Source organism: Ixodes scapularis, unplaced genomic scaffold (genome assembly GCF_016920785.2).
Source record: "Ixodes scapularis isolate PalLabHiFi unplaced genomic scaffold, ASM1692078v2 ptg001131l_1___fragment_1__unscaffolded, whole genome shotgun sequence".
Taxonomy (NCBI): domain Eukaryota; kingdom Metazoa; phylum Arthropoda; class Arachnida; order Ixodida; family Ixodidae; genus Ixodes; species Ixodes scapularis.
In genome coordinates this window covers 214,560-502,917 of record NW_024610102.1, presented here as the reverse complement: position 1 = coordinate 502,917, position 288,358 = coordinate 214,560, and the positions used below count along the sequence as shown (strand labels likewise).

The window sequence follows — 288,358 nt, the reverse complement described above, 5'->3', positions numbered from 1 at the left end:
GCACAGATGTGTATTTGTCCTCACCGTCTCTGGAAAAGACGACCATAACACAGAATGAACGTCCCTCGGAGACAAAAGGCAGACTTTTTGTATTCCGCAGTAACCATGCCTGCGTTCAAATTTTGGCCGTCAAGGGAAAAGGGACGTAGCTTGAGGGTTCAAACTGAACAGATAGCAACCTAGAAGGTTACTCGTGCTTCACTTTAGCTCATCTTGCGCCAGAAAGTGCAGAAGGGGACAAAATAGAAAGTGTCGGGCCAGTTGTACTGTAGGGGCATGTCTACAAAAAGCTCTGTAGGGTTGTGTGGAGGCCCTCTTGCAGCACATATGTGTATTTGTCCTCACCGTCTCTGGAAAAGACGACCATAACACAGAATGAACGTCCCTCGGAGACAAAAGGCAGACTTTTGGTATCCCGCAGTAACCATGCCTGCGTTCAAATTTTGGCCGTCAAGGGAAAAGGGACGTAGCTTGAGGGTTCAAACTGCTCAGATAGCAACCTAGAAGGTTACGCATGCTTCAGTCGAGCTCATCCTGCACCAGAAAAAGCACAAGGGGGGAATATAGGAGTGTGGGAGCGGTTGTACTGTGGCGGCATGTCTAGAAAAAGCTCAAAAGTGATTTGTGGAGTCCCTCTTGCGGCGCAGACCTGTATTTGTCCTCACCGTCTCTGGGAAAGACCACCCTAACAAAAGAATGGACGTGAAACTGAGGCAAAGGGCGTAGTTTTGCTTCGAGGTAGAAACAGCGCCTGCGTTCAGATGTTGGCCGTCAAGTGAAAACGGACTTAGCTTGAGGGTTCAAACTGAACAGGTAGCAAGCTAGAAGGTTACTCATGCTTCAGTCGAGCTCATCTTGCACCAGAAAAAGCACAAGGGGGGAAAATAAAGAGTGTGGGGCCAGTTGTACTCTAGGGGCATGTATACAAAAAGCTCTGCAGGAACAAACCTTTTCCCGAGGTGGACAGCAGGGGCCTGAAGACATAAATAAAAAAGAAGTGACACATTTAACGAGTCTTCACTGCGCCAGAAAAACAAGAATCAGCTCATTTCTTTTTGAGACCTCAGTCTTTATTAGGCCAAGAATACAATTTTTCAGACGAGCTGTCTCAATGTAAAAACACACTTCCTTATTAGTACCCTTTTGACACACAAACAGTCCTACCTGGTGCGAGACCCTTCCCCAACAATTTGATAGTTGTACGTACCTATAATGGTTTTCTAATTACGAGCGAGCGGCAGCTCTTTGAAGTCTTGCTCGCGCTCTGGTGAGCCTTCAAACGACCAGCCGCTCCGCCGAGCGCGCGCCGCACGAGATGAATGAATTAAAACAATCTCGCGCGCATAGCGAACGTTCCTTTTACCCGAGGGAGCGCTTCAGAAGAAAAAAGCAAATTGTGGTAGCAAATGATGAAGCGGTGAGCAATATCGAACCTGAAAATGACTGCTTTCGTGCGGGAAGTCGCATCAGTGCTCCTACAGTAACCTATCGACTCGATCAGAGGCAAACTACAGTCGTCGGGTCTTCTACGGAACGCGTGCTCGCGTTGGACACCAACATCGCGTCTCGGAAACGAAAATTCAGCCTCGGAGGTCCGAACACAGGCTCGGAAAGTACAATTGGCCGCCATGACCATGCCCACGGTAAAAGCGTCGTAGCATCGCGAAACCTTTTATTACACACGTTCAAAGTGGTGTCCGTAGAGTCTAGAAAGACCAAGGAACACATCGGTGCTAGCGGTGACGAGATACGACCAGTATTAATGAAGCGAGATCGAAGAAAGGATCGGTGCCTAAAGTGAGGAAAGCGAATGGCTGGCTTCGATGTGAAAACTTTCAAACGCCGTTTATTTCGCGAAACTCGCATCACACAAGAAAAGAAATCGGTCTCTGTCCAGTCCAGGGGCGGCTGGGAACAAGTGTCCCCCATTTGATATCGTAAATTCAAGGTCGTAATATAGATTTCAGAAATTCAATATTTTCAATGGTAAAACAAAAGGCACCAGGTGGCGGGATTTACCGACCGGTCGGAATTGCTCAGCCGCACTCATGGATCCATTCATTCGAAACGGGTCATCTATCTATTCATTCATAAAAAATGTAATTCCTGGCCGTGTTTTAAAATTAACGAAATCATACTGCGAGGTAAAGCTTCTGTACACCTGGCGTTTTGAAACCTGCCTGCGTCCAGCGTTCTTTCATTTCTGCTGTCACGTGACACGATCCGCCCGAGTAACTCGGGTTTATTAGGGTGAGATTTGAAACACAGCCCTGGTTTAATAACACCAAGCTTAGAATTACGGGAATCGTCTTATTTTTGAAAACGAGACCCGTGTTCCACAACAAGTTTAAATTATTTAGGTCAAGTATTTAGAAATTTACCGCCCATTCGTGGTTCTTGTTTTGGTTTTTGCAAAAAAAGCAAATGGCTGCCGCGTGTTTTGCTCGCAACCGGAGGTGATTCAATCGCACGAAGCTCGGAAAGTAGGCTAGCTAGGACATTTATTTTAACCAGGGAGTAAGATTATGTTCCGAGGAACATTCGAGGCGCGTCTCATCGATGTAGGTATTCTAAAAAGAAAGTTATCAACAGAAGTTTACGTGTAAGTAAGGCTTTCACTGTACGATGTTTTGATTTCACATATGCTCGTATAAAGAAAACTACGATAGCTAGAGGGTTCTAATTCGCAGCGAATGATCGCGCTCTGAATTTAGACGCACTGTTAAAATTTCATCGCTCCAGCTAGTCTAGAACTCGTTATATTCGCGAAAACAGGTTTTGGGACTCTGCTCGGAAATTAACAAGCCCGACCAAGTTCAATCGTTCGCCTGTGGATATTCAAGACCGCTGGAGTGCATTCATCGATTGTGGTCGTGAAAACAACATCATAGGAACATGTGTGTGCAGTGAAACCGTGTCAGCTCATCTCAATCGAGACTCATCGATCAACAGGGAGGGTGTCCCGAGCACAAGTGGATGGATATACTTCAAAGAGCTGCCGCTCGCTCGGAATTAGAAAACCATTAAGCTATCCAATTGTCGGGAAAGGGTGTCGCACCAGGTAGGAGTGTTTGTGTGTCAAATTTCTTCGAGATAGCAAACGCAAAAGTTGTTTTATCGACCTAATAAAACCGCTCGGAGAACTCGGCTCATTTGTGGTGTTTTTTTCTGTTTTTTTTTTGTTGTTTTTTTTAGTGAAAAAAGATGACTCTTCAGATTACCATTTCTTTTAGGTAATTGAGAAGTTGCATTAAAGAAACGGCCTGCACAGTAAATACAAATGGTTCTATTGCGATTATTTCATAATTGAACCAGAAAAGCACATTAATGTTGGCCTAATAAGAGAGTCGGCTGTTTTTTATGTACTGCTCATGTCTAGGAAACGAAGAGTGCTAGAGCGACGATTCATTTTTGATACACGAGTGCTTTGTTTTCCTCCTGTAATGAACGAGCCCAGGTTGGTTAACACAGCTGGTGTCAAAGTTTATGTACGAACGCAAAAGCTGAAGGTAGTCGTGATTTTTCGAGCCTTTGAACAGTGGCGTGGGGTTTTGTAGTGTCTGAGAATAAAGAGGCACTGCAGACAAGAAGACTGTGTCCTCGGTGTTGCTTGCCCACCCCCGTAAGATGTGGAGACACACTTCATTGAAAACCTACGTGATTTACTAAGACGGGGGTTTCTGCAGAACCCCGTAGGGGGCTGTGCAGAGAATACAGGTCGACATCAAGCCTTCAGAATTCACAGGTACCATTCGACAAGAATGCTGTAGCTGGACTTGAAACAAGCCGACGTGGGGAAAGTACGGAAGCCGAGAAAACAAATGTGTCGGCCAAGCCGTAGCAAGGACGTCCCAGCACGACTGCGAACAGCGTTATCCTGGCTGTGCAAAGTGGACGTCCCTCGGAGACAAAAGGCAGACTTTTGGTATTCCGCAGTAACCATGCCTGCGTTCAAATTTTGGCCGTCAAGGGAAAAGGGACGTAGCTTGAGGGTTCCAACTGAACAGGTAGCAAGCTAGAAGGTTACTCGTGCTTCAGTATAGCTCATCTTGCGCCAGAAAGTGCACAAGGGGACGAAATAGAAAGTGTCGGGCCAGTTGTACTGTAGGGGCATGTTTGTTTGTTTGTTTGTTTATTGGAACTTTTGACAATACAGGATTGTCATGGTGCTGAGGCAAAAGGTGACAGTAAGTCACCTGACCAGGCCCCTAGCACCAGACTACACTTGCAGCAGATGCAGCAGATGCAGCAGGCAGACTAGTGGTAGAGTGCTATAGTTAACCATAAACAAAAACAAAAAATACGCAGTAACTAGATCACTACACTACATACGCTCTTGCAATGAAAAATAAATAATTCGCAACATGCAACAAAAATATATGAACTACATTACTACAATTACATCTGTACACATAATTTAGAAGACCACAGTATTATGCGGAAAGTAAAAAATATTGTTTTTGATTTTTTTCTGAAAGTCAAGAGGTTTGAATTATGATCGATTATATCGATCAAGCCAGGGTGGAGGTTGAGAAGATTGGGAATCTGCCAAGATAGTAATTGCGTACCGTAATTTGTTCTGGTTCTGATTTTTATAAAGTTTGTATTTCTAAAATTGTAGTGTGTATCAGTATTCGTATATGTAGAAAGGAATAATTCACGGTCAGTTTTAACTTGGGAGAATATAACCTCAGACAATCGTTGATTATACAGTGCCTCAATATTCAGGATACGATGTTTCTCAAAGTATTGGAATGTATGATCGCGGCTTGATAGGTTTTCAATCAATCGTATACTTTTTTCTGCATTAAGTACAAACTAGTCATATTACATTTAGATGTAACCCCCCAGACAAGTAAACAATAGTGCAGTCGAGAATGAACAGTAGTGAAATAGAGCTGACGTTTTAGCCACATTGGTAATAAGGCACGAAATCTATTCAGCATGCCAATAGACTGTGCGATGTCACGCTTCACAAAATTCACATGACATGTCCAGCGAAGGTTTTCATGAAAATGTATGCCTAAGAATTTGTATTCGGTAACCCTTTCTAGTGACCGTGACTGGAATACTATTTCGGTAGTAAGGTTAACTGGTCTGTTAATTGAGGAAAAAACAATATATTTTGTTTTGTTAACATTTAGAAGCAGCTGATTCGCATCAAGCCACTTCGATAAGTTTTTGAGCCATGCGTTTGTGACAGGAATAAGAGATGATAGGTCCCTGGATGAAAAAAAAACACTCGTGTCATCGGCGTAAAGTGCTATGTCTGGCGTATGGGGGATAGCAACAATGTCATTGATATAAAGAAGGAATAGTATAGGTCCTAATATTGATCCTTGCGGAACACCAAATTTTATATGTTCAGTGTCCGATTCTATACTATTAGCTACCACAAACTGGCTACGATTTGTCAGATAACTGCGCAATAGTTTAAGTGAAATGCCTCTAATTCCGTAGTGTGGCAGTTTATCAAAGAGAATATTATGCTTGATAGAGTCAAAAGCTTTATTGAAATCTACGAAGATGCCTATAGTGTAGGATTGATTTTCTATATTGCTGATAAGTTTTCCTCGAATGTTAAGTAAAGCTGACTCAGTGGATTTACCTCTCTGAAATCCATATTGGTTTGCAGAAATTAGTCGGTATTTATGAAGATGATTAATTATTCTAGATGTCTACAAAAAGCTCTGTAGGGTTGTGTGGAGGCCCTCTTGCAGCACAGATGTGTATTTGTCCTCACCGTCTCTGGAAAAGACGACCATAACACAGAATGAACGTCCCTCGGAGACAAAAGGCAGACTTTTTGTATTCCGCAGTAACCATGCCTGCGTTCAAATTTTGGCCGTCAAGGGAAAAGGGACGTAGCTTGAGGGTTCAAACTGAACAGATAGCAACCTAGAAGGTTACTCGTGCTTCACTTTAGCTCATCTTGCGCCAGAAAGTGCAGAAGGGGACAAAATAGAAAGTGTCGGGCCAGTTGTACTGTAGGGGCATGTCTACAAAAAGCTCTGTAGGGTTGTGTGGAGGCCCTCTTGCAGCACATATGTGTATTTGTCCTCACCGTCTCTGGAAAAGACGACCATAGCACAGAATGAACGTCCCTCGGAGACAAAAGGCAGACTTTTGGTATCCCGCAGTAACCATGCCTGCGTTCAAATTTTGGCCGTCAAGGGAAAAGGGACGTAGCTTGAGGGTTCAAACTGCTCAGATAGCAACCTAGAAGGTTACGCATGCTTCAGTCGAGCTCATCCTGCACCAGAAAAAGCACAAGGGGGGAATATAGGAGTGTGGGAGCGGTTGTACTGTGGCGGCATGTCTAGAAAAAGCTCAAAAGTGATTTGTGGAGTCCCTCTTGCGGCGCAGACCTGTATTTGTCCTCACCGTCTCTGGGAAAGACCACCCTAACAAAAGAATGGACGTGAAACTGAGGCAAAGGGCGTAGTTTTGCTTCGAGGTAGAAACAGCGCCTGCGTTCAGATGTTGGCCGTCAAGTGAAAACGGACTTAGCTTGAGGGTTCAAACTGAACAGGTAGCAAGCTAGAAGGTTACTCATGCTTCAGTCGAGCTCATCTTGCACCAGAAAAAGCACAAGGGGGGAAAATAAAGAGTGTGGGGCCAGTTGTACTCTAGGGGCATGTATACAAAAAGCTCTGCAGGAACAAACCTTTTCCCGAGGTGGACAGCAGGGGCCTGAAGACATAAATAAAAAAGAAGTGACACATTTAACGAGTCTTCACTGCGCCAGAAAAACAAGAATCAGCTCATTTCTTTTTGAGACCTCAGTCTTTATTAGGCCAAGAATACAATTTTTCAGACGAGCTGTCTCAATGTAAAAACACACTTCCTTATTAGTACCCTTTTGACACACAAACAGTCCTACCTGGTGCGAGACCCTTCCCCAACAATTTGATAGTTGTACGTACCTATAATGGTTTTCTAATTACGAGCGAGCGGCAGCTCTTTGAAGTCTTGCTCGCGCTCTGGTGAGCCTTCAAACGACCAGCCGCTCCGCCGAGCGCGCGCCGCACGAGATGAATGAATTAAAACAATCTCGCGCGCATAGCGAACGTTCCTTTTACCCGAGGGAGCGCTTCAGAAGAAAAAAGCAAATTGTGGTAGCAAATGATGAAGCGGTGAGCAATATCGAACCTGAAAATGACTGCTTTCGTGCGGGAAGTCGCATCAGTGCTCCTACAGTAACCTATCGACTCGATCAGAGGCAAACTACAGTCGTCGGGTCTTCTACGAAACGCCTGCTCACGTTTGACACCAACATCGCGTCTCGGAAACGAAAATTCAGCCTCGGAGGTCCGAACACAGGTTCGGAAATTAGAATTGGCCGCCATGACCATGCCCACGGTAAAAGCGTCGTAGCTTCGCGAAAGCTTTTATTTCACACGTTCAAAGTGGTGTCCGTAGAGTCTAGAAAGAACAAGGAACACATCGGTGCTAGCGGCGATGAGATACGACCAGTATTAATGAAGGAAGTGTCTATTCTGCCGGCAGCCGGCAGAATAACCGGCGGGGGAAAAAGTGCCGGCAGTAGTCGCCTATTGGGTCTCGTATAAAACGGATTGTAAACACGCCTATTCCGAGCTGTGGATTAGCTCAGTGGGTAAGATGTGCGCTTCGTACGCAGCAGGATCTTAGTTCAATCCCCCGAGAAAATTTGTTTTTTTTTTTTTCTTCGGACTTTTGTTTTTTGTTGAGGTATTAGGCGATACTTACGGCATCCCTCTTTTAGAATTAACACTACAAAAAGAACGCGCAAAAAAAAAAAAAAAAAAAAAAACAGAAAAAAACACCAGAAATCAGCCGAGTTCTCCGAGCGGTTTTAATAGGTCGATAAAACAACTTTTGCGTTTGCTATCTCGAAGAAATTTGACACACAAACAGTCCTACCTGGTGCGAGACCCTTCCCCAACAATTTGATAGTTGTACGTACCTATAATGGTTTTCTAATTACGAGCGAGCGGCAGCTCTTTGAAGTCTTGCTCGCGCTCTGGTGAGCCTTCAAAGGACCAGCCGCTCCGGCGAAGGCGCGCGCCGCACGAGATGAATGAATTAAAATAATCGCGCGCGCATAGCGAACGTTCCTTTTACCCGAGGGAGCGCTTCAGAACAAAAAAGCAAATTGTGGTAGCAAATGATGAAGCCGTGAGCAATATCGAACACGAAAATGACTGCTTTCGTGCGGGAAGTCGCATCAGTGCTCCTACAGTAAACTATCGACTCGATCCGAGGCAAACTACAGTCGTCGGGTCTTCTACGGAACGCGTGCTCACGTTTGACACCAACATCGCGGCTCGGAAACGAAAATTCAGCCTCGGAGGTCCGAACACAGGCTCGGAAAGTACAATTGGCCGCCATGACCATGCCCACGGTAAAAGCGTCGTAGCATCGCGAAACCTTTTATTACACACGTTCAAAGTGGTGTCCGTAGAGTCTAGAAAGACCAAGGAACGCATCGGTGCTAGCGGTGACGAGATACGACCAGTATTAATGAAGCGAGATCGAAGAAAGGATCGGTGCCTAAAGTGAGGAAAGCGAATGGCTGGCTTCGATGTGAAAACTTTCAAACGCCGTTTATTTCGCGAAACTCGCATCACACAAGAAAAGAAATCGGTCTCTGTCCAGTCCAGGGGCGGCTGGGAACAAGTGTCCCCCATTTGATATCGTAAATTCAAGGTCGTAATATAGATTTCAGAAATTCAATATTTTCAATGGTAAAACAAAAGGCACCAGGTGGCGGGATTTACCGACCGGTCGGAATTGCTCAGCCGCACTCATGGATCCATTCATTCAAAACGGGTCATCTATCTATTCATTCATAAAAAATTTCATTCCTGGCCGTGTTTTAAAATTAACGAAATCATACTGCGAGGTAAAGCTTCTGTACACCTTGCGTTTTGAAACCTGCCTGCGTCCAGCGTTCTTCCATTTCTGCTGTCACGTGACACGATCCGCCCGAGTAACTCGGGTTTATTAGGGTGAGATTTGAAACACAGCCCTGGTTTAATAAAACCAAACTTAGAATTACGGGAATCGTCTTATTTTTGAAAACGATGTCGTCGAGACCCGTGTTCCACAACAAGTTTAAATTATTTAGGTCAAGTATTTAGAAATTTACCGCCCATTCGTGGTTCTGGTTTGGTTTTTGCAAAAAAAAGCAAATGGCTGCCGCGTGTTTTGCTCGCAACCGGAGGTGATTCAATCGCACGAAGCTCGGAAAGTAGGCTAGCTAGGACATTTATTTTAACCAGGGAGTAAGATTATGTTCCGAGGAACATTCGAGGCGCGTCTCATCGATGTAGGTATTATAAAAAGAAAGTTATCAACAGAAGTTTACGTGAAAGTAAGGCTTTCACTGTACGATGTTTTGATTTCACCTATGCTCGTATAAAGAAAACTACGATAGCTAGAAAGTTCTAATTCGCAGCGAATGATCGCGCTCTGAATTTAGACGCACTGTTAAAATTTCATCGCTCCAGCTAGTCTAGAACTCGTTATATTCGCGAAAACAGGTTTTGGGACTCTGCTCGGAAATTAACAAGCCCGACCAAGTTCAATCGTTCGCCTGTGGATATTCAAGACCGCTGGAGTGCATTCATCGATTGTGGTCGTGAAAACAACATCATAGGAACATGTGTGTGCAGTGAAACCGTGTCAGCTCATCTCAATCGAGACTCATCGATCAACAGGGAGGGTGTCCCGAGCACAAGTGGATGGATATACTTCAAAGAGCTGCCGCTCGCTCGGAATTAGAAAACCATTAAGCTATCCAATTGTCGGGAAAGGGTGTCGCACCAGGTAGGAGTGTTTGTGTGTCAAATTTCTTCGAGATAGCAAACGCAAAAGTTGTTTTATCGACCTAATAAAACCGCTCGGAGAACTCGGCTCATTTCTGGTGTTTTTTCTGTTTTTTTTTTGTTGTTTTTTTTTAGTGAAAAAAGATGACTCTTCAGATTACCATTTCTTTTAGGTAATTGAGAAGTTGCATTAAAGAAACGGCCTGCACAGTAAATACAAATGGTTCTATTGCGATTATTTCATAATTGAACCAGAAAAGCACATTAATGTTGGCCTAATAAGAGAGTCGGCTGTTTTTTATGTACTGCTCATGTCTAGGAAACGAAGAGTGCTAGAGCGACGATTCATTTTTGATACGAGTGCTTGCTTTCCTCCTGTAATGAACGAGCCCAGGTTGGTTAACACAGCTGGTGTCAAAGTTTATGTACGAACGCAAAAGCTGAAGGTAGTCCTGATTTTTCGAGCCTTTGAACAGTGGCGTGGGGTTTTGTAGTGTCTGAGAATAAAGAGGCACTGCAGACAAGAAGACTGTGTCCTCGGTGTTGCTTGCCCACCCCCGTAAGATGTGGAGACACACTTCATTGAAAACCTACGTGATTTACTAAGACGGGGGTTTCTGCAGAACCCCGTAGGGGGCTGTGCAGAGAATACAGGTCGACATCAAGCCTTCAGAATTCACAGGTACCATTCGACAAGAATGCTGTAGCTGGACTTGAAACAAGCCGACGTGGGGAAAGTACGGAAGCCGAGAAAACAAATGTGTCGGCCAAGCCGTAGCAAGGACGTCCCAGCACGACTGCGGACAGCGTTATCCTGGCTGTGCAAAGTGGACGTCCCTCGGAGACAAAAGGCAGACTTTTGGTATTCCGCAGTAACCATGCCTGCTTTCAAATTTTGGCCGTCAAGGGAAAAGGGACGTAGCTTGAGGGTTCCAACTGAACAGGTAGCAAGCTAGAAGGTTACTCGTGCTTCAGTTTAGCTCATCTTGCGCCAGAAAGTGCACAAGGGGACGAAATAGAAAGTGTCGGGCCAGTTGTACTGTAGGGGCATGTTTGTTTGTTTGTTTGTTTATTGGAACTTTTGACAATACAGGATTGTCATGGTGCTGAGGCAAAAGGTGACAGTAAGTCACCTGACCAGGCCCCTAGCACCAGACTACACTTGCAGCAGATGCAGCAGATGCAGCAGGCAGACTAGTGGTAGAGTGCTATAGTTAACCATAAACAAAAACAAAAAATACGCAGTAACTAGATCACTACACTACATACGCTCTTGCAATGAAAAATAAATAATTCGCAACATGCAACAAAAATATATGAACTACATTACTACAATTACATCTGTACACATAATTTAGAAGACCACAGTATTATGCGGAAAGTAAAAAATATTGTTTTTGATTTTTTTCTGAAAGTCAAGAGGTTTGAATTATGATCGATTATATCGATCAAGCCAGGGTGGAGGTTGAGAAGATTGGGAATCTGCCAAGATAGTAATTGCGTACCGTAATTTGTTCTGGTTCTGATTTTTATAAAGTTTGTATTTCTAAAATTGTAGTGTGTATCAGTATTCGTATATGTAGAAAGGAATAATTCACGGTCAGTTTTAACTTGGGAGAATATAACCTCAGACAATCGTTGATTATACAGTGCCTCAATATTCAGGATACGATGTTTCTCAAAGTATTGGAATGTATGATCGCGGCTTGATAGGTTTTCAATAAATCGTATACTTTTTTTCTGCATTAAGTACAAACTAGTCATATTACATTTAGATGTAACCCCCCAGACAAGTAAACAATAGTGCAGTCGAGAATGAACAGTAGTGAAATAGAGCTGACGTTTTAGCCACATTGGTAATAAGGCACGAAATCTATTCAGCATGCCAATAGACTGTGCGATGTCACGCTTCACAAAATTCACATGACATGTCCAGCGAAGGTTTTCATGAAAATGTATGCCTAAGAATTTGTATTCGGTAACCCTTTCTAGTGACCGTGACTGGAATACAATTTCGGTAGTAAGGTTAACTGGTCTGTTAATTGAGGAAAAAACAATATATTTTGTTTTGTTAACATTTAGAAGCAGCTGATTCGCATCAAGCCACTTCGATAAGTTTTTGAGCCATGCGTTTGTGACAGGAATAAGAGATGATAGGTCCCTGGATGAAAAAAAAAACACTCGTGTCATCGGCGTAAAGTACTATGTCTGGCGTATGGGGGATAGCAACAATGTCATTGATATAAAGAAGGAATAGTATAGGTCCTAATATTGATCCTTGCGGAACACCAAATTTTATATGTTCAGTGTCCGATTCTATACTATTAGCTACCACAAACTGGCTATGATTTGTCAGATAACTGCGCAATAGTTTAAGTGAAATGCCTCTAATTCCGTAGTGTGGCAGTTTATCAAAGAGAATATTATGCTTGATAGAGTCAAAAGCTTTATTGAAATCTACGAAGATGCCTATAGTGTAGGATTGATTTTCTATATTGCTGATAAGTTTTCCTCGAATGTTAAGTAAAGCTGACTCAGTGGATTTACCTCTCTGAAATCCATATTGGTTTGCAGAAATTAGTCGGTATTTATGAAGATGATTAAATATTCTAGATGTCTACAAAAAGCTCTGTAGGGTTGTGTGGAGGCCCTCTTGCAGCACAGATGTGTATTTGTCCTCACCGTCTCTGGAAAAGACGACCATAACACAGAATGAACGTCCCTCGGAGACAAAAGGCAGACTTTTTGTATTCCGCAGTAACCATGCCTGCGTTCAAATTTTGGCCGTCAAGGGAAAAGGGACGTAGCTTGAGGGTTCAAACTGAACAGATAGCAACCTAGAAGGTTACTCGTGCTTCACTTTAGCTCATCTTGCGCCAGAAAGTGCAGAAGGGGACAAAATAGAAAGTGTCGGGCCAGTTGTACTGTAGGGGCATGTCTACAAAAAGCTCTGTAGGGTTGTGTGGAGGCCCTCTTGCAGCACATATGTGTATTTGTCCTCACCGTCTCTGGAAAAGACGACCATAACACAGAATGAACGTCCCTCGGAGACAAAAGGCAGACTTTTGGTATCCCGCAGTAACCATGCCTGCGTTCAAATTTTGGCCGTCAAGGGAAAAGGGACGTAGCTTGAGGGTTCAAACTGCTCAGATAGCAACCTAGAAGGTTACGCATGCTTCAGTCGAGCTCATCCTGCACCAGAAAAAGCACAAGGGGGGAATATAGGAGTGTGGGAGCGGTTGTACTGTGGCGGCATGTCTAGAAAAAGCTCAAAAGTGATTTGTGGAGTCCCTCTTGCGGCGCAGACCTGTATTTGTCCTCACCGTCTCTGGGAAAGACCACCCTAACAAAAGAATGGACGTGAAACTGAGGCAAAGGGCGTAGTTTTGCTTCGAGGTAGAAACAGCGCCTGCGTTCAGATGTTGGCCGTCAAGTGAAAACGGACTTAGCTTGAGGGTTCAAACTGAACAGGTAGCAAGCTAGAAGGTTACTCATGCTTCAGTCGAGCTCATCTTGCACCAGAAAAAGCACAAGGGGGGAAAATAAAGAGTGTGGGGCCAGTTGTACTCTAGGGGCATGTATACAAAAAGCTCTGCAGGAACAAACCTTTTCCCGAGGTGGACAGCAGGGGCCTGAAGACATAAATAAAAAAGAAGTGACACATTTAACGAGTCTTCACTGCGCCAGAAAAACAAGAATCAGCTCATTTCTTTTTGAGACCTCAGTCTTTATTAGGCCAAGAATACAATTTTTCAGACGAGCTGTCTCAATGTAAAAACACACTTCCTTATTAGTACCCTTTTGACACACAAACAGTCCTACCTGGTGCGAGACCCTTCCCCAACAATTTGATAGTTGTACGTACCTATAATGGTTTTCTAATTACGAGCGAGCGGCAGCTCTTTGAAGTCTTGCTCGCGCTCTGGTGAGCCTTCAAACGACCAGCCGCTCCGCCGAGCGCGCGCCGCACGAGATGAATGAATTAAAATAATCTCGCGCGCATAGCGAACGTTCCTTTTACCCGAGGGAGCGCTTCAGAACAAAAAAGCAAATTGTGGTAGCAAATGATGAAGCCGTGAGCAATATCGAACACGAAAATGACTGCTTTCGTGCGGGAAGTCGCATCAGTGCTCCTACAGTAAACTATCGACTCGATCCGAGGTAAACTACAGTCGTCGGGTGTTCTACGAAACGCCTGCTCACGTTTGACACCAACATCGCGTCTCGGAAACGAAAATTCAGCCTCGGAGGTCCGAACACAGGCTCGGAAAGTACAATTGGCCGCCATGACCATGCCCGCGGTAAAAGCGTCGTAGCATCGCGAAACCTTTTATTACACACGTTCAAAGTGGTGTCCGTAGAGTCTAGAAAGACCAAGGAACACATCGGTGCTAGCGGTGACGAGATACGACCAGTATTAATGAAGCGAGATCGAAGAAAGGATCGGTGCCTAAAGTGAGGAAAGCGAATGGCTGGCTTCGATGTGAAAACTTTCAAACGTCGTTTATTTCGCGAAACTCGCATCACACAAGAAAAGAAATCGGTCTCTGTCCAGTCCAGGGGCGGCTGGGAACAAGTGTCCCCCATTTGATATCGTAAATTCAAGGTCGTAATATAGATTTCAGAAATTCAATATTTTCAATGGTAAAACAAAAGGCACCAGGTGGCGGGATTTACCGACCGGTCGGAATTGCTCAGCCGCACTCATGGATCCATTCATTCGAAACGGGTCATCTATCTATTCATTCATAAAAAATGTAATTCCTGGCCGTGTTTTAAAATTAACGAAATCATACTGCGAGGTAAAGCTTCTGTACACCTGGCGTTTTGAAACCTGCCTGCGTCCAGCGTTCTTTCATTTCTGCTGTCACGTGACACGATCCGCCCGAGTAACTCGGGTTTATTAGGGTGAGATTTGAAACACAGCCCTGGTTTAATAAAACCAAACTTAGAATTACGGGAATCGTCTTATTTTTGAAAACGATGTCGTCGAGACCCGTGTTCCACAACAAGTTTAAATTATTTAGGTCAAGTATTTAGAAATTTACCGCCCATTCGTGGTTCTGGTTTGGTTTTTGCAAAAAAAGCAAATGGCTGCCGCGTGTTTTGCTCGCAACCGGAGGTGATTCAATCGCACGAAGCTCGGAAAGTAGGCTAGCTAGGACATTTATTTTAACCAGGGAGTAAGATTATGTTCCGAGGAACATTCGAGGCGCGTCTCATCGATGTAGGTATTCTAAAAAGAAAGTTATCAACAGAAGTTTACGTGTAAGTAAGGCTTTCACTGTACGATGTTTTGACTTCACATATGCTCGTATAAAGAAAACTACGATAGCTAGAAAGTTCTAACTCGCAGCGAATGATCGCGCTCTGAATTTAGACGCACTGTTAAAATTTCATTGCTCCAGCTAGTCTAGAACTCGTTATATTCGCGAAAACAGGTTTTGGGACTCTGCTCGGAAATTAACAAGCCCGACCAAGTTCAATCGTTCGCCTGTGGATATTCAAGACCGCTGGAGTGCATTCATCGATTGTGGTCGTGAAAACAACATCATAGGAACATGTGTGTGCAGTGAAACCGTGTCAGCTCATCTCAATCGAGACTCATCGATCAACAGGGAGGGTGTCCCGAGCACAAGTGGATGGATATACTTCAAAGAGCTGCCGCTCGCTCGGAATTAGAAAACCATTAAGCTATCCAATTGTCGGGAAAGGGTGTCGCACCAGGTAGGAGTGTTTGTGTGTCAAATTTCTTCGAGATAGCAAACGCAAAAGTTGTTTTATCGACCTAATAAAAGCACTGTCAGTACTCGGCTGATTTCTGGTGTTTTTTCTGTTTTTTTTTGTTGTTTTTTTTAGTGAAAAAAAGATGACTCTTCAGATTACCATTTCTTTTAGGTAATTGAGAAGTTGCATTAAAGAAACGGCCTGCACAGTAAATACAAATGGTTCTATTGCGATTATTTCATAATTGAACCAGAAGAGCACATTAATTTTGGCATGTTTTTTTTTTTTTTTTTTTTTTTTAATATTTATCAATACTGCCAGCCCAATATAGGGCCAAGGCAGGAGTGGGGTGATACAGTGTCACACATGCACATTATAAACACAACAGTTCTAAACAAAAAGCAATCTTAGCACCGAAAATTAATATCTACGACATATTCGAAAGAAGAGAAACAATACAGTAACCAAATGTAATACTAGTAATAACAATAACAGTATAGCAGTAAATGTAACAGCAGTAATAAAAAATAAAGACAGTAAAATAATTTCATAAGAGCAATAAAAGCAATCTCGGCACTGAAAAATATTATCTACGGCTTTTTCGAAAGAACAGAGTGAATCAATATCGACAACATCCCCGGGAAGGCTGTTCCACAAATCAATTGTATGCACAAAAAAAAGATTGTTTATAGCTATTTATTCAAGCTTTAATAGGGGGCTACGGTCTTTGAGTGATGCAAGCGTTCCGAGTAAAAACTTTTTGGTTTTAAGTAAACGGAGCCATCAATTTTTATACAGTTCTTGAAAATCTGAAAGAACAGCTTCAACCGTTGGCTCTCTCTTCTGTTTGACAGAGGGCTTATATTGGCTCTCCTTTCAAGTTCGGTCACAGACGTAGTTCGTCTGAAATCTGAAAAAACTATACGCACAGCTAGCGACTGAATATCTTCGAGTTCTCTGACCAGAGAGCTCTGCCATGGGCTCCACACTGCAGACGCGTATTCTAACACAGGTCTAGTAATTGTCTTGTGCGCAAGAATTTTAACGGAAGGGGGAGTTTTACCCAGCGTTCTCTTCAGGTACCACAATTTGTTAGTTGCCCGCTTTTTAACATACTCCACATGCCTTTTCCACCCGAGGTCAGAAGACAAAATCACTCCTAAATATTTGTAACTATCCACTTCAGTCAATACTACGCCAGCAACCTCATAGCTAAAGTTTAAGACAGTTCTTTTTGTTGTTATGTGCATGTACTGAGTTTCGCTAATATTAATCTTCATGTTATTTTCACGACACCAAGACGGAATGTTAGCCAGTGCTTTACTCACTTTTATCTGGTCTTGTATTTCAACAACGGGACTGTAAATGACGCAGTTGTCGGCAAACATTCTTAGCTTAATTGGGACATCTTCATTGGATGGGAACAAACTGTTAACGTAAGTTAAAAAAAGTAGGGGCCCTAAGACAGAACCTTGGGGCACCCCAGAATGAACATCTAACAGCCCTGAGTAAGTACCATTTATATCCACAAATTGTTGACGGTTTGAAAGATATGCGTTGATCCACTTAGTCAAAGAAAAGGGAACTCCGAGATCTATTAATGTCTTAATCAGTCTGCGGTGAGGTACCCGGTCGAATGCCTTCGACAGGTCGATGAAAACTGCATCAACCTGCGTACGGTTGTTAACGTAAGTGGCTAATTCATGGTGAAATTCAATCAACTGGGTTACCGTTGACAGGCCACTGCGGAAACCATGTTGGTTGGGGTTTAGAACGTTATGCATTTCTGAGAAAGAAACGAGTTGTTTGGTTATGATATGTTCTAGTAATTTACAGGCCGTGCAAGTCATGGAGATGGGACGATTCATGGAGATGGGACGATGGGACGAAGAGTGCTAGAGCGACGATTCATTTTTGATACGAGTGCTTGCTTTCCTCCTGTAATGAACGAGCCCAGGTTGGTTAACAGAGCTGGTGTCAAAGTTTATGTACGAACGCAAAAGCTGAAGGTAGTCCTGATTTTTCGAGCCTTTGAACAGGGGCGTGGGGTTTTGAAGTGTCTGAGAATAAAGAGGCACTGCAGACAAGAAGACTGTGTCCTCGGTGTTGCTTGCCCACCCCCGTAAGATGTGGAGACACACTTCATTGAAAACCTACGTGATTTACTAAGACGGGGCTTTCTGCAGAACCCCGTAGGGGGCTGTGCAGAGAATACAGGTCGACATCAAGCCTTCAGAACTCACAGGTACCATTCGACAAGAATGCTGTAGCTGGACTTGAAACAAGCCGACGTGGGAAAGTACGGAAGCCGAGAAAACAAATGTGTCGGCCAAGCCGCAGCAAGGACGTCCCAGCACGACTGCGGACAGCGTTATCCTGGCTGTGCAAAGTGGACGTCCCTCGGAGACAAAAGGCAGACTTTTGATATTCCGCAGTAACCATGCCTGCGTTCAAATTTTGGCCGTCAAGGGAAAAGGGACGTAGCTTGAGGGTTCAAACTGAACAGGTAGCAAGCTAGAAGGTTACTCGTGCTTCACTTTAGCTCATCTTGCGCCAGAAAGTGCAGAAGGGGACAAAATAGAAAGTGTCGGGCCAGTTGTACTGTAGGGGCATGTCTACAAAAAGCTCTGTAGGGTTGTGTGGAGGCCCTCTTGCAGCACAGATGTGTATTTGTCCTCACCGTCTCTGGAAAAGACGACCATAACACAGAATGAACGTCCCTCGGAGACAAAAGGCAGACTTTTTGTATTCCGCAGTAACCATGCCTGCGTTCAAATTTTGGCCGTCGAGGGAAAAGGGACGTAGCTTGAGGGTTCAAACTGAACAGATAGCAACCTAGAAGGTTACTCGTGCTTCACTTTAGCTCATCTTGCGCCAGAAAGTGCAGAAGGGGACAAAATAGAAAGTGTCGGGCCAGTTGTACTGTAGGGGCATGTCTACAAAAAGCTCTGTAGGGTTGTGTGGAGGCCCTCTTGCAGCACATATGTGTATTTGTCCCTTCCCCAACAATTTGATAGTTGTACGTACCTATAATGGTTTTCTAATTACGAGCGAGCGGCAGCTCTTCGAAGTCTTGCTCGCGCTCTGGTGAGCCTTCAAACGACCAGCCGCTCCGCCGAGCGCGCGCCGCACCAGATGAATGAATTAAAATAATCTCGCGCGCATAGCGAACGTTCCTTTTACCCGAGGGAGCGCTTCAGAACAAAAAAGCAAATTGTGGTAGCAAATGATGAAGCGGTGAGCAATATCGAACCTGAAAATGACTGCTTTCGTGCGGGAAGTCGCATCAGTGCTCGTACAGTAATCTATCGACTCGATCCGAGGCAAACTACAGTCGTCGGGTCTTCTACGGAACGCGTGCTCACGTTTGACACCAACATCGCGGCTCGGAAACGAAAATTCAGCCTCGGAGGTCCGAACACAGGTTCGGAAATAAGAATTGGCCGCCATGACCATGCCCACGGTAAAAGCGTCGTAGCTTCGCGAAAGCTTTTATTTCACTCGTTCAAAGTGGTGTCCATAGAGTCTAGACAGAACAAGGAACACATCGGTGCTAGCGGCGATGAGATACGACCAGTATTAATGAAGGAAGTGTCTATTCTGCCGGCAGCCGGCAGAATAACCGGGGGGGGGGGGGGGAACAAGTGCCGGCAGTAGTCGCCTATTGGGTCTCGTATAAAACGGATTGTAAACACGCCTATTCCCAGCTGTGGATTAGCTCAGTGGGTAAGATGTGCGCTTCGTACACAGCAGGATCTTAGTTCAATCCCCCGAGAGAGTTTTTTTTTTTTTTTCTTCGGACTTTTGTTTTTTGTTGAGGTATTGGGCGATATTTACGGCATCTCTCTTTTAGAATTAACACTACAAAAAAAACACGCAAAAAAAAACAAAAAAAAAACAGAAAAAACACCAGAAATCAGCCGAGTTCTCCGAGCGGTTTTAATAGGTCGATAAAACAACTTTTGCGTTTGCTATCTCGAAGAAATTTGACACACAAACAGTCCTACCTGGTGCGAGACCCTTCCCCAACAATTTGATAGTTGTACCTATAATTGTTTTCTAATTACGAGCGGGGGCGGCAGCTCTTTGAAGAATATCAATCCACTCGTGCTCGGGAGACCGTCCCTGTTGATCGAAAAGTCTCGATTGAGATGAGCTGACACGGTTTCACTGCACACACATTTTCCTACGATGTTGTTTTCACGACCACGATCGATGAATGCACTCCAGCGGTCTTGAATATTCACGGGTGAACGATTGAACTTGGTCGGGGTTCTTAATCTCCAAGCAGAGTCCCAAAAACCTGTTTTCGCGAGTATAACGAGTTCTAGACGAGCTGGAGCGATGAAAATTTAACAGTGCGTCTAAATTCAGAGCGCGATCATTCGCTGCGAATTAGAACCTTCCACTATCGTAGTTTTCTTTATACGAGGATATGCCAAATCACAACACCACAGAATGAAGCCTTACACGTAAACTTTTTAATCAACACTTTATTAGATTAGCTACATCGATGAGACGCGCCTATAATGTTCCTCGGAACATCCCACTCGCCTGGTTAAAATAAATGACCCAGCTAGCACTTGTGGATTGATATACTTGAATACAAAGTACCGAGATACAAAAAAAGAAGAGAAAACGCAAGTTCAAAGGCTGTATAGATAATACAACGCCGCTGACAGCGTCTTGCAATAAGCGCAACAGAGAACATTAAAAGAATGTATGTGCTCGCTTTTGGGCGAGCACACACATAAAAAAACACATTTCTTTTTTTTTTTTTCACGATTACCATTGGAAACAATCAAATTTCTGAATAACACTGATAAGGTACTTACTTCGTTTCCGCAGGTGTGCACAGCAGGGGCCTCTTTGTCCGTTTAACCTCAGATTGTTATATTAAAAACGCAACACCAGGTAATCCGTAAAATGGGAGAGCGGAACAGGGGGAAATTGTAATGTAATAGCTCACAACAAAGTTGGGAGGAGTGGCAGTAGTGGGCAAGAGAAAAATTAAAACACCATGCAAAGGGTTACACATCAAACAAACGCTCCATCGACTGCAAAACATTGTCAGATACAAATCTGCGATGAGGTAGGCTGTTTCATTCTGTTATGGTTCTGGGAAAAAGAGTATTTAAATGCATTTGTAAGCAGATCAAGACCCTATGGCGTCGGGAAGTATTTAAATTCTTTTTTTTTTATATTTGGTTTTTGTTCATTTACACTGCAGGCCATTTCCAATCCCCAAGCAGGGTGCGACGAGAAGGAACAAAAAAATAACAGTAAACCGACAAATCTGGTACACTGGAGATCACAAAAAGAAAGAAGAAAAAACACAAGTTCAAAGGCTATGTATAGATATAACAGAACGCCGCTCATAGCGTCTTGCAATAAGCTCAAACATAAGAAAGAAGAATTTATGTCCTCGCGCTTTTTTTTTTTTTTTTTTTTTTCACGATTACCACGGGAAAAAATCAAATCTCTGAACAAACTGATAAGGGACTTACTTCGTTTCCGCAGGTGTGCACAGCAGGGGCTTCGTCCTCACCAGCAAAACACAAAACAACAGATTTCTCCGTTTTAACCTCACGTTTTATTAGGCTTGACGTCAAACTTTATTAGGCCGACAATGCAAGTTTCCGGACGAGCTGTCTCGATGAAAACACACTTGTTCCTATTCAGTGAATTCGCACGAGCTAACACGATTTCATAAAAACACTTTTTGCTTGGAGCAAGTTCTCAGTTGCCATTCAAGCGGTCTTGATTAAGCACAGGTCATCCGCAGCTGAAGGAGGTCACTTGAAACGGAGGGCCAGCCGTGCAACTCGCTCTTGCGCTGCACAAAAAGACAATCTTTAGCGCCCTACATTAAAGATGCACCGAACGTTCTTACGCCATACACATATCTTTTTTTCTTTTCTTCCGTGCGTCAGAGAGTGATGAAACGTTTGAGTTCGTAGAGGCCGGCTTCCTAGCTCGGCGCCGCCGAATTCCGTGTTTCCCCTGAAAAGAACAAAAGAATTCGTGCAAGAAGTCGGCTCCAACGGTCGCCCAAGGGACAAACGAGCTGTAGCAGACGGCAGAGTTTCGGGGAAAGCTCACGCCACTAGCAAAGCCTGGCCTGGCGCTGCTGCCCGCCCGCCGAAACCGCTCCTCCTTTCCCTCCTTCGGGACACGCTAGTATCTTTTTTTTGGGCTTCTTGTCGGCTGCGTTCTTGGCGCCCGACTTGATTGACAGCCTCTGTCTGGCGGTCTGCTTTAATCTCTTCTTCCCTGCCTTGCAGCGGGGACTGCTCCTCTTTGTGCAATAGCTACTCTGGGGCGTTTTTCTTTTTGCTATTCTTTGCTTTAAAAGCTCTTTCCCTGCGTCTAGCAAACACACACACTTCTTTCGCGGCACCGTTAATGAACACCGTCTGCGTTTAGAAACTTACAAACGAACAGCACCGAACTCGATTACCGAAGCGCCGATGAAATTAATCAGCGCGCCCAGCGAAAACCCAACACGCTCGAACGCTGATTTTACGATGCAAGATAATAAAAAAAAAACGTATTTGGACCCTACCAAACCTATTACAGCAAGAAATTAAGAAATACGAGCAAAACAATATTGCGCAATCCTTAATCGGACGTTCGAATAGCGGCTGACTTCGTTTTATCAGTTAAAAAAATAATAAACGTAGGTAGACACGCTGAACTTCACGTATAGCCGGTATGTAAAACCTTAGTAAATAAAATGTAAATAAACTGTTGGCTTTAAAACGGTATGTACACATACCGTTTTAAAGCCAACAGTTTATTTATTATTTCGTGCCAACTGAGAAATCGACACGAGTTCAAAAGACGAATTTTGCCTAACGAAAACTGCCCAAACGCCTAGGATGTGCAGGTCACGCTTGCATAATTGTGGAATGCCTTTTTCCCACCCTATTATAGTTTGATCGCTCACTCCTCTCTTTTTCCGAGGCAGTATTCCATCATTTCGCGATGGAATACGCGCTTCAAAGCTCAATACACTTTATATCTTTGCCGAGCATGGACCTATCAAAAAAAGCACTTCCATGAAACATGCATAGGTAAATCTTGCTCGCGCTCTGGTAAAGAGCCTTCAAAAAAACGACCAGCCGCTCCGCCGAGAATTCAATTCATCTTGCGCGCCTATATCACGCTCAATATAGTAGATCCCATTAAAAGCCTTCTTTGCCGACATCGCTCGCTCCGAAAAGAACATTTCCATCTACCAACCGCCGAGCACAACAAACGCTCTTCTAATCTCCTCGCAAAACGCACGCGCTCACACAAACGACTTTGGGCAAAAACAAAGATCATGAAATGATCTTTGTTTTTATTCCCAGCGTCATGTACACGCATTTCTTGCGTGGAACAACGAATGAATAACTGCTATCTGCGTTTAATTCGATCTAGAAATCCCGTCGCGCCCGTTTGTTTACTTTCTGCCTTCCAGGTTAGACAACCTTCCTTCAAAAAATCCTAAAAAATCACCAATTCGTGCTAGAAGTGCCTGCCTCGGACGATAGGTAGCGAACAATTAGCGCCTTAGTTTGCGATTAAATAAGCTTCTGTACGCGTTTAAATAAAACTTGAAAGCACGCCGCCCGTCACGCGCGATGCCGGCGTTCGCTTTTCCAGGAGGGTTAAACACACTGCTCCTTTTTTCTTTAAGTTGAAAAAAGGTAATAATAAAAGTAGATAGAGATTCTTAATTTCGTGTGCCGTTAGACAAACGTGTGCGCTAAGAGCACAGAAAAAGAGACTGTTCTAAAGGTAGTAGTTCACTTTTATTTTTAATTTTTGCCTGATCTTAGACGATCGGATCGCGGCTCGAGCGCGCTTTCCGGACTCAACCGCTTCACTCTCTAACCCAAGAAAAAATAGTTGTACGCATATCGAAGTATATATTTTCCGAAAGCTAATGAACTTGTCCAATAGGTGTAAAAATTATTTGATTTTAAACGGAATTATTCTTCTTCATATTTCGATTTAACCAGCCAAACTAGTTTTCGGGTGCTCTGGGTGGCTGGTCGATTTAAGTTGAAAAAAGGTAATAATAAAAGTAGATAGATTCTTAATTTCGTGTGCCGTTAGACAAACGTGTGCCCTAAGAGCACAGAAAAAGAGACTGTTCTAAAGGTAGTAGTTCACTTTTATTTTTAATTTTTGCCTGATCTTAGACGATCGGATCGCGGCTCGAGCGCGCTTTCCGGACTCAACCGCTTCACTCTCTAACCCAAGAAAAAATAGTTGTACGCATATCGAAGTATATATTTTCCGAAAGCTAATGAACTTGTCCAATAGGTGTAAAAATTATTTGATTTTAAACGGAATTATTCTTCTTCATATTTCGATCTAACCAGCCAAACTAGATTTCGGGTGCTCTGGGTGGCTGGTCGATTTAAGTTGAAAAAAGGTAATAATAAAAGTAGATAGAGATTCTTAATTTCGTGTGCCGTTAGACAAACGTGTGCCCTAAGAGCACAGAAAAAGAGACTGTTCTAAAGGTAGTAGTTCACTTTTATTTTTAATTTTTGCCTGATCTTAGACGATCGGATCGCGGCTCGAGCGCGCTTTCCGGACTCAACCGCTTCACTCTCTAACCCAAGAACAAATAGTTGTACGCATATCGAAGTATATATTTTCCGAAAGCTAATGAACTTGTCCAATAGGTGTAAAAATTATTTGATTTTAAACGGAATTATTCTTCTTCATATTTCGATCTAACCAGCCAAACTAGTTTTCGGGTGCTCTGGGTGGCTGGTCGATTTAAGTTGAAAAAAGGTAATAATAAAAGTAGATAGAGATTCTTAATTTCGTGTGCCGTTAGACAAACGTGTGCCCTAAGAGCACAGAAAAAGAGACTGTTCTAAAGGTAGTAGTTCACTTTTATTTTTAATTTTTGCCTGATCTTAGACGATCGGATCGCGGCTCGAGCGCGCTTTCCGGACTCAACCGCTTCACTCTCTAACCCAAGAAAAAATTGTTGTACGCATATCGAAGTATATATTTTCCGAAAGCTAATGAACTTGTCCAATAGGTGTAAAAATTATTTGATTTTAAACGGAATTATTCTTCTTCATATTTCGATCTAACCAGCCAAACTAGTTTTCGGGTGCTCTGGGTGGCTGGTCGATTTAAGTTGAAAAAAGGTAATAATAAAAGTAGATAGAGATTCTTAATTTCGTGTGCCGTTAGACAAACGTGTGCCCTAAGAGCACAGAAAAAGAGACTGTTCTAAAGGTAGTAGTTCACTTTTATTTTTAATTTTTGCCTGATCTTAGACGATCGGATCGCGGCTCGAGCGCGCTTTCCGGACTCAACCGCTTCACTCTCTAACCCAAGAACAAATAGTTGTACGCATATCGAAGTATATATTTTCCGAAAGCTAATGAACTTGTCCAATAGGTGTAAAAATTATTTGATTTTAAACGGAATTATTCTTCTTCATATTTCGATCTAACCAGCCAAACTAGTTTTCGGGTGCTCTGGGTGGCTGGTCGATTTAAGTTGAAAAAAGGTAATAATAAAAGTAGATAGAGATTCTTAATTTCGTGTGCCGTTAGACAAACGTGTGCCCTAAGAGCACAGAAAAAGAGACTGTTCTAAAGGTAGTAGTTCACTTTTATTTTTAATTTTTGCCTGATCTTAGACGATCGGATCGCGGCTCGAGCGCGCTTTCCGGACTCAACCGCTTCACTCTCTAACCCAAGAAAAAATAGTTGTACGCATATCGAAGTATATATTTTCCGAAAGCTAATGAACTTGTCCAATAGGTGTAAAAATTATTTGATTTTAAACGGAATTATTCTTCTTCATATTTCGATCTAACCAGCCAAACTAGTTTTCGGGTGCTCTGGGTGGCTGGTCGATTTAAGTTAAAAAAAGGTAATAATAAAAGTAGATAGAGATTCTTAATTTCGTGTGCCGTTAGACAAACGTGTGCGCTAAGAGCACAGAAAAAGAGACTGTTCTAAAGGTAGTAGTTCACTTTTATTTTTAATTTTTGCCTGATCTTAGACGATCGGATCGCGGCTCGAGCGCGCGTTCCGGACTCAACCGCTTCACTCTCTAACCCAAGAACAAATAGTTGTACGCATATCGAAGTATATATTTTCCGAAAGCTAATGAACTTGTCCAATAGGTGTAAAAATTATTTGATTTTAAACGGAATTATTCTTCTTCATATTTCGATCTAACCAGCCAAACTAGTTTTCGGGTGCTCTGGGTGGCTGGTCGATTTAAGTTGAAAAAAGGTAATAATAAAAGTAGATAGAGATTCTTAATTTCGTGTGCCGTTAGACAAACGTGTGCCCTAAGAGCACAGAAAAAGAGACTGTTCTAAAGGTAGTAGTTCACTTTTATTTTTAATTTTTGCCTGATCTTAGACGATCGGATCGCGGCTCGAGCGCGCTTTCCGGACTCAACCGCTTCACTCTCTAACCCAAGAACAAATAGTTGTACGCATATCGAAGTATATATTTTCCGAAAGCTAATGAACTTGTCCAATAGGTGTAAAAATTATTTGATTTTAAACGGAATTATTCTTCTTCATATTTCGATCTAACCAGCCAAACTAGTTTTCGGGTGCTCTGGGTGGCTGGTCGATTTAAGTTAAAAAAAGGTAATAATAAAAGTAGATAGAGATTCTTAATTTCGTGTGCCGTTAGACAAACGTGTGCCCTAAGAGCACAGAAAAAGAGACTGTTCTAAAGGTAGTAGTTCACTTTTATTTTTAATTTTTGCCTGATCTTAGACGATCGGATCGCGGCTCGAGCGCGCTTTCCGGACTCAACCGCTTCACTCTCTAACCCAAGAAAAAATAGTTGTACGCATATCGAAGTATATATTTTCCGAAAGCTAATGAACTTGTCCAATAGGTGTAAAAATTATTTGATTTTAAACGGAATTATTCTTCTTCATATTTCGATCTAACCAGCCAAACTAGTTTTCGGGTGCTCTGGGTGGCTGGTCGATTTAAGTTGAAAAAAGGTAATAATAAAAGTAGATAGAGATTCTTAATTTCGTGTGCCGTTAGACAAACGTGTGCCCTAAGAGCACAGAAAAAGAGACTGTTCTAAAGGTAGTAGTTCACTTTTATTTTTAATTTTTGCCTGATCTTAGACGATCGGATCGCGGCTCGAGCGCGCTTTCCGGACTCAACCGCTTCACTCTCTAACCCAAGAACAAATAGTTGTACGCATATCGAAGTATATATTTTCCGAAAGCTAATGAACTTGTCCAATAGGTGTAAAAATTATTTGATTTTAAACGGAATTATTCTTCTTCATATTTCGATCTAACCAGCCAAACTAGTTTTCGGGTGCTCTGGGTGGCTGGTCGATTTAAGTTGAAAAAAGGTAATAATAAAAGTAGATAGAGATTCTTAATTTCGTGTGCCGTTAGACAAACGTGTGCCCTAAGAGCACAGAAAAAGAGACTGTTCTAAAGGTAGTAGTTCACTTTTATTTTTAATTTTTGCCTGATCTTAGACGATCGGATCGCGGCTCGAGCGCGCTTTCCGGACTCAACCGCTTCACTCTCTAACCCAAGAAAAAATAGTTGTACGCATATCGAAGTATATATTTTCCGAAAGCTAATGAACTTGTCCAATAGGTGTAAAAATTATTTGATTTTAAACGGAATTATTCTTCTTCATATTTCGATCTAACCAGCCAAACTAGTTTTCGGGTGCTCTGGGTGGCTGGTCGATTTAAGTTAAAAAAAGGTAATAATAAAAGTAGATAGAGATTCTTAATTTCGTGTGCCGTTAGACAAACGTGTGCCCTAAGAGCACAGAAAAAGAGACTGTTCTAAAGGTAGTAGTTCACTTTTATTTTTAATTTTTGCCTGATCTTCGACGATCGGATCGCGGCTCGAGCGCGCTTTCCGGACTCAACCGCTTCACTCTCTAACCCAAGAAAAAATAGTTGTACGCATATCGAAGTATATATTTTCCGAAAACTAATGAACTTGTCCAATAGGTGTAAAAATTATTTGATTTTAAACGGAATTATTCTTCTTCATATTTCGATCTAACCAGCCAAACTAGTTTTCGGGTGCTCTGGGTGGCTGGTCGATTTAAGTTAAAAAAAGGTAATAATAAAAGTAGATAGAGATTCTTAATTTCGTGTGCCGTTAGACAAACGTGTGCGCTAAGAGCACAGAAAAAGAGACTGTTCTAAAGGTAGTAGTTCACTTTTATTTTTAATTTTTGCCTGATCTTAGACGATCGGATCGCGGCTCGAGCGCGCTTTCCGGACTCAACCGCTTCACTCTCTAACCCAAGAAAAAATAGTTGTACGCATATCGAAGTATATATTTTCCGAAAGCTAATGAACTTGTCCAATAGGTGTAAAAATTATTTGATTTTAAACGGAATTATTCTTCTTCATATTTCGATCTAACCAGCCAAACTAGTTTTCGGGTGCTCTGGGTGGCTGGTCGATTTAAGTTGAAAAAAGGTAATAATAAAAGTAGATAGAGATTCTTAATTTCGTGTGCCGTTAGACAAACGTGTGCGCTAAGAGCACAGAAAAAGAGACTGTTCTAAAGGTAGTAGTTCACTTTTATTTTTAATTTTTGCCTGATCTTAGACGATCGGATCGCGGCTCGAGCGCGCTTTCCGGACTCAACCGCTTCACTCTCTAACCCAAGAAAAAATAGTTGTACGCATATCGAAGTATATATTTTCCGAAAGCTAATGAACTTGTCCAATAGGTGTAAAAATTATTTGATTTTAAACGGAATTATTCTTCTTCATATTTCGATCTAACCAGCCAAACTAGTTTTCGGGTGCTCTGGGTGGCTGGTCGATTTAAGTTAAAAAAAGGTAATAATAAAAGTAGATAGAGATTCTTAATTTCGTGTGCCGTTAGACAAACGTGTGCCCTAAGAGCACAGAAAAAGAGACTGTTCTAAAGGTAGTAGTTCACTTTTATTTTTAATTTTTGCCTGATCTTCGACGATCGGATCGCGGCTCGAGCGCGCTTTCCGGACTCAACCGCTTCACTCTCTAACCCAAGAAAAAATAGTTGTACGCATATCGAAGTATATATTTTCCGAAAACTAATGAACTTGTCCAATAGGTGTAAAAATTATTTGATTTTAAACGGAATTATTCTTCTTCATATTTCGATCTAACCAGCCAAACTAGTTTTCGGGTGCTCTGGGTGGCTGGTCGATTTAAGTTGAAAAAAGGTAATAATAAAAGTAGATAGAGATTCTTAATTTCGTGTGCCGTTAGACAAACGTGTGCGCTAAGAGCACAGAAAAAGAGACTGTTCTAAAGGTAGTAGTTCACTTTTATTTTTAATTTTTGCCTGATCTTAGACGATCGGATCGCGGCTCGAGCGCGCTTTCCGGACTCAACCGCTTCACTCTCTAACCCAAGAAAAAATAGTTGTACGCATATCGAAGTATATATTTTCCGAAAGCTAATGAACTTGTCCAATAGGTGTAAAAATTATTTGATTTTAAACGGAATTATTCTTCTTCATATTTCGATCTAACCAGCCAAACTAGTTTTCGGGTGCTCTGGGTGGCTGGTCGATTTAAGTTAAAATAAGGTAATAATAAAAGTAGATAGAGATCCTTAATTTCGTGTGCCGTTAGACAAACGTGTGCGCTAAGAGCACAGAAAAAGAGACTGTTCTGAAGGTAGTAGTTCACTTTTATTTTTAATTTTTGCCTGATCTTAGACGATCGGATCGCGGCTCGAGCGCGCTCCGGACTCTCCCGCTAAAAATCGGACTCTCCCGATAAAAATCAAAGCTATACTTCGTTTCACCTTATGTGCGAGCGAGGGCAAAGCTGGAAGCGCGAGCACGAAAGCTCCGTGCGTTCAGGCTTTGCTCGAGCGCGCGAGCTGGGGAGAAACGCAAAAAGCGCTGGTCTCGTGCTTTTAGCTTTGGCTTCGCTCGCAGATAAGGTGAAACAAAGTATAGACGCTTTACACACGCGCCAAATTACAGCCGCCATGGCTGACCTTCTCTTGTCTTACCGAGATGCCGAGCAACTGAAACGGTAGTTGACGATCCTCCACAAAGGCCGATGCTTTAGAAAAGGACACAGTTGAATCTAATGTTTCAATAACCTGGCCTGCTATGGTAATGATGACGTGAAATAAACGAAATACGAGGAAACAAAAACTGAAGGTCAGTTATGGCGGCGTCCATTCACAGCTGCTGCAAAGCGTCTATAGAAGCAGACAAAGAACGCACCCGACAAGAAGCAACGCCAAAGAAAGGAAAGATAACGGATACAGTCTCAAAGAGCTAAGTGGGTCAGGGGGCCCAGGCAAGGGGTGGCCCTAGGGTGCCTGAATGTCCTGTTTAGGGTGATGCCACCCTTTGTAGTACCAGATGCCGACAGCACGCGCTCACGGGCAAAATACATAGAAATCGACGAAAACAAAATGTCGCCATAGCACAGTCAGCGCCACAAGCGCGTGCAGGGACACGCTCTTTCACCTGCTTCTCAACAAAAAAATAAACGTGTGTGACAAAATGGCGACATGCCACCACCCTAAGCAAAGCGCGCATGAAGGCACCCTAGGTGGCCCGGCGTGCGCGTTCTAAGCGGAGTCGAGTTAGAAAAAAGATTTCAGCGCGCGGTTCACCAAATGCAAAGGTAGAAATATGACATTTTCTAAAAATGCCTGGCACTTCGTTCTCTTCTACAGCACGAGCCGCGACGTTCGGCAACCGCTTCGAGGATCTGACCGGCTGTGTCCCGGTATCGACCACCTGAACCGGGAGCTACGCACGGTGCGAAGGGAACAGCGGAGGCACGAGCATCTACGCCACCCCGTCCCTGGACTGAGCGGCTACACAAGCCAGGAAACGAGCCTCGTCACGACATATGCCGGGGAATCTCTAGGCCTCGTAGAACTTTCTTTCTCCCGACCCTTCTCTTACCAACCCCGGACGAGCCTGTGACAACGTGCGACAGACATTGCTAATTGTTCTGTACAGAAGAGAACGAAGTGAGATGACAATTTCGTGTGCCGCTAAAGAAACGTGCGCGCCAAGAGCACAGAAAAACAAGTTAAAAAATGTAATAATAAACGGAGATAGAGATTCTTAATTCCCGCTTCACCTGCTTCACTCTCTAACGCAACGAGAAATACTTTTACGCATATCGAAGTATATATTTTCCGAAAGCTAATGAAATTCTCCAATAGGTGTGAAAAGCACTTGGTTTTAAACGAATTATTCTTCTTTTTTTGCTGAAAAACTCAAATCACTTTCGTTTGCCAAATAATCAAAAACTCGAAATTAAAGGATAGTATAATGGACGTACACTTACCCCAATGTGTCGAACGAAAGGAGGCCCTTTGACGAAGGCAGGAAGCGTGAGGCGACGTTCGGGGTCCGAAGAAGAAGAAGACCGATTTCGGAACAAAGAACAAAGAAGGAGCTGGACACTGGCGACTACGCGACTGCTCCCAAGCACAACGGAAACCACACTGGGGCCGGCCTCTGGGAACAAAGGAAAGCGGAGGAGGATGAGCGAGGAGGAGAGGGAAAGAGAAGGAAAAAAGTCGGGAAGGGGATCGCGCCGCCTGGTGGAGGGCAGACACACCACTCGCATCGGGTATTTTTTTCTTTATTATTTTGTTTATTTTTTGCACTATTTATTAAGGGAAGCATTCTCGTTGATCTCCCTTCATTAATACTGGTCGTATCTCATCACCGCTAGCACCGATGTGTTCCTTGGTCTTTCTAGACTCTATGGACACCACTTTGAACGTGTGAAATAAAAGTTTTCGCGATGCTACGACGCTTTTACCGTGGGCATGGTCATGGCGGCCATTTCTCCTTTTAGAAACCTTTGTTCGGACCTCCGAGGCTGAATTTTCGTTTCCGAGACGCGATGTTGGTGTCAAACGTGAGCAGGCGTTTCGTAGAACACCCGACGACTGTACTTTACCTCTGATCGAGTTGATTTTTTACTGTACGAGCACTGATGCGACTTTCCACAGGAAAGCACTAATTTTCGGGTTCGATATTGCTCAGCCCTCCTCCCTCGTACGTTTTCTTGAGAAAACTGTTTTTGTTTCTTGTTTAGCAACGGCCAGCGCACCTTTCGAAAGTTATTAGAAAACTTTATCTGCTCTGGATTTTAAATAAAGACACACCTGGGTCCTGTAGCCGAAAGATTTTTTTTTCTAAGCTTTGGAACCTCCTTTCGTAAAGGTATGCCTACTGAAATTTGAGGCCTCTGGTACCTTGCTACCTGTGAAGTTTCAACCCTCTGGATCCATCCGTTTTTCTCTGACGGCCAAAATTTGAATGCAGGCCTGTCTTAGTAAATCACGTTCAGGGGCTCTGGAAGCGGGGGGGCAGGGTGGGCTTGAGCCCCTCCTGTCCTCAGGACCGAGCTGCCGAGCCCCCCCTCCCCCTCCCTCTTTTTTTTCTTTTTTTTTAGTTTGTGTGTTTGCAGGTTATCTGGTATGGGCCTTCGGCCTATTTCCTGTACCTCCGTATCTCCTGAGCCGAAATAAATGAAATGACTCTTTATACATGCTGACCTACCGCCCTCCTCACCTCCGCCAAGCACAAAAAGCACCGGGGCGACGGAGAGGCTTGCTTGAAAAGTCAAAACCAGAAGAAAATGACAGGCAGGACTCATGAGCCTGATTGACAACCAGTTTAGAGCGAGCAAAGAGGAGACAGCGAAATGAATGGATTCCGACAAGACGACGTCGGCCAGCGTTTGTCTGCTTCCCCCGTGTGGAAGCAAGAAGCCCAGAAGATGCATGGTGCTTCTGGCCCGCGGACAAAACAGGCAGGCGCTTAAAGGCCATCATTAGGAAAAGGGGGAGGGGGGGGGGGTCTGGTGAGCTTGAGTGGGGATTCGGCAGTGAAAGTCTACGAGCTCCCAAATTTGACAAGGCGCCTTTGATGGCGAAAGCTTTGCGCGCATGCGGCGTCGTGCCCGCAGGGTGGTGAGGCATGAGGCGACACATGTTTACAAACTAAGGACAACACAACACGAAGTCTGAAACACAGCTATTATCCTTCAGTACTCTCCTTTTGTGATGCCCCCCAACTTGTATTGACGCCAGGAGTCCGAAGCGATCACGGTCGATGTACTTGATCCTGAGGTACATACCGATGTATGCAACCTCTGCTTCCAGTTAAGACATCCGATGGCCCAACTTGCTGTGTTTGAGACTCCGTGTTGTGTTGTCCTTTTTTCCCCCGAGTTTCGGGGTTTTGTCTAAAACTTTTAACACTTGTTTGTCTACGTCTGCGTTAATACATCATGCTTCCCCGAGAATCCCTAAATGAAGGAAGGTTTTCATTTTTAGACATAGCCAATTTGGCATAGGCACAGCTGCGGTTGACATGTAACAGTTGGTATAGGAAAGAAAAAATAAAGAACACATGGTGCGGCTGATTTCAGTGGTTATCCAATCATTCTATGAGTTGTCAGTGCAAGCTTCTTACTGTTATTTTACTGAACCATTGTTTTAATTTGTTTTCCATGGATATGTGCGTGAATATGCGAACGCGGTGCATTAATATGTTTTCATTCAAATGTGGCAATTAATGTCAACCTGAAACCAACCTAACCTTGAGGATTTCGGAGATGTCGAGCCCCCCCTCTAAAGAAAGACTTCCGGAGCCTCTGGTCACGTTTGTTTTGATTAAAGTGTGTCTCCACATGTTACGGGGTGTGGGCTCTGTAGGGTTGTGTGGAGTCCCTCTTGCAGCACAGATGTGCATTTGTCCTCACCGTCTCTGGAAAAGACGACCATAACTCAGAATGAACGTCCCTCGGAGACGAAAGGCACACTTTTGGTTTGGCGCAGAAACAACGCCCGCGTTCAGATGTTGGCCGTCAAGTGAAAACGGACTTAGCTTGAGGGTTCAAACTGCTCAGATAGCAACCTAGAAGGTTACTCGTGCTTCAGTCGAGCTCATCTTGCACCAGAAAAAGCACAAGGGGGGAAAATAGGAGTGTGGGAGCGGTTGTACTGTGGCGGCATGTCTAGAAAAAGCTCAAAAGTGATTTGTGGAGTCCCTCTTGCGGCACAGATCTGTATTTGTCCTCACCGTCTCTGGGAAAGACCACCTTAACAAAAGAATGGACGTGAAAGTGAGGCAAAGGGCGTAGTTTTGCTTCGAGGTAGAAACAGCGCCTGCGTTCAGATGTTGGCCGTCAAGTGAAAACGGACTTAGCTTGAGGGTTCAAACTGAACAGATAGCAAGCTAGAAGGTTACTCGTGCTTCAGTCGAGCTCATCTTGCACCAGAAAAAGCACAAGGGGGCAAAATAAAGAGTGTGGGGCCAGTTGTACTCTAGGGGCATGTATACAAAAAGCTCTGCAGGAACAAACCTTTTCCCGAGGTGGACAGCAGGGGCCTGAAGACATAAATAAAAAAGAAGTGGCTCATTTAACGAGTCTTCACTGCGCCAGAAAAACAAGAATCAGCTCATTTCTTTTTGAGACCTCAGACTTTATTAGGCCAAGAATACAATTTTTCAGACCAGCTGTCTCAATGTAAAAACACACTTCCTTATTAGTACCCTTTTGACACACAAACAGTCCTACCTGGTGCGAGACCCTTCCCCAACAATTTGATAGTTGTACGTACCTATAATGGTTTTCTAATTACGAGCGAGCGGCAGCTCTTTGAAGTCTTGCTCGCGCTCTGGTGAGCCTTCAAACGACCAGCCCCTCCGCCGAGCGCGCGCCGCACGAGATGAATGAATTAAAATAATCGCGCGCGCATAGCGAACGTTCCTTTTACCCGAGGGAGGGCTTCAGAACAAAAAAGCAAATTGTGGTAGCAAATGATGAAGCCGTGAGCAATATCGAACACGAAAATGACTGCTTTCGTGCGGGAAGTCGCATCAGTGCTCGTACAGTAAACCATCGACTCGATCAGAGGCAAACTACAGTCGTCGGGTCTTCTACGGAACGCGTGCTCGCGTTGGACACCAACATCGCGTCTCGGAAACGAAAATTCAGCCTCGGAGGTCCGAACACAGGCTCGGAAAGTACAATTGGCCGCCATGACCATGCCCACGGTAAAAGCGTCGTAGCATCGCGAAACCTTTTATTACACACGTTCAAAGTGGTGTCCGTAGAGTCTAGAAAGACCAAGGAACACATCGGTGCTAGCGGTGACGAGATACGACCAGTATTAATGAAGCGAGATCGAAGAAAGGATCGGTGCCTAAAGTGAGGAAAGCGAATGGCTGGCTTCGATGTGAAAACTTTCAAACGCCGTTTATTTCGCGAAACTCGCATCACACAAGAAAAGAAATCGGTCTCTGTCCAGTCCAGGGGCGGCTGGGAACAAGTGTCCCCCATTTGATATCGTAAATTCAAGGTCGTAATATAGATTTCAGAAATTCAATATTTTCAATGGTAAAACAAAAGGCACCAGGTGGCGGGATTTACCGACCGGTCGGAATTGCTCAGCCGCACTCATGGATCCATTCATTCGAAACGGGTCATCTATCTATTCATTCATAAAAAATGTAATTCCTGGCCGTGTTTTAAAATTAACGAAATCATACTGCGAGGTAAAGCTTCTGTACACCTGGCGTTTTGAAACCTGCCTGCGTCCAGCGTTCTTTCATTTCTGCTGTCACGTGACACGATCCGCCCGAGTAACTCGGGTTTATTAGGGTGAGATTTGAAACACAGCCCTGGTTTAATAACACCAAGCTTAGAATTACGGGAATCGTCTTATTTTTGAAAACGAGACCCGTGTTCCACAACAAGTTTAAATTATTTAGGTCAAGTATTTAGAAATTTACCGCCCATTCGTGGTTCTTGTTTTGGTTTTTGCAAAAAAAGCAAATGGCTGCCGCGTGTTTTGCTCGCAACCGGAGGTGATTCAATCGCACGAAGCTCGGAAAGTAGGCTAGCTAGGACATTTATTTTAACCAGGGAGTAAGATTATGTTCCGAGGAACATTCGAGGCGCGTCTCATCGATGTAGGTATTCTAAAAAGAAAGTTATCAACAGAAGTTTACGTGTAAGTAAGGCTTTCACTGTACGATGTTTTGATTTCACATATGCTCGTATAAAGAAAACTACGATAGCTAGAGGGTTCTAATTCGCAGCGAATGATCGCGCTCTGAATTTAGACGCACTGTTAAAATTTCATCGCTCCAGCTAGTCTAGAACTCGTTATATTCGCGAAAACAGGTTTTGGGACTCTGCTCGGAAATTAACAAGCCCGACCAAGTTCAATCGTTCGCCTGTGGATATTCAAGACCGCTGGAGTGCATTCATCGATTGTGGTCGTGAAAACAACATCATAGGAACATGTGTGTGCAGTGAAACCGTGTCAGCTCATCTCAATCGAGACTCATCGATCAACAGGGAGGGTGTCCCGAGCACAAGTGGATGGATATACTTCAAAGAGCTGCCGCTCGCTCGGAATTAGAAAACCATTAAGCTATCCAATTGTCGGGAAAGGGTGTCGCACCAGGTAGGAGTGTTTGTGTGTCAAATTTCTTCGAGATAGCAAACGCAAAAGTTGTTTTATCGACCTAATAAAACCGCTCGGAGAACTCGGCTCATTTGTGGTGTTTTTTTCTGTTTTTTTTTGTTGTTTTTTTTAGTGAAAAAAGATGACTCTTCAGATTACCATTTCTTTTAGGTAATTGAGAAGTTGCATTAAAGAAACGGCCTGCACAGTAAATACAAATGGTTCTATTGCGATTATTTCATAATTGAACCAGAAAAGCACATTAATGTTGGCCCAATAAGAGAGTCGGCTGTTTTTTATGTACTGCTCATGTCTAGGAAACGAAGAGTGCTAGAGCGACGATTCATTTTTGATACACGAGTGCTTTGTTTTCCTCCTGTAATGAACGAGCCCAGGTTGGTTAACACAGCTGGTGTCAAAGTTTATGTACGAACGCAAAAGCTGAAGGTAGTCGTGATTTTTCGAGCCTTTGAACAGTGGCGTGGGGTTTTGTAGTGTCTGAGAATAAAGAGGCACTGCAGACAAGAAGACTGTGTCCTCGGTGTTGCTTGCCCACCCCCGTAAGATGTGGAGACACACTTCATTGAAAACCTACGTGATTTACTAAGACGGGGGTTTCTGCAGAACCCCGTAGGGGGCTGTGCAGAGAATACAGGTCGACATCAAGCCTTCAGAATTCACAGGTACCATTCGACAAGAATGCTGTAGCTGGACTTGAAACAAGCCGACGTGGGGAAAGTACGGAAGCCGAGAAAACAAATGTGTCGGCCAAGCCGTAGCAAGGACGTCCCAGCACGACTGCGAACAGCGTTATCCTGGCTGTGCAAAGTGGACGTCCCTCGGAGACAAAAGGCAGACTTTTGGTATTCCGCAGTAACCATGCCTGCGTTCAAATTTTGGCCGTCAAGGGAAAAGGGACGTAGCTTGAGGGTTCCAACTGAACAGGTAGCAAGCTAGAAGGTTACTCGTGCTTCAGTTTAGCTCATCTTGCGCCAGAAAGTGCACAAGGGGACGAAATAGAAAGTGTCGGGCCAGTTGTACTGTAGGGGCATGTTTGTTTGTTTGTTTGTTTATTGGAACTTTTGACAATACAGGATTGTCATGGTGCTGAGGCAAAAGGTGACAGTAAGTCACCTGACCAGGCCCCTAGCACCAGACTACACTTGCAGCAGATGCAGCAGATGCAGCAGGCAGACTAGTGGTAGAGTGCTATAGTTAACCATAAACAAAAACAAAAAATACGCAGTAACTAGATCACTACACTACATACGCTCTTGCAATGAAAAATAAATAATTCGCAACATGCAACAAAAATATATGAACTACATTACTACAATTACATCTGTACACATAATTTAGAAGACCACAGTATTATGCGGAAAGTAAAAAATATTGTTTTTGATTTTTTTCTGAAAGTCAAGAGGTTTGAATTATGATCGATTATATCGATCAAGCCAGGGTGGAGGTTGAGAAGATTGGGAATCTGCCAAGATAGTAATTGCGTACCGTAATTTGTTCTGGTTCTGATTTTTATAAAGTTTGTATTTCTAAAATTGTAGTGTGTATCAGTATTCGTATATGTAGAAAGGAATAATTCACGGTCAGTTTTAACTTGGGAGAATATAACCTCAGACAAACGTTGATTATACAGTGCCTCAATATTCAGGATACGATGTTTCTCAAAGTATTGGAATGTATGATCGCGGCTTGATAGGTTTTCAATCAATCGTATACTTTTTTCTGCATTAAGTACAAACTAGTCATATTACATTTAGATGTAACCCCCCAGACAAGTAAACAATAGTGCAGTCGAGAATGAACAGTAGTGAAATAGAGCTGACGTTTTAGCCACATTGGTAATAAGGCACGAAATCTATTCAGCATGCCAATAGACTGTGCGATGTCACGCTTCACAAAATTCACATGACATGTCCAGCGAAGGTTTTCATGAAAATATATGCCTAAGAATTTGTATTCGGTAACCCTTTCTAGTGACCGTGACTGGAATACTATTTCGGTAGTAAGGTTAACTGGTCTGTTAATTGAGGAAAAAACAATATATTTTGTTTTGTTAACATTTAGAAGCAGCTGATTCGCATCAAGCCACTTCGATAAGTTTTTGAGCCATGCGTTTGTGACAGGAATAAGAGATGATAGGTCCCTGGATGAAAAAAAAAACACTCGTGTCATCGGCGTAAAGTGCTATGTCTGGCGTATGGGGGATAGCAACAATGTCATTGATATAAAGAAGGAATAGTATAGGTCCTAATATTGATCCTTGCGGAACACCAAATTTTATATGTTCAGTGTCCGATTCTATACTATTAGCTACCACAAACTGGCTACGATTTGTCAGATAACTGCGCAATAGTTTAAGTGAAATGCCTCTAATTCCGTAGTGTGGCAGTTTATCAAAGAGAATATTATGCTTGATAGAGTCAAAAGCTTTATTGAAATCTACGAAGATGCCTATAGTGTAGGATTGATTTTCTATATTGCTGATAAGTTTTCCTCGAATGTTAAGTAAAGCTGACTCAGTGGATTTACCTCTCTGAAATCCATATTGGTTTGCAGAAATTAGTCGGTATTTATGAAGATGATTAATTATTCTAGATGTCTACAAAAAGCTCTGTAGGGTTGTGTGGAGGCCCTCTTGCAGCACAGATGTGTATTTGTCCTCACCGTCTCTGGAAAAGACGACCATAACACAGAATGAACGTCCCTCGGAGACAAAAGGCAGACTTTTTGTATTCCGCAGTAACCATGCCTGCGTTCAAATTTTGGCCGTCAAGGGAAAAGGGACGTAGCTTGAGGGTTCAAACTGAACAGATAGCAACCTAGAAGGTTACTCGTGCTTCACTTTAGCTCATCTTGCGCCAGAAAGTGCAGAAGGGGACAAAATAGAAAGTGTCGGGCCAGTTGTACTGTAGGGGCATGTCTACAAAAAGCTCTGTAGGGTTGTGTGGAGGCCCTCTTGCAGCACATATGTGTATTTGTCCTCACCGTCTCTGGAAAAGACGACCATAACACAGAATGAACGTCCCTCGGAGACAAAAGGCAGACTTTTGGTATCCCGCAGTAACCATGCCTGCGTTCAAATTTTGGCCGTCAAGGGAAAAGGGACGTAGCTTGAGGGTTCAAACTGCTCAGATAGCAACCTAGAAGGTTACGCATGCTTCAGTCGAGCTCATCCTGCACCAGAAAAAGCACAAGGGGGGAATATAGGAGTGTGGGAGCGGTTGTACTGTGGCGGCATGTCTAGAAAAAGCTCAAAAGTGATTTGTGGAGTCCCTCTTGCGGCGCAGACCTGTATTTGTCCTCACCGTCTCTGGGAAAGACCACCCTAACAAAAGAATGGACGTGAAACTGAGGCAAAGGGCGTAGTTTTGCTTCGAGGTAGAAACAGCGCCTGCGTTCAGATGTTGGCCGTCAAGTGAAAACGGACTTAGCTTGAGGGTTCAAACTGAACAGGTAGCAAGCTAGAAGGTTACTCATGCTTCAGTCGAGCTCATCTTGCACCAGAAAAAGCACAAGGGGGGAAAATAAAGAGTGTGGGGCCAGTTGTACTCTAGGGGCATGTATACAAAAAGCTCTGCAGGAACAAACCTTTTCCCGAGGTGGACAGCAGGGGCCTGAAGACATAAATAAAAAAGAAGTGACACATTTAACGAGTCTTCACTGCGCCAGAAAAACAAGAATCAGCTCATTTCTTTTTGAGACCTCAGTCTTTATTAGGCCAAGAATACAATTTTTCAGACGAGCTGTCTCAATGTAAAAACACACTTCCTTATTAGTACCCTTTTGACACACAAACAGTCCTACCTGGTGCGAGACCCTTCCCCAACAATTTGATAGTTGTACGTACCTATAATGGTTTTCTAATTACGAGCGAGCGGCAGCTCTTTGAAGTCTTGCTCGCGCTCTGGTGAGCCTTCAAACGACCAGCCGCTCCGCCGAGCGCGCGCCGCACGAGATGAATGAATTAAAACAATCTCGCGCGCATAGCGAACATTCCTTTTACCCGAGGGAGCGCTTCAGAAGAAAAAAGCAAATTGTGGTAGCAAATGATGAAGCGGTGAGCAATATCGAACCTGAAAATGACTGCTTTCGTGCGGGAAGTCGCATCAGTGCTCCTACAGTAACCTATCGACTCGATCAGAGGCAAACTACAGTCGTCGGGTCTTCTACGAAACGCCTGCTCACGTTTGACACCAACATCGCGTCTCGGAAACGAAAATTCAGCCTCGGAGGTCCGAACACAGGTTCGGAAATTAGAATTGGCCGCCATGACCATGCCCACGGTAAAAGCGTCGTAGCTTCGCGAAAGCTTTTATTTCACATGTTCAAAGTGGTGTCCATAGAGTCTAGAAAGAACAAGGAACACATCGGTGCTAGCGGCGATGAGATACGACCAGTATTAATGAAGGAAGTGTCTATTCTGCCGGCAGCCGGCAGAATAACCGGCGGGGGAAAAAGTGCCGGCAGTAGTCGCCTATTGGGTCTCGTATAAAACGGATTGTAAACACGCCTATTCCGAGCTGTGGATTAGCTCAGTGGGTAAGATGTGCGCTTCGTACGCAGCAGGATCTTAGTTCAATCCCCCGAGAAAATTTGTTTTTTTTTTTTTCTTCGGACTTTTGTTTTTTGTTGAGGTATTAGGCGATACTTACGGCATCCCTCTTTTAGAATTAACACTACAAAAAGAACGCGCAAAAAAAAAAAAAAAAAAAAAACAGAAAAAAACACCAGAAATCAGCCGAGTTCTCCGAGCGGTTTTAATAGGTCGATAAAACAACTTTTGCGTTTGCTATCTCGAAGAAATTTGACACACAAACAGTCCTACCTGGTGCGAGACCCTTCCCCAACAATTTGATAGTTGTACGTACCTATAATGGTTTTCTAATTACGAGCGAGCGGCAGCTCTTTGAAGTCTTGCTCGCGCTCTGGTGAGCCTTCAAAGGACCAGCCGCTCCGGCGAAGGCGCGCGCCGCACGAGATGAATGAATTAAAATAATCGCGCGCGCATAGCGAACGTTCCTTTTACCCGAGGGAGCGCTTCAGAACAAAAAAGCAAATTGTGGTAGCAAATGATGAAGCCGTGAGCAATATCGAACACGAAAATGACTGCTTTCGTGCGGGAAGTCGCATCAGTGCTCCTACAGTAAACTATCGACTCGATCCGAGGCAAACTACAGTCGTCGGGTCTTCTACGGAACGCGTGCTCACGTTTGACACCAACATCGCGGCTCGGAAACGAAAATTCAGCCTCGGAGGTCCGAACACAGGCTCGGAAAGTACAATTGGCCGCCATGACCATGCCCACGGTAAAAGCGTCGTAGCATCGCGAAACCTTTTATTACACACGTTCAAAGTGGTGTCCGTAGAGTCTAGGAAGACCAAGGAACGCATCGGTGCTAGCGGTGACGAGATACGACCAGTATTAATGAAGCGAGATCGAAGAAAGGATCGGTGCCTAAAGTGAGGAAAGCGAATGGCTGGCTTCGATGTGAAAACTTTCAAACGCCGTTTATTTCGCGAAACTCGCATCACACAAGAAAAGAAATCGGTCTCTGTCCAGTCCAGGGGCGGCTGGGAACAAGTGTCCCCCATTTGATATCGTAAATTCAAGGTCGTAATATAGATTTCAGAAATTCAATATTTTCAATGGTAAAACAAAAGGCACCAGGTGGCGGGATTTACCGACCGGTCGGAATTGCTCAGCCGCACTCATGGATCCATTCATTCAAAACGGGTCATCTATCTATTCATTCATAAAAAATTTCATTCCTGGCCGTGTTTTAAAATTAACGAAATCATACTGCGAGGTAAAGCTTCTGTACACCTGGCGTTTTGAAACCTGCCTGCGTCCAGCGTTCTTTCATTTCTGCTGTCACGTGACACGATCCGCCCGAGTAACTCGGGTTTATTAGGGTGAGATTTGAAACACAGCCCTGGTTTAATAAAACCAAACTTAGAATTACGGGAATCGTCTTATTTTTGAAAACGATGTCGTCGAGACCCGTGTTCCACAACAAGTTTAAATTATTTAGGTCAAGTATTTAGAAATTTACCGCCCATTCGTGGTTCTGGTTTGGTTTTTGCAAAAAAAGCAAATGGCTGCCGCGTGTTTTGCTCGCAACCGGAGGTGATTCAATCGCACGAAGCTCGGAAAGTAGGCTAGCTAGGACATTTATTTTAACCAGGGAGTAAGATTATGTTCCGAGGAACATTCGAGGCGCGTCTCATCGATGTAGGTATTCTAAAAAGAGAGTTATCAACAGAAGTTTACGTGTAAGTAAGGCTTTCACTGTACGATGTTTTGACTTCACATATGCTCGTATAAAGAAAACTACGATAGCTAGAAAGTTCTAATTCGCAGCGAATGATCGCGCTCTGAATTTAGACGCACTGTTAAAATTTCATTGCTCCAGCTAGTCTAGAACTCGTTATATTCGCGAAAACAGGTTTTGGGACTCTGCTCGGAAATTAACAAGCCCGACCAAGTTCAATCGTTCGCCTGTGGATATTCAAGACCGCTGGAGTGCATTCATCGATTGTGGTCGTGAAAACAACATCATAGGAACATGTGTGTGCAGTGAAACCGTGTCAGCTCATCTCAATCGAGACTCATCGATCAACAGGGAGGGTGTCCCGAGCACAAGTGGATGGATATACTTCAAAGAGCTGCCGCTCGCTCGGAATTAGAAAACCATTAAGCTATCCAATTGTCGGGAAAGGGTGTCGCACCAGGTAGGAGTGTTTGTGTGTCAAATTTCTTCGAGATAGCAAACGCAAAAGTTGTTTTATCGACCTAATAAAAGCACTGTCAGTACTCGGCTGATTTCTGGTGTTTTTTCTGTTTTTTTTTGTTGTTTTTTTTAGTGAAAAAAGATGACTCTTCAGATTACCATTTCTTTTAGGTAATTGAGAAGTTGCATTAAAGAAACGGCCTGCACAGTAAATACAAATGGTTCTATTGCGATTATTTCATAATTTAACCAGAAGAGCACATTAATTTTGGCATGTTTTTTTTTTTTTTTTTTTTTATTATTTATCAATACTGCCAGCCCAATATAGGGCCAAGGCAGGAGTGGGGTGATACAGTGTCACACATGCACATTATAAACACAACAGTTCTAAACAAAAAGCAATCTTAGCACCGAAAATTAATATCTACGACATATTCGAAAGAAGAGAAACAATACAGTAACCAAATGTAATACTAGTAATAACAATAACAGTATAGCAGTAAATGTAACAGCAGTAATAAAAAATAAAGACAGTAAAATAATTTCATAAGAGCAATAAAAGCAATCTCGGCACTGAAAAATATTATCTACGGCTTTTTCGAAAGAACAGAGTGAATCAATATCGACAACATCCCCGGGAAGGCTGTTCCACAAATCAATTGTATGCACAAAAAAAAGATTGTTTATAGCTATTTATTCAAGCTTTAATAGGGGGCTACGGTCTTTGAGTGATGCAAGCGTTCCGAGTAAAAACTTTTTGGTTTTAAGTAAACGGAGCCATCAATTTTTATACAGTTCTTGAAAATCTGAAAGAACAGCTTCAACCGTTGGCTCTCTCTTCTGTTTGACAGAGGGCTTATATTGGCTCTCCTTTCAAGTTCGGTCACAGACGTAGTTCGTCTGAAATCTGAAAAAACTATACGCACAGCTAGCGACTGAATATCTTCGAGTTCTCTGACCAGAGAGCTCTGCCATGGGCTCCACACTGCAGACGCGTATTCTAACACAGGTCTAGTAATTGTCTTGTGCGCAAGAATTTTAACGGAAGGGGGAGTTTTACCCAGCGTTCTCTTCAGGTACCACAATTTGTTAGTTGCCCGCTTTTTAACATACTCCACATGCCTTTTCCACCCGAGGTCAGAAGACAAAATCACTCCTAAATATTTGTAACTATCCACTTCAGTCAATACTACGCCAGCAACCTCATAGCTAAAGTTTAAGACAGTTCTTTTTGTTGTTATGTGCATGTACTGAGTTTCGCTAATATTAATCTTCATGTTATTTTCACGACACCAAGACGGAATGTTAGCCAGTGCTTTACTCACTTTTATCTGGTCTTGTATTTCAACAACGGGACTGTAAATGACGCAGTTGTCGGCAAACATTCTTAGCTTAATTGGGACATCTTCATTGGATGGGAACAAACTGTTAACGTAAGTTAAAAAAAGTAGGGGCCCTAAGACAGAACCTTGGGGCACCCCAGAATGAACATCTAACAGCCCTGAGTAAGTACCATTTATATCCACAAATTGTTGACGGTTTGAAAGATATGCGTTGATCCACTTAGTCAAAGAAAAGGGAACTCCGAGATCTATTAATGTCTTAATCAGTCTGCGGTGAGGTACCCGGTCGAATGCCTTCGACAGGTCGATGAAAACTGCATCAACCTGCGTACGGTTGTTAATGTAAGTGGCTAATTCATGGTGAAATTCAATCAACTGGGTTACCGTTGACAGGCCACTGCGGAAACCATGTTGGTTGGGGTTTAGAACGTTATGCATTTCTGAGAAAGAAACGAGTTGTTTGGTTATGATATGTTCTAGTAATTTACAGGCCGTGCAAGTCATGGAGATGGGACGATTCATGGAGATGGGACGATGGGACGAAGAGTGCTAGAGCGACGATTCATTTTTGATACGAGTGCTTGCTTTCCTCCTGTAATGAACGAGCCCAGGTTGGTTAACAGAGCTGGTGTCAAAGTTTATGTACGAACGCAAAAGCTGAAGGTAGTCCTGATTTTTCGAGCCTTTGAACAGGGGCGTGGGGTTTTGAAGTGTCTGAGAATAAAGAGGCACTGCAGACAAGAAGACTGTGTCCTCGGTGTTGCTTGCCCACCCCCGTAAGATGTGGAGACACACTTCATTGAAAACCTACGTGATTTACTAAGACGGGGCTTTCTGCAGAACCCCGTAGGGGGCTGTGCAGAGAATACAGGTCGACATCAAGCCTTCAGAACTCACAGGTACCATTCGACAAGAATGCTGTAGCTGGACTTGAAACAAGCCGACGTGGGAAAGTACGGAAGCCGAGAAAACAAATGTGTCGGCCAAGCCGCAGCAAGGACGTCCCAGCACGACTGCGGACAGCGTTATCCTGGCTGTGCAAAGTGGACGTCCCTCGGAGACAAAAGGCAGACTTTTGATATTCCGCAGTAACCATGCCTGCGTTCAAATTTTGGCCGTCAAGGGAAAAGGGACGTAGCTTGAGGGTTCAAACTGAACAGGTAGCAAGCTAGAAGGTTACTCGTGCTTCACTTTAGCTCATCTTGCGCCAGAAAGTGCAGAAGGGGACAAAATAGAAAGTGTCGGGCCAGTTGTACTGTAGGGGCATGTCTACAAAAAGCTCTGTAGGGTTGTGTGGAGGCCCTCTTGCAGCACAGATGTGTATTTGTCCTCACCGTCTCTGGAAAAGACGACCATAACACAGAATGAACGTCCCTCGGAGACAAAAGGCAGACTTTTTGTATTCCGCAGTAACCATGCCTGCGTTCAAATTTTGGCCGTCGAGGGAAAAGGGACGTAGCTTGAGGGTTCAAACTGAACAGATAGCAACCTAGAAGGTTACTCGTGCTTCACTTTAGCTCATCTTGCGCCAGAAGGTGCAGAAGGGGACAAAATAGAAAGTGTCGGGCCAGTTGTACTGTAGGGGCATGTCTACAAAAAGCTCTGTAGGGTTGTGTGGAGGCCCTCTTGCAGCACATATGTGTATTTGTCCCTTCCCCAACAATTTGATAGTTGTACGTACCTATAATGGTTTTCTAATTACGAGCGAGCGGCAGCTCTTTGAAGTCTTGCTCGCGCTCTGGTGAGCCTTCAAACGACCAGCCGCTCCGCCGAGCGCGCGCCGCACCAGATGAATGAATTAAAATAATCTCGCGCGCATAGCGAACGTTCCTTTTACCCGAGGGAGCGCTTCAGAACAAAAAAGCAAATTGTGGTAGCAAATGATGAAGCGGTGAGCAATATCGAACCTGAAAATGACTGCTTTCGTGCGGGAAGTCGCATCAGTGCTCGTACAGTAATCTATCGACTCGATCCGAGGCAAACTACAGTCGTCGGGTCTTCTACGGAACGCGTGCTCACGTTTGACACCAACATCGCGGCTCGGAAACGAAAATTCAGCCTCGGAGGTCCGAACACAGGTTCGGAAATAAGAATTGGCCGCCATGACCATGCCCACGGTAAAAGCGTCGTAGCTTCGCGAAAGCTTTTATTTCACTCGTTCAAAGTGGTGTCCATAGAGTCTAGACAGAACAAGGAACACATCGGTGCTAGCGGCGATGAGATACGACCAGTATTAATGAAGGAAGTGTCTATTCTGCCGGCAGCCGGCAGAATAACCGGCGGGGGAAAAAGTGCCGGCAGTAGTCGCCTATTGGGTCTCGTATAAAACGGATTGTAAACACGCCTATTCCCAGCTGTGGATTAGCTCAGTGGGTAAGATGTGCGCTTCGTACACAGCAGGATCTTAGTTCAATCCCCCGAGAGTTTTTTTTTTTTTTTTTCTTCGGACTTTTGTTTTTTGTTGAGGTATTGGGCGATATTTACGGCATCTCTCTTTTAGAATTAACACTACAAAAAAACACGCAAAAAAAAACAAAAAAAAACAGAAAAAACACCAGAAATCAGCCGAGTTCTCCGAGCGGTTTTAATAGGTCGATAAAACAACTTTTGCGTTATCTATCTCGAAGAAATTTGACACACAAACAGTCCTACCTGGTGCGAGACCCTTCCCCAACAATTTGATAGTTGTACCTATAATTGTTTTCTAATTACGAGCGGGGGCGGCAGCTCTTTGAAGAATATCAATCCACTCGTGCTCGGGAGACCGTCCCTGTTGATCGAAAAAGTCTCGATTGAGATGAGCTGACACGGTTTCACTGCACACACATTTTCCTACGATGTTGTTTTCACGACCACGATCGATGAATGCACTCCAGCGGTCTTGAATATTCACGGGTGAACGATTGAACTTGGTCGGGGTTCTTAATCTCCAAGCAGAGTCCCAAAAACCTGTTTTCGCGAGTATAACGAGTTCTAGACGAGCTGGAGCGATGAAAATTTAACAGTGCGTCTAAATTCAGAGCGCGATCATTCGCTGCGAATTAGAACCTTCCAACTATCGTAGTTTTCTTTATACGAGGATATGCCAAATCACAACACCACAGAATGAAGCCTTACACGTAAACTTTTTAATCAACACTTTCTTATTAGATTAGCTACATCGATGAGACGCGCCTATAATGTTCCTCGGAACATCCCACTCGCCTGGTTAAAATAAATGACCCAGCTAGCACTTGTGGATTGATATACTTGAATACAAAGTACAGAGATACAAAAAAAGAAGAGAAAACGCAAGTTCAAAGGCTGTATAGATAATACAACGCCGCTGACAGCGTCTTGCAATAAGCGCAACAGAGAACATTAAAAGAATGTATGTGCTCGCTTTTGGGCGAGCACACACATAAAAAAACACATTTCTTTTTTTTTTTTTTCACGATTACCATTGGAAACAATCAAATTTTTGAATAACACTGATAAGGTACTTACTTCGTTTCCGCAGGTGTGCACAGGTGTCCGTTTAACCTCAGATTGTTATATTAAAAACGCAACACCAGGTAATCCGTAAAATGGGAGAGCGGAACAGGGGAAAATTGTAATGTAATAGCTCACAACAAAGTTGGGAGGAGTGGCAGTAGTGGGCAAGAGAAAAATTAAAACACCATGCAAAGGGTTACACATCAAACAAACGCTCCATCGACTGCAAAACATTGTCAGATACAAATCTGCGATGAGGTAGGCTGTTTCATTCTGTTATGGTTCTGGGAAAAAGAGTATTTAAATGCATTTGTAAGCAGATCAAGACCCTATGGCGTCGGGAAGTATTTAAATTCTTTTTTTTTTATATTTGGTTTTTGTTCATTTACACTGCAGGCCATTTCCAATCCCCAAGCAGGGTGCGACGAGAAGGAACAAAAAAATAACAGTAAACCGACAAATCTGGTACACTGGAGATCACAAAAAGAAAGAAAAAACACAAGTTCAAAGGCTATGTATAGATATAACAGAACGCCGCTCATAGCGTCTTGCAATAAGCTCAAACATAAGAAAGAAAAATTTATGTCCTCGCGCTTTTTTTTTTTTTTTTTCACGATTACCACGGGAAAAAATCAAATCTCTGAACAAACTGATAAGGGACTTACTTCGTTTCCGCAGGTGTGCACAGCAGGGGCTTCGTCCTCACCAGCAAAACACAAAACAACAGATTTCTCCGTTTTAACCTCACGTTTTATTAGGCTTGACGTCAAACTTTATTAGGCCGACAATGCAAGTTTCCGGACGAGCTGTCTCGATGAAAACACACTTGTTCCTATTCAGTGAATTCGCACGAGCTAACACGATTTCATAAAAACACTTTTTGCTTGGAGCAAGTTCTCAGTTGCCATTCAAGCGGTCTTGATTAAGCACAGGTCATCCGCAGCTGAAGGAGGTCACTTGAAACGGAGGGCCAGCCGTGCAACTCGCTCTTGCGCTGCACAAAAAGACAATCTTTAGCGCCCTACATTAAAGATGCACCGAACGTTCTTACGCCATACACATATCTTTTTTTCTTTTCTTCCGTGCGTCAGAGAGTGATGAAACGTTTGAGTTCGTAGAGGCCGGCTTCCTAGCTCGGCGCCGCCGAATTCCGTGTTTCCCCTGAAAAGAACAAAAGAATTCGTGCAAGAAGTCGGCTCCAACGGTCGCCCAAGGGACAAACGAGCTGTAGCAGACGGCAGAGTTTCGGGGAAAGCTCACGCCACTAGCAAAGCCTGGCCTGGCGCTGCTGCCCGCCCGCCGAAACCGCTCCTCCTTTCCCTCCTTCGGGACACGCTAGTATCTTTTTTTTGGGCTTCTTGTCGGCTGCGTTCTTGGCGCCCGACTTGATTGACAGCCTCTGTCTGGCGGTCTGCTTTAATCTCTTCTTCCCTGCCTTGCAGCGGGGACTGCTCCTCTTTGTGCAATAGCTACTCTGGGGCGTTTTTCTTTTTGCTATTCTTTGCTTTAAAAGCTCTTTCCCCGCGTCTAGCAAACACACACACTTCTTTCGCGGCACCGTTAATGAACACCGTCTGCGTTTAGAAACTTACAAACGAACAGCACCGAACTCGATTACCGAAGCGCCGATGAAATTAATCAGCGCGCCCAGCGAAAACCCAACACGCTCGAACGCTGATTTTACGATGCAAGATAATAAAAAAAAAACGTATTTGGACCCTACCAAACCTATTACAGCAAGAAATTAAGAAATACGAGCAAAACAATATTGCGCAATCCTTAATCGGACGTTCGAATAGCGGCTGACTTCGTTTTATCAGTTAAAAAAATAATAAACGTAGGTAGACACGCTGAACTTCACGTATAGCCGGTATGTAAAACCTTAGTAAATAAAATGTAAATAAACTGTTGGCTTTAAAACGGTATGTACACATACCGTTTTAAAGCCAACAGTTTATTTATTATTTCGTGCCAACTGAGAAATCGACACGAGTTCAAAAGACGAATTTTGCCTAACGAAAACTGCCCAAACGCCTAGGATGTGCAGGTCACGCTTGCATAATTGTGGAATGCCTTTTTCCCACCCTATTATAGTTTGATCGCTCACTCCTCTCTTTTTCCGAGGCAGTATTCCATCATTTCGCGATGGAATACGCGCTTCAAAGCTTAATACACTTTATATCTTTGCCGAGCATGGACCTATCAAAAAAAGCACTTCCATGAAACATGCATAGGTAAATCTTGCTCGCGCTCTGGTAAAGAGCCTTCAAAAAAACGACCAGCCGCTCCGCCGAGAATTCAATTCATCTTGCGCGCCTATATCACGCTCAATATAGTAGATCCCATTAAAAGCCTTCTTTGCCGACATCGCTCGCTCCGAAAAGAACATTTCCATCTACCAACCGCCGAGCACAACAAACGCTCTTCTAATCTCCTCGCAAAACGCACGCGCTCACACAAACGACTTTGGGCAAAAACAAAGATCATGAAATGATCTTTGTTTTTATTCCCAGCGTCATGTACACGCATTTCTTGCGTGGAACAACGAATGAATAACTGCTATCTGCGTTTAATTCGATCTAGAAATCCCGTCGCGCCCGTTTGTTTACTTTCTGCCTTCCAGGTTAGACAACCTTCCTTCAAAAAATCCTAAAAAATCACCAATTCGTGCTAGAAGTGCCTGCCTCGGACGATAGGTAGCGAACAATTAGCGCCTTAGTTTGCGATTAAATAAGCTTCTGTACGCGTTTAAATAAAACTTGAAAGCACGCCGCCCGTCACGCGCGATGCCGGCGTTCGCTTTTCCAGGAGGGTTAAACACACTGCTCCTTTTTTCTTTAAGTTGAAAAAAGGTAATAATAAAAGTAGATAGAGATTCTTAATTTCGTGTGCCGTTAGACAAACGTGTGCGCTAAGAGCACAGAAAAAGAGACTGTTCTAAAGGTAGTAGTTCACTTTTATTTTTAATTTTTGCCTGATCTTAGACGATCGGATCGCGGCTCGAGCGCGCTTTCCGGACTCAACCGCTTCACTCTCTAACCCAAGAAAAAATAGTTGTACGCATATCGAAGTATATATTTTCCGAAAGCTAATGAACTTGTCCAATAGGTGTAAAAATTATTTGATTTTAAACGGAATTATTCTTCTTCATATTTCGATTTAACCAGCCAAACTAGTTTTCGGGTGCTCTGGGTGGCTGGTCGATTTAAGTTGAAAAAAGGTAATAATAAAAGTAGATAGAGATTCTTAATTTCGTGTGCCGTTAGACAAACGTGTGCCCTAAGAGCACAGAAAAAGAGACTGTTCTAAAGGTAGTAGTTCACTTTTATTTTTAATTTTTGCCTGATCTTAGACGATCGGATCGCGGCTCGAGCGCGCTTTCCGGACTCAACCGCTTCACTCTCTAACCCAAGAAAAAATAGTTGTACGCATATCGAAGTATATATTTTCCGAAAGCTAATGAACTTGTCCAATAGGTGTAAAAATTATTTGATTTTAAACGGAATTATTCTTCTTCATATTTCGATCTAACCAGCCAAACTAGTTTTCGGGTGCTCTGGGTGGCTGGTCGATTTAAGTTAAAAAAAGGTAATAATAAAAGTAGATAGAGATTCTTAATTTCGTGTGCCGTTAGACAAACGTGTGCCCTAAGAGCACAGAAAAAGAGACTGTTCTAAAGGTAGTAGTTCACTTTTATTTTTAATTTTTGCCTGATCTTAGACGATCGGATCGCGGCTCGAGCGCGCTTTCCGGACTCAACCGCTTCACTCTCTAACCCAAGAAAAAATAGTTGTACGCATATCGAAGTATATATTTTCCGAAAGCTAATGAACTTGTCCAATAGGTGTAAAAATTATTTGATTTTAAACGGAATTATTCTTCTTCATATTTCGATCTAACCAGCCAAACTAGTTTTCGGGTGCTCTGGGTGGCTGGTCGATTTAAGTTGAAAAAAGGTAATAATAAAAGTAGATAGAGATTCTTAATTTCGTGTGCCGTTAGACAAACGTGTGCCCTAAGAGCACAGAAAAAGAGACTGTTCTAAAGGTAGTAGTTCACTTTTATTTTTAATTTTTGCCTGATCTTAGACGATCGGATCGCGGCTCGAGCGCGCTCCGGACTCTCCCGCTAAAAATCGGACTCTCCCGATAAAAATCAAAGCTATACTTCGTTTCACCTTATGTGCGAGCGAGGGCAAAGCTGGAAGCGCGAGCACGAAAGCTCCGTGCGTTCAGGCTTTGCTCGAGCGCGCGAGCTGGGGAGAAACGCAAAAAGCGCTGGTCTCGTGCTTTTAGCTTTGGCTTCGCTCGCAGATAAGGTGAAACAAAGTATAGACGCTTTACACACGCGCCAAATTACAGCCGCCATGGCTGACCTTCTCTTGTCTTACCGAGATGCCGAGCAACTGAAACGGTAGTTGACGATCCTCCACAAAGGCCGATGCTTTAGAAAAGGACACAGTTGAATCTAATGTTTCAATAACCTGGCCTGCTATGGTAATGATGACGTGAAATAAACGAAATACGAGGAAACAAAAACTGAAGGTCAGTTATGGCGGCGTCCATTCACAGCTGCTGCAAAGCGTCTATAGAAGCAGACAAAGAACGCACCCGACAAGAAGCAACGCCAAAGAAAGGAAAGATAACGGATACAGTCTCAAAGAGCTAAGTGGGTCAGGGGGCCCAGGCAAGGGGTGGCCCTAGGGTGCCTGAATGTCCTGTTTAGGGTGATGCCACCCTTTGTAGTACCAGATGCCGACAGCACGCGCTCACGGGCAAAATACAAAGAAATCGACGAAAACAAAATGTCGCCATAGCACAGTCAGCGCCACAAGCGCGTGCAGGGACACGCTCTTTCACCTGCTTCTCAACAAAAAAATAAACGTGTGTGACAAAATGGCGACATGCCACCACCCTAAGCAAAGCGCGCATGAAGGCACCCTAGGTGGCCCGGCGTGCGCGTTCTAAGCGGAGTCGAGTTAGAAAAAAGATTTCAGCGCGCGGTTCACCAAATGCAAAGGTAGAAATATGACATTTTCTAAAAATGCCTGGCACTTCGTTCTCTTCTACAGCACGAGCCGCGACGTTCGGCAACCGCTTCGAGGATCTGACCGGCTGTGTCCCGGTATCGACCACCTGAACCGGGAGCTACGCACGGTGCGAAGGGAACAGCGGAGGCACGAGCATCTACGCCACCCCGTCCCTGGACTGAGCGGCTACACAAGCCAGGAAACGAGCCTCGTCACGACATATGCCGGGGAATCTCTAGGCCTCGTAGAACTTTCTTTCTCCCGACCCTTCTCTTACCAACCCCGGACGAGCCTGTGACAACGTGCGACAGACATTGCTAATTGTTCTGTACAGAAGAGAACGAAGTGAGATGACAATTTCGTGTGCCGCTAAAGAAACGTGCGCGCCAAGAGCACAGAAAAACAAGTTAAAAAATGTAATAATAAACGGAGATAGAGATTCTTAATTCCCGCTTCACCTGCTTCACTCTCTAACGCAACGAGAAATACTTTTACGCATATCGAAGTATATATTTTCCGAAAGCTAATGAAATTCTCCAATAGGTGTGAAAAGCACTTGGTTTTAAACGAATTATTCTTCTTTTTTTGCTGAAAAACTCAAATCACTTTCGTTTGCCAAATAATCAAAAACTCGAAATTAAAGGATAGTATAATGGACGTACACTTACCCCAATGTGTCGAACGAAAGGAGGCCCTTTGACGAAGGCAGGAAGCGTGAGGCGACGTTCGGGGTCCGAAGAAGAAGAAGACCGATTTCGGAACAAAGAACAAAGAAGGAGCTGGACACTGGCGACTACGCGACTGCTCCCAAGCACAACGGAAACCACACTGGGGCCGGCCTCTGGGAACAAAGGAAAGCGGAGGAGGATGAGCGAGGAGGAGAGGGAAAGAGAAGGAAAAAAGTCGGGAAGGGGATCGCGCCGCCTGGTGGAGGGCAGACACACCACTCGCATCGGGTATTTTTTTCTTTATTATTTTGTTTATTTTTTGCACTATTTATTAAGGGAAGCATTCTCGTTGATCTCCCTTCATTAATACTGGTCGTATCTCATCACCGCTAGCACCGATGTGTTCCTTGGTCTTTCTAGACTCTATGGACACCACTTTGAACGTGTGAAATAAAAGTTTTCGCGATGCTACGACGCTTTTACCGTGGGCATGGTCATGGCGGCCATTTCTCCTTTTAGAAACCTTTGTTCGGACCTCCGAGGCTGAATTTTCGTTTCCGAGACGCGATGTTGGTGTCAAACGTGAGCAGGCGTTTCGTAGAACACCCGACGACTGTACTTTACCTCTGATCGAGTTGATTTTTTACTGTACGAGCACTGATGCGACTTTCCACAGGAAAGCACTAATTTTCGGGTTCGATATTGCTCAGCCCTCCTCCCTCGTACGTTTTCTTGAGAAAACTGTTTTTGTTTCTTGTTTAGCAACGGCCAGCGCACCTTTCGAAAGTTATTAGAAAACTTTATCTGCTCTGGATTTTAAATAAAGACACACCTGGGTCCTGTAGCCGAAAGATTTTTTTTTCTAAGCTTTGGAACCTCCTTTCGTAAAGGTATGCCTACTGAAATTTGAGGCCTCTGGTACCTTGCTACCTGTGAAGTTTCAACCCTCTGGATCCATCCGTTTTTCTCTGACGGCCAAAATTTGAATGCAGGCCTGTCTTAGTAAATCACGTTCAGGGGCTCTGGAAGCGGGGGGGCAGGGTGGGCTTGAGCCCCTCCTGTCCTCAGGACCGAGCTGCCGAGCCCCCCCTCCCCCTCCCTCTTTTTTTTCTTTTTTTTTAGTTTGTGTGTTTGCAGGTTATCTGGTATGGGCCTTCGGCCTATTTCCTGTACCTCCGTATCTCCTGAGCCGAAATAAATGAAATGACTCTTTATACATGCTGACCTACCGCCCTCCTCACCTCCGCCAAGCACAAAAAGCACCGGGGCGACGGAGAGGCTTGCTTGAAAAGTCAAAACCAGAAGAAAATGACAGGCAGGACTCATGAGCCTGATTGACAACCAGTTTAGAGCGAGCAAAGAGGAGACAGCGAAATGAATGGATTCCGACAAGACGACGTCGGCCAGCGTTTGTCTGCTTCCCCCGTGTGGAAGCAAGAAGCCCAGAAGATGCATGGTGCTTCTGGCCCGCGGACAAAACAGGCAGGCGCTTAAAGGCCATCATTAGGAAAAGGGGGAGGGGGGGGGGGTCTGGTGAGCTTGAGTGGGGATTCGGCAGTGAAAGTCTACGAGCTCCCAAATTTGACAAGGCGCCTTTGATGGCGAAAGCTTTGCGCGCATGCGGCGTCGTGCCCGCAGGGTGGTGAGGCATGAGGCGACACATGTTTACAAACTAAGGACAACACAACACGAAGTCTGAAACACAGCTATTATCCTTCAGTACTCTCCTTTTGTGATGCCCCCCAACTTGTATTGACGCCAGGAGTCCGAAGCGATCACGGTCGATGTACTTGATCCTGAGGTACATACCGATGTATGCAACCTCTGCTTCCAGTTAAGACATCCGATGGCCCAACTTGCTGTGTTTGAGACTCCGTGTTGTGTTGTCCTTTTTTCCCCCGAGTTTCGGGGTTTTGTCTAAAACTTTTAACACTTGTTTGTCTACGTCTGCGTTAATACATCATGCTTCCCCGAGAATCCCTAAATGAAGGAAGGTTTTCATTTTTAGACATAGCCAATTTGGCATAGGCACAGCTGCGGTTGACATGTAACAGTTGGTATAGGAAAGAAAAAATAAAGAACACATGGTGCGGCTGATTTCAGTGGTTATCCAATCATTCTATGAGTTGTCAGTGCAAGCTTCTTACTGTTATTTTACTGAACCATTGTTTTAATTTGTTTTCCATGGATATGTGCGTGAATATGCGAACGCGGTGCATTAATATGTTTTCATTCAAATGTGGCAATTAATGTCAACCTGAAACCAACCTAACCTTGAGGATTTCGGAGATGTCGAGCCCCCCCTCTAAAGAAAGACTTCCGGAGCCTCTGGTCACGTTTGTTTTGATTAAAGTGTGTCTCCACATGTTACGGGGTGTGGGCTCTGTAGGGTTGTGTGGAGTCCCTCTTGCAGCACAGATGTGCATTTGTCCTCACCGTCTCTGGAAAAGACGACCATAACTCAGAATGAACGTCCCTCGGAGACGAAAGGCACACTTTTGGTTTGGCGCAGAAACAACGCCCGCGTTCAGATGTTGGCCGTCAAGTGAAAACGGACTTAGCTTGAGGGTTCAAACTGCTCAGATAGCAACCTAGAAGGTTACTCGTGCTTCAGTCGAGCTCATCTTGCACCAGAAAAAGCACAAGGGGGGAAAATAGGAGTGTGGGAGCGGTTGTACTGTGGCGGCATGTCTAGAAAAAGCTCAAAAGTGATTTGTGGAGTCCCTCTTGCGGCACAGATCTGTATTTGTCCTCACCGTCTCTGGGAAAGACCACCTTAACAAAAGAATGGACGTGAAAGTGAGGCAAAGGGCGTAGTTTTGCTTCGAGGTAGAAACAGCGCCTGCGTTCAGATGTTGGCCGTCAAGTGAAAACGGACTTAGCTTGAGGGTTCAAACTGAACAGATAGCAAGCTAGAAGGTTACTCGTGCTTCAGTCGAGCTCATCTTGCACCAGAAAAAGCACAAGGGGGCAAAATAAAGAGTGTGGGGCCAGTTGTACTCTAGGGGCATGTATACAAAAAGCTCTGCAGGAACAAACCTTTTCCCGAGGTGGACAGCAGGGGCCTGAAGACATAAATAAAAAAGAAGTGGCTCATTTAACGAGTCTTCACTGCGCCAGAAAAACAAGAATCAGCTCATTTCTTTTTGAGACCTCAGACTTTATTAGGCCAAGAATACAATTTTTCAGACCAGCTGTCTCAATGTAAAAACACACTTCCTTATTAGTACCCTTTTGACACACAAACAGTCCTACCTGGTGCGAGACCCTTCCCCAACAATTTGATAGTTGTACGTACCTATAATGGTTTTCTAATTACGAGCGAGCGGCAGCTCTTTGAAGTCTTGCTCGCGCTCTGGTGAGCCTTCAAACGACCAGCCCCTCCGCCGAGCGCGCGCCGCACGAGATGAATGAATTAAAATAATCGCGCGCGCATAGCGAACGTTCCTTTTACCCGAGGGAGGGCTTCAGAACAAAAAAGCAAATTGTGGTAGCAAATGATGAAGCCGTGAGCAATATCGAACACGAAAATGACTGCTTTCGTGCGGGAAGTCGCATCAGTGCTCGTACAGTAAACCATCGACTCGATCAGAGGCAAACTACAGTCGTCGGGTCTTCTACGGAACGCGTGCTCGCGTTGGACACCAACATCGCGTCTCGGAAACGAAAATTCAGCCTCGGAGGTCCGAACACAGGCTCGGAAAGTACAATTGGCCGCCATGACCATGCCCACGGTAAAAGCGTCGTAGCATCGCGAAACCTTTTATTACACACGTTCAAAGTGGTGTCCGTAGAGTCTAGAAAGACCAAGGAACACATCGGTGCTAGCGGTGACGAGATACGACCAGTATTAATGAAGCGAGATCGAAGAAAGGATCGGTGCCTAAAGTGAGGAAAGCGAATGGCTGGCTTCGATGTGAAAACTTTCAAACGCCGTTTATTTCGCGAAACTCGCATCACACAAGAAAAGAAATCGGTCTCTGTCCAGTCCAGGGGCGGCTGGGAACAAGTGTCCCCCATTTGATATCGTAAATTCAAGGTCGTAATATAGATTTCAGAAATTCAATATTTTCAATGGTAAAACAAAAGGCACCAGGTGGCGGGATTTACCGACCGGTCGGAATTGCTCAGCCGCACTCATGGATCCATTCATTCGAAACGGGTCATCTATCTATTCATTCATAAAAAATGTAATTCCTGGCCGTGTTTTAAAATTAACGAAATCATACTGCGAGGTAAAGCTTCTGTACACCTGGCGTTTTGAAACCTGCCTGCGTCCAGCGTTCTTTCATTTCTGCTGTCACGTGACACGATCCGCCCGAGTAACTCGGGTTTATTAGGGTGAGATTTGAAACACAGCCCTGGTTTAATAACACCAAGCTTAGAATTACGGGAATCGTCTTATTTTTGAAAACGAGACCCGTGTTCCACAACAAGTTTAAATTATTTAGGTCAAGTATTTAGAAATTTACCGCCCATTCGTGGTTCTTGTTTTGGTTTTTGCAAAAAAAGCAAATGGCTGCCGCGTGTTTTGCTCGCAACCGGAGGTGATTCAATCGCACGAAGCTCGGAAAGTAGGCTAGCTAGGACATTTATTTTAACCAGGGAGTAAGATTATGTTCCGAGGAACATTCGAGGCGCGTCTCATCGATGTAGGTATTCTAAAAAGAAAGTTATCAACAGAAGTTTACGTGTAAGTAAGGCTTTCACTGTACGATGTTTTGATTTCACATATGCTCGTATAAAGAAAACTACGATAGCTAGAGGGTTCTAATTCGCAGCGAATGATCGCGCTCTGAATTTAGACGCACTGTTAAAATTTCATCGCTCCAGCTAGTCTAGAACTCGTTATATTCGCGAAAACAGGTTTTGGGACTCTGCTCGGAAATTAACAAGCCCGACCAAGTTCAATCGTTCGCCTGTGGATATTCAAGACCGCTGGAGTGCATTCATCGATTGTGGTCGTGAAAACAACATCATAGGAACATGTGTGTGCAGTGAAACCGTGTCAGCTCATCTCAATCGAGACTCATCGATCAACAGGGAGGGTGTCCCGAGCACAAGTGGATGGATATACTTCAAAGAGCTGCCGCTCGCTCGGAATTAGAAAACCATTAAGCTATCCAATTGTCGGGAAAGGGTGTCGCACCAGGTAGGAGTGTTTGTGTGTCAAATTTCTTCGAGATAGCAAACGCAAAAGTTGTTTTATCGACCTAATAAAACCGCTCGGAGAACTCGGCTCATTTGTGGTGTTTTTTTCTGTTTTTTTTTTGTTGTTTTTTTTAGTGAAAAAAGATGACTCTTCAGATTACCATTTCTTTTAGGTAATTGAGAAGTTGCATTAAAGAAACGGCCTGCACAGTAAATACAAATGGTTCTATTGCGATTATTTCATAATTGAACCAGAAAAGCACATTAATGTTGGCCTAATAAGAGAGTCGGCTGTTTTTTATGTACTGCTCATGTCTAGGAAACGAAGAGTGCTAGAGCGACGATTCATTTTTGATACACGAGTGCTTTGTTTTCCTCCTGTAATGAACGAGCCCAGGTTGGTTAACACAGCTGGTGTCAAAGTTTATGTACGAACGCAAAAGCTGAAGGTAGTCGTGATTTTTCGAGCCTTTGAACAGTGGCGTGGGGTTTTGTAGTGTCTGAGAATAAAGAGGCACTGCAGACAAGAAGACTGTGTCCTCGGTGTTGCTTGCCCACCCCCGTAAGATGTGGAGACACACTTCATTGAAAACCTACGTGATTTACTAAGACGGGGGTTTCTGCAGAACCCCGTAGGGGGCTGTGCAGAGAATACAGGTCGACATCAAGCCTTCAGAATTCACAGGTACCATTCGACAAGAATGCTGTAGCTGGACTTGAAACAAGCCGACGTGGGGAAAGTACGGAAGCCGAGAAAACAAATGTGTCGGCCAAGCCGTAGCAAGGACGTCCCAGCACGACTGCGAACAGCGTTATCCTGGCTGTGCAAAGTGGACGTCCCTCGGAGACAAAAGGCAGACTTTTGGTATTCCGCAGTAACCATGCCTGCGTTCAAATTTTGGCCGTCAAGGGAAAAGGGACGTAGCTTGAGGGTTCCAACTGAACAGGTAGCAAGCTAGAAGGTTACTCGTGCTTCAGTTTAGCTCATCTTGCGCCAGAAAGTGCACAAGGGGACGAAATAGAAAGTGTCGGGCCAGTTGTACTGTAGGGGCATGTTTGTTTGTTTGTTTGTTTATTGGAACTTTTGACAATACAGGATTGTCATGGTGCTGAGGCAAAAGGTGACAGTAAGTCACCTGACCAGGCCCCTAGCACCAGACTACACTTGCAGCAGATGCAGCAGATGCAGCAGGCAGACTAGTGGTAGAGTGCTATAGTTAACCATAAACAAAAACAAAAAATACGCAGTAACTAGATCACTACACTACATACGCTCTTGCAATGAAAAATAAATAATTCGCAACATGCAACAAAAATATATGAACTACATTACTACAATTACATCTGTACACATAATTTAGAAGACCACAGTATTATGCGGAAAGTAAAAAATATTGTTTTTGATTTTTTTCTGAAAGTCAAGAGGTTTGAATTATGATCGATTATATCGATCAAGCCAGGGTGGAGGTTGAGAAGATTGGGAATCTGCCAAGATAGTAATTGCGTACCGTAATTTGTTCTGGTTCTGATTTTTATAAAGTTTGTATTTCTAAAATTGTAGTGTGTATCAGTATTCGTATATGTAGAAAGGAATAATTCACGGTCAGTTTTAACTTGGGAGAATATAACCTCAGACAATCGTTGATTATACAGTGCCTCAATATTCAGGATACGATGTTTCTCAAAGTATTGGAATGTATGATCGCGGCTTGATAGGTTTTCAATAAATCGTATACTTTTTTTCTGCATTAAGTACAAACTAGTCATATTACATTTAGATGTAACCCCCCAGACAAGTAAACAATAGTGCAGTCGAGAATGAACAGTAGTGAAATAGAGCTGACGTTTTAGCCACATTGGTAATAAGGCACGAAATCTATTCAGCATGCCAATAGACTGTGCGATGTCACGCTTCACAAAATTCACATGACATGTCCAGCGAAGGTTTTCATGAAAATGTATGCCTAAGAATTTGTATTCGGTAACCCTTTCTAGTGACCGTGACTGGAATACTATTTCGGTAGTAAGGTTAACTGGTCTGTTAATTGAGGAAAAAACAATATATTTTGTTTTGTTAACATTTAGAAGCAGCTGATTCGCATCAAGCCACTTCGATAAGTTTTTGAGCCATGCGTTTGTGACAGGAATAAGAGATGATAGGTCCCTGGATGAAAAAAAAACACTCGTGTCATCGGCGTAAAGTGCTATGTCTGGCGTATGGGGGATAGCAACAATGTCATTGATATAAAGAAGGAATAGTATAGGTCCTAATATTGATCCTTGCGGAACACCAAATTTTATATGTTCAGTGTCCGATTCTATACTATTAGCTACCACAAACTGGCTACGATTTGTCAGATAACTGCGCAATAGTTTAAGTGAAATGCCTCTAATTCCGTAGTGTGGCAGTTTATCAAAGAGAATATTATGCTTGATAGAGTCAAAAGCTTTATTGAAATCTACGAAGATGCCTATAGTGTAGGATTGATTTTCTATATTGCTGATAAGTTTTCCTCGAATGTTAAGTAAAGCTGACTCAGTGGATTTACCTCTCTGAAATCCATATTGGTTTGCAGAAATTAGTCGGTATTTATGAAGATGATTAATTATTCTAGATGTCTACAAAAAGCTCTGTAGGGTTGTGTGGAGGCCCTCTTGCAGCACAGATGTGTATTTGTCCTCACCGTCTCTGGAAAAGACGACCATAACACAGAATGAACGTCCCTCGGAGACAAAAGGCAGACTTTTTGTATTCCGCAGTAACCATGCCTGCGTTCAAATTTTGGCCGTCAAGGGAAAAGGGACGTAGCTTGAGGGTTCAAACTGAACAGATAGCAACCTAGAAGGTTACTCGTGCTTCACTTTAGCTCATCTTGCGCCAGAAAGTGCAGAAGGGGACAAAATAGAAAGTGTCGGGCCAGTTGTACTGTAGGGGCATGTCTACAAAAAGCTCTGTAGGGTTGTGTGGAGGCCCTCTTGCAGCACATATGTGTATTTGTCCTCACCGTCTCTGGAAAAGACGACCATAACACAGAATGAACGTCCCTCGGAGACAAAAGGCAGACTTTTGGTATCCCGCAGTAACCATGCCTGCGTTCAAATTTTGGCCGTCAAGGGAAAAGGGACGTAGCTTGAGGGTTCAAACTGCTCAGATAGCAACCTAGAAGGTTACGCATGCTTCAGTCGAGCTCATCCTGCACCAGAAAAAGCACAAGGGGGGAATATAGGAGTGTGGGAGCGGTTGTACTGTGGCGGCATGTCTAGAAAAAGCTCAAAAGTGATTTGTGGAGTCCCTCTTGCGGCGCAGACCTGTATTTGTCCTCACCGTCTCTGGGAAAGACCACCCTAACAAAAGAATGGACGTGAAACTGAGGCAAAGGGCGTAGTTTTGCTTCGAGGTAGAAACAGCGCCTGCGTTCAGATGTTGGCCGTCAAGTGAAAACGGACTTAGCTTGAGGGTTCAAACTGAACAGGTAGCAAGCTAGAAGGTTACTCATGCTTCAGTCGAGCTCATCTTGCACCAGAAAAAGCACAAGGGGGGAAAATAAAGAGTGTGGGGCCAGTTGTACTCTAGGGGCATGTATACAAAAAGCTCTGCAGGAACAAACCTTTTCCCGAGGTGGACAGCAGGGGCCTGAAGACATAAATAAAAAAGAAGTGACACATTTAACGAGTCTTCACTGCGCCAGAAAAACAAGAATCAGCTCATTTCTTTTTGAGACCTCAGTCTTTATTAGGCCAAGAATACAATTTTTCAGACGAGCTGTCTCAATGTAAAAACACACTTCCTTATTAGTACCCTTTTGACACACAAACAGTCCTACCTGGTGCGAGACCCTTCCCCAACAATTTGATAGTTGTACGTACCTATAATGGTTTTCTAATTACGAGCGAGCGGCAGCTCTTTGAAGTCTTGCTCGCGCTCTGGTGAGCCTTCAAACGACCAGCCGCTCCGCCGAGCGCGCGCCGCACGAGATGAATGAATTAAAACAATCTCGCGCGCATAGCGAACGTTCCTTTTACCCGAGGGAGCGCTTCAGAAGAAAAAAGCAAATTGTGGTAGCAAATGATGAAGCGGTGAGCAATATCGAACCTGAAAATGACTGCTTTCGTGCGGGAAGTCGCATCAGTGCTCCTACAGTAACCTATCGACTCGATCAGAGGCAAACTACAGTCGTCGGGTCTTCTACGAAACGCCTGCTCACGTTTGACACCAACATCGCGTCTCGGAAACGAAAATTCAGCCTCGGAGGTCCGAACACAGGTTCGGAAATTAGAATTGGCCGCCATGACCATGCCCACGGTAAAAGCGTCGTAGCTTCGCGAAAGCTTTTATTTCACACGTTCAAAGTGGTGTCCGTAGAGTCTAGAAAGAACAAGGAACACATCGGTGCTAGCGGCGATGAGATACGACCAGTATTAATGAAGGAAGTGTCTATTCTGCCGGCAGCCGGCAGAATAACCGGCGGGGGAAAAAGTGCCGGCAGTAGTCGCCTATTGGGTCTCGTATAAAACGGATTGTAAACACGCCTATTCCGAGCTGTGGATTAGCTCAGTGGGTAAGATGTGCGCTTCGTACGCAGCAGGATCTTAGTTCAATCCCCCGAGAAAATTTGTTTTTTTTTTTTTCTTCGGACTTTTGTTTTTTGTTGAGGTATTAGGCGATACTTACGGCATCCCTCTTTTAGAATTAACACTACAAAAAGAACGCGCAAAAAAAAAAAAAAAAAAAAAACAGAAAAAAACACCAGAAATCAGCCGAGTTCTCCGAGCGGTTTTAATAGGTCGATAAAACAACTTTTGCGTTTGCTATCTCGAAGAAATTTGACACACAAACAGTCCTACCTGGTGCGAGACCCTTCCCCAACAATTTGATAGTTGTACGTACCTATAATGGTTTTCTAATTACGAGCGAGCGGCAGCTCTTTGAAGTCTTGCTCGCGCTCTGGTGAGCCTTCAAAGGACCAGCCGCTCCGGCGAAGGCGCGCGCCGCACGAGATGAATGAATTAAAATAATCGCGCGCGCATAGCGAACGTTCCTTTTACCCGAGGGAGCGCTTCAGAACAAAAAAGCAAATTGTGGTAGCAAATGATGAAGCCGTGAGCAATATCGAACACGAAAATGACTGCTTTCGTGCGGGAAGTCGCATCAGTGCTCCTACAGTAAACTATCGACTCGATCCGAGGCAAACTACAGTCGTCGGGTCTTCTACGGAACGCGTGCTCACGTTTGACACCAACATCGCGGCTCGGAAACGAAAATTCAGCCTCGGAGGTCCGAACACAGGCTCGGAAAGTACAATTGGCCGCCATGACCATGCCCACGGTAAAAGCGTCGTAGCATCGCGAAACCTTTTATTACACACGTTCAAAGTGGTGTCCGTAGAGTCTAGAAAGACCAAGGAACGCATCGGTGCTAGCGGTGACGAGATACGACCAGTATTAATGAAGCGAGATCGAAGAAAGGATCGGTGCCTAAAGTGAGGAAAGCGAATGGCTGGCTTCGATGTGAAAACTTTCAAACGCCGTTTATTTCGCGAAACTCGCATCACACAAGAAAAGAAATCGGTCTCTGTCCAGTCCAGGGGCGGCTGGGAACAAGTGTCCCCCATTTGATATCGTAAATTCAAGGTCGTAATATAGATTTCAGAAATTCAATATTTTCAATGGTAAAACAAAAGGCACCAGGTGGCGGGATTTACCGACCGGTCGGAATTGCTCAGCCGCACTCATGGATCCATTCATTCAAAACGGGTCATCTATCTATTCATTCATAAAAAATTTCATTCCTGGCCGTGTTTTAAAATTAACGAAATCATACTGCGAGGTAAAGCTTCTGTACACCTTGCGTTTTGAAACCTGCCTGCGTCCAGCGTTCTTCCATTTCTGCTGTCACGTGACACGATCCGCCCGAGTAACTCGGGTTTATTAGGGTGAGATTTGAAACACAGCCCTGGTTTAATAACACCAAGCTTAGAATTACGGGAATCGTCTTATTTTTGAAAACGAGACCCGTGTTCCACAACAAGTTTAAATTATTTAGGTCAAGTATTTAGAAATTTACCGCCCATTCGTGGTTCTTGTTTTGGTTTTTGCAAAAAAAGCAAATGGCTGCCGCGTGTTTTGCTCGCAACCGGAGGTGATTCAATCGCACGAAGCTCGGAAAGTAGGCTAGCTAGGACATTTATTTTAACCAGGGAGTAAGATTATGTTCCGAGGAACATTCGAGGCGCGTCTCATCGATGTAGGTATTCTAAAAAGAAAGTTATCAACAGAAGTTTACGTGTAAGTAAGGCTTTCACTGTACGATGTTTTGATTTCACATATGCTCGTATAAAGAAAACTACGATAGCTAGAGGGTTCTAATTCGCAGCGAATGATCGCGCTCTGAATTTAGACGCACTGTTAAAATTTCATCGCTCCAGCTAGTCTAGAACTCGTTATATTCGCGAAAACAGGTTTTGGGACTCTGCTCGGAAATTAACAAGCCCGACCAAGTTCATTCGTTCGCCTGTGGATATTCAAGACCGCTGGAGTGCATTCATCGATTGTGGTCGTGAAAACAACATCATAGGAACATGTGTGTGCAGTGAAACCGCGTCAGCTCATCTCAATCGAGACTCATCGATCAACAGGGAGGGTGTCCCGAGCACAAGTGGATGGATATACTTCAAAGAGCTGCCGCTCGCTCGGAATTAGAAAACCATTAAGCGATCCGATTGTCGGGAAAGGGTGTCGCACCAGGTAGGAGTGTTTGTGTGTCAAATTTCTTCGAGATAGCAAACGCAAAAGTTGTTTTATCGACCTAATAAAACCGCTCGGAGAACTCGGCTCATTTCTGGTGTTTTTTCTGTTTTTTTTTGTTGTTTTTTTTTAGTGAAAAAAGATGACTCTTCAGATTACCATTTCTTTTAGGTAATTGAGAAGTTGCATTAAAGAAACGGCCTGCACAGTAAATACAAATGGTTCTATTGCGATTATTTCATAACTGAACCAGAAAAGCACATTAATGTTGGCCTAATAAGAGAGTCGGCTGTTTTTTATGTACTGCTCATGTCTAGGAAACTAAGAGTGCTAGAGCGACGATTCATTTTTGATACGAGTGCTTGCTTTCCTCCTGTAATGAACGAGCCCAGGTTGGTTAACACAGCTGGTGTCAAAGTTTATGTACGAACGCAAAAGCTGAAGGTAGTCCTGATTTTTCGAGCCTTTGAACAGTGGCGTGGGGTTTTGTAGTGTCTGAGAATAAAGAGGCACTGCAGACAAGAAGACTGTGTCCTCGGTGTTGCTTGCCCAGCCCCGTAAGATGTGGAGACACACTTCATTGAAAACCTACGTGATTTACTGAGACAGGGGTTTCTGCAGAACCCCGTAGGGGGCTGTGCAGAGAATACAGGTCGACATCAAGCCTTCAGAACTCACAGGTACCATTCGACAAGAATGCTGTAGCTGGACTTGAAACAAGCCGACGTGGGAAAGTACAGAAGCCGAGAAAACAAATGTGTCGGCCAAGCCGTAGCAAGGACGTCTCAGCACGACTGCGGACAGCGTTATCCTGGCTGTGCAAAGTGGACGTCCCTCGGAGACAAAAGGCAGACTTTTGGTATTCCGCAGTAACCATGCCTGCGTTCAAATTTTGGCCGTCAAGGGAAAAGGGACGTAGCTTGAGGGTTCCAACTGAACAGGTAGCAAGCTGGAAGGTTACTCGTGCTTCAGTTTAGCTCATCTTGCGCCAGAAAGTGCACAAGGGGACAAAATAGAAAGTGTCGGGCCAGTTGTACTGTAGGGGCATGTTTGTTTGTTTGTTTGTTTATTGGAACTTTTGACAATACAGGATTGTCATGGTGCTGAGGCAAAAGGTGACAGTAAGTCACCTGACCAGGCCCCTAGCACCAGACTACACTTGCAGCAGATGCAGCAGATGCAGCAGGCAGACTAGTGGTAGAGTGCTATAGTTAACCATAAACAAAAACAAAAAATACACAGTAACTAGATCACTACACTACATACGCTCTTGCAATGAAAAATAAATAATTCGCAACATGCAACAAAAATATATGAACTACATTACTACAATTACATCTGTACACATAATTTAGAAGACCACAGTATTATGCGGAAAGTAAAAAATATGTTTTTGATTTTTTTCTGAAAGTCAAGAGGTTTGAATTATGATCGATTATATCGATCAAGCCAGGGTGGAGGTTGAGAAGATTGGGAATCTGCCAAGATAGTAATTGCGTACCGTAATTTGTTCTGGTTCTGATTTTTATAAAGTTTGTATTTCTAAAATTGTAGTGTGTATCAGTATTCGTATATGTAGAAAGGAATAATTCACGGTGAGTTTTAACTTGGGAGAATATAACCTCAGACAATCGTTGATTATACAGTGCCTCAATATTCAGGATACGATGTTTCTCAAAGTATTGGAATGTATGATCGCGGCTTGATAGGTTTTCAATAAATCGTATACTTTTTTTCTGCATTAAGTGCAAACTAGTCATATTACATTTAGATGTAACCCCCCAGACAAGTAAACAATAGTGCAGTCGAGAATGAACAGTAGTGAAATAGAGCTGACGTTTTAGCCACATTGGTAATAAGGCACGAAATCTATTCAGCATGCCAATAGACTGTGCGATGTCACGCTTCACAAAATTCACATGACATGTCCAGCGAAGGTTTTCATGAAAATGTATGCCTAAGAATTTGTATTCGGTAACCCTTTCTAGTGACCGTGACTGGAATACAATTTCGGTAGTAAGGTTAACTGGTCTGTTAATTGAGGAAAAAACAATATATTTTGTTTTGTCAACATTTAGAAGCAGCTGATTCGCATCAAGCCACTTCGATAAGTTTTTGAGCCATGCGTTTGTGACAGGAATAAGAGATGATAGGTCCCTGGATGAAAAAAAAACACTCGTGTCATCGGCGTAAAGTACTATGTCTGGCGTATGGGGGATAGCAACAATGTCATTGATATAAAGAAGGAATAGTATAGGTCCTAATATTGATCCTTGCGGAACACCAAATTTTATATGTTCAGTGTCCGATTCTATACTATTAGCTACCACAAACTGGCTACGATTTGTCAGATAACTGCGCAATAGTTCAAGTGAAATGCCTCTAATTCCGTAGTGTGGCAGTTTATCAAAGAGAATATTATGCTTGATAGAGTCAAAAGCTTTATTGAAATCTACGAAGATGCCTATAGTGTAGGATTGATTTTCTATATTGCTGATAAGTTTTCCTCGGAACGTTAAGTAAAGCTGACTCAGTGGATTTACCTCTCTGAAATCCATATTGGTTTGCAGAAATTAGTCGGTATTTATGAAGATGATTAATTATTCTAGATGTCTACAAAAAGCTCTGTAGGGTTGTGTGGAGGCCCTCTTGCAGCACAGATATGAATTTGTCCTCACCGTCTCTGGAAAAGACGACCATAACACAGAATGAACGTCCCTCGGAGACAAAAGGCAGACTTTTGGTATCCCGCAGTAACCATGCCTGCGTTCAAATTTTGGCCGTCAAGGGAAAAGGGACGTAGCTTGAGGGTTCAAACTGCTCAGATAGCAACCTAGAAGGTTACGCATGCTTCAGTCGAGCTCATCCTGCACCAGAAAAAGCACAAGGGATATAGGAGTGTGGGAGCGGTTGTACTGTGGCGGCATGTCTAGAAAAAGCTCAAAAGTGATTTGTGGAGTCCCTCTTGCGGCGCAGACCTGTATTTGTCCTCACCGTCTCTGGGAAAGACCACCCTAACAAAAGAATGGACGTGAAACTGAGGCAAAGGGCGTAGTTTTGCTTCGAGGTAGAAACAGCGCCTGCGTTCAGATGTTGGCCGTCAAGTGAAAACGGACTTAGCTTGAGGGTTCAAACTGAACAGGTAGCAAGCTAGAAGGTTACTCATGCTTCAGTCGAGCTCATCTTGCACCAGAAAAAGCACAAGGGGGGAAAATAAAGAGTGTGGGGCCAGTTGTACTCTAGGGGCATGTATACAAAAAGCTCTGCAGGAACAAACCTTTTCCCGAGGTGGACAGCAGGGGCCTGAAGACATAAATAAAAAAGAAGTGACACATTTAACGAGTCTTCACTGCGCCAGAAAAACAAGAATCAGCTCATTTCTTTTTGAGACCTCAGACTTTATTTAGGCCAAGAATACAATTTTTCAGACGAGCTGTCTCAATGTAAAAACACACTTCCTTATTAGTACCCTTTTGACACACAAACAGTCCTACCTGGTGCGAGACCCTTCACCAACAATTTGATAGTTGTACGTACCTATAATGGTTTTCTAATTACGAGCGAGCGGCAGCTCTTTGAAGTCTTGCTCGCGCTCTGGTGAGCCTTCAAACGACTAGCCGCTCCGCCGAGCGGGCGCCGCACGAGATGAATGAATTAAAATAATCTCGCGCGCATAGCGAACGTTCCTTTTACCCGAGGGAGCGCTTCAGAACAAAAAAGCAAATTGTGGTAGCAAATGATGAAGCGGTGAGCAATATCGAACACGAAAATGACTGCTTTCATGCGGGAAGTCGCATCAGTGCTCCTACAGTAACCTATCGACTCGATCAGAGGCAAACTACAGTCGTCGGGTCTTCTACGAAACGCCTGCTCACGTTTGACACCAACATCGCGTCTCGGAAACGAAAATTCAGCCTCGGAGGTCCGAACACAGGTTCGGAAATTAGAATTGGCCGCCATGACCATGCCCACGGTAAAAGCGTCGTAGCTTCGCGAAAGCTTTTATTTCACACGTTCAAAGTGGTGTCCATAGAGTCTAGAAAGAACAAGGAACACATCGGTGCTAGCGGCGATGAGATACGACCAGTATTAATGAAGGAAGTGTCTATTCTGCCGGCAGCCGGCAGAATAACCGGCGGGGGAAAAAGTGCCGGCAGTAGTCGCCTACTGGGTCTCGTATAAAACGGATTGTAAACACCCTATTCCGAGCTGTGGATTAGCTCAGTGGGTAAGATGTGCGCTTCGTACACAGCAGGATCTTAGTTCAATCCCCCGAGAAAATTTGTTTTTTTTTTTTTCTTCGGACTTTTGTTTTTTGTTGAGGTATTAGGCGATATTTACGGCATCCCTCTTTTAGAATTAACACTACAAAAAGAACGCGCAAAAAAAAAAAAAAAAACAGAAAAAAACACCAGAAATCAGCCGAGTTCTCCGAGCGGTTTTAATAGGTCGATAAAACAACTTTTGCGTTTGCTATCTCGAAGAAATTTGACACACAAACAGTCCTACCTGGTGCGAGACCCTTCCCCAACAATTTGATAGTTGTACGTACCTATAATGGTTTTCTAATTACGAGCGAGCGGCAGCTCTTTGAAGTCTTGCTCGCGCTCTGGTGAGCCTTCAAACGACCAGCCGCTCCGCCGAGCGCGCGCCGCACGAGATGAATGAATTAAAATAATCTCGCGCGCATAGCGAACGTTCCTTTTACCCGAGGGAGCGCTTCAGAACAAAAAAGCAAATTGTGGTAGCAAATGATGAAGCGGTGAGCAATATCGAACCTGAAAATGACTGCTTTCGTGCGGGAAGTCGCATCAGTGCTCGCACAGTAAACCATCGACTCGATCAGAGGCAAACTACAGTCGTCGGGTCTTCTACGGAACGCGTGCTCACGTTTGACACCAACATCGCGTCTCGGAAACGAAAATTCAGCCTCGGAGGTCCGAACACAGGCTCGGAAATTAGAATTGGCCGCCATGACCATGCCCACGGCAAAAGCGTCGTAGCATCGCGAAACCTTTTATTACACACGTTCAAAGTGGTGTCCGTAGAGTCTAGAAAGACCAAGGAACACATCGGTGCTAGCGGTGACGAGATACGACCAGTATTAATGAAGCGAGATCGAAGAAAGGATCGGTGCCTAAAGTGAGGAAAGCGAATGGCTGGCTTCGATGTGAAAACTTTCAAACGCCGTTTATTTCGCGAAACTCGCATCACACAAGAAAAGAAATCGGTCTCTGTCCAGTCCAGGGGCGGCTGGGAACAAGTGTCCCCCATTTGATATCGTAAATTCAAGGTCGTAATATAGATTTCAGAAATTCAATATTTTCAATGGTAAAACAAAAGGCACCAGGTGGCGGGATTTACCGACCGGTCGGAATCGCTCAGCCGCACTCATGGATCCATTCATTCGAAACGGGTCATCTATCTATTCATTCATAAAAAATGTAATTCCTGGCCGTGTTTTAAAATTAACGAAATCATACTGCGAGGTAAAGCTTCTGTACACCTGGCGTTTTGAAACCTGCCTGCGTCCAGCGTTCTTTCATTTCTGCTGTCACGTGACACGATCCGCCCGAGTAACTCGGGTTTTGTTAGGGTGAGATTTGAAACACAGCCCTGGTTTAATAAAACCAAACTTAGAATTACGGGAATCGTCTTATTTTTCAAAACGACGTCGTCGAGACACGTGTTCCACAACAAGTTTAAATTATTTAGGTGAAGTATTTAGAATTTTACCGCCCATTCGTGGTTCTCGTTTGGTTTTTGCAAAAAAAGCAAATGGCTGCCGCGTGTTTTGCTCGCAACCGGAGGTGATTCAATCGCACGAAGCTCGGAAAGTAGGCTAGCTAGGACATTTATTTTAACCAGGGAGTAAGATTATGTTCCGAGGAACATTCGAGGCGCGTCTCATCGATGTAGGTATTCTAAAAAGAAAGTTATCAACAGAAGTTTACGTGAAAGTAAGGCTTTCACTGTACGATGTTTTGATTTCACCTATGCTCGTATAAAGAAAACTACGATAGCTAGAAAGTTCTAATTCGCAGCGAATGATCGCGCTCTGAATTTAGACGCACGGTTAAAATTTCATCGCTCCAGCTAGTCTAGAACTCGTTATATTCGCGAAAACAGGTTTTGGGACTCTGCTCGGAAATTAACAAGCCCGACCAAGTTCAATCGTTCGCCCGTGGATATTCAAGACCGCTGGAGTGCATTCATTGATTGTGGTCGTGAAAACAACATCATAGGAACATGTGTGTGCAGTGAAACCGTGTCAGCTCATCTCAATCGAGACTCATCGATCAACAGGGAGGGTGTCCCGAGCACAAGTGGATGGATATACTTCAAAGAGCTGCCGCTCGCTCGGAATTAGAAAACCATTAAGCTATCCAATTGTCGGGAAAGGGTGTCGCACCAGGTAGGAGTGTTTGTGTGTCAAATTTCTTCGAGATAGCAAACGCAAAAGTTGTTTTATCGACCTAATAAAACCGCTCGGAGAACTCGGCTCATTTCTGGTGTTTTTTCTGTTTTTTTTTGTTGTTTTTTTTTAGTGAAAAAAGATGACTCTTCAGATTACCATTTCTTTTAGGTAATTGAGAAGTTGCATTAAAGAAACGGCCTGCACAGTAAATACAAATGGTTCTATTGCGATTATTTCATAATTGAACCAGAAAAGCACATTAATTTTGGCATGTTTTTTTTTTTTTTTGAATATTTATCAATACTGCCAGCCCAATATAGGGCCAAGGCAGGAGTGGGGTGATACAGTGTCACACATGCACATTATAAACACAACAGTTCTAAACAAAAAGCAATCTTAGCACCGAAAATTAATATCACTTAGTCAAAGAAGAGAAACAATACAGTAACCAAATGTAATACTAGTAATAACAATAACAGTATAGCAGTAAATGTAACAGCAGTAATAAAAAATAAAGACAGTAAAATAATTTCATAAGAGCAATAAAAGCAATCTCAGCACTGAAAAATATTATCTACGGCTTTTTCGAAAGAACAGAGTGAATCAATATCGACAACATCCCCGGGAAGGCTGTTCCACAAATCAATTGTATGCACAAAAAAAGATTGTTTATAGCTATTTATTCGAGCTTTAATAGGGGCTACGGTCTTTGAGTGATGCAAGCGTTCCGAGTAAAAACTTTTTGGTTTTAAGTAAACGGAGCCATCAATTTTTATTGAAAATCTGAAAGAACAGCTTCAACCGTTGGCTCTCTCTTCTGTTTGACAGAGGGCTTATATTGGCTCTCCTTTTAAGTTCGGTCACAGACGTAGTTCGTCTGAAATCTGAAAAAACTATCCGCACAGCTAGCGACTGAATATCTTCGAGTTCTCTGACCAGAGAGCTCTGCCATGGGCTCCACACTGCAGACGCGTATTCTAACACAGGTCTAGTAATTGTCTTATACGCAAGAATTTTAACGGAAGGGGGAGTTTTACCCAGCGTTCTCTTCAGGTACCACAATTTGTTAGTTGCCCGCTTTTTAACATACTCCACATGCCTTTTCCACCCGAGGTCAGAAGACAAAATCACTCCTAAATATTTGTAACTATCCACTTCAGTCAATACTACGCCAGCAACCTCATAGCTAAAGTTTAAGACAGTTCTTTTTGTTGTTATGTGCATGTACTGAGTTTTGCTAATATTAATCTTCATGTTATTTTCACGACACCAAGACGCAATGTTAGCCAGTGCTTTACTCACTTTTATCTGGTCTTGTATTTCAACAACGGGACTGCAAATGACGCAGTCGTCGGCAAACATTCTTAGCTTAATTGGGACATCTTCATTGGATGGGAACAAACTGTTAACGTAAGTTAAAAAAAGTAGGGGCCCTAAGACAGAACCTTGGGGCACCCCAGAATGAACATCTAACAGCCCTGAGTAAGTACCATTTATATCCACAAATTGTTGACGGTTTGAAAGATATGCATTGATCCACTTAGTCAAAGAAAAGGGAACTCCGAGATCTATTAATGTCTTAATCAGTCTGCGGTGAGGTACCCGGTCGAATGCCTTCGACAGGTCGATGAAAACTGCATCAACCTGCGTACGGTTGTTAACGTAAGTGGCTAATTCATGGTAAAATTCAATCAACTGGGTTACCGTTGACAGGCCACTGCGGAAACCATGTTGGTTGGGGTTTAGAACATTATGCATTTCTAAGAAAGAAACGAGTTGTTTGGTTATGATATGTTCTAGTAATTTACAGGCCGTGCAAGTCATGGAGATGGGACGATTCATGGAGATGGGACGATGGGACGAAGAGTGCTAGAGCGACGATTCATTTTTGATACGAGTGCTTGCTTTCCTCCTGTAATGAACGAGCCCAGGTTGGTTAACACAGCTGGTGTCAAAGTTTATGTACGAACGCAAAAGCTGAAGGTAGTCCTGATTTTTCGAGCCTTTGAACAGTGGCGTGGGGTTTTGTAGTGTCTGAGAATAAAGAGGCACTGCAGACAAGAAGACTGTGTCCTCGGTGTTGCTTGCCCACCCCCGTAAGATGTGGAGACACACTTCATTGAAAACCTACGTGATTTACTAAGACAGGGCTTTCTGCAGAACCCCGTAGGGGGCTGTGCAGAGAATACAGGTCGACATCAAGCCTTCAGAATTCACAGGTACCATTCGACAAGAATGCTGTAGCTGGACTTGAAACAAGCCGACGTGGGAAAGTACGGAAGCCGAGAAAACAAATGTGTCGGCCAAGCCGCAGCAAGGACGTCCCAGCACGACTGCAGACAGCGTTATCCTGGCTGTGCAAAGTGACCACCGTAACACAGAATGGACGTCCCTCGGAGACAAATGGCAGACTTTTGCTTTCAGACAGAAACAACGCCTGCGTTCAAATTTTGGCCGTCAAGGGAAAAGGGACGTAGCTTGAGGGTTCAAACTGAACAGGTAGCAAGCTAGAAGGTTACTCGTGCTTCAGTTTAGCTCATCTTGCGCCAGAAAGTGCAGAAGGGGACAAAATAGAAAGTGCGGGGCCAGTTGTACTGTAGGGGCATGTCTACAAAAAGCTCCGTAGGGTTGTGTGGAGGCCCTCTTGCAGCACAGATGTGTATTTGTCCTCACCGTCTCTGGAAAAGACGACCATAACACAGAAGGAACGTCCCTCGGAGACAAAAGGCAGACTTTTTGTATTCCGCAGTAACCATGCCTGCGTTCAAATTTTGGCCGTCAAGGGAAAAGGGACGTAGCTTGAGGGTTCAAACTGAACAGATAGCAACCTAGAAGGTTACTCGTGCTTCACTTTAGCTCATCTTGCGCCAGAAAGTGCAGAAGGGGACAAAATAGAAAGTGTCGGGCCAGTTGTACTGTAGGGGCATGTCTGCAAAAAGCTCTGTAGGGTTGTGTGGAGGCCCTCTTGCAGCACATATGTGTATTTGTCCCTTCCCCAACAATTTGATAGTTGTACGTACCTATAATGGTTTTCTAATTACGAGCGAGCGGCAGCTCTTTGAAGTCTTGCTCGCGCTCTGGTGAGCCTTCAAACGACTAGCCGCTCCGCCGAGCGCGCGCCGCACGAGATGAATGAATTAAAATAATCTCGCGCGCATAGCGAACGTTCCTTTTACCCGAGGGAGCGCTTCAGAACAAAAAAGCAAATTGTGGTAGCAAATGATGAAGCGCTGAGCAATATCGAACCCGAAAATTAGTGCTTTCCTCTGGAAAGTCGCATCAGTGCTCGTAGAGTAAACTATCGACTCGATCCGAGGTAAACTACAGTCGTCGGGTCTTCTACGGAACGCGTGCTCACGTTTGACACCAACATCGCGGCTCGGAAACGAAAATTCAGCCTCGGAGGTCCGAACACAGGTTCGGAAATTAGAATTGGCCGCCATGACCATGCCCACGGTAAAAGCGTCGTAGCTTCGCGAAAGCTTTTATTTCACACGTTCAAAGTGGTGTCCATAGAGTCTAGAAAGAACAAGGAACACATCGGTGCTAGCGGCGATGAGATACGACCAGTATTAATGAAGGAAGTGTCTATTCTGCCGGCAGCCGGCAGAATAACCGGCGGGGGAAAAGGTGCCGGCAGTAGTCGCCTATTGGGTCTCGTATAAAACGGATTGTAAACGCGCCTCTTCCGAGCTGTGGATTAGCTCAGTGGGTAAGATGTGCGCTTCGTACACAGCAGGATCTTAGTTCAATCCCCCGAGAAAATTTGTTTTTTTTTTTTGTCTTCGGACTTTTGTTTTTTGTTGAGGTATTAGGCGATATTTACGGCATCTCTCTTTTAGAATTAACACTACAAAAAGAACACGCAAAAAAAACAAAAAAAAAAAAACAGAAAAAACACCAGAAATCAGCCGAGTTCTCCGAGCGGTTTTAATAGGTCGATAAAACAACTTTTGCGTTTGCTATCTCGAAGAAATTTGACACACAAGCAGTCCTACCTGGTGCGAGACCCTTCCCCAACAATTTGATAGTTGTACCTATAATTGTTTTCTAATTACGAGCGGGGGCGGCAGCTCTTTGAAGAATATCAATCCACTCGTGCTCGGGAGACCGTCCCTGTTGATCGAAAAGTCTCGATTGAGATGAGCTGACACGGTTTCACTGCACACACATGTTCCTATGATGTTCTTTTCACGACCACGATCGATGAATGCACTCCAGCGGTCTTGAATATTCACGGGTGAACGATTGAACTGGGTCGGGGTTTTTAATCTCCAAGCAGAGTTCCAAAAACCTGTTTTCGCGAGTATAACGAGTTCTAGACGAGCTGGAGCGATGAAAATTTAACAGTGCGTCTAAATTCAGAGCGCGATCATTCGCTGCGAATTAGAACCTTCCAACTATCGTAGTTTTCTTTATACGAGCGTATGCCAAATCACAACACCACAGAATGAAGCCTTACACGTAAACTTTTTATTCGTAACTTTCTTATTAGATTAGCTACATCGATGAGACGCGCCTAGAATGTTCCTCGGAACATCCCACTCGCCTGGTTAAAATAAATGACCCAGCTAGCACTTGTGGATTGATATACTTGAATACAAAGTACAGAGATACAAAAAAAGAAGAGAAAACGCAAGTTCAAAGGCTGTATAGATAATACAACGCCGCTGACAGCGTCTTGCAATAAGCGCAACAGAGAACGTTAAAAGAATGCATGTGCTCGCTTTTGGGCGAGCACACACATAAAAAAACACATTTCTTTTTTTTTTTTTTTTTCACGATTACCACAGGAAAAAGTCAAATTTCTGAATAATACTGATAAGGTACTTACTTTGTTTCCGCAGGTGTGCACAGCAGGGGCCTCTTTGTCCGTTTAACCTCAGATTGTTATATTATATTAAAAACGCAACACCAGGTAATCCGTAAAATGGGAGAGCGGAACAGGGGAAAATTGTAATGTAATAGCTCACAACAAAGTTGGGAGGAGTGGCAGTAGTGGGCAAGAGGAAAATTAAAACACCATGCAAAGAGTTGCACATGAAACAAACGCTCGATCGACTACAAAACATTGTCAGATATAAATCTGCGATGAGGTAGGCTGTTTCATTCTGTTATGGTTCTGGGAAAAGAGTATTTAAATGCATTTGTAAGCAGATCAAGACCCTATGGCGTCGGGAAGTATTTAAATTCTTTTTTTATATTTGGTTTCTATTCATTTACACTGCAGGCCATTTCCAATCCCCAAGCAGGGTGCGACGAGAAGGAACAAAAAAAATAACAGTAAACCGACAAATCTGGTACACTGGAGATCACAAAAAGAAAGAAGAAAAAACACAAGTTCAAAGGCTATGTATAGATATAATAGAACGCCGCTCATAGCGTCTTGCAATAAGCTCAAACATAAGAAAGAAGAATTTATGTCCTCGCTCTTTTTTTTTTTCACGATTACCACGGGAAAAAATCAAATCTCTGAACAAACTGATAAGGGACTTACTTCGTTTCCGCAGGTGTGCACAGCAGGGGCTTCGTCCTCACCAGCAAAACACAAAACAACAGATTTCTCCGTTTTAACCTCACGTTTTATTAGGCTTGACGTCAAACTTTATTAGGCCGACAATGCAAGTTTCCGGACGAGAGCTGTCTCGATGAAAACACACTTGTTCCTATTCAGTGAATTCGCACGAGCTAACACGATTTCATAAAAACACTTTTTGCTTGGAGCAAGTTCTCAGTTGCCATTCAAGCGGTCTTGATTAAGCACAGGTCATCCGCAGCTGAAGGAGGTCACTTGAAACGGAGGGCCAGCCGTGCAACTCGCTCTTGCGCTGCACAAAAAGACAACCTTTAGCGCCCTACATTAAAGATGCACCGAACGTTCTTACGCCATACACATATATTTTTTCTTTTCTTTCGTGCGTCAGAGGCCGGCTTCCTAGCTCGGCGCCGCCGATTCCGTGTTTCGCGTGAAAAGAACAAAAGAATTCGTGCAAGAAGTCGGCTCCAACGGTCGCCCAACAGACAAAGGGGCTGTAGCAGACGACAGAGGTTCGGGGAAAGCTCACGCCACTAGCAAAGCCTGGCCTGGCGCTGCTGCCCGCCCGCCGAAACCGCTCCTCCTTTCCCTCCTTCGGGAGACGCTAGTATCTTTTTTTTTCGGCTTCTTGTCGGCTGCGTTCTTGGCGCCCGACTTGATTGACAGCCTCTGTCTCGCGGTCTGCTTTAATCTCTTCTTCCCTGCCTTGCAGCGGGGACTGCTCCTCTTTGTGCAATAGCTACTCTGGGGCGTTTTTCTTTTTGCTATTCTTTGCTTTAAAAGCTCTTTCCCTGCGTCTAGCAAACACACACACTTCTTTCGCGGCACCGTTAATGAACACCGTCTGCGTTTAGAAACTTACAAACGAACAGCCCCGAACTCGATTACCGAAGCGCCGATGAAATTAATCAGCGCGCCCAGCGAAAACCCAACACGCTCGAACGCTGATTTTAGGATGCAAGATAATAAAAAAAACGTACTTGGACACTACCAACCCAATTACAGCAACAAATTAAGAAATACGAGGAAAACAATATTGCGCAATCCTTAATCGGACGTTCGAATCGCGGCTGACTTCGTTTTATCAGTTAAAAAAAATAATAAACGTAGGTAGACACGCTGAACTTCGCGTATAGCCACTCTAACACATACCGTTTTAAAGCCAACAGTTTATTTACTATTTCGTGCCAACTGAGAAATCGACACGAGCTCAAAAGACGAATTTTGCCTAACGAAAACTGCCCAAACGCCTAGGATGTGCAGGTCACGCTTGCATAATTGTGGAATGCCTTTTTCCCACCCTATTATAGTTTGATCGCTCACTCCTCTCTTTTTCCGAGGCAGTATTCCATCATTTCGCGATGGAATACGCGCTTCAAAGCTTAATACACTTTATCCCAGTCGAAAATTCTCATTAGATTCCAATTACAGTTTCCAATTGGTACCAGTTAGGTTTTCGGACAACCAATAGGTCACTGTAATGGGAACCAACGGGAACCATTTGAAACCCATTAAGTTTCCAACTGGAAAATTTTTTCCAACTGGTGAGACCCATTGGCCAGTGTACTTCCAATTGGAACCCACTAAAACCGATTGGTTCCAATTAAAACCAGTTAGAATTCCAATTGGATCTAATGATAATTTTTAGCTGGGATATCTTTGCAGAGCATGGACCTATCAAAAAAAAGCACTTGCATCAAACATGCATCGGTAATTCTTGCTCGCGCTCTGGTAAACAGCCTTAAAAAAAAAAAAAAGAAGACCAGCCGCTCCGCCGAGAATTCAATTCATCTTGCGCGCCTATATCACGCTCAATATAGTAGATCCCATTAAAAGCCTTCTTTGCCGACACTCGGAAAAGCGTGCAGAATCACGCACGCTCCGAAAAGAACATTTCCATCTACCAACCGCCGAGCACAACAAACGCTCTTCTAATCTCCTCGCAAAACGCACGCGCTCACACAAACGACTTTGGGCAAAAACAAAGATCATGAAATGATCTTTGTTTTTATTCCCAGCGTCATGTACACGCATTTCTTGCGTGGAACAACGAATGAATAACTGCTATCTGCGTTTAATTCGATCTAGAAATCCCGTCGCGCCCGTTTGTTTACTTTCTGCCTTCCAGGTTAGACAACCTTCCTTCAAAAAATCCTAAAAAATCACCAATTCGTGCTAGAAGTGCCTGCCTCGGACGATAGGCAGCGAACAATTAGCGCCTTAGTTTGCGATTAAATAAGCTTCTGTACGCGTTTAATTAAAACTTGAAAGCACGCCGCCCGTCACGCGCGATGCCGGCGTTCGCTTTTCCAGGAGGGTTAAACACACTGCTCCTTTTTTCTTTAAGTTGAAAAAAGGTAATAATAAAAGTAGATAGAGATTCTTAATTTCGTGTGCCGTTAGACAAACGTGTGCGCTAAGAGCACAGAAAAAGAGACTGTTCTAAAGGTAGTAGTTCACTTTTATTTTTAATTTTTGCCTGATCTTAGACGATCGGATCGCGGCTCGAGCGCGCTTTCCGGACTCAACCGCTTCACTAACCCAAGAAAAAATAGTTGTACGCATATCGAAGTATATATTTTCCGAAAGCTAATGAACTTGTCCAATAGGTGTAAAAATTATTTGATTTTAAACGGAATTCTTCTTCATATTTCGATCTAACCAGCCAAACTAGTTTTCGGGTGCTCTGGGTGGCTGGTCGATTTAAGTTAAAAAAAGGTAATAATAAAAGTAGATAGAGATTCTTAATTTCGTGTGCCGTTAGACAAACGTGTGCGCTAAGAGCACAGAAAAAGAGACTGTTCTGAAGGTAGTAGTTCACTTTTATTTTTAATTTTTGCCTGATCTTAGACGATCGGATCGCGGCTCGAGCGCGCTCCGGACTCAACCGCTTCACTCTCTAACCCAAGAAAAAATAGTTGTACGCATATCGAAGTATATATTTTCCGAAAGCTAATGAACTTGTCCAATAGGTGTAAAAATTATTTGATTTTAAACGGAATTATTCTTCTTCAGATTTCGATCTAACCAGCCAAACTAGTTTTCGGGTGCTCTGGGTGGCTGGTCGATTTAAGTTGAAAAAAGGTAATAATAAAAGTAGATAGAGATTCTTAATTTCGTGTGCCGTTAGACAAACGTGTGCCCTAAGAGCACAGAAAAAGAGACTGTTCTAAAGGTAGTAGTTCACTTTTATTTTTAATTTTTGCCTGATCTTAGACGATCGGATCGCGGCTCGAGCGCGCTTTCCGGACTCAACCGCTTCACTAACCCAAGAAAAAATAGTTGTACGCATATCGAAGTATATATTTTCCGAAAGCTAATGAACTTGTCCAATAGGTGTAAAAATTATTTGATTTTAAACGGAATTCTTCTTCATATTTCGATCTAACCAGCCAAACTAGTTTTCGGGTGCTCTGGGTGGCTGGTCGATTTAAGTTAAAAAAAGGTAATAATAAAAGTAGATAGAGATTCTTAATTTCGTGTGCCGTTAGGGAAACGTGTGCGCTTAGAGCACAGAATAATAAGATTCTTGTGAAGCGAGTAGTTCGTTTTCATTTTTAATTTTTGCCTGATCTTAGACGATCGAATCGCGGCTCGAGCGCGCTCCGGACTCTCCCGCTAAAAATCGGACTCTCCCGATAAAAATCAAAGCTAGAAGCAGACAAAGAACGCACCCGACAAGAAGCAACGCCAAAGAAAGATAACGGATACAGTCTCAAAGAGCTAAGTGGGTCAGGGGGCCCAGGCAAGGGGTGGCCCTAGGGTGCCTCAATGTCCTTCTGTTTAGGGTGATGCCACCCTTTGTAGTACCTGATGCGGACAGCACGCGCTCACGGGCAAAATACAAAGAAATCGACGAAAACAAAATGTCGCCATAGCACAGTCAGCGCCACAAGCGCGTGCAGGGACGCGCTCTTTCACCTGCTTCTCAACAAAAAATAAACGTGTGTGACAAAATGGCGACATGCCACCACCCTAAGCAAAGCGCGCATGAAGGCACCCTAGGTGGCCCGGCGTGCGCGTTCTAAGCGGAGTCGAGTTAGAAAAAAGATTTCAGCGCGTGGTTCACCAAATGCAAAGGTAGAAATATGACATTTTCTAAAAATGCCTGGCACTTCGTTCTCTTCTACAGCACGAGCCGCGACGTTCGGCAACCGCTTCGAGGATCTGACCGGCTGTGTCCCGGTATCGACCACCTGAACCGGGAGCTACGCACGGTGCGAAGGGAACAGCGGAGGCACGAGCATCTACGCCACCCCGTCCCTGGACTGAGTGGCTACACAAGCGAGGAAACGAGCCTCATCACGACATATGCCGGGGAATCTCTAGGCCTCGTAGAACTTTCTGTCTCCCGACCCTTCTCTTACCAACCCCGGACGAGCCTGTGACAATGTGCGACAGACATTGCTAATTGTTCTGTACAGAAGAGAACGAAGTGAGATGACAATTTCGTGTGCCGCTAAAAAAACGTGCGCGCCAAGAGCACAGAAAAACAAGTTAAAAAATGTAATAATAAACGGAGATAGAGATTCTTAATTTCGTGTGCCGTTAGAGAAACGTGTGCGCTAAGAGCACAGAATAATAAGATTCTTGTGAAGCGAGTAGTTCATTTTAATTTTTAATTTTTGCCTGATCTTAGACGATCGAATCGCGGCTCGCTCGCGCTCCGGACTTTCCCGCTTCACCTGCTTCACTCTCTAACGCAACGAGAAATACTTTTACGCATATCGAAGTATATATTTTCCGAAAGCTAATGAAATTCTCCAATAGGTGTGAAAAGCACTTGGTTTTAAACGAATTATTCTTCTTTTTTTGCTGAAAAACTCAAATCACTTTCGTTTGGCAAATAATCAAAAACTCGAAATTAAAGGATAGTATAATGGACGTACACTTACCCCAATGTGTCGAACGAAAGGAGGCCCTTTGACGAAGGCAGGAAGCGTGAGGCGACGTTCGGGGTCCGAAGAAGAAGAAGACCGATTTCGGAACAAAGAACAAAGAAGGAGCTGGACACTGGCAACTACGCGACTACTCCCAAGCACAACGGAAACCACACTGGGGCCGGCCTCTGGGAACAAAGGAAAGCGGAGGAGGATGAGCGAGGAGGAGAGGGAAAGAGAAGGAAAAAAGTCGGGAAGGGGATCGCGCCGCCTGGTGGAGGGCAGACACACCACTCGCATCGGGTATTTTTTTCTTTATTATTTTGTTTATTTTTTGCACTATTTATTAAGGGAAGCATTCTCGTTGATCTCCCTTCATTAATACTGGTCGTATCTCATCACCGCTAGCACCGATGTGTTCCTTGGTCTTTCTAGACTCTATGGACACCACTTTGAACATGTGAAATAAAAGTTTTCGCGATGCTACGACGCTTTTACCGTGGGCATGGTCATGGCGGCCATTTCTCCTTTTAGAAACCTTTGTTCGGACCTCCGAGGCTGAATTTTCGTTTCCGAGACGCGATGTTGGTGTCAAACGTGAGCAGGCGTTTCGTAGAACACCCGACGACTGTACTTTACCTCTGATCGAGTTGATTTTTTACTGTACGAGCACTGATGCGACTTTCCACAGGAAAGCACTAATTTTCGGGTTCGATATTGCTCAGCCCTCCTCCCTCGTACGTTTTCTTGAGAAAACTGTTTTTGTTTCTTGTTTAGCAACGGCCAGCGCACCTTTCGAAAGTTATTAGAAAACTTTATCTGCTCTGGATTTTAAATAAAGACACACCTGGGTCCTGTAGCCGAAAGATTTTTTTTTCTAAGCTTTGGAACCTCCTTTCGTAAAGGTATGCCTACTGAAATTTGAGGCCTCTGGTACCTTGCTACCTGTGAAGTTTCAACCCTCTGGATCCATCCGTTTTTCTCTGACGGCCAAAATTTGAATGCAGGCCTGTCTTAGTAAATCACGTTCAGGGGCTCTGGAAGCGGGGGGGGGGCAGGGTGGGCTTGAGCCCCTCCTGTCCTCAGGACCGAGCTGCCGAGCCCCCCCTCCCCCTCCCTCTTTTTTTTCTTTTTTTTTAGTTTGTGTGTTTGCAGGTTATCTGGTATGGGCCTTCGGCCTATTTCCTGTACCTCCGTCTCTCCTGAGCCGAAATAAATGAAATGACTCTTTATACATGCTGACCTACCGCCCTCCTCACCTCCGCCAAGCACAAAAAGCACCGGGGCGACGGAGAGGCTTGCTTGAAAAGTCAAAACCAGAAGAAAATGACAGGCAGGACTCATGAGCCTGATTGACAACCAGTTTAGAGCGAGCAAAGAGGAGACAGCGAAATGAATGGATTCCGACAAGACGACGTCGGCCAGCGTTTGTCTGCTTCCCCCGTGTGGAAGCAAGAAGCCCAGAAGATGCATGGTGCTTCTGGCCCGCGGACAAAACAGGCAGGCGCTTAAAGGCCATCATTAGGAAAAGGGGGAGGGGTGAGCTTGAGTGGGGATTCGGGAGTGCTTAGAAAAGGCGAAAGTCTACGAGCTCCCAAATTTGACAAGGCGCCTTTGATGGCGAAAGCTTTGCGCGCATGCGGCGTCGTGCCCGCAGGGTGGTGAGGCATGAGGCGACACATGTTTACAAACTAAGGACAACACAACACGAAGTCTGAAACACAGCTATTATCCTTCAGTACTCTCCTTTTGTGATGCCCCCCAACTTGTATTGACGCCAGGAGTCCGAAGCGATCACGGTCGATGTACTTGATCCTGAGGTACATACCGATGTATGCAACCTCTGCTTCCAGTTAAGACATCCGATGGCCCAACTTGCTGTGTTTGAGACTCCGTGTTGTGTTGTCCTTTTTTCCCCCGAGTTTCGGGGTTTTGTCTAAAACTTTTAACACTTGTTTGTCTACGTCTGCGTTAATACATCATGCTTCCCCGAGAATCCCTAAATGAAGGAAGGTTTTCATTTTTAGACATAGCCAATTTGGCATAGGCACAGCTGCGGTTGACATGTAACAGTTGGTATAGGAAAGAAAAAATAAAGAACACATGGTGCGGCTGATTTCAGTGGTTATCCAATCATTGTATGAGTTGTCAGTGCAAGCTTCTTACTGTTATTTTACTGAACCATTGTTTTAATTTGTTTTCCATGGATATGTGCGTGAATATGCGAACGCGGTGCATTAATATGTTTTCATTCAAATGTGGCAATTAATGTCAACCTGAAACCAACCTAACCTTGAGGATTTCGGAGATGTCGAGCCCCCCCTCTAAAGAAAGACTTCCGGAGCCTCTGGTCACGTTTGTTTTGATTAAAGTGTGTCTCCACATGTTACGGGGTGTGGGCTCTGTAGGGTTGTGTGGAGTCCCTCTTGCAGCACAGATGTGCATTTGTCCTCACCGTCTCTGGAAAAGACGACCATAACTCAGAATGAACGTCCCTCGGAGAAGAAAGGCACACTTTTGGTTTGGCGCAGAAACAACGCCCGCGTTCAGATGTTGGCCGTCTAGTGAAAACGGACTTAGCTTGAGGGTTCAAACTGCTCAGATAGCAACCTAGAAGGTTACTCGTGCTTCAGTCGAGCTCATCTTGCACCAGAAAAAGCACAAGGGGGGAAAATAGGAGTGTGGGAGCGGTTGTACTGTGGCGGCATGTCTAGAAAAAGCTCAAAAGTGATTTGTGGAGTCCCTCTTGCGGCACAGATCTGTATTTGTCCTCACCGTCTCTGGGAAAGACCACCTTAACAAAAGAATGGACGTGAAAGTGAGGCAAAGGGCGTAGTTTTGCTTCGAGGTAGAAACAGCGCCTGCGTTCAGATGTTGGCCGTCAAGTGAAAACGGACTTAGCTTGAGGGTTCAAACTGAACAGATAGCAAGCTAGAAGGTTACTCGTGCTTCAGTCGAGCTCATCTTGCACCAGAAAAAGCACAAGGGGGCAAAATAAAGAGTGTGGGGCCAGTTGTACTCTAGGGGCATGTATACAAAAAGCTCTGCAGGAACAAACCTTTTCCCGAGGTGGACAGCAGGGGCCTGAAGACATAAATAAAAAAGAAGTGGCTCATTTAACGAGTCTTCACTGCGCCAGAAAAACAAGAATCAGCTCATTTCTTTTTGAGACCTCAGACTTTATTAGGCCAAGAATACAATTTTTCAGACGAGCTGTCTCAATGTAAAAACACACTTCCTTATTAGTACCCTTTTGACACACAAACAGTCCTACCTGGTGCGAGACCCTTCCCCAACAATTTGATAGTTGTACGTACCTATAATGGTTTTCTAATTACGAGCGAGCGGCAGCTCTTTGAAGTCTTGCTCGCGCTCTGGTGAGCCTTCAAAGGACCAGCCGCTCCGCCGAAGGCGCGCGCCGCACGAGATGAATGAATTAAAATAATCGCGCGCGCATAGCGAACGTTCCTTTTACCCGAGGGAGCGCTTCAGAACAAAAAAGCAAATTGTGGTAGCAAATGATGAAGCCGTGAGCAATATCGAACACGAAAATGACTGCTTTCGTGCGGGAAGTCGCATCAGTGCTCCTACAGTAAACTATCGACTCGATCCGAGGCAAACTACAGTCGTCGGGTCTTCTACGGAACGCGTGCTCACGTTTGACACCAACATCGCGGCTCGGAAACGAAAATTCAGCCTCGGAGGTCCGAACACAGGCTCGGAAAGTACAATTGGCCGCCATGACCATGCCCACGGTAAAAGCGTCGTAGCATCGCGAAACCTTTTATTACACACGTTCAAAGTGGTGTCCGTAGAGTCTAGAAAGACCAAGGAACGCATCGGTGCTAGCGGTGACGAGATACGACCAGTATTAATGAAGCGAGATCGAAGAAAGGATCGGTGCCTAAAGTGAGGAAAGCGAATGGCTGGCTTCGATGTGAAAACTTTCAAACGCCGTTTATTTCGCGAAACTCGCATCACACAAGAAAAGAAATCGGTCTCTGTCCAGTCCAGGGGCGGCTGGGAACAAGTGTCCCCCATTTGATATCGTAAATTCAAGGTCGTAATATAGATTTCAGAAATTCAATATTTTCAATGGTAAAACAAAAGGCACCAGGTGGCGGGATTTACCGACCGGTCGGAATTGCTCAGCCGCACTCATGGATCCATTCATTCGAAACGGGTCATCTATCTATTCATTCATAAAAAATTTCATTCCTGGCCGTGTTTTAAAATTAACGAAATCATACTGCGAGGTAAAGCTTCTGTACACCTGGCGTTTTGAAACCTGCCTGCGTCCAGCGTTCTTTCATTTCTGCTGTCACGTGACACGATCCGCCCGAGTAACTCGGGTTTATTAGGGTGAGATTTGAAACACAGCCCTGGTTTAATAAAACCAAACTTAGAATTACGGGAATCGTCTTATTTTTGAAAACGATGTCGTCGAGACCCGTGTTCCACAACAAGTTTAAATTATTTAGGTCAAGTATTTAGAAATTTACCGCCCATTCGTGGTTCTGGTTTGGTTTTTGCAAAAAAAAGCAAATGGCTGCCGCGTGTTTTGCTCGCAACCGGAGGTGATTCAATCGCACGAAGCTCGGAAAGTAGGCTAGCTAGGACATTTATTTTAACCAGGGAGTAAGATTATGTTCCGAGGAACATTCGAGGCGCGTCTCATCGATGTAGGTATTCTAAAAAGAAAGTTATCAACAGAAGTTTACGTGTAAGTAAGGCTTTCACTGTACGATGTTTTGATTTCACATATGCTCGTATAAAGAAAACTACGATAGCTAGAAAGTTCTAATTCGCAGCGAATGATCGCGCTCTGAATTTAGACGCACTGTTAAAATTTCATCGCTCCAGCTAGTCTAGAACTCGTTATATTCGCGAAAACAGGTTTTGGGACTCTGCTCGGAAATTAACAAGCCCGACCAAGTTCAATCGTTCGCCTGTGGATATTCAAGACCGCTGGAGTGCATTCATCGATTGTGGTCGTGAAAACAACATCATAGGAACATGTGTGTGCAGTGAAACCGTGTCAGCTCATCTCAATCGAGACTCATCGATCAACAGGGAGGGTGTCCCGAGCACAAGTGGATGGATATACTTCAAAGAGCTGCAGCTCGCTCGGAATTAGAAAACCATTAAGCTATCCGATTGTCGGGAAAGGGTGTCGCACCAGGTAGGAGTGTTTGTGTGTCAAATTTCTTCGAGATAGCAAACGCAAAAGTTGTTTTATCGACCTAATAAAAGCACTGTCAGTACTCGGCTGATTTCTGGTGTTTTTTCTGTTTTTTTTTTGTTGTTTTTTTTAGTGAAAAAAGATGACTCTTCAGATTACCATTTCTTTTAGGTAATTGAGAAGTTGCATTAAAGAAACCGCCTGCACAGTAAATACAAATGGTTCTATTGCGATTATTTCATAATTGAACCAGAAAAGCACATTAATTTTGGCATGTTTTTTTTTTTTGTTTTTTTTTTTTTTTATTATTTATCAATACTGCCAGCCCAATATAGGGCCAAGGCAGGAGTGGGGTGATACAGTGTCACACATGCACATTATAAACACAACAGTTCTAAACAAAAAGCAATCTTGGCACCGAAAATTAATATCTACGACATATTCGAAAGAAGAGAAACAATACAGTAACCAAATGTAATACTAGTAATAACAATAACAGTATAGCAGTAAATGTAACAGCAGTAATAAAAAATAAAGACAGTAAAATAATTTCATAAGAGCAATAAAAGCAATCTCGGCACTGAAAAATATTATCTACGGCTTTTTCGAAAGAACAGAGTGAATCAATATCGACAACATCCCCGGGAAGGCTGTTCCACAAATCAATTGTATGCACAAAAAAAGATTGTTTATAGCTATTTATTCGAGCTTTAATAGGGGGCTACGGTCTTTGAGTGATGCAAGCGTTCCGAGTAAAAACTTTTTGGTTTTAAGTAAACGGAGCCATCAATTTTTATACAGTTCTTGAAAATCTGAAAGAACAGCTTCAACCGTTGGCTCTCTCTTCTGTTTGACAGAGGGCTTATATTGGCTCTCCTTTTAAGTTCGGTCACAGACGTAGTTCGTCTGAAATCTGAAAAAACTATACGCACAGCTAGCGACTGAATATCTTCGAGTTCTCTGACCAGAGAGCTCTGCCATGGGCTCCACACTGCAGACGCGTATTCTAACACAGGTCTAATAATTGTCTTATACGCAAGAATTTTAACGGAAGGGGGAGTTTTACCCAGCGTTCTCTTCAGGTACCACAATTTGTTAGTTGCCCGCTCTTTAACATACTCCACATGCCTTTTCCACCCGAGGTCAGAAGACAAAATCACTCCTAAATATTTGTAACTATCCACTTCAGTCAATACTACGCCAGCAACCTCATAGCTAAAGTTTAAGACAGTTCTTTTTGTTGTTATGTGCATGTACTGAGTTTTGCTAATATTAATCTTCATGTTATTTTCACGACACCAAGACGCAATGTTAGCCAGTGCTTTACTCACTTTTGTCTGGTCTTGTATTTCAACAACGGGACTGTAAATGACGCAGTCGTCGGCAAACATTCTTAGCTTAATTGGGACATCTTCATTGGATGGGAACAAACTGTTAACGTAAGTTAAAAAAAGTAGGGGCCCTAAGACAGAACCTTGGGGCACCCCAGAATGAACATCTAACAGCCCTGAGTAAGTACCATTTATATCCACAAATTGTTGACGGTTTGAAAGATATGCATTGATCCACTTAGTCAAAGAAAAGGGAACTCCGAGATCTATTAATGTCTTAATCAGTCTGCGGTGAGGTACCCGGTCGAATGCCTTCGACAGGTCGATGAAAACTGCATCAACCTGCGTACGGTTGTTAACGTAAGTGGCTAATTCATGGTAAAATTCAATCAACTGGGTTACCGTTGACAGGCCACTGCGGAAACCATGTTGGTTGGGGTTTAGAACATTATGCATTTCTAAGAAAGAAACGAGTTGTTTGGTTATGATATGTTCTAGTAATTTACAGGCCGTGCAAGTCATGGAGATGGGACGATTCATGGAGATGGGACGATGGGACGAAGAGTGCTAGAGCGACGATTCATTTTTGATACGAGTGCTTGCTTTCCTCCTGTAATGAACGAGCCCAGGTTGGTTAACACAGCTGGTGTCAAAGTTTATGTACGAACGCAAAAGCTGAAGGTAGTCCTGATTTTTCGAGCCTTTGAACAGTGGCGTGGGGTTTTGTAGTGTCTGAGAATAAAGAGGCACTGCAGACAAGAAGACTGTGTCCTCGGTGTTGCTTGCCCACCCCCGTAAGATGTGGAGACACACTTCATTGAAAACCTACGTGATTTACTAAGACAGGGCTTTCTGCAGAACCCCGTAGGGGGCTGTGCAGAGAATACAGGTCGACATCAAGCCTTCAGAATTCACAGGTACCATTCGACAAGAATGCTGTAGCTGGACTTGAAACAAGCCGACGTGGGAAAGTACGGAAGCCGAGAAAACAAATGTGTCGGCCAAGCCGCAGCAAGGACGTCCCAGCACGACTGCAGACAGCGTTATCCTGGCTGTGCAAAGTGACCACCGTAACACAGAATGGACGTCCCTCGGAGACAAATGGCAGACTTTTGCTTTCAGACAGAAACAACGCCTGCGTTCAAATTTTGGCCGTCAAGGGAAAAGGGACGTAGCTTGAGGGTTCAAACTGAACAGGTAGCAAGCTAGAAGGTTACTCGTGCTTCAGTTTAGCTCATCTTGCGCCAGAAAGTGCAGAAGGGGACAGAATAGAAAGTGTGGGGCCAGTTGTACTGTAGGGGCATGTCTACAAAAAGCTCCGTAGGGTTGTGTGGAGGCCCTCTTGCAGCACAGATGTGTATTTGTCCTCACCGTCTCTGGAAAAGACGACCATAACACAGAATGAACGTCCCTCGGAGACAAAAGGCAGACTTTTTGTATTCCGCAGTAACCATGCCTGCGTTCAAATTTTGGCCGTCGAGGGAAGAGGGACGTAGCTTGAGGGTTCAAACTGAACAGATAGCAACCTAGAAGGTTACTCGTGCTTCACTTTAGCTCATCTTGCGCCAGAAAGTGCAGAAGGGGACAAAATAGAAAGTGTCGGGCCAGTTGTACTGTAGGGGCATGTCTGCAAAAAGCTCTGTAGGGTTGTGTGGAGGCCCTCTTGCAGCACATATGTGTATTTGTCCCTTCCCAACAAGTTGATAGTTGTACGTACCTATAATGGTTTTCTAATTACGAGCGAGCGGCAGCTCTTTGAAGTCTTGCCCGCGCTCTGGTGAGCCTTCAAACGACTAGCGGCTCTGCCGAGCGCGCGCTGCACGAGATGAATGAATTAAAATAATCTCGCGCGCATAGCGAACGTTCCTTTTACCCGAGGGAGCGCTTCAGAACAAAAAAGCAAATTGTGGTAGCAAATGGTGAAGCGGTGAGCAATATCGAACCTGAAAATGACTGCTTTCGTGCGGGAAGTCGCATCAGTGCTCGTAGATTAAACTATCGACTCGATCCGAGGCAAACTACAGTCGTCGGGTCTTCTACGGAACGCGTGCTCACGTTTGACACCAACATCGCGGCTCGGAAACGAAAATTCAGTCTCGGAGGTCCGAACACATGTTCGGAAAGTACAATTGGCCGCCATGACCATGCCCACGGCAAGAGCGTCGTAGCATCGCGAAACCTTTTATTACACACGTTCAAAGTGGTGTCCGTAGAGTCTAGAAAGACCAAGGAACACATCGGTGCTAGCGGTGACGAGATACGACGAGTATTAATGAAGCGAGATCGAAGAAAGGATCGGTGCCTAAAGTGAGGAATGCGAATGGCTGGCTTCGATCCGAAAACTTTCAAACGTCGTTTATTTCGCGAAACTTGAGATGAGCTGACACGGTTTCACTGCACACACACTTTCATATGATGTTGTTTTCACGACCACAATCGATGAATGCACTCCAGCGGTCTTGAATATTCACGGGTGAACGATTGAACTTGGTCGGGGTTTTTAATCTCCAAGCAGATTCCCAAAAACCTGTTTTCGCGAGTATAACGAGTTCTAGACGAGCTGGAGCGATGAAAATTTAACAGTGCGTCTAAATTCAGAGCGCGATCATTCGCTGCGAATTAGAACCTTCTAACTATCGTAGTTTTCTTTATACGAGCATATGCCAAATCACAACACCACAGAATGAAGCCTTACACGTAAACTTTTTATTCGTAACTTTCTTATTAGATTAGCTACATCGATGAGACGCGCCTAGAATGTTCCTCGGAACATCCCACTCGCCTGGTTAAAATAAATGACCCAGCTAGCACTTGTGGATTGATATACTTGAATACAAAGTACAGAGATACAAAAAAAGAAGAGAAAACGCAAGTTCAAAGGCTGTATAGATAATACAACGCCGCTGACAGCGTCTTGCAATAAGCGCAACAGAGAACGTTAAAAGAATGCATGTGCTCGCTTTTGGGCGAGCACACACATAAAAAAACACATTTCTTTTTTTTTTTTCACGATTACCACAGGAAAAAGTCAAATTTCTGAATAATACTGATAAGGTACTTACTTTGTTTCCGCAGGTGTGCACAGCAGGGGCCTCTTTGTCCGTTTAACCTCAGATTGTTATATTATATTAAAAACGCAACACCAGGTAATCCGTAAAATGGGAGAGCGGAACAGGGGAAAATTGTAATGTAATAGCTCACAACAAAGTTGGGAGGAGTGGCAGTAGTGGGCAAGAGGAAAATTAAAACACCATGCAAAGAGTTGCACATGAAACAAACGCTCGATCGACTACAAAACATTGTCAGATATAAATCTGCGATGAGGTAGGCTGTTTCATTCTGTTATGGTTCTGGGAAAAGAGTATTTAAATGCATTTGTAAGCAGATCAAGACCCTATGGCGTCGGGAAGTATTTCAATTCTTTTTTTATATTTGGTTTCTATTCATTTACACTGCAGGCCATTTCCAATCCCCAAGCAGGGTGCGACGAGAAGGAACAAAAAAAATAACAGTAAACCGACAAATCTGGTACACTGGAGATCACAAAAAGAAAGAAGAAAAAACACAAGTTCAAAGGCTATGTATAGATATAATAGAACGCCGCTCATAGCGTCTTGCAATAAGCTCAAACATAAGAAAGAAGAATTTATGTCCTCGCTCTTTTTTTTTTTCACGATTACCACGGGAAAAAATCAAATCTCTGAACAAACTGATAAGGTACTTACTTCGTTTCCGCAGGTGTGCACAGCAGGGGCTTCGTCCTCACAAGCAAAATACAAAACAACAGATTTCTCCGTTTTAACCTCACGTTTTATTAGGCTTGACGTCAAACTTTATTAGGCCGACAATGCAAGTTTCCGGACGAGCTGTCTCGATGAAAACACACTTGTTCCTATTCAGTGAATTCGCACGAGCTAACACGATTTCATAAAAACACTTTTTGCTTGGAGCAAGTTCTCAGTTGCCATTCAAGCGGTCTTGATTAAGCACAGGTCATCCGCAGCTGAAGGAGGTCACTTGAAACGGAGGGCCAGCCGTGCAACTCGCTCTTGCGCTGCACAAAAAGACAATCTTTAGCGCCCTACATTAAAGATGCACCGAACGTTCTTACGCCATACACATATCTTTTTTTCTTTTCTTCCGTGCGTCAGAGAGTGATGAAACGTTTGAGTTCGTAGAGGCCGGCTTCCTAGCTCCGCGCCGCCGCCAATTCCGTGTTTGATAAAAAAAAAAACTGCTCCGACTTTACTCAACAAGATTAACAATTTAATCAAACGTTTCGTCTCCCATCCGGGAAACATCGTCAGTGAAACCTACAAGCAGGAATGAGGGGAAAAAAACTCGATTCCGTGTTTCGCGTGAAAAGAACAAAAGAATTCGTGCAAGAAGTCGGCTCCAACGGTCGCCCATGCACGCTGTGCGGGTTCAGACATTGCCTTCTTTGCTTTAGCTCACTTCTCTTCACCAACTTTCTTTCGCGGCACATTTTTCACGTACCGGGGTCCCCCTCGAAAGAAAGCCCACCAGGAAAACCTAAGTAATCAAAACTTGGCCAAGCAGTCATTGAGTTAGAGAGGGATTTTTATAGCAGCGTATGATTTAAACAAGAATGTCGACGCGTTTCAGTTTAGAAATATCTGCAGCGACGTGGGGACGGCAACACACGACGTCGCACGAAGCTCAAAAAGTAACTCCCGCCGCGCAAAAACGTGGTTTTGTTTCACAGCATGACGGCATGTTTGGCATCCGATACACTAGAGACGAGATTTTTGAGACGACGAGTACACGAAACGCGAGACGTCGGGAAAAATCATGCAAGACCAAATAGACGATTGATACAGGGTACTTTGTGTCGGGTGGCGTCTTGTGCGACCTAGCTTACACAATTACGGTTCTCAGTTTAGTTTCGTTATTGAAAGGCGACCAAAATTGCTTCTTTGGCGCAGATTAGCCATATTTCGGTGAAATGTAGCAGGATGTAGCAAGGTTAGCCCCTTGGTGCAGTTTGGCGCAATTATCACATCACTGGTATTCCATCATTTCGCGATGGAATACGCGCTTCAAAATACACTTTATATCTTTGCCGAGCATGGACCTATCAAAAAAAGAACTTGCATCAAACACGCATAGGTAATTCTTGCTCGCGCTCTGGTAAAGAGCCTTCAAAAAAACGACCAGCCGCTCCGCCTATGTGCGCCTATATCAATATAGTAGATCCCATTAAAAGCCTTCTTTGCCGACACTCGAAAAAGCGTGCAGAATCTCTCCGAGAACAACATTTCCATCTACCAACCGCCGAGCACAACATAATCTCCTCGCAAAACGCACGCGCTCACACAAACAACGACTTTGGGCAAAGAACAAGGAAATGAGCAAATACCTTCTCGAGTTACGGTAATCCGACCTTCTTCCGTTCTCGGCTCCTTCTGAAAGTGAGCCCGGGCCCAGACAGAACACGCACAGCAACAGCCAGGCGCCGTTGAGGCGAGGGTGACTCATCCTTGCTCCGACAAAAACATCACGTGACCTGGAGTGAGAAAACACACAGAACCCAAACCGAAACCCTGGATCATGATGATGATACCTTCTCCAAACCCCTAACGGTCAAAACCCGCGCAAAAATGTCGACGCACGTCGTAACGGTACCCAGGGTGCTATTACGTTCTGTGTCGACCTTTTTCAACTAGAGCCTAGAATTACAACTCTTTAATTAAAACCGACCGAATCTAAAAACAAAAATATCTATTGTACCCTTTGTTGAAATGACAACACTTTTCTTTTCTATTCCAGAAATCCTCTCTCTGCCGCTAGTCCCTACCTCAGTCGCCCAACTTCACAAACGGCCGCCCAAATCCACGTCTGTGTGTGCGCTTCGTTGCGAGTCAAGAGAAGAGGGTGCGCGGGCGAGCTGGTGAATGTTAACAACGTTGAAATAGCCCGAGACTGGGGTAGAGAAGAAGCTTGAAATAGTAGAAGGGACAGAAAATGTCTATTTTCTGTCCCTTCTACGATTTGATGCTTCTACCCCAGTCTCGGGTGATTTCAAAACGGCCGTGCCCCGTCTCAACGTGGACGCTTCCGTGAACGTGTGTGTGTGTGTGCACTTTCCTGGTGAACTTTGGATTACTCTGGACTTTGGATAACATCTGGACCGCTAGACACCATGCAAGGAAAGGTATTTGAGAATGCTTCTATCTCTCTCTCTCGTGGTTTGAATAGGAGTCCGGACTATAAAGCGCTCGGCCGCGCTTCGAAATCTCTTCTTCGCGTAACAAATATTGATTAAAAAAAAAAGTATTCGCTTCTAAAATTTCTCTTATTCCCAGCGTCATGTACACGCATTTCTTGCGTGGAACAACGAATGAATAACTGCTATGTGCGTTTAATTCGATCTAGAAATCCCGTCGCGCCCGTTTGTTTACTATCTGCCTTCCAGGTTAGACAACGTTCCTTCAAAAAATCCTAAAAAATCACCAATTCGTGCTAGAAGTGCGTGCCTCGGACGAGAGGTAGCGAACATTAAGAGCCTTAGTTTGCGATTAAATAAGCTTCTGCACGCGCCTAATTAATACTCAAAGTCGCGCTTTCCCACACGGCCAATGCATGAATTTCGCTCTAAACGTGCCTCCCCTGCTCCTTCAAAAAATCACAAAAAATCACCAATTCGTGCTACAAGTCCCTGCTTCGGGCGAGAGTTAGCGAACAATTAGCGCCTTATTTTACGATTAAATAAGCTTCTGCACGCGCCTAATTAATACTCAAAGTCGCGCTTTCCCACACGGCCAATGCATGAATTTCGCTCTAAACGTGCCTCCCCTGCTCCTTCAAAAAATCACAAAAAATCACCAATTCGTGCTACAAGTCCCTGCTTCGGGCGAGAGTTAGCGAACAATTAGCGCCTTATTTTACGATTAAATAAGCTTCTGCACGCGCCTAATTAATACTCAAAGTCGCGCTTTCCCACACGGCCAATGCATGAATTTCGCTCTAAACGTGCCTCCCCTGCTGCTTCAAAAAATCACAAAAAATCACCAATTCGTGCTACAAGTCCCTGCTTCGGGCGAGAGTTAGCGAACAATTAGCGCCTTATTTTACGATTAAATAAGCTTCTGCACGCGCCTAATTAATACTCAAAGTCGCGCTTTCCCACACGGCCAATGCATGAATTTCGCTCTAAACGTGCCTCCCCTGCTGCTTCAAAAAATCACAAAAAATCACCAATTCGTGCTACAAGTCCCTGCTTCGGGCGAGAGTTAGCGAACAATTAGCGCCTTATTTTACGATTAAATAAGCTTCTGTACGCGCCTAATTAATACTCAAAGTCGCGCTTTCCCACACGGCCAATGCATGAATTTCGCTCTAAACGTGCCTCCCCTGCTCCTTCAAAAAATCACAAAAAATCACCAATTTGCGCTACAAGTCCCTGCTTCGGGCGAGAGTTAGCGAACAATTAGCGCCTTATTTTACGATTAAATAAGCTTCTGCACGCGCCTAATTAATACTCAAAGTCGCGCTTTCCCACACGGCCAATGCATGAATTTCGCTCTAAACGTGCCTCCCCTGCTGCTTCAAAAAATCACAAAAAATCACCAATTCGTGCTACAAGTCCCTGCTTCGGGCGAGAGTTAGCGAACAATTAGCGCCTTATTTTACGATTAAATAAGCTTCTGCACGCGCATAATTAATACTCAAAGTCGCGCTTTCCCACACGGCCAATGCATGAATTTCGCTCTAAACGTGCCTCCCCTGCTGCTTCAAAAAATCACAAAAAATCACCAATTCGTGCTACAAGTCCCTGCTTCGGGCGAGAGTTAGCGAACAATTAGCGCCTTATTTTACGATTAAATAAGCTTCTGTACGCGCCTAATTAATACTCAAAGTCGCGCTTTCCCACACGGCCAATGCATGAATTTCGCTCTAAACGTGCCTCCCCTGCTGCTTCAAAAAATCACAAAAAATCACCAATTCGTGCTACAAGTCCCTGCTTCGGGCGAGAGTTAGCGAACAATTAGCGCCTTATTTTACGATTAAATAAGCTTCTGCACGCGCCTAATTAATACTCAAAGTCGCGCTTTCCCACACGGGCAATGCATGAATTTCGCTCTAAACGTGCCTCCCCTGCTCCTTCAAAAAATCACAAAAAATCACCAATTCGTGCTACAAGTCCCTGCTTCGGGCGAGAGTTAGCGAACAATTAGCGCCTTATTTTACGATTAAATAAGCTTCTGCACGCGCCTAATTAATACTCAAAGTCGCGCTTTCCCACACGGCCAATGCATGAATTTCGCTCTAAACGTGCCTCCCCTGCTGCTTCAAAAAATCACCAATTCGTGCTACAAGTCCCTGCTTCGGGCGAGAGTTAGCGAACAATTAGCGCCTTATTTTACGATTAAATAAGCTTCTGCACGCGCCTAATTAATACTCAAAGTCGCGCTTTCCCACACGGCCAATGCATGAATTTCGCTCTAAACGTGCCTCCCCTGCTGCTTCAAAAAATCACAAAAAATCACCAATTCGTGCTACAAGTCCCTGCTTCGGGCGAGAGTTAGCGAACAATTAGCGCCTTATTTTACGATTAAATAAGCTTCTGCACGCGCCTAATTAATACTCAAAGTCGCGCTTTCCCACACGGCCAATGCATGAATTTCGCTCTAAACGTGCCTCCCCTGCTCCTTCAAAAAATCACAAAAAATCACCAATTCGTGCTACAAGTCCCTGCTTCGGGCGAGAGGTAGGGAACAATTAGCGCCTTAGTTTGCGATTAAATAAGCTTCTGTACGCGCCTAATTAATACTCAAAGTCGCGCTTTCCCACACGGCCAATGCATGAATTTCGCTCTAAACGTGCCTCCCCTGCTGCTTCAAAAAATCACAAAAAATCACCAATTCGTGCTACAAGTCCCTGCTTCGGGCGAGAGTTAGCGAACAATTAGCGCCTTATTTTACGATTAAATAAGCTTCTGTACGCGCCTAATTAATACTCAAAGTCGCGCTTTCCCACACGGCCAATGCATGAATTTCGCTCTAAACGTGCCTCCCCTGCTCCTTCAAAAAATCACAAAAAATCACCAATTCGTGCTACAAGTCCCTGCTTCGGACGAGAGGTAGGGAATAATTAGCGCCTTAGTTTGCGATTAAATAAGCTTCTGTACGCGCCTAATTAATACTCAAGGGCGCGCTTTCCCTCACGGCCAAGCAGTCATTGAGTTAGAGAGGGATTTTTATAGCAGCGTATGATTTAAACAAGAGCAGGAATGTCGACGCGTTTCAGTTTAGAAAGCGCCATATCTGCAGCGACGTGGGGACGGCAACACACGACGTCGCACGGAGGAAAGAACAGTTGCAGAAAAAATATACTTCGTTTCTGGAGCAGCAGTGGGGAGCTATTATTTATTCGCATTTATAGACTGACACTTTGAGCACTTTCCGAAAGCTAAAGAAATTGTCCAATAGGCGTACAAATTATTTTGAATTTAAACGGAATTATTATTCTTTTTTTGCTGAAAAACCTAAACCACTTTCTTTTGGCAAATAATCGGAATAAAAAACTCGAATTAAAGGATAGTATAATGGACGTACACTTACCCCAATGTGTCGAACGAAAGGAGGCCCTTTGACGAACGCAGGAACCGTGAGGCGACGTTCGGGGTCCGAAGAAGAAGAAGACCGATTTCGGAACAAAGAACAAAGCAGGAGCTGGACACGGGTGACTACGCGACTGCTCCGAAGCACAACCGAAACCACACTGGGGCCGGCCTCTCGGAACAAAGGAAAGCGGAGGAGGATGAGCGAGGAGGAGAGAGAAAGAAACAAAGAGAAAGACAAAAGAACAAACGAGCAATTAGCGGGCCAAAGAAAGAAACCGGGGGGACAAACAAAGAGAAGGAAAAAAAAGTAACCGTTGCCACGGGTTACTAAGAAGCGTGTGCGCGCGCAACTTGGTAACGGCGGATGGATGGATAGATAAATACGGCTGAGCCCTTTGGATCCGGCGGTAGCTTACGCCACCTAGCCACAAAAACGTCGGGAAGGTGGATCGCGCTGCCTGGTGGAGGGCAGACACACCACTCGCCTCGGCTAGTGTGTCTGCCCTCCGCCAGGAGGCACTCAATTTTATTTTGAACTATTTATTAAGGGAAGCATTCTCGTTGATCTCCCTTCATTAATACTGGTCGTATCTCATCACCGCTGGCACCGATGTGTTCCTTGTTCTTTCTAGACTCTATGGACACCACTTTGAACGTGTGAAATAAAAGCTTTCGCGAAGCTACGACGCTTTCACCGTGGGCATGGTCATGGCGGCCAATTCTAATTTCCGAAACTGTGTTCGGCCCTCCGAGGCTGAATTTTCGTTTCCGAGACGCGATGTTGGTGTCAAACGTGAGCACGCGTTCCGTAGAAGACCCGACGACTGTAGTTTACCTCGGATCGAGTCGATGGATTACGGATCGAGTCGATGGATTACGCGACTTCCCGCACGAAAGCAGTCATTTTCGTGTTCGATATTGCTCACTGCTTCATCATTTGCTACCACAATTTGCTTTTTTGTTCTGAAGCGCTCCCTCGGGTAAAAGGAACGTTCGCTATGCGCGCGAGATTAATTTAATTCATTCATCTCGTGCGGCGCGCGCTCGGCGGAGCGGCTGGTCGTTTGAAGGCTCACCAGAGCGCGAGCAAGACCCGCGTCGAATACCGATATTTCATCCAACTGCTTCTTGATAGGTCTATGCTCGGCAAAGAAAGCTTTCACTATAAAGTGTATACTCTATAATTGAGCTCTAAAGCGCGTCCGCCGCGAAATGATGGAATACTGCCTCGGGAAAGGAGATGACAAGGTTCATTTTGAAATTGAGGTGTGCGATCAAACTATAATAGGGGGAAAAAGGCATTCCACAATTCTGCGAGCCTGGCCTAAAAAATATATTTGGCGTGAGATCGTTTCGCGTATCTTTTTAAATGTAGGGCGCTAAAGATTGTTTTGTCTTTTGTGCAGCACGAGCATGTCGCACGGCTGGCCCTCCGTTTCAAGAAACCAATGGCCTCCTGACCCGAGTCTTCTTCAGCTGCGGATGACCGCTTCAATGGAAACACCGATTGTGACAACTCTCTGCGAGCAACATGTGTGTGAAATCGTGTTATCTAGCTCATAGGTTAAAAAAAAAAGAACACTATACGAACTGTGAGATTTTCATGGCAGGGTACTAATAAGGAAGTATGTTTTTACATTGAGACAGCTCGTCTGAAAAATTGTATTCTTGGCCTAATAAACTCTGAGGTCTCAAAAAGAAATGAGCTGATTCTTGTTTTTCTGGCGCAGTGAAGACTCGTTAAATGTGTCACTTCTTTTTTATTTATGTCTTCAGGCCCCTGCTGTCCACCTCGGGAAAAGGTTTGTTCCTGCAGAGCTTTTTGTAGACACGCCCCTACAGTACAACTGGCCTTTCTATTTTCTCCCCTTGTGCACTTTCAGGCACAAGATGAGCTCAGCTGAAGCATGAGTAACCTTCTAGCTTGCTACCTGTTCAGCTTCAACCCTCAAGCTACGTCCGTTTTCCCTTGACGGCCAAAATCTGAATGCAGGCGTTGTTTCTGCGCCAAACCAAAAGTGTGCCTTTTGTCTCCGAGGGACGTTCATTCTGTGTTATGGTCGTCTTTTCCAGAGACGGTGAGGACAAATACACATCTGTGCTGCAAGAGGGACTCCACACAACCCTACAGAGCTTTTTGTATACATGCCCCTAGAGTACAACTGGCCCCAACTTTTGCGTGTGCTGTCTCGAAGAAATTTGACACACAAACACTCCTACCTGGTGCGAGACCCTTCCCCAACAATTTGATAGTTGTACGAGCGAGCGGCAGCTCTTTGAAGTCTTGCTCGCGCTCTGGTGAGCCTTCAAACGACCAGCCGCTCCGCCGAGCGCGCGCCGCACGAGATGAATGAATTAAATTAATCTCGCGCGCATAGCGAACGTTCCTTTTAACCGAGGGAGCGCTTCAGAACAAAAAAGCAAAGTGTGGTAGCAAATGATGAAGCGGTGAGCAATATCGAAAAACGTTTAAAATTTCATCGCTCCAGCTCGTCTAGAACTCGTTATATTCGCGAAAACGGGTTTTGGGACTCTGCTCGGACATCACCGACCACAAACTTTTGCTCATAACTTTATTAGCTACATCGATGAGACGCGCATCGAATGTTCCTCGGAACATAATCACACTCCCCTGGTTAAAATAAATGTCCTAGCTAGCCTACGGTCTTCTTTTTCGCTGAAAAAAGAACTGGAAAAACAGCCGAAATCATTCCAGTACTGAGTGGTCTTATTAGGTCGAATAAACAAGTTTCGCGTGTGCTGTCTCGAAGAAATTTGACACACAAACACTGCTACCTGGTACGAGACCCTTCCCCAACAATTTGATAGTTGTACCTATAATTGTTTTCTAATTACGAGCGGGCGGCAGCTCTTTGAAGAATATCAATCCACTCGTGCTCGGGAGACCGTCCCTGTTGATCGAAAAGTCTCGATTGAGATGAGCTGACACGGTTTCACTGCACGCACATTTTCCTATGATGTTGTTTTCACGACCACAATCGATGAATGCACTCCAGCGGTCTTGAATATTCACGGGTGAACGATTGAACTTGGTCGGGGTTTTGAATCTTCAAGCAGAGTCCCCAAAACCTGTTTTCGCGAATATAACGAGTTCTAGACGAGCTGGAGCGATGAAAATTTAACCGTGCGTCTAAATTCAGAGCGCGATCATTCGCTGCGAATTAGAACCTTCCAACTATCGTAGTTTTCTTTATACGAGCATATGCCAAATCAGAACACCACAGAATGAAGCCTTACACATACTTTTCTACGGAACGCGTGCTCACGTTTGACACCAACATCGCGTCTCGGAAACGAAAATTCAGCCTCGGAGGTCCGAACAAATGTTCGGAAAGTACAATTGGCCGCCATGACCATGCCCACGGCAAAAGCGTCGTAGCATCGCGAAACCTTTTATTACACACGTTCAAAGTGGTGTCCGTAGAGTCTAGAAAGACCAAGGAACACATCGCTGCGAATTAGAACCTTCCAACTATCGTAGTTTTCTTTATACAAGCGGAAATGCAAAATCAGAACACCACAGAATGAAGCCTTACACATACTTTTCTACGGAACGCGTGCTCACGTTTGACACCAACATCGCGTCTCGGAAACGAAAATTCAGCCTCGGAGGTCCGAACACATGTTCGGAAAGTACAATTGGCCGCCATGACCATGCCCACGGTAAAAGCGTCGTAGCATCGCGAAACCTTTTATTACACACGTTCAAAGTGGTGTCCGTAGAGTCTAGAAAGACCAAGGAACACATCGCTGCGAATTAGAACCTTCCAACTATGGTAGTTTTCTTTATACAAGCGGAAATGCAAAATCAGAACGCCACAGAATGAAGCCTTACACATACTTTTCTACGGAACGCGTGCTCACGTTTGACACCAACATCGCGTCTCGGAAACGAAAATTCAGCCTCGGAGGTCCGAACACATGTTCGGAAAGTACAATTGGCCGCCATGACCATGCCCACGGTAAAAGCGTCGTAGCATCGCGAAACCTTTTATTACACACGTTCAAAGTGGTGTCCGTAGAGTCTAGAAAGACCAAGGAACACATCGCTGCGAATTAGAACCTTCCAACTATCGTAGTTTTCTTTATACAAGCGGAAATGCAAAATCAGAACACCACAGAATGAAGCCTTACACATACTTTTCTACGGAACGCGTGCTCACGTTTGACACCAACATCGCGTCTCGGAAACGAAAATTCAGCCTCGGAGGTCCGAACACAGGTTCGGAAATTAGAATTGGCCGCCATGACCATGCCCACGGTAAAAGCGTCGTAGCATCGCGAAACCTTTTATTACACACGTTCAAAGTGGTGTCCGTAGAGTCTAGAAAGACCAAGGAACACATCGGTGCTAGCGGTGACGAGATACGACCAGTATTAATGAAGCGAGATCGAAGAAAGGATCGGTGCCTAAAGTGAGGAAAGCGAATGGCTGGCTTCGATGTGAAAACTTTCAAACGCCGTTTATTTCGCGAAACTCGCATCACACAAGAAAAGAAATCGGTCTCTGTCCAGTCCAGGGGCGGCTGGGAACAAGTGTCCCCCATTTGATATCGTAAATTCAAGGTCGTAATATAGATTTCAGAAATTCAATATTTTCAATGGTAAAACAAAAGGCACCAGGTGGCGGGATTTACCGACCGGTCGGAATTGCTCAGCCGCACTCATGGATCCATTCATTCGAAACGGGTCATCTATCTATTCATTCATAAAAAATTTCATTCCTGGCCGTGTTTTAAAATTAACGAAATCATACTGCGAGGTAAAGCTTCTGTACACCTGGCGTTTTGAAACCTGCCTGCGTCCAGCGTTCTTTCATTTCTGCTGTCACGTGACACGATCCGCCCGAGTAACTCGGGTTTATTAGGGTGAGATTTGAAACACAGCCCTGGTTTAATAAAACCAAACTTAGAATTACGGGAATCGTCTTATTTTTGAAAACGATGTCGTCGAGACCCGTGTTCCACAACAAGTTTAAATTATTTAGGTCAAGTATTTAGAAATTTACCGCCCATTCGTGGTTCTGGTTTTGTTTTTGCAAAAAAAAGCAAATGGCTGCCGCGTGTTTTGCTCGCAACCGGAGGTGATTCAATCGCACGAAGCTCGGAAAGTAGGCTAGCTAGGACATTTATTTTAACCAGGGAGTAAGATTATGTTCCGAAGAACATTCGAGGCGCGTCTCATCGATGTAGGTATTCTAAAAAGAAAGTTATCAACAGAAGTTTACGTGTAAGTAAGGCTTTCACTGTACGATGTTTTGATTTCACATATGCTCGTATAAAGAAAACTACGATAGCTAGAAAGTTCTAATTCGCAGCAAATGATCGCGCTCTGCATTTAGACGCACTGTTAAAATTTCATCGCTCCAGCTAGTCTAGAACTCGTTATATTCGCGAAAACAGGTTTTGGGACTCTGCTCGGAAATTAACAAGCCCGACCAAGTTCAATCGTTCGCCTGTGGATATTCAAGACCGCTGGAGTGCATTCATCGATTGTGGTCGTGAAAACAACATCATAGGAACATGTGTGTGCAGTGAAACCGTGTCAGCTCATCTCAATCGAGACTCATCGATCAACAGGGAGGGTGTCCCGAGCACAAGTGGATGGATATACTTCAAAGAGCTGCCGCTCGCTCGGAATTAGAAAACCATTAAGCTATCCGATTGTCGGGAAAGGGTGTCGCACCAGGTAGGAGTGTTTGTGTGTCAAATTTCTTCGAGATAGCAAACGCAAAAGTTGTTTTATCGACCTAATAAAAGCACTGTCAGTACTCGGCTGATTTCTGGTGTTTTTTCTGTTTTTTTTTTGTTGTTTTTTTTAGTGAAAAAAGATGACTCTTCAGATTACCATTTCTTTTAGGTAATTGAGAAGTTGCATTAAAGAAACCGCCTGCACAGTAAATACAAATGGTTCTATTGCGATTATTTCATAATTGAACCAGAAAAGCACATTAATTTTGGCATGTTTTTTTTTTTTTTAATTATTATTTATCAATACTGCCAGCCCAATATAGGGCCAAGGCAGGAGTGGGGTGATACAGTGTCACACATGCACATTATAAACACAACAGTTCTAAACAAAAAGCAATCTTGGCACCGAAAATTAATATCTACGACATATTCGAAAGAAGAGAAACAATACAGTAACCAAATGTAATACTAGTAATAACAATAACAGTATAGCAGTAAATGTAACAGCAGTAATAAAAAATAAAGACAGTAAAATAATTTCATAAGAGCAATAAAAGCAATCTCGGCACTGAAAAATATTATCTACGGCTTTTTCGAAAGAACAGAGTGAATCAATATCGACAACATCGCCGGGAAGGCTGTTCCACAAATCAATTGTATGCACAAAAAAAGATTGTTTATAGCTATTTATTCGAGCTTTAATAGGGGGCTACGGTCTTTGAGTGATGCAAGCGTTCCGAGTAAAAACTTTTTGGTTTTAAGTAAACGGAGCCATCAATTTTTATACAGTTCTTGAAAATCTGAAAGAACAGCTTCAACCGTTGGCTCTCTCTTCTGTTTGACAGAGGGCTTATATTGGCTCTCCTTTTAAGTTCGGTCACAGACGTAGTTCGTCTGAAATCTGAAAAAACTATACGCACAGCTAGCGACTGAATATCTTCGAGTTCTCTGACCAGAGAGCTCTGCCATGGGCTCCACACTGCAGACGCGTATTCTAACACAGGTCTAATAATTGTCTTATACGCAAGAATTTTAACGGAAGGGGGAGTTTTACCCAGCGTTCTCTTCAGGTACCACAATTTGTTAGTTGCCCGCTCTTTAACATACTCCACATGCCTTTTCCACCCGAGGTCAGAAGACAAAATCACTCCTAAATATTTGTAACTATCCACTTCAGTCAATACTACGCCAGCAACCTCATAGCTAAAGTTTAAGACAGTTCTTTTTGTTGTTATGTGCATGTACTGAGTTTTGCTAATATTAATCTTCATGTTATTTTCACGACACCAAGACGCAATGTTAGCCAGTGCTTTACTCACTTTTGTCTGGTCTTGTATTTCAACAACGGGACTGTAAATGACGCAGTCGTCGGCAAACATTCTTAGCTTAATTGGGACATCTTCATTGGATGGGAACAAACTGTTAACGTAAGTTAAAAAAAGTAGGGGCCCTAAGACAGAACCTTGGGGCACCCCAGAATGAACATCTAACAGCCCTGAGTAAGTACCATTTATATCCACAAATTGTTGACGGTTTGAAAGATATGCATTGATCCACTTAGTCAAAGAAAAGGGAACTCCGAGATCTATTAATGTCTTAATCAGTCTGCGGTGAGGTACCCGGTCGAATGCCTTCGACAGGTCGATGAAAACTGCATCAACCTGCGTACGGTTGTTAACGTAAGTGGCTAATTCATGGTAAAATTCAATCAACTGGGTTACCGTTGACAGGCCACTGCGGAAACCATGTTGGTTGGGGTTTAGAACATTATGCATTTCTAAGAAAGAAACGAGTTGTTTGGTTATGATATGTTCTAGTAATTTACAGGCCGTGCAAGTCATGGAGATGGGACGATTCATGGAGATGGGACGATGGGACGAAGAGTGCTAGAGCGACGATTCATTTTTGATACGAGTGCTTGCTTTCCTCCTGTAATGAACGAGCCCAGGTTGGTTAACACAGCTGGTGTCAAAGTTTATGTACGAACGCAAAAGCTGAAGGTAGTCCTGATTTTTCGAGCCTTTGAACAGTGGCGTGGGGTTTTGTAGTGTCTGAGAATAAAGAGGCACTGCAGACAAGAAGACTGTGTCCTCGGTGTTGCTTGCCCACCCCCGTAAGATGTGGAGACACACTTCATTGAAAACCTACGTGATTTACTAAGACAGGGCTTTCTGCAGAACCCCGTAGGGGGCTGTGCAGAGAATACAGGTCGACATCAAGCCTTCAGAATTCACAGGTACCATTCGACAAGAATGCTGTAGCTGGACTTGAAACAAGCCGACGTGGGAAAGTACGGAAGCCGAGAAAACAAATGTGTCGGCCAAGCCGCAGCAAGGACGTCCCAGCACGACTGCAGACAGCGTTATCCTGGCTGTGCAAAGTGACCACCGTAACACAGAATGGACGTCCCTCGGAGACAAATGGCAGACTTTTGCTTTCAGACAGAAACAACGCCTGCGTTCAAATTTTGGCCGTCAAGGGAAAAGGGACGTAGCTTGAGGGTTCAAACTGAACAGGTAGCAAGCTAGAAGGTTACTCGTGCTTCAGTTTAGCTCATCTTGCGCCAGAAAGTGCAGAAGGGGACAGAATAGAAAGTGTGGGGCCAGTTATACTGTAGGGGCATGTCTACAAAAAGCTCCGTAGGGTTGTGTGGAGGCCCTCTTGCAGCACAGATGTGTATTTGTCCTCACCGTCTCTGGAAAAGACGACCATAACACAGAATGAACGTCCCTCGGAGACAAAAGGCAGACTTTTTGTATTCCGCAGTAACCATGCCTGCGTTCAAATTTTGGCCGTCGAGGGAAGAGGGACGTAGCTTGAGGGTTCAAACTGAACAGATAGCAACCTAGAAGGTTACTCGTGCTTCACTTTAGCTCATCTTGCGCCAGAAAGTGCAGAAGGGGACAAAATAGAAAGTGTCGGGCCAGTTGTACTGTAGGGGCATGTCTGCAAAAAGCTCTGTAGGGTTGTGTGGAGGCCCTCTTGCAGCACATATGTGTATTTGTCCCTTCCCAACAAGTTGATAGTTGTACGTACCTATAATGGTTTTCTAATTACGAGCGAGCGGCAGCTCTTTGAAGTCTTGCTCGCGCTCTGGTGAGCCTTCAAACGACTAGCCGCTCCGCCAAGCGCGCGCCGCACGAGATGAATGAATTAAAATAATCTCGCGCGCATAGCGAACGTTCCTTTTACCCGAGGGAGCGCTTCAGAACAAAAAAGCAAATTGTGGTAGCAAATGGTGAAGCGGTGAGCAATATCGAACCTGAAAATGACTGCTTTCGTGCGGGAAGTCGCATCAGTGCTCGTAGAGTAAACTATCGACTCGATCCGAGGCAAACTACAGTCGTCGGGTCTTCTACGGAACGCGTGCTCACGTTTGACACCAACATCGCGGCTCGGAAACGAAAATTCAGCCTCGGAGGTCCGAACACATGTTCGGAAAGTACAATTGGCCGCCATGACCATGCCCACGGCAAGAGCGTCGTAGCATCGCGAAACCTTTTATTACACACGTTCAAAGTGGTGTCCGTAGAGTCTAGAAAGACCAAGGAACACATCGGTGCTAGCGGTGACGAGATACGACGAGTATTAATGAAGCGAGATCGAAGAAAGGATCGGTGCCTAAAGTGAGGAATGCGAATGGCTGGCTTCGATCCGAAAACTTTCAAACGTCGTTTATTTCGCGAAACTTGAGATGAGCTGACACGGTTTCACTGCACACACACTTTCATATGATGTTGTTTTCACGACCACAATCGATGAATGCACTCCAGCGGTCTTGAATATTCACGGGTGAACGATTGAACTTGGTCGGGGTTTTTAATCTCCAAGCAGATTCCCAAAAACCTGTTTTCGCGAGTATAACGAGTTCTAGACGAGCTGGAGCGATGAAAATTTAACAGTGCGTCTAAATTCAGAGCGCGATCATTCGCTGCGAATTAGAACCTTCTAACTATCGTAGTTTTCTTTATACGAGCATATGCCAAATCACAACACCACAGAATGAAGCCTTACACGTAAACTTTTTATTCGTAACTTTCTTATTAGATTAGCTACATCGATGAGACGCGCCTAGAATGTTCCTCGGAACATCCCACTCGCCTGGTTAAAATAAATGACCCAGCTAGCACTTGTGGATTGATATACTTGAATACAAAGTACAGAGATACAAAAAAAGAAGAGAAAACGCAAGTTCAAAGGCTGTATAGATAATACAACGCCGCTGACAGCGTCTTGCAATAAGCGCAACAGAGAACGTTAAAAGAATGCATGTGCTCGCTTTTGGGCGAGCACACACATAAAAAAACACATTTCTTTTTTTTTTTTCACGATTACCACAGGAAAAAGTCAAATTTCTGAATAATACTGATAAGGTACTTTGTTTCCGCAGGTGTGCACAGCAGGGGCCTCTTTGTCCGTTTAACCTCAGATTGTTATATTATATTAAAAACGCAACACCAGGTAATCCGTAAAATGGGAGAGCGGAACAGGGGAAAATTGTAATGTAATAGCTCACAACAAAGTTGGGAGGAGTGGCAGTAGTGGGCAAGAGGAAAATTAAAACACCATGCAAAGAGTTGCACATGAAACAAACGCTCGATCGACTACAAAACATTGTCAGATATAAATCTGCGATGAGGTAGGCTGTTTCATTCTGTTATGGTTCTGGGAAAAGAGTATTTAAATGCATTTGTAAGCAGATCAAGACCCTATGGCGTCGGGAAGTATTTAAATTCTTTTTTTATATTTGGTTTCTATTCATTTACACTGCAGGCCATTTCCAATCCCCAAGCAGGGTGCGACGAGAAGGAACAAAAAAAAATAACAGTAAACCGACAAATCTGGTACACTGGAGATCACAAAAAGAAAGAAGAAAAAACACAAGTTCAAAGGCTATGTATAGATATAATAGAACGCCGCTCATAGCGTCTTGCAATAAGCTCAAACATAAGAAAGAAGAATTTATGTCCTCGCTCTTTTTTTTTTTCACGATTACCACGGGAAAAAATCAAATCTCTGAACAAACTGATAAGGTACTTACTTCGTTTCCGCAGGTGTGCACAGCAGGGGCTTCGTCCTCACCAGCAAAATACAAAACAACAGATTTCTCCGTTTTAACCTCACGTTTTATTAGGCTTGACGTCAAACTTTATTAGGCCGACAATGCAAGTTTCCGGACGAGCTGTCTCGATGAAAACACACTTGTTCCTATTCAGTGAATTCGCACGAGCTAACACGATTTCATAAAAACACTTTTTGCTTGGAGCAAGTTCTCAGTTGCCATTCAAGCGGTCTTGATTAAGCACAGGTCATCCGCAGCTGAAGGAGGTCACTTGAAACGGAGGGCCAGCCGTGCAACTCGCTCTTGCGCTGCACAAAAAGACAATCTTTAGCGCCCTACATTAAAGATGCACCGAACGTTCTTACGCCATACACATATCTTTTTTTCTTTTCTTCCGTGCGTCAGAGAGTGATGAAACGTTTGAGTTCGTAGAGGCCGGCTTCCTAGCTCCGCGCCGCCGCCGATTCCGTGTTTGATAAAAAAAAAAACTGCTCCGACTTTACTCAACAAGATTAACAATTTAATCAAACGTTTCGTCTCCCATCCGGGAAACATCGTCAGTGAAACCTACAAGCAGGAATGAGGGGAAAAAAACTCGATTCCGTGTTTCGCGTGAAAAGAACAAAAGAATTCGTGCAAGAAGTCGGCTCCAACGGTCGCCCATGCACGCTGTGCGGGTTCAGACATTGCCTTCTTTGCTTTAGCTCACTTCTCTTCACCAACTTTCTTTCGCGGCACATTTTTCACGTACCGGGGTCCCCCTCGAAAGAAAGCCCACCAGGAAAACCTAAGTAATCAAAACTTGGCCAAGCAGTCATTGAGTTAGAGAGGGATTTTTATAGCAGCGTATGATTTAAACAAGAGCAGGAATGTCGACGCGTTTCAGTTTAGAAATATCTGCAGCGACGTGGGGACGGCAACACACGACGTCGCACGAAGCTCAAAAAGTAACTCCCGCCGCGCAAAAACGTGGTTTTGTTTCACAGCATGACGGCATGTTTGGCATCCGATACACTAGAGACGAGATTTTTGAGACGACGAGTACACGAAACGCGAGACGTCGGGAAAAATCATGCAAGACCAAATAGACGATTGATACAGGGTACTTTGTGTCGGGTGGCGTCTTGTGCGACCTAGCTTACACAATTACGGTTCTCAGTTTAGTTTCGTTATTGAAAGGCGACCAAAATTGCTTCTTTGGCGCAGATTAGCCATATTTCGGTGAAATGTAGCAGGATGTAGCAAGGTTAGCCCCTTGGTGCAGTTTGGCGCAATTATCACATCACTGGTATTCCATCATTTCGCGATGGAATACGCGCTTCAAAATACACTTTATATCTTTGCCGAGCATGGACCTATCAAAAAAAGAACTTGCATCAAACACGCATAGGTAATTCTTGCTCGCGCTCTGGTAAAGAGCCTTCAAAAAAACGACCAGCCGCTCCGCCTATGTGCGCCTATATCAATATAGTAGATCCCATTAAAAGCCTTCTTTGCCGACACTCGAAAAAGCGTGCAGAATCTCTCCGAGAACAACATTTCCATCTACCAACCGCCGAGCACAACATAATCTCCTCGCAAAACGCACGCGCTCACACAAACAACGACTTTGGGCAAAGAACAAGGAAATGAGCAAATACCTTCTCGAGTTACGGTAATCCGACCTTCTTCCGTTCTCGGCTCCTTCTGAAAGTGAGCCCGGGCCAGGAGTGCGCAGGAGTAGCCTTCCCAAGCGAAGCGTACCAGACACGTGACTTGTGACGTAGCCCCACTATCTCACGTAAAGATTATTTTCCGCCTAAAACGCTCGATGGATGGCGCTAGCTGTCCCCGGACGCGCGCTCGCCCATACGGGTGATGTTCGACTTTTTTTTTTTTTTCTCGTTTCATTTGGCGCCGTTTGGCGAGTTGTGAGTATCAAAGTAAGCACATCAAACATATTTCAAAAACCATATTGTTGTCTTTATTGGCACTTAAAGTACAACAAAAAATATGTACACTGTTTTAGGGCGTGTTAAAGTCCTTCAGAACGAACTCAGGCCCTAAAGATTCGGCGAACGAGAACAGAGATCGCTTGCTTTTTCGACAATTCTTCAAAAGAGTGCGTTCTAAAAACCTTTCTGACGCGCCCCCCCCCCCCTCCCCACACACACACACACACAAAAAAGGTGAATTACACGAGTATGAATTAACGAACAAGTTTCAAACGAAAATAGGTGAAAAACAAACAACTGTCAAACTGAACGCACGGCCCGAAAATCAATTTCAGTCAGAGGTAAAAAAAAGAAAAGATTATGCATCTTAACAAATACGATAATTGAACTTCAGCGGCTAACATGACATCAAAAAGAATCGTGACACGGGTAGTCGTCCTGAGGCGGCTTCCTTTTAGCTCGCGAAGATGACCGGCCCCAAAATGAACCACGCAAATTCCTTTCTGCAAATTGTTTCATCAGAGTCTTGAATGAATCCTGATGTGCTTCGAGATCCACTGATCACGCCCAGAGACTTAACCACGCATATCCATACGATACGAGGAGTCATCATTCGTTAATAAGCGCTGGCGGAGAGACGAAACTTACCGATCGGAACTTACCGCTGGGAAACGAAAGAACAAAACTTAAGAAGCTAAACCGGAATTGCCACTCTACTCTGCGGCACAGTATCTACACAAACCTTTTGAAAGCTCAATTCCATTTCTCGAAGCATTGTTCGACCCTAGTTTTAACAGGCAACCAAAACAGGTGCGCGCGCCGCACGAAAACCGTTGGGCCGTTGGCAGGGACGAGGAGCAGACGAGCAGACCAGCAGACGCCAAACGCGCCGCGCGCTCTCGCCGGAAACCGGAAACGGCGGCAGATGTCGGCGCGACCTCAGCGCCTTCGCAGCCTTTCGGTGCGTTGCGGCGGATGCGTGAACCCTTCATGTAAAGATCGAGGGCGGAACCGCCACCAGGGGAGAAATTAGACGCTGTCGGCCTCTAGCGACACTCGTTTGAACCGCCAAGCTGCGTTCTCCTGCCCGGGCCCAGACAGAACACGCACAGCAACAGCCAGGCGCCGTTGAGGCGAGGGTGACTCATCCTTGCTCCGACAAAAACATCACGTGACCTGGAGTGAGAAAACACACAGAACCCAAACCGAAACCCTGGATCATGATGATGATACCTTCTCCAAACCCCTAACGGTCAAAACCCGCGCAAAAATGTCGACGCACGTCGTAACGGTACCCAGGGTGCTATTACGTTCTGTGTCGACCTTTTTCAACTAGAGCCTAGAATTACAACTCTTTAATTAAAACCGACCGAATCTAAAAACAAAAATATCTATTGTACCCTTTGTTGAAATGACAACACTTTTCTTTTCTATTCCAGAAATCCTCTCTCTGCCGCTAGTCCCTACCTCAGTCGCCCAACTTCACAAACGGCCGCCCAAATCCACGTCTGTGTGTGCGCTTCGTTGCGAGTCAAGAGAAGAGGGTGCGCGGGCGAGCTGGTGAATGTTAACAACGTTGAAATAGCCCGAGACTGGGGTAGAGAAGAAGCTTGAAATAGTAGAAGGGACAGAAAATGTCTATTTTCTGTCCCTTCTACGATTTGATGCTTCTACCCCAGTCTCGGGTGATTTCAAAACGGCCGTGCCCCGTCTCAACGTGGACGCTTCCGTGAACGTGTGTGTGTGTGTGCACTTTCCTGGTGAACTTTGGATTACTCTGGACTTTGGATAACATCTGGACCGCTAGACACCATGCAAGGAAAGGTATTTGAGAATGCTTCTATCTCTCTCTCTCGTGGTTTGAATAGGAGTCCGGACTATAAAGCGCTCGGCCGCGCTTCGAAATCTCTTCGCGTAACAAATATTGATTAAAAAAAAAAGTATTCGCTTCTAAAATTTCTCTTATTCCCAGCGTCATGTACACGCATTTCTTGCGTGGAACAACGAATGAATAACTGCTATGTGCGTTTAATTCGATCTAGAAATCCCGTCGCGCCCGTTTGTTTACTATCTGCCTTCCAGGTTAGACAACGTTCCCTCAAAAAATCCTAAAAAATCACCAATTCGTGCTAGAAGTGCGTGCCTCGGACAAGAAGTAGCGAACATTAAGAGCCTTAGTTTGCGATTAAATAAGCTTCTGCACGCGCCTAATTAATACTCAAAGTCGCGCTTTCCCACACGGCCAATGCATGAATTTCGCTCTAAACGTGCCTCCCCTGCTGCTTCAAAAAATCACAAAAAATCACCAATTCGTGCTACAAGTCCCTGCTTCGGGCGAGAGTTAGCGAACAATTAGCGCCTTATTTTACGATTAAATAAGCTTCTGCACGCGCCTAATTAATACTCAAAGTCGCGCTTTCCCACACGGCCAATGCATGAATTTCGCTCTAAACGTGCCTCCCCTGCTGCTTCAAAAAATCACAAAAAATCACCAATTCGTGCTACAAGTCCCTGCTTCGGGCGAGAGTTAGCGAACAATTAGCGCCTTATTTTACGATTAAATAAGCTTCTGTACGCGCCTAATTAATACTCAAAGTCGCGCTTTCCCACACGGCCAATGCATGAATTTCGCTCTAAACGTGCCTCCCCTGCTCCTTCAAAAAATCACAAAAAATCACCAATTCGTGCTACAAGTCCCTGCTTCGGGCGAGAGTTAGCGAACAATTAGCGCCTTATTTTACGATTAAATAAGCTTCTGCACGCGCCTAATTAATACTCAAAGTCGCGCTTTCCCACACGGCCAATGCATGAATTTCGCTCTAAACGTGCCTCCCCTGCTGCTTCAAAAAATCACAAAAAATCACCAATTCGTGCTACAAGTCCCTGCTTCGGGCGAGAGTTAGCGAACAATTAGCGCCTTATTTTACGATTAAATAAGCTTCTGCACGCGCCTAATTAATACGCAAAGTCGCGCTTTCCCACACGGCCAATGCATGAATTTCGCTCTAAACGTGCCTCCCCTGCTGCTTCAAAAAATCACAAAAAATCACCAATTCGTGCTACAAGTCCCTGCTTCGGGCGAGAGTTAGCGAACAATTAGCGCCTTATTTTACGATTAAATAAGCTTCTGCACGCGCCTAATTAATACTCAAAGTCGCGCTTTCCCACACGGCCAATGCATGAATTTCGCTCTAAACGTGCCTCCCCTGCTGCTTCAAAAAATCACCAATTCGTGCTACAAGTCCCTGCTTCGGGCGAGAGTTAGCGAACAATTAGCGCCTTATTTTACGATTAAATAAGCTTCTGTACGCGCCTAAATAATACTCAAAGTCGCGCTTTCCCACACGGCCAATGCATGAATTTCGCTCTAAACGTGCCTCCCCTGCTGCTTCAAAAAATCACAAAAAATCACCAATTCGTGCTACAAGTCCCTGCTTCGGGCGAGAGTTAGCGAACAATTAGCGCCTTATTTTACGATTAAATAAGCTTCTGCACGCGCCTAATTAATACTCAAAGTCGCGCTTTCCCACACGGCCAATGCATGAATTTCGCTCTAAACGTGCCTCCCCTGCTCCTTCAAAAAATCACAAAAAATCACCAATTCGTGCTACAAGTCCCTGCTTCGGGCGAGAGTTAGCGAACAATTAGCGCCTTATTTTACGATTAAATAAGCTTCTGCACGCGCCTAATTAATACTCAAAGTCGCGCTTTCCCACACGGCCAATGCATGAATTTCGCTCTAAACGTGCCTCCCCTGCTGCTTCAAAAAATCACAAAAAATCACCAATTCGTGCTACAAGTCCCTGCTTCGGGCGAGAGTTAGCGAACAATTAGCGCCTTATTTTACGATTAAATAAGCTTCTGCACGCGCCTAATTAATACTCAAAGTCGCGCTTTCCCACACGGCCAATGCATGAATTTCGCTCTAAACGTGCCTCCCCTGCTGCTTCAAAAAATCACAAAAAATCACCAATTCGTGCTACAAGTCCCTGCTTCGGGCGAGAGTTAGCGAACAATTAGCGCCTTATTTTACGATTAAATAAGCTTCTGCACGCGCCTAATTAATACTCAAAGTCGCGCTTTCCCACACGGCCAATGCATGAATTTCGCTCTAAACGTGCCTCCCCTGCTGCTTCAAAAAATCACAAAAAATCACCAATTCGTGCTACAAGTCCCTGCTTCGGGCGAGAGTTAGCGAACAATTAGCGCCTTATTTTACGATTAAATAAGCTTCTGTACGCGCCTAATTAATACTCAAAGTCGCGCTTTCCCACACGGCCAATGCATGAATTTCGCTCTAAACGTGCCTCCCCTGCTCCTTCAAAAAATCACAAAAAATCACCAATTCGTGCTACAAGTCCCTGCTTCGGGCGAGAGTTAGCGAACAATTAGCGCCTTATTTTACGATTAAATAAGCTTCTGCACGCGCCTAATTAATACTCAAAGTCGCGCTTTCCCACACGGCCAATGCATGAATTTCGCTCTAAACGTGCCTCCCCTGCTGCTTCAAAAAATCACAAAAAATCACCAATTCGTGCTACAAGTCCCTGCTTCGGGCGAGAGTTAGCGAACAATTAGCGCCTTATTTTACGATTAAATAAGCTTCTGCACGCGCCTAATTAATACGCAAAGTCGCGCTTTCCCACACGGCCAATGCATGAATTTCGCTCTAAACGTGCCTCCCCTGCTGCTTCAAAAAATCACAAAAAATCACCAATTCGTGCTACAAGTCCCTGCTTCGGGCGAGAGTTAGCGAACAATTAGCGCCTTATTTTACGATTAAATAAGCTTCTGCACGCGCCTAATTAATACTCAAAGTCGCGCTTTCCCACACGGCCAATGCATGAATTTCGCTCTAAACGTGCCTCCCCTGCTGCTTCAAAAAATCACCAATTCGTGCTACAAGTCCCTGCTTCGGGCGAGAGTTAGCGAACAATTAGCGCCTTATTTTACGATTAAATAAGCTTCTGTACGCGCCTAATTAATACTCAAAGTCGCGCTTTCCCACACGGCCAATGCATGAATTTCGCTCTAAACGTGCCTCCCCTGCTGCTTCAAAAAATCACAAAAAATCACCAATTCGTGCTACAAGTCCCTGCTTCGGGCGAGAGTTAGCGAACAATTAGCGCCTTATTTTACGATTAAATAAGCTTCTGCACGCGCCTAATTAATACTCAAAGTCGCGCTTTCCCACACGGCCAATGCATGAATTTCGCTCTAAACGTGCCTCCCCTGCTCCTTCAAAAAATCACAAAAAATCACCAATTCGTGCTACAAGTCCCTGCTTCGGGCGAGAGTTAGCGAACAATTAGCGCCTTATTTTACGATTAAATAAGCTTCTGCACGCGCCTAATTAATACACAAAGTCGCGCTTTCCCACACGGCCAATGCATGAATTTCGCTCTAAACGTGCCTCCCCTGCTGCTTCAAAAAATCACAAAAAATCACCAATTCGTGCTACAAGTCCCTGCTTCGGGCGAGAGTTAGCGAACAATTAGCGCCTTATTTTACGATTAAATAAGCTTCTGCACGCGCCTAATTAATACTCAAAGTCGCGCTTTCCCACACGGCCAATGCATGAATTTCACTCTAAACGTGCCTCCCCTGCTGCTTCAAAAAATCACAAAAAATCACCAATTCGTGCTACAAGTCCCTGCTTCGGGCGAGAGTTAGCGAACAATTAGCGCCTTATTTTACGATTAAATAAGCTTCTGCACGCGCCTAATTAATACTCAAAGTCGCGCTTTCCCACACGGCCAATGCATGAATTTCGCTCTAAACGTGCCTCCCCTGCTGCTTCAAAAAATCACAAAAAATCACCAATTCGTGCTACAAGTCCCTGCTTCGGGCGAGAGTTAGCGAACAATTAGCGCCTTATTTTACGATTAAATAAGCTTCTGTACGCGCCTAATTAATACTCAAAGTCGCGCTTTCCCACACGGAAAATGCATGAATTTCGCTCTAAACGTGCCTCCCCTGCTCCTTCAAAAAATCACAAAAAATCACCAATTCGTGCTACAAGTCCCTGCTTCGGGCGAGAGTTAGCGAACAATTAGCGCCTTATTTTACGATTAAATAAGCTTCTGCACGCGCCTAATTAATACTCAAAGTCGCGCTTTCCCACACGGCCAATGCATGAATTTCGCTCTAAACGTGCCTCCCCTGCTGCTTCAAAAAATCACAAAAAATCACCAATTCGTGCTACAAGTCCCTGCTTCGGGCGAGAGTTAGCGAACAATTAGCGCCTTATTTTACGATTAAATAAGCTTCTGCACGCGCCTAATTAATACGCAAAGTCGCGCTTTCCCACACGGCCAATGCATGAATTTCGCTCTAAACGTGCCTCCCCTGCTGCTTCAAAAAATCACAAAAAATCACCAATTCGTGCTACAAGTCCCTGCTTCGGGCGAGAGTTAGCGAACAATTAGCGCCTTATTTTACGATTAAATAAGCTTCTGCACGCGCCTAATTAATACTCAAAGTCGCGCTTTCCCACACGGCCAATGCATGAATTTCGCTCTAAACGTGCCTCCCCTGCTGCTTCAAAAAATCACCAATTCGTGCTACAAGTCCCTGCTTCGGGCGAGAGTTAGCGAACAATTAGCGCCTTATTTTACGATTAAATAAGCTTCTGTACGCGCCTAATTAATACTCAAAGTCGCGCTTTCCCACACGGCCAATGCATGAATTTCGCTCTAAACGTGCCTCCCCTGCTGCTTCAAAAAATCACAAAAAATCACCAATTCGTGCTACAAGTCCCTGCTTCGGGCGAGAGTTAGCGAACAATTAGCGCCTTATTTTACGATTAAATAAGCTTCTGCACGCGCCTAATTAATACTCAAAGTCGCGCTTTCCCACACGGCCAATGCATGAATTTCGCTCTAAACGTGCCTCCCCTGCTCCTTCAAAAAATCACAAAAAATCACCAATTCGTGCTACAAGTCCCTGCTTCGGGCGAGAGTTAGCGAACAATTAGCGCCTTATTTTACGATTAAATAAGCTTCTGCACGCGCCTAATTAATACTCAAAGTCGCGCTTTCCCACACGGCCAATGCATGAATTTCGCTCTAAACGTGCCTCCCCTGCTGCTTCAAAAAATCACAAAAAATCACCAATTCGTGCTACAAGTCCCTGCTTCGGGCGAGAGTTAGCGAACAATTAGCGCCTTATTTTACGATTAAATAAGCTTCTGCACGCGCCTAATTAATACTCAAAGTCGCGCTTTCCCACACGGCCAATGCATGAATTTCGCTCTAAACGTGCCTCCCCTGCTGCTTCAAAAAATCACAAAAAATCACCAATTCGTGCTACAAGTCCCTGCTTCGGGCGAGAGTTAGCGAACAATTAGCGCCTTATTTTACGATTAAATAAGCTTCTGCACGCGCCTAATTAATACTCAAAGTCGCGCTTTCCCACACGGCCAATGCATGAATTTCGCTCTAAACGTGCCTCCCCTGCTGCTTCAAAAAATCACAAAAAATCACCAATTCGTGCTACAAGTCCCTGCTTCGGGCGAGAGTTAGCGAACAATTAGCGCCTTATTTTACGATTAAATAAGCTTCTGTACGCGCCTAATTAATACTCAAAGTCGCGCTTTCCCACACGGCCAATGCATGAATTTCGCTCTAAACGTGCCTCCCCTGCTCCTTCAAAAAATCACAAAAAATCACCAATTCGTGCTACAAGTCCCTGCTTCGGGCGAGAGTTAGCGAACAATTAGCGCCTTATTTTACGATTAAATAAGCTTCTGCACGCGCCTAATTAATACTCAAAGTCGCGCTTTCCCACACGGCCAATGCATGAATTTCGCTCTAAACGTGCCTCCCCTGCTGCTTCAAAAAATCACAAAAAATCACCAATTCGTGCTACAAGTCCCTGCTTCGGGCGAGAGTTAGCGAACAATTAGCGCCTTATTTTACGATTAAATAAGCTTCTGCACGCGCCTAATTAATACGCAAAGTCGCGCTTTCCCACACGGCCAATGCATGAATTTCGCTCTAAACGTGCCTCCCCTGCTGCTTCAAAAAATCACAAAAAATCACCAATTCGTGCTACAAGTCCCTGCTTCGGGCGAGAGTTAGCGAACAATTAGCGCCTTATTTTACGATTAAATAAGCTTCTGCACGCGCCTAATTAATACTCAAAGTCGCGCTTTCCCACACGGCCAATGCATGAATTTCGCTCTAAACGTGCCTCCCCTGCTGCTTCAAAAAATCACCAATTCGTGCTACAAGTCCCTGCTTCGGGCGAGAGTTAGCGAACAATTAGCGCCTTATTTTACGATTAAATAAGCTTCTGTACGCGCCTAATTAATACTCAAAGTCGCGCTTTCCCACACGGCCAATGCATGAATTTCGCTCTAAACGTGCCTCCCCTGCTGCTTCAAAAAATCACAAAAAATCACCAATTCGTGCTACAAGTCCCTGCTTCGGGCGAGAGTTAGCGAACAATTAGCGCCTTATTTTACGATTAAAAAAGCTTCTGCACGCGCCTAATTAATACTCAAAGTCGCGCTTTCCCACACGGCCAATGCATGAATTTCGCTCTAAACGTGCCTCCCCTGCTCCTTCAAAAAATCACAAAAAATCACCAATTCGTGCTACAAGTCCCTGCTTCGGGCGAGAGTTAGCGAACAATTAGCGCCTTATTTTACGATTAAATAAGCTTCTGCACGACCCTAATTAATACTCAAAGTCGCGCTTTCCCACACGGCCAATGCATGAATTTCGCTCTAAACGTGCCTCCCCTGCTGCTTCAAAAAATCACAAAAAATCACCAATTCGTGCTACAAGTCCCTGCTTCGGGCGAGAGTTAGCGAACAATTAGCGCCTTATTTTACGATTAAATAAGCTTCTGCACGCGCCTAATTAATACTCAAAGTCGCGCTTTCCCACACGGCCAATGCATGAATTTCGCTCTAAACGTGCCTCCCCTGCTGCTTCAAAAAATCACAAAAAATCACCAATTCGTGCTACAAGTCCCTGCTTCGGGCGAGAGTTAGCGAACAATTAGCGCCTTGTTTTACGATTAAATAAGCTTCTGCACGCGCCTAATTAATACTCAAAGTCGCGCTTTCCCACACGGCCAATGCATGAATTTCGCTCTAAACGTGCCTCCCCTGCTGCTTCAAAAAATCACAAAAAATCACCAATTCGTGCTACAAGTCCCTGCTTCGGGCGAGAGTTAGCGAACAATTAGCGACTTATTTTACGATTAAATAAGCTTCTGTACGCGCCTAATTAATACTCAAAGTCGCGCTTTCCCACACGGCCAATGCATGAATTTCGCTCTAAACGTGCCTCCCTTGCTGCTTCAAAAAATCACAAAAAATCACCAATTCGTGCTACAAGTCCCTGCTTCGGGCGAGAGTTAGCGAACAATTAGCGCCTTATTTTACGATTAAATAAGCTTCTGTACGCGCCTAATTAATACTCAAAGTCGCGCTTTCCCACACGGCCAATGCATGAATTTCGCTCTAAACGTGCCTCCCCTGCTGCTTCAAAAAATCACAAAAAATCACCAATTCGTGCTACAAGTCCCTGCTTCGGGCGAGAGTTAGCGAACAATTAGCGCCTTATTTTACGATTAAATAAGCTTCTGCACGCGCCTAATTAATACTCAAAGTCGCGCTTTCCCACACGGCCAATGCATGAATTTCGCTCTAAACGTGCCTCCCCTGCTCCTTCAAAAAATCACAAAAAATCACCAATTCGTGCTACAAGTCCCTGCTTCGGGCGAGAGTTAGCGAACAATTAGCGCCTTATTTTACGATTAAATAAGCTTCTGCACGCGCCTAATTAATACTCAAAGTCGCGCTTTCCCACACGGCCAATGCATGAATTTCGCTCTAAACGTGCCTCCCCTGCTGCTTCAAAAAATCACAAAAAATCACCAATTCGTGCTACAAGTCCCTGCTTCGGGCGAGAGTTAGCGAACAATTAGCGCCTTATTTTACGATTAAATAAGCTTCTGCACGCGCCTAATTAATACTCAAAGTCGCGCTTTCCCACACGGCCAATGCATGAATTTCGCTCTAAACGTGCCTCCCCTGCTGCTTCAAAAAATCACAAAAAATCACCAATTCGTGCTACAAGTCCCTGCTTCGGGCGAGAGTTAGCGAACAATTAGCGCCTTATTTTACGATTAAATAAGCTTCTGCACGCGCCTAATTAATACTCAAAGTCGCGCTTTCCCACACGGCCAATGCATGAATTTCGCTCTAAACGTGCCTCCCCTGCTGCTTCAAAAAATCACAAAAAATCACCAATTCGTGCTACAAGTCCCTGCTTCGGGCGAGAGTTAGCGAACAATTACCGCCTTATTTTACGATTAAATAAGCTTCTGTACGCGCCTAATTAATACTCAAAGTCGCGCTTTCCCACACGGCCAATGCATGAATTTCGCTCTAAACGTGCCTCCCCTGCTCCTTCAAAAAATCACAAAAAATCACCAATTCGTGCTACAAGTCCCTGCTTCGGGCGAGAGTTAGCGAACAATTAGCGCCTTATTTTACGATTAAATAAGCTTCTGCACGCGCCTAATTAATACTCAAAGTCGCGCTTTCCCACACGGCCAATGCATGAATTTCGCTCTAAACGTGCCTCCCCTGCTGCTTCAAAAAATCACAAAAAATCACCAATTCGTGCTACAAGTCCCTGCTTCGGGCGAGAGTTAGCGAACAATTAGCGCCTTATTTTACGATTAAATAAGCTTCTGCACGCGCCTAATTAATACGCAAAGTCGCGCTTTCCCACACGGCCAATGCATGAATTTCGCTCTAAACGTGCCTCCCCTGCTGCTTCAAAAAATCACAAAAAATCACCAATTCGTGCTACAAGTCCCTGCTTCGGGCGAGAGTTAGCGAACAATTAGCGCCTTATTTTACGATTAAATAAGCTTCTGCACGCGCCTAATTAATACTCAAAGTCGCGCTTTCCCACACGGCCAATGCATGAATTTCGCTCTAAACGTGCCTCCCCTGCTGCTTCAAAAAATCACCAATTCGTGCTACAAGTCCCTGCTTCGGGCGAGAGTTAGCGAACAATTAGCGCCTTATTTTACGATTAAATAAGCTTCTGTACGCGCCTAATTAATACTCAAAGTCGCGCTTTCCCACACGGCCAATGCATGAATTTCGCTCTAAACGTGCCTCCCCTGCTGCTTCAAAAAATCACAAAAAATCACCAATTCGTGCTACAAGTCCCTGCTTCGGGCGAGAGTTAGCGAACAATTAGCGCCTTATTTTACGATTAAAAAAGCTTCTGCACGCGCCTAATTAATACTCAAAGTCGCGCTTTCCCACACGGCCAATGCATGAATTTCGCTCTAAACGTGCCTCCCCTGCTCCTTCAAAAAATCACAAAAAATCACCAATTCGTGCTACAAGTCCCTGCTTCGGGCGAGAGTTAGCGAACAATTAGCGCCTTATTTTACGATTAAATAAGCTTCTGCACGACCCTAATTAATACTCAAAGTCGCGCTTTCCCACACGGCCAATGCATGAATTTCGCTCTAAACGTGCCTCCCCTGCTGCTTCAAAAAATCACAAAAAATCACCAATTCGTGCTACAAGTCCCTGCTTCGGGCGAGAGTTAGCGAACAATTAGCGCCTTATTTTACGATTAAATAAGCTTCTGCACGCGCCTAATTAATACTCAAAGTCGCGCTTTCCCACACGGCCAATGCATGAATTTCGCTCTAAACGTGCCTCCCCTGCTGCTTCAAAAAATCACAAAAAATCACCAATTCGTGCTACAAGTCCCTGCTTCGGGCGAGAGTTAGCGAACAATTAGCGCCTTGTTTTACGATTAAATAAGCTTCTGCACGCGCCTAATTAATACTCAAAGTCGCGCTTTCCCACACGGCCAATGCATGAATTTCGCTCTAAACGTGCCTCCCCTGCTGCTTCAAAAAATCACAAAAAATCACCAATTCGTGCTACAAGTCCCTGCTTCGGGCGAGAGTTAGCGAACAATTAGCGACTTATTTTACGATTAAATAAGCTTCTGTACGCGCCTAATTAATACTCAAAGTCGCGCTTTCCCACACGGCCAATGCATGAATTTCGCTCTAAACGTGCCTCCCTTGCTGCTTCAAAAAATCACAAAAAATCACCAATTCGTGCTACAAGTCCCTGCTTCGGGCGAGAGTTAGCGAACAATTAGCGCCTTATTTTACGATTAAATAAGCTTCTGCACGCGCCTAATTAATACTCAAAGTCGCGCTTTCCCACACGGCCAATGCATGAATTTCGCTCTAAACGTGCCTCCCCTGCTCCTTCAAAAAATCACAAAAAATCACCAATTCGTGCTACAAGTCCCTGCTTCAGGCGAGAGTTAGCGAACAATTAGCGCCTTATTTTACGATTAAATAAGCTTCTGCACGCGCCTAATTAATACTCAAAGTCGCGCTTTCCCACACGGCCAATGCATGAATTTCGCTCTAAACGTGCCTCCCCTGCTGCTTCAAAAAATCACAAAAAATCACCAATTCGTGCTACAAGTCCCTGCTTCGGGCGAGAGTTAGCGAACAATTAGCGCCTTATTTTACGATTAAATAAGCTTCTGTACGCGCCTAATTAATACTCAAAGTCGCGCTTTCCCACACGGCCAATGCATGAATTTCGCTCTAAACGTGCCTCCCCTGCTGCTTCAAAAAATCACAAAAAATCACCAATTCGTGCTACAAGTCCCTGCTTCGGGCGAGAGTTAGCGAACAATTAGCGCCTTATTTTACGATTAAATAAGCTTCTGCACGCGCCTAATTAATACTCAAAGTCGCGCTTTCCCACACGGCCAATGCATGAATTTCGCTCTAAACGTGCCTCCCCTGCTCCTTCAAAAAATCACAAAAAATCACCAATTCGTGCTACAAGTCCCTGCTTCGGGCGAGAGTTAGCGAACAATTAGCGCCTTATTTTACGATTAAATAAGCTTCTGCACGCGCCTAATTAATACTCAAAGTCGCGCTTTCCCACACGGCCAATGCATGAATTTCGCTCTAAACGTGCCTCCCCTGCTGCTTCAAAAAATCACAAAAAATCACCAATTCGTGCTACAAGTCCCTACTTCGGGCGAGAGTTAGCGAACCATTAGCGCCTTATTTTAGATTAAATAAGCTTCTGCACGCGCCTAATTAATACTCAAAGTCGCGCTTTCCCACACGGCCAATGCATGAATTTCGCTCTAAACGTGCCTCCCCTGCTGCTTCAAAAAATCACAAAAAATCACCAATTCGTGCTACAAGTCCCTGCTTCGGGCGAGAGTTAGCGAACAATTAGCGCCTTATTTTACGATTAAATAAGCTTCTGTACGCGCCTAATTAATACTCAAAGTCGCGCTTTCCCACACGGCCAATGCATGAATTTCGCTCTAAACGTGCCTCCCCTGCTGCTTCAAAAAATCACAAAAAATCACCAATTCGTGCTACAAGTCCCTGCTTCGGGCGAGAGTTAGCGAACAATTAGCGCCTTATTTTACGATTAAATAAGCTTCTGCACGCGCCTAATTAATACTCAAAGTCGCGCTTTCCCACACGGCCAATGCATGAATTTCGCTCTAAACGTGCCTCCCCTGCTGCTTCAAAAAATCACAAAAAATCACCAATTCGTGCTACAAGTCCCTGCTTCGGGCGAGAGTTAGCGAACAATTAGCGCCTTATTTTACGATTAAATAAGCTTCTGTACGCGCCTAATTAATACTCAAAGTCGCGCTTTCCCACACGGCCAATGCATGAATTTCGCTCTAAACGTGCCTCCCCTGCTCCTTCAAAAAATCACAAAAAATCACCAATTCGTGCTACAAGTCCCTGCTTCGGACGAGAGGTAGGGAACAATTAGCGCCTTAGTTTGCGATTAAATAAGCTTCTGTACGCGCCTAATTAATACTCAAGGGCGCACTTTCCCTCACGGCCAAGCAGTCATTGAGTTAGAGAGGGATTTTTATAGCAGCGTATGATTTAAACAAGAGCAGGAATGTCGACGCGTTTCAGTTTAGAAAGCGCCATATCTGCAGCGACGTGGGGACGGCAACACACGACGTCGCACGGAGCAAATAACAGTCGCAGAAAAAATATACTTCGTTTCTGGAGCAGCAGTGGGGAGCTATTCTTTATTCGCATTTATAGACTGACACTTTGAGCACTCTGAAACTTAGCTCAAAAACCCAGTCAACTTTATTTCGGCAAATATTATCCCGGAGAAGCGAAATCTCGAATAAAAGCGCTTTTTTTCGTTCAGTCCGCGTCCAGAGGATCCCTGGCGCCGTCTCAGAATAAGGGGAAGAAACGAGGCAATCAAAAACTCGAATTAAAGGATAGTATAATGGACGTACACTTACCCCAATGTTTCGAACGAAAGGAGGCCCTTTGACGAAGGCAGGAACCGTGAGGCGACGTTCGGGGTCCGAAGAAGAAGAAGACCGATTTCGGAACAAAGAACAAAGCAGGAGCTGGACACGGGTGACTACGCGACTGCTCCGAAGCACAACCGAAACCACACTGGGGCCGGCCTCTCGGAACAAAGGAAAGCGGAGGAGGATGAGCGAGGAGGAGAGAGAAAGAAAGAAAGAGAAAGACAAAAGAACAAACAAGCAATTAGCGGGCCAAAGAAAGAAACGGGGGGGGGGGGGGAGGGACAAACAAAGAGAAGGAAAAAAAAGTAACCGTTGCCACGGGTTACTAAGAAGCGTGTGCGCGCGCAACTTGGTAACGGCGGATGGATGGATAGATAAATACGGCTGAGCCCTTTGGATCCGGCGGTAGCTTACGCCACCTAGCCACAAAAACGTCGGGAAAGTGGATCGCGCTGCCTGGTGGAGGGCAGACACACCACTCGCCTCGGCTAGTGTGTCTGCCCTCCGCCAGGAGGCACTCAATTTTATTTTGAACTATTTATTAAGGGAAGCATTCTCGTTGATCTCCCTTCATTAATACTGGTCGTATCTCATCACCGCTGGCACCGATGTGTTCCTTGTTCTTTCTAGACTCTATGGACACCACTTTGAACGTGTGAAATAAAAGCTTTCGCGAAGCTACGACGCTTTCACCGTGGGCATGGTCATGGCGGCCAATTCTAATTTCCGAACCTGTGTTCGGCCCTCCGAGGCTGAATTTTCGTTTCCGAGACGCGATGTTGGTGTCAAACGTGAGCACGCGTTCCGTAGAAGACCCGACGACTGTAGTTTACCTCGGATCGAGTCGATGGATTACTGTACGGGCACTGACGCGACTTCCCGCACGAAAGCAGTCATTTTCAGGTTCGATATTGCTCACCGCTTCATCATTTGCTACCACAATTTGCTTTTTTGTTCTGAAGCGCTCCCTCGGGTAAAAGGAACGTTCGCTATGCGCGCGAGATTAATTTAATTCATTCATCTCGTGCGGCGCGCGCTCGGCGGAGCGGCTGGTCGTTTGAAGGCTCACCAGAGCGCGAGCAAGACCCGCGTCGAATACCGATATTTCATCCAACTGCTTCTTGATAGGTCTATGCTCGGCAAAGAAAGCTTTCACTATAAAGTGTATACTCTATAATTGAGCTCTAAAGCGCGTCCGCCGCGAAATGATGGAATACTGCCTCGGGAAAGGAGATGACAAGGTTCATTTTGAAATTGAGGTGTGCGATCAAACTATAATAGGGGGGAAAAAGGCATTCCACAATTCTGCGAGCCTGGCCTAAAAAATATATTTGGCGTGAGATCGTTTCGCGTATCTTTTTGAATGTAGGGCGCTAAAGATTGTTTTGTCTTTTGTGCAGCTCGAGCGAGTTGCACGGCTGGCCCTCCGTTTCAAGAAACCAATGGCCTCCTGACCCGAGTCTTCTTCAGCTGCGGATGACCGCTTCAATGGAAACACCGATTGTGACAACTCTCTGCGAGCAACATGTGTGTTCACCTGTGCTTCATCAAAGACCGCGGGATGGGAAACACCGATTGTGACAACTCTCTGCGAGCAACATATGTGTGAAATCGTGCTAGCTAGCTCCTAGGTAAAAAAAAAAGAACACTATACGAACTGTGAGATTTTCATGGCAGGGTACTAATAAGGAAGTGTGTTTTTACATTGAGACAGCTCGTCTGAAAAATTGTATTCTTGGCCTAATAAACTCTGAGGTCTCAAAAAGAAATGAGCTGATTCTTGTTTTTCTGGCGCAGTGAAGACTCGTTAAATGTGTCACTTCTTTTTTATTTATGTCTTCAGGCCCCTGCTGTCCACCTCGGGAAAAGGTTTGTTCCTGCAGAGCTTTTTGTAGACACGCCCCTACAGTACAACTGGCCCCACACTTTCTATTTTCTCCCCTTGTGCACTTTCAGGCACAAGATGAGCTCAGCTGAAGCATGAGTAACCTTCTAGCTTGCTACCTGTTCAGCTTCAACCCTCAAGCTACGTCCGTTTTACCTTGACGGCCAAAATCTGAATGCAGGCGTTGTTTCTGCGCCAAACCAAAAGTGTGCCTTTTGTCTCCGAGGGACGTTCATTCTGTGTTATGGTCGTCTTTTCCAGAGACGGTGAGGACAAATACACATCTGTTCTGCAAGAGGGACTCCACACAACCCTACAGAGCTTTTTGTATACATGCCCCTAGAGTACAACTGGCCCCAACTTTTGCGTGTGCTGTCTCGAAGAAATTTGACACACAAACACTCCTACCTGGTGCGAGACCCTTCCCCAACAATTTGATAGTTGTACGAGCGAGCGGCAGCTCTTTGAAGTCTTGCTCGCGCTCTGGTGAGCCTTCAAACGACCAGCCGCTCCGCCGAGCGCGCGCCGCACGAGATGAATGAATTATATTAATCTCGCGCGCATAGCGAACGTTCCTTTTAACCGAGGGAGCGCTTCAGAACAAAAAAGCAAAGTGTGGTAGCAAATGATGAAGCGGTGAGCAATATCGAAAAACGTTTAAAATTTCATCGCTCCAGCTCGTCTAGAACTCGTTATATTCGCGAAAACGGGTTTTGGGACTCTGCTCGGACATCACCGACCACAAACTTTTGCTCATAACTTTATTAGCTACATCGATGAGACGCGCATCGAATGTTCCTCGGAACATAATCACACTCCCCTGGTTAAAATAAATGTCCTAGCTAGCCTACGGTCTTCTTTTTCGCTGAAAAAAGAACTGGAAAAACAGCCGAAATCATTCCAGTACTGAGTGGTCTTATTAGGTCGAATAAACAAGTTTCGCGTGTGCTGTCTCGAAGAAATTTGACACACAAACACTGCTACCTGGTACGAGACCCTTCCCCAACAATTTGATAGTTGTACCTATAATTGTTTTCTAATTACGAGCGGGCGGCAGCTCTTTGAAGAATATCAATCCACTCGTGCTCGGGAGACCGTCCCTGTTGATCGAAAAGTCTCGATTGAGATGAGCTGACACGGTTTCACTGCACGCACATTTTCCTATGATGTTGTTTTCACGACCACAATCGATGAATGCACTCCAGCGGTCTTGAATATTCACGGGTGAACGATTGAACTTGGTCGGGGTTTTGAATCTCCAAGCAGAGTCCCCAAAACCTGTTTTCGCGAATATAACGAGTTCTAGACGAGCTGGAGCGATGAAAATTTAACCGTGCGTCTAAATTCAGAGCGCGATCATTCGCTGCAAATTAGAACCTTCCAACTATCGTAGTTTTCTTTATACGAGCATATGCCAAATCAGAACACCACAGAATGAAGCCTTACACATACTTTTCTACGGAACGCGTGCTCACGTTTGACACCAACATCGCGTCTCGGAAACGAAAATTCAGCCTCGGAGGTCCGAACACATGTTCGGAAAGTACAATTGGCCGCCATGACCATGCCCACGGCAAAAGCGTCGTAGCATCGCGAAACCTTTTATTACACACGTTCAAAGTGGTGTCCGTAGAGTCTAGAAAGACCAAGGAACACATCGCTGCGAATTAGAACCTTCCAACTATCGTAGTTTTCTTTATACAAGCGGAAATGCAAAATCAGAACACCACAGAATGAAGCCTTACACATACTTTTCTACGGAACGCGTGCTCACGTTTGACACCAACATCGCGTCTCGGAAACGAAAATTCAGCCTCGGAGGTCCGAACAGATGTTCGGAAAGTACAATTGGCCGCCATGACCATGCCCACGGCAAAAGCGTCGTAGCATCGCGAAACCTTTTATTACACACGTTCAAAGTGGTGTCCGTAGAGTCTAGAAAGACCAAGGAACACATCGCTGCGAATTAGAACGTTCCAACTATCGTAGTTTTCTTTATACAAGCGGAAATGCAAAATCAGAACACCACAGAATGAAGCCTTACACATACTTTTCTACGGAACGCGTGCTCACGTTTGACACCAATATCGCGTCTCGGAAACGAAAATTCAGCCTCGGAGGTCCGAACACAGGTTCGGAAATTAGAATTGGCCGCCATGACCATGCCCACGGTAAAAGCGTCGTAGCATCGCGAAACCTTTTATTACACACGTTCAAAGTGGTGTCCGTAGAGTCTAGAAAGACCAAGGAACACATCGGTGCTAGCGGTGACGAGATACGACCAGTATTAATGAAGCGAGATCGAAGAAAGGATCGGTGCCTAAAGTGAGGAAAGCGAATGGCTGGCTTCGATGTGAAAACTTTCAAACGCCGTTTATTTCGCGAAACTCGCATCACACAAGAAAAGAAATCGGTCTCTGTCCAGTCCAGGGGCGGCTGGGAACAAGTGTCCCCCATTTGATATCGTAAATTCAAGGTCGTAATATAGATTTCAGAAATTCAATATTTTCAATGGTAAAACAAAAGGCACCAGGTGGCGGGATTTACCGACCGGTCGGAATTGCTCAGCCGCACTCATGGATCCATTCATTCGAAACGGGTCATCTATCTATTCATTCATAAAAAATGTAATTCCTGGCCGTGTTTTAAAATTAACGAAATCATACTGCGAGGTAAAGCTTCTGTACACCTGGCGTTTTGAAACCTGCCTGCGTCCAGCGTTCTTTCATTTCTGCTGTCACGTGACACGATCCGCCCGAGTAACTCGGGTTTATTAGGGTGAGATTTGAAACACAGCCCTGGTTTAATAAAACCAAACTTAGAATTACGGGAATCGTCTTATTTTTGAAAACGATGTCGTCGAGACCCGTGTTCCACAACAAGTTTAAATTATTTAGGTCAAGTATTTAGAAATTTACCGCCCATTCGTGGTTCTGGTTTGGTTTTTGCAAAAAAAGCAAATGGCTGCCGCGTGTTTTGCTCGCAACCGGAGGTGATTCAATCGCACGAAGCTCGGAAAGTAGGCTAGCTAGGACATTTATTTTAACCAGGGAGTAAGATTATGTTCCGAGGAACATTCGAGGCGCGTCTCATCGATGTAGGTATTCTAAAAAGAAAGTTATCAACAGAAGTTTACGTGTAAGTAAGGCTTCACTGTACGATGTTTTGACTTCACATATGCTCGTATAAAAAAAACTACGATAGCTAGAGGGTTCTAATTCGCAGCGAATGATCGCGCTCTGAATTTAGACGCACTGTTAAAATTTCATCGCTCCAGCTAGTCTAGAACTCGTTATATTCGCGAAAACAGGTTTTGGGACTCTGCTCGGAAATTAACAAGCCCGACCAAGTTCATTCGTTCGCCTGTGGATATTCAAGACCGCTGGAGTGCATTCATCGATTGTGGTCGTGAAAACAACATCATAGGAACATGTGTGTGCAGTGAAACCGCGTCAGCTCATCTCAATCGAGACTCATCGATCAACAGGGAGGGTGTCCCGAGCACAAGTGGATGGATATACTTCAAAGAGCTGCCGCTCGCTCGGAATTAGAAAACCATTAAGCGATCCGATTGTCGGGAAAGGGTGTCGCACCAGGTAGGAGTGTTTGTGTGTCAAATTTCTTCGAGATAGCAAACGCAAAATTTGTTTTATCCACCTAATAAAACCGCTCGGAGAACTCGGCTCATTTCTGGTGTTTTTTCTGTTTTTTTTTTGTTGTTTTTTTTTAGTGAAAAAAGATGACTCTTCAGATTACCATTTCTTTTAGGTAATTGAGAAGTTGCATTAAAGAAACGGCCTGCACAGTAAATACAAATGGTTCTATTGCGATTATTTCATAACTGAACCAGAAAAGCACATTAATGTTGGCCTAATAAGAGAGTCGGCTGTTTTTTATGTACTGCTCATGTCTAGGAAACTAAGAGTGCTAGAGCGACGATTCATTTTTGATACGAGTGCTTGCTTTCCTCCTGTAATGAACGAGCCCAGGTTGGTTAACACAGCTGGTGTCAAAGTTTATGTACGAACGCAAAAGCTGAAGGTAGTCCTGATTTTTCGAGCCTTTGAACAGTGGCGTGGGGTTTTGTAGTGTCTGAGAATAAAGAGGCACTGCAGACAAGAAGACTGTGTCCTCGGTGTTGCTTGCCCAGCCCCGTAAGATGTGGAGACACACTTCATTGAAAACCTACGTGATTTACTGAGACAGGGGTTTCTGCAGAACCCCGTAGGGGGCTGTGCAGAGAATACAGGTCGACATCAAGCCTTCAGAACTCACAGGTACCATTCGACAAGAATGCTGTAGCTGGACTTGAAACAAGCCGACGTGGGAAAGTACAGAAGCCGAGAAAACAAATGTGTCGGCCAAGCCGTAGCAAGGACGTCCCAGCACGACTGCGGACAGCGTTATCCTGGCTGTGCAAAGTGGACGTCCCTCGGAGACAAAAGGCAGACTTTTGGTATTCCGCAGTAACCATGCCTGCGTTCAAATTTTGGCCGTCAAGGGAAAAGGGACGTAGCTTGAGGGTTCCAACTGAACAGGTAGCAAGCTGGAAGGTTACTCGTGCTTCAGTTTAGCTCATCTTGCGCCAGAAAGTGCACAAGGGGACAAAATAGAAAGTGTCGGGCCAGTTGTACTGTAGGGGCATGTTTGTTTGTTTGTTTGTTTATTGGAACTTTTGACAATACAGGATTGTCATGGTGCTGAGGCAAAAGGTGACAGTAAGTCACCTGACCAGGCCCCTAGCACCAGACTACACTTGCAGCAGATGCAGCAGATGCAGCAGGCAGACTAGTGGTAGAGTGCTATAGTTAACCATAAACAAAAACAAAAAATACACAGTAACTAGATCACTACACTACATACGCTCTTGCAATGAAAAATAAATATTTCGTAACATGCAACAAAATATATGAACTACATTACTACAATTACATCTGTACACATAATTTAGAAGACCACAGTATTATGCGGAAAGTAAAAAATATGTTTTTGATTTTTTTCTGAAAGTCAAGAGGTTTGAATTATGATCGATTATATCGATCAAGCCAGGGTGGAGGTTGAGAAGATTGGGAATCTGCCAAGATAGTAATTGCGTACCGTAATTTGTTCTGGTTCTGATTTTTATAAAGTTTGTATTTCTAAAATTGTAGTGTGTATCAGTATTCGTATATGTAGAAAGGAATAATTCACGGTGAGTTTTAACTTGGGAGAATATAACCTCAGACAATCGTTGATTATACAGTGCCTCAATATTCAGGATACGATGTTTCTCAAAGTATTGGAATGTATGATCGCGGCTTGATAGGTTTTCAATAAATCGTATACTTTTTTTCTGCATTAAGTGCAAACTAGTCATATTACATTTAGATGTAACCCCCCAGACAAGTAAACAATAGTGCAGTCGAGAATGAACAGTAGTGAAATAGAGCTGACGTTTTAGCCACATTGGTAATAAGGCACGAAATCTATTCAGCATGCCAATAGACTGTGCGATGTCACGCTTCACAAAATTCACATGACATGTCCAGCGAAGGTTTTCATGAAAATGTATGCCTAAGAATTTGTATTCGGTAACCCTTTCTAGTGACCGTGACTGGAATACAATTTCGGTAGTAAGGTTAACTGGTCTGTTAATTGAGGAAAAAACAATATATTTTGTTTTGTCAACATTTAGAAGCAGCTGATTCGCATCAAGCCACTTCGATAAGTTTTTGAGCCATGCGTTTGTGACAGGAATAAGAGATGATAGGTCCCTGGATGAAAAAAAAACACTCGTGTCATCGGCGTAAAGTACTATGTCTGGCGTATGGGGGATAGCAACAATGTCATTGATATAAAGAAGGAATAGTATAGGTCCTAATATTGATCCTTGCGGAACACCAAATTTTATATGTTCAGTGTCCGATTCTATACTATTAGCTACCACAAACTGGCTACGATTTGTCAGATAACTGCGCAATAGTTCAAGTGAAATGCCTCTAATTCCGTAGTGTGGCAGTTTATCAAAGAGAATATTATGCTTGATAGAGTCAAAAGCTTTATTGAAATCTACGAAGATGCCTATAGTGTAGGATTGATTTTCTATATTGCTGATAAGTTTTCCTCGGAACGTTAAGTAAAGCTGACTCAGTGGATTTACCTCTCTGAAATCCATATTGGTTTGCAGAAATTAGTCGGTATTTATGAAGATGATTAATTATTCTAGATGTCTACAAAAAGCTCTGTAGGGTTGTGTGGAGGCCCTCTTGCAGCACAGATGTGAATTTGTCCTCACCGTCTCTGGAAAAGACGACCATAACACAGAATGAACGTCCCTCGGAGACAAAAGGCAGACTTTTGGTATCCCGCAGTAACCATGCCTGCGTTCAAATTTTGGCCGTCAAGGGAAAAGGGACGTAGCTTGAGGGTTCAAACTGCTCAGATAGCAACCTAGAAGGTTACGCATGCTTCAGTCGAGCTCATCCTGCACCAGAAAAAGCACAAGGGGGGAATATAGGAGTGTGGGAGCGGTTGTACTGTGGCGGCATGTCTAGAAAAAGCTCAAAAGTGATTTGTGGAGTCCCTCTTGCGGCGCAGACCTGTATTTGTCCTCACCGTCTCTGGGAAAGACCACCCTAACAAAAGAATGGACGTGAAACTGAGGCAAAGGGCGTAGTTTTGCTTCGAGGTAGAAACAGCGCCTGCGTTCAGATGTTGGCCGTCAAGTGAAAACGGACTTAGCTTGAGGGTTCAAACTGAACAGGTAGCAAGCTAGAAGGTTACTCATGCTTCAGTCGAGCTCATCTTGCACCAGAAAAAGCACAAGGGGGGAAAATAAAGAGTGTGGGGCCAGTTTTACTCTAGGGGCATGTATACAAAAAGCTCTGCAGGAACAAACCTTTTCCCGAGGTGGACAGCAGGGGCCTGAAGACATAAATAAAAAAGAAGTGACACATTTAACGAGTCTTCACTGCGCCAGAAAAACAAGAATCAGCTCATTTCTTTTTGAGACCTCAGACTTTATTTAGGCCAAGAATACAATTTTTCAGACGAGCTGTCTCAATGTAAAAACACACTTCCTTATTAGTACCCTTTTGACACACAAACAGTCCTACCTGGTGCGAGACCCTTCACCAACAATTTGATAGTTGTACGTACCTATAATGGTTTTCTAATTACGAGCGAGCGGCAGCTCTTTGAAGTCTTGCTCGCGCTCTGGTGAGCCTTCAAACGACTAGCCGCTCCGCCGAGCGCGCGCCGCACGAGATGAATGAATTAAAATAATCTCGCGCGCATAGCGAACGTTCCTTTTACCCGAGGGAGCGCTTCAGAACAAAAAAGCAAATTGTGGTAGCAAATGATGAAGCGGTGAGCAATATCGAACACGAAAATGACTGCTTTCGTGCGGGAAGTCGCATCAGTGCTCCTACAGTAACCTATCGACTCGATCAGAGGCAAACTACAGTCGTCGGGTCTTCTACGAAACGCCTGCTCACGTTTGACACCAACATCGCGTCTCGGAAACGAAAATTCAGCCTCGGAGGTCCGAACACAGGTTCGGAAATTAGAATTGGCCGCCATGACCATGCCCACGGTAAAAGCGTCGTAGCTTCGCGAAAGCTTTTATTTCACACGTTCAAAGTGGTGTCCATAGAGTCTAGAAAGAACAAGGAACACAACGGTGCTAGCGGCGATGAGATACGACCAGTATTAATGAAGGAAGTGTCTATTCTGCCGGCAGCCGGCAGAATAACCGGCGGGGGAAAAAGTGCCGGCAGTAGTCGCCTATTGGGTCTCGTATAAAACGGATTGTAAACACGCCTATTCCGAGCTGTGGATTAGCTCAGTGGGTAAGATGTGCGCTTCGTACACAGCAGGATCTTAGTTCAATCCCCCGAGAAAATTTGTTTTTTTTTTTTTCTTCGGACTTTTGTTTTTTGTTGAGGTATTAGGCGATATTTACGGCATCCCTCTTTTAGAATTAACACTACAAAAAAAACGCGCAAAAAAAAAAAAAAAAAAAAAAAAACAGAAAAAAACACCAGAAATCAGCCGAGTTCTCCGAGCGGTTTTAATAGGTCGATAAAACAACTTTTGCGTTTGCTATCTCGAAGAAATTTGACACACAAACAGTCCTACCTGGTGCGAGACCCTTCCCCAACAATTTGATAGTTGTACGTACCTATAATGGTTTTTTAATTACGAGCGAGCGGCAGCTCTTTGAAGTCTTGCTCGCGCTCTGGTGAGCCTTCAAACGACCAGCCGCTCCGCCGAGCGCGCGCCGCACGAGATGAATGAATTAAAATAATCTCGCGCGCATAGCGAACGTTCCTTTTACCCGAGGGAGCGCTTCAGAACAAAAAAGCAAATTGTGGTAGCAAATGATGAAGCGGTGAGCAATATCGAACCTGAAAATGACTGCTTTCGTGCGGGAAGTCGCATCAGTGCTCGCACAGTAAACCATCGACTCGATCAGAGGCAAACTACAGTCGTCGGGTCTTCTACGGAACGCGTGCTCACGTTTGACACCAACATCGCGTCTCGGAAACGAAAATTCAGCCTCGGAGGTCCGAACACAGGCTCGGAAATTAGAATTGGCCGCCATGACCATGCCCACGGCAAAAGCGTCGTAGCATCGCGAAACCTTTTATTACACACGTTCAAAGTGGTGTCCGTAGAGTCTAGAAAGACCAAGGAACACATCGGTGCTAGCGGTGACGAGATACGACCAGTATTAATGAAGCGAGATCGAAGAAAGGATCGGTGCCTAAAGTGAGGAAAGCGAATGGCTGGCTTCGATGTGAAAACTTTCAAACGCCGTTTATTTCGCGAAACTCGCATCACACAAGAAAAGAAATCGGTCTCTGTCCAGTCCAGGGGCGGCTGGGAACAAGTGTCCCCCATTTGATATCGTAAATTCAAGGTCGTAATATAGATTTCAGAAATTCAATATTTTCAATGGTAAAACAAAAGGCACCAGGTGGCGGGATTTACCGACCGGTCGGAATCGCTCAGCCGCACTCATGGATCCATTCATTCGAAACGGGTCATCTATCTATTCATTCATAAAAAATGTAATTCCTGGCCGTGTTTTAAAATTAACGAAATCATACTGCGAGGTAAAGCTTCTGTACACCTGGCGTTTTGAAACCTGCCTGCGTCCAGCGTTCTTTCATTTCTGCTGTCACGTGACACGATCCGCCCGAGTAACTCGGGTTTGTTAGGGTGAGATTTGAAACACAGCCCTGGTTTAATAAAACCAAACTTAGAATTACGGGAATCGTCTTATTTTTCAAAACGACGTCGTCGAGACACGTGTTCCACAACAAGTTTAAATTATTTAGGTGAAGTATTTAGAATTTTACCGCCCATTCGTGGTTCTCGTTTGGTTTTTGCAAAAAAAGCAAATGGCTGCCGCGTGTTTTGCTCGCAACCGGAGGTGATTCAATCGCACGAAGCTCGGAAAGTAGGCTAGCTAGGACATTTATTTTAACCAGGGAGTAAGATTATGTTCCGAGGAACATTCGAGGCGCGTCTCATCGATGTAGGTATTCTAAAAAGAAAGTTATCAACAGAAGTTTACGTGAAAGTAAGGCTTTCACTGTACGATGTTTTGATTTCACCTATGCTCGTATAAAGAAAACTACGATAGCTAGAAAGTTCTAATTCGCAGCGAATGATCGCGCTCTGAATTTAGACGCACGGTTAAAATTTCATCGCTCCAGCTAGTCTAGAACTCGTTATATTCGCGAACACAGGTTTTGGGACTCTGCTCGGAAATTAACAAGCCCGACCAAGTTCAATCGTTCGCCCGTGGATATTCAAGACCGCTGGAGTGCATTCATCGATTGTGGTCGTGAAAACAACATCATAGGAACATGTGTGTGCAGTGAAACCGTGTCAGCTCATCTCAATCGAGACTCATCGATCAACAGGGAGGGTGTCCCGAGCACAAGTGGATGGATATACTTCAAAGAGCTGCCGCTCGCTCGGAATTAGAAAACCATTAAGCTATCCAATTGTCGGGAAAGGGTGTCGCACCAGGTAGGAGTGTTTGTGTGTCAAATTTCTTCGAGATAGCAAACGCAAAAGTTGTTTTATCGACCTAATAAAACCGCTCGGAGAACTCGGCTCATTTCTGGTGTTTTTTCTGTTTTTTTTTGTTGTTTTTTTTTAGTGAAAAAAGATGACTCTTCAGATTACCATTTCTTTTAGGTAATTGAGAAGTTGCATTAAAGAAACGGCCTGCACAGTAAATACAAATGGTTCTATTGCGATTATTTCATAACTGAACCAGAAAAGCACATTAATGTTGGCCTAATAAGAGAGTCGGCTGTTTTTTATGTACTGCTCATGTCTAGGAAACTAAGAGTGCTAGAGCGACGATTCATTTTTGATACGAGTGCTTGCTTTCCTCCTGTAATGAACGAGCCCAGGTTGGTTAACACAGCTGGTGTCAAAGTTTATGTACGAACGCAAAAGCTGAAGGTAGTCCTGATTTTTCGAGCCTTTGAACAGTGGCGTGGGGTTTTGTAGTGTCTGAGAATAAAGAGGCACTGCAGACAAGAAGACTGTGTCCTCGGTGTTGCTTGCCCAGCCCCGTAAGATGTGGAGACACACTTCATTGAAAACCTACGTGATTTACTGAGACAGGGGTTTCTGCAGAACCCCGTAGGGGGCTGTGCAGAGAATACAGGTCGACATCAAGCCTTCAGAACTCACAGGTACCATTCGACAAGAATGCTGTAGCTGGACTTGAAACAAGCCGACGTGGGAAAGTACAGAAGCCGAGAAAACAAATGTGTCGGCCAAGCCGTAGCAAGGACGTCTCAGCACGACTGCGGACAGCGTTATCCTGGCTGTGCAAAGTGGACGTCCCTCGGAGACAAAAGGCAGACTTTTGGTATTCCGCAGTAACCATGCCTGCGTTCAAATTTTGGCCGTCAAGGGAAAAGGGACGTAGCTTGAGGGTTCCAACTGAACAGGTAGCAAGCTGGAAGGTTACTCGTGCTTCAGTTTAGCTCATCTTGCGCCAGAAAGTGCACAAGGGGACAAAATAGAAAGTGTCGGGCCAGTTGTACTGTAGGGGCATGTTTGTTTGTTTGTTTGTTTATTGGAACTTTTGACAATACAGGATTGTCATGGTGCTGAGGCAAAAGGTGACAGTAAGTCACCTGACCAGGCCCCTAGCACCAGACTACACTTGCAGCAGATGCAGCAGATGCAGCAGGCAGACTAGTGGTAGAGTGCTATAGTTAACCATAAACAAAAACAAAAAATACACAGTAACTAGATCACTACACTACATACGCTCTTGCAATGAAAAATAAATAATTCGCAACATGCAACAAAAATATATGAACTACATTACTACAATTACATCTGTACACATAATTTAGAAGACCACAGTATTATGCGGAAAGTAAAAAATATGTTTTTGATTTTTTTCTGAAAGTCAAGAGGTTTGAATTATGATCGATTATATCGATCAAGCCAGGGTGGAGGTTGAGAAGATTGGGAATCTGCCAAGATAGTAATTGCGTACCGTAATTTGTTCTGGTTCTGATTTTTATAAAGTTTGTATTTCTAAAATTGTAGTGTGTATCAGTATTCGTATATGTAGAAAGGAATAATTCACGGTGAGTTTTAACTTGGGAGAATATAACCTCAGACAATCGTTGATTATACAGTGCCTCAATATTCAGGATACGATGTTTCTCAAAGTATTGGAATGTATGATCGCGGCTTGATAGGTTTTCAATAAATCGTATACTTTTTTTCTGCATTAAGTGCAAACTAGTCATATTACATTTAGATGTAACCCCCCAGACAAGTAAACAATAGTGCAGTCGAGAATGAACAGTAGTGAAATAGAGCTGACGTTTTAGCCACATTGGTAATAAGGCACGAAATCTATTCAGCATGCCAATAGACTGTGCGATGTCACGCTTCACAAAATTCACATGACATGTCCAGCGAAGGTTTTCATGAAAATGTATGCCTAAGAATTTGTATTCGGTAACCCTTTCTAGTGACCGTGACTGGAATACAATTTCGGTAGTAAGGTTAACTGGTCTGTTAATTGAGGAAAAAACAATATATTTTGTTTTGTCAACATTTAGAAGCAGCTGATTCGCATCAAGCCACTTCGATAAGTTTTTGAGCCATGCGTTTGTGACAGGAATAAGAGATGATAGGTCCCTGGATGAAAAAAAAACACTCGTGTCATCGGCGTAAAGTACTATGTCTGGCGTATGGGGGATAGCAACAATGTCATTGATATAAAGAAGGAATAGTATAGGTCCTAATATTGATCCTTGCGGAACACCAAATTTTATATGTTCAGTGTCCGATTCTATACTATTAGCTACCACAAACTGGCTACGATTTGTCAGATAACTGCGCAATAGTTCAAGTGAAATGCCTCTAATTCCGTAGTGTGGCAGTTTATCAAAGAGAATATTATGCTTGATAGAGTCAAAAGCTTTATTGAAATCTACGAAGATGCCTATAGTGTAGGATTGATTTTCTATATTGCTGATAAGTTTTCCTCGGAACGTTAAGTAAAGCTGACTCAGTGGATTTACCTCTCTGAAATCCATATTGGTTTGCAGAAATTAGTCGGTATTTATGAAGATGATTAATTATTCTAGATGTCTACAAAAAGCTCTGTAGGGTTGTGTGGAGGCCCTCTTGCAGCACAGATATGAATTTGTCCTCACCGTCTCTGGAAAAGACGACCATAACACAGAATGAACGTCCCTCGGAGACAAAAGGCAGACTTTTGGTATCCCGCAGTAACCATGCCTGCGTTCAAATTTTGGCCGTCAAGGGAAAAGGGACGTAGCTTGAGGGTTCAAACTGCTCAGATAGCAACCTAGAAGGTTACGCATGCTTCAGTCGAGCTCATCCTGCACCAGAAAAAGCACAAGGGATATAGGAGTGTGGGAGCGGTTGTACTGTGGCGGCATGTCTAGAAAAAGCTCAAAAGTGATTTGTGGAGTCCCTCTTGCGGCGCAGACCTGTATTTGTCCTCACCGTCTCTGGGAAAGACCACCCTAACAAAAGAATGGACGTGAAACTGAGGCAAAGGGCGTAGTTTTGCTTCGAGGTAGAAACAGCGCCTGCGTTCAGATGTTGGCCGTCAAGTGAAAACGGACTTAGCTTGAGGGTTCAAACTGAACAGGTAGCAAGCTAGAAGGTTACTCATGCTTCAGTCGAGCTCATCTTGCACCAGAAAAAGCACAAGGGGGGAAAATAAAGAGTGTGGGGCCAGTTGTACTCTAGGGGCATGTATACAAAAAGCTCTGCAGGAACAAACCTTTTCCCGAGGTGGACAGCAGGGGCCTGAAGACATAAATAAAAAAGAAGTGACACATTTAACGAGTCTTCACTGCGCCAGAAAAACAAGAATCAGCTCATTTCTTTTTGAGACCTCAGACTTTATTTAGGCCAAGAATACAATTTTTCAGACGAGCTGTCTCAATGTAAAAACACACTTCCTTATTAGTACCCTTTTGACACACAAACAGTCCTACCTGGTGCGAGACCCTTCACCAACAATTTGATAGTTGTACGTACCTATAATGGTTTTCTAATTACGAGCGAGCGGCAGCTCTTTGAAGTCTTGCTCGCGCTCTGGTGAGCCTTCAAACGACTAGCCGCTCCGCCGAGCGGGCGCCGCACGAGATGAATGAATTAAAATAATCTCGCGCGCATAGCGAACGTTCCTTTTACCCGAGGGAGCGCTTCAGAACAAAAAAGCAAATTGTGGTAGCAAATGATGAAGCGGTGAGCAATATCGAACACGAAAATGACTGCTTTCGTGCGGGAAGTCGCATCAGTGCTCCTACAGTAACCTATCGACTCGATCAGAGGCAAACTACAGTCGTCGGGTCTTCTACGAAACGCCTGCTCACGTTTGACACCAACATCGCGTCTCGGAAACGAAAATTCAGCCTCGGAGGTCCGAACACAGGTTCGGAAATTAGAATTGGCCGCCATGACCATGCCCACGGTAAAAGCGTCGTAGCTTCGCGAAAGCTTTTATTTCACACGTTCAAAGTGGTGTCCATAGAGTCTAGAAAGAACAAGGAACACATCGGTGCTAGCGGCGATGAGATACGACCAGTATTAATGAAGGAAGTGTCTATTCTGCCGGCAGCCGGCAGAATAACCGGCGGGGGAAAAAGTGCCGGCAGTAGTCGCCTATTGGGTCTCGTATAAAACGGATTGTAAACACCCTATTCCGAGCTGTGGATTAGCTCAGTGGGTAAGATGTGCGCTTCGTACACAGCAGGATCTTAGTTCAATCCCCCGAGAAAATTTGTTTTTTTTTTTTTCTTCGGACTTTTGTTTTTTGTTGAGGTATTAGGCGATATTTACGGCATCCCTCTTTTAGAATTAACACTACAAAAAGAACGCGCAAAAAAAAAAAAAAAAACAGAAAAAAACACCAGAAATCAGCCGAGTTCTCCGAGCGGTTTTAATAGGTCGATAAAACAACTTTTGCGTTTGCTATCTCGAAGAAATTTGACACACAAACAGTCCTACCTGGTGCGAGACCCTTCCCCAACAATTTGATAGTTGTACGTACCTATAATGGTTTTCTAATTACGAGCGAGCGGCAGCTCTTTGAAGTCTTGCTCGCGCTCTGGTGAGCCTTCAAACGACCAGCCGCTCCGCCGAGCGCGCGCCGCACGAGATGAATGAATTAAAATAATCTCGCGCGCATAGCGAACGTTCCTTTTACCCGAGGGAGCGCTTCAGAACAAAAAAGCAAATTGTGGTAGCAAATGATGAAGCGGTGAGCAATATCGAACCTGAAAATGACTGCTTTCGTGCGGGAAGTCGCATCAGTGCTCGCACAGTAAACCATCGACTCGATCAGAGGCAAACTACAGTCGTCGGGTCTTCTACGGAACGCGTGCTCACGTTTGACACCAACATCGCGTCTCGGAAACGAAAATTCAGCCTCGGAGGTCCGAACACAGGCTCGGAAATTAGAATTGGCCGCCATGACCATGCCCACGGCAAAAGCGTCGTAGCATCGCGAAACCTTTTATTACACACGTTCAAAGTGGTGTCCGTAGAGTCTAGAAAGACCAAGGAACACATCGGTGCTAGCGGTGACGAGATACGACCAGTATTAATGAAGCGAGATCGAAGAAAGGATCGGTGCCTAAAGTGAGGAAAGCGAATGGCTGGCTTCGATGTGAAAACTTTCAAACGCCGTTTATTTCGCGAAACTCGCATCACACAAGAAAAGAAATCGGTCTCTGTCCAGTCCAGGGGCGGCTGGGAACAAGTGTCCCCCATTTGATATCGTAAATTCAAGGTCGTAATATAGATTTCAGAAATTCAATATTTTCAATGGTAAAACAAAAGGCACCAGGTGGCGGGATTTACCGACCGGTCGGAATCGCTCAGCCGCACTCATGGATCCATTCATTCGAAACGGGTCATCTATCTATTCATTCATAAAAAATGTAATTCCTGGCCGTGTTTTAAAATTAACGAAATCATACTGCGAGGTAAAGCTTCTGTACACCTGGCGTTTTGAAACCTGCCTGCGTCCAGCGTTCTTTCATTTCTGCTGTCACGTGACACGATCCGCCCGAGTAACTCGGGTTTTGTTAGGGTGAGATTTGAAACACAGCCCTGGTTTAATAAAACCAAACTTAGAATTACGGGAATCGTCTTATTTTTCAAAACGACGTCGTCGAGACACGTGTTCCACAACAAGTTTAAATTATTTAGGTGAAGTATTTAGAATTTTACCGCCCATTCGTGGTTCTCGTTTGGTTTTTGCAAAAAAAGCAAATGGCTGCCGCGTGTTTTGCTCGCAACCGGAGGTGATTCAATCGCACGAAGCTCGGAAAGTAGGCTAGCTAGGACATTTATTTTAACCAGGGAGTAAGATTATGTTCCGAGGAACATTCGAGGCGCGTCTCATCGATGTAGGTATTCTAAAAAGAAAGTTATCAACAGAAGTTTACGTGAAAGTAAGGCTTTCACTGTACGATGTTTTGATTTCACCTATGCTCGTATAAAGAAAACTACGATAGCTAGAAAGTTCTAATTCGCAGCGAATGATCGCGCTCTGAATTTAGACGCACGGTTAAAATTTCATCGCTCCAGCTAGTCTAGAACTCGTTATATTCGCGAAAACAGGTTTTGGGACTCTGCTCGGAAATTAACAAGCCCGACCAAGTTCAATCGTTCGCCCGTGGATATTCAAGACCGCTGGAGTGCATTCATTGATTGTGGTCGTGAAAACAACATCATAGGAACATGTGTGTGCAGTGAAACCGTGTCAGCTCATCTCAATCGAGACTCATCGATCAACAGGGAGGGTGTCCCGAGCACAAGTGGATGGATATACTTCAAAGAGCTGCCGCTCGCTCGGAATTAGAAAACCATTAAGCTATCCAATTGTCGGGAAAGGGTGTCGCACCAGGTAGGAGTGTTTGTGTGTCAAATTTCTTCGAGATAGCAAACGCAAAAGTTGTTTTATCGACCTAATAAAACCGCTCGGAGAACTCGGCTCATTTCTGGTGTTTTTTCTGTTTTTTTTTGTTGTTTTTTTTTAGTGAAAAAAGATGACTCTTCAGATTACCATTTCTTTTAGGTAATTGAGAAGTTGCATTAAAGAAACGGCCTGCACAGTAAATACAAATGGTTCTATTGCGATTATTTCATAATTGAACCAGAAAAGCACATTAATTTTGGCATGTTTTTTTTTTTTTTTTTAATATTTATCAATACTGCCAGCCCAATATAGGGCCAAGGCAGGAGTGGGGTGATACAGTGTCACACATGCACATTATAAACACAACAGTTCTAAACAAAAAGCAATCTTAGCACCGAAAATTAATATCACTTAGTCAAAGAAGAGAAACAATACAGTAACCAAATGTAATACTAGTAATAACAATAACAGTATAGCAGTAAATGTAACAGCAGTAATAAAAAATAAAGACAGTAAAATAATTTCATAAGAGCAATAAAAGCAATCTCGGCACTGAAAAATATTATCTACGGCTTTTTCGAAAGAACAGAGTGAATCAATATCGACAACATCCCCGGGAAGGCTGTTCCACAAATCAATTGTATGCACAAAAAAAGATTGTTTATAGCTATTTATTCGAGCTTTAATAGGGGCTACGGTCTTTGAGTGATGCAAGCGTTCCGAGTAAAAACTTTTTGGTTTTAAGTAAACGGAGCCATCAATTTTTATTGAAAATCTGAAAGAACAGCTTCAACCGTTGGCTCTCTCTTCTGTTTGACAGAGGGCTTATATTGGCTCTCCTTTTAAGTTCGGTCACAGACGTAGTTCGTCTGAAATCTGAAAAAACTATACGCACAGCTAGCGACTGAATATCTTCGAGTTCTCTGACCAGAGAGCTCTGCCATGGGCTCCACACTGCAGACGCGTATTCTAACACAGGTCTAGTAATTGTCTTATACGCAAGAATTTTAACGGAAGGGGGAGTTTTACCCAGCGTTCTCTTCAGGTACCACAATTTGTTAGTTGCCCGCTTTTTAACATACTCCACATGCCTTTTCCACCCGAGGTCAGAAGACAAAATCACTCCTAAATATTTGTAACTATCCACTTCAGTCAATACTACGCCAGCAACCTCATAGCTAAAGTTTAAGACAGTTCTTTTTGTTGTTATGTGCATGTACTGAGTTTTGCTAATATTAATCTTCATGTTATTTTCACGACACCAAGACGCAATGTTAGCCAGTGCTTTACTCACTTTTATCTGGTCTTGTATTTCAACAACGGGACTGCAAATGACGCAGTCGTCGGCAAACATTCTTAGCTTAATTGGGACATCTTCATTGGATGGGAACAAACTGTTAACGTAAGTTAAAAAAAGTAGGGGCCCTAAGACAGAACCTTGGGGCACCCCAGAATGAACATCTAACAGCCCTGAGTAAGTACCATTTATATCCACAAATTGTTGACGGTTTGAAAGATATGCATTGATCCACTTAGTCAAAGAAAAGGGAACTCCGAGATCTATTAATGTCTTAATCAGTCTGCGGTGAGGTACCCGGTCGAATGCCTTCGACAGGTCGATGAAAACTGCATCAACCTGCGTACGGTTGTTAACGTAAGTGGCTAATTCATGGTAAAATTCAATCAACTGGGTTACCGTTGACAGGCCCCTGCGGAAACCATGTTGGTTGGGGTTTAGAACATTATGCATTTCTAAGAAAGAAACGAGTTTCTAAGAAAGAAACGAAACAAGGGCGTGGGGTTTTGTAGTGTCTGAGAAAAAAGAGGCACTGCAGACAAGAAGACTGTGTCCTCGGTGTTGCTTGCCCACCCCCGTAAGATGTGGAGACACACTTCATTGAAAACCTACGTGATTTACTAAGACAGGGCTTTCTGCAGAACCCCGTAGGGGGCTGTGCAGAGAATACAGGTCGACATCAAGCCTTCAGAATTCACAGGTACCATTCGACAAGAATGCTGTAGCTGGACCTGAAACAAGCCGACGTGGGAAAGTACGGAAGCCGAGAAAACAAATGTGTCGGCCAAGCCGCAGCAAGGACGTCCCAGCACGACTGCGGACAGCGTTAACCTGGCTGTGCAAAGTGACCACCGTAACGCAGACTGGACGTCCCTCGGAGACAAATGGCAGACTTTTGCTTTCAGACAGAAACAACGCCTGCGTTCAAATTTTGGCCGTCAAGGGAAAAGGGACGTAGCTTGAGGGTTCAAACTGAACAGGTAGCAAGCTAGAAGGTTACTCGTGCTTCAGTTTAGCTCATCTTGCGCCAGAAAGTGCAGAAGGGGACAAAATAGAAAGTGCGGGGCCAGTTGTACTGTAGGGGCATGTCTACAAAAAGCTCCGTAGGGTTGTGTGGAGGCCCTCTTGCAGCACAGATGTGTATTTGTCCTCACCGTCTCTGGAAAAGACGACCATAACACAGAAGGAACGTCCCTCGGAGACAAAAGGCAGACTTTTTGTATTCCGCAGTAACCATGCCTGCGTTCAAATTTTGTCCGTCAAGGGAAAAGGGACGTAGCTTGAGGGTTCAAACTGAACAGATAGCAACCTAGAAGGTTACTCGTGCTTCACTTTAGCTCATCTTGCGCCAGAAAGTGCAGAAGGGGACAAAATAGAAAGTGTCGGGCCAGTTGTACTGTAGGGGCATGTCTGCAAAAAGCTCTGTAGGGTTGTGTGGAGGCCCTCTTGCAGCACATATGTGTATTTGTCCCTTCCCCAACAATTTGATAGTTGTACGTACCTATAATGGTTTTCTAATTACGAGCGAGCGGCAGCTCTTTGAAGTCTTGCTCGCGCTCTGGTGAGCCTTCAAACGACTAGCGGCTCCGCCGAGCGCGCGCCGCACGAGATGAATGAATTAAAATAATCTCGCGCGCATAGCGAACGTTCCTTTTACCCGAGGGAGCGCTTCAGAACAAAAAAGCAAATTGTGGTAGCAAATGGTGAAGCGGTGAGCAATATCGAACCTGAAAATGACTGCTTTCGTGCGGGAAGTCGCATCAGTGCTCGTAGATTAAACTATCGACTCGATCCGAGGCAAACTACAGTCGTCGGGTCTTCTACGGAACGCGTGCTCACGTTTGACACCAACATCGCGGCTCGGAAACGAAAATTCAGTCTCGGAGGTCCGAACACATGTTCGGAAAGTACAATTGGCCGCCATGACCATGCCCACGGCAAGAGCGTCGTAGCATCGCGAAACCTTTTATTACACACGTTCAAAGTGGTGTCCGTAGAGTCTAGAAAGACCAAGGAACACATCGGTGCTAGCGGTGACGAGATACGACGAGTATTAAATAAGCGAGATCGAAGAAAGGATCGGTGCCTAAAGTGAGGAATGCGAATGGCTGGCTTCGATCCGAAAACTTTCAAACGTCGTTTATTTCGCGAAACTTGAGATGAGCTGACACGGTTTCACTGCACACACACTTTCATATGATGTTGTTTTCACGACCACAATCGATGAATGCACTCCAGCGGTCTTGAATATTCACGGGTGAACGATTGAACTTGGTCGGGGTTTTTAATCTCCAAGCAGATTCCCAAAAACCTGTTTTCGCGAGTATAACGAGTTCTAGACGAGCTGGAGCGATGAAAATTTAACAGTGCGTCTAAATTCAGAGCGCGATCATTCGCTGCGAATTAGAACCTTCTAACTATCGTAGTTTTCTTTATACGAGCATATGCCAAATCACAACACCACAGAATGAAGCCTTACACGTAAACTTTTTATTCGTAACTTTCTTATTAGATTAGCTACATCGATGAGACGCGCCTAGAATGTTCCTCGGAACATCCCACTCGCCTGGTTAAAATAAATGACCCAGCTAGCACTTGTGGATTGATATACTTGAATACAAAGTACAGAGATACAAAAAAAGAAGAGAAAACGCAAGTTCAAAGGCTGTATAGATAATACAACGCCGCTGACAGCGTCTTGCAATAAGCGCAACAGAGAACGTTAAAAGAATGCATGTGCTCGCTTTTGGGCGAGCACACACATAAAAAAACACATTTTTTTTTTTTCACGATTACCACAGGAAAAAGTCAAATTTCTGAATAATACTGATAAGGTACTTACTTTGTTTCCGCAGGTGTGCACAGCAGGGGCCTCTTTGTCCGTTTAACCTCAGATTGTTATATTATATTAAAAACGCAACACCAGGTAATCCGTAAAATGGGAGAGCGGAACAGGGGAAAATTGTAATGTAATAGCTCACAACAAAGTTGGGAGGAGTGGCAGTAGTGGGCAAGAGGAAAATTAAAACACCATGCAAAGAGTTGCACATGAAACAAACGCTCGATCGACTACAAAACATTGTCAGATATAAATCTGCGATGAGGTAGGCTGTTTCATTCTGTTATGGTTCTGGGAAAAGAGTATTTAAATGCATTTGTAAGCAGATCAAGACCCTATGGCGTCGGGAAGTATTTAAATTCTTTTTTTATATTTGGTTTCTATTCATTTACACTGCAGGCCATTTCCAATCCCCAAGCAGGGTGCGACGAGAAGGAACAAAAAAAAATAACAGTAAACCGACAAATCTGGTACACTGGAGATCACAAAAAGAAAGAAGAAAAAACACAAGTTCAAAGGCTATGTATAGATATAATAGAACGCCGCTCATAGCGTCTTGCAATAAGCTCAAACATAAGAAAGAAGAATTTATGTCCTCGCTCTTTTTTTTTTTTCACGATTACCACGGGAAAAAATCAAATCTCTGAACAAACTGATAAGGTACTTACTTCGTTTCCGCAGGTGTGCACAGCAGGGGCTTCGTCCTCACAAGCAAAATACAAAACAACAGATTTCTCCGTTTTAACCTCACGTTTTATTAGGCTTGATGTCAAACTTTATTAGGCCGACAATGCAAGTTTCCGGACGAGCTGTCTCGATGAAAGCACACTTGTTCCTATTCAGTGAATTCGCACGAGCTAACACGATTTCATAAAAACACTTTTTGCTTGGAGCAAGTTCTCAGTTGCCATTCAAGCGGTCTTGATTAAGCACAGGTCATCCGCAGCTGAAGGAGGTCACTTGAAACGGAGGGCCAGCCGTGCAACTCGCTCTTGCGCTGCACAAAAAGACAATCTTTAGCGCCCTACATTAAAGATGCACCGAACGTTCTTACGCCATACACATATCTTTTTTTCTTTTCTTCCGTGCGTCAGAGAGTGATGAAACGTTTGAGTTCGTAGAGGCCGGCTTCCTAGCTCCGCGCCGCCGCCAATTCCGTGTTTGATAAAAAAAAAACTGCTCCGACTTTACTCAACAAGATTAACAATTTAATCAAACGTTTCGTCTCCCATCCGGGAAACATCGTCAGTGAAACCTACAAGCAGGAATGAGGGGAAAAAAACTCGATTCCGTGTTTCGCGTGAAAAGAACAAAAGAATTCGTGCAAGAAGTCGGCTCCAACGGTCGCCCATGCACGCTGTGCGGGTTCAGACATTGCCTTCTTTGCTTTAGCTCACTTCTCTTCACCAACTTTCTTTCGCGGCACATTTTTCACGTACCGGGGTCCCCCTCGAAAGAAAGCCCACCAGGAAAACCTAAGTAATCAAAACTTGGCCAAGCAGTCATTGAGTTAGAGAGGGATTTTTATAGCAGCGTATGATTTAAACAAGAATGTCGACGCGTTTCAGTTTAGAAATATCTGCAGCGACGTGGGGACGGCAACACACGACGTCGCACGAAGCTCAAAAAGTAACTCCCGCCGCGCAAAAACGTGGTTTTGTTTCACAGCATGACGGCATGTTTGGCATCCGATACACTAGAGACGAGATTTTTGAGACGACGAGTACACGAAACGCGAGACGTCGGGAAAAATCATGCAAGACCAAATAGACGATTGATACAGGGTACTTTGTGTCGGGTGGCGTCTTGTGCGACCTAGCTTACACAATTACGGTTCTCAGTTTAGTTTCGTTATTGAAAGGCGACCAAAATTGCTTCTTTGGCGCAGATTAGCCATATTTCGGTGAAATGTAGCAGGATGTAGCAAGGTTAGCCCCTTGGTGCAGTTTGGCGCAATTATCACATCACTGGTATTCCATCATTTCGCGATGGAATACGCGCTTCAAAATACACTTTATATCTTTGCCGAGCATGGACCTATCAAAAAAAGAACTTGCATCAAACACGCATAGGTAATTCTTGCTCGCGCTCTGGTAAAGAGCCTTCAAAAAAACGACCAGCCGCTCCGCCTATGTGCGCCTATATCAATATAGTAGATCCCATTAAAAGCCTTCTTTGCCGACACTCGAAAAAGCGTGCAGAATCTCTCCGAGAACAACATTTCCATCTACCAACCGCCGAGCACAACATAATCTCCTCGCAAAACGCACGCGCTCACACAAACAACGACTTTGGGCAAAGAACAAGGAAATGAGCAAATACCTTCTCGAGTTACGGTAATCCGACCTTCTTCCGTTCTCGGCTCCTTCTGAAAGTGAGCCCGGGCCCAGACAGAACACGCACAGCAACAGCCAGGCGCCGTTGAGGCGAGGGTGACTCATCCTTGCTCCGACAAAAACATCACGTGACCTGGAGTGAGAAAACACACAGAACCCAAACCGAAACCCTGGATCATGATGATGATACCTTCTCCAAACCCCTAACGGTCAAAACCCGCGCAAAAATGTCGACGCACGTCGTAACGGTACCCAGGGTGCTATTACGTTCTGTGTCGACCTTTTTCAACTAGAGCCTAGAATTACAACTCTTTAATTAAAACCGACCGAATCTAAAAACAAAAATATCTATTGTACCCTTTGTTGAAATGACAACACTTTTCTTTTCTATTCCAGAAATCCTCTCTCTGCCGCTAGTCCCTACCTCAGTCGCCCAACTTCACAAACGGCCGCCCAAATCCACGTCTGTGTGTGCGCTTCGTTGCGAGTCAAGAGAAGAGGGTGCGCGGGCGAGCTGGTGAATGTTAACAACGTTGAAATAGCCCGAGACTGGGGTAGAGAAGAAGCTTGAAATAGTAGAAGGGACAGAAAATGTCTATTTTCTGTCCCTTCTACGATTTGATGCTTCTACCCCAGTCTCGGGTGATTTCAAAACGGCCGTGCCCCGTCTCAACGTGGACGCTTCCGTGAACGTGTGTGTGTGTGTGCACTTTCCTGGTGAACTTTGGATTACTCTGGACTTTGGATAACATCTGGACCGCTAGACACCATGCAAGGAAAGGTATTTGAGAATGCTTCTATCTCTCTCTCTCGTGGTTTGAATAGGAGTCCGGACTATAAAGCGCTCGGCCGCGCTTCGAAATCTCTTCTTCGCGTAACAAATATTGATTAAAAAAAAAAGTATTCGCTTCTAAAATTTCTCTTATTCCCAGCGTCATGTACACGCATTTCTTGCGTGGAACAACGAATGAATAACTGCTATGTGCGTTTAATTCGATCTAGAAATCCCGTCGCGCCCGTTTGTTTACTATCTGCCTTCCAGGTTAGACAACGTTCCTTCAAAAAATCCTAAAAAATCACCAATTCGTGCTAGAAGTGCGTGCCTCGGACGAGAGGTAGCGAACATTAAGAGCCTTAGTTTGCGATTAAATAAGCTTCTGCACGCGCCTAATTAATACTCAAAGTCGCGCTTTCCCACACGGCCAATGCATGAATTTCGCTCTAAACGTGCCTCCCCTGCTCCTTCAAAAAATCACAAAAAATCACCAATTCGTGCTACAAGTCCCTGCTTCGGGCGAGAGTTAGCGAACAATTAGCGCCTTATTTTACGATTAAATAAGCTTCTGCACGCGCCTAATTAATACTCAAAGTCGCGCTTTCCCACACGGCCAATGCATGAATTTCGCTCTAAACGTGCCTCCCCTGCTCCTTCAAAAAATCACAAAAAATCACCAATTCGTGCTACAAGTCCCTGCTTCGGGCGAGAGTTAGCGAACAATTAGCGCCTTATTTTACGATTAAATAAGCTTCTGCACGCGCCTAATTAATACTCAAAGTCGCGCTTTCCCACACGGCCAATGCATGAATTTCGCTCTAAACGTGCCTCCCCTGCTGCTTCAAAAAATCACAAAAAATCACCAATTCGTGCTACAAGTCCCTGCTTCGGGCGAGAGTTAGCGAACAATTAGCGCCTTATTTTACGATTAAATAAGCTTCTGCACGCGCCTAATTAATACTCAAAGTCGCGCTTTCCCACACGGCCAATGCATGAATTTCGCTCTAAACGTGCCTCCCCTGCTGCTTCAAAAAATCACAAAAAATCACCAATTCGTGCTACAAGTCCCTGCTTCGGGCGAGAGTTAGCGAACAATTAGCGCCTTATTTTATGATTAAATAAGCTTCAGTACGCGCCTAATTAATACTCAAAGTCGCGCTTTCCCACACGGCCAATGCATGAATTTCGCTCTAAACGTGCCTCCCCTGCTCCTTCAAAAAATCACAAAAAATCACCAATTTGCGCTACAAGTCCCTGCTTCGGGCGAGAGTTAGCGAACAATTAGCGCCTTATTTTACGATTAAATAAGCTTCTGCACGCGCCTAATTAATACTCAAAGTCGCGCTTTCCCACACGGCCAATGCATGAATTTCGCTCTAAACGTGCCTCCCCTGCTGCTTCAAAAAATCACAAAAAATCACCAATTCGTGCTACAAGTCCCTGCTTCGGGCGAGAGTTAGCGAACAATTAGCGCCTTATTTTACGATTAAATAAGCTTCTGCACGCGCATAATTAATACTCAAAGTCGCGCTTTCCCACACGGCCAATGCATGAATTTCGCTCTAAACGTGCCTCCCCTGCTGCTTCAAAAAATCACAAAAAATCACCAATTCGTGCTACAAGTCCCTGCTTCGGGCGAGAGTTAGCGAACAATTAGCGCCTTATTTTACGATTAAATAAGCTTCTGTACGCGCCTAATTAATACTCAAAGTCGCGCTTTCCCACACGGCCAATGCATGAATTTCGCTCTAAACGTGCCTCCCCTGCTGCTTCAAAAAATCACAAAAAACCACCAATTCGTGCTACAAGTCCCTGCTTCGGGCGAGAGTTAGCGAACAATTAGCGCCTTATTTTACGATTAAATAAGCTTCTGCACGCGCCTAATTAATACTCAAAGTCGCGCTTTCCCACACGGGCAATGCATGAATTTCGCTCTAAACGTGCCTCCCCTGCTCCTTCAAAAAATCACAAAAAATCACCAATTCGTGCTACAAGTCCCTGCTTCGGGCGAGAGTTAGCGAACAATTAGCGCCTTATTTTACGATTAAATAAGCTTCTGCACGCGCCTAATTAATACTCAAAGTCGCGCTTTCCCACACGGCCAATGCATGAATTTCGCTCTAAACGTGCCTCCCCTGCTGCTTCAAAAAATCACCAATTCGTGCTACAAGTCCCTGCTTCGGGCGAGAGTTAGCGAACAATTAGCGCCTTATTTTACGATTAAATAAGCTTCTGCACGCGCCTAATTAATACTCAAAGTCGCGCTTTCCCACACGGCCAATGCATGAATTTCGCTCTAAACGTGCCTCCCCTGCTCCTTCAAAAAATCACAAAAAATCACCAATTCGTGCTACAAGTCCCTGCTTCGGGCGAGAGGTAGGGAACAATTAGCGCCTTAGTTTGCGATTAAATAAGCTTCTGTACGCGCCTAATTAATACTCAAAGTCGCGCTTTCCCACACGGCCAATGCATGAATTTCGCTCTAAACGTGCCTCCCCTGCTGCTTCAAAAAATCACAAAAAATCACCAATTCGTGCTACAAGTCCCTGCTTCGGGCGAGAGTTAGCGAACAATTAGCGCCTTATTTTACGATTAAATAAGCTTCTGTACGCGCCTAATTAATACTCAAAGTCGCGCTTTCCCACACGGCCAATGCATGAATTTCGCTCTAAACGTGCCTCCCCTGCTCCTTCAAAAAATCACAAAAAATCACCAATTCGTGCTACAAGTCCCTGCTTCGGACGAGAGGTAGGGAACAATTAGCGCCTTAGTTTGCGATTAAATAAGCTTCTGTACGCGCCTAATTAATACTCAAGGGCGCGCTTTCCCTCACGGCCAAGCAGTCATTGAGTTAGAGAGGGATTTTTATAGCAGCGTATGATTTAAACAAGAGCAGGAATGTCGACGCGTTTCAGTTTAGAAAGCGCCATATCTGCAGCGACGTGGGGACGGCAACACACGACGTCGCACGGAGGAAAGAACAGTTGCAGAAAAAATATACTTCGTTTCTGGAGCAGCAGTGGGGAGCTATTATTTATTCGCATTTATAGACTGACACTTTGAGCACTTTCCGAAAGCTAAAGAAATTGTCCAATAGGCGTACAAATTATTTTGAATTTAAACGGAATTATTATTCTTTTTTTGCTGAAAAACCTAAACCACTTTCTTTTGGCAAATAATCGGAATAAAAAACTCGAATTAAAGGATAGTATAATGGACGTACACTTACCCCAATGTGTCGAACGAAAGGAGGCCCTTTGACGAACGCAGGAACCGTGAGGCGACGTTCGGGGTCCGAAGAAGAAGAAGACCGATTTCGGAACAAAGAACAAAGCAGGAGCTGGACACGGGTGACTACGCGACTGCTCCGAAGCACAACCGAAACCACACTGGGGCCGGCCTCTCGGAACAAAGGAAAGCGGAGGAGGATGAGCGAGGAGGAGAGAGAAAGAAACAAAGAGAAAGACAAAAGAACAAACGAGCAATTAGCGGGCCAAAGAAAGAAACCGGGGGGACAAACAAAGAGAAGGAAAAAAAAGTAACCGTTGCCACGGGTTACTAAGAAGCGTGTGCGCGCGCAACTTGGTAACGGCGGATGGATGGATAGATAAATACGGCTGAGCCCTTTGGATCCGGCGGTAGCTTACGCCACCTAGCCACAAAAACGTCGGGAAGGTGGATCGCGCTGCCTGGTGGAGGGCAGACACACCACTCGCCTCGGCTAGTGTGTCTGCCCTCCGCCAGGAGGCACTCAATTTTATTTTGAACTATTTATTAAGGGAAGCATTCTCGTTGATCTCCCTTCATTAATACTGGTCGTATCTCATCACCGCTGGCACCGATGTGTTCCTTGTTCTTTCTAGACTCTATGGACACCACTTTGAACGTGTGAAATAAAAGCTTTCGCGAAGCTACGACGCTTTCACCGTGGGCATGGTCATGGCGGCCAATTCTAATTTCCGAACCTGTGTTCGGCCCTCCGAGGCTGAATTTTCGTTTCCGAGACGCGATGTTGGTGTCAAACGTGAGCACGCGTTCCGTAGAAGACCCGACGACTGTAGTTTACCTCGGATCGAGTCGATGGATTACTGTACGGGCACTGACGCGACTTCCCGCACGAAAGCAGTCATTTTCGTGTTCGATATTGCTCACCGCTTCATCATTTGCTACCACAATTTGCTTTTTTGTTCTGAAGCGCTCCCTCGGGTAAAAGGAACGTTCGCTATGCGCGCGAGATTAATTTAATTCATTCATCTCGTGCGGCGCGCGCTCGGCGGAGCGGCTGGTCGTTTGAAGGCTCACCAGAGCGCGAGCAAGACCCGCGTCGAATACCGATATTTCATCCAACTGCTTCTTGATAGGTCTATGCTCGGCAAAGAAAGCTTTCACTATAAAGTGTATACTCTATAATTGAGCTCTAAAGCGCGTCCGCCGCGAAATGATGGAATACTGCCTCGGGAAAGGAGATGACAAGGTTCATTTTGAAATTGAGGTGTGCGATCAAACTATAATAGGGGGGAAAAAGGCATTCCACAATTCTGCGAGCCTGGCCTAAAAAATATATTTGGCGTGAGATCGTTTCGCGTATCTTTTTAAATGTAGGGCGCTAAAGATTGTTTTGTCTTTTGTGCAGCACGAGCATGTCGCACGGCTGGCCCTCCGTTTCAAGAAACCAATGGCCTCCTGACCCGAGTCTTCTTCAGCTGCGGATGACCGCTTCAATGGAAACACCGATTGTGACAACTCTCTGCGAGCAACATGTGTGTGAAATCGTGTTATCTAGCTCATAGGTTAAAAAAAAAAGAACACTATACGAACTGTGAGATTTTCATGGCAGGGTACTAATAAGGAAGTATGTTTTTACATTGAGACAGCTCGTCTGAAAAATTGTATTCTTGGCCTAATAAACTCTGAGGTCTCAAAAAGAAATGAGCTGATTCTTGTTTTTCTGGCGCAGTGAAGACTCGTTAAATGTGTCACTTCTTTTTTATTTATGTCTTCAGGCCCCTGCTGTCCACCTCGGGAAAAGGTTTGTTCCTGCAGAGCTTTTTGTAGACACGCCCCTACAGTACAACTGGCCTTTCTATTTTCTCCCCTTGTGCACTTTCAGGCACAAGATGAGCTCAGCTGAAGCATGAGTAACCTTCTAGCTTGCTACCTGTTCAGCTTCAACCCTCAAGCTACGTCCGTTTTCCCTTGACGGCCAAAATCTGAATGCAGGCGTTGTTTCTGCGCCAAACCAAAAGTGTGCCTTTGGTCTCCGAGGGACGTTCATTCTGTGTTATGGTCGTCTTTTCCAGAGACGGTGAGGACAAATACACATCTGTGCTGCAAGAGGGACTCCACACAACCCTACAGAGCTTTTTGTATACATGCCCCTAGAGTACAACTGGCCCCAACTTTTGCGTGTGCTGTCTCGAAGAAATTTGACACACAAACACTCCTACCTGGTGCGAGACCCTTCCCCAACAATTTGATAGTTGTACGAGCGAGCGGCAGCTCTTTGAAGTCTTGCTCGCGCTCTGGTCAGCCTTCAAACGACCAGCCGCTCCGCCGAGCGCGCGCCGCACGAGATGAATGAATTCAATTAATCTCGCGCGCATAGCGAACGTTCCTTTTAACCGAGGGAGCGCTTCAGAACAAAAAAGCAAAGTGTGGTAGCAAATGATGAAGCGGTGAGCAATATCGAAAAACGTTTAAAATTTCATCGCTCCAGCTCGTCTAGAACTCGTTATATTCGCGAAAACGGGTTTTGGGACTCTGCTCGGACATCACCGACCACAAACTTTTGCTCATAACTTTATTAGCTACATCGATGAGACGCGCATCGAATGTTCCTCGGAACATAATCACACTCCCCTGGTTAAAATAAATGTCCTAGCTAGCCTACGGTCTTCTTTTTCGCTGAAAAAAGAACTGGAAAAACAGCCGAAATCATTCCAGTACTGAGTGGTCTTATTAGGTCGAATAAACAAGTTTCGCGTGTGCTGTCTCGAAGAAATTTGACACACAAACACTGCTACCTGGTACGAGACCCTTCCCCAACAATTTGATAGTTGTACCTATAATTGTTTTCTAATTACGAGCGGGCGGCAGCTCTTTGAAGAATATCAATCCACTCGTGCTCGGGAGACCGTCCCTGTTGATCGAAAAGTCTCGATTGAGATGAGCTGACACGGTTTCACTGCACGCACATTTTCCTATGATGTTGTTTTCACGACCACAATCGATGAATGCACTCCAGCGGTCTTGAATATTCACGGGTGAACGATTGAACTTGGTCGGGGTTTTGAATCTTCAAGCAGAGTCCCCAAAACCTGTTTTCGCGAATATAACGAGTTCTAGACGAGCTGGAGCGATGAAAATTTAACCGTGCGTCTAAATTCAGAGCGCGATCATTCGCTGCGAATTAGAACCTTCCAACTATCGTAGTTTTCTTTATACGAGCATATGCCAAATCAGAACACCACAGAATGAAGCCTTACACATACTTTTCTACGGAACGCGTGCTCACGTTTGACACCAACATCGCGTCTCGGAAACGAAAATTCAGCCTCGGAGGTCCGAACAAATGTTCGGAAAGTACAATTGGCCGCCATGACCATGCCCACGGCAAAAGCGTCGTAGCATCGCGAAACCTTTTATTACACACGTTCAAAGTGGTGTCCGTAGAGTCTAGAAAGACCAAGGAACACATCGCTGCGAATTAGAACCTTCCAACTATCGTAGTTTTCTTTATACAAGCGGAAATGCAAAATCAGAACACCACAGAATGAAGCCTTACACATACTTTTCTACGGAACGCGTGCTCACGTTTGACACCAACATCGCGTCTCGGAAACGAAAATTCAGCCTCGGAGGTCCGAACACATGTTCGGAAAGTACAATTGGCCGCCATGACCATGCCCACGGTAAAAGCGTCGTAGCATCGCGAAACCTTTTATTACACACGTTCAAAGTGGTGTCCGTAGAGTCTAGAAAGACCAAGGAACACATCGCTGCGAATTAGAACCTTCCAACTATCGTAGTTTTCTTTATACAAGCGGAAATGCAAAATCAGAACGCCACAGAATGAAGCCTTACACATACTTTTCTACGGAACGCGTGCTCACGTTTGACACCAACATCGCGTCTCGGAAACGAAAATTCAGCCTCGGAGGTCCGAACACATGTTCGGAAAGTACAATTGGCCGCCATGACCATGCCCACGGTAAAAGCGTCGTAGCATCGCGAAACCTTTTATTACACACGTTCAAAGTGGTGTCCGTAGAGTCTAGAAAGACCAAGGAACACATCGCTGCGAATTAGAACCTTCCAACTATCGTAGTTTTCTTTATACAAGCGGAAATGCAAAATCAGAACACCACAGAATGAAGCCTTACACATACTTTTCTACGGAACGCGTGCTCACGTTTGACACCAACATCGCGTCTCGGAAACGAAAATTCAGCCTCGGAGGTCCGAACACAGGTTCGGAAATTAGAATTGGCCGCCATGACCATGCCCACGGTAAAAGCGTCGTAGCATCGCGAAACCTTTTATTACACACGTTCAAAGTGGTGTCCGTAGAGTCTAGAAAGACCAAGGAACACATCGGTGCTAGCGGTGACGAGATACGACCAGTATAAATGAAGCGAGATCGAAGAAAGGATCGGTGCCTAAAGTGAGGAAAGCGAATGGCTGGCTTCGATGTGAAAACTTTCAAACGCCGTTTATTTCGCGAAACTCGCATCACACAAGAAAAGAAATCGGTCTCTGTCCAGTCCAGGGGCGGCTGGGAACAAGTGTCCCCCATTTGATATCGTAAATTCAAGGTCGTAATATAGATTTCAGAAATTCAATATTTTCAATGGTAAAACAAAAGGCACCAGGTGGCGGGATTTACCGACCGGTCGGAATTGCTCAGCCGCACTCATGGATCCATTCATTCGAAACGGGTCATCTATCTATTCATTCATAAAAAATGTAATTCCTGGCCGTGTTTTAAAATTAACGAAATCATACTGCGAGGTAAAGCTTCTGTACACCTGGCGTTTTGAAACCTGCCTGCGTCCAGCGTTCTTTCATTTCTGCTGTCACGTGACACGATCCGCCCGAGTAACTCGGGTTTATTAGGGTGAGATTTGAAACACAGCCCTGGTTTAATAAAACCAAACTTAGAATTACGGGAATCGTCTTATTTTTGAAAACGATGTCGTCGAGACCCGTGTTCCACAACAAGTTTAAATTATTTAGGTCAAGTATTTAGAAATTTACCGCCCATTCGTGGTTCTGGTTTTGTTTTTGCAAAAAAAAGCAAATGGCTGCCGCGTGTTTTGCTCGCAACCGGAGGTGATTCAATCGCACGAAGCTCGGAAAGTAGGCTAGCTAGGACATTTATTTTAACCAGGGAGTAAGATTATGTTCCGAGGAACATTCGAGGCGCGTCTCATCGATGTAGGTATTCTAAAAAGAAAGTTATCAACAGAAGTTTACGTGTAAGTAAGGCTTTCACTGTACGATGTTTTGATTTCACATATGCTCGTATAAAGAAAACTACAATAGCTAGAAAGTTCTAATTCGCAGCGAATGATCGCGCTCTGAATTTAGACGCACTGTTAAAATTTCATCGCTCCAGCTAGTCTAGAACTCGTTATATTCGCGAAAACAGGTTTTGGGACTCTGCTCGGAAATTAACAAGCCCGACCAAGTTCAATCGTTCGCCTGTGGATATTCAAGACCGCTGGAGTGCATTCATCGATTGTGGTCGTGAAAACAACATCATAGGAACATGTGTGTGCAGTGAAACCGTGTCAGCTCATCTCAATCGAGACTCATCGATCAACAGGGAGGGTGTCCCGAGCACAAGTGGATGGATATACTTCAAAGAGCTGCCGCTCGCTCGGAATTAGAAAACCATTAAGCTATCCGATTGTCGGGAAAGGGTGTCGCACCAGGTAGGAGTGTTTGTGTGTCAAATTTCTTCGAGATAGCAAACGCAAAAGTTGTTTTATCGACCTAATAAAAGCACTGTCAGTACTCGGCTGATTTCTGGTGTTTTTTCTGTTTTTTTTTTGTTGTTTTTTTTAGTGAAAAAAGATGACTCTTCAGATTACCATTTCTTTTAGGTAATTGAGAAGTTGCATTAAAGAAACCGCCTGCACAGTAAATACAAATGGTTCTATTGCGATTATTTCATAATTGAACCAGAAAAGCACATTAATTTTGGCATGTTTTTTTTTTTTTTATTATTATTTATCAATACTGCCAGCCCAATATAGGGCCAAGGCAGGAGTGGGGTGATACAGTGTCACACATGCACATTATAAACACAACAGTTCTAAACAAAAAGCAATCTTGGCACCGAAAATTAATATCTACGACATATTCGAAAGAAGAGAAACAATACAGTAACCAAATGTAATACTAGTAATAACAATAACAGTATAGCAGTAAATGTAACAGCAGTAATAAAAAATAAAGACAGTAAAATAATTTCATAAGAGCAATAAAAGCAATCTCGGCACTGAAAAATATTATCTACGGCTTTTTCGAAAGAACAGAGTGAATCAATATCGACAACATCGCCGGGAAGGCTGTTCCACAAATCAATTGTATGCACAAAAAAAGATTGTTTATAGCTATTTATTCGAGCTTTAATAGGGGGCTACGGTCTTTGAGTGATGCAAGCGTTCCGAGTAAAAACTTTTTGGTTTTAAGTAAACGGAGCCATCAATTTTTATACAGTTCTTGAAAATCTGAAAGAACAGCTTCAACCGTTGGCTCTCTCTTCTGTTTGACAGAGGGCTTATATTGGCTCTCCTTTTAAGTTCGGTCACAGACGTAGTTCGTCTGAAATCTGAAAAAACTATACGCACAGCTAGCGACTGAATATCTTCGAGTTCTCTGACCAGAGAGCTCTGCCATGGGCTCCACACTGCAGACGCGTATTCTAACACAGGTCTAATAATTGTCTTATACGCAAGAATTTTAACGGAAGGGGGAGTTTTACCCAGCGTTCTCTTCAGGTACCACAATTTGTTAGTTGCCCGCTCTTTAACATACTCCACATGCCTTTTCCACCCGAGGTCAGAAGACAAAATCACTCCTAAATATTTGTAACTATCCACTTCAGTCAATACTACGCCAGCAACCTCATAGCTAAAGTTTAAGACAGTTCTTTTTGTTGTTATGTGCATGTACTGAGTTTTGCTAATATTAATCTTCATGTTATTTTCACGACACCAAGACGCAATGTTAGCCAGTGCTTTACTCACTTTTGTCTGGTCTTGTATTTCAACAACGGGACTGTAAATGACGCAGTCGTCGGCAAACATTCTTAGCTTAATTGGGACATCTTCATTGGATGGGAACAAACTGTTAACGTAAGTTAAAAAAAGTAGGGGCCCTAAGACAGAACCTTGGGGGCACCCCAGAATGAACATCTAACAGCCCTGAGTAAGTACCATTTATATCCACAAATTGTTGACGGTTTGAAAGATATGCATTGATCCACTTAGTCAAAGAAAAGGGAACTCCGAGATCTATTAATGTCTTAATCAGTCTGCGGTGAGGTACCCGGTCGAATGCCTTCGACAGGTCGATGAAAACTGCATCAACCTGCGTACGGTTGTTAACGTAAGTGGCTAATTCATGGTAAAATTCAATCAACTGGGTTACCGTTGACAGGCCACTGCGGAAACCATGTTGGTTGGGGGTTTAGAACATTATGCATTTCTAAGAAAGAAACGAGTTGTTTGGTTATGATATGTTCTAGTAATTTACAGGCCGTGCAAGTCATGGAGATGGGACGATTCATGGAGATGGGACGATGGGACGAAGAGTGCTAGAGCGACGATTCATTTTTGATACGAGTGCTTGCTTTCCTCCTGTAATGAACGAGCCCAGGTTGGTTAACACAGCTGGTGTCAAAGTTTATGTACGAACGCAAAAGCTGAAGGTAGTCCTGATTTTTCGAGCCTTTGAACAGTGGCGTGGGGTTTTGTAGTGTCCTGAGAATAAAGAGGCACTGCAGACAAGAAGGACTGTGTCCTCGGTGTTGCTTGCCCACCCCCGTAAGATGTGGAGACACACTTCATTGAAAACCTACGTGATTTACTAAGACAGGGCTTTCTGCAGAACCCCGTAGGGGGCTGTGCAGAGAATACAGGTCGACATCAAGCCTTCAGAATTCACAGGTACCATTCGACAAGAATGCTGTAGCTGGACTTGAAACAAGCCGACGTGGGAAAGTACGGAAGCCGAGAAAACAAATGTGTCGGCCAAGCCGCAGCAAGGACGTCCCAGCACGACTGCAGACAAGCGTTATCCTGGCTGTGCAAAGTGACCACCGTAACACAGAATGGACGTCCCTCGGAGACAAATGGCAGACTTTTGCTTTCAGACAGAAACAACGCCTGCGTTCAAATTTTGGCCGTCAAGGGAAAAGGGACGTAGCTTGAGGGTTCAAACTGAACAGGTAGCAAGCTAGAAGGTTACTCGTGCTTCAGTTTAGCTCATCTTGCGCCAGAAAGTGCAGAAGGGGACAGAATAGAAAGTGTGGGGCCAGTTGTACTGTAGGGGCATGTCTACAAAAAGCTCCGTAGGGTTGTGTGGAGGCCCTCTTGCAGCACAGATGTGTATTTGTCCTCACCGTCTCTGGAAAAGACGACCATAACACAGAATGAACGTCCCTCGGAGACAAAAGGCAGACTTTTTGTATTCCGCAGTAACCATGCCTGCGTTCAAATTTTGGCCGTCGAGGGAAGAGGGACGTAGCTTTTCAAACTGAACAGATAGCAACCTAGAAGGTTACTCGTGCTTCACTTTAGCTCATCTTGCGCCAGAAAGTGCAGAAGGGGACAAAATAGAAAGTGTCGGGCCAGTTGTACTGTAGGGGCATGTCTGCAAAAAGCTCTGTAGGGTTGTGTGGAGGCCCTCTTGCAGCACATATGTGTATTTGTCCCTTCCCAACAAGTTGATAGTTGTACGTACCTATAATGGTTTTCTAATTACGAGCGAGCGGCAGCTCTTTGAAGTCTTGCTCGCGCTCTGGTGAGCCTTCAAACGACTAGCGGCTCCGCCGAGCGCGCGCCGCACGAGATGAATGAATTAAAATAATCTCGCGCGCATAGCGAACGTTCCTTTTACCCGAGGGAGCGCTTCAGAACAAAAAAGCAAATTGTGGTAGCAAATGGTGAAGCGGTGAGCAATATCGAACCTGAAAATGACTGCTTTCGTGCGGGAAGTCGCATCAGTGCTCGTAGATTAAACTATCGACTCGATCCGAGGCAAACTACAGTCGTCGGGTCTTCTACGGAACGCGTGCTCACGTTTGACACCAACATCGCGGCTCGGAAACGAAAATTCAGTCTCGGAGGTCCGAACACATGTTCGGAAAGTACAATTGGCCGCCATGACCATGCCCACGGCAAGAGCGTCGTAGCATCGCGAAACCTTTTATTACACACGTTCAAAGTGGTGTCCGTAGAGTCTAGAAAGACCAAGGAACACATCGGTGCTAGCGGTGACGAGATACGACGAGTATTAATGAAGCGAGATCGAAGAAAGGATCGGTGCCTAAAGTGAGGAATGCGAATGGCTGGCTTCGATCCGAAAACTTTCAAACGTCGTTTATTTCGCGAAACTTGAGATGAGCTGACACGGTTTCACTGCACACACACTTTCATATGATGTTGTTTTCACGACCACAATCGATGAATGCACTCCAGCGGTCTTGAATATTCACGGGTGAACGATTGAACTTGGTCGGGGTTTTTAATCTCCAAGCAGATTCCCAAAAACCTGTTTTCGCGAGTATAACGAGTTCTAGACGAGCTGGAGCGATGAAAATTTAACAGTGCGTCTACATTCAGAGCGCGATCATTCGCTGCGAATTAGAACCTTCTAACTATCGTAGTTTTCTTTATACGAGCATATGCCAAATCACAACACCACAGAATGAAGCCTTACACGTAAACTTTTTATTCGTAACTTTCTTATTAGATTAGCTACATCGATGAGACGCGCCTAGAATGTTCCTCGGAACATCCCACTCGCCTGGTTAAAATAAATGACCCAGCTAGCACTTGTGGATTGATATACTTGAATACAAAGTACAGAGATACAAAAAAAGACGAGAAAACGCAAGTTCAAAGGCTGTATAGATAATACAACGCCGCTGACAGCGTCTTGCAATAAGCGCAACAGAGAACGTTAAAAGAATGCATGTGCTCGCTTTTGGGCGAGCACACACATAAAAAAACACATTTCTTTTTTTTTTTCACGATTACCACAGGAAAAAGTCAAATTTCTGAATAATACTGATAAGGTACTTACTTTGTTTCCGCAGGTGTGCACAGCAGGGGCCTCTTTGTCCGTTTAACCTCAGATTGTTATATTATATTAAAAACGCAACACCAGGTAATCCGTAAAATGGGAGAGCGGAACAGGGGAAAATTGTAATGTAATAGCTCACAACAAAGTTGGGAGGAGTGGCAGTAGTGGGCAAGAGGAAAATTAAAACACCATGCAAATAGTTGCACATGAAACAAACGCTCGATCGACTACAAAACATTGTCAGATATAAATCTGCGATGAGGTAGGCTGTTTCATTCTGTTATGGTTCTGGGAAAAGAGTATTTAAATGCATTTGTAAGCAGATCAAGACCCTATGGCGTCGGGAAGTATTTAAATTCTTTTTTTATATTTGGTTTCTATTCATTTACACTGCAGGCCATTTCCAATCCCCAAGCAGGGTGCGACGAGAAGGAACAAAAAAAATAACAGTAAACCGACAAATCTGGTACACTGGAGATCACAAAAAGAAAGAAGAAAAAACACAAGTTCAAAGGCTATGTATAGATATAATAGAACGCCGCTCATAGCGTCTTGCAATAAGCTCAAACATAAGAAAGAAGAATTTATGTCCTCGCTCTTTTTTTTTTTCACGATTACCACGGGAAAAAATCAAATCTCTGAACAAACTGATAAGGTACTTACTTCGTTTCCGCAGGTGTGCACAGCAGGGGCTTCGTCCTCACAAGCAAAATACAAAACAACAGATTTCTCCGTTTTAACCTCACGTTTTATTAGGCTTGACGTCAAACTTTATTAGGCCGACAATGCAAGTTTCCGGACGAGCTGTCTCGATGAAAACACACTTGTTCCTATTCAGTGAATTCGCACGAGCTAACACGATTTCATAAAAACACTTTTTGCTTGGAGCAAGTTCTCAGTTGCCATTCAAGCGGTCTTGATTAAGCACAGGTCATCCGCAGCTGAAGGAGGTCACTTGAAACGGAGGGCCAGCCGTGCAACTCGCTCTTGCGCTGCACAAAAAGACAATCTTTAGCGCCCTACATTAAAGATGCACCGAACGTTCTTACGCCATACACATATCTTTTTTTCTTTTCTTCCGTGCGTCAGAGAGTGATGAAACGTTTGAGTTCGTAGAGGCCGGCTTCCTAGCTCCGCGCCGCCGCCAATTCCGTGTTTGATAAAAAAAAAACTGCTCCGACTTTACTCAACAAGATTAACAATTTAATCAAACGTTTCGTCTCCCATCCGGGAAACATCGTCAGTGAAACCTACAAGCAGGAATGAGGGGAAAAAAACTCGATTCCGTGTTTCGCGTGAAAAGAACAAAAGAATTCGTGCAAGAAGTCGGCTCCAACGGTCGCCCATGCACGCTGTGCGGGTTCAGACATTGCCTTCTTTGCTTTAGCTCACTTCTCTTCACCAACTTTCTTTCGCGGCACATTTTTCACGTACCGGGGTCCCCCTCGAAAGAAAGCCCACCAGGAAAACCTAAGTAATCAAAACTTGGCCAAGCAGTCATTGAGTTAGAGAGGGATTTTTATAGCAGCGTATGATTTAAACAAGAATGTCGACGCGTTTCAGTTTAGAAATATCTGCAGCGACGTGGGGACGGCAACACACGACGTCGCACGAAGCTCAAAAAGTAACTCCCGCCGCGCAAAAACGTGGTTTTGTTTCACAGCATGACGGCATGTTTGGCATCCGATACACTAGAGACGAGATTTTTGAGACGACGAGTACACGAAACGCGAGACGTCGGGAAAAATCATGCAAGACCAAATAGACGATTGATACAGGGTACTTTGTGTCGGGTGGCGTCTTGTGCGACCTAGCTTACACAATTACGGTTCTCAGTTTAGTTTCGTTATTGAAAGGCGACCAAAATTGCTTCTTTGGCGCAGATTAGCCATATTTCGGTGAAATGTAGCAGGATGTAGCAAGGTTAGCCCCTTGGTGCAGTTTGGCGCAATTATCACATCACTGGTATTCCATCATTTCGCGATGGAATACGCGCTTCAAAATACACTTTATATCTTTGCCGAGCATGGACCTATCAAAAAAAGAACTTGCATCAAACACGCATAGGTAATTCTTGCTCGCGCTCTGGTAAAGAGCCTTCAAAAAAACGACCAGCCGCTCCGCCTATGTGCGCCTATATCAATATAGTAGATCCCATTAAAAGCCTTCTTTGCCGACACTCGAAAAAGCGTGCAGAATCTCTCCGAGAACAACATTTCCATCTACCAACCGCCGATCACAACATAATCTCCTCGCAAAACGCACGCGCTCACACAAACAACGACTTTGGGCAAAGAACAAGGAAATGAGCAAATACCTTCTCGAGTTACGGTAATCCGACCTTCTTCCGTTCTCGGCTCCTTCTGAAAGTGAGCCCGGGCCCAGACAGAACACGCACAGCAACAGCCAGGCGCCGTTGAGGCGAGGGTGACTCATCCTTGCTCCGACAAAAACATCACGTGACCTGGAGTGAGAAAACACACAGAACCCAAACCGAAACCCTGGATCATGATGATGATACCTTCTCCAAACCCCTAACGGTCAAAACCCGCGCAAAAATGTCGACGCACGTCGTAACGGTACCCAGGGTGCTATTACGTTCTGTGTCGACCTTTTTCAACTAGAGCCTAGAATTACAACTCTTTAATTAAAACCGACCGAATCTAAAAACAAAAATATCTATTGTACCCTTTGTTGAAATGACAACACTTTTCTTTTCTATTCCAGAAATCCTCTCTCTGCCGCTAGTCCCTACCTCAGTCGCCCAACTTCACAAACGGCCGCCCAAATCCACGTCTGTGTGTGCGCTTCGTTGCGAGTCAAGAGAAGAGGGTGCGCGGGCGAGCTGGTGAATGTTAACAACGTTGAAATAGCCCGAGACTGGGGTAGAGAAGAAGCTTGAAATAGTAGAAGGGACAGAAAATGTCTATTTTCTGTCCCTTCTACGATTTGATGCTTCTACCCCAGTCTCGGGTGATTTCAAAACGGCCGTGCCCCGTCTCAACGTGGACGCTTCCGTGAACGTGTGTGTGTGTGTGCACTTTCCTGGTGAACTTTGGATTACTCTGGACTTTGGATAACATCTGGACCGCTAGACACCATGCAAGGAAAGGTATTTGAGAATGCTTCTATCTCTCTCTCTCGTGGTTTGAATAGGAGTCCGGACTATAAAGCGCTCGGCCGCGCTTCGAAATCTCTTCTTCGCGTAACAAATATTGATTAAAAAAAAAAGTATTCGCTTCTAAAATTTCTCTTATTCCCAGCGTCATGTACACGCATTTCTTGCGTGGAACAACGAATGAATAACTGCTATGTGCGTTTAATTCGATCTAGAAATCCCGTCGCGCCCGTTTGTTTACTATCTGCCTTCCAGGTTAGACAACGTTCCTTCAAAAAATCCTAAAAAATCACCAATTCGTGCTAGAAGTGCGTGCCTCGGACGAGAGGTAGCGAACATTAAGAGCCTTAGTTTGCGATTAAATAAGCTTCTGCACGCGCCTAATTAATACTCAAAGTCGCGCTTTCCCACACGGCCAATGCATGAATTTCGCTCTAAACGTGCCTCCCCTGCTCCTTCAAAAAATCACAAAAAATCACCAATTCGTGCTACAAGTCCCTGCTTCGGGCGAGAGTTAGCGAACAATTAGCGCCTTATTTTACGATTAAATAAGCTTCTGCACGCGCCTAATTAATACTCAAAGTCGCGCTTTCCCACACGGCCAATGCATGAATTTCGCTCTAAACGTGCCTCCCCTGCTCCTTCAAAAAATCACAAAAAATCACCAATTCGTGCTACAAGTCCCTGCTTCGGGCGAGAGTTAGCGAACAATTAGCGCCTTATTTTACAATTAAATAAGCTTCTGCACGCGCCTAATTAATACTCAAAGTCGCGCTTTCCCACACGGCCAATGCATGAATTTCGCTCTAAACGTGCCTCCCCTGCTGCTTCAAAAAATCACAAAAAATCACCAATTCGTGCTACAAGTCCCTGCTTCGGGCGAGAGTTAGCGAACAATTAGCGCCTTATTTTACGATTAAATAAGCTTCTGCACGCGCCTAATTAATACTCAAAGTCGCGCTTTCCCACACGGCCAATGCATGAATTTCGCTCTAAACGTGCCTCCCCTGCTGCTTCAAAAAATCACAAAAAATCACCAATTCGTGCTACAAGTCCCTGCTTCGGGCGAGAGTTAGCGAACAATTAGCGCCTTATTTTACGATTAAATAAGCTTCTGTACGCGCCTAATTAATACTCAAAGTCGCGCTTTCCCACACGGCCAATGCATGAATTTCGCTCTAAACGTGCCTCCCCTGCTCCTTCAAAAAATCACAAAAAATCACCAATTTGCGCTACAAGTCCCTGCTTCGGGCGAGAGTTAGCGAACAATTAGCGCCTTATTTTACGATTAAATAAGCTTCTGCACGCGCCTAATTAATACTCAAAGTCGCGCTTTCCCACACGGCCAATGCATGAATTTCGCTCTAAACGTGCCTCCCCTGCTGCTTCAAAAAATCACAAAAAATCACCAATTCGTGCTACAAGTCCCTGCTTCGGGCGAGAGTTAGCGAACAATTAGCGCCTTATTTTACGATTAAATAAGCTTCTGCACGCGCATAATTAATACTCAAAGTCGCGCTTTCCCACACGGCCAATGCATGAATTTCGCTCTAAACGTGCCTCCCCTGCTGCTTCAAAAAATCACAAAAAATCACCAATTCGTGCTACAAGTCCCTGCTTCGGGCGAGAGTTAGCGAACAATTAGCGCCTTATTTTACGATTAAATAAGCTTCTGTACGCGCCTAATTAATACTCAAAGTCGCGCTTTCCCACACGGCCAATGCATGAATTTCGCTCTAAACGTGCCTCCCCTGCTGCTTCAAAAAATCACAAAAAATCACCAATTCGTGCTACAAGTCCCTGCTTCGGGCGAGAGTTAGCGAACAATTAGCGCCTTATTTTACGATTAAATAAGCTTCTGCACGCGCCTAATTAATACTCAAAGTCGCGCTTTCCCACACGGGCAATGCATGAATTTCGCTCTAAACGTGCCTCCCCTGCTCCTTCAAAAAATCACAAAAAATCACCAATTCGTGCTACAAGTCCCTGCTTCGGGCGAGAGTTAGCGAACAATTAGCGCCTTATTTTACGATTAAATAAGCTTCTGCACGCGCCTAATTAATACTCAAAGTCGCGCTTTCCCACACGGCCAATGCATGAATTTCGCTCTAAACGTGCCTCCCCTGCTGCTTCAAAAAATCACCAATTCGTGCTACAAGTCCCTGCTTCGGGCGAGAGTTAGCGAACAATTAGCGCCTTATTTTACGATTAAATAAGCTTCTGCACGCGCCTAATTAATACTCAAAGTCGCGCTTTCCCACACGGCCAATGCATGAATTTCGCTCTAAACGTGCCTCCCCTGCTGCTTCAAAAAATCACAAAAAATCACCAATTCGTGCTACAAGTCCCTGCTTCGGGCGAGAGTTAGCGAACAATTAGCGCCTTATTTTACGATTAAATAAGCTTCTGCACGCGCCTAATTAATACTCAAAGTCGCGCTTTCCCACACGGCCAATGCATGAATTTCGCTCTAAACGTGCCTCCCCTGCTCCTTCAAAAAATCACAAAAAATCACCATTTCGTGCTACAAGTCCCTGCTTCGGGCGAGAGGTAGGGAACAATTAGCGCCTTAGTTTGCGATTAAATAAGCTTCTGTACGCGCCTAATTAATACTCAAAGTCGCGCTTTCCCACACGGCCAATGCATGAATTTCGCTCTAAACGTGCCTCCCCTGCTGCTTCAAAAAATCACAAAAAATCACCAATTCGTGCTACAAGTCCCTGCTTCGGGCGAGAGTTAGCGAACAATTAGCGCCTTATTTTACGATTAAATAAGCTTCTGTACGCGCCTAATTAATACTCAAAGTCGCGCTTTCCCACACGGCCAATGCATGAATTTCGCTCTAAACGTGCCTCCCCTGCTCCTTCAAAAAATCACAAAAAATCACCAATTCGTGCTACAAGTCCCTGCTTCGGACGAGAGGTAGGGAACAATTAGCGCCTTAGTTTGCGATTAAATAAGCTTCTGTACGCGCCTAATTAATACTCAAGGGCGCGCTTTCCCTCACGGCCAAGCAGTCATTGAGTTAGAGAGGGATTTTTATAGCAGCGTATGATTTAAACAAGAGCAGGAATGTCGACGCGTTTCAGTTTAGAAATATCTGCAGCGACGTGGGGACGGCAACACACGACGTCGCACGAAGCTCAAAAAGTAACTCCCGCCGCGCAAAAACGTGGTTTTGTTTCACAGCATGACGGCATGTTTGGCATCCGATACACTAGAGACGAGATTTTTGAGACGACGAGTACACGAAACGCGAGACGTCGGGAAAAATCATGCAAGACCAAATAGACGATTGATACAGGGTACTTTGTGTCGGGTGGCGTCTTGTGCGACCTAGCTTACACAATTACGGTTCTCAGTTTAGTTTCGTTATTGAAAGGCGACCAAAATTGCTTCTTTGGCGCAGATTAGCCATATTTCGGTGAAATGTAGCAGGATGTAGCAAGGTTAGCCCCTTGGTGCAGTTTGGCGCAATTATCACATCACTGGTATTCCATCATTTCGCGATGGAATACGCGCTTCAAAATACACTTTATATCTTTGCCGAGCATGGACCTATCAAAAAAAGAACTTGCATCAAACACGCATAGGTAATTCTTGCTCGCGCTCTGGTAAAGAGCCTTCAAAAAAACGACCAGCTGCTCCGCCTATGTGCGCCTATATCAATATAGTAGATCCCATTAAAAGCCTTCTTTGCCGACACTCGAAAAAGCGTGCAGAATCTCTCCGAGAACAACATTTCCATCTACCAACCGCCGAGCACAACATAATCTCCTCGCAAAACGCACGCGCTCACACAAACAACGACTTTGGGCAAAGAACAAGGAAATGAGCAAATACCTTCTCGAGTTACGGTAATCCGACCTTCTTCCGTTCTCGGCTCCTTCTGAAAGTGAGCCCGGGCCCAGACAGAACACGCACAGCAACAGCCAGGCGCCGTTGAGGCGAGGGTGACTCATCCTTGCTCCGACAAAAACATCACGTGACCTGGAGTGAGAAAACACACAGAACCCAAACCGAAACCCTGGATCATGATGATGATACCTTCTCCAAACCCCTAACGGTCAAAACCCGCGCAAAAATGTCGACGCACGTCGTAACGGTACCCAGGGTGCTATTACGTTCTGTGTCGACCTTTTTCAACTAGAGCCTAGAATTACAACTCTTTAATTAAAACCGACCGAATCTAAAAACAAAAATATCTATTGTACCCTTTGTTGAAATGACAACACTTTTCTTTTCTATTCCAGAAATCCTCTCTCTGCCGCTAGTCCCTACCTCAGTCGCCCAACTTCACAAACGGCCGCCCAAATCCACGTCTGTGTGTGCGCTTCGTTGCGAGTCAAGAGAAGAGGGTGCGCGGGCGAGCTGGTGAATGTTAACAACGTTGAAATAGCCCGAGACTGGGGTAGAGAAGAAGCTTGAAATAGTAGAAGGGACAGAAAATGTCTATTTTCTGTCCCTTCTACGATTTGATGCTTCTACCCCAGTCTCGGGTGATTTCAAAACGGCCGTGCCCCGTCTCAACGTGGACGCTTCCGTGAACGTGTGTGTGTGTGTGCACTTTCCTGGTGAACTTTGGATTACTCTGGACTTTGGATAACATCTGGACCGCTAGACACCATGCAAGGAAAGGTATTTGAGAATGCTTCTATCTCTCTCTCTCGTGGTTTGAATAGGAGTCCGGACTATAAAGCGCTCGGCCGCGCTTCGAAATCTCTTCGCGTAACAAATATTGATTAAAAAAAAAAGTATTCGCTTCTAAAATTTCTCTTATTCCCAGCGTCATGTACACGCATTTCTTGCGTGGAACAACGAATGAATAACTGCTATGTGCGTTTAATTCGATCTAGAAATCCCGTCGCGCCCGTTTGTTTACTATCTGCCTTCCAGGTTAGACAACGTTCCTTCAAAAAATCCTAAAAAATCACCAATTCGTGCTAGAAGTGCGTGCCTCGGACGAGAAGTAGCGAACATTAAGAGCCTTAGTTTGCGATTAAATAAGCTTCTGCACGCGCCTAATTAATACTCAAAGTCGCGCTTTCCCACACGGCCAATGCATGAATTTCGCTCTAAACGTGCCTCCCCTGCTGCTTCAAAAAATCACAAAAAATCACCAATTCGTGCTACAAGTCCCTGCTTCGGGCGAGAGTTAGCGAACAATTAGCGCCTTATTTTACGATTAAATAAGCTTCTGCACGCGCCTAATTAATACTCAAAGTCGCGCTTTCCCACACGGCCAATGCATGAATTTCGCTCTAAACGTGCCTCCCCTGCTGCTTCAAAAAATCACAAAAAATCACCAATTCGTGCTACAAGTCCCTGCTTCGGGCGAGAGTTAGCGAACAATTAGCGCCTTATTTTACGATTAAATAAGCTTCTGTACGCGCCTAATTAATACTCAAAGTCGCGCTTTCCCACACGGCCAATGCATGAATTTCGCTCTAAACGTGCCTCCCCTGCTCCTTCAAAAAATCACAAAAAATCACCAATTCGTGCTACAAGTCCCTGCTTCGGGCGAGAGTTAGCGAACAATTAGCGCCTTATTTTACGATTAAATAAGCTTCTGCACGCGCCTAATTAATACTCAAAGTCGCGCTTTCCCACACGGCCAATGCATGAATTTCGCTCTAAACGTGCCTCCCCTGCTGCTTCAAAAAATCACAAAAAATCACCAATTCGTGCTACAAGTCCCTGCTTCGGGCGAGAGTTAGCGAACAATTAGCGCCTTATTTTACGATTAAATAAGCTTCTGCACGCGCCTAATTAATACGCAAAGTCGCGCTTTCCCACACGGCCAATGCATGAATTTCGCTCTAAACGTGCCTCCCCTGCTGCTTCAAAAAATCACAAAAAATCACCAATTCGTGCTACAAGTCCCTGCTTCGGGCGAGAGTTAGCGAACAATTAGCGCCTTATTTTACGATTAAATAAGCTTCTGCACGCGCCTAATTAATACTCAAAGTCGCGCTTTCCCACACGGCCAATGCATGAATTTCGCTCTAAACGTGCCTCCCCTGCTGCTTCAAAAAATCACCAATTCGTGCTACAAGTCCCTGCTTCGGGCGAGAGTTAGCGAACAATTAGCGCCTTATTTTACGATTAAATAAGCTTCTGTACGCGCCTAATTAATACTCAAAGTCGCGCTTTCCCACACGGCCAATGCATGAATTTCGCTCTAAACGTGCCTCCCCTGCTGCTTCAAAAAATCACAAAAAATCACCAATTCGTGCTACAAGTCCCTGCTTCGGGCGAGAGTTAGCGAACAATTAGCGCCTTATTTTACGATTAAATAAGCTTCTGCACGCGCCTAATTAATACTCAAAGTCGCGCTTTCCCACACGGCCAATGCATGAATTTCGCTCTAAACGTGCCTCCCCTGCTCCTTCAAAAAATCACAAAAAATCACCAATTCGTGCTACAAGTCCCTGCTTCGGGCGAGAGTTAGCGAACAATTAGCGCCTTATTTTACGATTAAATAAGCTTCTGCACGCGCCTAATTAATACTCAAAGTCGCGCTTTCCCACACGGCCAATGCATGAATTTCGCTCTAAACGTGCCTCCCCTGCTGCTTCAAAAAATCACCAATTCGTGCTACAAGTCCCTGCTTCGGGCGAGAGTTAGCGAACAATTAGCGCCTTATTTTACGATTAAATAAGCTTCTGTACGCGCCTAATTAATACTCAAAGTCGCGCTTTCCCACACGGCCAATGCATGAATTTCGCTCTAAACGTGCCTCCCCTGCTGCTTCAAAAAATCACAAAAAATCACCAATTCGTGCTACAAGTCCCTGCTTCGGGCGAGAGTTAGCGAACAATTAGCGCCTTATTTTACGATTAAATAAGCTTCTGCACGCGCCTAATTAATACTCAAAGTCGCGCTTTCCCACACGGCCAATGCATGAATTTCGCTCTAAACGTGCCTCCCCTGCTCCTTCAAAAAATCACAAAAAATCACCAATTCGTGCTACAAGTCCCTGCTTCGGGCGAGAGTTAGCGAACAATTAGCGCCTTATTTTACGATTAAATAAGCTTCTGCACGCGCCTAATTAATACTCAAAGTCGCGCTTTCCCACACGGCCAATGCATGAATTTCGCTCTAAACGTGCCTCCCCTGCTGCTTCAAAAAATCACAAAAAATCACCAATTCGTGCTACAAGTCCCTGCTTCGGGCGAGAGTTAGCGAACAATTAGCGCCTTATTTTACGATTAAATAAGCTTCTGCACGCGCCTAATTAATACTCAAAGTCGCGCTTTCCCACACGGCCAATGCATGAATTTCGCTCTAAACGTGCCTCCCCTGCTGCTTCAAAAAATCACAAAAAATCACCAATTCGTGCTACAAGTCCCTGCTTCGGGCGAGAGTTAGCGAACAATTAGCGCCTTATTTTACGATTAAATAAGCTTCTGCACGCGCCTAATTAATACTCAAAGTCGCGCTTTCCCACACGGCCAATGCATGAATTTCGCTCTAAACGTGCCTCCCCTGCTGCTTCAAAAAATCACAAAAAATCACCAATTCGTGCTACAAGTCCCTGCTTCGGGCGAGAGTTAGCGAACAATTAGCGCCTTATTTTACGATTAAATAAGCTTCTGTACGCGCCTAATTAATACTCAAAGTCGCGCTTTCCCACACGGCCAATGCATGAATTTCGCTCTAAACGTGCCTCCCCTGCTCCTTCAAAAAATCACAAAAAATCACCAATTCGTGCTACAAGTCCCTGCTTCGGGCGAGAGTTAGCGAACAATTAGCGCCTTATTTTACGATTAAATAAGCTTCTGCACGCGCCTAATTAATACTCAAAGTCGCGCTTTCCCACACGGCCAATGCATGAATTTCGCTCTAAACGTGCCTCCCCTGCTGCTTCAAAAAATCACAAAAAATCACCAATTCGTGCTACAAGTCCCTGCTTCGGGCGAGAGTTAGCGAACAATTAGCGCCTTATTTTACGATTAAATAAGCTTCTGCACGCGCCTAATTAATACGCAAAGTCGCGCTTTCCCACACGGCCAATGCATGAATTTCGCTCTAAACGTGCCTCCCCTGCTGCTTCAAAAAATCACAAAAAATCACCAATTCGTGCTACAAGTCCCTGCTTCGGGCGAGAGTTAGCGAACAATTAGCGCCTTATTTTACGATTAAATAAGCTTCTGCACGCGCCTAATTAATACTCAAAGTCGCGCTTTCCCACACGGCCAATGCATGAATTTCGCTCTAAACGTGCCTCCCCTGCTGCTTCAAAAAATCACCAATTCGTGCTACAAGTCCCTGCTTCGGGCGAGAGTTAGCGAACAATTAGCGCCTTATTTTACGATTAAATAAGCTTCTGTACGCGCCTAATTAATACTCAAAGTCGCGCTTTCCCACACGGCCAATGCATGAATTTCGCTCTAAACGTGCCTCCCCTGCTGCTTCAAAAAATCACAAAAAATCACCAATTCGTGCTACAAGTCCCTGCTTCGGGCGAGAGTTAGCGAACAATTAGCGCCTTATTTTACGATTAAATAAGCTTCTGCACGCGCCTAATTAATACTCAAAGTCGCGCTTTCCCACACGGCCAATGCATGAATTTCGCTCTAAACGTGCCTCCCCTGCTCCTTCAAAAAATCACAAAAAATCACCAATTCGTGCTACAAGTCCCTGCTTCGGGCGAGAGTTAGCGAACAATTAGCGCCTTATTTTACGATTAAATAAGCTTCTGCACGCGCCTAATTAATACTCAAAGTCGCGCTTTCCCACACGGCCAATGCATGAATTTCGCTCTAAACGTGCCTCCCCTGCTGCTTCAAAAAATCACAAAAAATCACCAATTCGTGCTACAAGTCCCTGCTTCGGGCGAGAGTTAGCGAACAATTAGGGCCTTATTTTACGATTAAATAAGCTTCTGCACGCGCCTAATTAATACTCAAAGTCGCGCTTTCCCACACGGCCAATGCATGAATTTCGCTCTAAACGTGCCTCCCCTGCTGCTTCAAAAAATCACAAAAAATCACCAATTCGTGCTACAAGTCCCTGCTTCGGGCGAGAGTTAGCGAACAATTAGCGCCTTATTTTACGATTAAATAAGCTTCTGCACGCGCCTAATTAATACTCAAAGTCGCGCTTTCCCACACGGCCAATGCATGAATTTCGCTCTAAACGTGCCTCCCCTGCTGCTTCAAAAAATCACAAAAAATCACCAATTCGTGCTACAAGTCCCTGCTTCGGGCGAGAGTTAGCGAACAATTAGCGCCTTATTTTACGATTAAATAAGCTTCTGTACGCGCCTAATTAATACTCAAAGTCGCGCTTTCCCACACGGCCAATGCATGAATTTCGCTCTAAACGTGCCTCCCCTGCTCCTTCAAAAAATCACAAAAAATCACCAATTCGTGCTACAAGTCCCTGCTTCGGGCGAGAGTTAGCGAACAATTAGCGCCTTATTTTACGATTAAATAAGCTTCTGCACGCGCCTAATTAATACTCAAAGTCGCGCTTTCCCACACGGCCAATGCATGAATTTCGCTCTAAACGTGCCTCCCCTGCTGCTTCAAAAAATCACAAAAAATCACCAATTCGTGCTACAAGTCCCTGCTTCGGGCGAGAGTTAGCGAACAATTAGCGCCTTATTTTACGATTAAATAAGCTTCTGCACGCGCCTAATTAATACGCAAAGTCGCGCTTTCCCACACGGCCAATGCATGAATTTCGCTCTAAACGTGCCTCCCCTGCTGCTTCAAAAAATCACAAAAAATCACCAATTCGTGCTACAAGTCCCTGCTTCGGGCGAGAGTTAGCGAACAATTAGCGCCTTATTTTACGATTAAATAAGCTTCTGCACGCGCCTAATTAATACTCAAAGTCGCGCTTTCCCACACGGCCAATGCATGAATTTCGCTCTAAACGTGCCTCCCCTGCTGCTTCAAAAAATCACCAATTCGTGCTACAAGTCCCTGCTTCGGGCGAGAGTTAGCGAACAATTAGCGCCTTATTTTACGATTAAATAAGCTTCTGTACGCGCCTAATTAATACTCAAAGTCGCGCTTTCCCACACGGCCAATGCATGAATTTCGCTCTAAACGTGCCTCCCCTGCTGCTTCAAAAAATCACAAAAAATCACCAATTCGTGCTACAAGTCCCTGCTTCGGGCGAGAGTTAGCGAACAATTAGCGCCTTATTTTACGATTAAAAAAGCTTCTGCACGCGCCTAATTAATACTCAAAGTCGCGCTTTCCCACACGGCCAATGCATGAATTTCGCTCTAAACGTGCCTCCCCTGCTCCTTCAAAAAATCACAAAAAATCACCAATTCGTGCTACAAGTCCCTGCTTCGGGCGAGAGTTAGCGAACAATTAGCGCCTTATTTTACGATTAAATAAGCTTCTGCACGCGCCTAATTAATACTCAAAGTCGCGCTTTCCCACACGGCCAATGCATGAATTTCGCTCTAAACGTGCCTCCCCTGCTGCTTCAAAAAATCACAAAAAATCACCAATTCGTGCTACAAGTCCCTGCTTCGGGCGAGAGTTAGCGAACAATTAGCGCCTTATTTTACGATTAAATAAGCTTCTGCACGCGCCTAATTAATACTCAAAGTCGCGCTTTCCCACACGGCCAATGCATGAATTTCGCTCTAAACGTGCCTCCCCTGCTGCTTCAAAAAATCACAAAAAATCACCAATTCGTGCTACAAGTCCCTGCTTCGGGCGAGAGTTAGCGAACAATTAGCGCCTTGTTTTACGATTAAATAAGCTTCTGCACGCGCCTAATTAATACTCAAAGTCGAGCTTTCCCACACGGCCAATGCATGAATTTCGCTCTAAACGTGCCTCCCCTGCTGCTTCAAAAAATCACAAAAAATCACCAATTCGTGCTACAAGTCCCTGCTTCGGGCGAGAGTTAGCGAACAATTAGCGCCTTATTTTACGATTAAATAAGCTTCTGTACGCGCCTAATTAATACTCAAAGTCGCGCTTTCCCACACGGCCAATGCATGAATTTCGCTCTAAACGTGCCTCCCCTGCTGCTTCAAAAAATCACAAAAAATCACCAATTCGTGCTACAAGTCCCTGCTTCGGGCGAGAGTTAGCGAACAATTAGCGCCTTATTTTACGATTAAATAAGCTTCTGCACGCGCCTAATTAATACTCAAAGTCGCGCTTTCCCACACGGCCAATGCATGAATTTCGCTCTAAACGTGCCTCCCCTGCTCCTTCAAAAAATCACAAAAAATCACCAATTCGTGCTACAAGTCCCTGCTTCGGGCGAGAGTTAGCGAACAATTAGCGCCTTATTTTACGATTAAATAAGCTTCTGCACGCGCCTAATTAATACTCAAAGTCGCGCTTTCCCACACGGCCATTGCATGAATTTCGCTCTAAACGTGCCTCCCCTGCTGCTTCAAAAAATCACAAAAAATCACCAATTCGTGCTACAAGTCCCTGCTTCGGGCGCGAGTTAGCGAACAATTAGCGCCTTATTTTACGATTAAATAAGCTTCTGTACGCGCCTAATTAATACTCAAAGTCGCGCTTTCCCACACGGCCAATGCATGAATTTCGCTCTAAACGTGCCTCCCCTGCTGCTTCAAAAAATCACAAAAAATCACCAATTCGTGCTACACGTCCCTGCTTCGGGCGAGAGTTAGCGAACAATTAGCGCCTTATTTTACGATTAAATAAGCTTCTGCACGCGCCTAATTAATACTCAAAGTCGCGCTTTCCCACACGGCCAATGCATGAATTTCGCTCTAAACGTGCCTCCCCTGCTCCTTCAAAAAATCACAAAAAATCACCAATTCGTGCTACAAGTCCCTGCTTCGGGCGAGAGTTAGCGAACAATTAGCGCCTTATTTTACGATTAAATAAGCTTCTGCACGCGCCTAATTAATACTCAAAGTCGCGCTTTCCCACACGGCCAATGCATGAATTTCGCTCTAAACGTGCCTCCCCTGCTGCTTCAAAAAATCACAAAAAATCACCAATTCGTGCTACAAGTCCCTGCTTCGGGCGAGAGTTAGCGAACAATTAGCGCCTTATTTTACGATTAAATAAGCTTCTGCACGCGCCTAATTAATACTCAAAGTCGCGCTTTCCCACACGGCCAATGCATGAATTTCGCTCTAAACGTGCCTCCCCTGCTGCTTCAAAAAATCACCAATTCGTGCTACAAGTCCCTGCTTCGGGCGAGAGTTAGCGAACAATTAGCGCCTTATTTTACGATTAAATAAGCTTCTGTACGCGCCTAATTAATACTCAAAGTCGCGCTTTCCCACACGGCCAATGCATGAATTTCGCTCTAAACGTGCCTCCCCTGCTGCTTCAAAAAATCACAAAAAATCACCAATTCGTGCTACAAGTCCCTGCTTCGGGCGAGAGTTAGCGAACAATTAGCGCCGTATTTTACGATTAAATAAGCTTCTGCACGCGCCTAATTAATACTCAAAGTCGCGCTTTCCCACACGGCCAATGCATGAATTTCGCTCTAAACGTGCCTCCCCTGCTGCTTCAAAAAATCACAAAAAATCACCAATTCGTGCTACAAGTCCCTGCTTCGGGCGAGAGTTAGCGAACAATTAGCGCCTTATTTTACGATTAAATAAGCTTCTGTACGCGCCTAATTAATACTCAAAGTCGCGCTTTCCCACACGGCCAATGCATGAATTTCGCTCTAAACGTGCCTCCCCTGCTCCTTCAAAAAATCACAAAAAATCACCAATTCGTGCTACAAGTCCCTGCTTCGGACGAGAGGTAGGGAACAATTAGCGCCTTAGTTTGCGATTAAATAAGCTTCTGTACGCGCCTAATTAATACTCAAGGGCGCGCTTTCCCTCACGGCCAAGCAGTCATTGAGTTAGAGAGGGATTTTTATAGCAGCGTATGATTTAAACAAGAGCAGGAATGTCGACGCGTTTCAGTTTAGAAAGCGCCATATCTGCAGCGACGTGGGGACGGCAACACACGACGTCGCACGGAGCAAATAACAGTCGCAGAAAAAATATACTTCGTTTCTGGAGCAGCAGTGGGGAGCTATTCTTTATTCGCATTTATAGACTGACACTTTGAGCACTCTGAAACTTAGCTCAAAAACCCAGTCAACTTTATTTCGGCAAATATTATCCCGGAGAAGCGAAATCTCGAATAAAAGCGCTTTTTTTCGTTCAGTCCGCGTCCAGAGGATCCCTGGCGCCGTCTCAGAATAAGGGGAAGAAACGAGGCAATCAAAAACTCGAATTAAAGGATAGTATAATGGACGTACACTTACCCCAATGTTTCGAACGAAAGGAGGCCCTTTGACGAAGGCAGGAACCGTGAGGCGACGTTCGGGGTCCGAAGAAGAAGAAGACCGATTTCGGAACAAAGAACAAAGCAGGAGCTGGACACGGGTGACTATGCGACTGCTCCGAAGCACAACCGAAACCACACTGGGGCCGGCCTCTCGGAACAAAGGAAAGCGGAGGAGGATGAGCGAGGAGGAGAGAGAAAGAAAGAAAGAGAAAGACAAAAGAACAAACGAGCAATTAGCGGGCCAAAGAAAGAAACCGGGGGGACAAACAAAGAGAAGGAAAAAAAAGTAACCGTTGCCACGGGTTACTAAGAAGCGTGTGCGCGCGCAACTTGGTAACGGCGGATGGATGGATAGATAAATACGGCTGAGCCCTTTGGATCCGGCGGTAGCTTACGCCACCTAGCCACAAAAACGTCGGGAAAGTGGATCGCGCTGCCTGGTGGAGGGCAGACACACCACTCGCCTCGGCTAGTGTGTCTGCCCTCCGCCAGGAGGCACTCAATTTTATTTTGAACTATTTATTAAGGGAAGCATTCTCGTTGATCTCCCTTCATTAATACTGGTCGTATCTCATCACCGCTGGCACCGATGTGTTCCTTGTTCTTTCTAGACTCTATGGACACCACTTTGAACGTGTGAAATAAAAGCTTTCGCGAAGCTACGACGCTTTCACCGTGGGCATGGTCATGGCGGCCAATTCTAATTTCCGAACCTGTGTTCGGCCCTCCGAGGCTGAATTTTCGTTTCCGAGACGCGATGTTGGTGTCAAACGTGAGCACGCGTTCCGTAGAAGACCCGACGACTGTAGTTTACCTCGGATCGAGTCGATGGATTACTGTACGGGCACTGACGCGACTTCCCGCACGAAAGCAGTCATTTTCAGGTTCGATATTGCTCACCGCTTCATCATTTGCTACCACAATTTGCTTTTTTGTTCTGAAGCGCTCCCTCGGGTAAAAGGAACGTTCGCTATGCGCGCGAGATTAATTTAATTCATTCATCTCGTGCGGCGCGCGCTCGGCGGAGCGGCTGGTCGTTTGAAGGCTCACCAGAGCGCGAGCAAGACCCGCGTCGAATACCGATATTTCATCCAACTGCTTCTTGATAGGTCTATGCTCGGCAAAGAAAGCTTTCACTATAAAGTGTATACTCTATAATTGAGCTCTAAAGCGCGTCCGCCGCGAAATGATGGAATACTGCCTCGGGAAAGGAGATGACAAGGTTCATTTTGAAATTGAGGTGTGCGATCAAACTATAATAGGGGGGAAAAAGGCATTCCACAATTCTGCGAGCCTGGCCTAAAAAATATATTTGGCGTGAGATCGTTTCGCGTATCTTTTTGAATGTAGGGCGCTAAAGATTGTTTTGTCTTTTGTGCAGCTCGAGCGAGTTGCACGGCTGGCCCTCCGTTTCAAGAAACCAATGGCCTCCTGACCCGAGTCTTCTTCAGCTGCGGATGACCGCTTCAATGGAAACACCGATTGTGACAACTCTCTGCGAGCAACATGTGTGTTCACCTGTGCTTCATCAAAGACCGCGGGATGGGAAACACCGATTGTGACAACTCTCTGCGAGCAACATATGTGTGAAATCGTGCTAGCTAGCTCCTAGGTAAAAAAAAAAGAACACTATACGAACTGTGAGATTTTCATGGCAGGGTACTAATAAGGAAGTGTGTTTTTACATTGAGACAGCTCGTCTGAAAAATTGTATTCTTGGCCTAATAAACTCTGAGGTCTCAAAAAGAAATGAGCTGATTCTTGTTTTTCTGGCGCAGTGAAGACTCGTTAAATGTGTCACTTCTTTTTTATTTATGTCTTCAGGCCCCTGCTGTCCACCTCGGGAAAAGGTTTGTTCCTGCAGAGCTTTTTGTAGACACGCCCCTACAGTACAACTGGCCCCACACTTTCTATTTTCTCCCCTTGTGCACTTTCAGGCACAAGATGAGCTCAGCTGAAGCATGAGTAACCTTCTAGCTTGCTACCTGTTCAGCTTCAACCCTCAAGCTACGTCCGTTTTACCTTGACGGCCAAAATCTGAATGCAGGCGTTGTTTCTGCGCCAAACCAAAAGTGTGCCTTTTGTCTCCGAGGGACGTTCATTCTGTGTTATGGTCGTCTTTTCCAGAGACGGTGAGGACAAATACACATCTGTGCTGCAAGAGGGACTCCACACAACCCTACAGAGCTTTTTGTATACATGCCCCTAGAGTACAACTGGCCCCAACTTTTGCGTGTGCTGTCTCGAAGAAATTTGACACACAAACACTCCTACCTGGTGCGAGACCCTTCCCCAACAATTTGATAGTTGTACGAGCGAGCGGCAGCTCTTTGAAGTCTTGCTCGCGCTCTGGTGAGCCTTCAAACGACCAGCCGCTCCGCCGAGCGCGCGCCGCACGAGATGAATGAATTAAATTAATCTCGCGCGCATAGCGAACGTTCCTTTTAACCGAGGGAGCGCTTCAGAACAAAAAAGCAAAGTGTGGTAGCAAATGATGAAGCGGTGAGCAATATCGAAAAACGTTTAAAATTTCATCGCTCCAGCTCGTCTAGAACTCGTTATATTCGCGAAAACGGGTTTTGGGACTCTGCTCGGACATCACCGACCACAAACTTTTGCTCATAACTTTATTAGCTACATCGATGAGACGCGCATCGAATGTTCCTCGGAACATAATCACACTCCCCTGGTTAAAATAAATGTCCTAGCTAGCCTACGGTCTTCTTTTTCGCTGAAAAAAGAACTGGAAAAACAGCCGAAATCATTCCAGTACTGAGTGGTCTTATTAGGTCGAATAAACAAGTTTCGCGTGTGCTGTCTCGAAGAAATTTGACACACAAACACTGCTACCTGGTACGAGACCCTTCCCCAACAATTTGATAGTTGTACCTATAATTGTTTTCTAATTACGAGCGGGCGGCAGCTCTTTGAAGAATATCAATCCACTCGTGCTCGGGAGACCGTCCCTGTTGATCGAAAAGTCTCGATTGAGATGAGCTGACACGGTTTCACTGCACGCACATTTTCCTATGATGTTGTTTTCACGACCACAATCGATGAATGCACTCCAGCGGTCTTGAATATTCACGGGTGAACGATTGAACTTGGTCGGGGTTTTGAATCTCCAAGCAGAGTCCCCAAAACCTGTTTTCGCGAATATAACGAGTTCTAGACGAGCTGGAGCGATGAAAATTTAACCGTGCGTCTAAATTCAGAGCGCGATCATTCGCTGCAAATTAGAACCTTCCAACTATCGTAGTTTTCTTTATACGAGCATATGCCAAATCAGAACACCACAGAATGAAGCCTTACACATACTTTTCTACGGAACGCGTGCTCACGTTTGACACCAACATCGCGTCTCGGAAACGAAAATTCAGCCTCGGAGGTCCGAACACATGTTCGGAAAGTACAATTGGCCGCCATGACCATGCCCACGGCAAAAGCGTCGTAGCATCGCGAAACCTTTTATTACACACGTTCAAAGTGGTGTCCGTAGAGTCTAGAAAGACCAAGGAACACATCGCTGCGAATTAGAACCTTCCAACTATCGTAGTTTTCTTTATACAAGCGGAAATGCAAAATCAGAACACCACAGAATGAAGCCTTACACATACTTTTCTACGGAACGCGTGCTCACGTTTGACACCAACATCGCGTCTCGGAAACGAAAATTCAGCCTCGGAGGTCCGAACACATGTTCGGAAAGTACAATTGGCCGCCATGACCATGCCCACGGCAAAAGCGTCGTAGCATCGCGAAACCTTTTATTACACACGTTCAAAGTGGTGTCCGTAGAGTCTAGAAAGACCAAGGAACACATCGCTGCGAATTAGAACCTTCCAACTATCGTAGTTTTCTTTATACAAGCGGAAATGCAAAATCAGAACACCACAGAATGAAGCCTTACACATACTTTTCTACGGAACGCGTGCTCACGTTTGACACCAACATCGCGTCTCGGAAACGAAAATTCAGCCTCGGAGGTCCGAACACAGGTTCGGAAATTAGAATTGGCCGCCATGACCATGCCCACGGTAAAAGCGTCGTAGCATCGCGAAACCTTTTATTACACACGTTCAAAGTGGTGTCCGTAGAGTCTAGAAAGACCAAGGAACACATCGGTGCTAGCGGTGACGAGATACGACCAGTATAAATGAAGCGAGATCGAAGAAAGGATCGGTGCCTAAAGTGAGGAAAGCGAATGGCTGGCTTCGATGTGAAAACTTTCAAACGCCGTTTATTTCGCGAAACTCGCATCACACAAGAAAAGAAATCGGTCTCTGTCCAGTCCAGGGGCGGCTGGGAACAAGTGTCCCCCATTTGATATCGTAAATTCAAGGTCGTAATATAGATTTCAGAAATTCAATATTTTCAATGGTAAAACAAAAGGCACCAGGTGGCGGGATTTACCGACCGGTCGGAATTGCTCAGCCGCACTCATGGATCCATTCATTCGAAACGGGTCATCTATCTATTCATTCATAAAAAATGTAATTCCTGGCCGTGTTTTAAAATTAACGAAATCATACTGCGAGGTAAAGCTTCTGTACACCTGGCGTTTTGAAACCTGCCTGCGTCCAGCGTTCTTTCATTTCTGCTGTCACGTGACACGATCCGCCCGAGTAACTCGGGTTTATTAGGGTGAGATTTGAAACACAGCCCTGGTTTAATAAAACCAAACTTAGAATTACGGGAATCGTCTTATTTTTGAAAACGATGTCGTCGAGACCCGTGTTCCACAACAAGTTTAAATTATTTAGGTCAAGTATTTAGAAATTTACCGCCCATTCGTGGTTCTGGTTTGGTTTTTGCAAAAAAAGCAAATGGCTGCCGCGTGTTTTGCTCGCAACCGGAGGTGATTCAATCGCACGAAGCTCGGAAAGTAGGCTAGCTAGGACATTTATTTTAACCAGGGAGTAAGATTATGTTCCGAGGAACATTCGAGGCGCGTCTCATCGATGTAGGTATTCTAAAAAGAAAGTTATCAACAGAAGTTTACGTGTAAGTAAGGCTTCACTGTACGATGTTTTGACTTCACATATGCTCGTATAAAGAAAACTACGATAGCTAGAGGGTTCTAATTCGCAGCGAATGATCGCGCTCTGAATTTAGACGCACTGTTAAAATTTCATCGCTCCAGCTAGTCTAGAACTCGTTATATTCGCGAAAACAGGTTTTGGGACTCTGCTCGGAAATTAACAAGCCCGACCAAGTTCATTCGTTCGCCTGTGGATATTCAAGACCGCTGGAGTGCATTCATCGATTGTGGTCGTGAAAACAACATCATAGGAACATGTGTGTGCAGTGAAACCGCGTCAGCTCATCTCAATCGAGACTCATCGATCAACAGGGAGGGTGTCCCGAGCACAAGTGGATGGATATACTTCAAAGAGCTGCCGCTCGCTCGGAATTAGAAAACCATTAAGCGATCCGATTGTCGGGAAAGGGTGTCGCACCAGGTAGGAGTGTTTGTGTGTCAAATTTCTTCGAGATAGCAAACGCAAAAGTTGTTTTATCGACCTAATAAAACCGCTCGGAGAACTCGGCTCATTTCTGGTGTTTTTTCTGTTTTTTTTTGTTGTTTTTTTTTAGTGAAAAAAGATGACTCTTCAGATTACCATTTCTTTTAGGTAATTGAGAAGTTGCATTAAAGAAACGGCCTGCACAGTAAATACAAATGGTTCTATTGCGATTATTTCATAACTGAACCAGAAAAGCACATTAATGTTGGCCTAATAAGAGAGTCGGCTGTTTTTTATGTACTGCTCATGTCTAGGAAACTAAGAGTGCTAGAGCGACGATTCATTTTTGGTACGAGTGCTTGCTTTCCTCCTGTAATGAACGAGCCCAGGTTGGTTAACACAGCTGGTGTCAAAGTTTATGTACGAACGCAAAAGCTGAAGGTAGTCCTGATTTTTCGAGCCTTTGAACAGTGGCGTGGGGTTTTGTAGTGTCTGAGAATAAAGAGGCACTGCAGACAAGAAGACTGTGTCCTCGGTGTTGCTTGCCCAGCCCCGTAAGATGTGGAGACACACTTCATTGAAAACCTACGTGATTTACTGAGACAGGGGTTTCTGCAGAACCCCGTAGGGGGCTGTGCAGAGAATACAGGTCGACATCAAGCCTTCAGAACTCACAGGTACCATTCGACAAGAATGCTGTAGCTGGACTTGAAACAAGCCGACGTGGGAAAGTACAGAAGCCGAGAAAACAAATGTGTCGGCCAAGCCGTAGCAAGGACGTCCCAGCACGACTGCGGACAGCGTTATCCTGGCTGTGCAAAGTGGACGTCCCTCGGAGACAAAAGGCAGACTTTTGGTATTCCGCAGTAACCATGCCTGCGTTCAAATTTTGGCCGTCAAGGGAAAAGGGACGTAGCTTGAGGGTTCCAACTGAACAGGTAGCAAGCTGGAAGGTTACTCGTGCTTCAGTTTAGCTCATCTTGCGCCAGAAAGTGCACAAGGGGACAAAATAGAAAGTGTCGGGCCAGTTGTACTGTAGGGGCATGTTTGTTTGTTTGTTTGTTTATTGGAACTTTTGACAATACAGGATTGTCATGGTGCTGAGGCAAAAGGTGACAGTAAGTCACCTGACCAGGCCCCTAGCACCAGACTACACTTGCAGCAGATGCAGCAGATGCAGCAGGCAGACTAGTGGTAGAGTGCTATAGTTAACCATAAACAAAAACAAAAAATACACAGTAACTAGATCACTACACTACATACGCTCTTGCAATGAAAAATAAATAATTCGCAACATGCAACAAAAATATATGAACTACATTACTACAATTACATCTGTACACATAATTTAGAAGACCACAGTATTATGCGGAAAGTAAAAAATATGTTTTTGATTTTTTTCTGAAAGTCAAGAGGTTTGAATTATGATCGATTATATCGATCAAGCCAGGGTGGAGGTTGAGAAGATTGGGAATCTGCCAAGATAGTAATTGCGTACCGTAATTTGTTCTGGTTCTGATTTTTATAAAGTTTGTATTTCTAAAATTGTAGTGTGTATCAGTATTCGTATATGTAGAAAGGAATAATTCACGGTGAGTTTTAACTTGGGAGAATATAACCTCAGACAATCGTTGATTATACAGTGCCTCAATATTCAGGATACGATGTTTCTCAAAGTATTGGAATGTATGATCGCGGCTTGATAGGTTTTCAATAAATCGTATACTTTTTTTCTGCATTAAGTGCAAACTAGTCATATTACATTTAGATGTAACCCCCCAGACAAGTAAACAATAGTGCAGTCGAGAATGAACAGTAGTGAAATAGAGCTGACGTTTTAGCCACATTGGTAATAAGGCACGAAATCTATTCAGCATGCCAATAGACTGTGCGATGTCACGCTTCACAAAATTCACATGACATGTCCAGCGAAGGTTTTCATGAAAATGTATGCCTAAGAATTTGTATTCGGTAACCCTTTCTAGTGACCGTGACTGGAATACAATTTCGGTAGTAAGGTTAACTGGTCTGTTAATTGAGGAAAAAACAATATATTTTGTTTTGTCAACATTTAGAAGCAGCTGATTCGCATCAAGCCACTTCGATAAGTTTTTGAGCCATGCGTTTGTGACAGGAATAAGAGATGATAGGTCCCTGGATGAAAAAAAAACACTCGTGTCATCGGCGTAAAGTACTATGTCTGGCGTATGGGGGATAGCAACAATGTCATTGATATAAAGAAGGAATAGTATAGGTCCTAATATTGATCCTTGCGGAACACCAAATTTTATATGTTCAGTGTCCGATTCTATACTATTAGCTACCACAAACTGGCTACGATTTGTCAGATAACTGCGCAATAGTTCAAGTGAAATACCTCTAATTCCGTAGTGTGGCAGTTTATCAAAGAGAATATTATGCTTGATAGAGTCAAAAGCTTTATTGAAATCTACGAAGATGCCTATAGTGTAGGATTGATTTTCTATATTGCTGATAAGTTTTCCTCGGAACGTTAAGTAAAGCTGACTCAGTGGATTTACCTCTCTGAAATCCATATTGGTTTGCAGAAATTAGTCGGTATTTATGAAGATGATTAATTATTCTAGATGTCTACAAAAAGCTCTGTAGGGTTGTGTGGAGGCCCTCTTGCAGCACAGATGTGAATTTGTCCTCACCGTCTCTGGAAAAGACGACCATAACACAGAATGAACGTCCCTCGGAGACAAAAGGCAGACTTTTGGTATCCCGCAGTAACCATGCCTGCGTTCAAATTTTGGCCGTCAAGGGAAAAGGGACGTAGCTTGAGGGTTCAAACTGCTCAGATAGCAACCTAGAAGGTTACGCATGCTTCAGTCGAGCTCATCCTGCACCAGAAAAAGCACAAGGGGGGAATATAGGAGTGTGGGAGCGGTTGTACTGTGGCGGCATGTCTAGAAAAAGCTCAAAAGTGATTTGTGGAGTCCCTCTTGCGGCGCAGACCTGTATTTGTCCTCACCGTCTCTGGGAAAGACCACCCTAACAAAAGAATGGACGTGAAACTGAGGCAAAGGGCGTAGTTTTGCTTCGAGGTAGAAACAGCGCCTGCGTTCAGATGTTGGCCGTCAAGTGAAAACGGACTTAGCTTGAGGGTTCAAACTGAACAGGTAGCAAGCTAGAAGGTTACTCATGCTTCAGTCGAGCTCATCTTGCACCAGAAAAAGCACAAGGGGGGAAAATAAAGAGTGTGGGGCCAGTTGTACTCTAGGGGCATGTATACAAAAAGCTCTGCAGGAACAAACCTTTTCCCGAGGTGGACAGCAGGGGCCTGAAGACATAAATAAAAAAGAAGTGACACATTTAACGAGTCTTCACTGCGCCAGAAAAACAAGAATCAGCTCATTTCTTTTTGAGACCTCAGACTTTATTTAGGCCAAGAATACAATTTTTCAGACGAGCTGTCTCAATGTAAAAACACACTTCCTTATTAGTACCCTTTTGACACACAAACAGTCCTACCTGGTGCGAGACCCTTCACCAACAATTTGATAGTTGTACGTACCTATAATGGTTTTCTAATTACGAGCGAGCGGCAGCTCTTTGAAGTCTTGCTCGCGCTCTGGTGAGCCTTCAAACGACTAGCCGCTCCGCCGAGCGCGCGCCGCACGAGATGAATGAATTAAAATAATCTCGCGCGCATAGCGAACGTTCCTTTTACCCGAGGGAGCGCTTCAGAACAAAAAAGCAAATTGTGGTAGCAAATGATGAAGCGGTGAGCAATATCGAACACGAAAATGACTGCTTTCGTGCGGGAAGTCGCATCAGTGCTCCTACAGTAACCTATCGACTCGATCAGAGGCAAACTACAGTCGTCGGGTCTTCTACGAAACGCCTGCTCACGTTTGACACCAACATCGCGTCTCGGAAACGAAAATTCAGCCTCGGAGGTCCGAACACAGGTTCGGAAATTAGAATTGGCCGCCATGACCATGCCCACGGTAAAAGCGTCGTAGCTTCGCGAAAGCTTTTATTTCACACGTTCAAAGTGGTGTCCATAGAGTCTAGAAAGAACAAGGAACACAACGGTGCTAGCGGCGATGAGATACGACCAGTATTAATGAAGGAAGTGTCTATTCTGCCGGCAGCCGGCAGAATAACCGGCGGGGGAAAAAGTGCCGGCAGTAGTCGCCTATTGGGTCTCGTATAAAACGGATTGTAAACACGCCTATTCCGAGCTGTGGATTAGCTCAGTGGGGAGACATTCGTCGCCTGGCTTCCGAGCTATCAAGACGTATCGCGATGAGCTCCGTTGGAGCGGTAACGGCCGCTGATAGCCGTGGAATTTCTGCTGAGTTAGGCTCCCAAGGATACAGGATCGTACTGCCTCCCCTGCCGAAGGGCGTTCACGCCCTGAATTCCGTCTTTCTGCACGCCGACATTACGGCGCGGCCTTATCGCATCGAAGATTTTAAAGCCGGACTCGAGAAAGCGGGAGTACTAGGCGAAATTGCCGCATGTGGTTCATTTCAGATGAACCACGTGTGGATGGTGACTCTGAAAACACCGTCGGCCAAGAAGAAGCTGGTGGACGCCGCGTCCTTCGAGGCTAAAGGGAGACGCTGCATCGTCGTCGACCCGGAGAAGGCCGAGGTGAGGCTGAAGCTTCATTGGATTTCTTTTCACCTTCCGGACGAAACCGTGAAGAAGGCCCTGGAGCCGTATAGCAAGGTTGAGGACGTCGCCCGAGAGACCTGGCGTGTCGGAGGCTTCGAAGGTGTGCAGTCGACCACCCGAGTCGTGAGGCTGACCCTAAGGGAAGGCGTCACGCTCGAAAACCTGCCGCACCAACTACGACTTCCAGGCTGCACGGCCTTGGTGCTGGCCCCGGGTAGAGCTCCGCTCTGCCTCAGGTGCCGTCGAACCGGCCACATTCGTAGGGAGTGCCGAGTGCCGCGCTGCGAGAGCTGCAGGCGTTTCGGACACCTACGCGACGACTGCAAGAAAACCTACGCAGACGTGGCTAACGGCGGCCCTGAGGACGACGCCTCGGAGCTACTCATGGACCAGGATGAAGCTGAGGACGCGGCAGGCGGAAACTCGGAGGGCAGCCAACCTCAGAGGCAAGCCGAGACCACCGTGGTCGTCCCACCACCCGAGACGTCCACCACGGCCGAGCTCCCCGCAGAAAACACGGACACCCCGAAACCGGTGGGCGACGACGTCGCACGCGTTTCGGCCCTCCAGGGGGACGAGCGCGAGCACGACTACGCCTGCCGGGAGTCGACCCTGGCTGCCGTTGAAAGGGAGAACGACCAGAAGGACGGCGAGATGGACGCCGTGAGCGGCTCTGCCAAGCGTTCCCTGGAACCGACACCAACCCAGGAGGCCGGTCAACCGCAGAACCTGCAGGAGAGGGTACTCCAGAGGTGGCAGACGGTGACTTCCAAGAGGGGCCGACGCCACGCCCCCCCTCAAGGACCACCGGAGGGCCACGTGCCGAAGGCTCCATAGTGAAGGAACTGTACTGCGGCTGAATAATATTGCTTAGGCGGCCTAGTACAAGTAAGAGTGTTGTATTTTTTTTGTATGTGTTTATCTGTTTGACTTAAGCGGCTTTTTATATCGTAGCCTAGCCTTCTCTCTATTTTAGCTCCGTGATAGTAATATGTCTCTTTGTTTCGCCACTTTAAACGTCCGTGGGTTGGCCTCGTCGAGGAAGCAGTACCAACTGCAGCGTCTGGTAGAGGACGAGCAGCCGGACTTTCTTGCGGTGCAAGAAACTAAATTGCAGACAGAAGAGAACATTGAGAGAGCGCTGAGGCCTTATCTCCGGCGATATGAAGTTGCCGCTAGTCATGCTGCGGGTCGGTCGGGGGGCTGTTTTCTTTTTTTAAGAAAGTCCGTGAACTATGAAAACTTGCAAGTTGTTATCGATGAGTGCGGGCGGTTCATCTCTTGTGATTTCACGCTGTCAGATGTCCAGTGGCGAGTGATATGTATCTACGCTCCCAATAACGCGAAGGATAGAGAAGTCTTTTTTCAATTTTTACGTAATTATCTGGAGTGTGACAAAGTGATCGTGTGCATGGGTGATTTTAATTGTGTCTGTGACGAGCGGGATAGTACTGGAGCGGCCATGAGTGGTGACAGCAGTTCGAGACTTTTGAAAGAAATTGTAAATGTGTGTGGGCTCGAGGACGTCGGTGCCTTATGCACCATAAGAAGTGGCGTAAGGTATACGCATTTTCAAAATACGTCACACGCTCGTTTAGATCGTATTTATGTTACAGTTGACGTACTGCGCACTGTGCACGGTTACCGTGTCCAGCCCATTTTTTTTACTGACCACTGCCTCGTAAGCGTTAAAATTGGCAGGAAAGAAAGCAGAGCGTCTCGTTTTAACTGGCAGCTTTGGAAATTAAACCGAACACTTTTGAATGATAAACTTTTTGCAACCACTGTCGCTGAGCTGTTGCGGGGTGTGGTCGAAAAAGAGACTTGTATCAGGGAGGCCTGGGAAGGATTCAAAGAGGGAGTTAAGTTGGCCGCGGTAGAAAGGGCCAGTAACATCACTTTCCAAGCTCGAGCTCGCGAAAGGCAGTTGAAGCAAGACCTTAAAGCATTGTGTCGAGTAGAGTGTGAGCGCCCTGGAACTTGCGGCGATGACATTCGGCACATCAAGATGGAGTTGGATCAAATATACAATGAAAAGTATAAAGGAGCAGTCGTGCGGGCACGCTCGGAGAAATTTCTGTTGGGAGAACAGCCGACTAAGCGAGCTCTGGCTGAGGAAAAGAAGTATGCCCTGACTCGAGAAATAAGAGAAATAGAATATAAAGGGAAAATTAGCAGCGATAAAGATGTTATAGAAGAAGCTTTTGTTGAGTACTTTGGGAAGCTTTTTGGGGAAAAACCGACTCCCGTAGGATTTCGAAAATTTAAAGATTTTTTGTCACTCATGCCCAAGTTGGATGAGGAGGTTACAACGTGGCTCGAGGGAGAAATCACGCTAGGAGAGGTTGAACGAGCAATAGATTCGCTAGCGAGACAGAAAACCCCGGGGCCTGATGGGCTTTGTGCAGAATTTTACCAAACCTTTAAAAATGCCCTTAGTCCCGTACTGTTGGCCGTATTTAATGAGTCATTCGAAAATTACTGTCTACCGCGTTCCTTTGTAGAGGCCCACACCATACTGATACCGAAGTCGGAGGACTTGTCGAAAAGGCTCAGCGTGACGGGATATAGGCCGATTACATTATGTAACATAGACTATAAGATTTTCACTAAGATTATTACGCGTAGGCTCCAGTGTGTCATTCGGGACCTCATCGGGGATCACCAGACATGTGGCATTAAAGGAAGGTCCATTCAAACTAATATTCATATAGCGAGAAGCATTTTTGAAACTGTTGGGAGGGATAAAGTGGCAATGATACAATTAGACTTGGAGAAAGCGTTTGATAGAGTTAGACATGATGTTCTAAAGAGTATTTTATTGCATGTTAATGTAGGCAAAGTTGTCCTAAAGGGCGTAGATATGGCGTATAAAGGTTGTACCACCAGGCTAGTGTTAAATAATAATGTTTCTAAGAAAATTGCAGTGCTTTCGTCAGTCAGACAGGGATGTCCCCTTTCACCCTTACTATTTGCTCTGTACCTTGAACCTTTCTGTGTGAGCGTGATAACTAGCAAGAATATCCGGGGGTTTCTTTTCAATAGTGTTGAAGTTAAAGTGTCCGCATACGCTGACGATGTGGCTATTTTTTGTAAAGACGAAGAAAGCGTCATGGAAACTGTCGTCCTCACGAAAGAATATTGTAACGCCACAGGAGCGGCAGTGAACTGGGGGAAATGTTGTGGGGTGTGGCACGGGAGGTGGGCTTTAAAACCGCATTACTTTGCAGGCTTTAATTGGGAAGCGACGCCATGTACATATCTTGGGGTGCCCTTGGAATATTACAAAGTTAGCACGCCGTACTGGACGGAGCTCGCAAAAGATTTAAAGACGAAGGCGGACACTTGGGTCAGTCGGAACTTGTCAATTTTTGCGCGCGCCACAGTGTGTAATATTTTTTTAATCGCAAAGATCTGGTACATTATGCAAGTTTTGGTATGTACACGAATGAGTATCCAAAAGTTCCATAGGGTGTTCGCCACTCTCATCTGGAGGTCCGGGTGGGAAAGGATGAGAAGAGATAACCTTTTCCGGAGCGTCAAGTCGGGAGGCCTTGGCCTCTCGCATCTTTTCGTCCGTAAGATTGTTTCGCGCTTCTTTTTCCTACGCGACCAGAATCATCCCTTCCTACGTGCAATTATCCAGGTGAGACTGGCGAACTCTTTGCCGGCAGTGTTGGTGACTAGTGAATGTACTGAGCCCCCTTGTTTTTCTGGTTATTTAAAAGAAGTGAAAGACGCTGTATTGTTTTTGCAAGCACGTTTTTCGATGGACTACCTGGGTAGTGTCACTAAAAAGAAGCTCAGTCGTGACCTGATTGAGCTCCTTTTCCCTGCGCCACTGTATCGATCGGTGTACAGCCAATGTCCGGGTCAAGATGTGCTCCAGCGTGTGAAAAGTATGTGTGTTCCACCAGGGGTAAAGTCCTTTTTCTTTAAATTGCACAGCGAGACATTGCCAGTCAAGCCATGGCTAAGAGATAAGGGAATCTTTGTTCCGTGGTCGGTGGATTGTCTCCTGTGTAAGACACCAGAAACCATCGAACACGTTTTTATTTATTGTTGGGATGCTGTGTTCTTTTGGGACATTCTTCAAAGGACCCTGAAAAAAGATTTTATGTTGTCCCCGGAGACCATTAGATATTTACCTGTTGAAGAAAGTGACGCTGTGCCCTACGACCTTTTTATGATACTCGGCCTGTTTAGTATTTGGAAAACAAGGATGGAATTTCGGCATGCTGACCCAAAAATTAAGTCTGTACAGAAGCATTTTATCGATATTGTAAACGAGGTCCAAACGGTGTATTGCAGAACACCAGAAACTACGCCTGAGTGGTCACACTTGTTCAGTGAAATTAAGAACATGAGAGAACTTTAGTTCGCCCAGAAGTCGCTGGGCGTGAGCTCCTTGTAATGACATAGCATTCTGTGCTGCAATGTTGAGTTCAATAAATAAAAAAAAATTAGCTCAGTGGGTAAGATGTGCGCTTCGTACACAGCAGGATCTTAGTTCAATCCCCCGAGAAAATTTGTTTTTTTTTTTTCTTCGGACTTTTGTTTTTTGTTGAGGTATTAGGCGATATTTACGGCATCCCTCTTTTAGAATTAACACTACAAAAAAAAACGCGCAAAAAAAAAAAAAAAGAAAAAAACAGAAAAAAACACCAGAAATCAGCCGAGTTCTCCGAGCGGTTTTAATAGGTCGATAAAACAACTTTTGCGTTTGCTATCTCGAAGAAATTTGACACACAAACAGTCCTACCTGGTGCGAGACCCTTCCCCAACAATTTGATAGTTGTACGTACCTATAATGGTTTTCTAATTACGAGCGAGCGGCAGCTCTTTGAAGTCTTGCTCGCGCTCTGGTGAGCCTTCAAACGACCAGCCGCTCCGCCGAGCGCGCGCCGCACGAGATGAATGAATTAAAATAATCTCGCGCGCATAGCGAACGTTCCTTTTACCCGAGGGAGCGCTTCAGAACAAAAAAGCAAATTGTGGTAGCAAATGATGAAGCGGTGAGCAATATCGAACCTGAAAATGACTGCTTTCGTGCGGGAAGTCGCATCAGTGCTCGCACAGTAAACCATCGACTCGATCAGAGGCAAACTACAGTCGTCGGGTCTTCTACGGAACGCGTGCTCACGTTGGACACCAACATCGCGTCTCGGAAACGAAAATTCAGCCTCGGAGGTCCGAACACAGGCTCGGAAATTAGAATTGGCCGCCATGACCATGCCCACGGCAAAAGCGTCGTAGCATCGCGAAACCTTTTATTACACACGTTCAAAGTGGTGTCCGTAGAGTCTAGAAAGACCAAGGAACACATCGGTGCTAGCGGTGACGAGATACGACCAGTATTAATGAAGCGAGATCGAAGAAAGGATCGGTGCCTAAAGTGAAGAAAGCGAATGGCTGGCTTCGATGTGAAAACTTTCAAACGCCGTTTATTTCGCGAAACTCGCATCACACAAGAAAAGAAATCGGTCTCTGTCCAGTCCAGGGGCGGCTGGGAACAAGTGTCCCCCATTTGATATCGTAAATTCAAGGTCGTAATATAGATTTCAGAAATTCAATATTTTCAATGGTAAAACAAAAGGCACCAGGTGGCGGGATTTACCGACCGGTCGGAATCGCTCAGCCGCACTCATGGATCCATTCATTCGAAACGGGTCATCTATCTATTCATTCATAAAAAATGTAATTCCTGGCCGTGTTTTAAAATTAACGAAATCATACTGCGAGGTAAAGCTTCTGTACACCTGGCGTTTTGAAACCTGCCTGCGTCCAGCGTTCTTTCATTTCTGCTGTCACGTGACACGATCCGCCGGAGTAACTCGGGTTTGTTAGGGTGAGATTTGAAACACAGCCCTGGTTTAATAAAACCAAACTTAGAATTACGGGAATCGTCTTATTTTTCAAAACGACGTCGTCGAGACACGTGTTCCACAACAAGTTTAAATTATTTAGGTGAACTATTTAGAATTTTACCGCCCATTCGTGGTTCTCGTTTGGTTTTTGCAAAAAAAGCAAATGGCTGCCGCGTGTTTTGCTCGCAACCGGAGGTGATTCAATCGCACGAAGCTCGGAAAGTAGGCTAGCTAGGACATTTATTTTAACCAGGGAGTAAGATTATGTTCCGAGGAACATTCGAGGCGCGTCTCATCGATGTAGGTATTCTAAAAAGAAAGTTATCAACAGAAGTTTACGTGAAAGTAAGGCTTTCACTGTACGATGTTTTGATTTCACCTATGCTCGTATAAAGAAAACTACGATAGCTAGAAAGTTCTAATTCGCAGCGAATGATCGCGCTCTGAATTTAGACGCACGGTTAAAATTTCATCGCTCCAGCTAGTCTAGAACTCGTTATATTCGCGAACACAGGTTTTGGGACTCTGCTCGGAAATTAACAAGCCCGACCAAGTTCAATCGTTCGCCCGTGGATATTCAAGACCGCTGGAGTGCATTCATCGATTGTGGTCGTGAAAACAACATCATAGGAACATGTGTGTGCAGTGAAACCGTGTCAGCTCATCTCAATCGAGACTCATCGATCAACAGGGAGGGTGTCCCGAGCACAAGTGGATGGATATACTTCAAAGAGCTGCCGCTCGCTCGGAATTAGAAAACCATTAAGCTATCCAATTGTCGGGAAAGGGTGTCGCACCAGGTAGGAGTGTTTGTGTGTCAAATTTCTTCGAGATAGCAAACGCAAAAGTTGTTTTATCGACCTAATAAAACCGCTCGGAGAACTCGGCTCATTTCTGGTGTTTTTTCTGTTTTTTTTTGTTGTTTTTTTTTAGTGAAAAAAGATGACTCTTCAGATTACCATTTCTTTTAGGTAATTGAGAAGTTGCATTAAAGAAACGGCCTGCACAGTAAATACAAATGGTTCTATTGCGATTATTTCATAACTGAACCAGAAAAGCACATTAATGTTGGCCTAATAAGAGAGTCGGCTGTTTTTTATGTACTGCTCATGTCTAGGAAACTAAGAGTGCTAGAGCGACGATTCATTTTTGATACGAGTGCTTGCTTTCCTCCTGTAATGAACGAGCCCAGGTTGGTTAACACAGCTGGTGTCAAAGTTTATGTACGAACGCAAAAGCTGAAGGTAGTCCTGATTTTTCGAGCCTTTGAACAGTGGCGTGGGGTTTTGTAGTGTCTGAGAATAAAGAGGCACTGCAGACAAGAAGACTGTGTCCTCGGTGTTGCTTGCCCAGCCCCGTAAGATGTGGAGACACACTTCATTGAAAACCTACGTGATTTACTGAGACAGGGGTTTCTGCAGAACCCCGTAGGGGGCTGTGCAGAGAATACAGGTCGACATCAAGCCTTCAGAACTCACAGGTACCATTCGACAAGAATGCTGTAGCTGGACTTGAAACAAGCCGACGTGGGAAAGTACAGAAGCCGAGAAAACAAATGTGTCGGCCAAGCCGTAGCAAGGACGTCCCAGCACGACTGCGGACAGCGTTATCCTGGCTGTGCAAAGTGGACGTCCCTCGGAGACAAAAGGCAGACTTTTGGTATTCCGCAGTAACCATGCCTGCGTTCAAATTTTGGCCGTCAAGGGAAAAGGGACGTAGCTTGAGGGTTCCAACTGAACAGGTAGCAAGCTGGAAGGTTACTCGTGCTTCAGTTTAGCTCATCTTGCGCCAGAAAGTGCACAAGGGGACAAAATAGAAAGTGTCGGGCCAGTTGTACTGTAGGGGCATGTTTGTTTGTTTGTTTGTTTATTGGAACTTTTGACAATACAGGATTGTCATGGTGCTGAGGCAAAAGGTGACAGTAAGTCACCTGACCAGGCCCCTAGCACCAGACTACACTTGCAGCAGATGCAGCAGATGCAGCAGGCAGACTAGTGGTAGAGTGCTATAGTTAACCATAAACAAAAACAAAAAATACGCAGTAACTAGATCACTACACTACATACGCTCTTGCAATGAAAAATAAATAATTCGCAACATGCAACAAAAATATATGAACTACATTACTACAATTACATCTGTACACATAATTTAGAAGACCACAGTATTATGCGGAAAGTAAAAAATATGTTTTTGATTTTTTTCTGAAAGTCAAGAGGTTTGAATTATGATCGATTATATCGATCAAGCCAGGGTGGAGGTTGAGAAGATTGGGAATCTGCCAAGATAGTAATTGCGTACCGTAATTTGTTCTGGTTCTGATTTTTATAAAGTTTGTATTTCTAAAATTGTAGTGTGTATCAGTATTCGTATATGTAGAAAGGAATAATTCACGGTGAGTTTTAACTTGGGAGAATATAACCTCAGACAATCGTTGATTATACAGTGCCTCAATATTCAGGATACGATGTTTCTCAAAGTATTGGAATGTATGATCGCGGCTTGATAGGTTTTCAATAAATCGTATACTTTTTTTCTGCATTAAGTGCAAACTAGTCATATTACATTTAGATGTAACCCCCCAGACAAGTAAACAATAGTGCAGTCGAGAATGAACAGTAGTGAAATAGAGCTGACGTTTTAGCCACATTGGTAATAAGGCACGAAATCTATTCAGCATGCCAATAGACTGTGCGATGTCACGCTTCACAAAATTCACATGACATGTCCAGCGAAGGTTTTCATGAAAATGTATGCCTAAGAATTTGTATTCGGTAACCCTTTCTAGTGACCGTGACTGGAATACAATTTCGGTAGTAAGGTTAACTGGTCTGTTAATTGAGGAAAAAACAATATATTTTGTTTTGTCAACATTTAGAAGCAGCTGATTCGCATCAAGCCACTTCGATAAGTTTTTGAGCCATGCGTTTGTGACAGGAATAAGAGATGATAGGTCCCTGGATGAAAAAAAAACACTCGTGTCATCGGCGTAAAGTACTATGTCTGGCGTATGGGGGATAGCAACAATGTCATTGATATAAAGAAGGAATAGTATAGGTCCTAATATTGATCCTTGCGGAACACCAAATTTTATATGTTCAGTGTCCGATTCTATACTATTAGCTACCACAAACTGGCTACGATTTGTCAGATAACTGCGCAATAGTTCAAGTGAAATGCCTCTAATTCCGTAGTGTGGCAGTTTATCAAAGAGAATATTATGCTTGATAGAGTCAAAAGCTTTATTGAAATCTACGAAGATGCCTATAGTGTAGGATTGATTTTCTATATTGCTGATAAGTTTTCCTCGGAACGTTAAGTAAAGCTGACTCAGTGGATTTACCTCTCTGAAATCCATATTGGTTTGCAGAAATTAGTCGGTATTTATGAAGATGATTAATTATTCTAGATGTCTACAAAAAGCTCTGTAGGGTTGTGTGGAGGCCCTCTTGCAGCACAGATGTGTATTTGTCCTCACCGTCTCTGGAAAAGACGACCATAACACAGAATGAACGTCCCTCGGAGACAAAAGGCAGACTTTTGGTATCCCGCAGTAACCATGCCTGCGTTCAAATTTTGGCCGTCAAGGGAAAAGGGACGTAGCTTGAGGGTTCAAACTGCTCAGATAGCAACCTAGAAGGTTACGCATGCTTCAGTCGAGCTCATCCTGCACCAGAAAAAGCACAAGGGGGGAATATAGGAGTGTGGGAGCGGTTGTACTGTGGCGGCATGTCTAGAAAAAGCTCAAAAGTGATTTGTGGAGTCCCTCTTGCGGCGCAGACCTGTATTTGTCCTCACCGTCTCTGGGAAAGACCACCCTAACAAAAGAATGGACGTGAAACTGAGGCAAAGGGCGTAGTTTTGCTTCGAGGTAGAAACAGCGCCTGCGTTCAGATGTTGGCCGTCAAGTGAAAACGGACTTAGCTTGAGGGTTCAAACTGAACAGGTAGCAAGCTAGAAGGTTACTCATGCTTCAGTCGAGCTCATCTTGCACCAGAAAAAGCACAAGGGGGAAAATAAAGAGTGTGGGGCCAGTTGTACTCTAGGGGCATGTATACAAAAAGCTCTGCAGGAACAAACCTTTTCCCGAGGTGGACAGCAGGGGCCTGAAGACATAAATAAAAAAGAAGTGACACATTTAACGAGTCTTCACTGCGCCAGAAAAACAAGAATCAGCTCATTTCTTTTTGAGACCTCAGACTTTATTTAGGCCAAGAATACAATTTTTCAGACGAGCTGTCTCAATGTAAAAACACACTTCCTTATTAGTACCCTTTTGACACACAAACAGTCCTACCTGGTGCGAGACCCTTCACCAACAATTTGATAGTTGTACGTACCTATAATGGTTTTCTAATTACGAGCGAGCGGCAGCTCTTTGAAGTCTTGCTCGCGCTCTGGTGAGCCTTCAAACGACTAGCCGCTCCGCCGAGCGGGCGCCGCACGAGATGAATGAATTAAAATAATCTCGCGCGCATAGCGAACGTTCCTTTTACCCGAGGGAGCGCTTCAGAACAAAAAAGCAAATTGTGGTAGCAAATGATGAAGCGGTGAGCAATATCGAACACGAAAATGACTGCTTTCGTGCGGGAAGTCGCATCAGTGCTCCTACAGTAACCTATCGACTCGATCAGAGGCAAACTACAGTCGTCGGGTCTTCTACGAAACGCCTGCTCACGTTTGACACCAACATCGCGTCTCGGAAACGAAAATTCAGCCTCGGAGGTCCGAACACAGGTTCGGAAATTAGAATTGGCCGCCATGACCATGCCCACGGTAAAAGCGTCGTAGCTTCGCGAAAGCTTTTATTTCACACGTTCAAAGTGGTGTCCATAGAGTCTAGAAAGAACAAGGAACACATCGGTGCTAGCGGCGATGAGATACGACCAGTATTAATGAAGGAAGTGTCTATTCTGCCGGCAGCCGGCAGAATAACCGGCGGGGGAAAAAGTGCCGGCAGTAGTCGCCTATTGGGTCTCGTATAAAACGGATTGTAAACACCCTATTCCGAGCTGTGGATTAGCTCAGTGGGTAAGATGTGCGCTTCGTACACAGCAGGATCTTAGTTCAATCCCCCGAGAAAATTTGTTTTTTTTTTTTCTTCGGACTTTTGTTTTTTGTTGAGGTATTAGGCGATATTTACGGCATCCCTCTTTTAGAATTAACACTACAAAAAGAACGCGCAAAAAAAAAAAAAAAACAGAAAAAAACACCAGAAATCAGCCGAGTTCTCCGAGCGGTTTTAATAGGTCGATAAAACAACTTTTGCGTTTGCTATCTCGAAGAAATTTGACACACAAACAGTCCTACCTGGAGCGAGACCCTTCCCCAACAATTTGATAGTTGTACGTACCTATAATGGTTTTCTAATTACGAGCGAGCGGCAGCTCTTTGAAGTCTTGCTCGCGCTCTGGTGAGCCTTCAAACGACCAGCCGCTCCGCCGAGCGCGCGCCGCACGAGATGAATGAATTAAAATAATCTCGCGCGCATAGCGAACGTTCCTTTTACCCGAGGGAGCGCTTCAGAACAAAAAAGCAAATTGTGGTAGCAAATGATGAAGCGGTGAGCAATATCGAACCTGAAAATGACTGCTTTCGTGCGGGAAGTCGCATCAGTGCTCGCACAGTAAACCATCGACTCGATCAGAGGCAAACTACAGTCGTCGGGTCTTCTACGGAACGCGTGCTCACGTTTGACACCAACATCGCGTCTCGGAAACGAAAATTCAGCCTCGGAGGTCCGAACACAGGCTCGGAAATTAGAATTGGCCGCCATGACCATGCCCACGGCAAAAGCGTCGTAGCATCGCGAAACCTTTTATTACACACGTTCAAAGTGGTGTCCGTAGAGTCTAGAAAGACCAAGGAACACATCGGTGCTAGCGGTGACGAGATACGACCAGTATTAATGAAGCGAGATCGAAGAAAGGATCGGTGCCTAAAGTGAGGAAAGCGAATGGCTGGCTTCGATGTGAAAACTTTCAAACGCCGTTTATTTCGCGAAACTCGCATCACACAAGAAAAGAAATCGGTCTCTGTCCAGTCCAGGGGCGGCTGGGAACAAGTGTCCCCCATTTGATATCGTAAATTCAAGGTCGTAATATAGATTTCAGAAATTCAATATTTTCAATGGTAAAACAAAAGGCACCAGGTGGCGGGATTTACCGACCGGTCGGAATCGCTCAGCCGCACTCATGGATCCATTCATTCGAAACGGGTCATCTATCTATTCATTCATAAAAAATGTAATTCCTGGCCGTGTTTTAAAATTAACGAAATCATACTGAGAGGTAAAGCTTCTGTACACCTGGCGTTTTGAAACCTGCCTGCGTCCAGCGTTCTTTCATTTCTGCTGTCACGTGACACGATCCGCCCGAGTAACTCGGGTTTTGTTAGGGTGAGATTTGAAACACAGCCCTGGTTTAATAAAACCAAACTTAGAATTACGGGAATCGTCTTATTTTTCAAAACGACGTCGTCGAGACACGTGTTCCACAACAAGTTTAAATTATTTAGGTGAAGTATTTAGAATTTTACCGCCCATTCGTGGTTCTCGTTTGGTTTTTGCAAAAAAAGCAAATGGCTGCCGCGTGTTTTGCTCGCAACCGGAGGTGATTCAATCGCACGAAGCTCGGAAAGTAGGCTAGCTAGGACATTTATTTTAACCAGGGAGTAAGATTATGTTCCGAGGAACATTCGAGGCGCGTCTCATCGATGTAGGTATTCTAAAAAGAAAGTTATCAACAGAAGTTTACGTGAAAGTAAGGCTTTCACTGTACGATGTTTTGATTTCACCTATGCTCGTATAAAGAAAACTACGATAGCTAGAAAGTTCTAATTCGCAGCGAATGATCGCGCTCTGAATTTAGACGCACGGTTAAAATTTCATCGCTCCAGCTAGTCTAGAACTCGTTATATTCGCGAAAACAGGTTTTGGGACTCTGCTCGGAAATTAACAAGCCCGACCAAGTTCAATCGTTCGCCCGTGGATATTCAAGACCGCTGGAGTGCATTCATTGATTGTGGTCGTGAAAACAACATCATAGGAACATGTGTGTGCAGTGAAACCGCGTCAGCTCATCTCAATCGAGACTCATCGATCAACAGGGAGGGTGTCCCGAGCACAAGTGGATGGATATACTTCAAAGAGCTGCCGCTCGCTCGGAATTAGAAAACCATTAAGCTATCCAATTGTCGGGAAAGGGTGTCGCACCAGGTAGGAGTGTTTGTGTGTCAAATTTCTTCGAGATAGCAAACGCAAAAGTTGTTTTATCGACCTAATAAAACCGCTCGGAGAACTCGGCTCATTTCTGGTGTTTTTTCTGTTTTTTTTTGTTGTTTTTTTTTAGTGAAAAAAGATGACTCTTCAGATTACCATTTCTTTTAGGTAATTGAGAAGTTGCATTAAAGAAACGGCCTGCACAGTAAATACAAATGGTTCTATTGCGATTATTTCATAATTGAACCAGAAAAGCACATTAATTTTGGCATGTTTTTTTTTTTTTTTTTATTATTTATCAATACTGCCAGCCCAATATAGGGCCAAGGCAGGAGTGGGGTGATACAGTGTCACACATGCACATTATAAACACAACAGTTCTAAACAAAAAGCAATCTTAGCACCGAAAATTAATATCACTTAGTCAAAGAAGAGAAACAATACAGTAACCAAATGTAATACTAGTAATAACAATAACAGTATAGCAGTAAATGTAACAGCAGTAATAAAAAATAAAGACAGTAAAATAATTTCATAAGAGCAATAAAAGCAATCTCGGCACTGAAAAATATTATCTACGGCTTTTTCGAAAGAACAGAGTGAATCAATATCGACAACATCCCCGGGAAGGCTGTTCCACAAATCAATTGTATGCACAAAAAAAGATTGTTTATAGCTATTTATTCGAGCTTTAATAGGGGCTACGGTCTTTGAGTGATGCAAGCGTTCCGAGTAAAAACTTTTTGGTTTTAAGTAAACGGAGCCATCAATTTTTATTGAAAATCTGAAAGAACAGCTTCAACCGTTGGCTCTCTCTTCTGTTTGACAGAGGGCTTATATTGGCTCTCCTTTTAAGTTCGGTCACAGACGTAGTTCGTCTGAAATCTGAAAAAACTATACGCACAGCTAGCGACTGAATATCTTCGAGTTCTCTGACCAGAGAGCTCTGCCATGGGCTCCACACTGCAGACGCGTATTCTAACACAGGTCTAGTAATTGTCTTATACGCAAGAATTTTAACGGAAGGGGGAGTTTTACCCAGCGTTCTCTTCAGGTACCACAATTTGTTAGTTGCCCGCTTTTTAACATACTCCACATGCCTTTTCCACCCGAGGTCAGAAGACAAAATCACTCCTAAATATTTGTAACTATCCACTTCAGTCAATACTACGCCAGCAACCTCATAGCTAAAGTTTAAGACAGTTCTTTTTGTTGTTATGTGCATGTACTGAGTTTTGCTAATATTAATCTTCATGTTATTTTCACGACACCAAGACGCAATGTTAGCCAGTGCTTTACTCACTTTTATCTGGTCTTGTATTTCAACAACGGGACTGCAAATGACGCAGTCGTCGGCAAACATTCTTAGCTTAATTGGGACATCTTCATTGGATGGGAACAAACTGTTAACGTAAGTTAAAAAAAGTAGGGGCCCTAAGACAGAACCTTGGGGCACCCCAGAATGAACATCTAACAGCCCTGAGTAAGTACCATTTATATCCACAAATTGTTGACGGTTTGAAAGATATGCATTGATCCACTTAGTCAAAGAAAAGGGAACTCCGAGATCTATTAATGTCTTAATCAGTCTGCGGTGAGGTACCCGGTCGAATGCCTTCGACAGGTCGATGAAAACTGCATCAACCTGCGTACGGTTGTTAACGTAAGTGGCTAATTCATGGTAAAATTCAATCAACTGGGTTACCGTTGACAGGCCCCTGCGGAAACCATGTTGGTTGGGGTTTAGAACATTATGCATTTCTAAGAAAGAAACGAGTTTCTAAGAAAGAAACGAAACAAGGGCGTGGGGTTTTGTAGTGTCTGAGAATAAAGAGGCACTGCAGACAAGAAGACTGTGTCCTCGGTGTTGCTTGCCCACCCCCGTAAGATGTGGAGACACACTTCATTGAAAACCTACGTGATTTACTAAGACAGGGCTTTCTGCAGAACCCCGTAGGGGGCTGTGCAGAGAATACAGGTCGACATCAAGCCTTCAGAATTCACAGGTACCATTCGACAAGAATGCTGTAGCTGGACCTGAAACAAGCCGACGTGGGAAAGTACGGAAGCCGAGAAAACAAATGTGTCGGCCAAGCCGCAGCAAGGACGTCCCAGCACGACTGCGGACAGCGTTAACCTGGCTGTGCAAATTGACCACCGTAACGCAGACTGGACGTCCCTCGGAGACAAATGGCAAATGGCGGAGACAAATGGCTTTCAGACAGAAACAACGCCTGCGTTCAAATTTTGGCCGTCAAGGGAAAAGGGACGTAGCTTGAGGGTTCAAACTGAACAGGTAGCAAGCTAGAAGGTTACTCGTGCTTCAGTTTAGCTCATCTTGCGCCAGAAAGTGCAGAAGGGGACAAAATAGAAAGTGCGGGGCCAGTTGTACTGTAGGGGCATGTCTACAAAAAGCTCCGTAGGGTTGTGTGGAGGCCCTCTTGCAGCACAGATGTGTATTTGTCCTCACCGTCTCTGGAAAAGACGACCATAACACAGAAGGAACGTCCCTCGGAGACAAAAGGCAGACTTTTTGTATTCCGCAGTAACCATGCCTGCGTTCAAATTTTGGCCGTCAAGGGAAAAGGGACGTAGCTTGAGGGTTCAAACTGAACAGATAGCAACCTAGAAGGTTACTCGTGCTTCACTTTAGCTCATCTTGCGCCAGAAAGTGCAGAAGGGGACAAAATAGAAAGTGTCGGGCCAGTTGTACTGTAGGGGCATGTCTGCAAAAAGCTCTGTAGGGTTGTGTGGAGGCCCTCTTGCAGCACATATGTGTATTTGTCCCTTCCCCAACAATTTGATAGTTGTACGTACCTATAATGGTTTTCTAATTACGAGCGAGCGGCAGCTCTTTGAAGTCTTGCTCGCGCTCTGGTGAGCCTTCAAACGACTAGCCGCTCCGCCGAGCGCGCGCCGCACGAGATGAATGAATTAAAATAATCTCGCGCGCATAGCGAACGTTCCTTTTACCCGAGGGAGCGCTTCAGAACAAAAAAGCAAATTGTGGTAGCAAATGATGAAGCGCTGAGCAATATCGAACCCGAAAATTAGTGCTTTCCTCTGGAAAGTCGCATCAGTGCTCGTAGAGTAAACTATCGACTCGATCCGAGGTAAACTACAGTCGTCGGGTCTTCTACGGAACGCGTGCTCACGTTTGACACCAACATCGCGGCTCGGAAACGAAAATTCAGCCTCGGAGGTCCGAACACAGGTTCGGAAATTAGAATTGGCCGCCATGACCATGCCCACGGTAAAAGCGTCGTAGCTTCGCGAAAGCTTTTATTTCACACGTTCAAAGTGGTGTCCATAGAGTCTAGAAAGAACAAGGAACACATCGGTGCTAGCGGCGATGAGATACGACCAGTATTAATGAAGGAAGTGTCTATTCTGCCGGCAGCCGGCAGAATAACCGGCGGGGGAAAAAGTGCCGGCAGTAGTCGCCTATTGGGTCTCGTATAAAACGGATTGTAAACGCGCCTCTTCCGAGCTGTGGATTAGCTCAGTGGGTAAGATGTGCGCTTCGTACACAGCAGGATCTTAGTTCAATCCCCCGAGAAAATTTGTTTTTTTTTTTGTCTTCGGACTTTTGTTTTTTGTTGAGGTATTAGGCGATATTTACGGCATCTCTCTTTTAGAATTAACACTACAAAAAGAACACGCAAAAAAAACAAAAAAAAAAACAAACAGAAAAAACACCAGAAATCAGCCGAGTTCTCCGAGCGGTTTTAATAGGTCGATAAAACAACTTTTGCGTTTGCTATCTCGAAGAAATTTGACACACAAGCAGTCCTACCTGGTGCGAGACCCTTCCCCAACAATTTGATAGTTGTACCTATAATTGTTTTCTAATTACGAGCGGGGGCGGCAGCTCTTTGAAGAATATCAATCCACTCGTGCTCGGGAGACCGTCCCTGTTGATCGAAAAGTCTCGATTGAGATGAGCTGACACGGTTTCACTGCACACACATGTTCCTATGATGTTCTTTTCACGACCACGATCGATGAATGCACTCCAGCGGTCTTGAATATTCACGGGTGAACGATTGAACTGGGTCGGGGTTTTTAATCTCCAAGCAGAGTTCCAAAAACCTGTTTTCGCGAGTATAACGAGTTCTAGACGAGCTGGAGCGATGAAAATTTAACAGTGCGTCTAAATTCAGAGCGCGATCATTCGCTGCGAATTAGAACCTTCCAACTATCGTAGTTTTCTTTATACGAGCGTATGCCAAATCACAACACCACAGAATGAAGCCTTACACGTAAACTTTTTATTCGTAACTTTCTTATTAGATTAGCTACATCGATGAGACGCGCCTAGAATGTTCCTCGGAACATCCCACTCGCCTGGTTAAAATAAATGACCCAGCTAGCACTTGTGGATTGATATACTTGAATACAAAGTACAGAGATACAAAAAAAGAAGAGAAAACGCAAGTTCAAAGGCTGTATAGATAATACAACGCCGCTGACAGCGTCTTGCAATAAGCGCAACAGAGAACGTTAAAATAATGCATGTGCTCGCTTTTGGGCGAGCACACACATAAAAAAACACATTTCTTTTTTTTTTTTTTTCACGATTACCACAGGAAAAAGTCAAATTTCTGAATAATACTGATAAGGTACTTACTTTGTTTCCGCAGGTGTGCACAGCAGGGGCCTCTTTGTCCGTTTAACCTCAGATTGTTATATTATATTAAAAACGCAACACCAGGTAATCCGTAAAATGGGAGAGCGGAACAGGGGAAAATTGTAATGTAATAGCTCACAACAAAGTTGGGAGGAGTGGAAGTAGTGGGCAAGAGGAAAATTAAAACACCATGCAAAGAGTTGCACATGAAACAAACGCTCGATCGACTACAAAACATTGTCAGATATAAATCTGCGATGAGGTAGGCTGTTTCATTCTGTTATGGTTCTGGGAAAAGAGTATTTAAATGCATTTGTAAGCAGATCAAGACCCTATGGCGTCGGGAAGTATTTAAATTCTTTTTTTATATTTGGTTTCTATTCATTTACACTGCAGGCCATTTCCCATCCCCAAGCAGGGTGCGACGAGAAGGAACAAAAAAAATAACAGTAAACCGACAAATCTGGTACACTGGAGATCACAAAAAGAAAGAAGAAAAAACACAAGTTCAAAGGCTATGTATAGATATAATAGAACGCCGCTCATAGCGTCTTGCAATAAGCTCAAACATAAGAAAGAAGAATTTATGTCCTCGCTCTTTTTTTTTTTCACGATTACCACGGGAAAAAATCAAATCTCTGAACAAACTGATAAGGGACTTACTTCGTTTCCGCAGGTGTGCACAGCAGGGGCTTCGTCCTCACCAGCAAAACACAAAACAACAGATTTCTCCGTTTTAACCTCACGTTTTATTAGGCTTGACGTCAAACTTTATTAGGCCGACAATGCAAGTTTCCGGACGAGAGCTGTCTCGATGAAAACACACTTGTTCCTATTCAGTGAATTCGCACGAGCTAACACGATTTCATAAAAACACTTTTTGCTTGGAGCAAGTTCTCAGTTGCCATTCAAGCGGTCTTGATTAAGCACAGGTCATCCGCAGCTGAAGGAGGTCACTTGAAACGGAGGGCCAGCCGTGCAACTCGCTCTTGCGCTGCACAAAAAGACAACCTTTAGCGCCCTACATTAAAGATGCACCGAACGTTCTTACGCCATACACATATATTTTTTCTTTTCTTTCGTGCGTCAGAGGCCGGCTTCCTAGCTCGGCGCCGCCGATTCCGTGTTTCGCGTGAAAAGAACAAAAGAATTCGTGCAAGAAGTCGGCTCCAACGGTCGCCCAACAGACAAAGGGGCTGTAGCAGACGACAGAGGTTCGGGGAAAGCTCACGCCACTAGCAAAGCCTGGCCTGGCGCTGCTGCCCGCCCGCCGAAACCGCTCCTCCTTTCCCTCCTTCGGGAGACGCTAGTATCTTTTTTTTTCGGCTTCTTGTCGGCTGCGTTCTTGGCGCCCGACTTGATTGACAGCCTCTGTCTCGCGGTCTGCTTTAATCTCTTCTTCCCTGCCTTGCAGCGGGGACTGCTCCTCTTTGTGCAATAGCTACTCTGGGGCGTTTTTCTTTTTGCTATTCTTTGCTTTAAAAGCTCTTTCCCTGCGTCTAGCAAACACACACACTTCTTTCGCGGCACCGTTAATGAACACCGTCTGCGTTTAGAAACTTACAAACGAACAGCCCCGAACTCGATTACCGAAGCGCCGATGAAATTAATCAGCGCGCCCAGCGAAAACCCAACACGCTCGAACGCTGATTTTACGATGCAAGATAATAAAAAAAACGTACTTGGACACTACCAACCCAATTACAGCAACAAATTAAGAAATACGAGGAAAACAATATTGCGCAATCCTTAATCGGACGTTCGAATCGCGGCTGACTTCGTTTTATCAGTTAAAAAAAATAATAAACGTAGGTAGACACGCTGAACTTCGCGTATAGCCACTCTAACACATACCGTTTTAAAGCCAACAGTTTATTTACTATTTCGTGCCAACTGAGAAATCGACACGAGCTCAAAAGACGAATTTTGCCTAACGAAAACTGCCCAAACGCCTAGGATGTGCAGGTCACGCTTGCATAATTGTGGAATGCCTTTTTCCCACCCTATTATAGTTTGATCGCTCACTCCTCTCTTTTTCCGAGGCAGTATTCCATCATTTCGCGATGGAATACGCGCTTCAAAGCTTAATACACTTTATCCCAGTCGAAAATTCTCATTAGATTCCAATTACAGTTTCCAATTGGTACCAGTTAGGTTTTCGGACAACCAATAGGTCACTGTAATGGGAACCAACGGGAACCATTTGAAACCCATTAAGTTTCCAACTGGAAAATTTTTTCCAACTGGTGAGACCCATTGGCCAGTGTACTTCCAATTGGAACCCACTAAAACCGATTGGTTCCAATTAAAACCAGTTAGAATTCCAATTGGATCTAATGATAATTTTTAGCTGGGATATCTTTGCAGAGCATGGACCTATCAAAAAAAAGCACTTGCATCAAACATGCATCGGTAATTCTTGCTCGCGCTCTGGTAAACAGCCTTAAAAAAAAAAAAAAAAAAGAAGACCAGCCGCTCCGCCGAGAATTCAATTCATCTTGCGCGCCTATATCACGCTCAATATAGTAGATCCCATTAAAAGCCTTCTTTGCCGACACTCGGAAAAGCGTGCAGAATCACGCACGCTCCGAAAAGAACATTTCCATCTACCAACCGCCGAGCACAACAAACGCTCTTCTAATCTCCTCGCAAAACGCACGCGCTCACACAAACGACTTTGGGCAAAAACAAAGATCATGAAATGATCTTTGTTTTTATTCCCAGCGTCATGTACACGCATTTCTTGCGTGGAACAACGAATGAATAACTGCTATCTGCGTTTAATTCGATCTAGAAATCCCGTCGCGCCCGTTTGTTTACTTTCTGCCTTCCAGGTTAGACAACCTTCCTTCAAAAAATCCTAAAAAATCACCAATTCGTGCTAGAAGTGCCTGCCTCGGACGATAGGTAGCGAACAATTAGCGCCTTAGTTTGCGATTAAATAAGCTTCTGTACGCGTTTAAATAAAACTTGAAAGCACGCCGCCCGTCACGCGCGATGCCGGCGTTCGCTTTTCCAGGAGGGTTAAACACACTGCTCCTTTTTTCTTTAAGTTGAAAAAAGGTAATAATAAAAGTAGATAGAGATTCTTAATTTCGTGTGCCGTTAGACAAACGTGTGCGCTAAGAGCACAGAAAAAGAGACTGTTCTAAAGGTAGTAGTTCACTTTTATTTTTAATTTTTGCCTGATCTTAGACGATCGGATCGCGGCTCGAGCGCGCTTTCCGGACTCAACCGCTTCACTAACCCAAGAAAAAATAGTTGTACGCATATCGAAGTATATATTTTCCGAAAGCTAATGAACTTGTCCAATAGGTGTAAAAATTATTTGATTTTAAACGGAATTATTCTTCTTCATATTTCGATCTAACCAGCCAAACTAGTTTTCGGGTGCTCTGGGTGGCTGGTCGATTTAAGTTAAAAAAAGGTAATAATAAAAGTAGATAGAGATTCTTAATTTCGTGTGCCGTTAGACAAACGTGTGCGCTAAGAGCACAGAAAAAGAGACTGTTCTGAAGGTAGTAGTTCACTTTTATTTTTAATTTTTGCCTGATCTTAGACGATCGGATCGCGGCTCGAGCGCGCTCCGGACTCAACCGCTTCACTCTCTAACCCAAGAAAAAATAGTTGTACGCATATCGAAGTATATATTTTCCGAAAGCTAATGAACTTGTCCAATAGGTGTAAAAATTATTTGATTTTAAACGGAATTATTCTTCTTCAGATTTCGATCTAACCAGCCAAACTAGTTTTCGGGTGCTCTGGGTGGCTGGTCGATTTAAGTTAAAAAAAGGTAATAATAAAAGTAGATAGAGATTCTTAATTTCGTGTGCCGTTAGGGAAACGTGTGCGCTTAGAGCACAGAATAATAAGATTCTTGTGAAGCGAGTAGTTCGTTTTCATTTTTAATTTTTGCCTGATCTTAGACGATCGAATCGCGGCTCGAGCGCGCTCCGGACTCTCCCGCTAAAAATCGGACTCTCCCGATAAAAATCAAAGCTAGAAGCAGACAAAGAACGCACCCGACAAGAAGCAACGCCAAAGAAAGATAACGGATACAGTCTCAAAGAGCTAAGTGGGTCAGGGGGCCCAGGCAAGGGGTGGCCCTAGGGTGCCTCAATGTCCTTCTGTTTAGGGTGATGCCACCCTTTGTAGTACCTGATGCGGACAGCACGCGCTCACGGGCAAAATACAAAGAAATCGACGAAAACAAAATGTCGCCATAGCACAGTCAGCGCCACAAGCGCGTGCAGGGACGCGCTCTTTCACCTGCTTCTCAACAAAAAATAAACGTGTGTGACAAAATGGCGACATGCCACCACCCTAAGCAAAGCGCGCATGAAGGCACCCTAGGTGGCCCGGCGTGCGCGTTCTAAGCGGAGTCGAGTTAGAAAAAAGATTTCAGCGCGTGGTTCACCAAATGCAAAGGTAGAAATATGACATTTTCTAAAAATGCCTGGCACTTCGTTCTCTTCTACAGCACGAGCCGCGACGTTCGGCAACCGCTTCGAGGATCTGACCGGCTGTGTCCCGGTATCGACCACCTGAACCGGGAGCTACGCACGGTGCGAAGGGAACAGCGGAGGCACGAGCATCTACGCCACCCCGTCCCTGGACTGAGTGGCTACACAAGCGAGGAAACGAGCCTCGTCACGACATATGCCGGGGAATCTCTAGGCCTCGTAGAACTTTCTGTCTCCCGACCCTTCTCTTACCAACCCCGGACGAGCCTGTGACAATGTGCGACAGACATTGCTAATTGTTCTGTACAGAAGAGAACGAAGTGAGATGACAATTTCGTGTGCCGCTAAAAAAACGTGCGCGCCAAGAGCACAGAAAAACAAGTTAAAAAATGTAATAATAAACGGAGATAGAGATTCTTAATTTCGTGTGCCGTTAGAGAAACGTGTGCGCTAAGAGCACAGAATAATAAGATTCTTGTGAAGCGAGTAGTTCATTTTAATTTTTAATTTTTGCCTGATCTTAGACGATCGAATCGCGGCTCGCTCGCGCTCCGGACTTTCCCGCTTCACCTGCTTCACTCTCTAACGCAACGAGAAATACTTTTACGCATATCGAAGTATATATTTTCCGAAAGCTAATGAAATTCTCCAATAGGTGTGAAAAGCACTTGGTTTTAAACGAATTATTCTTCTTTTTTTGCTGAAAAACTCAAATCACTTTCGTTTGGCAAATAATCAAAAACTCGAAATTAAAGGATAGTATAATGGACGTACACTTACCCCAATGTGTCGAACGAAAGGAGGCCCTTTGACGAAGGCAGGAAGCGTGAGGCGACGTTCGGGGTCCGAAGAAGAAGAAGACCGATTTCGGAACAAAGAACAAAGAAGGAGCTGGACACTGGCGACTACGCGACTGCTCCCAAGCACAACGGAAACCACACTGGGGCCGGCCTCTGGGAACAAAGGAAAGCGGAGGAGGATGAGCGAGGAGGAGAGGGAAAGAGAAGGAAAAAAGTCGGGAAGGGGATCGCGCCGCCTGGTGGAGGGCAGACACACCACTCGCATCGGGTATTTTTTTCTTTATTATTTTGTTTATTTTTTGCACTATTTATTAAGGGAAGCATTCTCGTTGATCTCCCTTCATTAATACTGGTCGTATCTCATCACCGCTAGCACCGATGTGTTCCTTGGTCTTTCTAGACTCTATGGACACCACTTTGAACGTGTGAAATAAAAGTTTTCGCGATGCTACGACGCTTTTACCGTGGGCATGGTCATGGCGGCCATTTCTCCTTTTAGAAACCTTTGTTCGGACCTCCGAGGCTGAATTTTCGTTTCCGAGACGCGATGTTGGTGTCAAACGTGAGCAGGCGTTTCGTAGAACACCCGACGACTGTACTTTACCTCTGATCGAGTTGATTTTTTACTGTACGAGCACTGATGCGACTTTCCACAGGAAAGCACTAATTTTCGGGTTCGATATTGCTCAGCCCTCCTCCCTCGTACGTTTTCTGAGAAAACTGTTTTTGTTTCTTGTTTAGCAACGGCCAGCGCACCTTTCGAAAGTTATTAGAAAACTTTATCTGCTCTGGATTTTAAATAAAGACACACCTGGGTCCTGTAGCCGAAAGATTTTTTTTTCTAAGCTTTGGAACCTCCTTTCGTAAAGGTATGCCTACTGAAATTTGAGGCCTCTGGTACCTTGCTACCTGTGAAGTTTCAACCCTCTGGATCCATCCGTTTTTCTCTGACGGCCAAAATTTGAATGCAGGCCTGTCTTAGTAAATCACGTTCAGGGGCTCTGGAAGCGGGGGGGGGCAGGGTGGGCTTGAGCCCCTCCTGTCCTCAGGACCGAGCTGCCGAGCCCCCCCTCCCCCTCCCTCTTTTTTTTCTTTTTTTTTAGTTTGTGTGTTTGCAGGTTATCTGGTATGGGCCTTCGGCCTATTTCCTGTACCTCCGTCTCTCCTGAGCCGAAATAAATGAAATGACTCTTTATACATGCTGACCTACCGCCCTCCTCACCTCCGCCAAGCACAAAAAGCACCGGGGCGACGGAGAGGCTTGCTTGAAAAGTCAAAACCAGAAGAAAATGACAGGCAGGACTCATGAGCCTGATTGACAACCAGTTTAGAGCGAGCAAAGAGGAGACAGCGAAATGAATGGATTCCGACAAGACGACGTCGGCCAGCGTTTGTCTGCTTCCCCCGTGTGGAAGCAAGAAGCCCAGAAGATGCATGGTGCTTCTGGCCCGCGGACAAAACAGGCAGGCGCTTAAAGGCCATCATTAGGAAAAGGGGGAGGGGGGGGGTCTGGTGAGCTTGAGTGGGGATTCGGGAGTGCTTAGAAAAGGCGAAAGTCTACGAGCTCCCAAATTTGACAAGGCGCCTTTGATGGCGAAAGCTTTGCGCGCATGCGGCGTCGTGCCCGCAGGGTGGTGAGGCATGAGGCGACACATGTTTACAAACTAAGGACAACACAACACGAAGTCTGAAACACAGCTATTATCCTTCAGTACTCTCCTTTTGTGATGCCCCCCAACTTGTATTGACGCCAGGAGTCCGAAGCGATCACGGTCGATGTACTTGATCCTGAGGTACATACCGATGTATGCAACCTCTGCTTCCAGTTAAGACATCCGATGGCCCAACTTGCTGTGTTTGAGACTCCGTGTTGTGTTGTCCTTTTTTCCCCCGAGTTTCGGGGTTTTGTCTAAAACTTTTAACACTTGTTTGTCTACGTCTGCGTTAATACATCATGCTTCCCCGAGAATCCCTAAATGAAGGAAGGTTTTCATTTTTAGACATAGCCAATTTGGCATAGGCACAGCTGCGGTTGACATGTAACAGTTGGTATAGGAAAGAAAAAATAAAGAACACATGGTGCGGCTGATTTCAGTGGTTATCCAATCATTGTATGAGTTGTCAGTGAAGCTTCTTACTGTTATTTTACTGAACCATTGTTTTAATTTGTTTTCCATGGATATGTGCGTGAATATGCGAACGCGGTGCATTAATATGTTTTCATTCAAATGTGGCAATTAATGTCAACCTGAAACCAACCTAACCTTGAGGATTTCGGAGATGTCGAGCCCCCCCTCTAAAGAAAGACTTCCGGAGCCTCTGGTCACGTTTGTTTTGATTAAAGTGTGTCTCCACATGTTACGGGGTGTGGGCTCTGTAGGGTTGTGTGGAGTCCCTCTTGCAGCACAGATGTGCATTTGTCCTCACCGTCTCTGGAAAAGACGACCATAACTCAGAATGAACGTCCCTCGGAGAAGAAAGGCACACTTTTGGTTTGGCGCAGAAACAACGCCCGCGTTCAGATGTTGGCCGTCAAGTGAAAACGGACTTAGCTTGAGGGTTCAAACTGCTCAGATAGCAACCTAGAAGGTTACTCGTGCTTCAGTCGAGCTCATCTTGCACCAGAAAAAGCACAAGGGGGGAAAATAGGAGTGTGGGAGCGGTTGTACTGTGGCGGCATGTCTAGAAAAAGCTCAAAAGTGATTTGTGGAGTCCCTCTTGCGGCACAGATCTGTATTTGTCCTCACCGTCTCTGGGAAAGACCACCTTAACAAAAGAATGGACGTGAAAGTGAGGCAAAGGGCGTAGTTTTGCTTCGAGGTAGAAACAGCGCCTGCGTTCAGATGTTGGCCGTCAAGTGAAAACGGACTTAGCTTGAGGGTTCAAACTGAACAGATAGCAAGCTAGAAGGTTACTCGTGCTTCAGTCGAGCTCATCTTGCACCAGAAAAAGCACAAGGGGGCAAAATAAAGAGTGTGGGGCCAGTTGTACTCTAGGGGCATGTATACAAAAAGCTCTGCAGGAACAAACCTTTTCCTGAGGTGGACAGCAGGGGCCTGAAGACATAAATAAAAAAGAAGTGGCTCATTTAACGAGTCTTCACTGCGCCAGAAAAACAAGAATCAGCTCATTTCTTTTTGAGACCTCAGACTTTATTAGGCCAAGAATACAATTTTTCAGACGAGCTGTCTCAATGTAAAAACACACTTCCTTATTAGTACCCTTTTGACACACAAACAGTCCTACCTGGTGCGAGACCCTTCCCCAACAATTTGATAGTTGTACGTACCTATAATGGTTTTCTAATTACGAGCGAGCGGCAGCTCTTTGAAGTCTTGCTCGCGCTCTGGTGAGCCTTCAAAGGACCAGCCGCTCCGCCGAAGGCGCGCGCCGCACGAGATGAATGAATTAAAATAATCGCGCGCGCATAGCGAACGTTCCTTTTACCCGAGGGAGCGCTTCAGAACAAAAAAGCAAATTGTGGTAGCAAATGATGAAGCCGTGAGCAATATCGAACACGAAAATGACTGCTTTCGTGCGGGAAGTCGCATCAGTGCTCCTACAGTAAACTATCGACTCGATCCGAGGCAAACTACAGTCGTCGGGTCTTCTACGGAACGCGTGCTCACGTTTGACACCAACATCGCGGCTCGGAAACGAAAATTCAGCCTCGGAGGTCCGAACACAGGCTCGGAAAGTACAATTGGCCGCCATGACCATGCCCACGGTAAAAGCGTCGTAGCATCGCGAAACCTTTTATTACACACGTTCAAAGTGGTGTCCGTAGAGTCTAGAAAGACCAAGGAACGCATCGGTGCTAGCGGTGACGAGATACGACCAGTATTAATGAAGCGAGATCGAAGAAAGGATCGGTGCCTAAAGTGAGGAAAGCGAATGGCTGGCTTCGATGTGAAAACTTTCAAACGCCGTTTATTTCGCGAAACTCGCATCACACAAGAAAAGAAATCGGTCTCTGTCCAGTCCAGGGGCGGCTGGGAACAAGTGTCCCCCATTTGATATCGTAAATTCAAGGTCGTAATATAGATTTCAGAAATTCAATATTTTCAATGGTAAAACAAAAGGCACCAGGTGGCGGGATTTACCGACCGGTCGGAATTGCTCAGCCGCACTCATGGATCCATTCATTCGAAACGGGTCATCTATCTATTCATTCATAAAAAATTTCATTCCTGGCCGTGTTTTAAAATTAACGAAATCATACTGCGAGGTAAAGCTTCTGTACACCTGGCGTTTTGAAACCTGCCTGCGTCCAGCGTTCTTTCATTTCTGCTGTCACGTGACACGATCCGCCCGAGTAACTCGGGTTTATTAGGGTGAGATTTGAAACACAGCCCTGGTTTAATAAAACCAAACTTAGAATTACGGGAATCGTCTTATTTTTGAAAACGACGTCGTCGAGACCCGTGTTCCACAACAAGTTTAAATTATTTAGGTCAAGTATTTAGAAATTTACCGCCCATTCGTGGTTCTGGTTTGGTTTTTGCAAAAAAAAGCAAATGGCTGCCGCGTGTTTTGCTCGCAACCGGAGGTGATTCAATCGCACGAAGCTCGGAAAGTAGGCTAGCTAGGACATTTATTTTAACCAGGGAGTAAGATTATGTTCCGAGGAACATTCGAGGCGCGTCTCATCGATGTAGGTATTCTAAAAAGAAAGTTATCAACCGAAGTTTACGTGTAAGTAAGGCTTTCACTGTACGATGTTTTGATTTCACATATGCTCGTATAAAGAAAACTACGATAGCTAGAAAGTTCTAATTCGCAGCGAATGATCGCGCTCTGAATTTAGACGCACTGTTAAAATTTCATCGCTCCAGCTAGTCTAGAACTCGTTATATTCGCGAAAACAGGTTTTGGGACTCTGCTCGGAAATTAACAAGCCCGACCAAGTTCAATCGTTCGCCTGTGGATATTCAAGACCGCTGGAGTGCATTCATCGATTGTGGTCGTGAAAACAACATCATAGGAACATGTGTGTGCAGTGAAACCGTGTCAGCTCATCTCAATCGAGACTCATCGATCAACAGGGAGGGTGTCCCGAGCACAAGTGGATGGATATACTTCAAAGAGCTGCAGCTCGCTCGGAATTAGAAAACCATTAAGCTATCCGATTGTCGGGAAAGGGTGTCGCACCAGGTAGGAGTGTTTGTGTGTCAAATTTCTTCGAGATAGCAAACGCAAAAGTTGTTTTATCGACCTAATAAAAGCACTGTCAGTACTCGGCTGATTTCTGGTGTTTTTTCTGTATTTTTTTGTTGTTTTTTTTAGTGAAAAAAGATGACTCTTCAGATTACCATTTCTTTTAGGTAATTGAGAAGTTGCATTAAAGAAACCGCCTGCACAGTAAATACAAATGGTTCTATTGCGATTATTTCATAATTGAACCAGAAAAGCACATTAATTTTGGCATGTTTTTTTTTTTTTTTATTATTTATCAATACTGCCAGCCCAATATAGGGCCAAGGCAGGAGTGGGGTGATACAGTGTCACACATGCACATTATAAACACAACAGTTCTAAACAAAAAGCAATCTTGGCACCGAAAATTAATATCTACGACATATTCGAAAGAAGAGAAACAATACAGTAACCAAATGTAATACTAGTAATAACAATAACAGTATAGCAGTAAATGTAACAGCAGTAATAAAAAATAAAGACAGTAAAATAATTTCATAAGAGCAATAAAAGCAATCTCGGCACTGAAAAATATTATCTACGGCTTTTTCGAAAGAACAGAGTGAATCAATATCGACAACATCCCCGGGAAGGCTGTTCCACAAATCAATTGTATGCACAAAAAAAGATTGTTTATAGCTATTTATTCGAGCTTTAATAGGGGGCTACGGTCTTTGAGTGATGCAAGCGTTCCGAGTAAAAACTTTTTGGTTTTAAGTAAACGGAGCCATCAATTTTTATACAGTTCTTGAAAATCTGAAAGAACAGCTTCAACCGTTGGCTCTCTCTTCTGTTTGACAGAGGGCTTATATTGGCTCTCCTTTTAAGTTCGGTCACAGACGTAGTTCGTCTGAAATCTGAAAAAACTATACGCACAGCTAGCGACTGAATATCTTCGAGTTCTCTGACCAGAGAGCTCTGCCATGGGCTCCACACTGCAGACGCGTATTCTAACACAGGTCTAATAATTGTCTTATACGCAAGAATTTTAACGGAAGGGGGAGTTTTACCCAGCGTTCTCTTCAGGTACCACAATTTGTTAGTTGCCCGCTCTTTAACATACTCCACATGCCTTTTCCACCCGAGGTCAGAAGACAAAATCACTCCTAAATATTTGTAACTATCCACTTCAGTCAATACTACGCCAGCAACCTCATAGCTAAAGTTTAAGACAGTTCTTTTTGTTGTTATGTGCATGTACTGAGTTTTGCTAATATTAATCTTCATGTTATTTTCACGACACCAAGACGCAATGTTAGCCAGTGCTTTACTCACTTTTGTCTGGTCTTGTATTTCAACAACGGGACTGTAAATGACGCAGTCGTCGGCAAACATTCTTAGCTTAATTGGGACATCTTCATTGGATGGGAACAAACTGTTAACGTAAGTTAAAAAAAGTAGGGGCCCTAAGACAGAACCTTGGGGCACCCCAGAATGAACATCTAACAGCCCTGAGTAAGTACCATTTATATCCACAAATTGTTGACGGTTTGAAAGATATGCATTGATCCACTTAGTCAAAGAAAAGGGAACTCCGAGATCTATTAATGTCTTAATCAGTCTGCGGTGAGGTACCCGGTCGAATGCCTTCGACAGGTCGATGAAAACTGCATCAACCTGCGTACGGTTGTTAACGTAAGTGGCTAATTCATGGTAAAATTCAATCAACTGGGTTACCGTTGACAGGCCACTGCGGAAACCATGTTGGTTGGGGTTTAGAACATTATGCATTTCTAAGAAAGAAACGAGTTGTTTGGTTATGATATGTTCTAGTAATTTACAGGCCGTGCAAGTCATGGAGATGGGACGATTCATGGAGATGGGACGATGGGACGAAGAGTGCTAGAGCGACGATTCATTTTTGATACGAGTGCTTGCTTTCCTCCTGTAATGAACGAGCCCAGGTTGGTTAACACAGCTGGTGTCAAAGTTTATGTACGAACGCAAAAGCTGAAGGTAGTCCTGATTTTTCGAGCCTTTGAACAGTGGCGTGGGGTTTTGTAGTGTCTGAGAATAAAGAGGCACTGCAGACAAGAAGACTGTGTCCTCGGTGTTGCTTGCCCACCCCCGTAAGATGTGGAGACACACTTCATTGAAAACCTACGTGATTTACTAAGACAGGGCTTTCTGCAGAACCCCGTAGGGGGCTGTGCAGAGAATACAGGTCGACATCAAGCCTTCAGAATTCACAGGTACCATTCGACAAGAATGCTGTAGCTGGACTTGAAACAAGCCGACGTGGGAAAGTACGGAAGCCGAGAAAACAAATGTGTCGGCCAAGCCGCAGCAAGGACGTCCCAGCACGACTGCAGACAGCGTTATCCTGGCTGTGCAAAGTGACCACCGTAACACAGAATGGACGTCCCTCGGAGACAAATGGCAGACTTTTGCTTTCAGACAGAAACAACGCCTGCGTTCAAATTTTGGCCGTCAAGGGAAAAGGGACGTAGCTTGAGGGTTCAAACTGAACAGGTAGCAAGCTAGAAGGTTACTCGTGCTTCAGTTTAGCTCATCTTGCGCCAGAAAGTGCAGAAGGGGACAGAATAGAAAGTGTGGGGCCAGTTGTACTGTAGGGGCATGTCTACAAAAAGCTCCGTAGGGTTGTGTGGAGGCCCTCTTGCAGCACAGATGTGTATTTGTCCTCACCGTCTCTGGAAAAGACGACCATAACACAGAATGAACGTCCCTCGGAGACAAAAGGCAGACTTTTTGTATTCCGCAGTAACCATGCCTGCGTTCAAATTTTGGCCGTCGAGGGAAGAGGGACGTAGCTTGAGGGTTCAAACTGAACAGATAGCAACCTAGAAGGTTACTCGTGCTTCACTTTAGCTCATCTTGCGCCAGAAAGTGCAGAAGGGGACAAAATAGAAAGTGTCGGGCCAGTTGTACTGTAGGGGCATGTCTGCAAAAAGCTCTGTAGGGTTGTGTGGAGGCCCTCTTGCAGCACATATGTGTATTTGTCCCTTCCCAACAAGTTGATAGTTGTACGTACCTATAATGGTTTTCTAATTACGAGCGAGCGGCAGCTCTTTGAAGTCTTGCTCGCGCTCTGGTGAGCCTTCAAACGACTAGCGGCTCCGCCGAGCGCGCGCCGCACGAGATGAATGAATTAAAATAATCTCGCGCGCATAGCGAACGTTCCTTTTACCCGAGGGAGCGCTTCAGAACAAAAAAGCAAATTGTGGTAGCAAATGGTGAAGCGGTGAGCAATATCGAACCTGAAAATGACTGCTTTCGTGCGGGAAGTCGCATCAGTGCTCGTAGATTAAACTATCGACTCGATCCGAGGCAAACTACAGTCGTCGGGTCTTCTACGGAACGCGTGCTCACGTTTGACACCAACATCGCGGCTCGGAAACGAAAATTCAGTCTCGGAGGTCCGAACACATGTTCGGAAAGTACAATTGGCCGCCATGACCATGCCCACGGCAAGAGCGTCGTAGCATCGCGAAACCTTTTATTACACACGTTCAAAGTGGTGTCCGTAGAGTCTAGAAAGACCAAGGAACACATCGGTGCTAGCGGTGACGAGATACGACGAGTATTAATGAAGCGAGATCGAAGAAAGGATCGGTGCCTAAAGTGAGGAATGCGAATGGCTGGCTTCGATCCGAAAACTTTCAAACGTCGTTTATTTCGCGAAACTTGAGATGAGCTGACACGGTTTCACTGCACACACATTTTCATATGATGTTGTTTTCACGACCACAATCGATGAATGCACTCCAGCGGTCTTGAATATTCACGGGTGAACGATTGAACTTGGTCGGGGTTTTTAATCTCCAAGCAGATTCCCAAAAACCTGTTTTCGCGAGTATAACGAGTTCTAGACGAGCTGGAGCGATGAAAATTTAACAGTGCGTCTAAATTCAGAGCGCGATCATTCGCTGCGAATTAGAACCTTCTAACTATCGTAGTTTTCTTTATACGAGCATATGCCAAATCACAACACCACAGAATGAAGCCTTACACGTAAACTTTTTATTCGTAACTTTCTTATTAGATTAGCTACATCGATGAGACGCGCCTAGAATGTTCCTCGGAACATCCCACTCGCCTGGTTAAAATAAATGACCCAGCTAGCACTTGTGGATTGATATACTTGAATACAAAGTACAGAGATACAAAAAAAGAAGAGAAAACGCAAGTTCAAAGGCTGTATAGATAATACAACGCCGCTGACAGCGTCTTGCAATAAGCGCAACAGAGAACGTTAAAAGAATGCATGTGCTCGCTTTTGGGCGAGCACACACATAAAAAAACACATTTCTTTTTTTTTTTCACGATTACCACAGGAAAAAGTCAAACTTCTGAATAATACTGATAAGGTACTTACTTTGTTTCCGCAGGTGTGCACAGCAGGGGCCTCTTTGTCCGTTTAACCTCAGATTGTTATATTATATTAAAAACGCAACACCAGGTAATCCGTAAAATGGGAGAGCGGAACAGGGGAAAATTGTAATGTAATAGCTCACAACAAAGTTGGGAGGAGTGGAAGTAGTGGGCAAGAGGAAAATTAAAACACCATGCAAAGAGTTGCACATGAAACAAACGCTCGATCGACTACAAAACATTGTCAGATATAAATCTGCGATGAGGTAGGCTGTTTCATTCTGTTATGGTTCTGGGAAAAGAGTATTTAAATGCATTTGTAAGCAGATCAAGACCCTATGGCGTCGGGAAGTATTTAAATTCTTTTTTTATATTTGGTTTCTATTCATTTACACTGCAGGCCATTTCCAATCCCCAAGCAGGGTGCGACGAGAAGGAACAAAAAAAATAACAGTAAACCGACAAATCTGGTACACTGGAGATCACAAAAAGAAAGAAGAAAAAACACAAGTTCAAAGGCTATGTATAGATATAATAGAACGCCGCTCATAGCGTCTTGCAATAAGCTCAAACATAAGAAAGAAGAATTTATGTCCTCGCTCTTTTTTTTTTTCACGATTACCACGGGAAAAAATCAAATCTCTGAACAAACTGATAAGGTACTTACTTCGTTTCCGCAGGTGTGCACAGCAGGGGCTTCGTCCTCACAAGCAAAATACAAAACAACAGATTTCTCCGTTTTAACCTCACGTTTTATTAGGCTTGACGTCAAACTTTATTAGGCCGACAATGCAAGTTTCCGGACGAGCTGTCTCGATGAAAACACACTTGTTCCTATTCAGTGAATTCGCACGAGCTAACACGATTTCATAAAAACACTTTTTGCTTGGAGCAAGTTCTCAGTTGCCATTCAAGCGGTCTTGATTAAGCACAGGTCATCCGCAGCTGAGGGAGGTCACTTGAAACGGAGGGCCAGCCGTGCAACTCGCTCTTGCGCTGCACAAAAAGACAATCTTTAGCGCCCTACATTAAAGATGCACCGAACGTTCTTACGCCATACACATATCTTTTTTTCTTTTCTTCCGTGCGTCAGAGAGTGATGAAACGTTTGAGTTCGTAGAGGCCGGCTTCCTAGCTCCGCGCCGCCGCCAATTCCGTGTTTGATAAAAAAAAAACTGCTCCGACTTTACTCAACAAGATTAACAATTTAATCAAACGTTTCGTCTCCCATCCGGGAAACATCGTCAGTGAAACCTACAAGCAGGAATGAGGGGAAAAAAACTCGATTCCGTGTTTCGCGTGAAAAGAACAAAAGAATTCGTGCAAGAAGTCGGCTCCAACGGTCGCCCATGCACGCTGTGCGGGTTCAGACATTGCCTTCTTTGCTTTAGCTCACTTCTCTTCACCAACTTTCTTTCGCGGCACATTTTTCACGTACCGGGGTCCCCCTCGAAAGAAAGCCCACCAGGAAAACCTAAGTAATCAAAACTTGGCCAAGCAGTCATTGAGTTAGAGAGGGATTTTTATAGCAGCGTATGATTTAAACAAGAATGTCGACGCGTTTCAGTTTAGAAATATCTGCAGCGACGTGGGGACGGCAACACACGACGTCGCACGAAGCTCAAAAAGTAACTCCCGCCGCGCAAAAACGTGGTTTTGTTTCACAGCATGACGGCATGTTTGGCATCCGATACACTAGAGACGAGATTTTTGAGACGACGAGTACACGAAACGCGAGACGTCGGGAAAAATCATGCAAGACCAAATAGACGATTGATACAGGGTACTTTGTGTCGGGTGGCGTCTTGTGCGACCTAGCTTACACAATTACGGTTCTCAGTTTAGTTTCGTTATTGAAAGGCGACCAAAATTGCTTCTTTGGCGCAGATTAGCCATATTTCGGTGAAATGTAGCAGGATGTAGCAAGGTTAGCCCCTTGGTGCAGTTTGGCGCAATTATCACATCACTGGTATTCCATCATTTCGCGATGGAATACGCGCTTCAAAATACACTTTATATCTTTGCCGAGCATGGACCTATCAAAAAAAGAACTTGCATCAAACACGCATAGGTAATTCTTGCTCGCGCTCTGGTAAAGAGCCTTCAAAAAAACGACCAGCCGCTCCGCCTATGTGCGCCTATATCAATATAGTAGATCCCATTAAAAGCCTTCTTTGCCGACACTCGAAAAAGCGTGCAGAATCTCTCCGAGAACAACATTTCCATCTACCAACCGCCGAGCACAACATAATCTCCTCGCAAAACGCACGCGCTCACACAAACAACGACTTTGGGCAAAGAACAAGGAAATGAGCAAATACCTTCTCGAGTTACGGTAATCCGACCTTCTTCCGTTCTCGGCTCCTTCTGAAAGTGAGCCCGGGCCCAGACAGAACACGCACAGCAACAGCCAGGCGCCGTTGAGGCGAGGGTGACTCATCCTTGCTCCGACAAAAACATCACGTGACCTGGAGTGAGAAAACACACAGAACCCAAACCGAAACCCTGGATCATGATGATGATACCTTCTCCAAACCCCTAACGGTCAAAACCCGCGCAAAAATGTCGACGCACGTCGTAACGGTACCCAGGGTGCTATTACGTTCTGTGTCGACCTTTTTCAACTAGAGCCTAGAATTACAACTCTTTAATTAAAACCGACCGAATCTAAAAACAAAAATATCTATTGTACCCTTTGTTGAAATGACAACACTTTTCTTTTCTATTCCAGAAATCCTCTCTCTGCCGCTAGTCCCTACCTCAGTCGCCCAACTTCACAAACGGCCGCCCAAATCCACGTCTGTGTGTGCGCTTCGTTGCGAGTCAAGAGAAGAGGGTGCGCGGGCGAGCTGGTGAATGTTAACAACGTTGAAATAGCCCGAGACTGGGGTAGAGAAGAAGCTTGAAATAGTAGAAGGGACAGAAAATGTCTATTTTCTGTCCCTTCTACGATTTGATGCTTCTACCCCAGTCTCGGGTGATTTCAAAACGGCCGTGCCCCGTCTCAACGTGGACGCTTCCGTGAACGTGTGTGTGTGTGTGCACTTTCCTGGTGAACTTTGGATTACTCTGGACTTTGGATAACATCTGGACCGCTAGACACCATGCAAGGAAAGGTATTTGAGAATGCTTCTATCTCTCTCTCTCGTGGTTTGAATAGGAGTCCGGACTATAAAGCGCTCGGCCGCGCTTCGAAATCTCTTCTTCGCGTAACAAATATTGATTAAAAAAAAAAGTATTCGCTTCTAAAATTTCTCTTATTCCCAGCGTCATGTACACGCATTTCTTGCGTGGAACAACGAATGAATAACTGCTATGTGCGTTTAATTCGATCTAGAAATCCCGTCGCGCCCGTTTGTTTACTATCTGCCTTCCAGGTTAGACAACGTTCCTTCAAAAAATCCTAAAAAATCACCAATTCGTGCTAGAAGTGCGTGCCTCGGACGAGAGGTAGCGAACATTAAGAGCCTTAGTTTGCGATTAAATAAGCTTCTGCACGCGCCTAATTAATACTCAAAGTCGCGCTTTCCCACACGGCCAATGCATGAATTTCGCTCTAAACGTGCCTCCCCTGCTCCTTCAAAAAATCACAAAAAATCACCAATTCGTGCTACAAGTCCCTGCTTCGGGCGAGAGTTAGCGAACAATTAGCGCCTTATTTTACGATTAAATAAGCTTCTGCACGCGCCTAATTAATACTCAAAGTCGCGCTTTCCCACACGGCCAATGCATGAATTTCGCTCTAAACGTGCCTCCCCTGCTCCTTCAAAAAATCACAAAAAATCACCAATTCGTGCTACAAGTCCCTGCTTCGGGCGAGAGTTAGCGAACAATTAGCGCCTTATTTTACGATTAAATAAGCTTCTGCACGCGCCTAATTAATACTCAAAGTCGCGCTTTCCCACACGGCCAATGCATGAATTTCGCTCTAAACGTGCCTCCCCTGCTGCTTCAAAAAATCACAAAAAATCACCAATTCGTGCTACAAGTCCCTGCTTCGGGCGAGAGTTAGCGAACAATTAGCGCCTTATTTTACGATTAAATAAGCTTCTGCACGCGCCTAATTAATACTCAAAGTCGCGCTTTCCCACACGGCCAATGCATGAATTTCGCTCTAAACGTGCCTCCCCTGCTGCTTCAAAAAATCACAAAAAATCACCAATTCGTGCTACAAGTCCCTGCTTCGGGCGAGAGTTAGCGAACAATTAGCGCCTTATTTTACGATTAAATAAGCTTCTGTACGCGCCTAATTAATACTCAAAGTCGCGCTTTCCCACACGGCCAATGCATGAATTTCGCTCTAAACGTGCCTCCCCTGCTCCTTCAAAAAATCACAAAAAATCACCAATTTGCGCTACAAGTCCCTGCTTCGGGCGAGAGTTAGCGAACAATTAGCGCCTTATTTTACGATTAAATAAGCTTCTGCACGCGCCTAATTAATACTCAAAGTCGCGCTTTCCCACACGGCCAATGCATGAATTTCGCTCTAAACGTGCCTCCCCTGCTGCTTCAAAAAATCACAAAAAATCACCAATTCGTGCTACAAGTCCCTGCTTCGGGCGAGAGTTAGCGAACAATTAGCGCCTTATTTTACGATTAAATAAGCTTCTGCACGCGCATAATTAATACTCAAAGTCGCGCTTTCCCACACGGCCAATGCATGAATTTCGCTCTAAACGTGCCTCCCCTGCTGCTTCAAAAAATCACAAAAAATCACCAATTCATGCTACAAGTCCCTGCTTCGGGCGAGAGTTAGCGAACAATTAGCGCCTTATTTTACGATTAAATAAGCTTCTGTACGCGCCTAATTAATACTCAAAGTCGCGCTTTCCCACACGGCCAATGCATGAATTTCGCTCTAAACGTGCCTCCCCTGCTGCTTCAAAAAATCACAAAAAATCACCAATTCGTGCTACAAGTCCCTGCTTCGGGCGAGAGTTAGCGAACAATTAGCGCCTTATTTTACGATTAAATAAGCTTCTGCACGCGCCTAATTAATACTCAAAGTCGCGCTTTCCCACACGGGCAATGCATGAATTTCGCTCTAAACGTGCCTCCCCTGCTCCTTCAAAAAATCACAAAAAATCACCAATTCGTGCTACAAGTCCCTGCTTCGGGCGAGAGTTAGCGAACAATTAGCGCCTTATTTTACGATTAAATAAGCTTCTGCACGCGCCTAATTAATACTCAAAGTTGCGCTTTCCCACACGGCCAATGCATGAATTTCGCTCTAAACGTGCCTCCCCTGCTGCTTCAAAAAATCACCAATTCGTGCTACAAGTCCCTGCTTCGGGCGAGAGTTAGCGAACAATTAGCGCCTTATTTTACGATTAAATAAGCTTCTGCACGCGCCTAATTAATACTCAAAGTCGCGCTTTCCCACACGGCCAATGCATGAATTTCGCTCTAAACGTGCCTCCCCTGCTGCTTCAAAAAATCACAAAAAATCACCAATTCGTGCTACAAGTCCCTGCTTCGGGCGAGAGTTAGCGAACAATTAGCGCCTTATTTTACGATTAAATAAGCTTCTGCACGCGCCTAATTAATACTCAAAGTCGCGCTTTCCCACACGGCCAATGCATGAATTTCGCTCTAAACGTGCCTCCCCTGCTCCTTCAAAAAATCACAAAAAATCACCAATTCGTGCTACAAGTCCCTGCTTCGGGCGAGAGTTAGCGAACAATTAGCGCCTTATTTTACGATTAAATAAGCTTCTGCACGCGCCTAATTAATACTCAAAGTCGCGCTTTCCCACACGGGCAATGCATGAATTTCGCTCTAAACGTGCCTCCCCTGCTCCTTCAAAAAATCACAAAAAATCACCAATTCGTGCTACAAGTCCCTGCTTCGGGCGAGAGTTAGCGAACAATTAGCGCCTTATTTTACGATTAAATAAGCTTCTGCACGCGCCTAATTAATACTCAAAGTCGCGCTTTCCCACACGGCCAATGCATGAATTTCGCTCTAAACGTGCCTCCCCTGCTGCTTCAAAAAATCACCAATTCGTGCTACAAGTCCCTGCTTCGGGCGAGAGTTAGCGAACAATTAGCGCCTTATTTTACGATTAAATAAGCTTCTGCACGCGCCTAATTAATACTCAAAGTCGCGCTTTCCCACACGGCCAATGCATGAATTTCGCTCTAAACGTGCCTCCCCTGCTGCTTCAAAAAATCACAAAAAATCACCAATTCGTGCTACAAGTCCCTGCTTCGGGCGAGAGTTAGCGAACAATTAGCGCCTTATTTTACGATTAAATAAGCTTCTGCACGCGCCTAATTAATACTCAAAGTCGCGCTTTCCCACACGGCCAATGCATGAATTTCGCTCTAAACGTGCCTCCCCTGCTCCTTCAAAAAATCACAAAAAATCACCAATTCGTGCTACAAGTCCCTGCTTCGGGCGAGAGGTAGGGAACAATTAGCGCCTTAGTTTGCGATTAAATAAGCTTCTGTACGCGCCTAATTAATACTCAAAGTCGCGCTTTCCCACACGGCCAATGCATGAATTTCGCTCTAAACGTGCCTCCCCTGCTGCTTCAAAAAATCACAAAAAATCACCAATTCGTGCTACAAGTCCCTGCTTCGGGCGAGAGTTAGCGAACAATTAGCGCCTTATTTTACGATTAAATAAGCTTCTGTACGCGCCTAATTAATACTCAAAGTCGCGCTTTCCCACACGGCCAATGCATGAATTTCGCTCTAAACGTGCCTCCCCTGCTCCTTCAAAAAATCACAAAAAATCACCAATTCGTGCTACAAGTCCCTGCTTCGGACGAGAGGTAGGGAACAATTAGCGCCTTAGTTTGCGATTAAATAAGCTTCTGTACGCGCCTAATTAATACTCAAGGGCGCGCTTTCCCTCACGGCCAAGCAGTCTTTGAGTTAGAGAGGGATTTTTATAGCAGCGTATGATTTAAACAAGAGCAGGAATGTCGACGCGTTTCAGTTTAGAAAGCGCCATATCTGCAGCGACGTGGGGACGGCAACACACGACGTCGCACGGAGGAAAGAACAGTTGCAGAAAAAATATACTTCGTTTCTGGAGCAGCAGTGGGGAGCTATTATTTATTCGCATTTATAGACTGACACTTTGAGCACTTTCCGAAAGCTAAAGAAATTGTCCAATAGGCGTACAAATTATTTTGAATTTAAACGGAATTATTATTCTTTTTTTGCTGAAAAACCTAAACCACTTTCTTTTGGCAAATAATCGGAATAAAAAACTCGAATTAAAGGATAGTATAATGGACGTACACTTACCCCAATGTGTCGAACGAAAGGAGGCCCTTTGACGAACGCAGGAACCGTGAGGCGACGTTCGGGGTCCGAAGAAGAAGAAGACCGATTTCGGAACAAAGAACAAAGCAGGAGCTGGACACGGGTGACTACGCGACTGCTCCGAAGCACAACCGAAACCACACTGGGGCCGGCCTCTCGGAACAAAGGAAAGCGGAGGAGGATGAGCGAGGAGGAGAGAGAAAGAAACAAAGAGAAAGACAAAAGAACAAACGAGCAATTAGCGGGCCAAAGAAAGAAACCGGGGGGACAAACAAAGAGAAGGAAAAAAAAGTAACCGTTGCCACGGGTTACTAAGAAGCGTGTGCGCGCGCAACTTGGTAACGGCGGATGGATGGATAGATAAATACGGCTGAGCCCTTTGGATCCGGCGGTAGCTTACGCCACCTAGCCACAAAAACGTCGGGAAGGTGGATCGCGCTGCCTGGTGGAGGGCAGACACACCACTCGCCTCGGCTAGTGTGTCTGCCCTCCGCCAGGAGGCACTCAATTTTATTTTGAACTATTTATTAAGGGAAGCATTCTCGTTGATCTCCCTTCATTAATACTGGTCGTATCTCATCACCGCTGGCACCGATGTGTTCCTTGTTCTTTCTAGACTCTATGGACACCACTTTGAACGTGTGAAATAAAAGCTTTCGCGAAGCTACGACGCTTTCACCGTGGGCATGGTCATGGCGGCCAATTCTAATTTCCGAACCTGTGTTCGGCCCTCCGAGGCTGAATTTTCGTTTCCGAGACGCGATGTTGGTGTCAAACGTGAGCACGCGTTCCGTAGAAGACCCGACGACTGTAGTTTACCTCGGATCGAGTCGATGGATTACTGTACGGGCACTGACGCGACTTCCCGCACGAAAGCAGTCATTTTCGTGTTCGATATTGCTCACCGCTTCATCATTTGCTACCACAATCTGCTTTTTTGTTCTGAAGCGCTCCCTCGGGTAAAAGGAACGTTCGCTATGCGCGCGAGATTAATTTAATTCATTCATCTCGTGCAGCGCGCGCTCGGCGGAGCGGCTGGTCGTTTGAAGGCTCACCAGAGCGCGAGCAAGACCCGCGTCGAATACCGATATTTCATCCAACTGCTTCTTGATAGGTCTATGCTCGGCAAAGAAAGCTTTCACTATAAAGTGTATACTCTATAATTGAGCTCTAAAGCGCGTCCGCCGCGAAATGATGGAATACTGCCTCGGGAAAGGAGATGACAAGGTTCATTTTGAAATTGAGGTGTGCGATCAAACTATAATAGGGGGGAAAAAGGCATTCCACAATTCTGCGAGCCTGGCCTAAAAAATATATTTGGCGTGAGATCGTTTCGCGTATCTTTTTAAATGTAGGGCGCTAAAGATTGTTTTGTCTTTTGTGCAGCACGAGCATGTCGCACGGCTGGCCCTCCGTTTCAAGAAACCAATGGCCTCCTGACCCGAGTCTTCTTCAGCTGCGGATGACCGCTTCAATGGAAACACCGATTGTGACAACTCTCTGCGAGCAACATGTGTGTGAAATCGTGTTATCTAGCTCATAGGTTAAAAAAAAAAGAACACTATACGAACTGTGAGATTTTCATGGCAGGGTACTAATAAGGAAGTATGTTTTTACATTGAGACAGCTCGTCTGAAAAATTGTATTCTTGGCCTAATAAACTCTGAGGTCTCAAAAAGAAATGAGCTGATTCTTGTTTTTCTGGCGCAGTGAAGACTCGTTAAATGTGTCACTTCTTTTTTATTTATGTCTTCAGGCCCCTGCTGTCCACCTCGGGAAAAGGTTTGTTCCTGCAGAGCTTTTTGTAGACACGCCCCTACAGTACAACTGGCCTTTCTATTTTCTCCCCTTGTGCACTTTCAGGCACAAGATGAGCTCAGCTGAAGCATGAGTAACCTTCTAGCTTGCTACCTGTTCAGCTTCAACCCTCAAGCTACGTCCGTTTTCCCTTGACGGCCAAAATCTGAATGCAGGCGTTGTTTCTGCGCCAAACCAAAAGTGTGCCTTTGGTCTCCGAGGGACGTTCATTCTGTGTTATGGTCGTCTTTTCCAGAGACGGTGAGGACAAATACACATCTGTGCTGCAAGAGGGACTCCACACAACCCTACAGAGCTTTTTGTATACATGCCCCTAGAGTACAACTGGCCCCAACTTTTGCGTGTGCTGTCTCGAAGAAATTTGACACACAAACACTCCTACCTGCTGCGAGACCATTCCCCAACAATTTGATAGTTGTACGAGCGAGCGGCAGCTCTTTGAAGTCTTGCTCGCGCTCCGGTGAGCCTTCAAACGACCAGCCGCTCCGCCGAGCGCGCGCCGCACGAGATGAATGAATTCAATTAATCTCGCGCGCATAGCGAACGTTCCTTTTAACCGAGGGAGCGCTTCAGAACAAAAAAGCAAAGTGTGGTAGCAAATGATGAAGCGGTGAGCAATATCGAAAAACGTTTAAAATTTCATCGCTCCAGCTCGTCTAGAACTCGTTATATTCGCGAAAACGGGTTTTGGGACTCTGCTCGGACATCACCGACCACAAACTTTTGCTCATAACTTTATTAGCTACATCGATGAGACGCGCATCGAATGTTCCTCGGAACATAATCACACTCCCCTGGTTAAAATAAATGTCCTAGCTAGCCTACGGTCTTCTTTTTCGCTGAAAAAAGAACTGGAAAAACAGCCGAAATCATTCCAGTACTGAGTGGTCTTATTAGGTCGAATAAACAAGTTTCGCGTGTGCTGTCTCGAAGAAATTTGACACACAAACACTGCTACCTGGTACAAGACCCTTCCCCAACAATTTGATAGTTGTACCTATAATTGTTTTCTAATTACGAGCGGGCGGCAGCTCTTTGAAGAATATCAATCCACTCGTGCTCGGTAGACCGTGCCTGTTGATCGAAAAGTCTCGATTGAGATGAGCTGACACGGTTTCACTGCACGCACATTTTCCTATGATGTTGTTTTCACGACCACAATCGATGAATGCACTCCAGCGGTCTTGAATATTCACAGGTGAACGATTGAACTTGGTCGGGGTTTTGAATCTTCAAGCAGAGTCCCCAAAACCTGTTTTCGCGAATATAACCAGTTCTAGACGAGCTGGAGCGATGAAAATTTAACCGTGCGTCTAAATTCAGAGCGCGATCATTCGCTGCGAATTAGAACCTTCCAACTATCGTAGTTTTCTTTATACGAGCATATGCCAAATCAGAACACCACAGAATGAAGCCTTACACATACTTTTCTACGGAACGCGTGCTCACGTTTGACACCAACATCGCGTCTCGGAAACGAAAATTCAGCCTCGGAGGTCCGAACAAATGTTCGGAAAGTACAATTGGCCGCCATGACCATGCCCACGGCAAAAGCGTCGTAGCATCGCGAAACCTTTTATTACACACGTTCAAAGTGGTGTCCGTAGAGTCTAGAAAGACCAAGGAACACATCGCTGCGAATTAGAACCTTCCAACTATCGTAGTTTTCTTTATACAAGCGGAAATGCAAAATCAGAACACCACAGAATGAAGCCTTACACATACTTTTCTACGGAACGCGTGCTCACGTTTGACACCAACATCGCGTCTCGGAAACGAAAATTCAGCCTCGGAGGTCCGAACACATGTTCGGAAAGTACAATTGGCCGCCATGACCATGCCCACGGTAAAAGCGTCGTAGCATCGCGAAACCTTTTATTACACACATTCAAAGTGGTGTCCGTAGAGTCTAGAAAGACCAAGGAACACATCGCTGCGAATTAGAACCTTCCAACTATCGTAGTTTTCTTTATACAAGCGGAAATGCAAAATCAGAACGCCACAGAATGAAGCCTTACACATACTTTTCTACGGAACGCGTGCTCACGTTTGACACCAACATCGCGTCTCGGAAACGAAAATTCAGCCTCGGAGGTCCGAACACATGTTCGGAAAGTACAATTGGCCGCCATGACCATGCCCACGGTAAAAGCGTCGTAGCATCGCGAAACCTTTTATTACACACGTTCAAAGTGGTGTCCGTAGAGTCTAGAAAGACCAAGGAACACATCGCTGCGAATTAGAACCTTCCAACTATCGTAGTTTTCTTTATACAAGCGGAAATGCAAAATCAGAACACCACAGAATGAAGCCTTACACATACTTTTCTACGGAACGCGTGCTCACGTTTGACACCAACATCGCGTCTCGGAAACGAAAATTCAGCCTCGGAGGTCCGAACACAGGTTCGGAAATTAGAATTGGCCGCCATGACCATGCCCACGGTAAAAGCGTCGTAGCATCGCGAAACCTTTTATTACACACGTTCAAAGTGGTGTCCGTAGAGTCTAGAAAGACCAAGGAACACATCGGTGCTAGCGGTGACGAGATACGACCAGTATTAATGAAGCGAGATCGAAGAAAGGATCGGTGCCTAAAGTGAGGAAAGCGAATGGCTGGCTTCGATGTGAAAACTTTCAAACGCCGTTTATTTCGCGAAACTCGCATCACACAAGAAAAGAAATCGGTCTCTGTCCAGTCCAGGGGCGGCTGGGAACAAGTGTCCCCATTTGATATCGTAAATTCAAGGTCGTAATATAGATTTCAGAAATTCAATATTTTCAATGGTAAAACAAAAGGCACCAGGTGGCGGGATTTACCGACCGGTCGGAATTGCTCAGCCGCACTCATGGATCCATTCATTCGAAACGGGTCATCTATCTATTCATTCATAAAAAATTTCATTCCTGGCCGTGTTTTAAAATTAACGAAATCATACTGCGAGGTAAAGCTTCTGTACACCTGGCGTTTTGAAACCTGCCTGCGTCCAGCGTTCTTTCATTTCTGCTGTCACGTGACACGATCCGCCCGAGTAACTCGGGTTTATTAGGGTGAGATTTGAAACACAGCCCTGGTTTAATAAAACCAAACTTAGAATTACGGGAATCGTCTTATTTTTGAAAACGATGTCGTCGAGACCCGTGTTCCACAACAAGTTTAAATTATTTAGGTCAAGTATTTAGAAATTTACCGCCCATTCGTGGTTCTGGTTTTGTTTTTGCAAAAAAAAGCAAATGGCTGCCGCGTGTTTTGCTCGCAACCGGAGGTGATTCAATCGCACGAAGCTCGGAAAGTAGGCTAGCTAGGACATTTATTTTAACCAGGGAGTAAGATTATGTTCCGAGGAACATTCGAGGCGCGTCTTATCGATGTAGGTATTCTAAAAAGAAAGTTATCAACAGAAGTTTACGTGTAAGTAAGGCTTTCACTGTACGATGTTTTGATTTCACATATGCTCGTATAAAAAAAACTACGATAGCTAGAAAGTTCTAATTCGCAGCGAATGATTGCGCTCTAAATTTAGACGCACTGTTAAAATTTCATCGCTCCAGCTAGTCTAGAACTCGTTATATTCGCGAAAACAGGTTTTGGGACTCTGCTCGGAAATTAACAAGCTCGACCAAGTTCAATCGTTCGCCTGTGGATATTCAAGACCGCTGGAGTGCATTCATCGATTGTGGTCGTGAAAACAACATCATAGGAACATGTGTGTGCAGTGAAACCGTGTCAGCTCATCTCAATCGAGACTCATCGATCAACAGGGAGGGTGTCCCGAGCACAAGTGGATGGATATACTTCAAAGAGCTGCCGCTCGCTCGGAATTAGAAAACCATTAAGCTATCCGATTGTCGGGAAAGGGTGTCGCACCAGGTAGGAGTGTTTGTGTGTCAAATTTCTTCGAGATAGCAAACGCAAAAGTTGTTTTATCGACCTAATAAAAGCACTGTCAGTACTCGGCTGATTTCTGGTGTTTTTTCTGTTTTTTTTTTGTTGTTTTTTTTAGTGAAAAAAGATGACTCTTCAGATTACCATTTCTTTTAGGTAATTGAGAAGTTGCATTAAAGAAACCGCCTGCACAGTAAATACAAATGGTTCTATTGCGATTATTTCATAATTGAACCAGAAAAGCACATTAATTTTGGCATGTTTTTTTTTTTTTTTTATTATTTATCAATACTGCCAGCCCAATATAGGGCCAAGGCAGGAGTGGGGTGATACAGTGTCACACATGCACATTATAAACACAACAGTTCTAAACAAAAAGCAATCTTGGCACCGAAAATTAATATCTACGACATATTCGAAAGAAGAGAAACAATACAGTAACCAAATGTAATACTAGTAATAACAATAACAGTATAGCAGTAAATGTAACAGCAGTAATAAAAAATAAAGACAGTAAAATAATTTCATAAGAGCAATAAAAGCAATCTCGGCACTGAAAAATATTATCTACGGCTTTTTCGAAAGAACAGAGTGAATCAATATCGACGACATCGCCGGGAAGGCTGTTCCACAAATCAATTGTATGCACAAAAAAAGATTGTTTATAGCTATTTATTCGAGCTTTAATAGGGGGCTACGGTCTTTGAGTGATGCAAGCGTTCCGAGTAAAAACTTTTTGGTTTTAAGTAAACGGAGCCATCAATTTTTATACAGTTCTTGAAAATCTGAAAGAACAGCTTCAACCGTTGGCTCTCTCTTCTGTTTGACAGAGGGCTTATATTGGCTCTCCTTTTAAGTTCGGTCACAGACGTAGTTCGTCTGAAATCTGAAAAAACTATACGCACAGCTAGCGACTGAATATCTTCGAGTTCTCTGACCAGAGAGCTCTGCCATGGGCTCCACACTGCAGACGCGTATTCTAACACAGGTCTAATAATTGTCTTATACGCAAGAATTTTAACGGAAGGGGGAGTTTTACCCAGCGTTCTCTTCAGGTACCACAATTTGTTAGTTGCCCGCTCTTTAACATACTCCACATGCCTTTTCCACCCGAGGTCAGAAGACAAAATCACTCCTAAATATTTGTAACTATCCACTTCAGTCAATACTACGCCAGCAACCTCATAGCTAAAGTTTAAGACAGTTCTTTTTGTTGTTATGTGCATGTACTGAGTTTTGCTAATATTAATCTTCATGTTATTTTCACGACACCAAGACGCAATGTTAGCCAGTGCTTTACTCACTTTTGTCTGGTCTTGTATTTCAACAACGGGACTGTAAATGACGCAGTCGTCGGCAAACATTCTTAGCTTAATTGGGACATCTTCATTGGATGGGAACAAACTGTTAACGTAAGTTAAAAAAAGTAGGGGCCCTAAGACAGAACCTTGGGGCACCCTAGAATGAACATCTAACAGCCCTGAGTAAGTACCATTTATATCCACAAATTGTTGACGGTTTGAAAGATATGCATTGATCCACTTAGTCAAAGAAAAGGGAACTCCGAGATCTATTAATGTCTTAATCAGTCTGCGGTGAGGTACCCGGTCGAATGCCTTCGACAGGTCGATGAAAACTGCATCAACCTGCGTACGGTTGTTAACGTAAGTGGCTAATTCATGGTAAAATTCAATCAACTGGGTTACCGTTGACAGGCCACTGCGGAAACCATGTTGGTTGGGGTTTAGAACATTATGCATTTCTAAGAAAGAAACGAGTTGTTTGGTTATGATATGTTCTAGTAATTTACAGGCCGTGCAAGTCATGGAGATGGGACGATTCATGGAGATGGGACGATGGGACGAAGAGTGCTAGAGCGACGATTCATTTTTGATACGAGTGCTTGCTTTCCTCCTGTAATGAACGAGCCCAGGTTGGTTAACACAGCTGGTGTCAAAGTTTATGTACGAACGCAAAAGCTGAAGGTAGTCCTGATTTTTCGAGCCTTTGAACAGTGGCGTGGGGTTTTGTAGTGTCTGAGAATAAAGAGGCACTGCAGACAAGAAGACTGTGTCCTCGGTGTTGCTTGCCCACCCCCGTAAGATGTGGAGACACACTTCATTGAAAACCTACGTGATTTACTAAGACAGGGCTTTCTGCAGAACCCCGTAGGGGGCTGTGCAGAGAATACAGGTCGACATCAAGCCTTCAGAATTCACAGGTACCATTCGACAAGAATGCTGTAGCTGGACTTGAAACAAGCCGACGTGGGAAAGTACGGAAGCCGAGAAAACAAATGTGTCGGCCAAGCCGCAGCAAGGACGTCCCAGCACGACTGCAGACAGCGTTATCCTGGCTGTGCAAAGTGACCACCGTAACACAGAATGGACGTCCCTCGGAGACAAATGGCAGACTTTTGCTTTCAGACAGAAACAACGCCTGCGTTCAAATTTTGGCCGTCAAGGGAAAAGGGACGTAGCTTGAGGGTTCAAACTGAACAGGTAGCAAGCTAGAAGGTTACTCGTGCTTCAGTTTAGCTCATCTTGCGCCAGAAAGTGCAGAAGGGGACAGAATAGAAAGTGTGGGGCCAGTTATACTGTAGGGGCATGTCTACAAAAAGCTCCGTAGGGTTGTGTGGAGGCCCTCTTGCAGCACAGATGTGTATTTGTCCTCACCGTCTCTGGAAAAGACGACCATAACACAGAATGAACGTCCCTCGGAGACAAAAGGCAGACTTTTTGTATTCCGCAGTAACCATGCCTGCGTTCAAATTTTGGCCGTCGAGGGAAGAGGGACGTAGCTTGAGGGTTCAAACTGAACAGATAGCAACCTAGAAGGTTACTCGTGCTTCACTTTAGCTCATCTTGCGCCAGAAAGTGCAGAAGGGGACAAAATAGAAAGTGTCGGGCCAGTTGTACTGTAGGGGCATGTCTGCAAAAAGCTCTGTAGGGTTGTGTGGAGGCCCTCTTGCAGCACATATGTGTATTTGTCCCTTCCCAACAAGTTGATAGTTGTACGTACCTATAATGGTTTTCTAATTACGAGCGAGCGGCAGCTCTTTGAAGTCTTGCTCGCGCTCTGGTGAGCCTTCAAACGACTAGCGGCTCCGCCGAGCGCGCGCCGCACGAGATGAATGAATTAAAATAATCTCGCGCGCATAGCGAACGTTCCTTTTACCCGAGGGAGCGCTTCAGAACAAAAAAGCAAATTGTGGTATCAAATGGTGAAGCGGTGAGCAATATCGAACCTGAAAATGACTGCTTTCGTGCGGGAAGTCGCATCAGTGCTCGTAGATTAAACTATCGACTCGATCCGAGGCAAACTACAGTCGTCGGGTCTTCTACGGAACGCGTGCTCACGTTTGACACCAACATCGCGGCTCGGAAACGAAAATTCAGCCTCGGAGGTCCGAACACATGTTCGGAAAGTACAATTGGCCGCCATGACCATGCCCACGGCAAGAGCGTCGTAGCATCGCGAAACCTTTTATTACACACGTTCAAAGTGGTGTCCGTAGAGTCTAGAAAGACCAAGGAACACATCGGTGCTAGCGGTGACGAGATACGACGAGTATTAATGAAGCGAGATCGAAGAAAGGATCGGTGCCTAAAGTGAGGAATGCGAATGGCTGGCTTCGATCCGAAAACTTTCAAACGTCGTTTATTTCGCGAAACTTGAGATGAGCTGACACGGTTTCACTGCACACACACTTTCATATGATGTTGTTTTCACGACCACAATCGATGAATGCACTCCAGCGGTTTTGAATATTCACGGGTGAACGATTGAACTTGGTCGGGGTTTTTAATCTCCAAGCAGATTCCCAAAAACCTGTTTTCGCGAGTATAACGAGTTCTAGACGAGCTGGAGCGATGAAAATTTAACAGTGCGTCTAAATTCAGAGCGCGATCATTCGCTGCGAATTAGAACCTTCTAACTATCGTAGTTTTCTTTATACGAGCATATGCCAAATCACAACACCACAGAATGAAGCCTTACACGTAAACTTTTTATTCGTAACTTTCTTATTAGATTAGCTACATCGATGAGACGCGCCTAGAATGTTCCTCGGAACATCCCACTCGCCTGGTTAAAATAAATGACCCAGCTAGCACTTGTGGATTGATATACTTGAATACAAAGTACAGAGATACAAAAAAAGAAGAGAAAACGCAAGTTCAAAGGCTGTATAGATAATACAACGCCGCTGACAGCGTCTTGCAATAAGCGCAACAGAGAACGTTAAAAGAATGCATGTGCTCGCTTTTGGGCGAGCACACACATAAAAAAACACATTTCTTTTTTTTTTTTCACGATTACCACAGGAAAAAGTCAAATTTCTGAATAATACTGATAAGGTACTTACTTTGTTTCCGCAGGTGTGCACAGCAGGGGCCTCTTTGTCCGTTTAACCTCAGATTGTTATATTATATTAAAAACGCAACACCAGGTAATCCGTAAAATGGGAGAGCGGAACAGGGGAAAATTGTAATGTAATAGCTCACAACAAAGTTGGGAGGAGTGGCAGTAGTGGGCAAGAGGAAAATTAAAACACCATGCAAAGAGTTGCACATGAAACAAACGCTCGATCGACTACAAAACATTGTCAGATATAAATCTGCGATGAGGTAGGCTGTTTCATTCTGTTATGGTTCTGGGAAAAGAGTATTTAAATGCATTTGTAAGCAGATCAAGACCCTATGGCGTCGGGAAGTATTTAAATTCTTTTTTTATATTTGGTTTCTATTCATTTACACTGCAGGCCATTTCCAATCCCCAAGCAGGGTGCGACGAGAAGGAACAAAAAAAATAACAGTAAACCGACAAATCTGGTACACTGGAGATCACAAAAAGAAAGAAGAAAAAACACAAGTTCAAAGGCTATGTATAGATATAATAGAACGCCGCTCATAGCGTCTTGCAATAAGCTCAAACATAAGAAAGAAGAATTTATGTCCTCGCTCTTTTTTTTTTCACGATTACCACGGGAAAAAATCAAATCTCTGAACAAACTGATAAGGTACTTACTTCGTTTCCGCAGGTGTGCACAGCAGGGGCTTCGTCCTCACAAGCAAAATACAAAACAACAGATTTCTCCGTTTTAACCTCACGTTTTATTAGGCTTGACGTCAAACTTTATTAGGCCGACAATGCAAGTTTCCGGACGAGCTGTCTCGATGAAAGCACACTTGTTCCTATTCAGTGAATTCGCACGAGCTAACACGATTTCATAAAAACACTTTTTGCTTGGAGCAAGTTCTCAGTTGCCATTCAAGCGGTCTTGATTAAGCACAGGTCATCCGCAGCTGAAGGAGGTCACTTGAAACGGAGGGCCAGCCGTGCAACTCGCTCTTGCGCTGCACAAAAAGACAATCTTTAGCGCCCTACATTAAAGATGCACCGAACGTTCTTACGCCATACACATATCTTTTTTTCTTTTCTTCCGTGCGTCAGAGAGTGATGAAACGTTTGAGTTCGTAGAGGCCGGCTTCCTAGCTCCGCGCCGCCGCCAATTCCGTGTTTGATAAAAAAAAAACTGCTCCGACTTTACTCAACAAGATTAACAATTTAATCAAACGTTTCGTCTCCCATCCGGGAAACATCGTCAGTGAAACCTACAAGCAGGAATGAGGGGAAAAAAACTCGATTCCGTGTTTCGCGTGAAAAGAACAAAAGAATTCGTGCAAGAAGTCGGCTCCAACGGTCGCCCATGCACGCTGTGCGGGTTCAGACATTGCCTTCTTTGCTTTAGCTCACTTCTCTTCACCAACTTTCTTTCGCGGCACATTTTTCACGTACCGGGGTCCCCCTCGAAAGAAAGCCCACCAGGAAAACCTAAGTAATCAAAACTTGGCCAAGCAGTCATTGAGTTAGAGAGGGATTTTTATAGCAGCGTATGATTTAAACAAGAATGTCGACGCGTTTCAGTTTAGAAATATCTGCAGCGACGTGGGGACGGCAACACACGACGTCGCACGAAGCTCAAAAAGTAACTCCCGCCGCGCAAAAACGTGGTTTTGTTTCACAGCATGACGGCATGTTTGGCATCCGATACACTAGAGACGAGATTTTTGAGACGACGAGTACACGAAACGCGAGACGTCGGGAAAAATCATGCAAGACCAAATAGACGATTGATACAGGGTACTTTGTGTCGGGTGGCGTCTTGTGCGACCTAGCTTACACAATTACGGTTCTCAGTTTAGTTTCGTTATTGAAAGGCGACCAAAATTGCTTCTTTGGCGCAGATTAGCCATATTTCGGTGAAATGTAGCAGGATGTAGCAAGGTTAGCCCCTTGGTGCAGTTTGGCGCAATTATCACATCACTGGTATTCCATCATTTCGCGATGGAATACGCGCTTCAAAATACACTTTATATCTTTGCCGAGCATGGACCTATCAAAAAAAGAACTTGCATCAAACACGCATAGGTAATTCTTGCTCGCGCTCTGGTAAAGAGCCTTCAAAAAAACGACCAGCCGCTCCGCCTATGTGCGCCTATATCAATATAGTAGATCCCATTAAAAGCCTTCTTTGCCGACACTCGAAAAAGCGTGCAGAATCTCTCCGAGAACAACATTTCCATCTACCAACCGCCGAGCACAACATAATCTCCTCGCAAAACGCACGCGCTCACACAAACAACGACTTTGGGCAAAGAACAAGGAAATGAGCAAATACCTTCTCGAGTTACGGTAATCCGACCTTCTTCCGTTCTCGGCTCCTTCTGAAAGTGAGCCCGGGCCCAGACAGAACACGCACAGCAACAGCCAGGCGCCGTTGAGGCGAGGGTGACTCATCCTTGCTCCGACAAAAACATCACGTGACCTGGAGTGAGAAAACACACAGAACCCAAACCGAAACCCTGGATCATGATGATGATACCTTCTCCAAACCCCTAACGGTCAAAACCCGCGCAAAAATGTCGACGCACGTCGTAACGGTACCCAGGGTGCTATTACGTTCTGTGTCGACCTTTTTCAACTAGAGCCTAGAATTACAACTCTTTAATTAAAACCGACCGAATCTAAAAACAAAAATATCTATTGTACCCTTTGTTGAAATGACAACACTTTTCTTTTCTATTCCAGAAATCCTCTCTCTGCCGCTAGTCCCTACCTCAGTCGCCCAACTTCACAAACGGCCGCCCAAATCCACGTCTGTGTGTGCGCTTCGTTGCGAGTCAAGAGAAGAGGGTGCGCGGGCGAGCTGGTGAATGTTAACAACGTTGAAATAGCCCGAGACTGGGGTAGAGAAGAAGCTTGAAATAGTAGAAGGGACAGAAAATGTCTATTTTCTGTCCCTTCTACGATTTGATGCTTCTACCCCAGTCTCGGGTGATTTCAAAACGGCCGTGCCCCGTCTCAACGTGGACGCTTCCGTGAACGTGTGTGTGTGTGTGCACTTTCCTGGTGAACTTTGGATTACTCTGGACTTTGGATAACATCTGGACCGCTAGACACCATGCAAGGAAAGGTATTTGAGAATGCTTCTATCTCTCTCTCTCGTGGTTTGAATAGGAGTCCGGACTATAAAGCGCTCGGCCGCGCTTCGAAATCTCTTCTTCGCGTAACAAATATTGATTAAAAAAAAAAGTATTCGCTTCTAAAATTTCTCTTATTCCCAGCGTCATGTACACGCATTTCTTGCGTGGAACAACGAATGAATAACTGCTATGTGCGTTTAATTCGATCTAGAAATCCCGTCGCGCCCGTTTGTTTACTATCTGCCTTCCAGGTTAGACAACGTTCCTTCAAAAAATCCTAAAAAATCACCAATTCGTGCTAGAAGTGCGTGCCTCGGACGAGAGGTAGCGAACATTAAGAGCCTTAGTTTGCGATTAAATAAGCTTCTGCACGCGCCTAATTAATACTCAAAGTCGCGCTTTCCCACACGGCCAATGCATGAATTTCGCTCTAAACGTGCCTCCCCTGCTCCTTCAAAAAATCACAAAAAATCACCAATTCGTGCTACAAGTCCCTGCTTCGGGCGAGAGTTAGCGAACAATTAGCGCCTTATTTTACGATTAAATAAGCTTCTGCACGCGCCTAATTAATACTCAAAGTCGCGCTTTCCCACACGGCCAATGCATGAATTTCGCTCTAAACGTGCCTCCCCTGCTCCTTCAAAAAATCACAAAAAATCACCAATTCGTGCTACAAGTCCCTGCTTCGGGCGAGAGTTAGCGAACAATTAGCGCCTTATTTTACGATTAAATAAGCTTCTGCACGCGCCTAATTAATACTCAAAGTCGCGCTTTCCCACACGGCCAATGCATGAATTTCGCTCTAAACGTGCCTCCCCTGCTGCTTCAAAAAATCACAAAAAATCACCAATTCGTGCTACAAGTCCCTGCTTCGGGCGAGAGTTAGCGAACAATTAGCGCCTTATTTTACGATTAAATAAGCTTCTGCACGCGCCTAATTAATACTCAAAGTCGCGCTTTCCCACACGGCCAATGCATGAATTTCGCTCTAAACGTGCCTCCCCTGCTGCTTCAAAAAATCACAAAAAATCACCAATTCGTGCTACAAGTCCCTGCTTCGGGCGAGAGTTAGCGAACAATTAGCGCCTTATTTTACGATTAAATAAGCTTCTGTACGCGCCTAATTAATACTCAAAGTCGCGCTTTCCCACACGGCCAATGCATGAATTTCGCTCTAAACGTGCCTCCCCTGCTCCTTCAAAAAATCACAAAAAATCACCAATTTGCGCTACAAGTCCCTGCTTCGGGCGAGAGTTAGCGAACAATTAGCGCCTTATTTTACGATTAAATAAGCTTCTGCACGCGCCTAATTAATACTCAAAGTCGCGCTTTCCCACACGGCCAATGCATGAATTTCGCTCTAAACGTGCCTCCCCTGCTGCTTCAAAAAATCACAAAAAATCACCAATTCGTGCTACAAGTCCCTGCTTCGGGCGAGAGTTAGCGAACAATTAGCGCCTTATTTTACGATTAAATAAGCTTCTGCACGCGCATAATTAATACTCAAAGTCGCGCTTTCCCACACGGCCAATGCATGAATTTCGCTCTAAACGTGCCTCCCCTGCTGCTTCAAAAAATCACAAAAAATCACCAATTCGTGCTACAAGTCCCTGCTTCGGGCGAGAGTTAGCGAACAATTAGCGCCTTATTTTACGATTAAATAAGCTTCTGTACGCGCCTAATTAATACTCAAAGTCGCGCTTTCCCACACGGCCAATGCATGAATTTCGCTCTAAACGTGCCTCCCCTGCTGCTTCAAAAAATCACAAAAAATCACCAATTCGTGCTACAAGTCCCTGCTTCGGGCGAGAGTTAGCGAACAATTAGCGCCTTATTTTACGATTAAATAAGCTTCTGCACGCGCCTAATTAATACTCAAAGTCGCGCTTTCCCACACGGGCAATGCATGAATTTCGCTCTAAACGTGCCTCCCCTGCTCCTTCAAAAAATCACAAAAAATCACCAATTCGTGCTACAAGTCCCTGCTTCGGGCGAGAGTTAGCGAACAATTAGCGCCTTATTTTACGATTAAATAAGCTTCTGCACGCGCCTAATTAATACTCAAAGTCGCGCTTTCCCACACGGCCAATGCATGAATTTCGCTCTAAACGTGCCTCCCCTGCTGCTTCAAAAAATCACCAATTCGTGCTACAAGTCCCTGCTTCGGGCGAGAGTTAGCGAACAATTAGCGCCTTATTTTACGATTAAATAAGCTTCTGCACGCGCCTAATTAATACTCAAAGTCGCGCTTTCCCTCACGGCCAATGCATGAATTTCGCTCTAAACGTGCCTCCCCTGCTGCTTCAAAAAATCACAAAAAATCACCAATTCGTGCTACAAGTCCCTGCTTCGGGCGAGAGTTAGCGAACAATTAGCGCCTTATTTTACGATTAAATAAGCTTCTGCACGCGCCTAATTAATACTCAAAGTCGCGCTTTCCCACACGGCCAATGCATGAATTTCGCTCTAAACGTGCCTCCCCTGCTGCTTCAAAAAATCACCAATTCGTGCTACAAGTCCCTGCTTCGGGCGAGAGTTAGCGAACAATTAGCGCCTTATTTTACGATTAAATAAGCTTCTGCACGCGCCTAATTAATACTCAAAGTCGCGCTTTCCCTCACGGCCAATGCATGAATTTCGCTCTAAACGTGCCTCCCCTGCTGCTTCAAAAAATCACAAAAAATCACCAATTCGTGCTACAAGTCCCTGCTTCGGGCGAGAGTTAGCGAACAATTAGCGCCTTATTTTACGATTAAATAAGCTTCTGCACGCGCCTAATTAATACTCAAAGTCGCGCTTTCCCACACGGCCAATGCATGAATTTCGCTCTAAACGTGCCTCCCCTGCTGCTTCAAAAAATCACCAATTCGTGCTACAAGTCCCTGCTTCGGGCGAGAGTTAGCGAACAATTAGCGCCTTATTTTACGATTAAATAAGCTTCTGCACGCGCCTAATTAATACTCAAAGTCGCGCTTTCCCTCACGGCCAATGCATGAATTTCGCTCTAAACGTGCCTCCCCTGCTGCTTCAAAAAATCACAAAAAATCACCAATTCGTGCTACAAGTCCCTGCTTCGGGCGAGAGTTAGCGAACAATTAGCGCCTTATTTTACGATTAAATAAGCTTCTGCACGCGCCTAATTAATACTCAAAGTCGCGCTTTCCCACACGGCCAATGCATGAATTTCGCTCTAAACGTGCCTCCCCTGCTGCTTCAAAAAATCACCAATTCGTGCTACAAGTCCCTGCTTCGGGCGAGAGTTAGCGAACAATTAGCGCCTTATTTTACGATTAAATAAGCTTCTGCACGCGCCTAATTAATACTCAAAGTCGCGCTTTCCCACACGGGCAATGCATGAATTTCGCTCTAAACGTGCCTCCCCTGCTGCTTCAAAAAATCACAAAAAATCACCAATTCGTGCTACAAGTCCCTGCTTCGGGCGAGAGTTAGCGAACAATTAGCGCCTTATTTTACGATTAAATAAGCTTCTGCACGCGCCTAATTAATACTCAAAGTCGCGCTTTCCCACACGGCCAATGCATGAATTTCGCTCTAAACGTGCCTCCCCTGCTGCTTCAAAAAATCACAAAAAATCACCAATTCGTGCTACAAGTCCCTGCTTCGGGCGAGAGTTAGCGAACAATTAGCGCCTTATTTTACGATTAAATAAGCTTCTGCACGCGCCTAATTAATACTCAAAGTCGCGCTTTCCCTCACGGCCAATGCATGAATTTCGCTCTAAACGTGCCTCCCCTGCTGCTTCAAAAAATCACAAAAAATCACCAATTCGTGCTACAAGTCCCTGCTTCGGGCGAGAGTTAGCGAACAATTAGCGCCTTATTTTACGATTAAATAAGCTTCTGCACGCGCCTAATTAATACTCAAAGTCGCGCTTTCCCTCACGGCCAATGCATGAATTTCGCTCTAAACGTGCCTCCCCTGCTGCTTCAAAAAATCACAAAAAATCACCAATTCGTGCTACAAGTCCCTGCTTCGGGCGAGAGTTAGCGAACAATTAGCGCCTTATTTTACGATTAAATAAGCTTCTGCACGCGCCTAATTAATACTCAAAGTCGCGCTTTCCCTCACGGCCAATGCATGAATTTCGCTCTAAACGTGCCTCCCCTGCTGCTTCAAAAAATCACAAAAAATCACCAATTCGTGCTACAAGTCCCTGCTTCGGGCGAGAGTTAGCGAACAATTAGCGCCTTATTTTACGATTAAATAAGCTTCTGCACGCGCCTAATTAATACTCAAAGTCGCGCTTTCCCTCACGGCCAATGCATGAATTTCGCTCTAAACGTGCCTCCCCTGCTGCTTCAAAAAATCACAAAAAATCACCAATTCGTGCTACAAGTCCCTGCTTCGGGCGAGAGTTAGCGAACAATTAGCGCCTTATTTTACGATTAAATAAGCTTCTGCACGCGCCTAATTAATACTCAAAGTCGCGCTTTCCCACACGGGCAATGCATGAATTTCGCTCTAAACGTGCCTCCCCTGCTGCTTCAAAAAATCACAAAAAATCACCAATTCGTGCTACAAGTCCCTGCTTCGGGCGAGAGTTAGCGAACAATTAGCGCCTTATTTTACGATTAAATAAGCTTCTGCACGCGCCTAATTAATACTCAAAGTCGCGCTTTCCCTCACGGCCAATGCATGAATTTCGCTCTAAACGTGCCTCCCCTGCTGCTTCAAAAAATCACAAAAAATCACCAATTCGTGCTACAAGTCCCTGCTTCGGGCGAGAGTTAGCGAACAATTAGCGCCTTATTTTACGATTAAATAAGCTTCTGCACGCGCCTAATTAATACTCAAAGTCGCGCTTTCCCACACGGCCAATGCATGAATTTCGCTCTAAACGTGCCTCCCCTGCTGCTTCAAAAAATCACCAATTCGTGCTACAAGTCCCTGCTTCGGGCGAGAGTTAGCGAACAATTAGCGCCTTATTTTACGATTAAATAAGCTTCTGCACGCGCCTAATTAATACTCAAAGTCGCGCTTTCCCTCACGGCCAATGCATGAATTTCGCTCTAAACGTGCCTCCCCTGCTGCTTCAAAAAATCACAAAAAATCACCAATTCGTGCTACAAGTCCCTGCTTCGGGCGAGAGTTAGCGAACAATTAGCGCCTTATTTTACGATTAAATAAGCTTCTGCACGCGCCTAATTAATACTCAAAGTCGCGCTTTCCCACACGGCCAATGCATGAATTTCGCTCTAAACGTGCCTCCCCTGCTGCTTCAAAAAATCACAAAAAATCACCAATTCGTGCTACAAGTCCCTGCTTCGGGCGAGAGTTAGCGAACAATTAGCGCCTTATTTTACGATTAAATAAGCTTCTGCACGCGCCTAATTAATACTCAAAGTCGCGCTTTCCCACACGGGCAATGCATGAATTTCGCTCTAAACGTGCCTCCCCTGCTCCTTCAAAAAATCACAAAAAATCACCAATTCGTGCTACAAGTCCCTGCTTCGGGCGAGAGTTAGCGAACAATTAGCGCCTTATTTTACGATTAAATAAGCTTCTGCACGCGCCTAATTAATACTCAAAGTCGCGCTTTCCCACACGGCCAATGCATGAATTTCGCTCTAAACGTGCCTCCCCTGCTGCTTCAAAAAATCACCAATTCGTGCTACAAGTCCCTGCTTCGGGCGAGAGTTAGCGAACAATTAGCGCCTTATTTTACGATTAAATAAGCTTCTGCACGCGCCTAATTAATACTCAAAGTCGCGCTTTCCCTCACGGCCAATGCATGAATTTCGCTCTAAACGTGCCTCCCCTGCTGCTTCAAAAAATCACAAAAAATCACCAATTCGTGCTACAAGTCCCTGCTTCGGGCGAGAGTTAGCGAACAATTAGCGCCTTATTTTACGATTAAATAAGCTTCTGCACGCGCCTAATTAATACTCAAAGTCGCGCTTTCCCACACGGCCAATGCATGAATTTCGCTCTAAACGTGCCTCCCCTGCTCCTTCAAAAAATCACAAAAAATCACCAATTCGTGCTACAAGTCCCTGCTTCGGGCGAGAGGTAGGGAACAATTAGCGCCTTAGTTTGCGATTAAATAAGCTTCTGTACGCGCCTAATTAATACTCAAAGTCGCGCTTTCCCACACGGCCAATGCATGAATTTCGCTCTAAACGTGCCTCCCCTGCTGCTTCAAAAAATCACAAAAAATCACCAATTCGTGCTACAAGTCCCTGCTTCGGGCGAGAGTTAGCGAACAATTAGCGCCTTATTTTACGATTAAATAAGCTTCTGTACGCGCCTAATTAATACTCAAAGTCGCGCTTTCCCACACGGCCAATGCATGAATTTCGCTCTAAACGTGCCTCCCCTGCTCCTTCAAAAAATCACAAAAAATCACCAATTCGTGCTACAAGTCCCTGCTTCGGACGAGAGGTAGGGAACAATTAGCGCCTTAGTTTGCGATTAAATAAGCTTCTGTACGCGCCTAATTAATACTCAAGGGCGCGCTTTCCCTCACGGCCAAGCAGTCATTGAGTTAGAGAGGGATTTTTATAGCAGCGTATGATTTAAACAAGAGCAGGAATGTCGACGCGTTTCAGTTTAGAAAGCGCCATATCTGCAGCGACGTGGGGACGGCAACACACGACGTCGCACGGAGGAAAGAACAGTTGCAGAAAAAATATACTTCGTTTCTGGAGCAGCAGTGGGGAGCTATTATTTATTCGCATTTATAGACTGACACTTTGAGCACTTTCCGAAAGCTAAAGAAATTGTCCAATAGGCGTACAAATTATTTTGAATTTAAACGGAATTATTATTCTTTTTTTGCTGAAAAACCTAAACCACTTTCTTTTGGCAAATAATCGGAATAAAAAACTCGAATTAAAGGATAGTATAATGGACGTACACTTACCCCAATGTGTCGAACGAAAGGAGGCCCTTTGACGAACGCAGGAACCGTGAGGCGACGTTCGGGGTCCGAAGAAGAAGAAGACCGATTTCGGAACAAAGAACAAAGCAGGAGCTGGACACGGGTGACTACGCGACTGCTCCGAAGCACAACCGAAACCACACTGGGGCCGGCCTCTCGGAACAAAGGAAAGCGGAGGAGGATGAGCGAGGAGGAGAGAGAAAGAAACAAAGAGAAAGACAAAAGAACAAACGAGCAATTAGCGGGCCAAAGAAAGAAACCGGGGGGACAAACAAAGAGAAGGAAAAAAAAGTAACCGTTGCCACGGGTTACTAAGAAGCGTGTGCGCGCGCAACTTGGTAACGGCGGATGGATGGATAGATAAATACGGCTGAGCCCTTTGGATCCGGCGGTAGCTTACGCCACCTAGCCACAAAAACGTCGGGAAGGTGGATCGCGCTGCCTGGTGGAGGGCAGACACACCACTCGCCTCGGCTAGTGGGTCTGCCCTCCGCCAGGAGGCACTCAATTTTATTTTGAACTATTTATTAAGGGAAGCATTCTCGTTGATCTCCCTTCATTAATACTGGTCGTATCTCATCACCGCTGGCACCGATGTGTTCCTTGTTCTTTCTAGACTCTATGGACACCACTTTGAACGTGTGAAATAAAAGCTTTCGCGAAGCTACGACGCTTTCACCGTGGGCATGGTCATGGCGGCCAATTCTAATTTCCGAACCTGTGTTCGGCCCTCCGAGGCTGAATTTTCGTTTCCGAGACGCGATGTTGGTGTCAAACGTGAGCACGCGTTCCGTAGAAGACCCGACGACTGTAGTTTACCTCGGATCGAGTCGATGGATTACTGTACGGGCACTGACGCGACTTCCCGCACGAAAGCAGTCATTTTCGTGTTCGATATTGCTCACCGCTTCATCATTTGCTACCACAATTTGCTTTTTTGTTCTGAAGCGCTCCCTCGGGTAAAAGGAACGTTCGCTATGCGCGCGAGATTAATTTAATTCATTCATCTCGTGCGGCGCGCGCTCGGCGGAGCGGCTGGTCGTTTGAAGGCTCACCAGAGCGCGAGCAAGACCCGCGTCGAATACCGATATTTCATCCAACTGCTTCTTGATAGGTCTATGCTCGGCAAAGAAAGCTTTCACTATAAAGTGTATACTCTATAATTGAGCTCTAAAGCGCGTCCGCCGCGAAATGATGGAATACTGCCTCGGGAAAGGAGATGACAAGGTTCATTTTGAAATTGAGGTGTGCGATCAAACTATAATAGGGGGGAAAAAGGCATTCCACAATTCTGCGAGCCTGGCCTAAAAAATATATTTGGCGTGAGATCGTTTCGCGTATCTTTTTAAATGTAGGGCGCTAAAGATTGTTTTGTCTTTTGTGCAGCACGAGCATGTCGCACGGCTGGCCCTCCGTTTCAAGAAACCAATGGCCTCCTGACCCGAGTCTTCTTCAGCTGCGGATGACCGCTTCAATGGAAACACCGATTGTGACAACTCTCTGCGAGCAACATGTGTGTGAAATCGTGTTATCTAGCTCATAGGTTAAAAAAAAAAGAACACTATACGAACTGTGAGATTTTCATGGCAGGGTACTAATAAGGAAGTATGTTTTTACATTGAGACAGCTCGTCTGAAAAATTGTATTCTTGGCCTAATAAACTCTGAGGTCTCAAAAAGAAATGAGCTGATTCTTGTTTTTCTGGCGCAGTGAAGACTCGTTAAATGTGTCACTTCTTTTTTATTTATGTCTTCAGGCCCCTGCTGTCCACCTCGGGAAAAGGTTTGTTCCTGCAGAGCTTTTTGTAGACACGCCCCTACAGTACAACTGGCCTTTCTATTTTCTCCCCTTGTGCACTTTCAGGCACAAGATGAGCTCAGCTGAAGCATGAGTAACCTTCTAGCTTGCTACCTGTTCAGCTTCAACCCTCAAGCTACGTCCGTTTTCCCTTGACGGCCAAAATCTGAATGCAGGCGTTGGTTCTGCGCCAAACCAAAAGTGTGCCTTTGGTCTCCGAGGGACGTTCATTCTGTGTTATGGTCGTCTTTTCCAGAGACGGTGAGGACAAATACACATCTGTGCTGCAAGAGGGACTCCACACAACCCTACAGAGCTTTTTGTATACATGCCCCTAGAGTACAACTGGCCCCAACTTTTGCGTGTGCTGTCTCGAAGAAATTTGACACACAAACACTCCTACCTGGTGCGAGACCCTTCCCCAACAATTTGATAGTTGTACGAGCGAGCGGCAGCTCTTTGAAGTCTTGCTCGCGCTCTGGTGAGCCTTCAAACGACCAGCCGCTCCGCCGAGCGCGCGCCGCACGAGATGAATGAATTAAATTAATCTCGCGCGCATAGCGAACGTTCCTTTTAACCGAGGGAGCGCTTCAGAACAAAAAAGCAAAGTGTGGTAGCAAATGATGAAGCGGTGAGCAATATCGAAAAACGTTTAAAATTTCATCGCTCCAGCTCGTCTAGAACTCGTTATATTCGCGAAAACGGGTTTTGGGACTCTGCTCGGACATCACCGACCACAAACTTTTGCTCATAACTTTATTAGCTACATCGATGAGACGCGCATCGAATGTTCCTCGGAACATAATCACACTCCCCTGGTTAAAATAAATGTCCTAGCTAGCCTACGGTCTTCTTTTTCGCTGAAAAAAGAACTGGAAAAACAGCCGAAATCATTCCAGTACTGAGTGGTCTTATTAGGTCGAATAAACAAGTTTCGCGTGTGCTGTCTCGAAGAAATTTGACACACAAACACTGCTACCTGGTACGAGACCCTTCCCCAACAATTTGATAGTTGTACCTATAATTGTTTTCTAATTACGAGCGGGCGGCAGCTCTTTGAAGAATATCAATCCACTCGTGCTCGGGAGACCGTCCCTGTTGATCGAAAAGTCTCGATTGAGATGAGCTGACACGGTTTCACTGCACGCACATTTTCCTATGATGTTGTTTTCACGACCACAATCGATGAATGCACTCCAGCGGTCTTGAATATTCACGGGTGAACGATTGAACTTGGTCGGGGTTTTGAATCTTCAAGCAGAGTCCCCAAAACCTGTTTTCGCGAATATAACGAGTTCTAGACGAGCTGGAGCGATGAAAATTTAACCGTGCGTCTAAATTCAGAGCGCGATCATTCGCTGCGAATTAGAACCTTCCAACTATCGTAGTTTTCTTTATACGAGCATATGCCAAATCAGAACACCACAGAATGAAGCCTTACACATACTTTTCTACGGAACGCGTGCTCACGTTTGACACCAACATCGCGTCTCGGAAACGAAAATTCAGCCTCGGAGGTCCGAACAAATGTTCGGAAAGTACAATTGGCCGCCATGACCATGCCCACGGCAAAAGCGTCGTAGCATCGCGAAACCTTTTATTACACACGTTCAAAGTGGTGTCCGTAGAGTCTAGAAAGACCAAGGAACACATCGCTGCGAATTAGAACCTTCCAACTATCGTAGTTTTCTTTATACAAGCGGAAATGCAAAATCAGAACACCACAGAATGAAGCCTTACACATACTTTTCTACGGAACGCGTGCTCACGTTTGACACCAACATCGCGTCTCGGAAACGAAAATTCAGCCTCGGAGGTCCGAACACATGTTCGGAAAGTACAATTGGCCGCCATGACCATGCCCACGGTAAAAGCGTCGTAGCATCGCGAAACCTTTTATTACACACGTTCAAAGTGGTGTCCGTAGAGTCTAGAAAGACCAAGGAACACATCGCTGCGAATTAGAACCTTCCAACTATCGTAGTTTTCTTTATACAAGCGGAAATGCAAAATCAGAACGCCACAGAATGAAGCCTTACACATACTTTTCTACGGAACGCGTGCTCACGTTTGACACCAACATCGCGTCTCGGAAACGAAAATTCAGCCTCGGAGGTCCGAACACAGGTTCGGAAATTAGAATTGGCCGCCATGACCATGCCCACGGTAAAAGCGTCGTAGCATCGCGAAACCTTTTATTACACACGTTCAAAGTGGTGTCCGTAGAGTCTAGAAAGACCAAGGAACACATCGCTGCGAATTAGAACCTTCCAACTATCGTAGTTTTCTTTATACAAGCGGAAATGCAAAATCAGAACACCACAGAATGAAGCCTTACACATACTTTTCTACGGAACGCGTGCTCACGTTTGACACCAACATCGCGTCTCGGAAACGAAAATTCAGCCTCGGAGGTCCGAACACATGTTCGGAAAGTACAATTGGCCGCCATGACCATGCCCACGGTAAAAGCGTCGTAGCATCGCGAAACCTTTTATTACACACGTTCAAAGTGGTGTCCGTAGAGTCTAGAAAGACCAAGGAACACATCGCTGCGAATTAGAACCTTCCAACTATCGTAGTTTTCTTTATACAAGCGGAAATGCAAAATCAGAACACCACAGAATGAAGCCTTACACATACTTTTCTACGGAACGCGTGCTCACGTTTGACACCAACATCGCGTCTCGGAAACGAAAATTCAGCCTCGGAGGTCCGAACCCAGGTTCGGAAATTAGAATTGGCCGCCATGACCATGCCCACGGTAAAAGCGTCGTAGCATCGCGAAACCTTTTATTACACACGTTCAAAGTGGTGTCCGTAGAGTCTAGAAAGACCAAGGAACACATCGGTGCTAGCGGTGACGAGATACGACCAGTATTAATGAAGCGAGATCGAAGAAAGGATCGGTGCCTAAAGTGAGGAAAGCGAATGGCTGGCTTCGATGTGAAAACTTTCAAACGCCGTTTATTTCGCGAAACTCGCATCACACAAGAAAAGAAATCGGTCTCTGTCCAGTCCAGGGGCGGCTGGGAACAAGTGTCCCCCATTTGATATCGTAAATTCAAGGTCGTAATATAGATTTCAGAAATTCAATATTTTCAATTGTAAAACAAAAGGCACCAGGTGGCGGGATTTACCGACCGGTCGGAATTGCTCAGCCGCACTCATGGATCCATTCATTCGAAACGGGTCATCTATCTATTCATTCATAAAAAATTTCATTCCTGGCCGTGTTTTAAAATTAACGAAATCATACTGCGAGGTAAAGCTTCTGTACACCTGGCGTTTTGAAACCTGCCTGCGTCCAGCGTTCTTTCATTTCTGCTGTCACGTGACACGATCCGCCCGAGTAACTCGGGTTTATTAGGGTGAGATTTGAAACACAGCCCTGGTTTAATAAAACCAAACTTAGAATTACGGGAATCGTCTTATTTTTGAAAACGATGTCGTCGAGACCCGTGTTCCACAACAAGTTTAAATTATTTAGGTCAAGTATTTAGAAATTTACCGCCCATTCGTGGTTCTGGTTTTGTTTTTGCAAAAAAAAGCAAATGGCTGCCGCGTGTTTTGCTCGCAACCGGAGGTGATTCAATCGCACGAAGCTCGGAAAGTAGGCTAGCTAGGACATTTATTTTAACCAGGGAGTAAGATTATGTTCCGAGGAACATTCGAGGCGCGTCTCATCGATGTAGGTATTCTAAAAAGAAAGTTATCAACAGAAGTTTACGTGTAAGTAAGGCTTTCACTGTACGATGTTTTGATTTCACATATGCTCGTATAAAGAAAACTACGATAGCTAGAAAGTTCTAATTCGCAGCGAATGATCGCGCTCTGAATTTAAACGCACTGTTAAAATTTCATCGCTCCAGCTAGTCTAGAACTCGTTATATTCGCGAAAACAGGTTTTGGGACTCTGCTCGGAAATTAACAAGCCCGACCAAGTTCAATCGTTCGCCTGTGGATATTCAAGACCGCTGGAGTGCATTCATCGATTGTGGTCGTGAAAACAACATCATAGGAACATGTGTGTGCAGTGAAACCGTGTCAGCTCATCTCAATCGAGACTCATCGATCAACAGGGAGGGTGTCCCGAGCACAAGTGGATGGATATACTTCAAAGAGCTGCCGCTCGCTCGGAATTAGAAAACCATTAAGCTATCCGATTGTCGGGAAAGGGTGTCGCACCAGGTAGGAGTGTTTGTGTGTCAAATTTCTTCGAGATAGCAAACGCAAAAGTTGTTTTATCGACCTAATAAAAGCACTGTCAGTACTCGGCTGATTTCTGGTGTTTTTTCTGTTTTTTTTTTGTTGTTTTTTTTAGTGAAAAAAGATGACTCTTCAGATTACCATTTCTTTTAGGTAATTGAGAAGTTGCATTAAAGAAACCGCCTGCACAGTAAATACAAATGGTTCTATTGCGATTATTTCATAATTGAACCAGAAAAGCACATTAATTTTGGCATGTTTTTTTTTTTTTTTTTTTATTATTATTTATCAATACTGCCAGCCCAATATAGGGCCAAGGCAGGAGTGGGGTGATACAGTGTCACACATGCACATTATAAACACAACAGTTCTAAACAAAAAGCAATCTTGGCACCGAAAATTAATATCTACGACATATTCGAAAGAAGAGAAACAATACAGTAACCAAATGTAATACTAGTAATAACAATAACAGTATAGCAGTAAATGTAACAGCAGTAATAAAAAATAAAGACAGTAAAATAATTTCATAAGAGCAATAAAAGCAATCTCGGCACTGAAAAATATTATCTACGGCTTTTTCGAAAGAACAGAGTGAATCAATATCGACAACATCGCCGGGAAGGCTGTTCCACAAATCAATTGTATGCACAAAAAAAGATTGTTTATAGCTATTTATTCGAGCTTTAATAGGGGGCTACGGTCTTTGAGTGATGCAAGCGTTCCGAGTAAAAACTTTTTGGTTTTAAGTAAACGGAGCCATCAATTTTTATACAGTTCTTGAAAATCTGAAAGAACAGCTTCAACCGTTGGCTCTCTCTTCTGTTTGACAGAGGGCTTATATTGGCTCTCCTTTTAAGTTCGGTCACAGACGTAGTTCGTCTGAAATCTGAAAAAACTATACGCACAGCTAGCGACTGAATATCTTCGAGTTCTCTGACCAGAGAGCTCTGCCATGGGCTCCACACTGCAGACGCGTATTCTAACACAGGTCTAATAATTGTCTTATACGCAAGAATTTTAACGGAAGGGGGAGTTTTACCCAGCGTTCTCTTCAGGTACCACAATTTGTTAGTTGCCCGCTCTTTAACATACTCCACATGCCTTTTCCACCCGAGGTCAGAAGACAAAATCACTCCTAAATATTTGTAACTATCCACTTCAGTCAATACTACGCCAGCAACCTCATAGCTAAAGTTTAAGACAGTTCTTTTTGTTGTTATGTGCATGTACTGAGTTTTGCTAATATTAATCTTCATGTTATTTTCACGACACCAAGACGCAATGTTAGCCAGTGCTTTACTCACTTTTGTCTGGTCTTGTATTTCAACAACGGGACTGTAAATGACGCAGTCGTCGGCAAACATTCTTAGCTTAATTGGGACATCTTCATTGGATGGGAACAAACTGTTAACGTAAGTTAAAAAAAGTAGGGGCCCTAAGACAGAACCTTGGGGCACCCCAGAATGAACATCTAACAGCCCTGAGTAAGTACCATTTATATCCACAAATTGTTGACGGTTTGAAAGATATGCATTGATCCACTTAGTCAAAGAAAAGGGAACTCCGAGATCTATTAATGTCTTAATCAGTCTGCGGTGAGGTACCCGGTCGAATGCCTTCGACAGGTCGATGAAAACTGCATCAACCTGCGTACGGTTGTTAACGTAAGTGGCTAATTCATGGTAAAATTCAATCAACTGGGTTACCGTTGACAGGCCACTGCGGAAACCATGTTGGTTGGGGTTTAGAACATTATGCATTTCTAAGAAAGAAACGAGTTGTTTGGTTATGATATGTTCTAGTAATTTACAGGCCGTGCAAGTCATGGAGATGGGACGATTCATGGAGATGGGACGATGGGACGAAGAGTGCTAGAGCGACGATTCATTTTTGATACGAGTGCTTGCTTTCCTCCTGTAATGAACGAGCCCAGGTTGGTTAACACAGCTGGTGTCAAAGTTTATGTACGAACGCAAAAGCTGAAGGTAGTCCTGATTTTTCGAGCCTTTGAACAGTGGCGTGGGGTTTTGTAGTGTCTGAGAATAAAGAGGCACTGCAGACAAGAAGACTGTGTCCTCGGTGTTGCTTGCCCACCCCCGTAAGATGTGGAGACACACTTCATTGAAAACCTACGTGATTTACTAAGACAGGGCTTTCTGCAGAACCCCGTAGGGGGCTGTGCAGAGAATACAGGTCGACATCAAGCCTTCAGAATTCACAGGTACCATTCGACAAGAATGCTGTAGCTGGACTTGAAACAAGCCGACGTGGGAAAGTACGGAAGCCGAGAAAACAAATGTGTCGGCCAAGCCGCAGCAAGGACGTCCCAGCACGACTGCAGACAGCGTTATCCTGGCTGTGCAAAGTGACCACCGTAACACAGAATGGACGTCCCTCGGAGACAAATGGCAGACTTTTGCTTTCAGACAGAAACAACGCCTGCGTTCAAATTTTGGCCGTCAAGGGAAAAGGGACGTAGCTTGAGGGTTCAAACTGAACAGGTAGCAAGCTAGAAGGTTACTCGTGCTTCAGTTTAGCTCATCTTGCGCCAGAAAGTGCAGAAGGGGACAGAATAGAAAGTGTGGGGCCAGTTGTACTGTAGGGGCATGTCTACAAAAAGCTCCGTAGGGTTGTGTGGAGGCCCTCTTGCAGCACAGATGTGTATTTGTCCTCACCGTCTCTGGAAAAGACGACCATAACACAGAATGAACGTCCCTCGGAGACAAAAGGCAGACTTTTTGTATTCCGCAGTAACCATGCCTGCGTTCAAATTTTGGCCGTCGAGGGAAGAGGGACGTAGCTTGAGGGTTCAAACTGAACAGATAGCAACCTAGAAGGTTACTCGTGCTTCACTTTAGCTCATCTTGCGCCAGAAAGTGCAGAAGGGGACAAAATAGAAAGTGTCGGGCCAGTTGTACTGTAGGGGCATGTCTGCAAAAAGCTCTGTAGGGTTGTGTGGAGGCCCTCTTGCAGCACATATGTGTATTTGTCCCTTCCCAACAAGTTGATAGTTGTACGTACCTATAATGGTTTTCTAATTACGAGCGAGCGGCAGCTCTTTGAAGTCTTGCTCGCGCTCTGGTGAGCCTTCAAACGACTAGCGGCTCCGCCGAGCGCGCGCCGCACGAGATGAATGAATTAAAATAATCTCGCGCGCATAGCGAACGTTCCTTTTACCCGAGGGAGCGCTTCAGAACAAAAAAGCAAATTGTGGTAGCAAATGGTGAAGCGGTGAGCAATATCGAACCTGAAAATGACTGCTTTCGTGCGGGAAGTCGCATCAGTGCTCGTAGATTAAACTATCGACTCGATCCGAGGCAAACTACAGTCGTCGGGTCTTCTACGGAACGCGTGCTCACGTTTGACACCAACATCGCGGCTCGGAAACGAAAATTCAGTCTCGGAGGTCCGAACACATGTTCGGAAAGTACAATTGGCCGCCATGACCATGCCCACGGCAAGAGCGTCGTAGCATCGCGAAACCTTTTATTACACACGTTCAAAGTGGTGTCCGTAGAGTCTAGAAAGACCAAGGAACACATCGGTGCTAGCGGTGACGAGATACGACGAGTATTAATGAAGCGAGATCGAAGAAAGGATCGGTGCCTAAAGTGAGGAATGCGAATGGCTGGCTTCGATCCGAAAACTTTCAAACGTCGTTTATTTCGCGAAACTTGAGATGAGCTGACACGGTTTCACTGCACACACACTTTCATATGATGTTGTTTTCACGACCACAATCGATGAATGCACTCCAGCGGTCTTGAATATTCACGGGTGAACGATTGAACTTGGTCGGGGTTTTTAATCTCCAAGCAGATTCCCAAAAACCTGTTTTCGCGAGTATAACGAGTTCTAGACGAGCTGGAGCGATGAAAATTTAACAGTGCGTCTAAATTCAGAGCGCGATCATTCGCTGCGAATTAGAACCTTCTAACTATCGTAGTTTTCTTTATACGAGCATATGCCAAATCACAACACCACAGAATGAAGCCTTACACGTAAACTTTTTATTCGTAACTTTCTTATTAGATTAGCTACATCGATGAGACGCGCCTAGAATGTTCCTCGGAACATCCCACTCGCCTGGTTAAAATAAATGACCCAGCTAGCACTTGTGGATTGATATACTTGAATACAAAGTACAGAGATACAAAAAAAGAAGAGAAAACGCAAGTTCAAAGGCTGTATAGATAATACAACGCCGCTGACAGCGTCTTGCAATAAGCGCAACAGAGAACGTTAAAAGAATGCATGTGCTCGCTTTTGGGCGAGCACACACATAAAAAAACACATTTCTTTTTTTTTTTTTCACGATTACCACAGGAAAAAGTCAAATTTCTGAATAATACTGATAAGGTACTTACTTTGTTTCCGCAGGTGTGCACAGCAGGGGCCTCTTTGTCCGTTTAACCTCAGATTGTTATATTATATTAAAAACGCAACACCAGGTAATCCGTAAAATGGGAGAGCGGAACAGGGGAAAATTGTAATGTAATAGCTCACAACAAAGTTGGGAGGAGTGGTAGTAGTGGGCAAGAGGAAAATTAAAACACCATGCAAAGAGTTGCACATGAAACAAACGCTCGATCGACTACAAAACATTGTCAGATATAAATCTGCGATGAGGTAGGCTGTTTCATTCTGTTATGGTTCTGGGAAAAGAGTATTTAAATGCATTTGTAAGCAGATCAAGACCCTATGGCGTCGGGAAGTATTTAAATTCTTTTTTTATATTTGGTTTCTATTCATTTACACTGCAGGCCATTTCCAATCCCCAAGCAGGGTGCGACGAGAAGGAACAAAAAAAATAACAGTAAACCGACAAATCTGGTACACTGGAGATCACAAAAAGAAAGAAGAAAAAACACAAGTTCAAAGGCTATGTATAGATATAATAGAACGCCGCTCATAGCGTCTTGCAATAAGCTCAAACATAAGAAAGAAGAATTTATGTCCTCGCTCTTTTTTTTTTTCACGATTACCACGGGAAAAAATCAAATCTCTGAACAAACTGATAAGGTACTTACTTCGTTTCCGCAGGTGTGCACAGCAGGGGCTTCGTCCTCACAAGCAAAATACAAAACAACAGATTTCTCCGTTTTAACCTCACGTTTTATTAGGCTTGACGTCAAACTTTATTAGGCCGACAATGCAAGTTTCCGGACGAGCTGTCTCGATGAAAGCACACTTGTTCCTATTCAGTGAATTCGCACGAGCTAACACGATTTCATAAAAACACTTTTTGCTTGGAGCAAGTTCTCAGTTGCCATTCAAGCGGTCTTGATTAAGCACAGGTCATCCGCAGCTGAAGGAGGTCACTTGAAACGGAGGGCCAGCCGTGCAACTCGCTCTTGCGCTGCACAAAAAGACAATCTTTAGCGCCCTACATTAAAGATGCACCGAACGTTCTTACGCCATACACATATCTTTTTTTCTTTTCTTCCGTGCGTCAGAGAGTGATGAAACGTTTGAGTTCGTAGAGGCCGGCTTCCTAGCTCCGCGCCGCCGCCAATTCCGTGTTTGATAAAAAAAAAACTGGTCCGACTTTACTCAACAAGATTAACAATTTAATCAAACGTTTCGTCTCCCATCCGGGAAACATCGTCAGTGAAACCTACAAGCAGGAATGAGGGGAAAAAAACTCGATTCCGTGTTTCGCGTGAAAAGAACAAAAGAATTCGTGCAAGAAGTCGGCTCCAACGGTCGCCCATGCACGCTGTGCGGGTTCAGACATTGCCTTCTTTGCTTTAGCTCACTTCTCTTCACCAACTTTCTTTCGCGGCACATTTTTCACGTACCGGGGTCCCCCTCGAAAGAAAGCCCACCAGGAAAACCTAAGTAATCAAAACTTGGCCAAGCAGTCATTGAGTTAGAGAGGGATTTTTATAGCAGCGTATGATTTAAACAAGAATGTCGACGCGTTTCAGTTTAGAAATATCTGCAGCGACGTGGGGACGGCAACACACGACGTCGCACGAAGCTCAAAAAGTAACTCCCACCGCGCAAAAACGTGGTTTTGTTTCACAGCATGACGGCATGTTTGGCATCCGATACACTAGAGACGAGATTTTTGAGACGACGAGTACACGAAACGCGAGACGTCGGGAAAAATCATGCAAGACCAAATAGACGATTGATACAGGGTACTTTGTGTCGGGTGGCGTCTTGTGCGACCTAGCTTACACAATTACGGTTCTCAGTTTAGTTTCGTTATTGAAAGGCGACCAAAATTGCTTCTTTGGCGCAGATTAGCCATATTTCGGTGAAATGTAGCAGGATGTAGCAAGGTTAGCCCCTTGGTGCAGTTTGGCGCAATTATCACATCACTGGTATTCCATCATTTCGCGATGGAATACGCGCTTCAAAATACACTTTATATCTTTGCCGAGCATGGACCTATCAAAAAAAGAACTTGCATCAAACACGCATAGGTAATTCTTGCTCGCGCTCTGGTAAAGAGCCTTCAAAAAAACGACCAGCCGCTCCGCCTATGTGCGCCTATATCAATATAGTAGATCCCATTAAAAGCCTTCTTTGCCGACACTCGAAAAAGCGTGCAGAATCTCTCCGAGAACAACATTTCCATCTACCAACCGCCGAGCACAACATAATCTCCTCGCAAAACGCACGCGCTCACACAAACAACGACTTTGGGCAAAGAACAAGGAAATGAGCAAATACCTTCTCGAGTTACGGTAATCCGACCTTCTTCCGTTCTCGGCTCCTTCTGAAAGTGAGCCCGGGCCCAGACAGAACACGCACAGCAACAGCCAGGCGCCGTTGAGGCGAGGGTGACTCATCCTTGCTCCGACAAAAACATCACGTGACCTGGAGTGAGAAAACACACAGAACCCAAACCGAAACCCTGGATCATGATGATGATACCTTCTCCAAACCCCTAACGGTCAAAACCCGCGCAAAAATGTCGACGCACGTCGTAACGGTACCCAGGGTGCTATTACGTTCTGTGTCGACCTTTTTCAACTAGAGCCTAGAATTACAACTCTTTAATTAAAACCGACCGAATCTAAAAACAAAAATATCTATTGTACCCTTTGTTGAAATGACAACACTTTTCTTTTCTATTCCAGAAATCCTCTCTCTGCCGCTAGTCCCTACCTCAGTCGCCCAACTTCACAAACGGCCGCCCAAATCCACGTCTGTGTGTGCGCTTCGTTGCGAGTCAAGAGAAGAGGGTGCGCGGGCGAGCTGGTGAATGTTAACAACGTTGAAATAGCCCGAGACTGGGGTAGAGAAGAAGCTTGAAATAGTAGAAGGGACAGAAAATGTCTATTTTCTGTCCCTTCTACGATTTGATGCTTCTACCCCAGTCTCGGGTGATTTCAAAACGGCCGTGCCCCGTCTCAACGTGGACGCTTCCGTGAACGTGTGTGTGTGTGTGCACTTTCCTGGTGAACTTTGGATTACTCTGGACTTTGGATAACATCTGGACCGCTAGACACCATGCAAGGAAAGGTATTTGAGAATGCTTCTATCTCTCTCTCTCGTGGTTTGAATAGGAGTCCGGACTATAAAGCGCTCGGCCGCGCTTCGAAATCTCTTCGCGTAACAAATATTGATTAAAAAAAAAAGTATTCGCTTCTAAAATTTCTCTTATTCCCAGCGTCATGTACACGCATTTCTTGCGTGGAACAACGAATGAATAACTGCTATGTGCGTTTAATTCGATCTAGAAATCCCGTCGCGCCCGTTTGTTTACTATCTGCCTTCCAGGTTAGACAACGTTCCCTCAAAAAATCCTAAAAAATCACCAATTCGTGCTAGAAGTGCGTGCCTCGGACGAGAGGTAGCGAACATTAAGAGCCTTAGTTTGCGATTAAATAAGCTTCTGCACGCGCCTAATTAATACTCAAAGTCGCGCTTTCCCACACGGCCAATGCATGAATTTCGCTCTAAACGTGCCTCCCCTGCTCCTTCAAAAAATCACAAAAAATCACCAATTCGTGCTACAAGTCCCTGCTTCGGGCGAGAGTTAGCGAACAATTAGCGCCTTATTTTACGATTAAATAAGCTTCTGCACGCGCCTAATTAATACTCAAAGTCGCGCTTTCCCACACGGCCAATGCATGAATTTCGCTCTAAACGTGCCTCCCCTGCTCCTTCAAAAAATCACAAAAAATCACCAATTCGTGCTACAAGTCCCTGCTTCGGGCGAGAGTTAGCGAACAATTAGCGCCTTATTTTACGATTAAATAAGCTTCTGCACGCGCCTAATTAATACTCAAAGTCGCGCTTTCCCACACGGCCAATGCATGAATTTCGCTCTAAACGTGCCTCCCCTGCTGCTTCAAAAAATCACAAAAAATCACCAATTCGTGCTACAAGTCCCTGCTTCGGGCGAGAGTTAGCGAACAATTAGCGCCTTATTTTACGATTAAATAAGCTTCTGCACGCGCCTAATTAATACTCAAAGTCGCGCTTTCCCACACGGCCAATGCATGAATTTCGCTCTAAACGTGCCTCCCCTGCTGCTTCAAAAAATCACAAAAAATCACCAATTCGTGCTACAAGTCCCTGCTTCGGGCGAGAGTTAGCGAACAATTAGCGCCTTATTTTACGATTAAATAAGCTTCTGTACGCGCCTAATTAATACTCAAAGTCGCGCTTTCCCACACGGCCAATGCATGAATTTCGCTCTAAACGTGCCTCCCCTGCTCCTTCAAAAAATCACAAAAAATCACCAATTTGCGCTACAAGTCCCTGCTTCGGGCGAGAGTTAGCGAACAATTAGCGCCTTATTTTACGATTAAATAAGCTTCTGCACGCGCCTAATTAATACTCAAAGTCGCGCTTTCCCACACGGCCAATGCATGAATTTCGCTCTAAACGTGCCTCCCCTGCTGCTTCAAAAAATCACAAAAAATCACCAATTCGTGCTACAAGTCCCTGCTTCGGGCGAGAGTTAGCGAACAATTAGCGCCTTATTTTACGATTAAATAAGCTTCTGCACGCGCATAATTAATACTCAAAGTCGCGCTTTCCCACACGGCCAATGCATGAATTTCGCTCTAAACGTGCCTCCCCTGCTGCTTCAAAAAATCACAAAAAATCACCAATTCGTGCTACAAGTCCCTGCTTCGGGCGAGAGTTAGCGAACAATTAGCGCCTTATTTTACGATTAAATAAGCTTCTGTACGCGCCTAATTAATACTCAAAGTCGCGCTTTCCCACACGGCCAATGCATGAATTTCGCTCTAAACGTGCCTCCCCTGCTGCTTCAAAAAATCACAAAAAATCACCAATTCGTGCTACAAGTCCCTGCTTCGGGCGAGAGTTAGCGAACAATTAGCGCCTTATTTTACGATTAAATAAGCTTCTGCACGCGCCTAATTAATACTCAAAGTCGCGCTTTCCCACACGGGCAATGCATGAATTTCGCTCTAAACGTGCCTCCCCTGCTCCTTCAAAAAATCACAAAAAATCACCAATTCGTGCTACAAGTCCCTGCTTCGGGCGAGAGTTAGCGAACAATTAGCGCCTTATTTTACGATTAAATAAGCTTCTGCACGCGCCTAATTAATACTCAAAGTCGCGCTTTCCCACACGGCCAATGCATGAATTTCGCTCTAAACGTGCCTCCCCTGCTGCTTCAAAAAATCACCAATTCGTGCTACAAGTCCCTGCTTCGGGCGAGAGTTAGCGAACAATTAGCGCCTTATTTTACGATTAAATAAGCTTCTGCACGCGCCTAATTAATACTCAAAGTCGCGCTTTCCCACACGGCCAATGCATGAATTTCGCTCTAAACGTGCCTCCCCTGCTGCTTCAAAAAATCACAAAAAATCACCAATTCGTGCTACAAGTCCCTGCTTCGGGCGAGAGTTAGCGAACAATTAGCGCCTTATTTTACGATTAAATAAGCTTCTGCACGCGCCTAATTAATACTCAAAGTCGCGCTTTCCCACACGGCCAATGCATGAATTTCGCTCTAAACGTGCCTCCCCTGCTCCTTCAAAAAATCACAAAAAATCACCAATTCGTGCTACAAGTCCCTGCTTCGGGCGAGAGGTAGGGAACAATTAGCGCCTTAGTTTGCGATTAAATAAGCTTCTGTACGCGCCTAATTAATACTCAAAGTCGCGCTTTCCCACACGGCCAATGCATGAATTTCGCTCTAAACGTGCCTCCCCTGCTGCTTCAAAAAATCACAAAAAATCACCAATTCGTGCTACAAGTCCCTGCTTCGGGCGAGAGTTAGCGAACAATTAGCGCCTTATTTTACGATTAAATAAGCTTCTGTACGCGCCTAATTAATACTCAAAGTCGCGCTTTCCCACACGGCCAATGCATGAATTTCGCTCTAAACGTGCCTCCCCTGCTCCTTCAAAAAATCACAAAAAATCACCAATTCGTGCTACAAGTCCCTGCTTCGGACGAGAGGTAGGGAACAATTAGCGCCTTAGTTTGCGATTAAATAAGCTTCTGTACGCGCCTAATTAATACTCAAGGGCGCGCTTTCCCTCACGGCCAAGCAGTCATTGAGTTAGAGAGGGATTTTTATAGCAGCGTATGATTTAAACAAGAGCAGGAATGTCGACGCGTTTCAGTTTAGAAAGCGCCATATCTGCAGCGACGTGGGGACGGCAACACACGACGTCGCACGGAGGAAAGAACAGTTGCAGAAAAAATATACTTCGTTTCTGGAGCAGCAGTGGGGAGCTATTATTTATTCGCATTTATAGACTGACACTTTGAGCACTTTCCGAAAGCTAAAGAAATTGTCCAATAGGCGTACAAATTATTTTGAATTTAAACGGAATTATTATTCTTTTTTTGCTGAAAAACCTAAACCACTTTCTTTTGGCAAATAATCGGAATAAAAAACTCGAATTAAAGGATAGTATCCCCAATGTGTCGAACGAAAGGAGGCCCTTTGACGAACGCAGGAACCGTGAGGCGACGTTCGGGGTCCGAAGAAGAAGAAGACCGATTTCGGAACAAAGAACAAAGCAGGAGCTGGACACGGGTGACTACGCGACTGCTCCGAAGCACAACCGAAACCACACTGGGGCCGGCCTCTCGGAACAAAGGAAAGCGGAGGAGGATGAGCGAGGAGGAGAGAGAAAGAAACAAAGAGAAAGACAAAAGAACAAACGAGCAATTAGCGGGCCAAAGAAAGAAACCGGGGGGACAAACAAAGAGAAGGAAAAAAAAGTAACCGTTGCCACGGGTTACTAAGAAGCGTGTGCGCGCGCAACTTGGTAACGGCGGATGGATGGATAGATAAATACGGCTGAGCCCTTTGGATCCGGCGGTAGCTTACGCCACCTAGCCACAAAAACGTCGGGAAGGTGGATCGCGCTGCCTGGTGGAGGGCAGACACACCACTCGCCTCGGCTAGTGTGTCTGCCCTCCGCCAGGAGGCACTCAATTTTATTTTGAACTATTTATTAAGGGAAGCATTCTCGTTGATCTCCCTTCATTAATACTGGTCGTATCTCATCACCGCTGGCACCGATGTGTTCCTTGTTCTTTCTAGACTCTATGGACACCACTTTGAACGTGTGAAATAAAAGCTTTCGCGAAGCTACGACGCTTTCACCGTGGGCATGGTCATGGCGGCCAATTCTAATTTCCGAACCTGTGTTCGGCCCTCCGAGGCTGAATTTTCGTTTCCGAGACGCGATGTTGGTGTCAAACGTGAGCACGCGTTCCGTAGAAGACCCGACGACTGTAGTTTACCTCGGATCGAGTCGATGGATTACTGTACGGGCACTGACGCGACTTCCCGCACGAAAGCAGTCATTTTCGTGTTCGATATTGCTCACCGCTTCATCATTTGCTACCACAATTTGCTTTTTTGTTCTGAAGCGCTCCCTCGGGTAAAAGGAACGTTCGCTATGCGCGCGAGATTAATTTAATTCATTCATCTCGTGCGGCGCGCGCTCGGCGGAGCGGCTGGTCGTTTGAAGGCTCACCAGAGCGCGAGCAAGACCCGCGTCGAATACCGATATTTCATCCAACTGCTTCTTGATAGGTCTATGCTCGGCAAAGAAAGCTTTCACTATAAAGTGTATACTCTATAATTGAGCTCTAAAGCGCGTCCGCCGCGAAATGATGGAATACTGCCTCGGGAAAGGAGATGACAAGGTTCATTTTGAAATTGAGGTGTGCGATCAAACTATAATAGGGGGGAAAAAGGCATTCCACAATTCTGCGAGCCTGGCCTAAAAAATATATTTGGCGTGAGATCGTTTCGCGTATCTTTTTAAATGTAGGGCGCTAAAGATTGTTTTGTCTTTTGTGCAGCACGAGCATGTCGCACGGCTGGCCCTCCGTTTCAAGAAACCAATGGCCTCCTGACCCGAGTCTTCTTCAGCTGCGGATGACCGCTTCAATGGAAACACCGATTGTGACAACTCTCTGCGAGCAACATGTGTGTGAAATCGTGTTATCTAGCTCATAGGTTAAAAAAAAAAGAACACTATACGAACTGTGAGATTTTCATGGCAGGGTACTAATAAGGAAGTATGTTTTTACATTGAGACAGCTCGTCTGAAAAATTGTATTCTTGGCCTAATAAACTCTGAGGTCTCAAAAAGAAATGAGCTGATTCTTGTTTTTCTGGCGCAGTGAAGACTCGTTAAATGTGTCACTTCTTTTTTATTTATGTCTTCAGGCCCCTGCTGTCCACCTCGGGAAAAGGTTTGTTCCTGCAGAGCTTTTTGTAGACACGCCCCTACAGTACAACTGGCCTTTCTATTTTCTCCCCTTGTGCACTTTCAGGCACAAGATGAGCTCAGCTGAAGCATGAGTAACCTTCTAGCTTGCTACCTGTTCAGCTTCAACCCTCAAGCTACGTCCGTTTTCCCTTGACGGCCAAAATCTGAATGCAGGCGTTGTTTCTGCGCCAAACCAAAAGTGTGCCTTTGGTCTCCGAGGGACGTTCATTCTGTGTTATGGTCGTCTTTTCCAGAGACGGTGAGGACAAATACACATCTGTGCTGCAAGAGGGACTCCACACAACCCTACAGAGCTTTTTGTATACATGCCCCTAGAGTACAACTGGCCCCAACTTTTGCGTGTGCTGTCTCGAAGAAATTTGACACACAAACACTCCTACCTGGTGCGAGACCCTTCCCCAACAATTTGATAGTTGTACGAGCGAGCGGCAGCTCTTTGAAGTCTTGCTCGCGCTCTGGTGAGCCTTCAAACGACCAGCCGCTCCGCCGAGCGCGCGCCGCACGAGATGAATGAATTCAATTAATCTCGCGCGCATAGCGAACGTTCCTTTTAACCGAGGGAGCGCTTCAGAACAAAAAAGCAAAGTGTGGTAGCAAATGATGAAGCGGTGAGCAATATCGAAAAACGTTTAAAATTTCATCGCTCCAGCTCGTCTAGAACTCGTTATATTCGCGAAAACGGGTTTTGGGACTCTGCTCGGACATCACCGACCACAAACTTTTGCTCATAACTTTATTAGCTACATCGATGAGACGCGCATCGAATGTTCCTCGGAACATAATCACACTCCCCTGGTTAAAATAAATGTCCTAGCTAGCCTACGGTCTTCTTTTTCGCTGAAAAAAGAACTGGAAAAACAGCCGAAATCATTCCAGTACTGAGTGGTCTTATTAGGTCGAATAAACAAGTTTCGCGTGTGCTGTCTCGAAGAAATTTGACACACAAACACTGCTACCTGGTACGAGACCCTTCCCCAACAATTTGATAGTTGTACCTATAATTGTTTTCTAATTACGAGCGGGCGGCAGCTCTTTGAAGAATATCAATCCACTCGTGCTCGGGAGACCGTCCCTGTTGATCGAAAAGTCTCGATTGAGATGAGCTGACACGGTTTCACTGCACGCACATTTTCCTATGATGTTGTTTTCACGACCACAATCGATGAATGCACTCCAGCGGTCTTGAATATTCACGGGTGAACGATTGAACTTGGTCGGGGTTTTGAATCTTCAAGCAGAGTCCCCAAAACCTGTTTTCGCGAATATAACGAGTTCTAGACGAGCTGGAGCGATGAAAATTTAACCGTGCGTCTAAATTCAGAGCGCGATCATTCGCTGCGAATTAGAACCTTCCAACTATCGTAGTTTTCTTTATACGAGCATATGCCAAATCAGAACACCACAGAATGAAGCCTTACACATACTTTTCTACGGAACGCGTGCTCACGTTTGACACCAACATCGCGTCTCGGAAACGAAAATTCAGCCTCGGAGGTCCGAACAAATGTTCGGAAAGTACAATTGGCCGCCATGACCATGCCCACGGCAAAAGCGTCGTAGCATCGCGAAACCTTTTATTACACACGTTCAAAGTGGTGTCCGTAGAGTCTAGAAAGACCAAGGAACACATCGCTGCGAATTAGAACCTTCCAACTATCGTAGTTTTCTTTATACAAGCGGAAATGCAAAATCAGAACACCACAGAATGAAGCCTTACACATACTTTTCTACGGAACGCGTGCTCACGTTTGACACCAACATCGCGTCTCGGAAACGAAAATTCAGCCTCGGAGGTCCGAACACATGTTCGGAAAGTACAATTGGCCGCGATGACCATGCCCACGGTAAAAGCGTCGTAGCATCGCGAAACCTTTTATTACACACGTTCAAAGTGGTGTCCGTAGAGTCTAGAAAGACCAAGGAACACATCGCTGCGAATTAGAACCTTCCAACTATCGTAGTTTTCTTTATACAAGCGGAAATGCAAAATCAGAACGCCACAGAATGAAGCCTTACACATACTTTTCTACGGAACGCGTGCTCACGTTTGACACCAACATCGCGTCTCGGAAACGAAAATTCAGCCTCGGAGGTCCGAACACATGTTCGGAAAGTACAATTGGCCGCCATGACCATGCCCACGGTAAAAGCGTCGTAGCATCGCGAAACCTTTTATTACACACGTTCAAAGTGGTGTCCGTAGAGTCTAGAAAGACCAAGGAACACATCGCTGCGAATTAGAACCTTCCAACTATCGTAGTTTTCTTTATACAAGCGGAAATGCAAAATCAGAACACCACAGAATGAAGCCTTACACATACTTTTCTACGGAACGCGTGCTCACGTTTGACACCAACATCGCGTCTCGGAAACGAAAATTCAGCCTCGGAGGTCCGAACACAGGTTCGGAAATTAGAATTGGCCGCCATGACCATGCCCACGGTAAAAGCGTCGTAGCATCGCGAAACCTTTTATTACACACGTTCAAAGTGGTGTCCGTAGAGTCTAGAAAGACCAAGGAACACATCGGTGCTAGCGGTGACGAGATACGACCAGTATTAATGAAGCGAGATCGAAGAAAGGATCGGTGCCTAAAGTGAGGAAAGCGAATGGCTGGCTTCGATGTGAAAACTTTCAAACGCCGTTTATTTCGCGAAACTCGCATCACACAAGAAAAGAAATCGGTCTCTGTCCAGTCCAGGGGCGGCTGGGAACAAGTGTCCCCCATTTGATATCGTAAATTCAAGGTCGTAATATAGATTTCAGAAATTCAATATTTTCAATGGTAAAACAAAAGGCACCAGGTGGCGGGATTTACCGACCGGTCGGAATTGCTCAGCCGCACTCATGGATCCATTCATTCGAAACGGGTCATCTATCTATTCATTCATAAAAAATTTCATTCCTGGCCGTGTTTTAAAATTAACGAAATCATACTGCGAGGTAAAGCTTCTGTACACCTGGCGTTTTGAAACCTGCCTGCGTCCAGCGTTCTTTCATTTCTGCTGTCACGTGACACGATCCGCCCGAGTAACTCGGGTTTATTAGGGTGAGATTTGAAACACAGCCCTGGTTTAATAAAACCAAACTTAGAATTACGGGAATCGTCTTATTTTTGAAAACGATGTCGTCGAGACCCGTGTTCCACAACAAGTTTAAATTATTTAGGTCAAGTATTTAGAAATTTACCGCCCATTCGTGGTTCTGGTTTTGTTTTTGCAAAAAAAAGCAAATGGCTGCCGCGTGTTTTGCTCGCAACCGGAGGTGATTCAATCGCACGAAGCTCGGAAAGTAGGCTAGCTAGGACATTTATTTTAACCAGGGAGTAAGATTATGTTCCGAGGAACATTCGAGGCGCGTCTTATCGATGTAGGTATTCTAAAAAGAAAGTTATCAACAGAAGTTTACGTGTAAGTAAGGCTTTCACTGTACGATGTTTTGATTTCACATATGCTCGTATAAAGAAAACTACGATAGCTAGAAAGTTCTAATTCGCAGCGAATGATCGCGCTCTAAATTTAGACGCACTGTTAAAATTTCATCGCTCCAGCTAGTCTAGAACTCGTTATATTCGCGAAAACAGGTTTTGGGACTCTGCTCGGAAATTAACAAGCCCGACCAAGTTCAATCGTTCGCCTGTGGATATTCAAGACCGCTGGAGTGCATTCATCGATTGTGGTCGTGAAAACAACATCATAGGAACATGTGTGTGCAGTGAAACCGTGTCAGCTCATCTCAATCGAGACTCATCGATCAACAGGGAGGGTGTCCCGAGCACAAGTGGATGGATATACTTCAAAGAGCTGCCGCTCGCTCGGAATTAGAAAACCATTAAGCTATCCGATTGTCGGGAAAGGGTGTCGCACCAGGTAGGAGTGTTTGTGTGTCAAATTTCTTCGAGATAGCAAACGCAAAAGTTGTTTTATCGACCTAATAAAAGCACTGTCAGTACTCGGCTGATTTCTGGTGTTTTTTCTGTTTTTTTTTTGTTGTTTTTTTTAGTGAAAAAAGATGACTCTTCAGATTACCATTTCTTTTAGGTAATTGAGAAGTTGCATTAAAGAAACCGCCTGCACAGTAAATACAAATGGTTCTATTGCGATTATTTCATAATTGAACCAGAAAAGCACATTAATTTTGGCATGTTTTTTTTTTTTTTTTATTATTATTATTTATCAATACTGCCAGCCCAATATAGGGCCAAGGCAGGAGTGGGGTGATACAGTGTCACACATGCACATTATAAACACAACAGTTCTAAACAAAAAGCAATCTTGGCACCGAAAATTAATATCTACGACATATTCGAAAGAAGAGAAACAATACAGTAACCAAATGTAATACTAGTAATAACAATAACAGTATAGCAGTAAATGTAACAGCAGTAATAAAAAATAAAGACAGTAAAATAATTTCATAAGAGCAATAAAAGCAATCTCGGCACTGAAAAATATTATCTACGGCTTTTTCGAAAGAACAGAGTGAATCAATATCGACAACATCGCCGGGAAGGCTGTTCCACAAATCAATTGTATGCACAAAAAAAGATTGTTTATAGCTATTTATTCGAGCTTTAATAGGGGGCTACGGTCTTTGAGTGATGCAAGCGTTCCGAGTAAAAACTTTTTGGTTTTAAGTAAACGGAGCCATCAATTTTTATACAGTTCTTGAAAATCTGAAAGAACAGCTTCAACCGTTGGCTCTCTCTTCTGTTTGACAGAGGGCTTATATTGGCTCTCCTTTTAAGTTCGGTCACAGACGTAGTTCGTCTGAAATCTGAAAAAACTATACGCACAGCTAGCGACTGAATATCTTCGAGTTCTCTGACCAGAGAGCTCTGCCATGGGCTCCACACTGCAGACGCGTATTCTAACACAGGTCTAATAATTGTCTTATACGCAAGAATTTTAACGCAAGGGGGAGTTTTACCCAGCGTTCTCTTCAGGTACCACAATTTGTTAGTTGCCCGCTCTTTAACATACTCCACATGCCTTTTCCACCCGAGGTCAGAAGACAAAATCACTCCTAAATATTTGTAACTATCCACTTCAGTCAATACTACGCCAGCAACCTCATAGCTAAAGTTTAAGACAGTTCTTTTTGTTGTTATGTGCATGTACTGAGTTTTGCTAATATTAATCTTCATGTTATTTTCACGACACCAAGACGCAATGTTAGCCAGTGCTTTACTCACTTTTGTCTGGTCTTGTATTTCAACAACGGGACTGTAAATGACGCAGTCGTCGGCAAACATTCTTAGCTTAATTGGGACATCTTCATTGGATGGGAACAAACTGTTAACGTAAGTTAAAAAAAGTAGGGGCCCTAAGACAGAACCTTGGGGCACCCCAGAATGAACATCTAACAGCCCTGAGTAAGTACCATTTATATCCACAAATTGTTGACGGTTTGAAAGATATGCATTGATCCACTTAGTCAAAGAAAAGGGAACTCCGAGATCAATTAATGTCTTAATCAGTCTGCGGTGAGGTACCCGGTCGAATGCCTTCGACAGGTCGATGAAAACTGCATCAACCTGCGTACGGTTGTTAACGTAAGTGGCTAATTCATGGTAAAATTCAATCAACTGGGTTACCGTTGACAGGCCACTGCGGAAACCATGTTGGTTGGGGTTTAGAACATTATGCATTTCTAAGAAAGAAACGAGTTGTTTGGTTATGATATGTTCTAGTAATTTACAGGCCGTGCAAGTCATGGAGATGGGACGATTCATGGAGATGGGACGATGGGACGAAGAGTGCTAGAGCGACGATTCATTTTTGATACGAGTGCTTGCTTTCCTCCTGTAATGAACGAGCCCAGGTTGGTTAACACAGCTGGTGTCAAAGTTTATGTACGAACGCAAAAGCTGAAGGTAGTCCTGATTTTTCGAGCCTTTGAACAGTGGCGTGGGGTTTTGTAGTGTCTGAGAATAAAGAGGCACTGCAGACAAGAAGACTGTGTCCTCGGTGTTGCTTGCCCACCCCCGTAAGATGTGGAGACACACTTCATTGAAAACCTACGTGATTTACTAAGACAGGGCTTTCTGCAGAACCCCGTAGGGGGCTGTGCAGAGAATACAGGTCGACATCAAGCCTTCAGAATTCACAGGTACCATTCGACAAGAATGCTGTAGCTGGACTTGAAACAAGCCGACGTGGGAAAGTACGGAAGCCGAGAAAACAAATGTGTCGGCCAAGCCGCAGCAAGGACGTCCCAGCACGACTGCAGACAGCGTTATCCTGGCTGTGCAAAGTGACCACCGTAACACAGAATGGACGTCCCTCGGAGACAAATGGCAGACTTTTGCTTTCAGACAGAAACAACGCCTGCGTTCAAATTTTGGCCGTCAAGGGAAAAGGGACGTAGCTTGAGGGTTCAAACTGAACAGGTAGCAAGCTAGAAGGTTACTCGTGCTTCAGTTTAGCTCATCTTGCGCCAGAAAGTGCAGAAGGGGACAGAATAGAAAGTGTGGGGCCAGTTGTACTGTAGGGGCATGTCTACAAAAAGCTCCGTAGGGTTGTGTGGAGGCCCTCTTGCAGCACAGATGTGTATTTGTCCTCACCGTCTCTGGAAAAGACGACCATAACACAGAATGAACGTCCCTCGGAGACAAAAGGCAGACTTTTTGTATTCCGCAGTAACCATGCCTGCGTTCAAATTTTGGCCGTCGAGGGAAGAGGGACGTAGCTTGAGGGTTCAAACTGAACAGATAGCAACCTAGAAGGTTACTCGTGCTTCACTTTAGCTCATCTTGCGCCAGAAAGTGCAGAAGGGGACAAAATAGAAAGTGTCGGGCCAGTTGTACTGTAGGGGCATGTCTGCAAAAAGCTCTGTAGGGTTGTGTGGAGGCCCTCTTGCAGCACATATGTGTATTTGTCCCTTCCCAACAAGTTGATAGTTGTACGTACCTATAATGGTTTTCTAATTACGAGCGAGCGGCAGCTCTTTGAAGTCTTGCTCGCGCTCTGGTGAGCCTTCAAACGACTAGCGGCTCCGCCGAGCGCGCGCCGCACGAGATGAATGAATTAAAATAATCTCGCGCGCATAGCGAACGTTCCTTTTACCCGAGGGAGCGCTTCAGAACAAAAAAGCAAATTGTGGTAGCAAATGGTGAAGCGGTGAGCAATATCGAACCTGAAAATGACTGCTTTCGTGCGGGAAGTCACATCAGTGCTCGTAGATTAAACTATCGACTCGATCCGAGGCAAACTACAGTCGTCGGGTCTTCTACGGAACGCGTGCTCACGTTTGACACCAACATCGCGGCTCGGAAACGAAAATTCAGTCTCGGAGGTCCGAACACATGTTCGGAAAGTACAATTGGCCGCCATGACCATGCCCACGGCAAGAGCGTCGTAGCATCGCGAAACCTTTTATTACACACGTTCAAAGTGGTGTCCGTAGAGTCTAGAAAGACCAAGGAACACATCGGTGCTAGCGGTGACGAGATACGACGAGTATTAATGAAGCGAGATCGAAGAAAGGATCGGTGCCTAAAGTGAGGAATGCGAATGGCTGGCTTCGATCCGAAAACTTTCAAACGTCGTTTATTTCGCGAAACTTGAGATGAGCTGACACGGTTTCACTGCACACACACTTTCATATGATGTTGTTTTCACGACCACAATCGATGAATGCACTCCAGCGGTCTTGAATATTCACGGGTGAACGATTGAACTTGGTCGGGGTTTTTAATCTCCCAGCAGATTCCCAAAAACCTGTTTTCGCGAGTATAACGAGTTCTAGACGAGCTGGAGCGATGAAAATTTAACAGTGCGTCTAAATTCAGAGCGCGATCATTCGCTGCGAATTAGAACCTTCTAACTATCGTAGTTTTCTTTATACGAGCATATGCCAAATCACAACACCACAGAATGAAGCCTTACACGTAAACTTTTTATTCGTAACTTTCTTATTAGATTAGCTACATCGATGAGACGCGCCTAGAATGTTCCTCGGAACATCCCACTCACCTGGTTAAAATAAATGACCCAGCTAGCACTTGTGGATTGATATACTTGAATACAAAGTACAGAGATACAAAAAAAGAAGAGAAAACGCAAGTTCAAAGGCTGTATAGATAATACAACGCCGCTGACAGCGTCTTGCAATAAGCGCAACAGAGAACGTTAAAAGAATGCATGTGCTCGCTTTTGGGCGAGCACACACATAAAAAAACACATTTCTTTTTTTTTTTTCACGATTACCACAGGAAAAAGTCAAATTTCTGAATAATACTGATAAGGTACTTACTTTGTTTCCGCAGGTGTGCACAGCAGGGACCTCTTTGTCCGTTTAACCTCAGATTGTTATATTATATTAAAAACGCAACACCAGGTAATCCGTAAAATGGGAGAGCGGAACAGGGGAAAATTGTAATGTAATAGCTCACAACAAAGTTGGGAGGAGTGGCAGTAGTGGGCAAGAGGAAAATTAAAACACCATGCAAAGAGTTGCACATGAAACAAACGCTCGATCGACTACAAAACATTGTCAGATATAAATCTGCGATGAGGTAGGCTGTTTCATTCTGTTATGGTTCTGGGAAAAGAGTATTTAAATGCATTTGTAAGCAGATCAAGACCCTATGGCGTCGGGAAGTATTTAAATTCTTTTTTTATATTTGGTTTCTATTCATTTACACTGCAGGCCATTTCCAATCCCCAAGCAGGGTGCGACGAGAAGGAACAAAAAAAATAACAGTAAACCGACAAATCTGGTACACTGGAGATCACAAAAAGAAAGAAGAAAAAACACAAGTTCAAAGGCTATGTATAGATATAATAGAACGCCGCTCATAGCGTCTTGCAATAAGCTCAAACATAAGAAAGAAGAATTTATGTCCTCGCTCTTTTTTTTTTTCACGATTACCACGGGAAAAAATCAAATCTCTGAACAAACTGATAAGGTACTTACTTCGTTTCCGCAGGTGTGCACAGCAGGGGCTTCGTCCTCACAAGCAAAATACAAAACAACAGATTTCTCCGTTTTAACCTCACGTTTTATTAGGCTTGACGTCAAACTTTATTAGGCCGACAATGCAAGTTTCCGGACGAGCTGTCTCGATGAAAACACACTTGTTCCTATTCAGTGAATTCGCACGAGCTAACACGATTTCATAAAAACACTTTTTGCTTGGAGCAAGTTCTCAGTTGCCATTCAAGCGGTCTTGATTAAGCACAGGTCATCCGCAGCTGAAGGAGGTCACTTGAAACGGAGGGCCAGCCGTGCAACTCGCTCTTGCGCTGCACAAAAAGACAATCTTTAGCGCCCTACATTAAAGATGCACCGAACGTTCTTACGCCATACACATATCTTTTTTTCTTTTCTTCCGTGCGTCAGAGAGTGATGAAACGTTTGAGTTCGTAGAGGCCGGCTTCCTAGCTCCGCGCCGCCGCCAATTCCGTGTTTGATAAAAAAAAAACTGGTCCGACTTTACTCAACAAGATTAACAATTTAATCAAACGTTTCGTCTCCCATCCGGGAAACATCGTCAGTGAAACCTACAAGCAGGAATGAGGGGAAAAAAACTCGATTCCGTGTTTCGCGTGAAAAGAACAAAAGAATTCGTGCAAGAAGTCGGCTCCAACGGTCGCCCATGCACGCTGTGCGGGTTCAGACATTGCCTTCTTTGCTTTAGCTCACTTCTCTTCACCAACTTTCTTTCGCGGCACATTTTTCACGTACCGGGGTCCCCCTCGAAAGAAAGCCCACCAGGAAAACCTAAGTAATCAAAACTTGGCCAAGCAGTCATTGAGTTAGAGAGGGATTTTTATAGCAGCGTATGATTTAAACAAGAATGTCGACGCGTTTCAGTTTAGAAATATCTGCAGCGACGTGGGGACGGCAACACACGACGTCGCACGAAGCTCAAAAAGTAACTCCCGCCGCGCAAAAACGTGGTTTTGTTTCACAGCATGACGGCATGTTTGGCATCCGATACACTAGAGACGAGATTTTTGAGACGACGAGTACACGAAACGCGAGACGTCGGGAAAAATCATGCAAGACCAAATAGACGATTGATACAGGGTACTTTGTGTCGGGTGGCGTCTTGTGCGACCTAGCTTACACAATTACGGTTCTCAGTTTAGTTTCGTTATTGAAAGGCGACCAAAATTGCTTCTTTGGCGCAGATTAGCCATATTTCGGTGAAATGTAGCAGGATGTAGCAAGGTTAGCCCCTTGGTGCAGTTTGGCGCAATTATCACATCACTGGTATTCCATCATTTCGCGATGGAATACGCGCTTCAAAATACACTTTATATCTTTGCCGAGCATGGACCTATCAAAAAAAGAACTTGCATCAAACACGCATAGGTAATTCTTGCTCGCGCTCTGGTAAAGAGCCTTCAAAAAAACGACCAGCCGCTCCGCCTATGTGCGCCTATATCAATATAGTAGATCCCATTAAAAGCCTTCTTTGCCGACACTCGAAAAAGCGTGCAGAATCTCTCCGAGAACAACATTTCCATCTACCAACCGCCGAGCACAACATAATCTCCTCGCAAAACGCACGCGCTCACACAAACAACGACTTTGGGCAAAGAACAAGGAAATGAGCAAATACCTTCTCGAGTTACGGTAATCCGACCTTCTTCCGTTCTCGGCTCCTTCTGAAAGTGAGCCCGGGCCCAGACAGAACACGCACAGCAACAGCCAGGCGCCGTTGAGGCGAGGGTGACTCATCCTTGCTCCGACAAAAACATCACGTGACCTGGAGTGAGAAAACACACAGAACCCAAACCGAAACCCTGGATCATGATGATGATACCTTCTCCAAACCCCTAACGGTCAAAACCCGCGCAAAAATGTCGACGCACGTCGTAACGGTACCCAGGGTGCTATTACGTTCTGTGTCGACCTTTTTCAACTAGAGCCTAGAATTACAACTCTTTAATTAAAACCGACCGAATCTAAAAACAAAAATATCTATTGTACCCTTTGTTGAAATGACAACACTTTTCTTTTCTATTCCAGAAATCCTCTCTCTGCCGCTAGTCCCTACCTCAGTCGCCCAACTTCACAAACGGCCGCCCAAATCCACGTCTGTGTGTGCGCTTCGTTGCGAGTCAAGAGAAGAGGGTGCGCGGGCGAGCTGGTGAATGTTAACAACGTTGAAATAGCCCGAGACTGGGGTAGAGAAGAAGCTTGAAATAGTAGAAGGGACAGAAAATGTCTATTTTCTGTCCCTTCTACGATTTGATGCTTCTACCCCAGTCTCGGGTGATTTCAAAACGGCCGTGCCCCGTCTCAACGTGGACGCTTCCGTGAACGTGTGTGTGTGTGTGCACTTTCCTGGTGAACTTTGGATTACTCTGGACTTTGGATAACATCTGGACCGCTAGACACCATGCAAGGAAAGGTATTTGAGAATGCTTCTATCTCTCTCTCTCGTGGTTTGAATAGGAGTCCGGACTATAAAGCGCTCGGCCGCGCTTCGAAATCTCTTCTTCGCGTAACAAATATTGATTAAAAAAAAAAGTATTCGCTTCTAAAATTTCTCTTATTCCCAGCGTCATGTACACGCATTTCTTGCGTGGAACAACGAATGAATAACTGCTATGTGCGTTTAATTCGATCTAGAAATCCCGTCGCGCCCGTTTGTTTACTATCTGCCTTCCAGGTTAGACAACGTTCCTTCAAAAAATCCTAAAAAATCACCAATTCGTGCTAGAAGTGCGTGCCTCGGACGAGAGGTAGCGAACATTAAGAGCCTTAGTTTGCGATTAAATAAGCTTCTGCACGCGCCTAATTAATACTCAAAGTCGCGCTTTCCCACACGGCCAATGCATGAATTTCGCTCTAAACGTGCCTCCCCTGCTCCTTCAAAAAATCACAAAAAATCACCAATTCGTGCTACAAGTCCCTGCTTCGGGCGAGAGTTAGCGAACAATTAGCGCCTTATTTTACGATTAAGTAAGCTTCTGCACGCGCCTAATTAATACTCAAAGTCGCGCTTTCCCACACGGCCAATGCATGAATTTCGCTCTAAACGTGCCTCCCCTGCTGCTTTAAAAAATCACAAAAAATCACCAATTCGTGCTACAAGTCCCTGCTTCGGGCGAGAGTTAGCGAACAATTAGCGCCTTATTTTACGATTAAATAAGCTTCTGCACGCGCCTAATTAATACTCAAAGTCGCGCTTTCCCACACGGCCAATGCATGAATTTCGCTCTAAACGTGCCTCCCCTGCTGCTTCAAAAAATCACAAAAAATCACCAATTCGTGCTACAAGTCCCTGCTTCGGGCGAGAGTTAGCGAACAATTAGCGCCTTATTTTACGATTAAATAAGCTTCTGTACGCGCCTAATTAATACTCAAAGTCGCGCTTTCCCACACGGCCAATGCATGAATTTCGCTCTAAACGTGCCTCCCCTGCTGCTTCAAAAAATCACAAAAAATCACCAATTCGTGCTACAAGTCCCTGCTTCGGGCGAGAGTTAGCGAACAATTAGCGCCTTATTTTACGATTAAATAAGCTTCTGCACGCGCCTAATTAATACTCAAAGTCGCGCTTTCCCACACGGCCAATGCATGAATTTCGCTCTAAACGTGCCTCCCCTGCTGCTTCAAAAAATCACAAAAAATCACCAATTCGTGCTACAAGTCCCTGCTTCGGGCGAGAGTTAGCGAACAATTAGCGCCTTATTTTACGATTAAATAAGCTTCTGTACGCGCCTAATTAATACTCAAAGTCGCGCTTTCCCACACGGCCAATGCATGAATTTCGCTCTAAACGTGCCTCCCCTGCTGCTTCAAAAAATCACAAAAAATCACCAATTCGTGCTACAAGTCCCTGCTTCGGGCGAGAGTTAGCGAACAATTAGCGCCTTATTTTACGATTAAATAAGCTTCTGCACGCGCCTAATTAATACTCAAAGTCGCGCTTTCCCACACGGGCAATGCATGAATTTCGCTCTAAACGTGCCTCCCCTGCTGCTTCAAAAAATCACAAAAAATCACCAATTCGTGCTACAAGTCCCTGCTTCGGGCGAGAGTTAGCGAACAATTAGCGCCTTATTTTACGATTAAATAAGCTTCTGCACGCGCCTAATTAATACTCAAAGTCGCGCTTTCCCACACGGCCAATGCATGAATTTCGCTCTAAACGTGCCTCCCCTGCTGCTTCAAAAAATCACCAATTCGTGCTACAAGTCCCTGCTTCGGGCGAGAGTTAGCGAACAATTAGCGCCTTATTTTACGATTAAATAAGCTTCTGCACGCGCCTAATTAATACTCAAAGTCGCGCTTTCCCACACGGCCAATGCATGAATTTCGCTCTAAACGTGCCTCCCCTGCTGCTTCAAAAAATCACAAAAAATCACCAATTCGTGCTACAAGTCCCTGCTTCGGGCGAGAGTTAGCGAACAATTAGCGCCTTATTTTACGATTAAATAAGGTTCTGCACGCGCCTAATTAATACTCAAAGTCGCGCTTTCCCACACGGCCAATGCATGAATTTCGCTCTAAACGTGCCTCCCCTGCTCCTTCAAAAAATCACAAAAAATCACCAATTCGTGCTACAAGTCCCTGCTTCGGGCGAGAGGTAGGGAACAATTAGCGCCTTAGTTTGCGATTAAATAAGCTTCTGTACGCGCCTAATTAATACTCAAAGTCGCGCTTTCCCACACGGCCAATGCATGAATTTCGCTCTAAACGTGCCTCCCCTGCTGCTTCAAAAAATCACAAAAAATCACCAATTCGTGCTACAAGTCCCTGCTTCGGGCGAGAGTTAGCGAACAATTAGCGCCTTATTTTACGATTAAATAAGCTTCTGTACGCGCCTAATTAATACTCAAAGTCGCGCTTTCCCACACGGCCAATGCATGAATTTCGCTCTAAACGTGCCTCCCCTGCTCCTTCAAAAAATCACAAAAAATCACCAATTCGTGCTACAAGTCCCTGCTTCGGACGAGAGGTAGGGAACAATTAGCGCCTTAGTTTGCGATTAAATAAGCTTCTGTACGCGCCTAATTAATACTCAAGGGCGCGCTTTCCCTCACGGCCAAGCAGTCATTGAGTTAGAGAGGGATTTTTATAGCAGCGTATGATTTAAACAAGAGCAGGAATGTCGACGCGTTTCAGTTTAGAAAGCGCCATATCTGCAGCGACGTGGGGACGGCAACACACGACGTCGCACGGAGGAAAGAACAGTTGCAGAAAAAATATACTTCGTTTCTGGAGCAGCAGTGGGGAGCTATTATTTATTCGCATTTATAGACTGACACTTTGAGCACTTTCCGAAAGCTAAAGAAATTGTCCAATAGGCGTACAAATTATTTTGAATTTAAACGGAATTATTATTCTTTTTTTGCTGAAAAACCTAAACCACTTTCTTTTGGCAAATAATCGGAATAAAAAACTCGAATTAAAGGATAGTATAATGGACGTACACTTACCCCAATGTGTCGAACGAAAGGAGGCCCTTTGACGAACGCAGGAACCGTGAGGCGACGTTCGGGGTCCGAAGAAGAAGAAGACCGATTTCGGAACAAAGAACAAAGCAGGAGCTGGACACGGGTGACTACGCGACTGCTCCGAAGCACAACCGAAACCACACTGGGGCCGGCCTCTCGGAACAAAGGAAAGCGGAGGAGGATGAGCGAGGAGGAGAGAGAAAGAAACAAAGAGAAAGACAAAAGAACAAACGAGCAATTAGCGGGCCAAAGAAAGAAACCGGGGGGACAAACAAAGAGAAGGAAAAAAAAGTAACCGTTGCCACGGGTTACTAAGAAGCGTGTGCGCGCGCAACTTGGTAACGGCGGATGGATGGATAGATAAATACGGCTGAGCCCTTTGGATCCGGCGGTAGCTTACGCCACCTAGCCACAAAAACGTCGGGAAGGTGGATCGCGCTGCCTGGTGGAGGGCAGACACACCACTCGCCTCGGCTAGTGTGTCTGCCCTCCGCCAGGAGGCACTCAATTTTATTTTGAACTATTTATTAAGGGAAGCATTCTCGTTGATCTCCCTTCATTAATACTGGTCGTATCTCATCACCGCTGGCACCGATGTGTTCCTTGTTCTTTCTAGACTCTATGGACACCACTTTGAACGTGTGAAATAAAAGCTTTCGCGAAGCTACGACGCTTTCACCGTGGGCATGGTCATGGCGGCCAATTCTAATTTCCGAACCTGTGTTCGGCCCTCCGAGGCTGAATTTTCGTTTCCGAGACGCGATGTTGGTGTCAAACGTGAGCACGCGTTCCGTAGAAGACCCGACGACTGTAGTTTACCTCGGATCGAGTCGATGGATTACTGTACGGGCACTGACGCGACTTCCCGCACGAAAGCAGTCATTTTCGTGTTCGATATTGCTCACCGCTTCATCATTTGCTACCACAATTTGCTTTTTTGTTCTGAAGCGCTCCCTCGGGTAAAAGGAACGTTCGCTATGCGCGCGAGATTAATTTAATTCATTCATCTCGTGCGGCGCGCGCTCGGCGGAGCGGCTGGTCGTTTGAAGGCTCACCAGAGCGCGAGCAAGACCCGCGTCGAATACCGATATTTCATCCAACTGCTTCTTGATAGGTCTATGCTCGGCAAAGAAAGCTTTCACTATAAAGTGTATACTCTATAATTGAGCTCTAAAGCGCGTCCGCCGCGAAATGATGGAATACTGCCTCGGGAAAGGAGATGACAAGGTTCATTTTGAAATTGAGGTGTGCGATCAAACTATAATAGGGGGGAAAAAGGCATTCCACAATTCTGCGAGCCTGGCCTAAAAAATATATTTGGCGTGAGATCGTTTCGCGTATCTTTTTAAATGTAGGGCGCTAAAGATTGTTTTGTCTTTTGTGCAGCACGAGCATGTCGCACGGCTGGCCCTCCGTTTCAAGAAACCAATGGCCTCCTGACCCGAGTCTTCTTCAGCTGCGGATGACCGCTTCAATGGAAACACCGATTGTGACAACTCTCTGCGAGCAACATGTGTGTGAAATCGTGTTATCTAGCTCATAGGTTAAAAAAAAAAGAACACTATACGAACTGTGAGATTTTCATGGCAGGGTACTAATAAGGAAGTATGTTTTTACATTGAGACAGCTCGTCTGAAAAATTGTATTCTTGGCCTAATAAACTCTGAGGTCTCAAAAAGAAATGAGCTGATTCTTGTTTTTCTGGCGCAGTGAAGACTCGTTAAATGTGTCACTTCTTTTTTATTTATGTCTTCAGGCCCCTGCTGTCCACCTCGGGAAAAGGTTTGTTCCAGCAGAGCTTTTTGTAGACACGCCCCTACAGTACAACTGGCCTTTCTATTTTCTCCCCTTGTGCACTTTCAGGCACAAGATGAGCTCAGCTGAAGCATGAGTAACCTTCTAGCTTGCTACCTGTTCAGCTTCAACCCTCAAGCTACGTCCGTTTTCCCTTGACGGCCAAAATCTGAATGCAGGCGTTGTTTCTGCGCCAAACCAAAAGTGTGCCTTTGGTCTCCGAGGGACGTTCATTCTGTGTTATGGTCGTCTTTTCCAGAGACGGTGAGGACAAATACACATCTGTGCTGCTAGAGGGACTCCACACAACCCTACAGAGCTTTTTGTATACATGCCCCTAGAGTACAACTGGCCCCAACTTTTGCGTGTGCTGTCTCGAAGAAATTTGACACACAAACACTCCTACCTGGTGCGAGACCCTTCCCCAACAATTTGATAGTTGTACGAGCGAGCGGCAGCTCTTTGAAGTCTTGCTCGCGCTCTGGTGAGCCTTCAAACGACCAGCCGCTCCGCCGAGCGCGCGCCGCACGAGATGAATGAATTCAATTAATCTCGCGCGCATAGCGAACGTTCCTTTTAACCGAGGGAGCGCTTCAGCACAAAAAAGCAAAGTGTGGTAGCAAATGATGAAGCGGTGAGCAATATCGAAAAACGTTTAAAATTTCATCGCTCCAGCTCGTCTAGAACTCGTTATATTCGCGAAAACGGGTTTTGGGACTCTGCTCGGACATCACCGACCACAAACTTTTGCTCATAACTTTATTAGCTACATCGATGAGACGCGCATCGAATGTTCCTCGGAACATAATCACACTCCCCTGGTTAAAATAAATGTCCTAGCTAGCCTACGGTCTTCTTTTTCGCTGAAAAAAGAACTGGAAAAACAGCCGAAATCATTCCAGTACTGAGTGGTCTTATTAGGTCGAATAAACAAGTTTCGCGTGTGCTGTCTCGAAGAAATTTGACACACAAACACTGCTACCTGGTACGAGACCCTTCCCCAACAATTTGATAGTTGTACCTATAATTGTTTTCTAATTACGAGCGGGCGGCAGCTCTTTGAAGAATATCAATCCACTCGTGCTCGGGAGACCGTCCCTGTTGATCGAAAAGTCTCGATTGAGATGAGCTGACACGGTTTCACTGCACGCACATTTTCCTATGATGTTGTTTTCACGACCACAATCGATGAATGCACTCCAGCGGTCTTGAATATTCACGGGTGAACGATTGAACTTGGTCGGGGTTTTGAATCTTCAAGCAGAGTCCCCAAAACCTGTTTTCGCGAATATAACGAGTTCTAGACGAGCTGGAGCGATGAAAATTTAACCGTGCGTCTAAATTCAGAGCGCGATCATTCGCTGCGAATTAGAACCTTCCAACTATCGTAGTTTTCTTTATACGAGCATATGCCAAATCAGAACACCACAGAATGAAGCCTTACACATACTTTTCTACGGAACGCGTGCTCACGTTTGACACCAACATCGCGTCTCGGAAACGAAAATTCAGCCTCGGAGGTCCGAACAAATGTTCGGAAAGTACAATTGGCCGCCATGACCATGCCCACGGCAAAAGCGTCGTAGCATCGCGAAACCTTTTATTACACACGTTCAAAGTGGTGTCCGTAGAGTCTAGAAAGACCAAGGAACACATCGCTGCGAATTAGAACCTTCCAACTATCGTAGTTTTCTTTATACAAGCGGAAATGCAAAATCAGAACACCACAGAATGAAGCCTTACACATACTTTTCTACGGAACGCGTGCTCACGTTTGACACCAACATCGCGTCTCGGAAACGAAAATTCAGCCTCGGAGGTCCGAACACATGTTCGGAAAGTACAATTGGCCGCCATGACCATGCCCACGGTAAAAGCGTCGTAGCATCGCGAAACCTTTTATTACACACGTTCAAAGTGGTGTCCGTAGAGTCTAGAAAGACCAAGGAACACATCGCTGCGAATTAGAACCTTCCAACTATCGTAGTTTTCTTTATACAAGCGGAAATGCAAAATCAGAACGCCACAAAATGAAGCCTTACACATACTTTTCTACGGAACGCGTGCTCACGTTTGACACCAACATCGCGTCTCGGAAACGAAAATTCAGCCTCGGAGGTCCGAACACATGTTCGGAAAGTACAATTGGCCGCCATGACCATGCCCACGGTAAAAGCGTCGTAGCATCGCGAAACCTTTTATTACACACGTTCAAAGTGGTGTCCGTAGAGTCTAGAAAGACCAAGGAACACATCGCTGCGAATTAGAACCTTCCAACTATCGTAGTTTTCTTTATACAAGCGGAAATGCAAAATCAGAACACCACAGAATGAAGCCTTACACATACTTTTCTACGGAACGCGTGCTCACGTTTGACACCAACATCGCGTCTCGGAAACGAAAATTCAGCCTCGGAGGTCCGAACACAGGTTCGGAAATTAGAATTGGCCGCCATGACCATGCCCACGGTAAAAGCGTCGTAGCATCGCGAAACCTTTTATTACACACGTTCAAAGTGGTGTCCGTAGAGTCTAGAAAGACCAAGGAACACATCGGTGCTAGCGGTGACGAGATACGACCAGTATTAATGAAGCGAGATCGAAGAAAGGATCGGTGCCTAAAGTGAGGAAAGCGAATGGCTGGCTTCGATGTGAAAACTTTCAAACGCCGTTTATTTCGCGAAACTCGCATCACACAAGAAAAGAAATCGGTCTCTGTCCAGTCCAGGGGCGGCTGGGAACAAGTGTCCCCCATTTGATATCGTAAATTCAAGGTCGTAATATAGATTTCAGAAATTCAATATTTTCAATGGTAAAACAAAAGGCACCAGGTGGCGGGATTTACCGACCGGTCGGAATTGCTCAGCCGCACTCATGGATCCATTCATTCGAAACGGGTCATCTATCTATTCATTCATAAAAAATTTCATTCCTGGCCGTGTTTTAAAATTAACGAAATCATACTGCGAGGTAAAGCTTCTGTACACCTG

General features: G+C 44.7%; 15 long non-coding RNA genes across 21 annotated transcripts; 3 read left to right on the top strand and 12 right to left on the bottom strand.

Annotated features, from left to right (window-relative positions):
* Positions 1-21,109: 21,109 nt before the first annotated feature.
* On the bottom strand, positions 21,110-31,261 carry LOC121834386. The gene is made up of 2 exons (XR_006077162.1): positions 30,861-31,261; positions 21,110-21,542 (listed from the first exon to the last, which is right to left on the bottom strand). It is a non-coding gene; the product is annotated as an uncharacterized LOC121834386 (long non-coding RNA).
* A 17,045-nt stretch (positions 31,262-48,306) lies between these two features.
* On the bottom strand, positions 48,307-53,676 carry LOC121834385. The gene is made up of 2 exons (XR_006077161.1): positions 53,276-53,676; positions 48,307-48,739 (listed from the first exon to the last, which is right to left on the bottom strand). It is a non-coding gene; the product is annotated as an uncharacterized LOC121834385 (long non-coding RNA).
* Positions 53,677-77,148: 23,472 nt separating this feature from the next.
* LOC121834387 lies at positions 77,149-82,152 on the bottom strand. The gene is made up of 2 exons (XR_006077163.1): positions 82,020-82,152; positions 77,149-77,416 (listed from the first exon to the last, which is right to left on the bottom strand). It is a non-coding gene; the product is annotated as an uncharacterized LOC121834387 (long non-coding RNA).
* Positions 82,153-92,305: 10,153 nt separating this feature from the next.
* LOC120842274 lies at positions 92,306-98,368 on the bottom strand. 2 transcript variants are annotated; one of them, XR_006077166.1, is made up of 3 exons: positions 98,102-98,368; positions 93,898-94,044; positions 92,306-92,571 (listed from the first exon to the last, which is right to left on the bottom strand). It is a non-coding gene; the product is annotated as an uncharacterized LOC120842274 (long non-coding RNA). The 2 variants fall into 2 exon arrangements; XR_006077165.1 differs by lacking the exon at positions 98,102-98,368 and having other exon boundaries at positions 93,898-94,053.
* LOC121834394 lies at positions 94,190-264,006 on the top strand. Of its 2 annotated transcripts, none has more exons than XR_006077179.1 (7): positions 94,190-94,692; positions 112,250-112,634; positions 150,365-150,749; positions 166,788-167,172; positions 171,432-171,816; positions 225,800-226,184; positions 243,141-243,743. It is a non-coding gene; the product is annotated as an uncharacterized LOC121834394 (long non-coding RNA). The 2 variants fall into 2 exon arrangements; XR_006077180.1 differs by lacking the exon at positions 94,190-94,692 and adding an exon at positions 263,540-264,006 and having other exon boundaries at positions 111,902-112,634; positions 243,141-243,525.
* LOC121834389 lies at positions 108,919-110,577 on the bottom strand. The gene is made up of 2 exons (XR_006077169.1): positions 110,517-110,577; positions 108,919-109,184 (listed from the first exon to the last, which is right to left on the bottom strand). It is a non-coding gene; the product is annotated as an uncharacterized LOC121834389 (long non-coding RNA).
* On the top strand, positions 125,447-126,792 carry LOC121834395. The gene is made up of 2 exons (XR_006077182.1): positions 125,447-125,814; positions 126,562-126,792. It is a non-coding gene; the product is annotated as an uncharacterized LOC121834395 (long non-coding RNA).
* LOC121834391 lies at positions 148,505-154,239 on the bottom strand. 2 transcript variants are annotated; one of them, XR_006077173.1, is made up of 3 exons: positions 153,973-154,239; positions 149,955-150,101; positions 148,505-148,629 (listed from the first exon to the last, which is right to left on the bottom strand). It is a non-coding gene; the product is annotated as an uncharacterized LOC121834391 (long non-coding RNA). The 2 variants fall into 2 exon arrangements; XR_006077172.1 differs by lacking the exon at positions 153,973-154,239 and having other exon boundaries at positions 149,955-150,370.
* On the bottom strand, positions 164,787-166,793 carry LOC121834392. The gene is made up of 2 exons (XR_006077175.1): positions 166,378-166,793; positions 164,787-165,052 (listed from the first exon to the last, which is right to left on the bottom strand). It is a non-coding gene; the product is annotated as an uncharacterized LOC121834392 (long non-coding RNA).
* On the top strand, positions 180,746-182,058 carry LOC121834396. The gene is made up of 2 exons (XR_006077183.1): positions 180,746-181,080; positions 181,828-182,058. It is a non-coding gene; the product is annotated as an uncharacterized LOC121834396 (long non-coding RNA).
* On the bottom strand, positions 209,004-213,759 carry LOC121834388. The gene is made up of 2 exons (XR_006077164.1): positions 213,521-213,759; positions 209,004-209,271 (listed from the first exon to the last, which is right to left on the bottom strand). It is a non-coding gene; the product is annotated as an uncharacterized LOC121834388 (long non-coding RNA).
* LOC121834393 lies at positions 223,799-225,805 on the bottom strand. 2 transcript variants are annotated; one of them, XR_006077178.1, is made up of 2 exons: positions 225,390-225,805; positions 223,799-224,064 (listed from the first exon to the last, which is right to left on the bottom strand). It is a non-coding gene; the product is annotated as an uncharacterized LOC121834393 (long non-coding RNA). The 2 variants fall into 2 exon arrangements; XR_006077177.1 differs by lacking the exon at positions 225,390-225,805 and adding an exon at positions 224,122-224,212.
* LOC121834390 lies at positions 241,140-250,685 on the bottom strand. Of its 2 annotated transcripts, XR_006077171.1 has the most exons (3): positions 250,419-250,685; positions 242,731-242,877; positions 241,140-241,405 (listed from the first exon to the last, which is right to left on the bottom strand). It is a non-coding gene; the product is annotated as an uncharacterized LOC121834390 (long non-coding RNA). The 2 variants fall into 2 exon arrangements; XR_006077170.1 differs by lacking the exon at positions 250,419-250,685 and having other exon boundaries at positions 242,731-243,146.
* LOC120839244 lies at positions 261,539-263,545 on the bottom strand. The gene is made up of 2 exons (XR_006077174.1): positions 263,130-263,545; positions 261,539-261,804 (listed from the first exon to the last, which is right to left on the bottom strand). It is a non-coding gene; the product is annotated as an uncharacterized LOC120839244 (long non-coding RNA).
* Positions 264,007-278,134: 14,128 nt separating the features above from the next.
* On the bottom strand, positions 278,135-283,717 carry LOC120839241. Of its 2 annotated transcripts, XR_006077168.1 has the most exons (3): positions 283,558-283,717; positions 279,726-279,872; positions 278,135-278,400 (listed from the first exon to the last, which is right to left on the bottom strand). It is a non-coding gene; the product is annotated as an uncharacterized LOC120839241 (long non-coding RNA). The 2 variants fall into 2 exon arrangements; XR_006077167.1 differs by lacking the exon at positions 283,558-283,717 and having other exon boundaries at positions 279,726-280,982.
* Between the last annotated feature and the right edge of the window lie 4,641 nt (positions 283,718-288,358).